The sequence below is a fragment of the Somniosus microcephalus genome, chromosome 20 (assembly GCF_052327205.1).
Source record: "Somniosus microcephalus isolate GS21.2 chromosome 20, FLI_Smic_1.0, whole genome shotgun sequence".
NCBI lineage: Eukaryota > Metazoa > Chordata > Chondrichthyes > Squaliformes > Somniosidae > Somniosus > Somniosus microcephalus.
Window position 1 is genome coordinate 42545734 of NC_141006.1, and position 288358 is coordinate 42834091.

Consider the following 288358-nt stretch of genomic DNA (forward strand, 5'->3'; position numbering starts at 1 on the left):
TCGAAGGGGCGAGTGGCTTTTATTAGGTGGGCCCTGTCTGGTCTATGAAAGTGCGGTTTGCACTCAGCGCAGACTTGGCAGTTCCTGGTCATGGTCCTGACCTCCTCAATAGAGTAAGGCAGGTTGCGGGCCTTGATGAAGTGGAAGAACCTGGTGACCCCCGGGTGGCAGAGGTCATTGTGGAGGGCCCGCAGTCTATCGATCTGCGCGCTGGTGCAGGTGCCACGCGATAGCGCATCCGGGGGTTCATTGAGCTTCCCGGGCCAGTACAAGATCTCGTAATTGTAGGTGGAAAGTTCGATTCTCCACCTCAAGATCTTGTCATTTTTGATTTTGCCCCTCTGCTTGTTATTAAACATGAAAGCAACTGAACGTTGGTCAGTGAGTAGGGTAAATCGTTTTCCGGCCAGGTAGTGCCTCCAATGACGCACAGCCTCCACAATCGCCTGGGCCTCCTTCTCAACAGCGGAGTGTCTGGTCTCCGGGCCTTGGAGTGTTCGTGAAAAGAAGGCCACGGGTCTCCCCGCCTGATTGAGGGTAGCAGCCAGGGCAAAGTCGGACGCGTCGCTTTCCACCTGGAAGGGGATGGATTCGTCCACTGCGTGCATGGTGGCTTTGGCAATGTCTTCCTTGATACGGTGGAAGGCTAAGCGGGCCTCTGCCGTCAAGGGAAAAGAGGTGGACTTGTCAGGCCTTGTCCGCATAGTAGGGGACCCACTGGGCATAATAGGAGAAAAACCCTAGGCACCTCTTTAGGTCCTTGAGGCAGTGGGAGTTCCATAAGGGGACGCATCCGGTCGGGGTCGGGGCCGATGACTCCGTGTTCCACAACACAGCCAAGGATGGCGAGGCGGTTTGTGCGGAATATGCACTTCTCCTTGTTATATGTCAGGTTCAGGAGTTGGGCGGTGCGGAGGAATTTTTCGAGGTTTGCGTCATGGTCCTGCAAGTCACGGCCGCAGATGGTCACATTGTCCAGATATGGGAAAGTGGCCTGCAACGCATTTTGATCTACCATCCGGTCCATCTCCCTTTGGAAGACGGAGACCCCATTGGTGACGCCAAAGGACCCCTAAGGAAGTGATAGAGGCGGCCGTTTGCCTCAAAGGCAGTATACTGGCGGTCCTCAGGGCGGATAGGGAGCTGGTGGTACGCTGATTTCAGGTCAATGGTCGAGAAGACGCGGTACTGCGCGATCTGGTTGACCATATCAGCTATGCGGGGGAGTGGGTAGGCGTCCAGCAGGGTGTAGCGATTTATTGTCTGGCTGTAGTCGATGACCAGGCGCTGCTTCTCGCCGGTCTTAACGACCACAACCTGGGCTCGCCAGGGGCTGGTGCTGCCCTCAATAATCCCTTCCTTCAGGAGCCGCTCCACTTCGGTTTTAATGAAAACCCTGTCCCCGGCACTGTATCGCCTGCTCTTTGTGGCGATGGGCTTACAGTCGGGGGTGAGGTTAGCAAACAGTGGGGGGGGGGGTGACTCTGAGTGTGGAGAGGTTGCACCTGGTGCGCGGCGGGCAATTTGGGAGCTGCTGGCTGCGGACTGTGAGTGGGGGTAGGGGTCCACCGTACGCCATCGTAACACTTTTAAGGTGGCACTGAAAATCTAACCCCAGCAGGACGGCAGCGCAGAGGTCGGGCAGGACCAGAAGTTTAAAATGATCGTACACGGTCCCGTCTACTACGAGTGTCACTACGCAGTAGCCGCCGATGTCCGCCGACTGGGACTCGGAGGCCATAGAAATCCGCTGGTGCGCAGGCAGGACTGGGAGAGAGCAACGCCACACCGTGTCGGGGTGGATGAAGCTCTCCGTGCTCCCAGAGTCAAAAAGGCAGATTGTATCGTGGCCATTTACCTTAATGTCCATTGTGGAGCTGGCCAGCTGGTGCGGTCTCGCCTGGTCCAGTGTAACGGATGCCAGCGTAGGGGTCGGTGTGTCGCTGCGGGTATCAGATGAGGCGGTGTTGGGGGCCTGCTGCGTTCCGGCTGTCATCCAAGATGGCGGCGTCCATGATCCCCATGTGGCTGGAGGCGTCCAAAATGGCTGCTGTACCGGTGGTTCGCACATGGCCGGGGAGGCCCAAGATGGCGGCCCGCATGGCCCACACGCGGCGCTGCTGGGGTTCGGGGTGGCTTTGGCCCTGCAGACGTTAGCGTAGTGTCCCTTCTTCCCGCAGCCCGAGCAGATCGCGTTTTTCGCCGGGCAGCGCGCTCTGGGGTGTTTTGCCTGGCCACAGAAGTAGCATTTCTGGCCTTGGGGCACTGCTGTCTGGCCTTGGGACACTGCTGCGGTAGTTGGGCCGTTGCTGGGGTGTGGCTGGGGTGGCACGGCGCTATGAGGCGGTCCTACCGTGTCCCAGGCTGTCATTCCCTGCGGCGTCCACGGTGCAGAGGAGTAGGCATCCATGCCCCGGTAGGCTGCATCCAGTAATAGTGCGAGTTCAGAGGCCTTGTTGAGGTCGAGGTCACTCTGCTCCAACAGTCACTGTCGGGTGTAATTGGATCTGTGGCCCGCTACAAAAGCGTCCCGGATAAGTCCCTCTGTGTACACGGCGGCCTTTACATCCTTACAACCACAGCTCCGGCCAAGCACAGACAGTGCCTGAAGGTATTCCACGGTCGATTCCCCAGGTTGTTGTTTACGACTCCCCAGAAGGTGCCTGGCGTACACTTCGTTCACTGGGCGCGTGTACTGGTCCTTGAGGAGCTTGATAGCGTCCGCGTACGAGGTCGCGTCTTGGATGACCGAGTACACTCGGTGGTTCACTTTGGAGGTCAGGACATCCAGTTTGTCCTCGTCCGATTTGATTGCTGCGGAGGCGGTCAGGAATTTTTCGAAACACTTAAGCCAGTGAGTAAACTTGGTGGATGAGTCCGCCTCCCGATGATCTAAGTCCAGGCATGCTGGTGTGAGGATCTTCTCCATTATAAAAATTTGTTAATAAAATTGATGCGCTATCAATTACTCATAAAAGACTGAGAGTTAAGAGAGTAACTAAAGGCTTTTATTAACAAAAGAATGAAGGTCTGCCTCGAGTGGTCGACCGGTCCAGAATACAAAGGGGGCTGGGGAGCAGTCACCTTTATACTAGGACTTGTGGGAGGAGTCAGCCGAGGCATCTCCAGGCATGTACACAGTGGAATACAAACAGTGGTTTACCACAGTCCCTTCCTCCAAATCGTTAATATAGATTGTAAAGAGTTGGGGTCCCAGCACTGACCCCTGCGGAACACCACTAGTTACTGATTGCCAGCCCGAGAACGAACCATTTATCCCAACTCTTTGTTTTCTGTTAGATAGCCAATCTTCCACCCATGCCAGTATATTCCCCCCAATCCTGTGATTTTTTATCTTCATCAGTAATCTTTTGTGTGGAACCTTGTCAAATGCCTTTTGGAAGCCCAAATACACTACATCCACTGGTTCCCCTTTATCCACCCTGTATGTTACATCCTCAAAGAATTTGAGGAAATTTGTCAAACATGACTTCCCCTTCGTAAAACCATGCTGACTCTGTCCTATTAAATTATGTTTATCCAAATGCTCTGTTACTGTTTCCTTAATAATGGACTCCAACATTTTGCCAACCACAGATGTTAGGCTAACTGGTCTATAGTTTCCAGCTTTTTGTCTACTTCCCTTCTTAAATAAGGGTGTTACATTAGCAGTTTTCCAATCTGCCGGAACCTTTCCTGAGTCCAGGGAGTTCTGGAAAATGATCACCAATGCATCCAGAATCCCTACCGCCACTTCTCTCAAGACCCTAGGATGTAGGCCATCAGGTCCGGGGGATTTATCCGCCTTAAGTCCCATTATTTTACTGAGTACCATCTCCTTAGTGATTTTAATCGTGTTTAGCTCCTCCCCACCCGCCCCCCCCCCCCACCCATTGCCCCCTGTTTGTCCAGTGTTGGGATATTTTTAGTGTCCTCTACTGTAAAGACTGATACAAAATATTTGTTCAGCGTCTTTGCCATCGCCATGTTCCCCACCACTAGTTTCCCGGTCCCATCCTCTAAGGGACCAACGTTCACTTTAGCCACCCTTTTTCTTTTTATATAGCTGTAGAAACTCTTGCTATCTGTTTTTATATTTTTTGCTAGTTTACTTTCATAATCTATCTTCCCTTTCTTAATTAATCTTTTAGTTATTGTTTGCTGGCTTTTAAATGCTTCCCAATCTTCTATCCTCCCACTAGATTTGGCTACTTTATATGCCCTTGTTTTCAGTCGAATACTATCCTTTATTACTTTACTAAGCCACGGATGGCTGTCTTTTCTTTTACTCCCCTTTTTCCTCAGTGGAATATATTTATCTTGAAAAATGTGAAATATCTCCTTGAATGTAGACCACTGCTCTTGTACTGTCTTACACTTTAATCTGTTTTCCCAGTCCACTTTAGTCAATTCTACTCTCATACCTTCATAGTCTCCTTTATGTTCCCAACATGCTAGTGTGCTTGAGGTTGTTCATATTGACTTGAATAGAAAATAAAATCAGGCAGGTCGCAGAACAGGTGGCCACTTCATTATCGCCCATTTTGTGCTCAGAAGTTGAATTTTGCTCCCATGATATTTCTTTACCAAAGCTTGAATTTAAATTTACCCTTGTTGGCTAGCGCCTTTTATAATTCACAACCCTCAGTGAGTCTCTCCTTGTAAAGACATTATTGGCCTTGCAAGGTGACAGTAAAGGTGTTGTAAGACTTCACTTTTGTGTTCAGACCCCGAGACTTACTGAAATACTACAAGGTCAAACAAGATCCAATCAAACGATACTTTATTGAATTCGATCAATAATATTTGCAATAACTATGCACTTAACTGTAATGTATATACCTTTAAGGGGGGAACTACTTTTTACAGCTCATGTATACTGTAGTACTGGCAGTGACCACACCTGTATATAGCACTGAGTAGTAATCTGTAGAGTCAGTTCCAGAGTGAGCCACGTTGAGTAAACACCTGTTGTATCGTTCTCCTGCAGTCTGTGTCTTGCTACTGACGGACACAACATTGGCGACGAGGCAAATTCGATCCTACCTGCAACTCTGCATCACCTCCCAGGGATTCGTTCCTGGAGACCAGTAGATTGGAGGTCAAGGCCAGAGACACGGGCGTCGACCACGGGCAACCGCCCAGTCATCCAGCAGAGACTCGAGAATTGTGGGGGAGGCTGTTGAGAGCCAGGCTTGGCTTTCCAGTCGCGGTGGTCCAGTGAAACGGGCTGGCAACAGGTAGTGCGCAGACCCTTCCCGGACAGCGACGGGCTAGAGCCCGACCGAGCGGCACAGCAAAGGGCCGAGCAGCGTCGACGGGAGAGAGGGAGAGAGAGAGAGAGAGAGAGAGAGAGGGCAGAGCGCACAGGGCGCAGCCGGTGTTCAGGGGCCGAGCAGCGTCGAGGAGAGGGAGAGAGATGCGCAGAAACCCGCGAGGCGCCGCCATTGCCACGCGGACCGCCGAGAGCGGCGTTGGCAGCAGCGCAGGAGAAGCGCGCGAAACCTACAGGGCGCCGCCATTGCCACGAGGACCGCCGAGAGCGCCGTTGGCAGCAGCGGGGGAGGAAGGAAAGTGCGGGAGACGCCATTTTAAGCCATTGTAAACCACACCCAAAATGCCGAAGAGTGGCAGTATCACCGCATTTGACAATGAAGTCGAAGATTGGACTACATATGTCGAACGAATAGAGGTATACTGCAAGGCAAATGAGGTGTCAGATGACAAGAAAGCGCCAGTATTGTTAAATTTAATGGGTGCAAAGACGTATGGCTTATTACGAAATCTAGTAACCCCAGCGAAGCCAGTGGAAAAGAGTTTTGGAGACATAGTGACGATACTACAGGAACATTTAAACCCCACACCGCTGCTGATAGAAAGATTCAAGTTTCACAAACGGAACCAGCATAAGGATGAAAGCAATGCTGAATATTTAACAGAACTGCGCAAACTATTGAAACACTGCCAGTTTGGAACGGGACTGGCAGATACCTTAAGGGACAAGTTTGTATGTGGGCTTCAAAGTGAAGGAACCCAGAAACGGCTTTTATCTCAAAAGGACCTTACGCTGGACAAGGTTTTCAGCATTGCGGTATCATATGAAGCAGCAGCACGGGGCGCTGCAGAGATACAACAGAGACCGCAAGAATATGGCACAAACGAAATGTCATACAAAACAGAGAAGCGCTATCGCTGCGGCAGAACAACACACGACCACAATGGTTGCTGGTTCAAAGACAAAGTGTGCAGACAGTGTGGAAAAGTAGGACACATAGCACGAGTCTGCAGGTCGGGAAAGAAAACCAGCAATAAGAAACCTCCAAAAGAAAAGTACAAGAAGGTACATAAGGTGACAGAGATATTGTTCAGACAAACAAAAGAGTGATACCGACTCCGAAAACAGGGAGCTGAGTTGTCTGAAACTACATAATGTGATCAAAACGGAGGATCACCGAACCATTTGGGTCACTCTCAAGATAGCAGGAGTCCAGGTAAAAATGGAATTGGACACACGATCAGCCCTAACAGTCATAAACCAACGGGACTACGAGCGGCTATTCTCACACATACCCTTGAGAGACACAAAAATTATTTTGAAGACGTACATGGGGCAAAAAGTCTACCCCAAAGGAAAAATAAGGGTGACCGTTATATATAACGGTAAGGAAACACCAAAACTAGACCTGTATGTATTGCAAGATGGAGGATCACCATTACTGGGACGTGAATGGATCCGGAAAATACAGCTGGATTGGCATTCCATACAAGCACTGACTGTGGCTGCCAAAAAGGATGACGACGTCACACCTGGGCGACTGTCAAAGATCCTAACCGACGCGCAAGAAGTGTTCCAGCAAGGACTCAGAACACTAAAAGGCATGACAGCAACAATTAAAATCGAAGAAAACGCAAGCCCAAAATTTTTTACGGCCAGACCGGTACCTTATGCGATCCGCCCAGCCGTCGAAGCAGAGCTGGAGAGTTTGGAACATTCAGGAGTACTGTCCAAGGTAGACTGGAGCGAGTGGGCTACACCCATCGTCCCTGTGATGAAAAAGTCGTTGAGCAGCACGCCTGGGGAACCAAGGAAAGTTCGCATCTGTGGGGACTTTAAGGTAACAGTGAACCCAGTCCTTCACACTGTGCAATATCCACTTCCGCGGATTGAAGATATTTTCGCCTCGCTATCTGGAGGGAAACGCTTCACTAAGATTGATCTGGCCCAGGCGTATCTGCAAATGGAGGTAGAAGAAGCATCAAAAAAATACCTCAAAATCAACACCCATAAAGGTCTCTACCAATACAACCGGCTGGTATTGGGTCCTGGTCACGGGCGAAAATGACAGTGATCACCTCGCCAACCTGGAGCAGGTGCTCACTTGATTGAAGGAATATGGGCTCCGAGCTAACCGCCCCAAATGCGAGTTTTTTTAAAAAACAGATCTCGTATTGTGGCCACGTTATCGATAAAGAGGGGTTACATAAGTCCCCAGAAAAGATTGAGGCAGTAGTCAAGGCTCCAGCACCGGAAAACGTGTCACAGCTGAGGTCGTTCCTCGGGCTGGTAAACTACTACCATAAGTTCTTGCCAAATTTGTCTACAATACTACACCCACTGAACACCCTACTGCAAACTGGAGTGCCATGGAAGTGGAGTGACGAATGTAAACGAGCTTTCCAGAAGAGCAAAACACTAATCACAACGAAAGAGGTATTGGCCCATTTCAACCCAGCACTACCAATTCGGTTGGCATGTGATGTGTCACCCTACGGCATTGGAGCGGTGCTGTCGCACAAATTCTCGGACGGCTCAGAGAGGCCAATAGCCTTTGCGTCACAATCACTAACCTCAGCCGAGCGTAACTATGCCCAGATTGACAGGGAGGCCCTCAGCCTAGTGTGGGGAGTGAAAAAGTTCAATCACTATCTGCGCGGGCAGAAATTCACCTTGCTGACTGACCACCAGCCTCCTGTCTCCATTTTTAATCCGAAGAAGGGCGTTCCAGTGATGACTGCGCAACGACTACAAAGATGGTCACTCTTTCTAGGGGCGCACCACTATGAGATTTAATATAAGGGCACAAAACAGCATGGAAATGCTGATGGGCTATCACGCCTGCCACTGCCTACTGCGGAGGAAGCACCAGCAGTGGATCCTGTCGAAATATTCCATTCGACTATAGTTGAATACCTACCGGTAACTAATGCTCGTATAGAAAAGGAGACCCGAAATGACCCGACACTGTCTCGGGTATATGATTTGACGGTGAAGGGATGGCCAGCACATGGCGACTCACTGTTGCCAGCATTCTCGACAAGAAGAGAACAGCTGTCAGTGTGCTGGGGGACCTTGATGTGTGGATCCCGAGTGGTAATTCCACCCAAGTTAAGGGATAGAGTGCTCAATGAGGTTCATGAGGGTCATCTGGGAGGGGTAAAAATGAAAAGCCTTGCCAGGGCTTATGTGTGGTGGCCGGCAATCGATAAACAAATCGAGGACCTGATCAAGAGCTGCTCAGGATGCCAGAAAGTCCAAAATGCACCACCACATGCCCCTCTACACCCATGGGAGTGGCCCTCATCTCCATGGCAATGGGTGCATATTGATTTTGCTGGTCCATTCATGGACTCAATGTTTTTAATAGCCGTGGATGCGCACTCGAAATGGCCTGAGGTCATCAAAATGTCCTCCACCACCACGGAGAAAACTATTGCAGTCCTACGAACCATTTTTGCCAGGAACGGCTTGCCAGAACAGATTTGCTCCGATAACGGACCACAGTTTGTGTCCGAAGAGTTCCGGAGGTTTATGCAGAAGAATGGGGTAAAGCATTACACATCCGCCCCGTATCATCCAGCCACAAATGGATTGGCTGAGAGGTTCGTACAAATCTTTAAGAAGGCAATAAAGGCTATGTACAATGACAACATTCCACTGCAGCATAAGGTGGACAATTTCCTGTTCGCCTACCGGAATGCGACACATGCAGTCACCAACCAGGCCCCGGCCATGATGTTCTTTAACCGAAGGTTAAGATCTCGCCTGGATTTGCTCAGACCAAACGTACGAAGAGATGTTGAGAGTAAGCAATTCCAGCACATCCATGAGGAGCTTCAATGTAGGGCAACCAGTCTTGGCCCGCAACTACCGAACAGAAAAATGGCAGCCAGGAACGATATGCACACGGCAGGGCCCACTAATGTACACAGTGGACGTTGGGGAGAACATCGTGAGACACCATGCTGACCAGATCCTAGAGTCACAGGAACAAGTCAACCCTATGCCTCGCCCATACGTACCTGGTGAGGAACCCGACGTACAGGTCGCATCTACCCCAGAAACAGTAGCATCGGAAGCTGATGACCCAACCGACGACAGGGTGCCAGAATCGCCTCCGCACCAAGAGCGAGACACTTGGGAAAGGCGCTATCCAGAAAGGATCAGGAAGCCTCCCCAAAGACTGAATATATAAATGGACTATTTTCAGCTAACGTTGTATGTTAAAAGTGTTAATTGTAATTAGTTTGATATTTAATTGTTAAATGAGTGTTATGGTACTGTTAATCTAAAAGGGGAGGAATTGTAATGTATATACCTTTAAGGGGGGAACTACTTTTTACAGCTCATGTATACTGTAGTACCGGCAGTGACCACACCTGTCTATAGCACTGAGTAGTAATCTGTACAGTCAGTTCCAGAGTGAGCCACGTTGAGTAAACACCTGTTGTACCGTTCTCCTGCAGTCTGTGTCTTACTACTGACGGACACAACATTAACTATGGATTATTTTGCAATATCTATGTACTTACATGCAATATCTATGCTTTCACATGCAATGTCTCTGCATTTACACGCAATATTGATGCCCTTACACACATTTGGCCAATACATACAATCACCCTCAGTTGATCAATCCGAGTTGGTTGTAGGTCAATGGGTCTGATTCACCCAGCAGGATCCTGTCTTCCTCTTGGCTGAGTTTCTCGTCTGTGTCTAGAGTTCAGAATTCATTACTTTTTATTGGGTCTCTGTGTGCATGATCACTCACTGATCTGCTCAGAGATGATTTGGTTAGCAAACCCTTAGGACACCTCACATTGTGTTCTGGTTCCTTGATTTCAGGGATGATTTGGTTAGCAAACCCTTAGGACACCTTACATTGTGTTCTGATTCCTTGATTTCAGAGATGATTTGGTTAGCAAACCCTTCGGTCACCTCGCATTGTGTTCTGGTTCCTTGATTAACTGCCTTGTTTGCTGTGTCCACAAAGTTCAATTAGGCCAGACTGCAGAGCTTCAGGGTTTTCGCCAGCCTCGTAGTCTTATGATTTTTAAAAAATATATATTATCTCATACAATTCTGCCATGACTCCTTATAGTCCTATCTTAAGTATCTCCTTTATTTCATTAAATGAGACACTTAAAGTAATGGCGATTGAATTTGGACTTCTTTCACCAACTTCGCCATCCTCTTACGCGTTTGCTTCCTTTTCCGCCATGCCAGATCGCACAGAAGATAATGCATAATAGTTGAACCACTACGAGGATGTGGGATATGATGCGAATCCAAGGGTGGATTTGTATATGTAGACTGAAGCCCCACCATGATATATCTGTTTTAAGGTTGCTGATCCTTGTCCAAATTAACCGAGTTTGCTGTTGTATCTGAAAATAATGTTTCCTGGACCCCTTGATTTTATTCTTCAATTCCGTCAGATGTTCAGACAAGGGTGGTATGTCATAGCCAAATTTCATGACATAATTCTCTAGCTCATTTTTAAGTGCATAATTAATTTTAACAATAGATATATTGTGACTATAAATGTTTACAAGTTCCCGCGCTCCAATTCTTACAGGTCGAATTGGAGTAAAACAGAAGGTACTATTTACAATCGGGCACTGATGTTTTGTTCCATAGGTATAATTCGATTGGTTTTTAGTTACCTAGTATTTCCCGTTTCCCACATAAGCAGCCTGAGTTGGTTTTAACTCGGCAGTCAAAGCTTCCATGGTCTAAGTTATCTCGGATTCTGATGAATTAAACCCACATGTAGACGGACTGTGCCTCTGTAATCCATAGGGGTGCACTACTGTGTCTCCATGTGTGTTACATCCCTCCAATCCCGTACCAATCATGTACCCATTCATATTAACAGTGTAGGGTCAGATTGCATGATATTGCACATGGGTTCCTTCACGTAGCACTCCAATATTTTCAATTCTATATACAGGAAGTGGTTTTTACCCCATGTGGGATGATTGGAAAATACAAAACCAACCCCAACATGGTTAGATTTTCTATTCTACAACCTGATTTTACATAGAAACATAGAAGATAGGAGCAGGAGTAGGCCATTCGGCCCCTTGAGCCTGCTCTGCCATTTAATGAGATCATGGCTGATCATCCAAATTCAGTACCCTGTCCCTGCCTTCTCCCCATATCCCTTGATCCCTTTAGCCTTAAGAAATATACAGGGTGGACCTGGATCAAACCTCTGAGTTGACACTCTGTAATGTTGCTATCATAATTGGACCGTGCCTGTAAATGTTTATTTGTTAGCCACATGGGGACTTTCCTCTCATGAATCCTCCGCAAATCTTCTCGTGCCTGCTCAATCAACCAGGATCCGTACATTACACATACATCATTTCTAGCCACCTCTTCGTCCGCACCAGCGATCTCTTTAATTAATTCGTTAACCCTTTGAGCATGTTTTTCCAACTCTCCGACCACATCTTGCAGATGTATGGTCATAATTTGGTTCTCCCTTAGCCCTTGTTTCTGATGGGAATGGTCTCTTGTAATAACCTTTTGAGATCCCTTTTTGGTCTCACCCATCCTATGATCTAACTCTGCCAAATCAAGGCTATTTACCAATGAGGTTCCTATGTTGAACATCGCAGCTACATCATTAATCAATCTTCTCTTCCTTCGCTGGGGGGGAATAGTAGGTGCTGTTGAATCAGGATCTCCTAAATCAATATTTGCCACCACCCTTTGTAATAAGTTGGAATAAAGGCATTTAGTTTCAGCTTTGCACCACTCAGGCAAACCTAAATCTGTCAAATTGAATATTACAGGCACCACCTCATGGTATACATCAGGAATGGAATACGCATTGGAATCAATATCAATCCCCATTTGCTGGTCCTGGCTCATGAACAGGACAGCTTATATCTTCTCTCGTGTGGTTTGGTGTAGGTTGCTTTTCTTTCAGCTTTAATTCCATGCCCCTAACCCCACTCCTGCTTAGGCCATAACACTCTCGTTCCTGTTTAGGACTTTCACATACATACACCCCCTCATCACTTTCCCAAAAGTTTTCCCAACAATATCGCTTATCTTTACCCCTAGTTTCATTCTTAATTCCTTCTTGAGCATAATCTACTCGGGTTAATCTTATTGACCCACCTGTGTAATCTCCCTTATTCAGGTGAGGGGACGAATCATCGAAGTAGATTAGATCGGAAGAGAAGACCTCATCAATATTTGGGGTACATGTCAAACAGAATTCAAGACCTTCCTTGACGTCTACCACGTCGACTTCCATGGTACTGTTGTTACCACATGGATTTAATGTAACCCCTTTCCACCTACCCTCCCACGACTGTACCGTTACCTCTCCGGTTCCCATTTCCCTTCCTGCCTTTCGGGATCACCATCACCTTTTCGGACCTGTCCTTTTCTGCTGCTCCCCACATACAATCATTTTTCATGTCCACTATGACATTATGGGCCAAACTCCAGTCCGACCCAAGGACACCTAAACCAGGTTGATCCCACCTCATTAAAATACATGTCCACTTAGCCTGTAAGGGGCCTATTTTAAAACTTAAGGGTCTCGATACCGCCTCAGCCTGTTCATTTCCCGTAAAACCCGTCAAAGTGAATGGGGTGCCATTTGACAGAGGGGAGGTAGTGGGATTGCCTGATTGGATTACAGTGCTCGAGGCTCCGGTATCCACTAAGTACTCCCCCTTTCTACCCTCCACTACAATATCCACACACGGTCTGCCCCACTCATCGTATCTGAGTGGACACAGATACTCGGGCTGGGAACGGCCCCTTTACTGTGACTGGACAAGTTATCCTGACTTTCGCCGCTGACTACGTTTACCAATCCTTTATTGGCAGTTTGTTGCAAAACTTTGACAAGGTCTGCATGACCTTCTGCTCTGTCTTACTTTCCTGATTCTCCTGGTTTGGTTTGAGACCAAAGCCTGAGGAGTTCTTTTTAGATTTCTTGCATTCGCTAGCAAAATGCCCCCTTCCTCCACAGTTATACCAGGCCCTGTCTGATCCTGGCCTAAATGTACCTTCTTCTTGCTGCCATTTCTGCTTAAGAGGGGTAGCCCCTAGTCTCACACACCTTCCCTTTTTGTTTAGGCTTTTCCGACCCATCCTCTTCAGACAGCTGCGCCTCCTCCCAGTCTGCCTCAAAGGCTAGGGTTAACTTTCGCAGGACCGTAGCTTCCGTGTTGGCCTCATTTTCCGGATCGAACCAAGATTCTGCCTTAGCTGGGATTCGGGGGTAAACTATTAGCAATCACTGTACACAGCCAATGATTCAAGGGGCCTCGCTGTAATTCGGCTCGCCGCAATAGTTGTCCACACGCCCTTTCATACGTGGGCCACAACCTACCTGCAAAGGCCTCCGGTGATTCTCCGGGATTCTGTTTAGTTTCCTCCACTTGCATAAATGGGCTCCCACTGTTACAACCCAACGCCTGCAAAACTTGGTCCCCCCACAACTTGTAAGGTGCCGTTTCCTAGTTCAGTGGCGGGAGGGAGGCTACCATAGACTGTTAATGTGAACAGTATCAGCTTTTTGTGTTCTGCATCGTCGCACCCGTTGAGGTGTGCCTGCTGTGATATCGCCGCAAACATACCCTGCGGAAATACTCAGCAGGCCAGGCAGCATCCGTGGAGAGAGAAACAGAGTTAACGTTTCAGGTCTGGGACGGTCCCAGACCTGAAACATTGACTCTGTCTCTCTCTCCATGGATGCTGCCTGGCCTGCTGAGTATTTCCAGCATTTTCTGTTGTTATTTCAGATTTCCAGCATCCGCAGTATTTTGCTATTGTAACATACCCTGCAGGTCTCCCCCAAAGGCCAGTTTTTTAATAACTGATACATTTCCTTTAGCTGACTGCTGGTATAGGGATTTACTCTGTAGGGCCCCCTGGTGCTGACCATCTGCAGGCAGATTAAACCCCTCTTGGTGTCGGGGACACGGGGATGCTGTGGCCAGAGGCCCCAGAGCACCTGGTAACTGTGGACAATCCGTGTGCGGCGGACCGTCTCACGAGTCTTTTCTTAATCCCGTTTCTACTTCGTCGTCCTCACCTTCCTCGTTAAATTTTAATCCCGGACTCACTACACACACCATACCCTTAGCTTTTCCCAATTGTTGTTTTAATTTATTTATGTCTTTCTGGCATTGGGTATGATCTCCTTCCTCATACTTCTGTTGCTGTAGCAATTTAAATGCTGTTTTAATATCCTGAGCGCTCTCCTCGGCTTTCCTCTGCCCTCCTCTCGTTTCTACCACTTTCACACTCCCATGTATCACACTGACGGGAGCACTCCGTCACTTGGCATTGTAAGTGGTACTTGCAGATTTCAACCTATCTGCTTCTCTATTCTCTCTTTCTTCCTGCACTTCTTTCAGCAACCGATTCACTACAGCTTCTCGGTCACTGGCTTTTCTACAAAGTTCCTCTTTTTCCTTTTCAAGTTGTTCAGTTGTCTTGCCTTTGTAGGCTCACTTGCTAGTAACCTTCCTTCCTCATTCTCCGCCGACAGAGCGAGCCCTCCGTCCACCCTCCGTGCCTTTTCCACTGGTTCCTTACTAGCAGCGATATCTTTCACCCACGGGTCCGAAACCCACAAATGTTTTTGTAACATACCCAATTACTAAACTCTCCATAGTTTTCCCCTTCTTGTCCAACATTGTAACATCACCCGCTCAGGGTCCTGCTGCTGGTCGCCAGAAAATCTGTAAGACTTCACTTTTGTGTTCAGACCCCGAGACTTATTGAAATACTGCAAGGTCAAACAAGATCCGATCAAACGGTACTTTATTGAATCAATAATATTTGCAACAACTATGCACTTAACAATGGATTATTTTGCAATATCTGTGCCCTTACACGCAATATTGGTGCCCTTACACACATTTGGCCAATACATACAATCACCCTCAGTTGATCAATCCGAGTTGGTTGTAGGTCAATGGGTCCGATTCACCCGGCAGGATCCTGTCTTCCTCTTGGCTGTGTTTCCCGTCTGTGTCCAGAGTTCAGAATTCATTACTTTTTATTGGGTCTCTGTGTGCATGATCACTCACTGATCTGCTCAGAGATGATTTGGTTAGCAAACCCTTCGGACACCTCACATTGTGTTCTGATTCCTTGATCTCAGAGGTGATTTGGTTAGCAAATCCTTAGGACACCTCACATTGTGTACTGGTTCCTTGATTAACTGCCTTGTTTGCTGTGTCCACAAAGTTCAATTAGGCCAGACTGTTTGCAGAGCTTCAGGGTTTTCGCCAGCCTCGTAGTCTTATGATTTTTAAAAAAAATATTGTTTCATACAATCCTGCCACGTCTCCTTACAATGTTGATATAAAAAATGTTCAGACAGTACAGATGGTGTAAAAAAAAGTAATATTATAAAGCAACACTGGTTCAAGTTGTTTCATTTTTGTTTAGGTCTGTCAATTTTTGTTTGTTTGATGTTTTGTCTTGTGTAGATATTAGTTATACATGTTTATTCTTGCCTGATTTGTCAACTTTGATCTTAATTATAGCATGGTTGCAAATGAGCACTACGATATATCATGTGTCGTTTCACACAATGGGGTGGTTCTGTGAACCAGGATGCAGGAAAAATAATAAAACCCCAGGCACCCACGCATAAACGCAATTACAGCGGTTTTACCTGACTAATCTACCAGGTCCGGTGCTATTCTAGAATTTTTAAAAAATCAAGCTGAATTGCACAAAATATCTCTACATTAAAAACCTTGCAAATATAGTGCTTTTCATGTCCTTAGGATGTCCCACAATACTTTAAAAGCAATAAATTACTTTTGAAGCATAGTCATTCTTTTTTGGTTGGGAAACATGGCAACCAACTTGTAGATAGCGAGGTCCCAAAAACAGCAGTGAAAAGGATGACCAGTTAATCTGTTTTAGTGGTGTTGATTCAGGGAGCAACATTGGCATGGACACAGTCAACTCCCTGTTCCTGTTCAAAAAAAGTGCCATGGGATGTTTTAATGTCCACTTGAACAGGCAACTGGCTGGCCTCCCACATTCCACCCTACGTAAACTTGAGGTCATCCAAAACTCGGCTGCCCGTGTCCTAACTTGCACCAAGTCCAGTTTGCCCATCACCCCTGTGCTCGCTGACCTACAGTGGCTCCTGGTTAAGCAGCGCCTCGATTTCAAAATTCTCATCCTTGTTTTCAAATCCCTCCATGGCCTCGCCCCTCCCTATCTCTGTAATCTCCTTCAGCCCCACAACCCCCCCACCACCACCGCCCCCCCCCCAACCCCCGAGATATCTGCACTCCTCTAATTCTGCCCTCTTGAGCATCCCTGATTATAATCGCTGAACCATTGGTGGCCGTGCCTTCTGTTGCCTGGGCCCTAAGCTCTGGAATTCCCTTCCTAAACCTGTCCACCTCGCTACCTCTCTTTCCTCCTTTAAGACGCTCCTTAAAACCTACCTCTTTGACCAAGCTTTTGGTCACCTGCCCTAATTTATCCTTATGTGGATCGGTGTCAAATTTTTTGTATTAAGATACACCTGTGAAGCGCCATGGGACGTTTTACTACATTAAAGGCGCTATATAAATACAAGTTGTTGTTGTTGATTCAGGGAGCAATATTGGCATGGACACAGTAAACTCCCTGTTCCTGTTTTAAAAAATTGCCATGGGATGTTTTAATGTCCACTTGAACAGGCAGAATGAATTTTGGTTTAATGGATCACATGAAAGACTTTTATATACAATTAAAAGTGTTGTGTTAATAAGAATGTAGATTGATCCATTCTAACCATGTGGTATTATTGGTACACACAGATCCCGAGAAACTCCAGCTCTCAGACATCCCGTTCCCCTACTCCAAACACCCAGTGCTCATTCTCCAGGCCTCCCACTTTCTGTCAGGCCTCATTCCTGGCTTCCTACCTCCCACTTTTGTCAGGCCTCATTCCTTGCTTCCTACTTCCCCTCACCCGGCCTCAAACCGTCCTCTAATTGGGCTGCTACTAATGATTCAGGAGATACACAAGTGTGGAATCCATCAATTGGTCCAGGCAGCGGGCGGTCGAGGGGGTCGTTCGGCCCGATTGCCTGCCTCTATTCTGCGGCCATGTTCGCGCCTGGGTGGCCCTGGAGATGGAGCACGCGGTGTCCGCCGGCACACTTGAGGCCTTCCACGACCGGTGGGCGCCGCGGGGACTGGAGTGCATCATCAACCCGGACAACCAAATTTTAATTTAATTTGTTAAGTTTTATTAATTTACAGTTGATTTGTTTATCCACCCCATATAAAAAAAGAGTACACAAGTGTGGATGCAACCACCTGCAACTGTAGACTGGGTAATTATGAGTTCTTCTGCTTCCACCAGGGAATATGTTTTGAACCGGTGTTGTAATGCCCACAAATCTTATTTTTCCCAGTTAACCTGTTGAGGTATTTTAATCCAAATTCTGTTTACAGGAAAGGCACAAAGTAAATATATTTGAGGGTTGCTGCTTGTGTCTTGCTCTCGTTCTCTCACACATTACTATTTTGTTTTTCTCTGCTTCATTTTCTATTTTTGTGTCTTGTTTGTCAGCCCATTCCTTCCTAAATTCTGGACTTGCCAAACCATATTGGTGGTTGAATTGGCACTGGCTGCTGTCCGTGCAGACAGAGCAACAATGGTTGCTGAGGTTCTCCCCAAGAATCTCGACCCCATTAACGAGTTACTGTGGGTGGCCAATCATTGCAACCTTGCCAGTGTTGCTCGCATCCAAGAAAAAAAAGTTAAAAAAAGAGTTCCTTTTAGCATAAGTTTCTTCTGGCTAAAGTTCTAATAATCATTTTTGTTCAGTGTTTTTTTTTTAAGAGCCCTATTCACCTATTCTGAGTTTTGTGTCATTTGCAAACATTGAAATTATGCCCTGTATACCCATGTCCAGATGATTAATTAATATATATAATAGGACAGTAATTCCTCCCCAAACGCGTGAGTACGGAAGGGGTACTCACGCGTCTGGCCGGAGGAAATGCCGGTTTTCAGCATGCACAGCGCATGCGCTGAAAACCGGCATTTCCTCTCCTCTCACCCAAGAGTTGAAGAGGCTAGCGCGTGCGCTGTAGGGGGCAGCGCGTGCGTCTTGGATTTCCTCTGTTTTGGGGGATTTGCGCAGGTGTAAAGGCCTCCGGTCTTTACGCTTGTAAAAAGCACACATAAGTATTTATTTTTACAGGTAAGTGGTGTTTTAGTGCAATTTAGAATTTATTTTTCCACAGGTTTATTATTTTAAAGAATCTACAATAAGGTAAGTTTAGTTTTAGACCCTTTTTAATAAAAATGTATTTTTTTCAACAAAAAAAAATTGTTTAAATTATTTTTTTAAACTTATTTATACTTAATTTAATGATTGGGATGTTTTTTAAAATTTTATTTAAAGTTTAAGTAGTGTTTTGGGGTGCAGTACTTCTCATGAGTTTGACAGTTCTTACTCTCAAACTTATGAATGAAGTTTCCCCTCCCCTGATTGGCTGAACAGTGCTCACCTGATCCCAGCCGGCACATCGCACTAACTACGCCGCTGGGTCAGGTTAGCACAGCGCGCCGACATCAGAACCTGGCCACTGACAGGAAATCCACTGCGGGCCAGGTTTCAGATGTCGGCGCGCAGGGTGAGTGCACATCGGGGGCTTGCACGCGCGGCAAGCCCCCGACACCAAGTTCTGGGCCAATATCTCTCCAGAACTGGATACAGATTCAGCAGTAGCCTTCAAAAGAGAATTGGATAAATGCTTGAAGGAGAATAAATTGCAGGGATTTGGAGAAAGAGCGGGAGAGTGGGACTAACTGGATTGCTCTTCGAAAGAGCCGGTGCAGACTCGATGGGCCGAATGGCCTCCTTCTGTGCTGTACTATTCTATGATTCTATAACTGGCTTCGAAAGACTAAGAAGCCAGTAATAAAAATGGAAATGTTATGGATATTTTATTTCTCCAATAGTAAAACTCAATATTATTAGGAATAATTGAACTGAAGCTAAGAGATATTAAATAATAATATTTAATATTTTGCTTGAAAATGTGTTCCCTCTTACGGTTGTTCTGAGAACCGGGAAAGTCCACATATTGGCATACGTGCTAATCTAAAACAACTGGCAGGAGTTGTCACAGCCCCAAAAAAGCTGACAACTCAAGAATGGCCCTGATTATAAGCAAATGACATATGGAAACAAGTAGTTAGGTTGTAACTTAAGCTATACTTATATCCAACAGTCCTTCACTCATTAGAGGGGAGAAAAAAAACATGAAAGCAGTTTTATATTTCACAATTGATAGATTTTTAATCTAAAAAAGAAAAAAACAAAGTGATCATTTAGATTTTCGACAGGCTAACCAGCCATCACTTCTCCAAAAGTTACTTTAACGGTCACTCTCCCACATCAAACACCCCTGCTCAGACACAGAGGCATGCTAAGCCCTTCAGATCCAGTTCATAGACCCCATCCAACTGCCCAGCTTTTTACAGAAGCACCCTTGCCTCCTCCAACCTTCTCAGTTTGTACTGGCACTCCCCCTTTCTCCCCACCCCCACCCGCCAAAATCAGCTTCATACTCTTTCCCCAATGCTTCCCCTCCGATCCAGTTCATGCTTGTACTTTCCCTCAACCCCACAGTTAATTCTGGTACTCGTCCTCCCCACGTGACATTATTCCTCAGACTTTTTTCCCAGACACTAGTCCCTCTTGAACAAGCTAATGACCTCCCCTCCTGCACCATCCTTGATACTCTTTGCTGGATCCAATGTGTCGCCCAGAGCAGCAACCTCAACTACCTCATTCACTAGTTCCAGTCAACTGTCTCATCCAGCTTGCTTCTCAGCGGTTAACTTCTCGGACCCTCACCCCATCCTGCTCACCTCTTCCACTGTTCCCCCTTCTAAGTCTGCCAGCAGTTCATCAATCACCACCCGCTCTGTACCGCCATCCAGATTATTTGCTTCCTTACCAACAAGCCTCTCGATATCCTGGCACTCTCAGAAACCAGGCTTGCAGGTGGTGAATCCTTCCTCATCACTGAAGCCTCCTTGCTTGGCTATACATTCCATTACTTGCCTTGTGTGATAAAAATGCTAACTTCCGGGAAGTTATGTCATCACTTCCTGTGAACTATGAACTATGAACTGTGTACATACCTCACTTCCTGTCATATGTCACTTCCTGTTGGACTGGTATAAATACTGGTCTGTTCAGTATTGTAAGAGGCTTCTACCAGAGGCATGGTAAAGACCTCTCTTGTATATAGTGTGTTTATAAGTTACTTAAAGCTTACTTTAAAGTTACTTGATGGTAAGTCTCCTTTTTCTTACATCAATTTAAGTAACTTAGTATTTACACTGACAAATACTAGACCTTCAGACAAACTCGGAAGTTAAGGATCCAGGGAACCACCCATCATGGAGAAAATCCTTAGACCTATTCGTCTGGACTTGGACCCGAATACACCAGCAGCTGGCAGGGTATGGAAGCATTGGTATCGTACTTTTGAGAATTTTCTGGATGAATGTAAAGTGGATGCTCCTGCTAAATTGAAGATACTTGTCAATTATGTGACCCCAAAAGTGTTCGAATATGTTGATGACTGGGATAATTACGAAGAGGTGATTCGGGCACTTAAGAAACTGTATGCGAAGACCCCAAATGAGGTCTATGCTAGACATCTACTGGCCACAGCCCGACAAGGGCCAGGGGAATCAATTGACGAATTCCTGCAAGAACTTCGCAGGCTCAGCGTAGATTGTAACTTTCAGGCAGCCTCAGCTGAGCTGTACCGCCAAGAAATGATTCGTGATGCTTTCATCTGCGGGATTGCCTCTCCATTTATACGCCAGCGTCTACTAGAAAGTAAAACACTTGAGCTACAAAAAGCTTTTGACCTAGCTTGTTCACTGGATTTGGCAAAGAGAAATGCAGACCTCTATCAGCTGCCCAGATCTCGATCTGCTGCTGTAGCTGCAACCAGACAATTCAAGCGGTCTCAGGTGAACCCTATCATGGGGGAATCTAATTCTGATAATTCTGATGAAGAAGAGGAGGACGACCCCACTTTAGCAGCCTCTTGGCAATCTAGGAAGGAATGCTTCTTTTGTGGAGATGCTTTTCACCCTAGGAAAACCTGCCCTGCTCGCAATGCAATCTGCAGTTATTGCGGGAAAAAAGGACACTTTGCTAAAGTTTGCCTATCAAGGGCCTCTACGAGGGCCAATCCAGCTAAGACCTACCGAACTGCCCCAATTAGGGCCTATCAAGATGCTCCAGCTAGGACCTATCAAGCTTCCTCTCGAGCTCTCTCCCGAAGAAGCACACCGAGAGTTTTAGCCACTCTCTGTGCAACGACACCAATTACAGCTGCTTGCCCACAGAACCTGTCTCAGGCAGCCACAAAAATTTCAATTAAAGGGCATACCTTAGATGCCTTAATTGACTCAGGAAGTACTGATAGTTTCATTAAGGAACAGATTGTTGCGAAATTGAAACTACATGTCTTCCCATCGGACCAGGCAATTGCGATGGCCCAGTCATCACTTAATACCAGAATCTCCAGCTTTTGTGTTGTTGATATGACACTTCATGGTCGTATGTATCCCTCCACCCGACTTTCGGTGCTCAAGGACTTATGTAGTGATCTCCTCTTAGGGCTGGACTTCCAAAAACAGCATAAGAAACTCACCATTGAGTTTGGTGGATCCAAACCCGGACTTACTATTTCTAATATACCATCTAAATTACCATTTTGTGCATTATCAGCAGCTTCACTTGATGAACCCTCATTATTTGCCAGTATTCCGCCTCAATGCCAACCGATAATAACGAAATCGCGGCGCTTTAATCAGGAAGACCAATCTTTTATTGCGGCTGAAATCTCTCGACTTCTAGCAGAGGATATCATTGAACCATGTTCGTCGCCCTGGCGGGCTCAAGTCGTCATTGTCAAGAACCCTCTAAAACCTCACAAACAGCGACTATGCATCGATTATTCGCAAACCATCAATCAATATACCGACTTGGACGCCTACCCATTGCCACGCATTGATGATATGGTTAATAAACTGGCCGAATACAAAGTGTTCTCAACTTACGATTTAAAAAGTGCCTATCATCAGTTACCCTTGAAGGTCTCAGATAAGCAGTACACAGCCTTTGAGGCTAATGGACGGCTGTACCAATTTCGTCGCCTCCCATTCGGGGTTACTAATGGAGTGGCTGTCTTTCAACGGGCAATGGATGGCCTGGTTAAGCAGGAAAACCTAAGGGACACTTTTCCCTATCTTGATAACATTACCATTGCAGGTCACGATCAACAGGAACACGACTCCAACCTCCAAAAATTTCGGGATGCCCTCCATCGCCGTAATTTGACCCTGAATGAATCCAAATCTGTTGAGTCGCAACCGACCATCAACATCCTTGGCTACTGCGTAGGCAATGGTATCATTAAGCCAGACCCAGAAAGACTTCGCCCGCTCCAAGAGCTCCCGTCACCTAAGAATCCGGCTTCTTTACGTCGGGCTCTCGGTCTGTTTGCATACTACGCTAAATGGATTCCTCATTTTTCGGACAAAATCCAACCCTTGCTGCATGCTAGATCATTTCCACTGGGAACAGCGGCTGTTGCAGCCTTTAACCTTCTCAAAAAACAGTTGGAGAAAGCGGCTCTTCACTCCATCGATGAGAATCTCCCTTTCGTGGTTGAATGTGATGCCTCGGAGGTGGCGATCTCGGCTACTCTGAATCAGGAAGGTCGTCCTGTAGCATTTATGTCCAGGACCTTACAAGGTGCCGAGCTACATTATCCTCCGGTTGAGAAAGAAGCCACAGCCATCATAGAGGCAGTACGGAAGTGGAACCATTTTCTAGCTCGCCAGCACTTTACATTGATCACGGACCAACGATCAGTCGCCTTCATGCTCGATAATCGAAAACGAACCAAAATTAAGAATAATAAAATACAACTTTGGAGGATGGAACTGGCCTCTTTTGGTTATACCATTCTCTATCGGCCTGGCAAGGAGAATGTGGCCCCGGACACCCTCACACGGGCATTCTGCTCCACTATGTCATCCTCCACTCTCATGGATGTCCACAATGGTTTGTGTCATCCTGGCGTTACGCGCATGCTACATTTCGTACGATCACGGAATCTCCCTTTTTCCACTGGAGATGTAAAGAAAATATGCTCAGAATGCCGGCTTTGTGCGGAATTAAAACCTCAGTTCTTCCGCCCCTCAGATGGTATACTCATACATGCAACCCAACCGATGCAACGACTTAGCATCGATTTTAAGGGCCCAGTGCCCTCTTCAACTCGGAACACATATTTGCTCACCATGATCGACGAATATTCACGTTTTCCGTTTGCCTTCCCCTGCTCCAATATGCTGGCGTCCACAGTAATCTGCTGCCTTGAGCAGGTATTTTCTCTCTGTGGCATGCCGGCTTATATTCACTCAGATCGGGGTCCATCCTTTATGTCAAGGGAACTCAAGGACTACCTCTCAGAACGGGGAATTGCTACAAGCAAAACAACACCATACCATCCCATCGGAAATGGGCAGGTAGAGAGGTATAACGGTATCATCTGGAATTCCGTACGTCTCGCTTTAAGATCTCGGGGCCTACCAGACCAGCAATGGGAAACAGTGCTTCCGGATGCATTGCACTCTATACGGTCCCTGCTTTCTACAGCCACAAATACTACACCTCATGAGCGGTTCTTTGGATTCCAGCGTCGCTCATCTCATGGGACATCACTCCCGTCATGGCTAACTACTCCTGGACCTGTATTACTCCGAAGATATGTTCGGACGTCTAAAAATGACCCTCTTGTAGACGAGGTCGAACTAACCGATGCCAACCCCACCTATGCAAACATACGATATTCCGACGGCCGAGAATCTACCGTATCATTACGGGATCTGGCTCCCTGCCCACCAGGACCTAGTGGGACATCGGGTGATGGCATTTCACCAGGAAACTCTTGGGACCTATCGGGTACCCCTCTCCAGGATCCTGATCGGACACCAACTAGCTTGGTGCCGGTAGAACCCCGTGCTCAAGGTTGCGACCCTCCCAGTACCGCGCATGAAAGTACTGATCCGCCACAGACCAGCTCTGCACCTCCCTCTGAACAGAGGCAGTCCGACTTTGAACCTATTGGGGCTCGTACTCGAAGCCATGATCTCCCCGACCCTTCACAGGGCAATCCAGGCCACACAGACTCTGACCAATGGCCAACCGCATGTAAGCGGACCAGCGACCCTCTACGACGGGAATCCAAACGGGTGCGACTCTTCCTTGTTCGGCGGCTGCGGACCAAAAGGTAGACCACAGCCTCCTAATCCTGCAGGAGGGAAGAATGTGATAAAAATGCTAACTTCCGGGAAGTTATGTCATCACTTCCTGTGAACTATGAACTATGAACTGTGTACATACCTCACTTCCTGTCATATGTCACTTCCTGTTGGACTGGTATAAATACTGGTCTGTTCAGTATTGTAAGAGGCTTCTACCAGAGGCATGGTAAAGACCTCTCTTGTATATAGTGTGTTTATAAGTTACTTAAAGCTTACTTTAAAGTTACTTGATGGTAAGTCTCCTTTTTCTTACATCACCTTGCATACACTGCTGCGGTGATAACATAGCTCTTTTCATCAAGTCATATCTTGACCTCTGCCCCTATTACTCTGGCACCTTCTTCCCCTTTGAGCATCTCGCCCTCTTCCATCTATCCCACCTCTAACTCAAAAGTCTGCCAAGACCCATGCTGACATTCTTCAAGTGTCCCTCTTCTCTCCTCTCTTAGCCTCTGCCACAAGCCATTTCTCATCCTCACTGACTTCAATCTACACCTAAACTGCCCAGCCATTCTCCTTTGACTTGTCCACTCTCTTAACCTCACTCATCCTTCATATAAACTTCTCCACCCATTCCTACAACTAACCCCTTGAGTATACCATCTCTCATGCCCTATCTACTACTAAGGTTTTGGTCACTGGCATGGCTATCTGTGATCACTTCTTCATCTCTCTTACTACCCACATCCCTCTACTTCTGCCCCCTGGACCTCGAATCTCTTTGTCCCACCCCCTCCAATCTCCACCCCCCACCCCAAAACCAAGTAAAGAGCTCCTTGTTTCTAAGACCGTTATAAGAACATAAGAAATAGGAGCTGGAGTAGGCCATTTGGCCCTGTGAGCCTGCTCCACCATTCAACAAGATCATGGCTGATCTTCTACCTCAACTCCACCTTCCCGCACGATCCCCATATACCTTAATTCCCTTAGTTCCCAAAAATTTATCGACCTCTGTCTTGAATATACTCAACAATTAAGCATCCACAGCTCTCTGGGGTAGAGAATTCCAAAGATTCACAACCCTTTGAGTGAAGAAATTTCTCCTCCTCTCGGTCCTAAATGGCCGACCCCTTATTCGGAGACTGTGACCCCGTGCTCTAGATTCCCCACCCAGGGGAAACATTTTCTCAGCATTAACCCCGTCAAGCCCCTTAAGAATTTTATATGTTTCAATTAGATCACCTCTCATTCTTCTAAACTCTAGGGAATATAGGCCTAGTCTACTCAATCTCTCCTCACAGGGCAATCCCCTCATCCCAGGAACCAGTCTAGTGAACCTTCGTTGCACTCCCTCTAAGGCAAGTATGTCTTTCCTTTGGTAAGGAGACCAGAACTGTACACACTACTCCAGGTGTGGCCTCAGCAATGCCCTGTATAATTGTAAGACTTATTGGGGTAAAAATTGGGTAGCGCCCCCTCTTGGGGCGCTGCGAGCCAATATCACGGCGCTACGTGCTGCGGTACTGCAGGCCTTCCTCCCCTTATTAAAGGGGAGGGGCCCGGCGCAGCGCATCCCGGCATCCAGCTGGGCCACCAGGGATCGGGAGTGCCGGCAAACAAGCCACCTCCCCTTTAACTTTTTTAAAATTCGTTTTTATGGGATGTGGGCATCACTGATGAGGCCGGCATTTATTGCCCATCCCTAATTGCCCTTGAGAAGGTGGTGGTGAGCCGCCTTCTTGAACTGCTGCAGTCCATGTGGTGAAGGTACTCCCACAGTGTTGTTAGGTAGGGAGTTCCAGGATTTTGACCCAGCGACGATGAAGGATCGGCGATATACTTCTAAGTCAGGATGATGTGTGACTTGGAGGGGAACATGGAGGTGGTGGTGTTCCCATGCGCCTGCTGCCCTTGTCCTTCTAGGTGGAAGAGGTCACGGGTTTGGGAGGTGCTGCCCCGGCCGCAGGTAGGCCCCCCTGACCCCGGTGGCATAGCGTCCGGCGGTAAGTCGGGGGGTCGCCACCCAATATTACAGCCAGGGCGCAATTGAGGCGCTGCGCACAGTGATGACATCATTGCCGGCAGCGCTAACAGTTAGTGCCGCCGCTAACCTACTGCTGAATTCCGTGGGAGGCATTAGCGGCGCCACACCCAGGCGCTAGTTGATTGGTTCCCCATTAGCGCCAATCAACCGAATTTAGCCCTCATTTACTCTTATACTCTAATCCCTTTATAACAAAAACTAACATACCATTTGCTTTCCTAATTGCTTGCTGTACCTGCATGTTAGCTTTCTGTGATTCATGTACAGGGACACCCAGGTCCCTCTGAATGCAAACATTTCCCAGTCTCTCACCATTCAAAAAATATTCTGTTTTTTTGTTTTTCCTACTGAAGTAGATAACTTCACACTTCCCCACATTGTATTCCATTTGCCATGTTCTTGCCCACTCAGTCAACCTGTTATATCTCTCTGCAGCCTCTTTGCATCCTCCTCACAGATTACTTTCCCACCTAACTTTGTATCATCAGCAAACTTGGATACGTTACACTCAGTCCCTTCATCCAAGTCATTAATATAGATTGTAAATAGCTGAGGCCCAAGCACTGATCCTTGTGGTACCCCGCTAGTTACAGCCTGCCAACCCCAAAAAGTCCAGTTTATTCCTACTCTCTGTTTGTCTGTCCATTAACCAATCCTCAATCCATGTTAATATATTACCCCAATCCCATGAGTCCCAATTTTGTGTAATAACCTCTTGTGTGGCACCTTATCGAATGCTTTTTGAAAATCCAAATACACTACATCCACTGGTTCCCCCTTATCCATCCTACTAGTTACATCTTCAAAAAAGAAGGTTGGGCCACTTTTCCTCCAACTACCATCCTATCTTTAGTTTACCCCTTAACTTTCCAATGTCCTTAAACATGTTGCCTCCCAGCTTCATGCCTACCTCTCCCAAAACTTCCTGTTCAAATCCTTCCAGTCGGCTTCTGCCCTTTTTACCAAACCAAAATGGTGCAGTTTCCTGCACTATTAGCAGGTTGGTCAGAATTGATAATATGAATTGACTGGGGTGCAGGTTCACAGACACAATTCCTCACATCGAGGCAGTCACCTCAACTTGGTCATTATGAGAGGAGCTGGGGTGAGAGAAAGAAAAATCTCTCCTGTTTCGTACTTCTGGAATGAAAGAAAGAGCTATAATCGGGGAAGACCGTTTGCCCCTGTCAGCGAGCTGAGGGAAATGCGAGTCATCTGACCAGTGCATTATAAAGCCGAACACGGTACCCCAGGATGAACTGGATCCCAGGAGCGGTCTGACCAGTTCATTATAAAACACCTAGAAATTCAGTATCGCCACGTTTGGGGCATTATAGTCGAGCGGGCGCGAAATATAGCGCCCGGCGCAAATTATCGCCACCTTCAGCTAAATTGACCTGCTTCGCCCCAAGAGGTGCTTGGAGCGCTAAAGCAGGCGCTGCACGACTGTCCTAAGGCACTAAGCCAGAGAAGCGAGGTGCTACCACCGAGGGCGGGCGCAGCGCAGGTGCGGCCAGTTAGCGATTGCAGGCAGACGCGCTGGCGCCGGTCAGCTCTTAAAGGGGGAGGGTCAATCTTGGATTGCAGCCACACCCTGCACATTGGAGCCCTGATTCTCGGCCTGGACAGACCTGCTGCCACATTCTAACGCCTAGGACCATGGAGAGAGCCAGGGAGTGAGCGCAGCAGTTCAGTGAGGGGCCCCTGAAGGTTCTGGTTGGCGCAGTGGAGCGCAGGCAATCTATCCTGTTTCCGGAAAGTGGCAGGAGGCCGCTGCCCACCGACTACCGCAAAGCTTGGAGGGAGGTGGCTCACAGAGTGACCTCCAGCAGCATGGTGCCTAGGACCCCTGTGCAATGCAGGAGGAAGTTCAACGACCTCACTAGGGTCGTCAGGGTGAGTACCCTTTTCAGTATCCTCTTCATCCCTGCATGTGCACCTCACTTTATGGCCAAAGGGTCCTGAAAGCCCCAATGCCCAGCCCTCATCCAACACCTATGGGCCTTTCATGAAAGTCACACGCACATTCACCACTTTACACACTGTAAGGGCTATTCTACCATGGGAGGCAGTGCAGCCAAGATCAGGACTTCACACTGTAAGGGCTATTCGACCATGGGAGGCAGTGCAGACAAGATCAGGGCTTCACACTGTAAGGGCTATTCGACCATGGGAGGCAGCGCAGCCAAGATCAGGGCTTCACACTGTAAGGGCTATTCCACCATGGGAGGCAGTGCAGCCAAGATCAGGGCTTCACACTGTACTCACAGCCCGTCCTTTCTCTTGCAGGGCAAGCTGGCCCATAATAGGAGGCAGCAGCAATGGACCGGGGGAGGCCGGCCTCACCTTAAAGACCTCAGCAATCTGGAGCAGCGAGTCCAGCGCATTATGGCAGGCCGGATGATTGGCCCCATCGCCACTGGAGATGCTGACCCTGTTCTGGACAGCAATGGTAAGGTCATCACCTTTTGACCTCTCTCCTTCCACTTGTGCCTCACACCAGCATCCTTTGCCACTATCGAGCCAATACAGTGCATTGCAGCACTCATGCCTCCCTCGCTGCCGCCCTGTCCTCACGCTAAAGCAACTCTTGTACCTCCCTGCTTTCAGATGGTGAATCGCCAGGTGAGGAGGCGAGCCCTCAACCTGCCACTGTGAGTGATTCTGAAGGCGATGAGGAAGAGGAAGCCGGACCATCAGTGCCACCCTCAGCCGAGGCAGCCCATGGCCATAATGGGGACACGTCTTCCCTGGAGGGGAGCAGGGGGGAAGGGTCTGAGGAGGGTGAAGCTCCAGGGCCAGCGGGCTGCAGCAACGCGGGGGGGGGGTGGGGGTTAGGGAAGCTTGGCGGCCTTCTCCCCGGAGGGAGAGTCTGGCCTCCAGTCCTGCTGCAGCGAGCGCAGAAGAGGTGCGGCTCCTCGCTGAAATGGGCACCCAGGCGGAGCAGAGGCACACTGAGCTCATGGCTGCAGTGGCAAGGATGCCCGAATCCACTGAGTCACTGGCAAGGAGTGTCCAGGACTTTGGGGCAGCACTGGCAAGGAATCTGCAGGACTTCGGTGCAGCACAGGCGACTTCCACGCAAGTGCTTAGTGGTGCAATACAGTCAGTGGCTGGTCTGATGCAGACACAGATTGAGGCCACACGAGCACTGACTGCTGCCATCCTCGCTGCATCGGGCATGAATCGCCGGGGCCCTCGCCGCGCCGCAGAAGGCCAGCAGTCTGTGCTTCAGCAGATTGCTCCGCATGCTGCAGTGCTGCCCCGTGGGAGTGCCAGTGTGTGTCAGGATGGCAGCATTCCTGCTGCCAACACTGTCACTCCTCCACTGCAGCTACCACCACCCGTAGGACAGACTGCTGCCGCCCATGCAGAGTTGGAGCAGTCAGCAGCCGGGCCCTCCAGGCCCAGAGCTGGTCCAGGCCGTCCCCAAGGGCATCTGCCGACTCAGTTTCTGACACTCAGCAGCCTTCCCCCAGCCTTGCTGCAGCCACTGGGGTCCCATTGCGGAGGAGCTGCAGGGTGGGAAGGGGCCAATTTCACAAGCGAAGCAGATCACCCTCGAAGGGCAAAAAGTAGGAGGTGTGGCAAAATGCTGTTAATTGTTTTAGTGAAGGCCGAGGATCGTGGTCATTTTTTGTTAACTCTTTTGTTCATTGTCTCCAGGTTGTGAGAGCCAATTATGTGTCTGACTGCTTTTTTGGGGGTTTCTCTTTATTACTTTATCATGCGGGAAGGGCACACAGTTTGTTAAATAAAGAATTGTCTTTATTCAGATTGTGCATGTTTGCTCTTTGAACTATTTGTTGCCTTGACCAGCTCAGGGTTTGCGGAACCATTCCATTCATGTTCTTTCAATGGCACCAGCCATTCCCTCAGAGGGGGCCTAGAACCGACTTGCAATAAGCCGCTGACGGACGGCCCTTGCACTTTGTGCCTCCCTCCCATCTTGGTGCTCCTCCTCCTCCTCTGCTGGTGCTCCAATGTCTGCTGGCAGTGGCTGAGTCCTGAGGATTGCCAGGTTATGCAGCATGCAGCACACTACAACGAAATGGGAGACTCGCTCAGGCGAGTACTGAAGGGCTCCCCAGAATGGTCCAGACAGCGGAACCGTTGCTTTAGCACACCGATTGTGTGCTCAATGATGTTCCTGGTCGCTTGATGGCTCTCACTGTATCGTTCTTCAGCAGGGGCGCTGGGCGCACGGAGCGTGGTCATCAGCCAGGTGCACAGAGGATAGACCTTGTCCCCGAGAAGCCAGCCTCCTGGGTGAGCCGGGGCTTCGAAAAGGTCTGCCACAGAAGTCTGGCGCAGGATGAAGGCGTCGTGGCTGCTGCCTGGAAAGCGGACATTGACAGCTAGTATCAGCTGTCTGTGGTCACACACCAACTGCACGTTCAACGAATGGAACCCCTTCCGGTTGCGGTAATCCTCGGCATTCTCTTGAGGCACCCGCAAAGCCACATGCGTGCAGTCAGTGGCGCCCTGGACCATGGGGAAGCCCGCTATTCTTGCAAATCCCATTGCGTGCTCTTGCTGCTTGTCCAGGGTCATGGGGAAGGAAATGTACTGACGTCTCCTTTTGAAGAGGGCATTCATGACTTGGCGGATGCAGCAGTGCACCGCGAACTGGGAGACATTGGCAATGTCCCCAGTAGCGGATTGGAAGGAGCCGGTGGCATAGAAGTTGAGAGCCACTGTCACCTTCACTGCCACCGACAGAGACGTCCTGCTCCTCAGCTGAGGCTGCAGATCTGGCTGAAGCAGGTGGCAGAGCTCAGTGACCACCTCCCTGCTGAATCGAAGCCTCCGAATACACAGCTCCTCAGACATGTTGAGGTAGGAGAACTGCTGGCGGAATACCCTGGGAGGGTAAGGTCTCCTGTGCCGACGCCTGTTGGCCCTCCTCCGTCTGGCCATGATTGGCACTCTCTCTCGGCGTCTCTGAGCCCTCTCAATGCAATGGAGAAACCCAACGTTTCCACCCATTGCAGCCCCCATAATATGTGGCCACTCAAGGCTATGGCACTGAAAAATCAATCCAACTGCAAAGCTCTGGGCCGAAGCCAGAAGTACCTGTGCGAGCACTGACTCAATGCAGAAAGCTCTCTCCCTTTGTCTCTCTGCAAATCTCTCTCTCTCTCACAGAAGGAGTGGTCCAAAAATGGCTACCACTAAGAAGCCAGGAAGAGCCCCCTTTAAATAGTGTCCCCCAGCCCCACAGCGACTGGGAACCGTTCCAGTCAAGCAGTCACTGGGAGCACCAGGCGAACAGAAGGGGGGCGCCACTGAATTTCCGGTTCGGGGCGCCCCAAGGGCGTTGCACCATGGAATGACGTCAGGATCTGCACGCGCAGCTGAGCGGGCGTTGTGGTTTTGCGCCGCCGCTAAATGTCCGCTCAATGTCGCAAGAGGCGCAGGTCTCGCCGCGCCCGGGCGCTAGCCGCTTCGCGCCCCACTTATTGCCCTCTTAAGGCGCTAATGGCTGGTGCTAACAACTGAATTTCTCCCCCATGGAGACCTACAAGAGAGGAGAGAATATAGGTTTAAAAATGTGAATAATATTCTGATGGTTACAATATTTTTTCCACCTTTGGTTTTCTTCATTGGGAGTGTTACGGTTCACTAGTACTGGTTGCAAAACCAATTCAGATAGTGTTCTGAAATATATGTATTAGTCCTATTTCTACTGACTCTGTGAACACTTGTCTCTCTATATCTATAACTCCATTGGCTTTTTAAATATTGCTGAGTTTTTCCAGCTGTGGTTTGTTGCAATCCCACCATAAAAGACCGAGGGTATCAATAGATTATACTTTGCATATTCAGCAGTACAGTGTGACGTTGGTAAATATCATTGATTGAAAATAAACGTAATTCTTAGTTTTTTTGTAGAAAATGACTGAAACCTGAATTCGCCACCAGGAGGCACCAAAGAGCTGATTTGTTTTGAAGCTCTGACGAATTTCCAAGACACTGATAAGACGTTCAAGGGGCAGGCAATCATAAAGTTAATAACACAAAATATATTACATTTCATTACCATTCTTATCGTCTTACCCTTAATTTCTATCAGCACAAACTAATATCTGATGTGCTACTATTTGTACAGTATCTGAAGTTCTTTTTATCTGCATGCAAGATGTGCAGTGCCAAATAGTTCAGAGAAAACCACACCGGGGATTCTGTTTACTAGCACATGGGGGCGCTTTAAACTCTTCAGAATTCAAAAAGAACAGATTTCTATGAAGTCTCAGAAACGGGTGAATGTGAAACCAACAGCAGAATGGTACATTTTGAACTACATTGTATAATGTGATCCTTATAAAACAGCGTATGAACAGTACCATAGGAGATCAGGTAGTTTAACCTTGGTGTGATAGCATGTGTTTCATGTCCATCATGTCACACATCTTGCGTCACACTTTGGTGACATACTTTTTGATTGGCTGAAATAAAAAATCACAACTCTGTAACTATCAGAACTCGAGAATCTACCAATCAAAATAGACAACTTAATTATTGTTTATCTAAAGATTTACGTATTAGCTATTTCACAATACTAACCCTCAAGATATTTCCTCTTGTAATCCATGCCCAACACCTCCCCCTCCCCAGTATTGTTAATCTCCATAACTCTACAACCTTCTCTCACTCTGTCAAACCCCAGGATCTCTCCCTCTACAGTTCCCCCAAATCCCAGCATTCCCTCTACACTGCTGTTGAAACAAAGATATTCTCCCTCTCCAGTGCCAGCAAAACGCAAGATCTCCTTCGTCCCCAGTACTATCCTATCTACAACTCCCCATGAGCAGCACCACAGCAGATCTGCTAGCAACATATTAAAAGCACTTGCTCATTACACAAAGATGACGTACTGCCGATCTCACATTACAGGTGCAAAACAATCTTAAGATGTGCGCTTCTCATCTGGAACTTGACACTGACGAGCTTTTTACAATTTACAAAGTCCCCTGACCTAAACAAGAATTAAACTCAATGTCCTAAGGATCTGATTACTTAAAAAATTAGACTTTGTGGCCTATCCTCTGACTGTGGTACACTATTACTCCTTATCCTTCTCCAACTCTCTGCAGCTTTTGACATGGTTGACCACCTCATCCTCCTCCACGCCTCTCCTCCATTGTTTAGCTGAGTGGGATGGCTCTCGCCTGGTTGCACTCTTACCTATCCAGTTATAGTCAGAGAATCTCCAGCAATTACTTCCATTTCTCGCTATCCCTAGAGTCTCTCAAGGATCCATCCTTGTTCTCCTATTTTTCATCTACATGCTGCCCCTCGGTGACATAATTTGAAGACATGGCATCCGGTTCCACATGTACGCTGATGACACCCAGCTCTACTTCACCAGCACCTCTCTCAACCCCTCCACTGCTTCTGTGTTGTCAGATTGCTTGTTCTACATCCAGTCTTGGATGAGCCACAATTTCCTCCAGTTAAAATACTGGGAAGATCAAAGCTTGGGTCTTCGGCCCATTCCTCCGCTTCTATCCTCCTCCCTGGCCACTATCTCAGGTTGAACCAGACTGCTCACAAACCTCGGCATCTTATTTAGCCCTGAGCTGAGCTTCCAACCACATATCCTCTGGATCCCCAAGACCGCCTACTTCCACCTCTGTAACATGGCCAATTTCCACCCCTGCCTCAGCTTATCTGCTGCTGCAGCTCTCATCCAAGCTTCTGTTACCTCCAGACCCGACTATTCCAAAGCTCTCCTGGCTGCCTTTCCTTCTTCCACCCTCCATAAACTTGAGCTCCTCCAAAACTCTGCTGCCCGTTTTCTAACCCACACCAGCTTCCTCTCACCCATCACCCCTGTGCACGCATTGGCTCCCGTTCCACCAAGCCACAATTTATTGAATTCTCATCCTCGTGTTCAAATCCCTCCATGGCCTCACCCCCTCCTTATCTTTGTAACCTCCTCCAGCCCTACAACTCTCCAAGACCTCTGACTTGGTCCTCCAACTCTGGACTCTTGTGCAGCTCCACTCCCTTTGCCCCAGTATTGACGGCTGTGCCTTCAGCTGCCTAGGCCCCAAGCTCTGGAATTCACTCCCTAAGCCTCTCTCTTTCCCTACCTCTCTCTCCTCCTTTTAAGACCCTTCCCAAAACTTACCTCTTTGACCGAGCCTTTAGTCACCTGTCCTAATGTCTCCAACTTTGGCTTGATGTCAATTTTTGTCTCATTACCCACCTGTGAAGCGCCTTGGAGCGTTTTCCTACATTAAGGGCGCTATATAAATACAAGTTGTTGTAAAAGGGGTGGAACTCGATCTTGCCATTACATGCACACTCTTGTCCTTATTAAATAGCATATCATCTGACTTATCATCAACAACAACAACAACTTGTATTTATATAGCTCCTTTAACGTAGTAAAACATCCCAAGGCGCTGCACAGGAGTATTAGAAGACAAAAAAATCATATCAGGAACAAAGCCGTGAGAAAGCTGCTGGTAATATTATGAAACATGTTATGGCTGGTGTAGTGTATGTACTTTGCAGAAGGAACTATATTCTGCAGCCCCTGTATACTGCAGTACCAGTAGTGACCACCCCGTATATAAGCCTGTGTAGTAACTTTTGCATAGTAGTTCCAGTTTGTCTCCACTCAGTAAAGATCTGTTATAACCAACTCCTGCAGTCCGTGTCTCAATTACACACGGACATAATACTGGCGACGAGCAGATCCGAACTTACCTACAGTCTGCACGACCTCGTGGGGATCCATCCCTGAAGCGAAGTTGTCAGAGGTCGAGGCCAGAAGGAAGAAAGAAAAAAAATAAAAAAAAATAAAACAAACAGAAGAAACGGGCGTCGACCGTGGGCAACCGCCTCTGATTCATCGGAGTTGAAGATTTGCAGGAGAGGCTGTCGAGAGCGGGGCTTGGTTATCCTGTCGATGGTGTTCCAGCTAATCGGGCTGGTGGCAGATAGTACACTGATCCTTCCTGGGCTGCGGCAGGCTAGAGCTCGATCGGGTGGCTTTTCAACGGGGCCGAGCAGCGTTGTCGGGAAGAGGAGAGAGAGAGGGTAGAGCACACAGGGCGCGGCCGGTGCTACGAAGCCGAGCAGCGTACAGACCCGAGAAGAGGGAGGAAAGTGTCCCACAGGGTTGCTCTGACGACGAGGAAATAAAAGAAATGAGAAGCGCAGAAAGCCGCGAGGAGCTGCAGTTTGCCACGGGAACCGCGGAGAGCGGCGTTAGCAGCAGCGCGGGGGGAAGTGCACGAAGACCATAGGGCGTCGCCATCAAGGCATAAAACGCCAGCAACAGCGCTAGCAGCAGCGGGGAAGACGGAAAGCGCGGGAGGCGCCATTTTGTTAAATCGGGGAAGAAGGCAAAGCGCGGGAGGCGCCATCTTAGATTTCCAAGATGCCGAAGACTGGCAATATCACTGCCTTCGATAATGCAATAGAAGACGAGACCACGTATGTGGAAACAGTCGAAGTATATTGCGAGGCAAACGAAGTAGCCGATGAGAAAAAGGCATCGGTACTACTAAACTTAATGGGCGCAAGAACGTACGGCCTATTGCGGAACCTGATTACTCCAGCCAAACCGATGGCGAAGAGTTTTAACAAAATTGTTGAGATCCTACAGAAACACCTAAATCCTACACCGCCGCTGATAGCAGAAAGATTTAAATTCCACAGGAGAAATCAGCATAAAGATGAGAGCAATGCTGATTACCTTACGGAACTACGCAAGCTATCAAAGCACTGCCGGTTCGGAGCAGGACTGGCAGATACCCTATGGGACAAATTTGGCTGTGGACTCCTGAGTGAAGGAACCCAGAAGAGGTTACTCTCAGAGAAAGAGCTGATGCTAGATAAGGCTTTCAGCGTGGCAGTATCGTACGAAGCAGCAGCAAGGGGAGCTGCGGAAATACAGCAAAAGCCACAGGAATACGGCACCCATGAAATGACACGGGGATTTGAAAAATGTTATCGCTGCGGCAGAACAACCCATGACCAGAAGGACTGCTGGTCCAAGGACAAAATATGCAGGCAATGCGGAAAGATGGGACACATTGCACGAGTTTGCAGGTCTGGGAAGAAGACTAACGACAACAAAAAGGCTACTAAGGAACAGTACAGGGAAGTACAAAAGATGACGGACAGTAGTTCCGAAGACCAGATGAGCGATAGTGAATCCGGGAACAAGAGACTAAGCTGTCTCAAACTTCACAACGTAATCGCAAAAAAGGATCACTGAACCATTTGGGTCACCCTCACGATAGCAGGGTCCCAAGTCAAAATGGAATTGGATACAGGATCAGCCCTGACCGTCATGAATCGACGAGACTACGAGCGGCTATTCTCACACATACCCTTGAAAGAGACATCCATTGTCTTGAAGACGTATACGGGGCAAAAAGTATACCCCAGAGGGAAAATAAGGGTGCCTGTCGAATACAACGGCAAGCAAATACAGAAATTGTATCTGTACATACTGCAAGATGGTGGACCACCGTTATTGGGACGTGAATGGATCAGAAAGATAAGTTTAGACTGGCACTCCATTCAGGCACTGACGGTGGCTGGTAAAAAGGATGACGACGTCACACCTTGGACGATTGTCAAAAATCTTAGCTAACGCCAAAGAGGTATTTCAACAAGAACTGGGAACTCTTAAAGGCGTAACCGCCTCGATAAAAATAGAAGAGAATGCAATTCCCAAGTTTTTCAAAGCAAGACTGGTACCATATGCAATTCGCCCAGCCGTCGAGGCAGAGCTGGAGAATCTGGAGAATGCAGGCATGTTATCTAAGGTAGACTGGAGCGAGTGGGCAACACCCATCATTCCTGTCATGAAGAAAACATTAAACAATAAGTCTGAGGAGCCAAGGAAGGTTCGCATCTGTGGGGACTTCAAGGTGACGGTGAACCCAGTCCTTCACACAGTACAATATCCTCTCCCGAGGATAGAAGATATTTTCGCCTCACTATCTGGAGGGAAGCGTTTTACAAAAATTGACCTAGCACAAGCATATTTGCAGATGGAGGTTGAAGAATCCTCTAGGAAGTATCTCACGATAAACACTCACAAAGGTCTTTACCAGTATAATCGACTGGTATTCGGAGTAGCATCAGCTCTGGCGATATGGCAAAGAGCGATGGAACAAGTCCTGCAAGGGATTCCGGGGACTCAGTGTTACTTGGACGACATCCTAGTGACAGGTGAAGATGACAGTGAACACCTTGCCAACCTAGAGCAGGTGCTCACTAGACTAAGAGAACATGGGCTACGAGCCAATCGCCCCAAGTGCGAGTTTTTTAAGAAACAGATATCGTATTGTGGCCACGTGATTGATGAAGAGGGGTTACATAAGTCCCCTGACAAAATTGAAGCGGTAGTTAAGGCTCCAGCGCCTGAAAATGTGTCGCAACTGAGGTCATTCCTCGGATTGGTGAATTACTACCATAAGTTTTTGCCGAATTTGTCCACAATTCTGCACCCACTGAACGCCCTACTACAAACTGGAGTAGCATGGAAATGGAGCGATGAATGTAAGCGGGCCTTTCAGAAGAGTAAAGACCTAATCACTTCAAGAGAAGTATTGGCTCACTACAACCCATCACTACCGATAAGACTGGCATGTGATGCGTCTCCCTACGGCATTGGAGCGGTACTGTCACATAAATTCCTTGATGGTTCAGAGAGGCCGATAGCTTTTGCGTCACGCTCGTTAACTTCAGCCGAGCGTAACTATGCCCAGATTGACAGAGAGGCCCTCAGCCTGGTGTGGGGGGTGAAGAAGTTTAATCACTACCTGCACGGTCAGAAATTTACTCTACTAACTGATCATCAACCTCTTGTCTCCATTTTCAACCCTCAGAAGGGCGTCCCGATAATGACAGCACAACGGCTACAGAGGTGGTCCCTTTTCCTAGGGGCACACCAATATGACATCGAGTACAAAGGAACTAAACAGCATGGGAATGCTGATGGATTGTCGCGCCTACCGTTGCCGATGGTGGAAGAAGCACCTGAAGTGGATCCAGTGGAGATATTCCACTCGACCATAGTCGAATGTCTCCCTGTGACGAATGCAAACGTAGAAAAGGAAACACGAAATGACCCAACACTCTCCTGGGTCTATGATTTAACGGTGAAGGGATGGCCAGCACATGGCGAACCACTGTTGCCAGCATTCTCGCCGAGAAGAGAACCGCTGTCAGTGTGCAGAGGAACCTTGATGTGTGGATCCAGAGTAGTAATTCCACCCAAATTGAAGGATAGAGTGCTCAATGAGCTTCATGAGGGTCATCTGGGAGGGGTAAAAATGAAGAACTTAGCCAGAGCGTTTGTGTGGTGGCCGGGAATCAATAGAGAAATCGAAGAGATGACCAAGAGCTGTACAGGATGCCAGAAGGTCCAAAACGCCCCACCACAAGCCCCTCTACATCCATGGGAGTGGCCCTCATCTCCATGGCAAAGGGTGCACATTGATTTTGCTGGTCCATTTATGGACTCGATGTTTTTAATTGCGGTGGATGCACATTCAAAGTGGCCAGAGGTAATAAAAATGTCCTCAACCACCACAGAAAAAACTATCACAGTCTTACGAACCATATTCGCCAGAAATGGGCTGCCTGAACAAATTTGCTCCGACAATGGACCACAGTTTGTGTCTGAAGAGTTCTGGAGGTTCTTAAAGAACAATGGTGTTAAGCATTACACATCCGCCCCATATCATCCAGCCACCAATGGATTGGCTGAGAGGTTCATTCAAACATTCAAGAAAGCTATCAAGGCAATGTGTAATGAAGACATACCCCTACAACACAAGGTGGATAACTTCTTGTTTGCCTACCGGAATGCGACACATGTGGTTACCAACCAAACTCCAGCCATGATGTTCTTCAATCGAAGACTACGATGCCGCTTGGATTTGGTTAAGCCAAACATCAGAAGAGATGTGGAGAACAGGCAGTTTCAGAATATGAATGAAAGGCCGACCAGGAGTTTTAAGATAGGTCAACCAGTTTTGGCCCGGGACTACCGCACAGAGAAATGGCAGCCAGGAACGATCTGTACACGGCAAGGACCTCTAATGTATACCGTGGACGTTGGAGAGAGCATTGTAAGACGCCATGCTGACCAGATTCTAGAGTCACTGGAAAACGTCAATTCCACACCACAATCCGATACACCTGGTGATGAAACTGAAGTACCAATTGCATCTACCTCAGAATCGGTGATATTGGAAGCAGACGAACCAAACAACGACGTTGATCCCGAATCAACTTTGCCAGAAGAACCTGATACCCCAAAGAGGCGTTATCCAGACAGAATCAGGAAGCCTCCTCAAAGACTGAACTTATAATTGCTTAACTTCAGCTAATGTATCTAGCAACTGTAATTGTAAATATGTTATTTAATTATTAATCGAATGTTATGTACTGTTTAGCTAAAAGGGGAGGAATTGTAGTGTATGTACTTTGCAGAAGGAACTATATTCTGCAGCCCCTGTATACTGCAGTACCAGTAGTGACCACCCCTGTATATAAGCCTGCGTAGTAACTTTTGCATAGTAGTTCCAGTTTGTCTCCACTCAGTAAAGACCTGTTATAACCAACTCCTGCAGTCCGTGTCTCAATTACACACGGACATAATAGCTGGTACATTACTGTGTCCATCACACATCAATGTCTCACACTTCACATCACACTGTCTATGTGTAAAGTTTCGACTCACATCGGACTTGTTTTTCCAAAATGATCTGAAAACAAATTAGAAGATGAAATTTTCAGTTCTGGAGTTTCAGTGAATTTTCACTTTTTATTTACCTATCAAAATAATTGCAAAATGAACGTTTACTGGTGTAAAGAGGACTCGGCGGATCAGCACTGAGTGGAGCCAGTAATAGCACTTATTTACCAAAGAGCTTCAGATGACATCTAAATCCACAAAATAAAGTTGTCACTGGTTTATGAAGGTCATTTACCCTCAAGATCAAATGATAATACCATCATTTACATTCACTGTAGTCTCAATAAGGGGAATAAAGTACGAATGACAGTCAAATGCAACTGATATAAGAATTGAAGACTAGAGGCTACTGCAATTCAATTATTGCTCAATAATATTACATGATTTGCAGGAGAGTATGATATTGAGAATAATGGATACTGAGGAGTGATTTTAAAGCAATAGTTTCATCAAAAGGTTTAGATGACTTACTAAACAATAAGGACAAAGCCAGAGCAGACTATGGTGTTTTTATTGAGAAGCCCAGGTGAAAGTCCAAGGCCTAAGGTGCAGATATTACAAAGGCTGACAAGAATAGAGGATGAGATAAATTGGGTAATAGTGATTATGATTTAAAAGCCTGGAGATGATTGGAGAAGCGGAAGATTGAGAGAGGTAAGGAGTTCCAGGTTTGAATGAGAATGAATTCGAGCAGGAGATGCTACAATGGGGGTAATTTTCACCTTCACTGTTTGGGCAGTAAACTGGCAGGAACGATTGCTCGCTGCTGCAGAACCCATCCACAATTTTCATTTCCATTGAGTTCACTCCGTCATTGTACTGCCCAAACGATGAAGGTGAAAATTCATAGCATCATAGAACAGCACAGAAGAGCCAGCACATCGTGCTTGTGCCGGCTCTTTGAAAGAGCTATCCAATTAGTCACACTCCCCTGCTCTTTCCCCATAGCTCTGCAAATTTTACCCCTTTAAGTATTTTTCCAATTCCCTTTTGAAAATTATTATTGAATCTCCTTCCACCACCCTTTCAGGCAGTGCATTCCAGATCATCATAACGCACTGCGTAAAAAAATCCTCATGTCGTCTCTGGTTCTTTTGCCAATCACCTTAAATCTGTGTCCTCTGGTTACTGATCTTCTGCCACTAGCAACAGTTTCTCCTCATTTACTCTATCAAACGAATCATGATCTTGAACAACTCTATTAAACCTCCCCTCTGCTCCATGGAGAACAACCCCAGCTTCTCTAGTCTGTCCACGTAACTGAAGTCCTGCGTCCCTGGTACCATTCTAGTAAATCTCCTCTGCACCTTCTCTAAGCCTTGACATCCTTCCTAAAATCCTTCCCAGAATTTGCCACAATTCTCCAGCTGGGGTCAAACCCAGTGTTTTATAAATGTTTAGCAGAACTTCCTGGCTTTTGCACTCTATGCCTCTATTTATAAAGCTAAGAATCCCGTATGCCTTTTTAACAGCCTGCTCAACTTATCCTGCCACCTTCCAAGATGTGTGTACATACGCCCCAGGTCTCTCTGTTCCTACACCCCCTTTAAAATTGTACCATTTAGTTTAGATTGCCTCTCATTCTTTCCACTAAAATGAATCACTTCACACTTCTCTGCGTTCAATTTCATCTGCAGGGGACATTTCACCAGTCTGTCTATGTCCTCCTGAAGTCTGCTACTATCCTCCTCACTGTTTACTACATTTCTGAGTTTCGTGTCATCTGCAAATTTTGAAATTATGCCCTGTATACCCAAGTCCAAGACAAAATATATATCAAAAAAGCAGTGGTCCCAATACCAACCCCTGAGGAACACCACTGCACACTTCCCTGTAGTCTGAAAAACAATCGTTCACCACTACTCTCTGCTTTCTGTCCCTTAGCCAATTTTGTATCCAAGTAGCCACTGCCCCTTTAATCCTGTGGGCTTCAATTTTTCTATTATGCTGTACTTCATCAAACTTTTGAAAGTTCTTATACACAACATCAACCTCACTACCCTCATCAACCCTCTCCGTTACATCATCAAAGAACTCAATCAAGATAGTCAAGCACGATTTGCCTTCAGCAAATCCATGCTGGCTTTCATTTATTAACCCATATTTTTCTAAGCGCCAATTAATTTTGTCGCAGATTATCATCTAAAAGTTTCCCTACCACCGCCGTTAAGCTGACTGGCCTGTAGATACCGGGTTTATCCGTTTCCTCTTTGTTGAACAGGGGTTTAAGATTTGCAATCCTCCAGTCCTCTGGCACCACTCCCATATCTAAGGAGGATTGGAAGATTGTGGCCAGAGCCTCCACAATTTTCACTCTTACTTCCCTCAGCAACCTAGGATGTATCCCATCCGGACCGGGTGACTTTTCTACTTGGAGCGATGCCAATTTTTTAAGTACCTCTTTATCTATTTTTATCCTATCCAATTTCTCTACTACCTCCTCCTTTACTGTAACATTGAAGCATCCTCTTCTTTTGTAAGACAGATGCAAAGTACTCATTTAGTACCTCAGACATGTCCTCTGCCTCCACAAGAAGATTTCCTTTTTGGTCTGTAATCAGCCCCATTGTTCCTTTGACTACCCTTTTACTATTTATATGTTTATAAAAGACTTTGGGGTTCCCTTTTATGTTACCCGCTAATCTATTCTTATGCACTCTCTTTGCCCCTCTTATTTCCCTCTTACAGTTCTCCTCTGTACTTTTTGTATTCAGCTTGGTTATCTACTGAATTATGAACCTGACATTTATCATAAGTCTCCTTTTTCTGTTTCATTTTAATCTCTAAGGGGGCTAAATTCGTTTGATTTGCGCCTGGGTGCAGCGCCGCTAATGCCTCCCATGAAATTCAGTGGGAGGTTAGCGGCGGCGCTAACCGTTAGCGCAGCACTGCGCCGCTGCCGATGACATCATCGCTGTGCACAGCACCCCGCTGGCGCCTCGGCTGTAATATTGGGTGGCATCCGCCTGGGTCAGGGGGGCCTACCTGCAGCCAGGGCAGCGCTAGTTAAAGGGGAGGTGGCAGGCGGCCATTTTTGTTGCTGGCTGCCTGCCAGTACCTGCCCCCGTTGCCGTCCCCGGCCCCCGTGAAGCCCCCCCCCCCCCCCCGCGGGGTGCCGGCTGCTTTCTGAGCCCAGCACTCCTCTTGAGTGCCGGGCTCGTTTGCCGGCACTCTCGATTCCTGGTGGCCCAGCTGGGCGCTGGGACGCGCTGCGCCAGGCCCTCCCCTTTAAGAAGGGGAGGAAGGCCTGCAGTACCGCGCTGCGGCATGTAGCACCACGATATTGGCTCATAGCGCCCCAAGAGGGACGCGGGACGCTTCCAATAGTGCTCCTCCTTCCTCTCGGGGCACTACCTGGGAAAATCAGCCGCGGGGGCGCTAACTTTTTCGGGGCGTTAAAATTAGCTACCCAATTTTTACCCCTATATCTTTAGTCATCCAGGGAGCTCTAGCTTGGGATGCCTTTCCTTTCCCCCTAGTGGAAATGTGTCTGGTCTGTACCCAAACTATCTCCTCTTTTGAAGGCCTCCACTTTCCTTCTGTATCTGCCTGTATCTGTTTGCCTTATCCTATCTGTGTATATGTGTAGATATATATACAATCATATAATCTTACAGCACAGAAGGAGGCTATTCGGCCCATCGTGCCGGTGCTGGCTCTTTAAAAGAGCTGTCCAATTTATTCCTGTGCTTTTTCCCCCTAACCCTACACATTAGTCCTCTTCAAGTACCTGTCCAATTGCCTTTTGAACGTTCCGATGGAATCTGATTCCACCACCCTTTCAGGTGGTGTATCCCAGATCTTAACAACCCTCTGTGTGTGAAGAAATGTCTCCTCATTTCCCCTCTGGTTCTTTTGCCAGTTATTTTAAATCTATGACCTGTGGTTGCTATAAATATATATTGTACCTTTTCATGGGTGAGCCTCGAGGACATAACTGTCATCTGGAAATGTTACTTTCTCAGGACCCTATGCTTGGTACTGAGCTAATGACATTTCTTTATATGTCTCCCCCTCTATGTATCTCTCTATGCCTTTCTACTTCAATACGTGTGTCTCCCTTCACCTTCATTTACTGTATGTCTCATTCTGTGTCTGGCTGGCTGTCACTCTCCCTTCGATGTTTGTTGGTGTCACTATAATTGCTGCAGTTAGAAAGTTTGGCGTTGGTATACCACTCACCTTTGATACAGATTGAGTAGTTATACCAACAATTTATTCAGCATATAAGATTGATTGAATAGTAAATCCATAAAATACTGAGGAATATAGAATCCAAAATCCCAATAAGTAATCAAAATCAGTCAAAGAGGAGCAGATGAATCTTTATCCACTTTTTTTTAAACACATACACATTGGAGAATTGGGTTAGAATTTACCATTTGCATCTAAGGTTTAAAAAATGTTTAGATGAGCTCACCTTTAAACCATCTTGCATAAACAGGTCTGAATTATATGATCAGTTGCACAAGTCAAATCAAACACAACAGGGAACATAGTGAGTGGACAACAATTTGAAATTGTATCGTGCCTTTAGCGTAGAAAACATTCCAAAACACTTCATAGATGAGCTTTGGGGATAGACACCAAGCCTGGAAGAGAAAGATTTGGAGATGCGGCAGAAAGCTTGCATGAAGAGATGGATTTTGAGAAGACTTTTCAAGGTGGATAGGGATGAAAAGATCCAGGGAGAGTGTTTCAGGGAGTAGAACCAAAACAGCTGAAGGCTGTACCACAAGTGGTGGGCGAAAGGGATGAGGAAATGCCAGAATCAGAGGTTCAGAATCAGTGTGTTCAGAGAGGTCATGGGCTGGAGAAGCTTGAAGAGGTAGGGTGTATTAAGCCCATGGAGGGATTTATAGACAAGGATGAGCATTTTAAATGTAATATTTTGGGGGGATGGATGCCAGTGAAGGTCAACAGTAATCATCCAATGATACTTTTTACAGGAAAGGACACAAACAGCTGAGTTTTGGACACCTGTGGTGAGTTGTCATCCAGTCATTGTCTTCTTTCTTCAGTCATCACCTTCTCGTCCTAGCTTAACTAACATTGCATGTACATTATCTCTATTATAATGTAATAATGTTACTTTCACTCTTACTGTGGTGAGCAATTAACTAACATTTGTGTTGCACTTTCTCAGTATTGTGATGCATCCTGGCCCGGATTTTGCGGTAGGAATAATGGTGAGGCTATCAGCGCTCACCGTTAATAAGGAGTAAATTGGACAGCAACTTCCGGCACCCACACATGCGCAGTTAAACACGAAAATCAGGAAGTTGCTGTCGGAGTTGCCCTGCTCCTCCACAAGCTTCGCTGCACTGGTACCTCACTGAGAGACTCGCCATTCAAACACACGAAGGCCGTGAAGTTGCGGTACTTACCCACTAGTTACCCACTAAACACGTCAAAAAAAGTTAGGGCTGGTCCATTCAAGTGTAAGTGAATTTTTAACGGCATGATAAGTCTTAATTATTGCCAAACAACCTCTCTGGCACTGAAAATTTGCTTTTACAAGTGCGGAGTCCATAATTTTATTGTGATTTATCTTTCTGTCTCTTTTATCACTCTCTCTTTAATCACATCTTTCTTTCCCTCTCAATATTTCGCTTTCTGTACATAAGAGTCTGTGGGCAGCTGTAAGTGTAATGAACGGCGAGCGCCGTTCGTTCACCGCTGACTGCAATATCTGGGCCCATCACGTGGTCTGGACTCCCCACAATCAATAATTGCATTACGAGGCGAAATAATGTTCCTTTTTTATTACTTACATACCTTAGCTTGGAGATGAGAACACGCTGATATTTTCCTTTACTAAAGCCTTGCTTTTTAAAAGCTACCCACAAATGCTGCAGTGATTCCAATTGTGGAATACTCACTGGGCCTTGTTTTGGGAACACAATAAAAAATCTCACCATAAAGCACAATTCACTCTGTAATTAAGGAAAAGTTTAGGCACAGTACATTCCAGAGAGTTTGTCTTTTTTACTGTCAAATTCATGTTTCTTTAATAATTTCAATAGGACAAATTATAATGTTTTATCAAATTTATAATATATATAAATATAGAACAATTGTTTTGAGAGTTTTGGTACATATATCACTTCAAACCTTTGATAATACTCAACCCTAGAACCATCAAAGCATAAACAAATGGTGCTTCTTTTCATGTGATCTATAAATAGTAATGTTGCTATAGTTCTGTGGCATTACTTTGTGTTCACAATGCATCCACTCCCTTTGGTTTAAGCTGGAATTGTAAACAGATTTACAAAATTTACTCAGCGTGGGAAAGATTTAACAACTTGTACGTTTTTTTATGAGATGCAGGGTTCCTCCATAAGCCAATGTAACCACAATAATGTGACGGAGACGGATTGGTCTGAAATCAAGTTTTGTAACCAGAGGTTTGAAATGTCATCTCTTAATTCATAAAAGGGACCAGGACAATATCTCTCCACATTAAAAAGAAAACAAACAAGGAAACAGAACGAACCCTGAAGCGCCCTGTTGCTCTGGAAACTAACAGTACCTTCTGTGAGCCCCGTACAATCTTCCCAGCTGTTTGACTGCAGGCTCCAAAGTGAAGTTTCGTGAAGTCGGGTGTGAGTCACAGGCTGCGGTGTGGGAATGCTTGAAAGACCTGACTGCAAACAACAAAGCAGCATTCTCCTTCCTGTGTCACCCTATTGTGTGACATTTCTGTTGTACACCAAAGACTTGTGTTTTCTCTTTCACAGTGGCAAAAAACAGGATTGTAGTCTGGGTGACTGAGACACAGATCGTTGTGTTAGCCCGCAAACACAAAGGAGTGCACTATAATATAGGACTGAATAGGAAAAGCCCCAGTGGCCAGTATTTGAACAGGAATGTTACAATAAAGTGATGGCTTTCACAAAGAAATATTTTGTTACTCAGTACAAGAACATCACTTAGAAGAAATGCAGTCACCCAAAGTTTAGGCAGAAATTGTTTAGCATTTTGTTCATCCATTTGTTGGTAAAAATTGGCAGAAATCCAGTTTTAAGCATTTTTTATTTACTTTGAAGGGTTTTTATGTACACATTTCAGACACGCTATTTCTATTCAAATAACATACAGAGGCTTGCTTGAACGTTCTGCCAGCTTTCATCATGGTTGGTGCATGTACAATCCATCTCAGGACTTACAGTTAGATCTAAAAACTGAAGAAAGTCGCCATTAAAAAATCATGTCCTTTCATGATAAGACTGTCCATTGGGATCTGGATCTGGATTCAGGGAGGTCATGGTCATGCACACATTGGCATAAAAACAGAAAATGCTGGAAATACACAGCAGGTCAGGCAGCATCTGTGGAGAGAGAGAACGTTCTGACGAAAGGTCATCGACCTGAAACATTGGACGCCATCATGCCAGCCCTGGGGAGGCGGGACTGCCGGGAAAATGGCAGAGTTTCGGGGCAGGTGCCCAACCCGCCTCCATGCCATCTTGCCAGGAGGCGGGTAGTCGTCCCGCGCCGGGTCCCGTCTCCTTAGAGGCGGGAAGGGATTAAAGCCTATTAACTGCCTGTTAACAAGTAGTTAACAGGCAGAAAATAGGATTATCCCCTTTTTGCCCTCACAAGTGCGGGCTTCCCGAAGACTCCAAAACCCGCCAGATCAGTGAGGCGAGTATTGGGTCTGCGGGGGTTGGAGGGGTGCAAAAGTGTGGTGTGAAGGTAATTGATGGGTGCAAGAGTGTAGAGGTGAGTATCTGAGGTAAGTGGAAAGTGTTAGTAAAAGTGTACTTATCTTTGTTTCTTCCTGCAGGCTTCAGTCGGTGGGTATGCGGAGAGTCTCAGACCTCCGTGTTGGAGATGACAGATGGCATTCTCCATTGCAACAACCATCTCATTTCTGAAAAATAAAGAAGTTTGATGAGGTCTTGAATTCAATACCTCATCAAACTACAGAGAATGTCACTGTTTGATAGCTTCACAGAGCTGTCAAACGATGACAATTCATCTGTCAAAAATTTTTGACAGGTGAAACGTCATACGTTGACGTTCTCTGCAACCAGCTTTCCCTTAATTGGCCTGCTAAGCCCGCTGGGCAGGCTTAACAAGGTCCATCAAGGGAAAATAGTGTGGGTTGGCCAGAAGTTGATGGAGGCGGGACTGAAACCCGACAAGTGGGAGTCCCGCCTCCAAAAGCTCCCCATTGAGAAAATCACCCCCGTTAACTCTGTTTCTCTCTCCACAGATGCTGCCTGACCAGCTGAGTATTTCCAGCATTTTCTGTTTTTATTTCAGATTTCCAGCATCCGCAGTATTTTGCTTTTGTATTAGAGCACACGTTGGCAGCTAGACTCTAAGGGACAAGGGTAGTCGACTAGATCTCTGGCATCTATAATGGCACATTGCAATGAAATAAAGATATTTTCCTTTCACCTGTGTGAGGAATTGTTGTGCTGAGGAACTGAACACATTGTCCGCTTTCAAATGATGGAGCAAATGTGAAATGGGGACCTTCACCACAATGCCAGTGAAGAAATAGGAATGTTGATTTGGCCTATCTAGAAAGCAAGTAAAGATTCTGCACCAGGTTTGTTAAGTTGCACCACAAAGGATAAGGAGGGAAGATAGGTGGTGATGTTGTCACAAAAAAGACTTTTCTACTTTAAAGTGGGAATGTAGTAAAATTATAATATTTTGAGAGAATATAATAGATTTGTGATATGGATTCAGCGAACTTTTCAAAGTAAGGTTAAATGTACAACCTTTTCTTGAAACCCACTAATTCTGAAATTGAACTTTCCCTAATTTTAATTTTCTTGGGACCATGTAAATAAAAAATGTACTTCAAAAGGATTGGGTAATATAGTGGATTATAAGACTGCCTTTTCACCCCGGAGATCGAGGTTCATGTCCAGTCCAGAACAATGGCGAGGAATTCACTGCAACGATAATATTGCCGATGAATGCCATAAGTTAGATAGCTGGGCTCCCCCATCCTCCAGCGGCAGATCTGCACCAAAATTGCTGCAAAATTCATTGGAATACTCCACAACTAACATAGTGGCGACTCAGAAGCAGCACAGCCAATGGATATCTCTGCAGCAAAGGGAAAGGACAAAGCATTAAGTATTCCCTTCCCAACAGTTTACCAGTTTTCAAAAAGTAGTGTAGTAAAAGAAAACACTTTGTATAACAGTTGAACCAGCACATTCAATGGCCCGTATTTTGCGGTCAGCGGCAAAGGAACGGCGCTTGCCATTCACTCCGCTGACACCTGCCCACAGAGGTTTTGCGGGCTTTTGAGCGCAGACTTCTTGTCATCAGGTGTCTGATCCAGTGCAGCCCCCTCTACAGGGGATCTGTGGCATCTGTGAGCAACAATGAGGCTGTTCAACCAATCAGATTGAGGAATCCTCACTGAGACACACCGGCTGGAATTTTCCTGGGGGTCAGCGGGCAGGCTCGGTGGCAGGTCAGGTGGGAAATTTGATTTTTTTTTTTTGACAGCGGGTCAGGACCCTGCTGTCAATCACACCCGCGCCTTTCCCAGCGGCGCATGTGTGATCTCCGATCCGACCTGACCAGCAGAGGCGGGCAACCCAATTAAACCAATTATTGACAGACCCTTAATAATGCTTTTAACCTCACCTTTCAACTTTAACTGCTTGCCCATGGGGTCCACACTGCTCAGGGACCACGTCTGTGAACCTGAGGCGGGAGTTGAATGGCCATTGCTCCAGCTGATTACTTGACAGCTTCAAATGTACAGTAAAAGCTTCCACCTGACAGATCATCACTTTCCTCAGTCACAAGCTGTTTCTTAGTCCATTTCCAGCACAGATTCTGCAGGCTTTCCACTTTCCACCCACTCTCACCTCATTGGAAAACTCTCTCACCATTGACAGAATGCTTCTGTCCTCTCTACATCACCTGCCATCTATTCCATCAACATGGGTGCCCTTTATACTGTCTCACCTTGGTCCTTGCTGTCCGATTTACTCCATAATAACACTGTTAGCCTCACTGTTATTCTCAATGCAAAATCCAGGTCTATATTACAAGTAACTGTATTCCACTCAGGATTTAATAAAACAACAAATTTCATTATTCCATAGCATCCTTTGTACACCCTCACTGTGTTGAAATCAAGACTTATTGGGAATAAACAGTGGGGAGGTAGTAACAGACTTCAGGAGGATATATTTAAATATGCAGTGCATTAATCTTGCATTGTTCAGATATTTAATCAGTATTTACAGGTCTCTGCTGCTTCATTTCAAACAAATGAAATGTAGCAATATACATCAATGCAACTGACAAGTTACTAAATATTGCATAAAGAATCAATAATGCCATTGATACGCTTATCAATTACTTCATAAAAGGTGATGAGTCGAAGAAGAGATGATGAGTCGAAAGAAGAGATGAATAAGGCTTTTATTAGCTAAGAAGAGACCATGCTTCTTCGTGAGTGACTGAACAAGTCTGAACGAAACCCACACAGTGGTGGGTGGAGTCAGCTGAGGCATGCCTCCATACACAGCGCCACCCAGAGGTGGCAATATACAATACAGTGGTTTACCACATTCACCCCTTGTTTAATGTGAAGTCCGGCGGGGTGAAGGGTACTACAAGTTAAGTCTATCAGGAGGCCTTGTCTGACGTCCTGATCGTCGTGGTGGCGGCGGTGGTGTTGCAGCATCCGACGTCGGGTCTGGTGTCTGGGTGGTTGGCGAAGATTCCTGGGGCTTTGGCATGCCGTCTGCAGGGGTTGGGTTGGGAGGGGTGGTGGGGGATAACAGTGGTAAGGGGGATAACGGTGGTAAGGGGGATAACGGTGGTAATTCAGGGGTACCCGAGGGTGCGAGATCTCGTATGGAGACTGTCCTCCCGCCCGTCTGGGTATGTCACCCAGGCATACTGGGGGTTGGCGTGTAGGAGGTGCACCCGCTCGACCAGGGGGTCCGTTTTATGTGTCCTCACGTGCCTCCGCAGTAGGACGGGCCCAGGAGAAGTCAACCATGCCGGTAGCGAGGTTCCCGATGTAGACTTCCGGGGGAAAACGAACATTTTCTCATGAGGGGTCGCATTAGTGGCAGTACAAAGCAGTGACCGAATGGAGTGAAGCGCTGCAGGGAGGACCTCCTGCCAGCGGGAGGTCGGAAGGCCCTTAGATTTTAGTGCTAAGAGGACTGCCTTCCAAACCGTCGCGTTCTCCCTTTCCACCTGGCCGTTCCCCCGGGGGTTGTAACTGGTGGTCCTGCTCGTGGCGATACCTCTTGTTAGCAGGTACTGCCGAAGTTCGTCGCTCATGAACGATGAGCCCCTGTCGCTATGTATATAGCTGGGGAACCCGAACAGAGCGAAGATGTCATTCAGACACTTGATGACCGTGGTACTGGTCATGTCTGGGCAAGGGATGGCAAAGGGGAAACGGGAGTACTCATCAACTATGTTGAGGAAGTACACATTGCGGTCAGCGGAGGGGAGGGGCCCTTTAAAATCGACGCTCAGGCGTTCGAAGGGGCGGGTGGCCTTGATCAGGCTTGCTCTGTCCGGCCTATAGAAGTGCGGTTTGCACTCGGCGCAGATTTGGCAGCTCTTGGTCATGGTCCTGACCTCCTCGATGGAGTAGGGCAGGTTACGGGATTTGATAAAATGGAAAAACCTGGTGACCCCCGGGTGGCAGAGGTCATTGTGGAGGGACTGCAGCCTATCACTCTGCGCGTTGGCGCATGTACCACGTGATAGGGCATCTGGGGGCTCATTGAGTTTCCCTGGCCGATACAAGATATCATAATTGTAGGTGGAGAGTTCGATTCTCCACCTCAAGATCTTGTCGTTCTTGATTTTACCCCTCTGCTTATTATTAAACATAAAAGCTACTGAACGCTGGTCAGTGAGCAGGGTAAATCGTTTCCCGGCCAGGTAATGCCTCCAGTGACGCACCGCTTCTACAATAGCCTGGGCCTCCTTTTCGACGGAGGAGTGTCTCGTCTCGGGGCCCTGGAGGGTCCTTGAGAAAAAGGCCACGGGTCTGCCCGCCTGGTTAAGGGTCGCGGCTAGGGCGAAGTCGGAGGCATCGCTCTCCACTTGGAAGGGGATGGACTCATCCACCGCGTGCATTGCGGCCTTCGCGATATCGTTCTTGATAAGAGTGAAGGCTGCACACGCCTCTGGTGTCAGGGGGAAGGAGGTGGCTTTGATGAGGGGCCTGGCTTTGTCTGCATAGAGGGGCACCCACTGGGCGTAGTAGGAGAAAAACCCCAGGCATCTCTTCAGTGCTTTTTGGCAGTGGGGAAGGGGTAGCTCCATTAGGGGGCGCATTCTGTCGGGGTCGGGCCCGATGACTCCGTTCTCCACCACGCAGCCGAGGATGGCCAGGCGCTTGGTGTGAAACATACATTTTTCCTTATTGTACGTTAGGTTCAGCCGTTGGGCCGTACGGAGGAAATTTGCTAGATTAACGTCGTGGTCCTGCTGGTCGTGGCCGCAGATGGTGACGTTATCCAAATAGGGGAAGGTTGCCCGCAGCGCGTTCTGGTCAACCATTCGGTCCATCTCCCTTTGGAAGACCGAAACCCCGTTAGTGACGCCGAAGGGGACCCTAAGGAAGTGGTAGAGGCGGCCGTTTGCCTCGAAGGCAGTATACTGGCGGTCCTCATGGCGGATGGGCAGCTGGTGGTACGCTGACTTAAGGTCGATGGTGGAGAATACTTTGTATTGCGCAATCTGATTGACCATATCAGATATGCGAGGGAGGGGGTACGCGTCCAGCTGGGTGTACCGGTTTATGGTTTGGCTGTAGTCGATTACCATGCGGCGTTTTGCAGTGGTTTTAACGACTACAACCTGGGCTCGCCAGGGGCTAGTGCTACCTTCGATAATGCCCTCCTTCAAGAGCCGCTCCACCTCAGAGCTGATAAAAGCTCTGTCCCCGGCACTGTACCGCCTGCTTTTGGTAGCGATGGGTTTACAGTCGCGGGTGAGGTTAGCGAACAGGGGAGGGGGGGGGACTTTTAATGTGGAAAGGCTGCAGGTGGTTTGCAGCGGGCGATTTAAAAGTTGTTGGTTGCAGACTGTGAGTGGGGGGAGGGGTCCACCGTATGCTAGTGTGACACTCTTAAGGTGGCACTGAAAATCCAACCCTAGCAGGACGGCAGCGCAAAGACGGGGCAGGACTAGCAGTTTAAATTTTTGATATTCAGTGCCCCCTACTGACAGGGTCACCACACAGTAGCCGCTGATGTCCATTGACTGGGACTTGGACGCCATAGAAATGCGATGGTGCGTTGGCAGAATCGTGAGGGAGTGGCTACGTACCGTGTCGGGGTGGACGAAACTCTCTGTGCTCCCGCTGTCGATCAGGCAACTGGTGGCGCGGCCGTTTACCGCGATATCCATCATGGAGCTGGATAGATGGTGAGGGTGGCCTTGATCCAGCGTCACGGAGGCCAGTATGTGGCTTAGTGAGTCACTATAGTCATCCGCCGAGACGGTGGTCGGTTCCGGTGACGAAATGGCGGTTGAGTGCGTTGGATACGATGGCGGCGGATGCCATGCGGCCGGGGGTACACAAAATGGCGGATAAGATGGCTGCTCCCACGGCCCGCACGCTGCGCTGCTGGCTGGCTTCCCCTTGCAGGCGTTAGCGTAATGGCCTTTCTTCCCGCAGCCCGAGCAGGTAGCTGTCTTAGCTGGGCAGTGCGCTCTGGGATGTTTTAACTGGCCACAGAAATAGCATTTTTGGGCCTGGTTACTGGGCATCGAAGCAGTTCTTACCGGAGGCTGCTGTCTCGGTTGGGTCGCTGCAGCGGTTGGTGCCGGGGGCGGCGGTCCCGTGTCCCACGGTTTCGATTGCCATGTCTCGGCGCCGTTACGGGGGTATGCCTCGAGGTTTCGGTGGGCCTCCTCTAACGAGAGCGCAAGGGCAATGGCCGTCTTCAGGTCGGGTTCCTTGCTTTCTAGCAGTCTCTGCCGGGTGTGGTCTGACTGGAGGCCCCTGACGAAGGCATCACAGGCGAGTCCCTGCGCGTGCTCCACAGCCGTTACCGCTTTACAATCGCAGTCTCTGCAGAGTGCCAGTAGCGCCCGTGCAAATGCCCCTACCGATTCTCCCGGTTGCTGCCTGCGGGATCCCAAGAGGTGTCGGGCGTAAATTGTGTTCACTGGGCGCGTATATTGCCCTTTTAGTAGCTCGAGGGCCGCCACGTACGTATTAGAGTCCCGGATTAGCATATATACTTGATGGCTCACCTGGGCGGTCAAAATTTTCAGTTTGTGATCCTCCTCTGTAACCTGTGAGATTGCGAGGAAGGATTCAAAGCAGCTCAGCCAGTGTTCAAACTTGGCTGATGCACCCACATCTTGAGGGTCGAGGTCCAGGCATGGTGGTCTGAGGGCTCTCAGCAATGTCTGCTGTATCCGTTGCTGTTGTTGCTCCTCAGGTGTCGCCATTTAACTTTTAGCTAATAAAATTGATACGCTTATCAATTACTTCATAAAAGGTGATGAGTCGAAGAAGAGATGATGAGTCGAAAGAAGAGATGAATAAGGCTTTTATTAGCTAAGAAGAGACCATGCTTCTTCGTGAGTGACTGAACAAGTCTGAACGAAACCCACACAGTGGTGGGTGGAGTCAGCTGAGGCATGCCTCCATACACAGCGCCACCCAGAGGTGGCAATATACAATACAGTGGTTTACCACAGCCATAATAGTGTGATAATAGCAAACTTCCCTAGGGGGGGCTGGACGCATCTGTGTGCATGCAATTGACAATCCAAACTGGCCAATGAAAGGTTGCACATAGTCTCTAACAATGTTCCAATTGGAACGTTCATTAAATATTTTGTCCAATCAGAGTGCTGCCCATTCAGAGGGTGGGACATTGACTTGGGCCACGTGATGCATAGATTAGTGGCAGAAACTGAATAAAGCTGAGCTGCTGCAGTCACACACTGGAGAGGGTGGGGGGATGATTTTAACTTTTGCCAATAGTGTGAAATGGGCAATATTGGATCAGCTGTTGATTATACACCCCTCCTGATTTTCCTAAAATTGGGAGCGATGTATAATAAGTGACTGATCTGATATCACCCATTTCACGCTATTGGCAAAGGTTAAAATGACCCCCAAGGACTAGCACAGACTTGCTGCTGTTTGTCATCCGGTTTACATCAAATTCACCTAATCAGCCACTTTCTTACTGCTATCTATAGGTTTCCAAAGAGGAATGTGTTGTTAAATATGGGTCAAATATTACGGTCGGTGGTGTAATTATGGAGTACGCCGCCAACCTCCAAAAAGAATACGAACTAACCATGTGCGAGGCCCAGAATGTAGACTTGCTGTTCGGCGCCGCAGAGTTGTGCGCAGCGTACAGCCTCTGCGTAAGAGAAGACACGCCCACAAAATCTGTCAACACTAAGCCACGCCCACAGAAACTTCTTTCAGTCTCTTCCATTGAAATTATATTTTAAAAATGTAATATAGGTTTATTTACATCATCAATATTCTGCATTTCAAAACCAAAGGTTTGTGATTTTTCCTATTGCTGTGATTATACCAAGCATACAGAGCCCAACAGCGGTCATTCTGTCACGGTCTAACTGGAATCAGCCTTCAAAGTAGTGTTAATCCAGCAAATTTGTGATTGCCATCAATTTTACTAAGGGGCAGAGCTATTATTATCAGTTTTTAAATGTTTTGGCGAGGGTCTCGGTGGAGCGGTGCAAAAATCCCAGCAAACTATGGCATGGCGTAAGTAATGGAGTAAATTAGTTACGCATCACTTAAATAATGGAGTAAATCACTTACGCCATGATTTCCAGGACTTTAGTGCCATAATACTATGTTATAGATGCGTCATTAGAAAGCCGCAAGTCTCCAGGAAATTCTGAGCCCATAAGTTGATCTCTCTCTCTCTCTCTTATTCTTCCACCATATTCTCAGTGAGCACAAGTTAATAGCATAAAACTGCAGTCTAATTGCAGTAATGAGGGTGGATGGTGTAGACACTCACCATCCCATTGTCTTGTGGAATCTGAATTAAAATGGTACCAATATAACAGCAGCTTAAAATACATTGGGCAGAAGTTGCATAGTGACGTTTGTACAATGGTAATTTACCACCGCCAATAAGTAAAGCTATGAAATCATTAGTTGGTTTAACCCATTTAACTGAGCGGAAATTAAGTCCTCAGTTCTTGATAGGCTACCTCATGATAAATACCAGCATTTTAGGCTTGTAGAAAATTGCACGTTTAACTAAAAGATTCAAGAAGCCAAGGTTAGCAAAACAAGGGCCCACTGTCAGTCCTCTCAAACTTCATAGTACAGCATAGTAAGAAGTTGCTGCGTAATTGTAATAAAAGAACCTGCCAGATGTCAAGAAAATATCCAACCACAAGTCATATGGTGCAACTAGAAAAGGAATCTATAACCTGAGTGCTTGCCAAGCTGAGAGTGGGAAAACTCCCTCAAGGTCCATCACTACCTACTCCAGATCCTCTCCAAGTATCAACAGAGGAGAATGTACACTGTCACAAGTACAATCTGCACTATCTTCACTCTCAGTTACCACAACCTGAGACTATACTATTCCCAATAGAGGAAGCGGATGTAGATACAAGCTACAAAACCCACACACACCAGAAGAGGACCGATTGTTATACAGCCTCCTTGCTTCAGCTTTCAGTGAAATAATTCTATTGCATCAACAAGAGATGGTAGGAAGTATTAGAATGCAGGTCTGCATAAGGGTCTCTATCTTATACAGTGGTGCACCCAGATATGCAAAGCACCATAGGCATCTTATGTGGTGTATCGGAATCCTGCTTTGCAGAACTTCAGCTCACTCTCCATATTAGTAACAGTGATGTTGGGCTGCTCTGCACATCACTCTGCATTTTGGGTTAGTGGACATTAGGGATGGCTTGGTATGTGCGAGATTACCAGATACTTGGGATATCATCCAGACTGGACACAGCTACATAGTTGAAGCCACCATGAGACCATAAACCAAAGAGCATTTAGTCTTGGCTCACCATAGGCAGGACAGTGGCTCACTGGTCATCATCCTGTCTATGGTGGCAGCAACTTTAAGCCTTGAAATTACGGTGATGAAAGCAGAGGCCTGCGTTCCTTCAAACCATAAAATCTCCATTATATCATCTTGATTTAATACTGTGGCTAGGCCAATATATTGTGAATTTAAAATAAAACTCTGTTTTTTGTTTTCTGTAAGGAACTCTTTTGCAAACCTGTCAGATTCATTAAACAGTGTCCAGGAAGACCCATCTTTTTACTGCTTCTGGCAGGTTTACATTGGAGTTGTGTCTGGTTGCACGAGACAGGCACTTTGAGAACCAGTGACGTAAATAGCCATCTGGCATCAATATAAAAGCAGCTCAAGAGTTGTACTTGGGACCAGATTTTTTGATAGAAAGTTGGGTGTGAAACCCATCAAAGGCAGAAGGCTGCAATTCATAATGTGAAGTTATTCACTTTGGTAGGAAGAATAGAAAAGCAGAATATTTTTTAAATGGTGAGAAACTATTAAATCTTGGTGTTCAGAGAGATTTAGGTGTCCTCGTACAGGAAACACAGGGTTATCATGCAGGTACAGCAAGTAATTAGTAAGGCACATGGCATGTTGGCCTTTATTGCTAGAGAGTTGGAGTATAAGAGTAAGGAAGTCTTGCTACAATTGTACAGGGCCTTGGTAAGACCACACCTGGAGTACTGTGCACAGCTTTGGTCTCCTGTATGCCTTAGAGGCAGTGCAACGAAGGTTCACTAGATTGATTCCTGGGATGGGAGGGTTGTCCTATGAGGAGAGATTGAGTAGATGGGCCTATACTCTCTGGAGTTTAGAAGAATGAGAACTGATCTCATTGAAACATACAAAATTCTCAGAGGGATTGACAGGATAGATTTTGAGAGATTGTTTCCTCTGGCTGGAGAGTCTAGAACTAGGGGTCATAATCTCAGGATAAGGGGTTGGCCTTTTAAGACTGAGGTGAGGAGGAATTTCTTCACCGAAAGGTTTGTGAATCTTTGGAATTCTCTGCCCCAAAGAGCGTTGGATGCTCAGTCGTTGAGTATATTCAAGGCCGAGATAGATATATTTTTGGACTCTAGAGGAATCAAGGGATATGGGAATAGGGCGGGAAAGTGGAATTGACGCTAAAGATCAGCCATGATTTTATTGAATGGCGAAGCAGGCTTGAGGGGCTGTATGGCCTATTCCTGCTCCTATATTCTTATGTTCTTATGTTGTTCTTATAATCGTAAAAGAAAAATTGATTCATAACAATTTTCCTAGTGACAAAAAACTTCTTTGATAGTGGTTCTTGTAGACTGCCATGGTGATCCAGAGGTATGGTATAATAGGTGGGGTTTTCCCTGCTTTATCAGTTCTTTTGTGTCAATCAGTTGTTTTTCCCTATCGGAAGCTGAGACTCCATGCCCATATTATGATACTTTTTATTTTTGAGACAGTTTAAAGTAGTGTTAACTTAAGCATCTGTATTGCTGATTATTGTTTTGCATCTGTATAATTATAATCTAAATAAATTAAATTATTCGTTTTAGAATCATAGAATCTTACAGCACAGAAGGAGGCCATTCGGTCCATTGTGCCTGTGCCGGCTCTTTGAAAGAGCTGTCCAATTAGTCCCACTCGCTCGCTCTTTCCCCATAGTCCTGCAAATTTTTCCTTTTCAAGTATTTATCCAATTCTCTTTTGAAAGTTACTATTGAATCTGCTTCCAACGCCCTGTCAGGCAGTGCATTCAAGCTAACAACTCGTCCAGGAACATGTTTTCTGAAGTAAAATAACTCGATAAAACAGTAATAGTACCCTGAAGACAGAAGCATCAAACACTGGCTTTATGCCTTGCTTTTGTACAAGTGAATGTTTTTTACATTTTGTGTATTTGATATAATTTCTTCAAACTATAAGAAACACCAACGATGAGAAAAGGCCATTCCACCTATGGAAGCTTATCCCTGTAGTACCCTATATAGCCCATAAACTCCGTACCCTTGCCATCGCTTCTATCCTCTCATTGGCCACTGCCTCAGGTCGAACCAAATTATTCACAACCTCAGCGTCCTATTCAATCCAAGCTGAACTTCTGACCTCATATCCTTGCCCTCACAAAGACCACCAACTTCCACCACCTCCACCCCTGACTTGGCTCATCTGCTTCTGAAATCCTCATCCATTTATTTGTCACCTCCAGACTTGACAATTCCAATGCTCTCCTGGCCAGCCTCCCACCCTCCACCTTCCATAAACTTCAGCTTATCCAAAACTCTGCTGCCCGTATCCTATCCCATACCAAGACCCGCTCACCCCTCACTCCTGTCCTCGCTGATCTAAATTGGCTCCCATTATCATAAAGCTTCACATTTAAAATTCTCATCCTCGTGTTCTATCCCTTTTAGACTTCACTTCTCCCTATATCTGTAACCAGCTCCAGCCCTACAACTATCCCCCCGAACCCTTCGTCCCTCTGACTCCGGCCTACATAAGAACATAAGAAGTAGGAGCAGGAGTAGGCCATACGGCCCCTCGGGCCTGCTCCGCCATTCAATAGGATCATGGCTGATCCGAACCTAGACTCACGTCCACTTTCCTGCCCGCTCCCCGTAACCCTTAATTCCCTTATCAGCTAGGAAACTGTCTATCTCCGTTTTAAATGTATTTAATGTTGCAGCTTCCGCAGCTCTCTGAGGTAGCAAATTCCATAGATTTACTACCCTCTGAGTGAAGAAGTTTCTCCTCATCTCAGTTTTGAAAGGGCAGCCCCTTATTCTAAGATTATGCCCCCTAGTTCTAGTCTCACCCATCAGTGGAAACATCCTCCCCACATCCACCCGATCAAGCCCCCTCACAATCTTATATGTTTCGATAAGATCGCCTCTCATTCTTCTGAATTCCAATGAGTAGAGGCCCAACCTACTCAACCTTTCCTCATAAGTCAACCCCCTCATCTCCGGAATCAACCGAGTGAACCTTCTCTGAACTGCCTCGAGAGCAAGTATATCTTTTCTTAAATATGGAAACCAAAACTGTACGCAGTATTCCAGGTGTGGCCTCACCAGTACCCTGTATAACTGAAGCAAGACTTCCCTGCTTTTATACTCCATCCCCCTTGCAATAAAAGCCAAGATTCCATTGGCCTTCCTGATCACCTGCTGTACCTGCATACTAAACTTCTGTGTTTCATGCACCAGGACCCCCAGATCCCTTTGTACTGTAGCACTTTGCAGTTTCTTTCCATTTAGATAATAACTTGCTCTTTGATTTTTTCTGCCAAAGTGCATAACCTCACACTTTCCAACATTATATTCCATCTGCCAAATTTCTGCCCACTCACTTAGCCTATCTATGTCCTTTTGCAGGTTTTTTATGTCCTCCTCACTCACTGCTTTCCCTCCCATCTTTGTATTGTCGGCAAACTTGGATACGTTGCACTTGGTCCCCTCCTCCAAATCGTTAATATAAATTGTAAAGAGTTGGGGTCCCAGCACTGACTCCTGCGGAACACCACTAGTTACTGATTGCCAACCCGAGAATGAACCATTTATCCCAACTCTCTGTTTTCTGTTAGATAGCCAATCTTCCACCCATGCCAGTATATTACCCCCAACCCCATGATTTTTTATCTTGTGCAGTAATCTTTTGTGTGGCATCTTGTCAAATGCCTTTTGGAAGTCCAAATACACCACATCCACTGGTTCCCCTTTATCCACCCTGTTTGTTACGTCCTCAAAGAATTCGAGCAAATTTGTCAAACATGACTTCCCCTTCATAAAACCATGCTGACTCTGTCCAATTAAATTATGCTTATCCAAATGTCCTGTTACTGATTCCTTAATAATAGACTCCAACATTTTACCAACCACAGATGTTAGGCTAACTGGTCTATAGTTTCCAGCCTTTTGTCTACCTCCCTTTTTAAATAAGGGTGTTACATTAGCAGTTTTCCAATCTGCTGGGACCTTTCCTGAATCCAGGGAGTTTTGGAAAAATACCACCAATGCATCCGCAATCCTTACTGCTACTTCTCTCAAGACCCTAGGATGTAAGCCATCAGGTCCAGGGGATTTATCCGCCTTAAGTCCCATTATCTTACCGAGTACCATCTCCTTAGTGATTTTAATTGTGTTTAGCTCCTCCCCCCCTATAACCCCCTGTTTGTCCAGTGTTGGGATATTTTTAGTGTTCTCTACTGTAAAGACTGATACAAAATATTTGTTCAGTGTATTTGCCATCTCCATGTTCCCCACTACTAATTTCCCGGTCTCATCCTCTAAGGGACCAACATTCACTTTAGCCACCCTTTTTCCTTTTATATAACTGTAGAAACTCTTGCTATCTGTTTTTATATTTTTTGCTAGTTTATTTTCATAATCTATCTTCCCTTTCTTAATTAATCTTTTAAACCTCTTGTAAACTCCCTCCCTTCACCCCACCATTGCTGGCCTTGCCTTTAGCTGCCTAGCCATCACACCCTGAAATTCCCTTTCTAACCTCACCACATCTCCACCTCCCTCTCCTCCTTTACAATCCTCTCAAAAGCCAGCTTTTTGACCAAGCTTTTGGTTACGTCTCCTAATAGCTTCTTTGACTCAGTGTCCATTTTTTGATTACACCTCTGGGAAGCGCGTTGTGACAGTTTCTAAAGGCACTTTATTGATGCAAGTTGTTGTATTATAGCTTCCAACTGCATATTGAACATTATTTCTACCCTGCCTAAAATTTTATTCCAAACATTCACCACTGTTAGGATAAAGAAAATCTTCACTAATTTAAATTTATGACCTGGCTCACTTCGATATAATCTTTGTTTATCTCATCTGTACGATTTCATATTTTGTATGTCTCGATTAAGTTCCCCCTTAACTGCCTTCTTTCTGAACTGTCGAGCTTGAGCTTCTCTTACCTTTCTTTACAACCCACCCTTGATAGTTCGGATCAGTCTTGCATTGTATGCTTTATGTGGCATCGCAACCAGAATTGAACACAGTATTCCAAAGAAATTCTGCTGAGCACATTGGCTAGCACATTCAAGTAAAAATTCTTAAGTGTGCTATTTTAATGCAGTTGTTAAACCGTTAATGTTAGCCCATTGGTTAACACAGTCATGTAAAATTCCTATGTACACTATTTTAACAAAGTTGTCAACCTATTTATTTTAAAGGGAGGGAAAATCCCACCCAGGGCTGCTCTCATGCATCTCTGGCAATGATACACATGAAGGCTTTGGAACAGGCTTCCTACCTGCACTATTGCTTAGAAAGTGATTTAAAAGAGGATTTTAAGAAGAAACAAACAAAACAAAGTGGCTCACAGTCCAGTATCTTCTTGAGTACTGACCAGTAGATGTATTTCTAATTAACAGTCTTGGCTGTTCTAAGCGGTTGTCACAATCTCTCACGTCCTTATTCTTTGCAGCAGGATAGCACAGCCCCTTTAAGACAAAATAAGATCACTTAAATCATTTAAAATCAGATTTAGGACAAAAATACTCAATGATTGCAAACCTCTTGGAAGAAACATATGAGTAGCAAAATGAACGAAGGTATATTATGCACTGATAATGACCAGCTGACAGTTCGATGTCTCCAATGTGGCTCTGAGTCACAGCATGACAAAGAATTCTAGCATTGGCCTGCATCAGGCCTCCTCTCAGGACAATGTGAAGTATTTTGCTATCTCAAAGGGGGAAAAATTGGGTTGCTTTGCGCCTCCCGTTAGAGCCTCCCCCCCCCCCCGGGGTGCTAATGGGGCGCAAAGCACCTAACACCCGGGTGCGGCGCCGCTAATGCCTCCTGCGAGATTCAGCGGGAGTTTAGCAGCAGCAGCGGTAGTGCCCCACGACACTGCGCCTCTGGCAATGACGTCATTGCCGTGCGCAGCGCCCCGCTCACGCCCCGGCCGCAAACTTCGGTCACGCCCCCTGACCTACCGCCGAACGATATGTCCGACAGGGTCAGGGTGGCGTTTTTCCGGCCACAGCGGTGCTAACTAAACGGCAGTTGCCGGGCGGCCATTTTCTTTTGGGCCACCTGCCAGCACCTGTCCCTTTTCCGTTCCCTCATGTGGGGTGCCGGCCATGATCGTTCGAGGCGTGCCGGGCTCTTTTCCTGACACCCCGCTCCCCGGTGGTCCAGCAGGGCCCCGGTGCTAGGCCCCTCCCCTTTAATCAAGGGAGGGAGGCCTGTAATACCGTGGCGCTACATGCCGACTTGCATGGCACTGTTGCACGTAGCACCCCGATATTGGATGGTAGCGCCCCAGGAGGGAGGAGGAGCACTTCCAGTAACGCCCTGCCTCCTGCTTGGGGCGCTACCACTCAATTTACGGCGCAGGGGCGCTAACTATTTTGGGGCGCTAAAAGTAGTGCTCCGCCGACGTTAGTGCCCCAAAGGGGGCGCGACCGAATTTTTCCTCGAAAATGTCTAAGATTTACAACAGTTACTCACATTATTATAAATACAGCCCAATCCTCATCTCACCCAGCGCATTATATGGCAACATCTTTTCATATAAAGAAACAAAATGTGATTTAATTGAAAATAACATATTTGATATTTAATCAAGCATGTAAGATGCAGCATCAGTTTGCTTTGTAGAGAACGAGCTCAGATGTGTGATTTTTTTTTCTGGCTGTTTCCATACCTATGAAATTCAGTAGTAATCAGAGTTCGAAGCCTCACAACAGTTGAATCTATACTACACCACTTGCCAGATGTTCCTGAGAACAGAGCTCAAACAATTGTCAAATTTAAAAAAAATGGAAAATATTGGTATAATGGGCACTGGCGCTTGAATGTCTCTCTGCTGATAAAAGTAGCAGCTTGGGTTTTGGGAGATAGATGGTGCTGAATGGCACGACGGAAGTTGAAGCTCAGTGACTAGCTTCCTGCCATTGAGTCTAACAGGACCACATCCATCATGTGGGCAGTGGCTTTGACAAAACAATGACATATCCTTCAATGCGACACATTGCCCAAATATTTTTAAAACTGCCACCCATCTTATAATGAATGGTATGTCATCTTAACGTTATCTAGAATCAATCAAAGCTGTTGGTTTAAGTAGAGTTAAAGAGGAACTGTTTCATTAAAAGGTAGTTGACAAACGCAATTTTGTTTTGGAACAATAGAAGAGGCAGAATAGTTATACTTCATTTTTGTCATAGTTGCTGCCATGATTTATTTTTACATGATTTATGTCATCGTACAGTACGGTTACGAACAAAGAAAAGCAGGTTTATCAAATACTTTTCATGAAGGCATTGCCTCTTTAAAACAGCAAAACTATTTCACCAACAGTTGGAAATTTTCCAGAAACATAACTTTGCCTACATTTATTTTTAGTATGAAACCATGGTGCACATATTTACGAACATACGAACAATGACTGACAGGTAAAGATCATCTGGTCCATCAAGCCTGTCCCACACAATTGCGATACCTTGTGTATCACAACATATACACTCCACCCCAACCTCCTGGGAGAGGCAAAAATACAGATAAAAAAACCCAGGCCAATTTGGGGAATAAAATCTGGGAAATTCCTCTCTTACCCAACGAGGTGATCGAAACTAGTCCAGCGGATCACTCTGGCTCTGAATTCCCTGCAGTACCTACCTTTAAGTGACACAAAATAAATCAATCTATTTATTCTGTTCATTAGTTTATCTCCTGTGGTATCACACAAGGGCGTTAAGCATAAGACTGAAATGGGGTTAGAGTGCAGGGGGTAATTGGACCAGAATATGCTGACATAATTCAGTCACTATTTTAAATTCTGTTCTCATTGTTATATGATTCTTTGATTTTATATTTTATCTATAGTTAAATAACAAAATGTACAGCAGTTTGGGAAGCAGCAGAGTTGGTTGAAGCATAGAATTTTCATTGCAATACAGGTGGAGTTGCAAAACTGAAGTGCTGCAGCACCACCACTGGTGGGAGGGTGTAATTACAGCATGACAAGTTTACATATGCAGTTTCCATTGTAAATGAGGATGTATGAATTAATGACAGGAAGATGCAGAGGCAAGATTTCTAATATATTATTATAGCTATTCCATAATCTGTATATATTTCATAACTTCTCCCTGAAAAAGTCATTCAACCCACTAGGCTGAAAGCTACAAGGGCAAACTGAACTATATCATCAACCAGTGAGTTTGTTGTATACAGAAAATACTTTCTATAAACTGAAACCATGAGAGTACTGGACTAGTAGGGCATGTGTAAGAGCGTAGTGTGGCTGTACCATTTGGCCAGAACAGTGATTGGTGCAATATACCAATGCTGGACAGGCCAGTTGAGAAAGTAATTCTTCAGTAACAACACTCCTGCCTGTGGTGTGAATCTAACATTTGTCTTTGTGATGCTTCATACATAGTCTGAATGATGTGCAGCTAATCCTTCTGTATTAGGTGAGATACTGATTGCAGGAGGTCTGTTTGACAGGCTAGCTAATTAATTAGGTGGATTTAATGTCAGCCCCTCCATCATGTTACCTGGAAGGACATTGCGCTCTGCTAAGTTACACAAAAAACATTCCCCGCCGCCCTGGTTGACCACTTGCAGGAGGTTGTATTCCACCTGCTCTGCTACATGAAATGCCTTTCCTTTGCAGGTACAGGAATTTTGGATGGGCTTGCCATCTATTATACAACCAAGTCTGTGTATTGACACAATAGAGGAAAATGTCGCCCCATGTGTTCTGATGTTCTCCGTGTCATTATTGTTAAAAAAAAGTGCCTGTTACTGCACATGCTTGATAATATAATTAATTTTCCTCTTCTTCCTCCTCCATCCAGTTATACACTTCTAGGGCTCCAAAAACAACCCTGCAATCCTGGCTGCGTGCTGCAAAAATGTGAGTGACAACATGAAATTTTAACTGTGTTAGTTGACATAATTGCAAAAAAATAAATATTTTTCAAAATTTCACCAAGCACTGTGAGCAAAATCTATTCTATTGTTTCCATTGAAACTTTATACTATAACTGTAGCATTATTCTTAATTCTCCTATATTCATGTGCTTTGTAACAGCAGTACAGTGACTCTGTGATTCGATTGACCCACAAAGATAAATGCTCCTTGACTCACTGATGGACCTTGAGTGTGGACTCCTGGAACATAAGTTCCCCATTTTGAATTCTCTGTTTGTCACATTAGGAATCTGGTGTCTCTCTTGGAATTATTGGGAGTCGGAATTGTAAAGAACAACTTTTGTCTTTAAATGGAAACATACAGGAATTTCCCCACAAGATTCCTCCCAGATATCATGGCACCATTCGAATATCCAGAGACAATTTGATTTAAAAGAACTGCTGTGATGTCTGTGAGGGAAGGAGAGGCGCGTCTATTTCTGTCATTAAAATGATTTATCCCTTTCCCCTTATTTGCTGTATGACAAATGATGGAAAGTTTCCTGGCACCGTGCAAGAGCAGTTCAATGTTCATTCCCGTTATAAGCTCTGCCACTTCAGGGCAGAACTGGATTTTTGAGGAAAAAGTTATTTGTGTTTGATCTTCTGTGGTTTACAGAGCTATTAAAGGGGTGTAGTTATCTTGTGGATTTTTTTCCCAATAGCTCAGTTTCTGAGATGGGCTCGAACCTGCATTGGTTCCTGGGAGAGGCTTGAAAATCTATTTGAGCAGAGTATTACCACAAATCAAGTTTACTGCATTGTGTTTGAGGGTTTTTCTCTAAATCTTACACATTTTGGCTAAAGTTTAATTGATATGGCTGGTTAACAAACCTGCAAAAGTATCTTTTGGGAATGCATTTTTGGAAATGAAATCTACAGGTGTGGCAGCGGGCAGGAATTTGGACACGAGTCTAGGTTCGGATCGGTCATGGCCCTGTGGGTAGCGGAGCGGGCCCAGGGGCCGTGTAGCCTGAGCCTGCTCCTATTTCGTGTGTCTAATTCTGTTAGATTCAGGAGATGGTTCTGTGATAGTGGATTGGCAGTTAGGATCAGATCAGCCATGATCTTATTGAATGGCAGAGCAGGCTCGAGGGGCCGATTGGCCTACTCCTGCTCCTATTTCTTATGTTCTTATGTTCTTATAATATGCTCCATCACGGCACCACAGAACGGGGGGGAATGAAGTTGCCTGTGCCATCTGTAGGGAGGGACAGAGGTGATTCTCTACCCCAGAGAGCTGTGGAGGCGGAGTCATTGAATATACTCAAGGTGGAGATAGACAGACATTTGAACTACAGGGGAGTCAAAGGTTATGGGGAGCGGGCGGGAGAGTGGCATTGAGGCCAAGATCAGATCAGCCATGATCTCATTGAATGGCGGAGCAGGCTCGAGGGGCCAAATGGCCTACTCCTGCTCCTATTTCTTATGTTCTATTATTCTAGAGAGGATTAAAAATATCGACACACCTTGCAATAAAATTAATTGGTCCCTGGTTGTCAAAGCTACCTGGGTGGCAAATATAACACTTTTCGCCTGTAAATTTACCATCGATAGTAATTCAGTGCAGTGCTGCATAGCATGGAATTATTCAAATGAAATACTTTAAGAACTGGAAGTAAACCACTTGACCAATGTATTGACTGTGACATGTTTTGCGCCGTTGGTAACTGAAGGAAAATGCTGAGCCCTAGACAGGTGTTAAATAAAACGTGTGAACGTTGTCATTTTATGAAGTCATTCATGAAAAGCAGAGGAAATGAATGGGTTGTAAAATTCATTTACACATGGCAAGTTGAAGCTGAAATAAAAAGAAATGAGAAAACAAAGAAATGTGCAGAGGACTGTTGAAACAATCTCAAAGGCGAAAGGGTAGCCAGGGTGAAGACTCCACATTACTAACATCTGAAAAACAATGGCAAGAATTAAGCTGTGCCCTCAAGAAATTGGCTTCCACAGAAAAATGTCCAAATGTTTCCATCTCATGAGCACGAAGAGCATCATCCCCCTTAGATTCTGAAAAACAATTTCTTCACATTATCTGTTGTGTCATTCACTACAAAAATCTCAATTGTAAATAATGACAGCTAATATGACATGAATGCTAGTAATACAATATATATGTAAAATATATATATTAGGTATGATGTTCTTTTCTCACCTTTATCACCTTCCGTAAAATTTTGGAAGCAAACCTACAATTCAGTGTCTTTGAAGAAATCTTTAAAAAAGCTCTTCAGTTCAAATAATTCATCCCAATGGTGGCAATAAGGAAAACAAAGTGCAAGGGATAGATGACCAGCATAACACAGTCAACAAAATGGAAAATGTGAAGGAGGTCATCTTGCAAAATGACGAGGTGTCCATGCTTGAACTTGGAAAACATGAGGGGGCAGAACAGTCAGAAAGTGTCAGGAACTCTCCTCTACTCCTACATGACAGCAGGAGACAGAAGTGTCCTGAGGAGTCAGAACACCAAACATGATTTTGTTACTATGCAGAATGACTTTGCAAGTTAGCTTGACATCATCAGCTGTTTCGGTTGGCTATCTTGTCGGCCTGCTGACTACACTGGTCTGCTGCCTGCCACGGTTCTCCACTTAGCCCCACATATTATCAGTTGACTTCCTCTGAGCCCAATGAAAGCCAGCCTGGTGGGATGATTGGGACTTCTCTCCTAGGCTGACACTGTAGAGGTTTTTTTTGACTCGTCACTCCCAAAGTTCAACTCGAGCAGTAATTATTTTTCTGCAAGCATAATCGTCAGTAAAATTAAGCGCTAACTTTTTTATGCCTTTTGTTAAAGACTTCTTAATAAGGCAGTCCAATGTGAGTGGAGACCTGGCATTCGGGTTCTCCACTGGTATTTCCAGTTCGCTGTGCCTCTTTTTCAGGCACTCCTGGCGCGCTAGGAATATTGGCCCCTTGGTGTACAAGTCACATTTTTTTCATGCACTTTTTTCTCTTTAAATATTAAGGAGGTGATTTACACACCAGTTCAATTTTCTCTTTGTTGACCAGAACAGCAAATGTTAAATAACAAAGTGACTTATGGTCTGATATGATTTATAATCCGGTTTCACAGTTATTGTTACAACCATGGAAAACAAAAAAAAAAGGGCCGAGGATTCCACTTAACATTTCAAATGTCCTTTGTGACATAGCCTGCAAACCGTGGGAGTTCTGTAACTGCAAGAGCAGGTTGTGCAGATCTGATTTCCACTATTATTGCAGTAAATAAAGCCAGTGTAGTTAAACAGAAGAGATTACTGTTGCTTCAAAGTGGATGACAGGGGGGATCTGATTTCAATCCACAAAGTAGTGATTGTAGGGAATGTTGTGAAGTTATATTTTCTGACAGTTGTTAAATACAACCCGTGTCAGAGTTTAAAAGAGAAGTTTATTGGTTTCGGTGAAATAATATCCTTCCTTTTTCAAACTTCAGCTTTGTCAAAGCCTACAGTCACTAAGCCCATTATCTTGGGACGTCCAACAATTGCCAGAATTATTTGTCACCTTCTGGCTTCACAGTTCACTAAACGTGTCTTATGTACACTCCATGATTTGGTGGACATTGCGAGTTTCAAATTCATGGTAATTGTAAGGGTGGACATGAAGAATTAGACTATCAGATATTGTCTTAAAACTAAGTTAACATCAAGCCTAAAAAACACAAGACCCCCCAACGTTCCTCTTTTAACAAAAAATAAAAGAATGCCTGTTTTTCCTCTATAATTAACTAATTGCTAACGAAAATCAAAATAGAATATTCTTAGAACAGACTTTCCCATTACGTGTCACATGCTGCAGCACAAAAGCCACACTTTCAATTTACAATAATAAGACAGTGAAGGACTTAGTTTAACATAGTGATGGTTAACCCGCTCCCACACTGCTAACTCTTGCTCCAGTTAATTTTCACTCATTGTAATGTTCCTCAACCTGAATCCCAACCATTATCACCTCACCAACACCTAAAAAAAATTGTAACTCATAGCTATGTAAAAGTCTCGTGTCCAGCACATGTCCTTCACACGCCAGACGTCGGTCCCCTGACCTCACGTTTTGCTGCAGATACAAAAACAATCTTAAAACAAAAAGAGAAAGGAAACCTGGAGACACAAGTTTATGAGTAATTACAATTGCCCTCTGAATGACCTCGGAGGTTTCCAAGCAGCTACAGTTGCCTAGATTTGGCTATTTTAACAACTTCCTCACAGGAAGTACTTGACCTGTGGCTGTCAGGGGGCATGTTGGCAATTAAATATCACAACCATTCTCCAGATCCCAAACTAACTGAGCAATGGAGATCTACTTGTTATTATAGAAAAACGAGTCCCTCCATCTGTCAGTTTTCTGGTATCTGATTGGGCCTTTAGCTGAAACCATCACTAAAAGCCCATTTTCTGTGATCTAATTGGCCTGTTAGGTAAAGCCTGGGCTGAAGCCCAGTTTGTTAAATCCTGCTGTGATCAAAAAGGCAGGTTGCCAAATTTGAGAGTGCTTTTTGTGGCATGGGAGACAGTTTTGCAGAGACTAAAGGGTCGATTTTAACTCTCGACATCAATCCTGTGAGGCAATGTGAGTCAGAGGCCTGGTATTTTAACACCCGGGCCTCATTTGAGTGCTGCCAGCCAGCTTTCCGGCAGAAAGCTGCATCTAGCTGACAAGGAGGGGCCAATATCGGGAAGGCCGAGAGGCGCCTGCTGGCATCAGCAGAAGGCTGCTGGTGGCAAGGATCTCGCGAGGGGGAAGCCTGGGGCAGCAAAGGTTATGACTTTTTTTTGAGGGGGGGCCTCCTCCACCTCCAGGCCCCACTAAGAAAAGTTTCTTGAACTTACTTCAGCGGGCCGCACTGGCTTCCCGACAGGTTCAGCCGGTGGGCGGCCATGGCGGGAACCCTGCTCAGGAGTGGGTCAAAATTCCATCAGGGCCTCATGTACGTCATTGACTACCAAATCATTGGCTACCAAACCAGTGATGTTCAAATCCCAGATCAGCTGAAAAGGAACCGAAATGGAGCCGCTCCATTTTAACTGCTCCCCCGTTATGTTCCCGCTGATTGAAGGGAGTTAAAATTCCCCCTCAAGACGCAGAGACTCGGAGCTGGAGACAGCAGGGGACATGGAGCCAAGAGATATGGGATTGAGGGAGATGTAGGTCAAGAGAGTGGGGCAGAGGGAGGGAGACCAACTAACAGCACGGGGCCTGCTTCTCAGCCTTGGCCTGTTCTCGATAGCTAATATGGACCATTGAATGACGGTGCATAATATTATCCTTCAAGCCTGTAGGCCACATAAAGGTTCAGCTGACTTTGACAAACAATTGTCATAGTTTATGAAATAATACATTATATCCTGAACCAGAACTTCCTGGTAGTCAGGAGGTACATCAGGTGTCACTATCTGCACTGACAGCTGCCACCCACGTAATATGGTCTAAAAAATAATAAAACCCCAACATTTAATTGAAACTGTATGTGCTGTAATAAAAGTAACTAAGGGCTGTTCTCAATGATATAATCTAATATCAAGAGTCCAGGTGATGGCTGTAAACTGTTCAAACTTTTCTCTTGCAGTTTACAATGTTACGTGAACGCCTCAATTAGAATCCTGACCATAATGCCTCCCAGTCCCAGGTAGCTATTATTTTCTATGTAACATGCTCGTGGGTATTTGTTATCCTATATATACTGTAGACATACTATTGATATCATCTTTGCACTATTTATAGATTATGGAAATTCCTGAAACTGTTCTCAAAGAATAACCCTATTCAGCTAAGTGCTGTACTGTATTTCCAGTTCACCGAGTCCTGAAGGCGAGTGTAGTGTGACTAGAGGTTGTGTCTGAAGAGACTCATTTTACTGTTGTATGGAAGTTAATAGCCAGCTCTAGGGGCGTTCAGTTCAGTACACAAACACAGACACTTAACACATCTCTGTGAGCAATGACTGGGCTTGTGAATAGCTCAGCCCCTATACACACAACCGGCAGAGAATGTGGGAATGAAATATTGCAATTGCACAGTAATGAGACACTGTAATTGATCAGCCACAATATGATTGTAATGAATCTCATTATTATGTATTGGTAAATAACCATTCGGAAGATGCTGTCCTTCTAGCTGAGTGATTTACATCGGTGAGTGTGGGAATAGAGCTGTGGGACAGGGCGGTTACTCTCAAATCCTGCCCACACCCACTCTCTTTCTATTCTCTTATCCTGATGCTATTATTTTTTCTTGCTGTTGTTGCTGATTTCACAGAAGATTGTTTTTCCCAGTTGAAAGGGTGTGGGTGTTTTCTCCCCAGTGTCAGGCTTATACAGCAGTGAAAAAAGCAGTGAACCTTACAGATAAGCAAGAGGAATTTAGGCTGTTGTATCAGAACTGGATTAGACCCAGTGGAGTGGAGTCATTCAGCAAGGGCAGGAAGAGGGGGAGGTTTTACTGTCCCTCTTGACAGCTCTGTCCAAAACACCAGAAATATAGGTGACGACATTTTAAAAATGTTTCACTCAATTGTTTTGTTTTTGGATATCCTTTTTCAATGAGCAACTTTCTTAAAGAATTTTCCTCAAAAGACCACATTTAGTGCAGTACACTTCGAATTCATTAATATTCATGTTCATTCAGACAGGAGCAAGACAACAATGGAATGTTGTCCCACTGGATTGCTGTTATTAATTTAATCTAACTTCACACAAGATGATGTCCATTAACATCCCCCCTGAGACTCACTGGTGAAATGCTGAACTTACTAAAGCAGTCAGCTATCTCTGAGACTCATTCCATAGAAATGATAAGGAGTTATTTCATTTAAATCCTACTTCTCAAAAACAAGAGATTTTAGGATTGCAATCAGCATAAAAGATTAGAATGAAATGCTTCAAAGGAATATCATCTTCGCTAATAATGAGATACTGTAGCTTTTTGCACATTAAGAGAAGTGCATTGGCTATCTCTGGTACCGTGGTCACTCCACTCCACTAACCAAGGGAATAGAAATTGTTTGTGAGTTATGGGGGAGAAACATAGAAATATCAGCATAGAAATATGCTGATCATCCAAACTCAGTACCCCGTACCTGCCTTCTCCCCATATCCCTTGATACCTTTAGCTCTAAGAAATATATCTAACTCCTTCTTGAATATATTTAAAGACTTGGCCTCAACCGCCTTCTGTGGTAGAGAATTCCACAGGTTCACCACTCTCTGGGTGAAGAAATTCTTCCTCATCTCTGTCCTAAATGGCTTACCCCTTATCCTTAGACTATGACTCCTGGTTCTGGACTCTCCGACCATCGGGAACATTCTACCTGCATCTAGTTTGTCTAGACCTGTCAGAAATTTATAAGTTTCGATGAGTTCCCCTCTCATTCTTCTAAACTCCAGCGAGTATAAGCCCAATCGACCCAATCTCTCCTCATACGTCATTCCTGCCATCCCAGGGATCAGCCTTGTGAATCTTCGCTGAACTCCTTCCATGGCAAGAACATCCTTCCTCAGATAAGGCGACCAAAACTGCACACAGTACTCAAGGTGTGGTCTCACCAAGGCCCTGTACAACTGCAGCAAGACATCCTTGCTCCTGTACTTGAATCCTCTCGCTATGAAGGCCAACATACCATTTGCCTTCTTCACCGCCTGCTGCACCTGCATGCTTACCTTCAGCGACTGGTGCACAAGGACACCCAGGTCTCGTTGCACTTCTCCTTCTCCCAATCTATTGCCATTCAGATAATAGTCTGCCTTTCTGTTTTTGACACCAAAGTGGATAACCTCGCATTTATCCACGTTATATTGCATCTGCCACGCTTCTGCCCAATCACCCAACCTGTCCAAATCATCCTGAAGTTTCTCGGTATCCTCCTCGCAGCACACACGCCCACCCAGCTTTGTGTCGTCTGCAAACTTGGAGATATTACATCTAGTTCCCTTATCTAGATCATTAATGTATATTGTGAATAGCTGGGGTCCAAGGACCGATCCCTGCGGTACCCCACTAATCACTGCCTGCCACTCGGAAAAAGTGCCGTTAATTCCTAATCTCTGCTTTCTGTCCGCCAACCAGTTCTCTATCCAAGTCAATACCTTGCCCCCAATCCCATGTGCCTTAACTTTACACGCTAATCTCTTATGCGGGACCTTATCGAAAGCCTTTTGAAAGTCCAAATACACCACATCTACTGGTTCTCCCTTATCTATTTTCCCAGTTACATCCTCAAAAAATTCCAGTAGATTAGTCAAGCACGATTTACCTTTTGTAAATCCATGTTGACTTTGTCCGATCCTGTCACTGTTTTCCAAGTGCTCAGCTATTACATCCTTTATAATGGACTCTAGCATTTTTCCCACTACCGATGTCAGGCTGTAATTCCCCGCTTTCTCTCTACCACCCTTTTTGAATAGTGGGGTAACATTAGCTACCTTCCAATCCATGGGTACAGTTCCAGATTCCAGCGAATTTTGGAAGATGATCAGCAATGCATCTACTATTTCTAGGGCCACCTCCTTAAGTACCCTAGGATGTAGATTATCAGGCCCTGGGGATTTATCGGCCTTCAATCCCATCAATTTCCCTAACACCATTTCCCTACAAATACTGATTTCTTTCAGTTCCTCCCTCTCATCAGACCCTATGTTCGCCAACATCTCTGGGAGGTTATTTGTGTCCTCCTTTGTGAAGACAGAACCAAAATATGCATTTAATTGGTCTGCCATTTCTTTGTTCCCCATTATAACTTCCCCTACTTCTGACTGCAAGGGACCTACACTTGATTTCACTAATCTTTTTCTCTTCACATATCTATAAAAGCTCTTACAGTCAGTTTTTATGTTCCCTGCAAGCTTACTTTCATATTCTATTTTCCCCTTCTTAATTAATCCCTTTGTCCTCCTTTGTTGAATCCTAAACTGCTCCCAATCCTCAGGGTTACTTTTTCTGGCCAATTTATATGCCCTCTCCTTGGATCTTATGCTATCCCTAATTTCCCTTGTTAGCCACGGTTGAGTCACCCTTTTTGTTTTATTCTTATCCCAAACTGGGATGAACAACTTCTGTAGTTCATCCATGCGGTCTTTTAATGTTTGCCATTGCCTATCCACGGTCAACCCTTTGAATGACATTCCCCAATCAATCCTACCCAATTCGCGCCTCATACCATCGTAGTTTCCTTTATTTAAATTCAGGACCCTAGTCTCCGAGTCAACTACTTCACTCTCCATCATAATGAAGAATTCTATCATATTATGATCGCTCTGACCCAAGGGGCCTCGTACAACAAGATTGCTAATTAATCCTCTCTCATTACATAATACCCAGTCTAAGATGGCCTGATCTCTGGTTGGTTCCTCAACATATTGTTCCAGAAAACCATCCCGTAAACATTCTAGGAATTCCTCCTCCACAGTATTTTTACTAATTTGGTTAGCCCAATCTAGTTGATATAAGTGGTTTTTTTTGTATATATAATCACTTTGGTATATTCCAAATCAACAAACATCAACCTTGATTTATATATATTTAAAACGAATCAACACGTAACTGCTGTCTTAGTAATGCTATTTCTTCCCAGATGGCATTCAGGCAAGGTGACTGTTTATCAGAGAGATCCACGTACCAAGACAAGCAACAATAACACAAGCTATTTGGAACTGGCCACCCCCCAGACTTTAAAAGAAATAATGCAGCCACAGAGCAACAAAACAATGACATTGCACTCTGCAGTATTAATAACAAACGGGTTAATGGGTTTGTATCCAATTCTTTTGTCCAGTATTTAGATAATGTCTTTGTCAAAATAGCAGATAGAGAAATTTCATATAAACACATTCATTAATAATATCACAAATGATAATATGAACTGCAGTAACTTTTCAAGTAACTCCGGGTTGTAAGTGAATCCAAGACAGTAATGTCTGGAGCTCCAGCAGCAGTAGTTGACTACACCTCTGCTACTCTGCCCATGTCTTCAACTGAGCACAGAGGCAAGTTTACAAACCTGTGTGACCGAATGTCCGACTGAAGGTACTGCCAAATCGAAAGCAACTAAGCAGCTGGTGGATCAGTGAGTTCTTTTCATAAGGTTAGTGTCTGGAACTATTTGACTGTTTAACGTGTACCTTAAGCAGTAATGTCAGTACAGCTTCAGTATGTACATCAATGCAGCACATGGAATAACAAGTATGATAAGCTCTCTGATAAATGGAGTCAATCAATTCTAATTATAGGGTGTACTTCGATGGGGTCTACGAATATAGTTCAAAGGAATTGTGTCTGAAACCTCCCGGAATATGTCCGACCAGAGTTGCCAACCCTATTCCATCAATACACAACTGTTGTGTGATCACCAGCAGTGTACCATGCAGGTCTGTGCTCACTTTCCTGGCAGCAGCCGTGATGCTTTTATCTTGTACCAGTCCTCCAACCCCCACTCTTTGCCCCTGCACAGCAAGCAAGATTCTGGCTGATAGGGAACAGGGCTATCCCCTGCATACTTGGCTTATGACTCCTCTAAGAAACTCACACTTGGCGGCCAAACTGCGCTACAACTAGAGCCATGGGTCAACTAGAGCTTTCATTGAGCAGACCATTGGAGTACACGAGCAATGATTTCCCTGTCTGGACAGGTCTGGTGGCTTCTTCCAATACAGCTCAGCGAGAGTGCCCCATATCATAGTAGTTTACTGGTTTAAAACAGATACAACACATGGAGCCACCATTGGATCAGGGCCTTCAAACAGATTTTGAAGACGACACAGATGACATCGTGACTGGCGAAGAAGTGAGTAGGCACCAACACCAACTTTTCAGCAGCAGCTTTTAAGCTGGACAATCCCTCAAACCGTCCCCTGGCATTAACTGTCTTGTCCAACATCTGTCATAGTCCTTCCACCCTCCAACAAACTACTTCCACCCAAAGACCAACATTGATATGCACCTAACATTGCAGGGTCACCAGCTACTAAAGGAACTCTTTGCACACAAAACAGTTTATCATTTTACTGGTTTAAATAAATGCGTACATACTAATTATCACCCAGTGTCCAATGTGATCCGTTACTTACTCTAGTACTTGTACAAGGAGCACCTCCAGTGGCTTCAGTATGGGATGTGGAAGGCTACTGTGACTCAGATGAGGAGTCTTGAGATGTTCATGAACTCAGGCCCAAGACTGCATCATCTTTACAGCTGCTAGGGCAGGTTGGCTCATCTGACTTTCTGGCACCAGAGCAAGCATTGGTTGAGAGGATGGTGAGGGTGCAGATGTGCTATCATCCTGAGAGGGCAACATGTTCCACTCCCATTGCACAAATGCTCCTGCTAATGGGCTGCAGCTAAGCACTGCCAGTGATCTGCAGAAGAACATTCCTGATGCGACTGAAGCCTTTCCCCACTCAGTCTCCCAGTCTGTTCAAGGAGGAGGAGATACATGGTGGAACCCAAAGCCTGATGACACCAGGATGAGCATCCCTACTGGTGCCACAGGGTCCAGCATGGACTGCCCAGCTGCAGTGTCCAGCAGCAGAGTGTCAATGCCATGTATCACAACCCCACACAAGTTGGTAGCAGACTCCACCATCTCCTCCTTTATATAGCAGTAGCTCCCTGACAGGCTGTCCAATACATTGAGCAATTGCTGGTGTGCAGAAACCATTTTTCTTTTGAAGACTGGCCCTAAAGTCTACGGCCTAGAAATTGGGTTCTGGTCTTGCCAGGGCTGTAGCGCCAGAAAGTTTGCGCCAGCGGTAATGCGGCAGCGCCCGACGAAAATTCGGGTGCGCCGGGCCCAGACGGCGGCGGGTGCTAAAACCCTCCTTTAGCGCCTCAAAACGGGCGTGAACTTGGGTTTCCCGGCGCTAATCCCCCGCTGCGGCACCCGATGCGGTGCGGCAGGCGGGGGAACTGCAGGCCTCCTCCTCCTGTTAAGGAGGAGCTGCCTGCAGCCGACAACTGTCCGGCGGATTGACCCGACATCTGAGCCCGGCACCTCGGGGAAGTGCCGGGCTCGCATGAGACACTGATCAGGGCCGCGGGGGGGGAATGCAGGAGTCCGGGAAGGGAGGTGCGGGCAGGCGGCCGCCGGGAACGCGGCCGGCCGCCGCTCCACCTTTATGCGCCGGCGCACACTGGGGGAAGACTCTGTTGCCAGAGTCTTAGTTGCGCCTGCCACGGGCGAGGCGGGCGCAACTGAATTTCGGCTTGGGGCCGGGTTACCACGGCAACCGGGACGCTGCGCACACCGATGACGTCATCGGTGCCGGCGCAACGCTACCGGTGCAACGCCGATTTAGGGCCCCAGGGAATTTCTCAACTGGCCATAACTCTGGCGCTAGGCCCTCTAGCGCCTCAAATGCGGCGCTAAGCCTACCGAATTTCTAGGCCTGCATCTTTGTCCTCGTCAGCAGAGATAGAACCCAAGCTTGCCATCTGGCAAGCCATTTCCTGGGTTGTCTTTTCCACTAGCACCTGCTGACTTGTGCTGAGTGAACCAATCTTGTAGACCCCTCTACTTCACTATCTATACCACCCAGTGTGTCGATATGTGTGCTGATGCTTGAAAAGGTACGAGCAAGTGACAGTGCAACGTAGGGAGGGTGTTCCTCCCTCCTTCTGTGCAACCACAGGGCCTGAGCCATCAGAATGACCAAGAAAAAGGGCAGAGGGACAAGGGCTAGGACCTAGTGGCAAAGGTCAAGAGTAGCAGATGAGTGGCAGTGTAATGTAGCCCCAGAGTGCCATGCTCTATGTGTGTATGTGTAGTGTGTGTGTGTGAGCTACCGAGTTAAATGGACAAAGGAAGAAAAAGTGGTCAGACAGCCTGCTGTGCATGGTCTCCAAACTTGCCATCTCCAATGCTGCATGTCTTCCCTCTGCCGATTACGTCGATGGTGGCATCCTCCATTGGACTGAGAGTTTGTAACGTGGCTGCATCTCCCCAGTTCATTCAGTCTCTCTTCTGTTGTGTGCAAGCTTTGCCTGCAAGAAGAGTGGGAGTGGGTTAGTCGGTTGTCTGTGAAAGGGTTGTGAAGATGTGTGAGGCAGCTTAACATAATGTGCAGGCTGAGAGGAAGAAGCAGCAAGTGTGTGCAAGAGGGGGACTTCACTAGGTGAAAGAATGTGTATGCAGTGTGAAGTATTAAAGAAGTTAACAAAAATGTGAGGATCAATTCAAGTCCAAACAATATAAAAGCAGAATGTTCTTTGTGCCAGTTGTGAGTTTGAGGGTGGTAGCAGGTGTATGAGTGTAAGCAGAAGGAGGTATCGGGAAATGTCCCTTTGTGAATGGTGGAGAGACTTGTACAGCAGGGGAGGGGAGGATTGGTAGTGCTGGGGGAAAAGTGTGGTGTTGTTGGGCTGTATTCAAAGTAAGAGAGAGTTGAAGAGGACTCTCACCTTGACAATCCTCATAAGGTCATCAAACCTTTTGCAGCATGGCAGCCAGGTCCTGGAAGTAATGGTGCCGGTACTGACTTGTTTTGCCACCTCTCACTATGCATGCTGTTTAAGGGAAACAGGACCTCCATCTTGTCCCGGACTTCTTCAATAAGCACCTCCACTCGTGCACTCAGAAAATCGCGGTGCCCTGGCCATCGACATTGTGTCTGCTGCTCCACAACGGATTTTTCACACATTACCAATAAAAATTACAACTCTCCTTTAAGAGGTGCAGGCTGGCCTTAAGAAGTGGTAGATCCACCAGATTTCCCACCATCCCAAACGGCGAGCTGTCTACAAGTAGTGTGATTAGCAATGGCAGCTCGCCATTCATATTTAAATGGTGCCCAATCACCAAACTCGATCAGGTCTCCCACTGTTGTCATTGGTGGGCAGAGTGGATGTCCCACCCACTGCCCAAAATGGACATTGACCCCAACATTACTATAAGATGTTGAATTAATTTAGCAATTTTTATTTAGCCATACATCTGTCCTATTCAAATCCTAGCTCTTCAGCTTAGATTTTCCAATTGGCGATATTTTAACTCTAGTGTTAGCCCATTTATTTTCAACGGTTAACGTCTTTGCTAAAATAACACCAATCAGAAAATTTAGGTTTTCTTCTCCAGTCAAATGACTGACATAGAAGATGGTGACAGTGCCTGGAAGACCCTCTTAACCTTGTCACTTGTGGGTAATATAAATACTATCTCCTCAGGGTTTGTCATAATCTTTATACCATACGGTAAAAATTAATCTGGAAAAAAAATTAGGTAAAGTGGTAAAAGATGGATCTAATGAGTTTAGTCGTAAGCTGCAGTTCCCTGTGGTTTGGGTGCAGTGCAGCTGGAGACAGTGTGGGTGCCTGTTGGGCTATTGTTGTGTGATGTGGGTTCAGCATGTTTATGCTTTGAACATTCTCTTCAAACAATCTTTCAAATGAAAGAGTTCTAGTAATTAGAATCTGATGTGATGTCATCTCCATGAAATATGGTAAATATTCCATGCAAATAATGCCATCACATATGGTATATGTACTTTTAAAACCAAAAGGCAACTGTGATGTGATGGTTAAAATCTTAAAACCCTGCTTAAAAGGGGAAATAGGTGGCCATGCTTCAAGCTTTTTCTGGCATTTGTACCCTAAGGATAAAGGTACTTTTCTTGACTTAACTGTCTTATGCAGCTTATTTTGTTTATCATGTTCAAATCTTTAAACATGGGAGAACAAGTTATTAAGGGCATACAGTAAATGAAAGAAAGACTGAACTTGCAGTTATTATAGTGCTTTTCACGACCTCAGGATGTTCCAAATGAAGTACTTTTGAAGTGTAGTCGCTGTTGACAGAAGCAAAGAAGTAATGCTAAACCTGTACAAATGATTGGTTAGGCTGTAGCTAGAGTATTACATCCAGTTTTAGACACCTACTTTAGGAAGGATGTCGAGGTCATTGGGAGGTTGCAGAAGAGATTCACGAAGATGATACCAGAGAGGAATGGTTTTAGTTACGGGGAGAGCCTAGAAAAGAGCAAGTTATGAGTACAGCTAATAGAAGTATTCAAAATGATGAAGGGTCTTGATAAAGTAAACAGGAAAAGACGTTGCACTGGTCAGTGAGTCAGCAACTAGAGGTTTTAAAATAATTGCCAAAGAACTAATGGGAGAGGTTAGAAGGCTTTTTATTATGCAGAGGGTTGTAAGGATTGGGAATGACCGAACAGAAACAGCGGTGGTGGAAGCTTTTAACAGAAGTGCGTAAATGTTTGAAAAAGGTGGGGGAATGGGACAATGGGCCTAGAAATGTGTTGTAAAATTCTATGAATAGTTTTCATTTATCATAGAATGTCACTTAATTATTTTTATATTCAATGTCCTTCAAAACCCAGAATCCCATTTGCCTTTTTATGGTCCTTTTCACCTGCACAACCACCTCCAAGATCTCTGCGCTCCTCCAATTTTGGCCCCTTGAGCATTCCTAATTTTCTTTGCTCTACTATTGGTGGCCATGCCTTCAGCTGCCTAGGCCCTAAGCTCTGAAGTTCCCTTCCTAAACCATTCCGCCTCTCTGCCTCTCTCTCTTCCTTTAGGATGCTCCTTAAAAGCTATCTCTTTGACCAAGCCTGTCCTAATACCTCCTTATGTGGCTCGGTGTCAAATTTTGTTTGATAATCACCCCTGTGAAGCGCCTTGGGACGTTTTACTACATTAAAGGCACTATATAAATACAAGTAGTTGTTGTTGAATGACCTATGTTGCTGTAGCCCTGCACTCGGTTGCGTGTTATCAGAGTAAGACATGTCAGTGCTATGACTAGCACTTTTCCACTTTTGATACACAGCATCAGTATCAGTTTTTGTTGGTCAGCTTGGCGGCTAACCCATGAGGAAAGCCATTACCTGTTTCAGAATGCCCAAACCAAGCTGCTATAAAGTGCACACAGCTAGAATCTCTTTTCACTCTATCATGGAGTAGCCGTACTTTCCTCATAGTGACACAGCCCAAATTGCCTGAATCCAAAGAACTTAGGCACAGGTTTAAAAGACCTACTGCGCTTACCCTTAAAATCTATTCGTCTCTTAAAAAGCCTACCCGCCTGCAGGTCTGCATGAATCCTCCTCCCACCCAGTTTCCCTGGATGAGCTGGAGACTCAGTTTTCCCACCCACTTTTGCAAAGGCTAATGGAGCTCCCACCTGCTTCGGGCAGGAGCTTCAGCTGCCTTCCCCAGGCCCAGTCAGAAGATAGAGCGGGGCCTAAAACCAGTGGCAGTCTGATGGAAATGAATACCGCATGATTTCCCAACTCTGCTGCTCTGGCAGCGCTCCAAATCGGAGCGCTAAAGAGATGAAATGAGCCCTTCTGTCTGTGCTCCCACAGTTAACTCTGTAGGATTTAAACACAGCAAATAGCTTCACTGTAGAATACTCAATATATTTGTTTATCTTAAGCTACCTGCCAATGTGGCACCACACCACTTTTAGGGGTTTCATCCTTGGTCTATGTTGAGCTTGCTGATCTCAGCTGCAGTGGTGGGGTTGGTGAGTTGGCCTTAGCATCTCTGGACGAGGGAGTAGAAACATCAGCCACTCTCGATCAGTAACCAGTGACCCCTGTTGGGAAGTTTGTATGTGTGGGCATTAGTTGAGGACAGGTTTGGATGTGCTATGATGCCTACACGTAGTTGAATACTCTGACGAGACTCACACGTGAGTAACAGTCATGTAGGCAATGTGCTAGTGGAATATTCATGGAATTCAAGCTCAACGACTCTGAGAAGATGGGAAAAGGTCTGCAAGAAGTTTCATGAATTGAACAAGAGCAACAAGGAAAGACAAGAGTATTACTTTAAACTAATGTTGTGCTCACAGAAATTAATGACTTTTTTTGTGCAAAATCACCCTCCCTGAACATGAAAATGAAGGAAATATATGAAGATTAATTTAGGTGGTGGTTGTTTCTTAGTGCAGCATTTTCGGGTGTCTGCCTCCTCAGGTAGACATAAAATATTCCACGGTACTATTAAAAGAAAGAAAAAAGGATTTTCATTTATATATTCTAAGTGCCCTCTCCTCAACTAGTCTAAACATATGAACTGGAGTTGCAGAATTTCAAAAGTCTGCTCAGTGAAGATTGTGGTTTGCAAATGTGCCTCACTGACCACAAGGCCTCTCTGCAAGGGTTCTGCAGAGGTGTCGCCAACCACATAACCTATATTTCCCAGGAGCCAACCATTCATCATTTCTTCTCCTTCAAAAGCAGTGACATTTAACTGATTCAAAAATGAACCAATTATATGCAGTTCCTGTTTATTCAGTATGATTTGCTTAAAGTGTTAAAGTCATTTCAAAGAACTTAGAGGGTGGGATTATCTAATTGACATGATCTAAAATGGATCACTTCTAGTCTACCATGTTTTTTTCAATTACATCACTTTATAAAGGGTGATTTTAACCTGACCCGGCCAGCAGAAACCAGACGGGTGGACAGTTAAAAATCGACCGGGTGACTTACCCACCGATCTCCCACCTGGATCCTGCCATCTTGAATTTTATCCTCTTCTTCAGAGCAGGTGGCAAAGGCACCCACCTAAAGCTGGTGGGGTCCGTCTTCAAATATGTTGATCGGGGTCCGGTGACATCATCGGGTCTCAACTGCAATTTTAACTCTGGCCTGATCAGGGAAGCCATTGTGGCTTTCTCACCAGGTGAAGACAACAAGAGGAGGATCCGGTACCAGAAGAGGCTGTTTAACGTAAGTTTTTTTTAAGCTTTCCTTGTGGGGTCCAGAGGAGCATGTTTGGTGCCCGCCCAAATCCCGCTCCCAGTTAAAATTCCCCAGTAGAATTTAAATGGTACCGTTTTTACACCAGTGGTCTTTATTGAGAAACTAAGGTGACAGACATTACTGGTTTTAACATAGTGGAGATATCTGGAGAAGGAAGAATGTATAATTAGAGCTTAGAAGGAATAAGATGCCAGAATTCAGAAGAGTACTATTCATAGTAGTAAGACAACAAAAGGTTGCAACATTCAGCAAGAGATTTGTGGTTAGATGTGAGAGGATTCAGACAACAAGCTTTCCTTTGTGTACTGTAAATAGTGTCAGAGTCTCCCCAGATTTGTAACATTGGACAGACTTGGGCTTTATAAAGAGTTTTTAGTTGTTGAGAAAAGTGTTTGACATTGTTACAAGTTTAGGGTCTGATTTAAATAAACTCTTGAATACAGTGGATTGGACACTCCTATAAGCAGTCTGAATGGCCTGAATTTTAATCGGAAGGCGGGTTGGGAGCGGGGCAGCTTGGAAGCGGTCAGGAAGCCCGGGAAAACGACAGGGCCTGATTTACATTCCCACCCGCAGCCAGTCAGGTAGAGAGCTTGCCTGGCTGTGGGCGAGTTGGCCTGCTGCAGTCGGCTGTAGAAAGGAGGGAGGAAGGGATCTCGTGAGGGATGGGTGGTGTCCGGAGGAGTGGCGGGGGGTCGGGATCGATCGGACGAGTGGTGGGTGGGGTCAGGAACCATCCGAGGACTGGAGGAGCAAGTGGGGGGGGGGGGGCGGGTCGGCTTGGGTGAGCATCGGCGGGCCAGAAGGCCCGGGAGACGGAGGAGTGGGGGTTGGGGGGAGCCAGGGGGTGATCATCAGCGGGCCGGGAGAAGCTGACGATCAGGGGGGCCAGGAGCAACATGGGGGACCAGGAGCAGCACAGGATCGGGGCGGGAGGAGCACATCGCATGGGAGCTAGAGGGACATGGGTGTGGTGGTGGTGTGAGGCCTCGTGGCAGGGGATCGGAGGTGTGGGGAAGGGTAGAAATCAGAAGCCTGAGGCGGGGGGGTGGGTGGAATCGGAGGCCTTATGGGGGTTCTCCGATCGTGGGGGGTGGGTTAGTCAGGGATGGTGTAAAGGCACTTGCCTCCTGGATCCAACAGTCCTCGACTTTCTTTGGCTGGTGGATTTAACATGGTCTGCAAAACCCGACCAGCTGCACTTAAATTTAAAATGAAGGTTAAATCTGAGGTACAGCAGCCCCATTATAATACTTACATAAGAACATAAGAAATAGGAGCAGGAATAGGCCATTCAGCCCTTCGAGCCTGCTCCACCATTCAGTAAGATCATGGCTGATCTTCTACCTCAACTCCACTTTCCTGCACTATCCCCATATCCCTTGATTCCCTTAATATCCAAAAATCTATCGATCTCTGCCTTGAATATATTCAACGACTGAGCCTTCACAGCCCTCTGGGGTAGAGAATTCCAAAGATTCACCACCCTCTTGTAACGATCAATAACATGTCATTCTATAGTGGACACTAGGTGGAGCCGTAGAGCTGTATATAGCTGTATGTATAAGACTACACTACCCAGCTGTAGATATATAAGACTACATTGCCCATGAGGCTAGGCTACCCACAAGGCAACAGTCAAGATGGCAGCCTGCACACAGGAGCACACATGCAGCATCTCTACAGATACTGTACCTAGAGAACGTGTATTGAATAAATGACTAGCTAGAAGCTAGCTGTGTTCATAATAAGAATGTCTAGTTATTAATGAACATAACATGGTACCAGGGTGGTGAAGATCTGCTGAAAATTGTGAAAAGCCACATGGAGAATTTGAAGCCACCAGAGCGTTTGAATCTCGAGGGAAATGTCGACTACAATTGGCGGATTTTTAAACAACAATTCGAACTCTACATTGCAGCCGTCGGATTCGGTACGAAGCCAGATGCAAGGAAGATAGTGTTGCTGCTTACGGTTGCAGGCCCACAGGCAATAGAGGTATTTAATACATTTGTATTTAATCCAGTGGAGAACAGAGAAAAATTAGAAGATGTGCTAAAAAAATTTGATGCACATTGCTCTCCCAAAAAGAATGAGACGTATGAAAGATACATCTTCCGTTCTCGGACACAGCAACAAAATGAGACTTTGGATAGCTTTATAACTGATCTGAAACTGAAAGCACAGACATGTAATTTCTCTGAGCTCAAAGCATCCATGATTCATGATAAAAAAAGTCAGGGAACGTCTGTTGAGAGAAACTGAACTAAATTTGGAAAATGCGGTGAAAATATGCCAAGCCAGCGAGCTAGCTCGAAAGCACGTGAAGACTTTCAGTGAAATCAATAATGATGCAATTGTAATGAGTGATAATGCTGCTGTCGGTGCTGTGTCCTACAAGGGGAAGAAACATGGGCAGAACAGAAATGAAAAGCAATCGGAGGATGAAATTTTTAATTGTAAACGCTGTGGTTACAAACACCAGTTAAGACAATGCCCAGCGTTTGGAAAAATGTGCACAAAGTGTAATGGAAAGAATCACTTTGCCAAACAATGCTTTTCAAAAGTAAAAACTAAGAAAGGGCAACAAGTTAATGTAATTGAGGACACTGATTTAAGTGAGACATTTTTTGTATGAATGGTATCATGTGACAATATCAAAAAGGATACAGAAAATGTGCAGCCCTCAGAAATGGACAATGCTGAACATAAAGTTAATGCAGTAAAAGAGGACAAATGGATGATCCCACTGCAGGTAAATGGAGCATTAGTTACCTTGAAACTAGACACTGGGGCAAAAGCAAACTTAATCAGTATGAGTGACATTAACAATATGAAAGAAAAGCCCAAAATACAGAAAAAGTCAGTACTACTGAAGGACTATAATGGACAGAAAATAGACAGCTTGGTGTATGCAGACTCAAAGTGACAGTCAAAGACAAAGTGCATCATCTCATGTTTTCTGTTGTGGCTGAAAGACTTGATTCAATACTAGGTGACAAAGCTTGTGAAGACTTAGAACTGGTCAAGAGAGTCTACCTTATAAACTGTGCCATAAGCAGACCAGATGACTCAGGTGATGAAGCAGAGAGCCCATCAAGGATGAAAAGGCCAAAGGGTATCCATGTCTTCAAAAAGCCTAGTTTCTCCAAGAAGAAAGAAAAAGACTTTAAGGTCAAAGAAAAGCACAAAGAGGAAAAACACAAGGAGAAAAAGTCCAAAGATATAACCGCAGCAGATGTTGTTAAGCAGTGGAAAGAGAAAAAGAAAAAGAAGAAGCCTGCACCAGAGCAGGAAGCAGTTCCGGTGGATACTCCTTCTTCCCTCAGGCCAATCTTTGGTGTTCCATTAGCCGAGGCTGCTGAGAGGACTATGCTGTATGATGGGATCCAGCTGCCAACAGCTTTTCGAGAGTGCATTGACTGCATTGAGAGTTATGGCATGAAGAGTGAAGGAAACACTGAAACCCTCTCCAAGCAAAGATCGCAAGGAGACCTCGATCTATACAAAAGCAGATTGATGACAATGCCGCAACTGCATCTTGTCATTCACCGCCAGAACAATCTCATGAAGACACATCAGACTTACCTGTGTTGAGAAGATCCACACGTGAAGTAAAAAAGCCTGATAGACTTAATCTTTGAGTACAATGTAAAGCTTTGAAAATGTGTTGGCTGTTTTGAAAATGTTTATGTTTATAGAGCACTAACAAAAGTGTTACTGATACTATCTTTATTGTTTTCTTGAAAGTTGATTGATATTGATTTTGTTAAACCTCAAAGAAAGGGGGATGTAATGATCAATAACATGTCATTCTATAGTGGACACTAGGTGGAGCCGTAGAGCTGTATATAGCTGTATGTATAAGACTACACTACCCAGCTGTAGATATATTAAGACTACATTACCCATGAGGCTAGGCTACCCACAAGGCAACAGTCAAGATGGCAGCCTGCACACAGGAGCACACATGCAGCATCTCTACAGATACTGTACCTAGAGAACGTGTATTGAATAAATGACTAGCTAGAAGCTAGCTTTGTTCATAATAAGAATGTCTAGTTATTAATGAACGTCACACCTCTGAGTGAAAAAGGTTCTCCTCAGCTCAGTCCTAAATGGCCGACACCTCATTCTGAGACTGTGACCCCAGGTTCTAGACTCCCCAACCAGGGGAAACATCCTCCCTGCATCTACCCTGTCAAGCCCTGTAAAAATGTTGTATGTTTCAATGAGATCACCTCTTCTTCTAAACTCTAGAGAATATAGGCCTAGTCTACTCAATCTCTCCTCATAGGACAATCCCCCATCCCAGGAATCTTTCTGGTAAACCTTCATTGCACTCCCTCTATGACAAGCATATCCTTCCTTAGGTAAGGAGACCAAAACTGTACACAATACTCCAGGTGTGGTCTCACCAGGGCCCTGTATAATTGCAGTAAGACATCTTTGCTCTTTTACTCAAATCCTTTTGTAATAAAGGCCAACATACCGTTTGCTTTCCTAATTGCATGCTGTACCTGCATATTAACTTTCAGCGATTCGTGTACAAGGACACCCAGGTCCCTCTGAACACCAACATTTCCCAATCTCTCACCATTTAAAAAATACACTGCTTTTCTATTTTTCCTACCAAAGTGGATAATTTCACATTTCTCCACATTACAGGAAACTCTTTATTATCCGGCACCAACGGGACCGGCGTGGTGCCGGTTTATCAAAAAGTCCGGATTACAGAGAGGTATAGTTTAAAAGGTACGAGAGCTCCGTACACAGCAACAAATCCAGGCTTCCCTGTTGCTTAGCAACATGTGCAGGAACTCCGGCCACAGACCAAGCGTCCCTGTTGCTTAGCAACAAGTGCACGAACCCCAGTTACACAGCCACAGATCCAGGAACTGCCACTAATATGAAGTAAAACTTACCTGAACCTACTCCTGAATTTTGCCGGTTAACAGAGATTTCCGGTTATTTAGGTGCCGGTTAAAAGAGAGTTCTTGCCCACTCACTTAGCTTGTCTATATCCCCTTGAAGCCTCCTTGCATCCTCTTCACAACTTACATTCCCACCCAGCTTTGTATCATCAGCAAACTTGGATATATTACATTTGGTCCCCTCATCCAAATCATTGATATAGATTGTGAATAGCTGAGGCCCAAGCACTGATCCTTGTGGTACCCCACTAGTTACAGCCTGCCAACCCGAAAATGACTAGTTTATTCCTACTCTCTGTTTTCTGTCCATTAACCAATCCTTAATCCATGCTAGTATATAATGCCTAATCCCATGAGCCCTAATTTTGTGTAATAACCTCTTGTGTGGCACCCTATCGAATGCCTTCTGAAAATCCAAATACACCACATCCACTGGTTCCCTCTTATCCATTCTGCTAGTTACAACCTCAAAAAACTCTTAGATTGTCAAATATGATTTCTGTTTCATAAATCCATGTTGACTCTGCCTAATCCTATTATTACTTTCTAAGTGCCATGTTACCACATTCTTAAAAATAGATTCCATAATTTTCCCTACTACTGATGTCAGGCTAACTAGTCTATAGTTCCCTGTTTTCTCTCTCCCTCCTTTCTTAAATAGTGGGGTTACATTTGCTACCTTCCAATCCGCGTGAACCGTTCCAGAATCTATGGAATTTTGGAAGATGACAGCCAATGCATCCACTATCTCTATAGCCACCTCTTTCAAAAATCTAGGATGGGGGCCATCAGGTCCAGGGAATTTCTCAGTTTTCAGTCCCATTAATTTCTCCAGTACTATTTCCTTACTAATACTAATTTCTTTCAGTTCCTCATTCTCACTAGACCCTTGGTTCTCCACTATTTCCGGAATGTTTTTTGCGTCTTCTTCCGTGAAGACAGACACAAAGGGGGAAAAATTTGGTTGCTTTGCGTCTCCCATTAGCGCCCTGAGCACCTAGTGCCCGGGCACGGTGCAGCTAACGCCTCCCATGAAATTCAGCGGGAGATTAGTGGCGGCAGTAGCCAGTAGCGCCCCGCGGTGCTGCGCCTCCGGCGATGGCGTCATTGCCGTGTGCAGCGCCCTGCCCACGCCCCGGCTGCAAACTTGGCTCGCGCCCCCTGACCTACCGCCGGACACTATGTCCGACCGGGTCAGGGTGCCGTGTTTGTGGCCGGGGTAGCGCAAATTAAATGGCAGGTGCTGGACAGCCTTTTTTTGGGGGGCTGCCTGCCCCTTCTCGCCTCCTCCTGCGGGGTGCCGGCCGCGATCAGGCAGCCCGAACTCCCGGCCGCGGCTGCAGAGAACAGTATCTATCCCTCTGACTATACTGTCCCCTACCACAACTATATTCCTTTTCACTCCCCTCACTTGAATGGCCTCCTGCACCATGGTGCCGTGGTCAGTTTGCTCATCCACCCTGCAGTCCTTGTTCTCATCCACACAGGTAGCAAGTACCTCATACCTCATACCTGTTGGACAGGGTCAAGGGCTGAGGCTCCTCCATCACCACATCCTGGGTCCCCATACCTTCCTGACTCATAGTCACACCCTCCTGACCCTGACCATTGACGAACTCTGAAGTACTACTTAAACTAAGGTGTTTGATAAGCTCCTGGAACAAATGTCCCGATAAATCTCCCCCTCCCTGATGTCCCGCAATGTCTGCACCTCGTACTCAAGCTCAACAACTCTGAGCCGAAGTTCCTCGAGCTGCAAACACTTACCGCAGATGTGGTTGCTCGGGATTTCACTGGTCTCCACAAACTCCCACATGCTGCAGTTACGGCACACCACCTGCCCTGCCATGTCTATCTAACCTTATTTTATTTATTTGATTAGTTAATTAATTTTCTTTATCAATTATTTTAGTTTTATTACTTAATTGGTTTATCTAGTGTTAGTTACTAATTTAATAAAGTAAAGTTATAGCAATTTACAGTTTCTTAACTAGCTCAGAGACTAAAAGAAGCTGTAATACTCACCAACCAATCACTTACCTGCTGCCCTGTGCTGTCACTCCTTGATTTTTCTATTTGAAGGCTCTTTATAGCGCCGCCGATCCCACTCCACTTGCTGTTCCTCTCACTGCTGCTCTCGCGCTCTTAATAGCGCCGCCAATCCCACTCGTCTCGCTGTTCCTCTCACTGCTGCTCTCGCGCTCTTTATAGCGCCGCTAATCCCACTCCTCTCGCTCTTCCTCTCACTGCTGCTCTCGCGCTCTTTATAGCAGCACTGATCCCGCTCCTCTCGCTGTTCCTCTCGCCACTGCTCTTGTGCTCTTTATAGCGCCGCTAATCCTGCTCCACTCGCTGTTCCTCTCGCCGCTGCTCTCGCGCTCTTTATAGCGCTGCTGATTTAACTGGGAGACCTGCCTCCTGGGAGCAGGTTGGCTGTCTGCACCCCCCACCCCCCCAATCCCGCCTCCATTAAAACCGGAAGTGGGCGGGTTGGAGGCGGGTTCTGGTTGGGATTCAGACTTTTAAAACTTTAGCTTCCCACCCGACCCCAACCCACACACCCCACCCTTTCTTTGGGTTAAAATTCCCCCTAATATCTTACATTCGGTAGTGTGCCCTTACTGCTCAATATCTAATTGTACGATAAGACCTCCTTGTGATCTGAACTGAATATTGTGTCTCTGACATGGACGTCTACAATCTTTTCAATGGCGGACTGAGAACCGCTTGGTGAATTGAGCACAGGTACAAATCATTAAACTGCAAGTGAACATACAAAGTAACAGTTAAAGAAGATTCCACTTAACTCAAAACTCACTTCCCTCGCTGAAATATGGAAAAAATAATAAAGCACATACCCTATCCCTTCCATAGACACACTGATTGTTTTTGACATGTATTACACTCTCGACTACTGCAAGACCTGATCGCCTGAATTCGAAGCTTTCAAAAATCTGATTAACCCGGCCATTGGTTTTCATTTCCTCTTCTGTTAATTGTGATCCCAGGAAGCAGAGGGCAGTAATACAAAGAGAAAATACTGCAGATGCTGGAAATCTGAAATAAAAACAGAAAATGCTGGAGATACTCAGCAGGTCAGGCAGCATCTGTTAAGAGAGAAACAGAGTTAAGGGGGTAGATTTTCCTGGAGCTGTCAGGCGGGGTTTCAGGCGTGTGGGGGGGGGAAATCCCGAAATCGGGGGTCCCGACACCATCCCGCCCAAAAACCGCCTCCACGTAAGTTTCAGAGGAGGCGGGTACCCGCCCCGCACTGGGACCTGCCGACCCGAGGCGGGAAGGGATTAGTGCCAATTAACTGCCTGTTAACAGGTAGTTAACAGGCAGTTTTTAGCCTAAATCCTATTTTGAGGGGTGCCGTGTGGGATTCCCAACGCTCCAAACCACGCCAGGTTAGAGCAGTCGGGCCGTCGGGTTGAAGGACTTGGAGGGGTCGCAATTTCGGTGTTCAGGTGAGTGATGGGTGCATAAGTGCAAAGGTAAGTGTGTTTGGTGTGTCTAAAGCGTGTAAAGAAGTTTAAATTACCTGTACTTACTGATGTAAGAAAAAGGAGACTTACCATCAAGTAACTTTAAAGTAAGCTTTAAGTAACTTATAAACACACTATATACACAAGAGAGGTCTTTACCATGCCTCTGGTAGAAGCCTCTTACAATACTGAACAGACCAGTATTTATACCAGTCCAACAGGAAGTGACATATGACAGGAAGTGAGGTATGTACACAGTTCATAGTTCATAGTTCACAGGAAGTGATGACATAACTTCCCGGAAGTTATCATTTTTATCACATTCTTCCCTCCTGCAGGATTAGGAGGCTGTGGTCTACCTTTTGGTCCGCAGCCGCCGAACAAGGAAGAGTCGCACCCGTTTGGATTCCCGTCGTAGAGGGTCGCTGGTCCGCTTACATGCGGTTGGCCATTGGTCAGAGTCTGTGGGGCCTGGATTTCCCTGTGAAGGGTCGGGGAGATCATGGCTTCGAGTACGAGCCCCAATAGGTTCAAAGTCGGACTGCCTCTGTTCAGAGGGAGGTGCAGAGCTGGTCTGTGGCGGATCAGTACTTTCATGCGCGGTACTGGGAGGGTCGCAACCTTGAGCACGGGGTTCTACCGGCACCAAGCTAGTTGGTGTCCGATCAGGATCCTGGAGAGGGGTACCCGATAGGTCCCAAGAGTTTCCTGGTGAAATGCCATCACCCGATGTCCCACTAGGTCCTGGTGGGCAGGGAGCCAGATCCCGTAATGATACGGTAGATTCTCGGCCGTCGGAATATCGTATGTTTGCATAGGTGGGGTTGGCATCGGTTAGTTCGACCTCGTCTACAAGAGGGTCATTTTTAGACGTCCGAACGTATCTTCAGAGTAATACAGGTCCAGGAGTAGTTAGCCATGACGGGAGTGATGTCCCATGAGATGAGCGACGCTGGAATCCAAAGAACCGCTCATGAGGTGTAGTATTTGTGGCTGTAGAAAGCAGGGACCGTATAGAGTGCAATGCATCCGGAAGCACTGTTTCCCATTGCTGGTCTGGTAGGCCCCGAGATCTTAAAGCGAGATGTACGGAATTCCAGATGATACCGTTATACCTCTCTACCTGCCCATTTCTGATGGGATGGTATGGTGTTGTTTTGCTTGTAGCAATTCCCCGTTCTGAGAGGTAGTCCTTGAGTTCCCTTGACATAAAGGATGGACCCCGATCTGAGTGAATATAAGCCGGCATGCCACAGAGAGAAAATACCTGCTCAAGGCAGCAGATTACTGTGGACGCCAGCATATTGGAGCAGGGGAAGGCAAATGGAAAACGTGAATATTCGTCGATCATGGTGAGCAAATATGTGTTCCGAGTTGAAGAGGGCACTGGGCCCTTAAAATCGATGCTAAGTCGTTGCATCGGTTGGGTTGCATGTATGAGTATACCATCTGAGGGGCGGAAGAACTGAGGTTTTAATTCCGCACAAAGCCGGCATTCTGAGCATATTTTCTTTACATCTCCAGTGGAAAAAGGGAGATTCCGTGATCGTACGAAATGTAGCATGCGCGTAACGCCAGGATGACACAAACCATTGTGGACATCCATGAGAGTGGAGGATGACATAGTGGAGCAGAATGCCCGTGTGAGGGTGTCCGGGGCCACATTCTCCTTGCCAGGCCGACAGAGAATGGTATAACCAAAAGAGGCCAGTTCCATCCTCCAAAGTTGTATTTTATTATTCTTAATTTTGGTTCGTTTTCGATTATCGAGCATGAAGGCGACTGATCGTTGGTCCGTGATCAATGTAAAGTGCTGACGAGCTAGAAAATGGTTCCACTTCCGTACTGCCTCTATGATGGCTGTGGCTTCTTTCTCAACCGGAGGATAATGTAGCTCGGCACCTTGTAAGGTCCTGGACATAAATGCTACAGGACGACCTTCCTGATTCAGAGTAGCCGAGATCGCCACCTCCGAGGCATCACATTCAACCACGAAAGGGAGATTCTCATCAATGGAGTGAAGAGCCGCTTTCTCCAACTGTTTTTTGAGAAGGTTAAAGGCTGCAACAGCCGCTGTTCCCAGTGGAAATGATCTAGCATGCAGCAAGGGTTGGATTTTGTCCAAAAAATGAGGAATCCATTTAGCGTAGTATGCAAACAGACCGAGAGCCCGACGTAAAGAAGCTGGATTCTTAGGTGACGGGAGCTCTTGGAGCGGGTGAAGTCTTTCTGGGTCTGGCTTAATGATACCATTGCCTACGCAGTAGCCAAGGATGTTGATGGTCGGTTGCGACTCAACAGATTTGAATTCATTCAGGGTCAAATTACGGTGATGGAGGGCATCCCGAAATTTTTGGAGGTTGGAGTCGTGTTCCTGTTGATCGTGACCTGCAATGGTAATGTTATCAAGATAGGGAAAAGTGTCCCTTAGGTTTTCCTGCTTAACCAGGCCATCCATTGCCCGTTGAAAGACAGCCACTCCATTAGTAACCCCGAATGGGAGGCGACGAAATTGGTACAGCCGTCCATTAGCCTCAAAGGCTGTGTACTGCTTATCTGAGACCTTCAAGGGTAACTGATGATAGGCACTTTTTAAATCGTAAGTTGAGAACACTTTGTATTCGGCCAGTTTATTAACCATATCATCAATGCGTGGCAATGGGTAGGCGTCCAAGTCGGTATATTGATTGATGGTTTGCGAATAATCGATGCATAGTCGCTGTTTGTGAGGTTTTAGAGGGTTCTTGACAATGACGACTTGAGCCCGCCAGGGCGACGAACATGGTTCAATGATATCCTCTGCTAGAAGTCGAGAGATTTCAGCCGCAATAAAAGATTGGTCTTCCTGATTAAAGCGCCGCGATTTCGTTATTATCGGTTGGCATTGAGGCGGAATACTGGCAAATAATGAGGGTTCATCAAGTGAAGCTGCTGATAATGCACAAAATGGTAATTTAGACGGTATATTAGAAATAGTAAGTCCGGGTTTGGATCCACCAAACTCAATGGTGAGTTTCTTATGCTGTTTTTGGAAGTCCAGCCCTAAGAGGAGATCACTACATAAGTCTTTGAGCACCGAAAGTCGGGTGGAGGGATACATACGACCATGAAGTGTCATATCAACAACACAAAAGCCGGAGATTCTGGAATTAAGTGATGACTGGGCCATCGCAATTGCCTGGTCCGATGGGAAGACATGTAGTTTCAATTTTGCAACAATCTGTTCCTTAATGAAACTATCAGTACTTCCTGAGTCAATTAAGGCATCTAAGGTATGCCCTTTAATTGAAATTTTTGTGGCTGCATGAGACAGGTTCTGTGGGCAAGCAGCTGTAATTGGTGTCGTTGCACAGAGAGTGGCTAAAACTCTCGGTGTGCTTCTTCGGGAGAGAGCTCGAGAGGAAGCTTGATAGGTCCTAGCTGGAGCATCTTGATCGGCCCTAATTGGGGCAGTTCGGTAGGCCTTAGCTGGATTGGCCCTCGTAGAGGCCCTTGATAGGCAAACTTTAGCAAAGTGTCCTTTTTTCCCGCAATAACTGCAGATTGCATTGCGAGCAGGGCAGGTTTTCCTAGGGTGAAAAGCATCTCCACAAAAGAAGCATTCCTTCCTAGGTTGCCAAGAGGCTGCTAAAGTGGGGTCGTCCTCCTCTTCTTCATCAGAATTATCAGAATTAGATTCCCCCACGATAGGGTTCACCTGAGACCGCTTGAATTGTCTGGTTGCAGCTACAGCAGCAGATCGAGATCTGGGCAGCTGATAGAGGTCTGCATTTCTCTTTGCCAAATCCAGTGAACAAGCTAGGTCAAAAGCTTTTTGTAGCTCAAGTGTTTTACTTTCTAGTAGACGCTGGCGTATAAATGGAGAGGCAATCCCGCAGATGAAAGCATCACGAATCATTTCTTGGCGGTACAGCTCAGCTGAGGCTGCCTGAAAGTTACAATCTACGCTGAGCCTGCGAAGTTCTTGCAGGAATTCGTCAATTGATTCCCCTGGCCCTTGTCGGGCTGTGGCCAGTAGATGTCTAGCATAGACCTCATTTGGGGTCTTCGCATACAGTTTCTTAAGTGCCCGAATCACCTCTTCGTAATTATCCCATTCATCAACATATTCGAACACTTTTGGGGTCACATAATTGACAAGTATCTTCAATTTAGCAGGAGCATCCACTTTACATTCATCCAGAAAATTCTCAAAAGTACGATACCAATGCTTCCATACCCTGCCAGCTGCTGGTGTATTCGGGTCCAAGTCCAGACGAATAGGTCTAAGGATTTTCTCCATGATGGGTGGTTCCCTGGATCCTTAACTTCCGAGTTTGTCTGAAGGTCTAGTATTTGTCAGTGTAAATACTAAGTTACTTAAATTGATGTAAGAAAAAGGAGACTTACCATCAAGTAACTTTAAAGTAAGCTTTAAGTAACTTATAAACACACTATATACACAAGAGAGGTCTTTACCATGCCTCTGGTAGAAGCCTCTTACAATACTGAACAGACCAGTATTTATACCAGTCCAACAGGAAGTGACATATGACAGGAAGTGAGGTATGTGCACAGTTCATAGTTCATAGTTCACAGGAAGTGATGACATAACTTCCCGGAAGTTATCATTTTTATCACACTTACCTTAACAGCCTTTCTTCCTGTAGGCGTCGGGAGTCCATCACTCAGCCGGCAATGAAAGCAAAATGGCTGCGTTCTGTCAAAAGTGACAGCCTTCAGCTTTCATTGCCGGCAAGAGTTCTAACTGAGTCTGTGTAGAAGGACTCAGGTTAGAAGTCAGACTGTCAGTGTTTGACAGCTTCAAACAGCTGTGAAACGCTGATATTTAATCTGTCAAGAACTCTTGACAGATGAAATTTCAGTCTGTGATGTCACCTGTTGCCGGGTGGCCCTTAATTGGCCTGCTGAGCCCGCTGGGCGGGCTCAACAAGGTCAATCAAGGGAAAATCGCGCTGATTGGCCGGACGTCGATGTAGGTGGGACTAAAACCAGAAAGTTGTAGTCCCGCCTCCTTCCCGACAGCTTCAGGAAAATCTACCCCAACGTTTCAGGTCGACCTGAAACGTTAACTCTGTTTCTCTCTTCACAGATGCTGCCTGACCTGCTGAGTATCTCCAGCATTTTCTGTTTATTTATTATAAGCAGAGGGCAGTGTCTCTAACACCTTCCTATGCAGATATTCACCAGCAGGCTTATCAACCAAACTGACCATGCCTCGCTCTCGGAGTATATTCTCTGCAGACACCTCATGCTATGGATAGAATCATCCTCACCACAATGGGTGTGAATATTTCTGCAATGAGATGGCTAATTGCTTAAATGTGCCTACTCATCCTGGATAATGGGCCTGGGATGAAACAATATAGCCTCATTCCTTCAGTTTAAAATAGACTGTGAGTTGTGGCACCCGCAAACTGGCTCGGCTTGCTTTAATGCGCAATCTTCAAAGCCTACATCCCACGGCTATTCTTTTTAAACCTGTGCAAATTCACTTTGTTTTAAAGCGGAAATCTTTAAGCAAAACTCAATCCTAAAACCCTTTCCTTGAAGAAAAAAACATCAAAAATCTCAAAATGTGACAGGCATGAGAAAGAAAACTGAGCTTCTTCGAGGCAGCTTTAGCAATGGAGAAGGTGTGGGAGTAGCACCTGCCTTCGGAGGAGATACTGAGGTCAAGATCGATTACTTTGAATCTTTCACATCCTCAGGACATCTCAAAACACTTCACAACCAATGAAGTAATTTTAAAGTGTACACATTGTTGTTATATTAGCAAGCATGGCAGCTAATTTGTGTAAAACATAGAATCATACGGCACCGAAGGAGGCCATTTGGCTCATCGTGCCTGTGCCGGCTCTTTGAAAGAAATATGCAGTTAGTCGCACTCCCCTGCTCTTTCCCCATAGCCCTGCAAATTTTTCCATTTCAGGTATTTATGTATTTCCCTTTTGAAAGTTACCTTTGAACCTGCTTCCACCACCGTCAGGTAGTGTGTTCCAGTTCATAACAACTTGCTGCGTAAAAAAAAAAAATTCTCCTCTTCTGCCCTCTTGTTCTTTTGCCAATTACTTTAAATCTGTGTTCTCTGGTGCCAGTGGAAACAGTTTCTCCCTATGTACTCTACCGAACCCCTCAAAATTTTGAACGCCTCTATTGAATCTCCCTTTAACCTTCTCGGTTCTGAAGAGAACAATCCCAGCTCTCTAATCACTCAACATAACATAGAAACATAGAAAAATAGGAGCAGGAGTCAGCCATTCGGCCCTTCGAGCCTGCACCGCCATTCAATATGATCATGGCTGATCCTCTATCTCAATACCATATTCCTGCTCTCTCCCCATACCCCTTGATGCCTTTTGTGTGTAGAAATCTATCTATCTCCTTCTTAAATATATTCAGTGACTTGGCCTCCACAGCCTTCTGTGGTAGAGAATTTCACAGGTTCACCACCCTCTGAGTGAAGAAATTTCTCATCTCAGTCCTAAATGTCCTACCCCGTATTCTGAGACTGTGACCCTTCATCCTCGACCCCCCAGCCAGGGGAAACATCCTCTCTGCATCCAGTCTGTCTAGCCCTGTCAGAATTTTACACATTTCAATGAGATCCCCTCTCATTCTTCTAAACTCTAGTGAATACAGGCCTAGTCGACCCAATCTCTCCTCATACGACAGTCCTGCCATCCCAAGAATCAGTCTGGTGAACCTTTGCTGCACTCCCTCTATGGCAAGTATATCCCTTCTTAGGTAAGGAGATCAAAACTGCACACAGTACTCCAGGTGTGGTCTCACCAAGGCCCTGTATAACTGTAGTAAGACATCCTTGCTCCTGTACTCAAATCCTCTTGCAATGAAGGCCAACATACCATTTGCCTTCCTAACTGCTTGCTGCACCTGCATGTTTGCTTTCAGTGACTGGTGTACAAGGACACCCAGGTCCCTTTGTACATCAACATTTCCCAATCTATCACCATTTAAATAATACTCTGCCTTTCTGTTTTTTCTACCGAAGTGGATAACTTCACATTTATCCACAGTTATACTGCACCTGCCATGTATTTGCCCACTCACTCAACTTGTCTAAATCACCTTGAAGCCTCTTTGCATCCTCCTCACAACTCACAATCCCACCTCCACCTAGTTTTGTGTCATCAGCAAACTTGGAAATATTACATTTGGTTCCCTCATCCAAATCATTGATATATATTGTGAATAGCTGGGGCCCAAGCACTGATCCCTGCGGTACCCCAGTAGTCACCACCTGCCACCCCGAAAAAGACCCATTTATTCCTACTCTCTGTTCCCTGTCTGTTAACCAATTTTTAATCCATGCCAGTATATTACCCCCAATCCCATGTGCTTTAATTTTGCACACTAACCTCTTATATGGGACTTTATCAAAGGCCTTCTGAAAATCCAAATACACCACATCCACTGGTTCTCCCTTATCTATTCTACCAGTTACATCCTCAAAAAACTCCAGTAGGTTTGTCAAACACGATTTCCCTTTCATAAATCCATGTTGACTTTGTCTAATCCCGTTGATATTTTCTAAGTGTCCTGTTATCACATCCTTTATAATAGACTCTAGCATTTTCCCTGTACTGATGTTGGGCTAACCGGTCTGTAGTTCCCCGTTTTCTCTCTCCCTCCTTTTTTAAATAGCGGGGTTACATTTACCACCCTCCAATCTGCAGGAACTGTTCCATAATCGATAGAATTTTGGAAGATGACAACCAATGCATCCACTATTTCCATGGTTACCTCTTTTAGTACTCTGGGATGCAGATTATCAGGCCCTGGGGATTTATCGGCTTTCAACTGATCTCCCTTATCCCTGGTACCATTCTAGTAAATCTCCTCTGCACCCTCTCCAAGGCCTTGTCATCCTTCCTAAAGTGTGGTGCCCAGAATTGGACACAATACCCCAGCTGAGGACTAACCAGTGATTTATAAAGGTTTAGCATAACTTCCTTGCTTTTGTAATCTATGGCAAGATCCCACAAACAGCAAATGAGATGAATGACCCTTTAATCCTTGCTTGGTGGTGTTAGTTGAGGTGTAATGTTGGCCAGGGAATGAGGAGAACTCCCAGCTCTTCTTCAAATAGTGCCATGGAATCTTTTACATTCACATGACTAGGCAGAAGGAGCCACCATTTAGCGCCACATCTAAAAGATGGCACCACTGACAAGGCAGCACTCCCTCAGTACTATACGGAGATGTTAGTCTAGATTATGTGCTCAAATCCTGTCTTGGAGCTTGGACCATATCCATCTGACTTAGAGTCGAGCATACTACCAAATGAGACAAACTAACAATAGATGCAGAAGGACTAATTATCGAGCCGTCAAGGGTAAGAAGTGGTAGCTGTTAATTAGCTTTGCAAGAGGCATGAAGTTCCTGTGGAGGTCATTTTTAACTTCGTCGCCTAGGTGATAATGTGGCGGTGTGGATTGCTCATCTGTTAAAGAGCACGTCTAAATTTCATCCTGATCAGCCAACCCACTCTACCACATTACCGCCCAGGTGGCAAGCTAGACATCTCCATGTCTTTGAAGAATTGTCACATTGAAGGACAAGGAGCAGATAAAATGTAGTAATTCAGCTATTGCACTGTGAGATGCCTAGAGGTTTATGACTGAATTTGATGTAGATAGAGAGGAATCATCAGCAAAAAGCATTTGATGAAGTACCACATTATAGGCTTGTTAGCAAAATTGAAGCCCATGGGATTAAGGGACATTGGCTGCGTGGATGCGAAATTGGCTAAGGGACAGAAAGCAAAGAGTAGCGATGAACGGTTGTTTCTAAGACTGTATACAGTGGTGTTCCCCAGGGGTCAGTGTTGGGACCGCTGGTCTTATTGATATATATTAATGACCTGGGTTTGGGTATACAGGGCATAATTTCAAAGTTTGCAGATCACACGAAACTCAGAAATGTAGTAAACAGTGAGGAGGATAGTAACAGACTTCAGGAGGACATAGACAGACTGGTGAAATGGGTGGACACATGGCAGATGAAATTTAATGCAGAGGAGTGTGAAGTAATTCATTTTGGCAGGAAGAATGAGGAGAGGCAATATAAACTAAATGGTACAATTCTAAAGGAGGTGTAGGAACAGAGAAACCCGGGTGTGTGCGTACTCAAGGGGGCAGGACAAGCTGAGCAGGCTGTTAAAAAGGCATACGGGATCCTTGGCTTTATAAATAGAGGCAGAGAGTACAAAAGCATGGACGTTATGCTAAATCTTTATAAAACACTGGTTAGGCCTCAGCTGGAGTATTGTGGCTAATTCTGGCATCACACTTTAGGAAGGATGTCAAGGCCTTAGGGAGGGTGCAGTGGGGCTTTACTGGAATGGTACCAGGGATGAAGGACTTCAGTTACGTGGAGAGACTGGGGAAGCTGGGGTTGTTCTCCTTAGAGCAGAAAAAGTTAAGGGGAGATTTAATAGAAGTGTTCAAGATCATGAAGGGTTTGATGGAATAAATAATGAGAAACTGTTTCCAGTGGCAGAAGGTCGGTAACGAGAGAACAAAGATTTACGGTAATTGGCTAAAGAACCAGAGGCGACACGAGGAAAAAAAATTTACGCAGCGAGTTGTTATGATTTGGAATGCACTGCCTGAAACGGTGGTGGAAACAGATCCAATAATAACTTTCAAAAAGCAATTGGATAAATTCTTGAAGTGGATAAATTTGCAGGGCTATGGGGAAAGAGCGGGAGAGTGGGACTAATTGGAGAGCTCTTTCAAAGAGCCGGCACAGGCACGATGGGCCAAATGGCCTCCGGTGCTGTATCATTCTATGATTCTAAGAAAAGAGTGGAAAGCGTCATTGATATGAACAAGAAACAGAGTGGAAGAGTGGGCAGGTCCCCGGGGAACTGGGGAATTAATGTAAAAGAATCAGAGGATGGGCCATCGGCGACAGTGCGTTGAGATCATATTGTGGATAGTGCTGAGTTAAATTGGACACTGCTGCTATTGATAGCAATTTAGGCTTTTTGTAAATTGTTACCACAATCATTCATCCTCCATACCACTCAGCAGAATAACAAAGGGCCCTTTGAAATCTTAGAACAATAGTTTGGAGTGCTCAGGGTGTGCTGGAGGGGAGCCCCAATGAGGATCACTTTATCTCCAGTGAAGAGCTTTTTTTGCCACATTCAAATCCACCGGAGTAGGTTAAACAAAAAGAAAATCAACTGAAAAATAATCCAAATCCCTTGGAGAGATTATTTCTTGTTTTTTTTCCCCCTCCAGGTCAGACCCCTCCCCCATCGTGAATTAGGCTGTGAAGGATTCCTACATCCTGATGACAGTAATCATCTTGGCGCCTAACGTTCTAATCAGCAAACTCATCCTCCCTTCAGAATTTCCCACACAGTGAGTCGGAGCTGGCGCTGAGAACGTGTCAACAGTGGGAAAAGGACCAGTGTCTCCTTATCTGCAAAGAAATGCTTCTCTGTTTGGAGCCGACGACAGTGAACAGAAAGACCTTTCTCCTGTCACATTTTTGTAATTAGAGGCTATTTGAAACTGCTGCTGGCGTTATTAAATTGTGAGACTGATAGTCCTGCGGACACCAGATTGGGCTTCACGATCAGGAAATTGAGTTCTTGGCCAAAGCTCAAATTTGGAACATTTTCTGCACTTTGCAACAAGCAAAAGTAGCGTTGCATAATAATCATAATTTGAAACATTCCAGGACTCTGCGGATTTTGTAGATTTTACCAATGTATAATTTGGTTGAGTTTCCAAGTTCTTGAAAACAAAGTAATTACACTCGTAGTCCTGCCATAAACCGCTCATCAAGGCACTGCTAGAGATGATCAAATACAATCAATTTTAAGTCCTGTTTATACCACATGGCTGGCGAATTTATTACAGCAGAGCAAATTCTGTACAATAGCATAAAGCTTTCATAATTCCTGGTGTCATTTCGATAAAACAGAACCTCACTCCCACCTTTGGGTATCACAGCAAATCCACTGCAGTGTGAACACAGCCTCGGTGTGGTAATGGTGTCTGTCACTTTGGCCTTTGGAACAGCAAGAAATGGCAATGTAGTGACATGACATCCATCATTGCTTTCCTTCCCAGGTGGATTTTATGATCACAGATTTACATTAGTAGACCTTGTCCCGTAATCATAGAATCATAGAATAGTACAGCACAGAAGGAGGCCATTCGGCCCATCGAGTCTGCGCCGGCTCTTTCGAAGAGCAATCCAGTTAGTCCCACTCTCCCGCTCTTTCCCCATATCCCTGCATTTTTTTCTCCTTCAAGTATTTACTGTATCCAGTTCCCTTTTGAAGACTACGATTGAATCTGTATCCACCACCCTATCAGGCAGTGCATTCCAAATCCTAACCACTCGTTGCATAAAAAAGTTTTTCCTCCTGTCGCCTCTGATTCTTTTGTCAATCACCTTAAACCTGTGCCCTCTAGTTAGCGACCCTTCAGTCACTGGAAACAGTTTCTCTTTATTTACTCTAAACACTTCATGATTTTAAACACCTCTATCGAATCTCCTCTTGGCCTTCTCTGCTCCAAGGAGAACAACCCCAGCTTCTCCAGTCTATCCACGTAACTGTAATCCCTCATCCCGGGAACCATTCTAGTAAATCTCTTCTGTACCCTCTCCAAAGCCTTCACATCCTTCCTAAAGTGTGGTGCCCAGAATTGGACACGATACTCTCTAGCTGGGGCTGAAATAGTGTTTTATGTAGGTTTAGCATAACTTCCTGGCTTTTGTACTCTATGCCTCTATTTATAAAGCCCAATCCAGGTAGAAATGTAAATAAAGATTTAGTTAAAAGCATCACAGATTAAGATGATGCAAATTTGTTCCCCCATTCCACCAACTTCCTGAACTCAGCTGACTCATTGTGGGTAAGTCAAGCACCAACCAATAGGGGGAGAAAGAATCTAATAGAGAGTGTCCCTTGCCTATTGTTCTGTACCTCCCATAGAGTCATAGAGTCATAACGGCACAGAAGGAGGCCATTCGGCCCATTGAGTCCGTGCCGGCTCTCTGTAGAGCAATCCAGTCAGTCCTATTCCCCCGCTCTATCCCCGTAGCCCTGCAAGTTTATTTCCTTCAAGTGTCTATCCAGTCTCCCCTTGAAAACATTGAATGTGTCCGCTTCCACCACTTCTGTCAGCAGCAAATTCCAGGTCATCACCAGACGCTGCGTAAAAAGTTTTTCCTCACATCCCCCCTGTATCTCTTGCCCAAAACCTTAAATCTGTGTCCCCTAGTCCTTGTACCATCAGCTAGAGGGAGCAGCCTTTCCCTGCCTAGCCTATCCAAATCCATCATAATCTTGTACACCTCTATCAAATCACCCCTGAACCTCCTTTGCTCTAATGAAAACAAATCCAGCTTCTCCAACCTGTCCTTGTAGCTAAGATCCCCCATCCCCGGAACCATTCTGGTAAATCTCCTCTGCACCCTCTCAAGGGCCTTTACATCCTTCCTAAAGTGTGGTGATCAGAACTGGATGCAATACTCCAATTGTGGCCTAACTAGCGCTTTATAAAGGTTCAGCATAACTTCTCTACTTTTGTACTCAATACCTCTATTTATGAAGCCCAAGATCCCATATGCTTTGTTAACCACTCTCTCAATATGTCCTGCCACCTTCAGGGACCTATGCACGTTAACTCCCAGGTCCCTCTGTACCTGCACACTCTTTAAAACTGTGCCATTAAGTGTATATTGCCTCTCCCTGTTCCTTCTGCCAAAATGCATCACCTCACACTTCTCTGTATTAAATTCCATCTGCCACTTGTCTGCCCATTCTGCTAGCCTTTCTATGTCCTGTTGCAGTCGATTGGTATCATCATCGCTGTTTGCCACACCCCCAAGTTTGGTGTCATCGGCAAATTTAGAAATTCTACTCTGTATTCCAATATCCAGGTCATTTATATATATCAAAAAAAGCAGTGGCCCCAGCACTTGGGGAACACCACTGTCTCCCATCCTCCAGTCTGAAAAACAGCCATTTACCACAACTTGCTGTTTTCTGTCCTTAAGCCAATTCCTTATCCAAGCTGCCACTGACCCACCTATTCCATGAGCCTCAATTTTGTTAACCAGCCTTCTATGTGGTACTTTGTCAAACGCCTTCCAAAAATCCATGTAGACAACATCCATTGCATTCCCTTCATCGATCCTCTCTGTTTCTTCACCAAAAAATTCAATTAGATGAGTCAAACATGATCTGCCTTTTACAAATCCGTGTTGGCTCTCCTTAATTAGCTTAAACCTCTCCAAGTGCCCATTAACTTTTTCCTTGATTATTGTTTCTAAAACTTTACCCACCACTGATGTTAAACTGACCGGCCTGTAGTTACTAGGATTGTCCTTACACCCTATCTTGAACAATGGTGTCACATTTGCCACTTTCCAATCCTTAGGCACCTCTCCCGCATCTAGGGAAGATTGGAAAATTATGGCAAGCCCTTCTGCTATCTCCTCCCCCAATTCCCTTAGCAACCTGGGGTGCAAGCCATCTGGATCAGGCGACTTGTCCACTCTAAGCATACCCAGCCTTTCTATTGCATTCTGTCTATCAATTTTCATCCCTTCCATTGCTTCTACCTTTTCCACTTCCACTGATACTTTGTCAGCATCCACCTGCTTAGTAAACATAGCTTGAGATTCAGAGAAGCACTGGCAGAGACCTTAGTGGCCGGTCTCCCTTTCATCTACAGTCAGTGTATCCACCAGGAAGATGAGGGGCTTGGAGAGAAACAGAGTGATTCGTGCACTCAAAAAAACACTGAAAGAGAAACTGTGTTTGAAAGAGAACAATATAATTATATAAATAAGTATAAAGAGCTGCAGGAAACTTTCGATTTACCGGCACCTAAATAACCGAAAATCTCGGTTAACCGGCAAAATTCAGGAGTAGGTTCAGGTAACTTTTATTACTTGCCTTCCTCCATCTGTTGCTGTGCAAGGGTGTGGCTGCAGCTGTTGCTAAGCTACAGAGATGCTTGCAACTTATGGCCATTGATCTGAACCTGTTGCTAAGCAACAGGGTTTGTTGCTTTATACAGCGCTCTCAGCTCCGTATCTTTTACTATAGCTTTCAGTTATCCGGAATTTTTGATGAACCGGCACCACGTCGGTTCCGTCCGTGCCGGATAAAAAAAAGTTTCCTGTAAAATCAGATTTTTGACAAATGTATTCTGTAACGTAAACAATGAACAAACTATTTTTTAAAGTGTACCATTTTGTTTCTTCACCAATCTTGTCCCCTCTACTCCAAAGGTGTTGAATGCTTGTTGGCTATGGTTCTATGGGAGGCAGCTGCTTTCAACTATTCACCCAAGTAATGGTTGTTCATGTGTCAGCCTTGATAACGAATGTTGGCAGGGTATTTCATCATGGGGTGTTAGCACAGCTGCGCTCGACTCTGTCCACACACGCACAACTTCAGTAGGAGGTCACCAGGTCGTGATCAGGCAAGATGACCATGTCTAATTTTCCCTCATTAACTCATGGATGCTGTGGCCAATTGTCATGCCTCTGCCACAACCTGGTTAAAATCAGTGTAGATAGTGAATTGAACCTAGGACCTTCCTGCCTGGATTAGCTATTCACTGGATACAAGTACTGAGCCATCAAGGGAGCTAGTGAAGACCTTTCTCTACACCATACATACAATGGCCCAGAAATTCGAGTCCCCACGGGTGAGTACGCACGGGCTACTCACCCGTAGGCCCAATGGAAGTGCCGGTTTCCTGCATGCACTGCACATGCGCGGGAAACCGGCACTTCCGTTCCCCTGAAAGCAGGGGTTCAGAGGTCGAATGCGTGCGCGGGGGAGGCTGCGTTTTTTTTCGTTTTTTTTTACAGGTTTTCCCCTGCAGAAGTTAGAAATATAAAAAGCAGGCATAAGGCCTGCTTTTTACAAGGTAAGTGGTGAATTAATTAAAATTAAAACATTTTTTCCACAGGTTTATTATTTTTAAATACTTTAAAGCAAGGTAAGTTTATTTTTAGCCCCGTTAGAATATAAAATTATTTTTTTCAATAATTTAAATTATTGTTTAAAATAGTTATTTCATTTAATTTATAGTTTATTTTTAAAATGTGATGTTTTTTTAAAATTTATTTGAAGATTTAGTGATGTTTTGTAAGAAGAAGAGGCTGTAGTATTTATAAGTCTTGACAGCACTTCCTGTCAGACTTATGAATGGAGCATTCCCTGCTCCGATTGGCTCCCCATGGCCCACGTGATCCCAGGGGACACATCGAACTAACTGCGCCCCTGGGATACGCAAGCACTGCGCGCCAGCAGCTGGACCAGGCCCTGGATCGGAATTCCACGCGGGCCCACAGCTCAACGGCCGGCACGCTAGGTAAGTGTTTATTTAACACAATCACAAGGGAAACAAAGAGCATTAACTAAGCATTACCTCTGAACATTACCGAAGATGCAGGAGATACCTGGAGCTGACAATGTTCTAACCAGCACAGAAGGGCTTCCTTTGGTCCATGTGTGAGAACCAGGACCAAGCTATCAGGTAGCTTTGGGGAAATAAGGGGAAACAGTTGCAAAGAGGGAGGACTTTGGCCTACACCAACCTGCCACTGAGCACCCTGGTGGGGGAGTCAGCCTCTCTGCAAAAATGCTCAAATGAGGATGTGGATGAAGCAGTTAGTGATGGTAAGCTTGTACTGTGTAGGTCCTTCCATCACACTGAAGGCTGATGTCTTTCGCATAGCTGGGGAAGAAACTCTGAGAATTGGGATGACAGCTGCTGGAGGGCATTACCTGTAGATTGGATATGAGAACATGTGTTCATTTACCCAGGGTTCAGTGCCTACTATGATTAGGTTGCAGTGGGGTAAGTAACTGTTGCTGACGTTTCACACCTACAAGTGGTAGGGCCACTGTTTGATGGGGTATGGTGCGTATCCATGCTATGGTCAGGATTTGGCAATGCGTTCACACATTTTATGCTCACTATACCATTTGAGGAGTTCCTGATACCTGCTGTCCAGTTAATGAAGGTTCAAATCAGCGCTTGCCAGATCTCTACTGTCCCGAACTCCTCCATCACCATCCCTGGGTACGTCCTGTCCCACCGACAGGACAGATCCACCAGGGGTGGTGGCACAGTGGTATACAGTTGGGAAGGAGTGGCCGTGGGAGTCCTCAACATTGACTCCAGACTCCATGAAGTCTCATGGCTTCAGGTCAAGCATGGACAAGGAAACCTCCTGCTGGTTACAACCTACCGCCCTCCCTCAGCTGATGAATCAGTACTCCTCCATGTTGAACACCACTTGGAAGAAGCACTGAGAGTAGCAAGGGCACAGAATGTATTCTGGGTGGGGGACTTCAATGTCCATCACCAAGAGTGGCACGGTAGCACCACTACTGACCAAGCTGGCCGAATCCTGAAGGACATAACTGCCAGTCTGGGCCTGCGACAAGTGGTGAGTGAACCAACATGAGGGAAAAGCCTACTTGACCTCACCCTCACCAATCTACCTGTCGCAGATGCATCTGTCCATGACAGCATTGGCAGAAGTGACCACCGCACAGTCATTGCGGAGACGAAGTCCCGTCTTTACACTGAGAACACCCTCCATCGTGTTGTTTGGCACTATCACCGTGCTAAATGGGATAAATTCAGAACAGATCTAGCAGCTCAAAACTGGGCATCCATGAGGCGCTGTGGGCCATTAGCAGCAGCAGAATTGTATTCCACCACAATCTGTAACCTCATGGTCCGGCATATCCCTCACTCTACCATTACCACCAAGCCAGGGGACCAACCCTGGTTCAACAACGAGTGTAGAAGAGCACGCCAGGAGCAGCACCAGGCGCACCTAAAAATGAGGTGCCAACTTGGGGAAGCTGCAACACAAGACTACACGCATGCTAAAAAGCAGAAGCAGCATGCTATAGACAGGGCTAAGCGATCCCACAATCAACGGATCAGATCAAAGCTCTGCAGTCCTGCCACATCCAGTCATGAATGGTGGTGGACCATTAAACAACTTAACGGGAGGAGGAGGCTCCAAGAATATCACCATCCTCAATGATGGTGGAGCCCAGCACGTGAGTGCAAAAGACAAGGCTGAAGGAGTTTGCAACCAACTTCAGCCAGAAGTGCCGAGTGGCTGATTCATATCGGCCTACTCCCGAGGTCCCCACCATCACAGAAGCCAGTCTTCAGCCAATTCGATTCACTCCACGTGATATCAAGAAATGGCTGAGTGCACTGGATACAGCAAAGGCTATGGGCCCTGACAACATCCCGGCTATCGTGCTGAAGACTTGTGCTCCAGAACTAGCCGCGCCTCTAGCCAAGCTGTTCCAGTACAGCTACAACACTGGCATCTATCCGACAATGTGGAAAACTGCCCAGGTATGTCCTGGCCACAAAAAGCAGGACAAATCCAACCCGGACAATTACGACCCCATCAGTCTACTCTCAATCATCAGCAAAGTGATGGAAGGTATCATCGACAGTGCTATCAAGCGGCACTTACTCACCAAAAACCTGCTCACTGATGCCCAGTTTGGGTTCCGCCAAGACCACTCAGTTCCCGACCTCATTACAGCCTTGGTCCAAACATGGACAAAGTAGCTGAATTCCAGAGGTGAGGTGAGAGTGACTGCCCTTGACATCAAGGCAGCATTTGACCGAGTCTGGCATCAAGGAGCCCTAGTAAAACTGAAGTCAATGGGAATCGGGGGGAAACGCTCCACTGGCTGGAGTCATACCTAGCACAAAGGAAGATGGTTGTGGTGGTTGAAGGTCAATCATCACAGCCCCAGGACATCGCTGCAGGTGTTCCTCAGGGCAGTGTCCTAGGCCCAACCATCTTCAGCTGCTTCATCAATGATCTTCCCTCCAACATAAGGTTAGAAATGGGGATGTTCGCTGATAACTGCACAGTATTCAGCGCCATTCACAACTCCGCAGATAATGAAGCAGTCCATGCCCGCATGCAACAAGACCTGGACGACGTTCAGGCTTGGGCTGATAAGTGACAGGTAACATTCGCACCACAGAAGTGCCAGGCAATGACTGTCTCCAACAAGCGAGAGTCTAATCACCTCTTCTTGACATTCAATGGCATTACCATCACCGAATCTCCCTCTATCAACATCCTGGGGGCCACCATTAACCAGAAACTTAACTGGACCAGCCACATAAATACTGTGGCAACAAGAGCAGAACAGAGGCTAGGGCCTCGATTTTCATTGGGCCGTGAGGCGGGCTTTGAGGTGGGAGGGGGGTTAAAATCGCAAAACCTGGGGGTCGGGACCCCCCCCCCCCGCCTGGTTCCCGCCTCCACGCCATTTCAACCTAGGTGTGTCTGATTGACCCGAATCAGTCCTGCCTGCAACAGGCGGGACTGGTCTTTAGGGCCCTTAAACAGCACTCACTGGCCTTTAAAATCCCATTTTAACAGGCCCTTACCTGTTTAAACTTTTTCCCATGTAAAACGCGTCTGGTGGGGATCACGCCTGTGAAACCTGGCGTGAACACTATTGGCTTGCTGACTATCAGCTGCAGGTCCAACATTAAAGAGGATATTTGATCAGTCATCATTTGCAGGTGGCAGGACTTTGTTGTCTCAGGTCTGGGGGAACTTTTAGAAGGCATAACCACAGCTGTGGAAGTTTGGAGCCTGACACCCATCTCCAGTGTGACCTCCTGCGAGACCCCTCTCGCCACCCTCACTCAGCGCTTCCTCAACTGAGGCACCTACCAGAAACATGGGAGGCCTTTTTTTCCTTCCTCTCTTGGCATTAGAGGACCTCCAGCCCCATTCGCGAAATGACATACGCCACAACTGCAGAAGTTGCCATCAAAATTTTTATGAAAAACACACAACTGATGGCATTTTCACAAAATACACAGCATTTCACCCAAGTGACTACCCTTGTGACTATTTGTGCTTTATTTTCCTCTTATGCGTGCTCCTACGTAGTGGTTCCCCTGTGGCTTCAGCAGATGTGGAGGCCCCTTGCTTACTTTCCTGCTGCTCCTGTCTCGACACCTTTGGCGGGCGTCCTCTGGGATGGCGAGCCTGTGAGGGCTCACCAGCAGTCTGCTGCTCCTGCGGCTGTGCGGGGGTTGAGACCTCTATTTCCGTTGGGTGTGTACTCCGGCGGGGCTCTGACCGAGGGCTCTGCAGTGGCATGGAAGTGTGAGCGCTTGGAGAGGAGCCCCCACTTCCTTGAGGTCTGCCATCAACCTCCCTCTCATGGGTCAGGTCCCCCTCAGTGCCTGCAAGTGGCTTGAGAGCAGCTTGCTGCACATCAGGGGGGCCATGGGGACCCGTATCTGCAATGGCAGTCTTGCTCAGAAGGACTTCCATGAAGGTCTGGTTTCTCTGTTCAATAGATGCCCATCGCTCCTCAAGAGATGTCATTCTATTCTGAACACTCACCATGTTTTCCATACCCTGACGACTAACCTCCTCCATGGCCGTAGCTCTCCTCTCCTCTACCGTAGCCAGCCTTACCACGGAGGCAGCAATCATTTCCACATAGGTAGCCATCCTTTCCGTGTTGATGCATTCATGTGCCAATGACTCCACAAAGGCTCTGCTCATGTTCGCTACGGACTGCTCCATTCGCTCCACACTCACAGCGACCCTAGAGACAAATCTTGCCAGAGACTCCTGCATCTGTGCCTGGAGTTCCATCACCTCTGTTCTTACGGATGGACCCAGAGGCAGAGGGTCGACATGCAGCTGAGCCGAGCTGGCAGAGTCCTGCGCCCTCCGACGAGGACTCTCCACTGCTGTCCCTGTCTCCACAATCTGCTGATGCTCACTTGTGAGTTGTGATACACCAGGTGACAACTCTACTCTATGTCCCAAAGGTCCCACCGAGGTGTGAGTGTCTGCGCCGGTGCTGGGTACGCTTATTTCTGATGACGCTGCGCCCTCAGAGGTTGCAGATTCCTCTGAGGAGTCCGGCTGCTCAGGCTCTTCCTCCTGCACAGTGGGGACGGGGGCTCTCGATGGTCCTGTTGGGGAGTCAAGGAAAAAGTTAGAGATGTGATGCCAAGGTTACATGCACATTGCATTTTGCAGATGATCATAAGTCCATATGATGTAGCTTCAGAATCATTATCAGCGACTCATGCAATGCCAATGAGAGAGATGGAAAACTATTCTGTCACCAGCTTGCGGGGATGCTCCTGCCTGTCCTTCCCCAACGTCCACATCTCGGTCAGCCCCGGCAATCTCCAGGACGCCTTCCTCCCAGGGGGTGAGCTGGGCTAATGAGGGCGGCCCTCCTCCTGTCCTGGCTCGCTCTCTCCTGTTGTGAGCTCTCTTTTCCTGCAATGAGGGAGACAAGTGGAGGTTGAGTGAGAATGAAGGAGTGAGTGCAGAGGTTGCATAGCATAGATACTTAGAAGGAGACAAAGATGGAGTGAGGTTGCAATACCAAGGGCCCTCCCTGAGTGTTGTCAGTTGTGTTCAAAGCATCAGAGTGAGAGGGAGTGTGAGGGCTGCATGGTGGAATAGTTCTGTGAATGTGAGCATAGAGAGAGAGGGAATGCGTAAGGGTGCATGGATGTGAGTGTCTAGTGGGATGTGCAGGAAGAGATTGCTAAAGCTGAGTGCTGGTGAGGAAAGGCAATGGGGATCAGATTGAGGGTGATGGAAACATCATACAGTACTTATTTTTTCAGTGCGAAGAAGGTCATGGAATCTTTTCCTGCACTGCAACCACCTTCTTCGTGTGAGCCCCAAGCAGTTGACTTGACCTGCCACCTCTAGCCACACAGCCTTGGTCTGGCTGGGAGGCCTCTTCCTCCCTGAAGAAGGAAAGAGGATCTCCCTGTGGGCCCTAGCACCATCCAGTAATGCCTGTAGTGAAGCCTCATCAAATTTGGGGGCAGATCTGGCCCTCCCGCTGGCCGATCCTCCTGCAGGCTCCTGTGCCATCTTAATGTTGAAGGTTGAAAGCCTGCAGAGGAAGCAAACCTTGCTGTGTACCTTAAAAGCAGCAGCAATGATGACGTCATATTCTGTGACTTTCTGACTGGAAATACTCAATTGCCAAGGCTTCCCACACGCTGGAAATCAATTGGCCAATTGTGTTAAATTTGCATCAATCTCACAGACCCATTTACAATCGTGTCGGAATCACTAAATTCGGGGAAACCGCCAATTCCCCGCACCTGAGATAAAATCGAGCCCTAGGTATTCTGCGGCGAGTGTCTCACCTCCTGACTCCCCAAAGCCTTTCTACCATCTACAAGGCACAAGTAAGGAGTGTGATGGAATACTCTCCACGTGCCTGGATGAGTGCAGCTCCAACAACACTCAAGAAGCTCGACACCATCCAGGACAAAGCAGCCCGTTTGATTGGCACCCCATCCACCACCTTAAACATTCACTCCCTCCACTGGCCTTAGCTGGTCATTCAACTAAAAGCTTATCAGTGTTCTGTTCGTAGGCTGCACAGTAAAACTCCAGAAGTTCCCATAGACACTTGGGGACCCGTGAGCTTTGGCTTTTGCCAATCTGCATCTATGTTCTCTGGCCTTAGATATGTGGGGTGTGTCGTCATAGAGAAATAATGTGCACCCATTTCTGGCAAACAGAAACTCTACCATTGTGAATTTCTCAGGAGATTGGCCTGGAGACTCTTAGCATGGTGAAGGCTACAAAACATCACAAAGGTCACAGTGTGAAACATTTTCAAAGAGCACAACTGGTCAGCAGTATCTTGAAAGCTCACATTTGGATTGCAGTTATACAAAATGGAACTGAATAATTGCACTGAAAAGTGGCCAGAATGCAAACTGGGTACAACACACTCTACACACTTCTAGCAGTGTGCAAACCCATCCAAAAGATGGAGGCTTGTTTGACAGAAGAGGACTGAAAGCAAATTGCTTAAACTTAATTATGTTAGGCCTTTGGACTACTTCAGCAAAAATAGGGCAGCACTTAAACTCAAGATAGGGTTGAGGCTAAACTCAATTTGGCATTTGTTTGGTGAAATGGATTAACATTAGCCAGGGACATTAAAACACCTCATGATAGCCCCAATTTATATTCTTTTTCATGCCTTTTCCTGAGTGATTATATTCTCTGCCAATGACTACATGTAGAAATAGCCTGTTAAGCATTCATCAGATTCCTGATAATGCTTCATTTCAATTCCTGTAAGCTGCCAACCTTATCTAACGTGGTGATGTGGGGTGGACATGATATTTACAGCCTGAAGGGGTTAAATGTTTCCTGTCACTCTTCAGAAAAGGTGACATGAATGCACCCCTGATTCTCACCGCGCTGTTGCTGAGGCAGTTCAAGGATTGAAATTCCTGACATCAATATTTTCTGACAGCTGGAACTCTAGGTTGGAAATTTCCCAGACCTTGGGCGAGACTTGGGGGAAAAAAAGACTCCTGTAAAGGTCACTATAAATATCTATAGTTATTTAGTGATTATGTCTGAAATAATTCAAACAGCTCAAATCTAAAACATTGAAAGAAAGAAAGACTTGCATTTATATAGCGCCTTTCACAACCACCGGACGTCTCAGAGCACTTTGCAGTCAATGAAGTACTTTTGAAGTGGAGTCACTGTTGTAATGTGGGAAATACGGCAGCCAATTTGCACACAGCAAGGTCCCACAATCAGCAATGTGATAATGACCAGATAATGGCCCAGAAATTCGGGTCTCCATGGGTGAGTACGCACGGGGTACTCACCCGTAGGCCCGATGGAAGTGCCGGTTTCCTGCATGCACTGCGCATGCGCGGGAAACCGGCACTTCCGTTCCTCTGAATGAAGAGGTTCAGAGGTCGAACACGTGCGCGGGGGAGGCTGCGCGTGCGCATCAAACGTACGTTTTTTTTACAGGTTTCTCCAAGAACGTAAGCCTGCAGAAGTTAGAAATGTAAAAAGCAGGCGTAAGGCCTGCTTTTTACAAGGTAAGTGGTGAATTAATGAAAATTAAAACATTTTTTCCACAGGTTTATTATTTTTAAATACTTTAAAGCAAGGTAAGTTTATTTTTAGCCCCGTTAGAATATAAAATTATTTTTTTCAAAAATTTAAATTATTGTTTAAAATAGTTATTTCATGTAAGTTATAGTTTATTTAAAAAATGTGATTTTTTAAAACATTTATTTGAAGGTTTAGTGCTATTTTGGGGCCGTAGTATTTATAAGTCTTGCCAGCACTTCCTGTCAGACTTATGAATGGAGCATTCCCTGCTCCGATTGGCTGCCCATGGCCCACGTGATCCCAGGGGACACATCGAACTAACTGCACCCCTGGGATATGCAAGCACTGCACACCAGCAGTTGGAGCAGGCCCCGGATTGGAATTCCACAGGGCCCTACAGTTCAATGGCCAGCGCGCAAGGTAAGTGCAGATCAGGGGCTTGCACCCGCGGGAAGCCCCCGACCCGAATTTCTGGGCCAATCTGTTTTTGTTATGTTGGTTGAGGTATACATATTGGCCAGGACACCAGGGATAACTCCCCTGCTCTTCTTCAAAGAAGTGCCATGGGATCTTTTATGTCCACCTGAGAGAGCAGACGGGGCCTCGGTTTAACGTCTCATCCGAAAGACTGCACCTCCGACAGTGCAGCACTTCTTCAGCACTGGAGTGTCAGCCTAGCTTTATGTGCTCAAGTCCCTGAAGTGGGACGTGAACCCACAACCTTCTGACCTCAGAGGCGAGTGTGCTACCAACAGAGCCACAGCTGCCACTTATAACAAAAGCCGACAGCAGTTTTGATTGACAGAGCACCATTCATTATTAATGATAAAGCAGGTACAGCGGAAAGGTTTTACTTTAAGAATAACAAACTGTGCCCAGAATAAACCTGCGCAGTGAAACTGTTCCTTATGAAGTGGAACGCAGTTACAATGAAATCATAAACCTATCACAGGAAACTCAGCATGAAGGAGATATTGGCCTTACGCCTGCTTTTACCCAGCGTAAGAATTGTAAGGGTTTTCTGCGGGTGGAGGCCTGCGATCTGGAAAAATCTACGTCTTTACCTGAGGGCTCCTGGGACGCACACGCTTCCGCTCCTGGGCCTCTCCTAAGTCCAAGAGCGCAGGGCCCAGGTATCCCAGGGGCGCAGGCAGTTCGCAGCGTCCCTGGGATCACGTGAGCCATGGGGAGCCAATCAAAGAAGGGAATCTCCCTTCATACACTTGACAGGATATCCCGACCTGTCAAAAAAATAGTAAAACTTTAAATACATTTTTTTTTAAATCACATTTTTAAAATGACTTGAAATTAGAATAAATTAAATATTTTAAACAAAAATTTAAATTTTTGAAAAAATTAATTAAAGTTTTTTACGGGGCTAAAAATAAACTTACCTTTTTTTAAAAGTATTTTTAAATGATAAATCAGTGAAAAAACTTTTTTTTTAAACTTTTTTTCAACTCTTATCCTGGTAAAAGCAGGCCTTATGCCTGCTTTTACCCAGCGTAAGAATTGTAAGGGTTTTCTGCGGGTGGAGGGTCTCCAAAAAGCAGAACTATCCGCCCACAGAGGCCCTTCTCCAGGGCAGCCGGAGGATCTGTCAAGACCATTCTTGACAGATCGGAAATGCTGGTTTCCAGTGCATGCGCTGTGCATTCCTGAAACCGGCATTTCCAATGTCCCTACGGGCGGGTACACAGCGCGTACACACCCGTAAGGATAGGAATATCTGGGCCATTGTGATCTTGTTTCACACTGGAATTTAAGATAGACACTTGTGAGCCAGTATGATCAGTACAACATGTTGGAGCTCCAATGCACCATTGCTGGGTATGAATTTGTGCCTGTGATTCACCACATATGATTTTAGCGTACCCATTAACAGATTAGCATAAATCCCTGCCTGTGTTGTTTTAACATGGGTATTAATCCATGTATTTTGAAAAGGTAAGCTTCCAAGATAGCAATTGATGGAAAAGCATTAAAGATGCACTAAAAATAGCACACAGAGGACATTAAACATGCAAGTGAGTTCTCAGCCTTGGACGTGCTTTCATGAGAAGGCACTGAACAAAGACCAGAGACTCTCCCAGAGAGAGAATGCAACATAAATCATCCAGGCCTGTTCCTACAGATGGAACAAAAGCAGCATAGCAGAAGCTTGGAAGGAAGTTGTCTCCCCATCAGATTGAACAGAGGACGTTGTGTAGTGGACAAAGGAAACTTTAGCAGGAAAGAAAAAGATATATGGAAACAATAAATATCACGCGCAATGCTAGCAGCACATATTCATGTGGCACCTTCAGTACAACATGTTGGAGCTCCAATGCCATCAATTTTTGTACGGTGCCATTGGTCACTGACAATGTGGGGCAAACTGCAACCTGTATCTTCTGCTCTCGATTATTGAAAATCAAATGTGCCAAACCCCTCCCAATTATAGAATAGGATCCACATACAAGCCACAAGAAATACTGTGCCAGGTCTTCAGGCAGTGGGGTAGAGAGAATATCCACCAGCCTTTTAAACACAAACTATCAAGTGTTTCTTTAGTCTATTTTTAAAGTTATACTTTAATTTCCCCCACCGGGACATTCATTCGAGGCTGCACTTTGTGAGATTGGTGGATACCTCCTAACTCAGCCCAGACAGGGGGTCAAATCCTCTTCTCTGTGGCTCAGAGACAATGGCCCAGTAATTCCTGTCACAACGCGTGAGTACGGACGGGGTACTCATGCGTGTGCCCGGAGGAATTGCCGGTTTTCAGCATGCACAGCGCATGCGCTGAAAACCGGCATTTCCTGTCCTCTGACCCAAGGGGTTAAGAGGCAGAACGCGTGCGACTTGTGATGCAGCGCGTGCGCTCTGAAATTCCTTTTTTTTTTCAGAGTTGCCCGAGTGTAAAGGCCTCCGGTTTTTACGCGTGGAAAAACCAGACGTAAGTATTTAGTTTTACAGGTAAGTGGTCTTTTAGTACAATTTAGACATTTTTTTCCCACAGGTTTATTATTTTTAAAGAATTTACAGTAAGGTAAGTTTAGTTTTAGACCCTATTTTTTTTTAATTTATTTTTTTCAGAAATTTGATTAATTGTTTAAAATATTTTTTAAAACTTATTTATAGTTAATATAATCAGTGGGATGGTTTTTAAAATTTTATTTAAAGTTTAAGTAGTGTTTTGGCAGCCCATACTTTTCATGTGTTTGACAGTTCTTACTCTCAAACTCATGAATGAAGTTTCCCCTCCCCTGATTGGCTGCACAGTGCTCACCTGATCCCAGCCGGCACATCGCACTAACTACGCCGCTGGATCAGGTAAGCACATCGCGCCGACATCTGAACCGGGCTAGTGACAGGAAATGCAAGCAGGCCCGGGCTTCAGATGTCAGCGCGCAGGGTGAGTGCACATCGGGGGCTTGCACGCGCGGCAAGCTCCCGATCCTAATTTCAGGGCCAATGATAAGTAGCAGATAAATAAGAACATAAGAACATAAGAAATAGGAGCAGGAGTAGGCCAATCGGCCCCTTGAGCCTGCTCTGCCATTCAATAAGATCATGGCTGATCTGATCCTAACCGCCAATCATCTTGGATCCCCTTGCCATTGGACCAAGACCTTGCTCTGTCAAGCCCGTGTGATAGCTGGTGTGCAACGGCCACCCCACGTTAAAAGAATTCACGCACAGGCATCTTCCACCCTTTAAAATAAAGTTTGTGACCTGGAACATCATGGACAACCCCAACAGTGACAGACCGGAACACCGTACTGCTATCGTTGCCCGGGAGCTCAGACGTTTCAACCACTATCTGCCCCACCTGTGACAGAGACTGTAGGTCCCACATTGGATTCATCAGTCACCTGAGAACTCATTTTTAATGTGGAAGCAAGTCATCCTCGGTTCCGAGGGACTGCCTAAGAAGAAGGAGAAGAAGGACATAAGCAGATGTCTTCATAAGAACATAAGAACATAAGAAATAGGAGCAGGAGTAGGCCAATCGGCCCCTCGAGCCTGCTCCACCATTCAATAAGATCATGGCTGATCTGATCCTAACCTCAAATCTTCTATCACTGTGCATCCACCCGAACCCATGTGATCTCCCGGGAGAGGCGAAAAACCAGATAAAGACCCAATGGCCAATTTGGGAGAAAAAAGTCTGGGAAATTCCTCTCCGACCCATCTAGGCGATCGAAATTCTTCCAGGAGATCACTCTGTCCCTATATTTTCTACAGTACTTACCTTCTGTAAAGGCGATCTCCACCCCAGCCAGGAACAGGAATAAAACCATCTCCTGAAATTTAACACAGAATTAGAACACAGTAGGAGCAGAACCAGGCTACACGGCCCCTGGGCCCACTCCACTACCCACAGGGCCATGACCATTCCGAACCTAGACTCATGTCCAATTTCCTGCCCGCTCCCCGTAACCCTTAATTCCCTTTACTTCTAGGAAACTATCTATTTCTGTTTTAAATTTATTTAATGATGTAGCTTCCACAGCTTTCTGGGGCAGCAAATTCCACAAACCTACCACCCTCTGAGTGAAGAAGTTTCTCCTCATCTCAGTTTTGAAAGAGCAGCCCCTTATTTTAAGATTATGCCCCCTAGTTCTAGTTTCACCCATCATTGGGAACATCCTCACCGCATCCACCCGATCAAGCCCCTTCACAATCTTATATGTTTCAATAAGATCGCCTCTCATTCTTCTGAACTCCAATGAGTAGAGTCCCAATCTACTCAACCTCTCCTCATACGACCACCCCCTCATCCCCGGGATTAACCGAGTGAACCTTCTTTGTACTGACTCGAGAGCAAGTATGTCTTTTCTTAAGTATGGACACCAAAACTGTATGCAGTATTCCAGGTGCGGTCTCACCAATCATAGCAAGCTGAACTGACTGTTCTGAATTTCCAAACTGGTCATTGTTTGTTGCAGGTTATAAATTCTGATAGTGTTACCCCTTTATAGAGTCCAAAATGGTCGTCTCATGTTTCAGGGTTGGGGTACAAACCACAATACCTTGCACTGTTTCTGGTTATTGTTACATTGATACGCTGATGTAGAGTTACAGTTTTTGATGATGTTCCACAGTGTATTTCTGGGCAGTTTGTGAATAGTGGAGGCGTGGCCTTTGTTCTGCATGAGTGGAGGAGCTAACTGAGCACTGCATTTAGATCCATTCCCACTCCAGCATTCCCATGCAGTGAATAGATTGGGAAATGATGATTATGCGATAAAGCCTTTCACTGTCCAGCTTGTTCAACAGTGTACAAACTCCACCTAACAGGTACATAATGCCACGTATTTATTTAAACAAATCTGGGTGCCTATAATCCTCAGGCAAACTAATAACCTGGAATTCAAGCTAGCATTTATTTTACCCTTCAGATTCAATATTTACAAACAATTTCACCTGGAGTGCTGCATTTATAATGGCCAAAAATATTGGTCATTTTAGTCCATTCACATCAGAAACTAATATACATTCACTTTATATATGCACTATTTTGAAATAATATGAATTAAAATGTACAATAATCTATTATATACTGTGAGAATTCCCACGTGGATTATAAAACATTAGGTACCAGGCCTGAATGTTGGCCTTCCCTAGGGACTGCACCTTGATGTTGTAGAAAGGCTTTATTGCTCCTATGACCCTGAGAGCTATGCTGACGAGAGTGTAACTCCTGGTAGGGCCGCCTACAGCAGATAGGTCGAAAGATAGGAGCCAAACTAAAGACAGTCCACTGATCCTCCCAGGAGCGGGTTGTGAGTCAGGCTAATGGCCTGTCCACGTAAAAATGCTTTTTTGTTACAGAAACAACCCAGAGATAAGACAAGTCTGTTATAGCCTTGTAAATGTAACCATCAAGTGTGGAGAACCACAATCTGCTGGATGTAAGGCAAGATGATCATTCAAATGGAGTCAAATATCTTGCTCTGGACAGGCAGCAGTGGAAGAAATGGGTTACCTCATGCGCCACTAGGCACAGCTGACTCTAACTAGCTAACTATCATAAAGTTGGGGAGAGTTAAAAGTGAATTACTTTATTCCCAAAAATGTAAATCTCATGAAAACATTTTCTCCCCTTCCATTTGCTTTTCTCTGTATTTCTTTTTACTGGCCTTCATTTCTTTATTATTTGCAGCCACTAAGAACTAATATCATCTTAAATGGTTAAGTAATGAACAGTAAAATTGAAGCAGATTACGAACTACATTGAATGAGCAGTGACCATGAGCGTTATTTACAGTGTTGATTCTTAGCAAATGTAAGGAAAGGCAGCTGATTTTTTACACTTCAAGCATACGGCACCCACCAGCAGTTGTCCCAGAAGTTATCTGACCCAAGCACAACTACTTGGACAAGTCTGAAGAGCCCTGCTTTTGCCGTCTATGTTTCAGCAAAGAGGCTGTCACCAAATTGTGCCTTCCACGGGACCCTGACCTGCGGACTGCATTCAGCCCTGCCTGTTGCTGTGAAAGTTTCTATCTCGGGGTACTTTTATGCTACTGGCTTATTTGAAGCCACCACTGGGGACGTTTGCTAGATCAGTCAGATGTCAGTACAGCACTGTATCAAGAAAGTCACTACAGCCTTACTTGACAGGGGCAATACCTTGTCACTTTCCACATGGAAAGGAGGGAACAACTCAAGAGGGTACAGCATTTCTACGAGGTGGCTGGGCTTCCAAAAGTGCACAGCTTCATTGATGGGGGCCCACATAGGCATCAAGGCACCAATAATAATCCTGTGCAAAGGATTCCTTTCCACTAACATCCATGTGGTCTCAGCATAATGCCAGTGACTGTAAGATAACCCAGCAGCAGGCACAATGCCTTTAGCTTGCACAAGTCCATGGTGCTACCGTTATTTGAAGGAGCAGACAGACTAGATGGATGGCTTCCCTGGCTATTAACACCAGTCCAGAACCCCCACAGCGAGATGGAGAGAAAACACAACGAGGCTCGTGCTTCTGCCAAATTCTGCAGGAACCTACAATCCGTGTGCTGAAGCAGCAGTTTCACTGTCTGGACAGATCAGGTGGAATCCTACTCTACAGACCCAGGAAGGTATCTCAGGTCACTTGCACCAGCTGAGTACTGCACACTTTTACCATTTGTGAACATTCCGCCAGAACGGCTGGAAGACACAGCTGCAGAGGAGGAAGAAAAAGAGGAGGAAGGAGAGCTGGTCGAGGCCAGGCAGAGCAGTACGTCAAAAAGAAAGAAAGACTTGCATTTATATAGTGCCTTTCACGACCACCGGACGTCCCAAAGCACTTTACAGCCAATGAAGTACTTTTTTTTTTAAGTGGAGTCACTGTTGTAATGTGGGAAACGCAGCAGCCAATTTGCGCACAGCAAGCTCCCACAAACAGCAATGTGATAATGACCAGATAATCTGTTTTAGTGATGTTGATTGAGGTATAAATATTGGCCAGGACACTGGGGATAAGTCCCCTGCTCTTCTTCGAAATAGTGCCGTGGGATCTTTTACGTCCACCTGAGAGTGCAGACGGGGCCTCAGTTTAACGTCTCATCCGAAAGACGGCACCTCCGACAGTGCAGCACCCCATCAGCACTGCACTGGAGTGTTAGCCTAGATTTGTGTGCTCAAGTGTCTGGAGTGGGACTTTGAACCCACAACCTTCTGACTAAGAGGTAAGAGTGCTATCAAATGAGCCACAGCTGACACACAAAGAAATCCAGGAGTGATTGACAGTAACTTCTGGTTGAAAGCTATCTTTGAGCCTCTACATGAACAATCCCATCGTCCTCTCCGTAGTACACTTACCCATACCAACATGCTGAGCCAAAATGTTGTCTTCACTCCATCCCTACAAGTTTGCTCCCAATGTGAACATTCATCTGTTCCTTCTGGCCAAAACTATATCCTCAGCATTCCAAAGAAGGTGCAATCAGTTTATTTCCCGCCTGTATCCTACATCAGTGTTTGTTTCCTCAGTGTTTGCCCTTGGTGATAAGTGTAGGGTGTGTGCCATATACTTCCTAATCTCATGCTCCTTTTAAATGCCACCTCGGTGGGAAGAGCAAGTCTGGCATTGCACTGCTGCTCCTCTGTGGGGACCTCATGACTTACCTGTGGAGAATTCCCTGTTTCTGCTGGGGTATGAGATGGCCCTACCACGACAGTCATTATCCCAGCATCTATACTTTCCACATGTGCTGCTTGGAAGAAAAGGAGGAGGAAAACGATCACATTTGGATGACATGGAAGTGAGGGCTCCTATCCACCATTACCCTGCCACTCCAATATATCGACCCATAAGATTCAGATACTCAGTTTGAAGGCAGCACCTTGGATGAGCCATAGAGCACAAATATACAGGAGCAGGCAATAGAGGTGCAGGAGGATCAGGGAGCCCATTGCCAGATGATGAGGTTACCTCCATGCACAGTTGTTATTACATAGACAAGTCTCTTGTCCTTGACTCCTTTAAAGTGAAATGCGTTTGGGGAATCGCAACCCAGTTCCTAGTGGGCATGGATCTGTGACACAACAACTGGCCATTATTGGCACTAAGGTGGCATTCCTAGTCAGGGGAATGGAAAAATCCACAGGTGAGTAGCAGGTGTAAAGGTTAAGCATATTATTCGAGCAGAGTGAGGGAGCTTTATTCTACACTTGGCCCATAATAGAAATGAATTGTGAGCACTTAGTACTGACATTGGGTAGCAGGAATGGAATGGTGTATCATTCCCAGTGCTGATTTACTTCATCTTGAGGAACACAATTTTCAAAGAGGGAAAATCTCTTTTTGAAGCAGCACTCTATTTAGCAGTCTGAGAACTGAAAACCCAGACAGCTAACAGGAGAGGTTGATTGATTGAATGACAGATAGTTTCAGTACCATAACTTACCGAAGTGAAAGGTATGTGACACAGAAATCTGTTACTGATTTTGGAGCTTAGTGACAGCCAGGAAGATATTTTTTAAAATAGTCTTGTTATGTAAAAATAGGAGTGAAATTACATCAGTTTGAATCTCATTATAGCAGTAGTGTCAAGAACAGATTTATTGTTGAGAGGGCTGGAATGGATTGTGTGTACATTCGCAAACAGCAGAGAAAGTGCAACTGCGCTATGAAAGAAAGTGGGAGAAGCTGATGAGTCTGCTCAAGTCTCATTATGGTTTGATTTTCACCCAGCTTGTTAAATTATTTAGTGCTTGTCAGAGTGTCTACGCATTTATCTATAGCATTGAGAACAATGGAAAACACAGAATCAAGGCATTCATAACTCACCCACACATGAAATGAACTGTTTATCATACTTTTCTCTATTGTGTATCTACTATTAATTATTACTTTTAACATACTGTACTTCAAAGGGTAATAAAATATAATGGTCATAGCTGGAAATTCCTTTTTGTATCAGGACTGCCCACCCGCCGATCATTCTTTCTGCCTTGTGTTTGATTTTATACTGAAGCTGAGTTATTTGATCAAGTTTAAAACAATAACAGGAGTATTTCATTCATGGATATACATTTATATGTAGTCACCGTAAAAATTGAAAGGAAAAGAGTAGTTTTAAATTGACTATTTTGCATGAACAATTATAAGTTGTTAACAGTGTGGAGGGGAATCAGGCCTGGCTGATTGCATGGATGTACAGGAGTGTTTTTTGATTCTTCTCTTTCTTATCCCTGGGAACAGAATTGTGTCCAGTTATTTAGTGGCAGATTTGAGTTCTCCGTGTCTCTCAGCTCTCACATCTTTGCTATTGTTCAAACCAGAGTCAAATAAACCAGGAGGAGACAGAAACAAACAAACTGAGCGTGGGAAAGGAGCAGTAACTGCCAAAACAAAAAAGCAAATCTAATAAAATAGCGTTTAACAAACACTGTACCACTGCCCATAACAGTGCACTCACACTCCAATACAACAGCTTTTAACAAATACTGTATGTCATGAATCTTATCATTCATGAAGAAATGACTCATGAAGTAACACTGGGCGGCCAGCTGGTGGCACCGTCCAAGGAGTATAAATACTCGGGCGTGGGCCCAGCTTGCTCAGGACGTTTCTGTAACCAGGAGCTAGTGATGTAACTAGACTCTCATGGTTGTGAAACAGTTGATTAAAGCCTTGTTTTATACTCAAACCAAGTGCTCAGTAGTCTTTTTACATCAATTTAATCAACTGACCCTGCTCCACGCTCTGAGTGGTCTTGGGAACAGACGGCTGCGACTCAAACCGTAGAAGGGAACTCGGACAAAGTAATCAATCCATCATAGAGAAACTACTCAGACCCGCCCGTCTTGACCTGGACCCGAATTCACTTACAGCCGCTAAGGTATGGAAACATTGGTATCGTACCTTCAGCAACTTCCTTGAGGAGTGTGGTGAGAATGTTCCTAATAAGTTACAAATGCTTGCCAATTATGTATACCCTCATGTGTTTAACTATATCGAAGACTGTGTAGACTATGACGCCGCTATCCAAATACTACAGCAACTATATGTTCAGTCCCCAAACAAAACTTTTGCTCGGCATCTACTGGCCACAACTCAACAACAACCCGGGGAATCGCTTGACGAATTCCTTCAGAAACTTCGCAGGCTCAGCAAGGATTGTAATCTTAAAGCTGTCACAGCTGAACAGTACCAGGAGGAGTTAATTCGTGATTCATTTATTAATGGAATTGCGTCTCCCTTCATACGTCAGCGTCTGCTGGAGAATAAAACCCTCAAGTTACAGGCTGCCTATGACTAGGCATGTTCTCTGGATTAGCAAAGAGGAATGCAGATACCTATCTTTCACCATGTGCACGGGCTGCTGCTATCACTTTTAGTGACTCCTTCGATAGGCCTCGGGCAGAAGCCCTCACTGATGACGACTCCAACCTGGCTGATGACAACCCTACCCTAGAAGCCTTCACTGATGAGGACCCTGCCCTAGCAGCATCTTGGCAATCTGGAAGGAAGTGTTTCTTCTGTGGAGGTACATTCCACTATAGGAAATTTTGTCCTGCTCGTAACGCAGTCTGCAATCATTGCAGTAAGAAAGGACACTTTTCTAAGGTATACCGGTCAAGAGCCCCTGTTAGTTTTGCAGCTGCTATCTATAAAACTGCTCCTCCCCCAAGAACCACTACTAAGGTTACAGCAGTCAAGTTTAAAACTGCCCCTCCTCCCATCACAGCTGTTTTTCCCCAAAGTCTGTCCCATGCAGTCACGATGGTTTCGGTAAATGGACACATTTTGAGTGCACTAATCGACTCATGCAGCTCTGACAGCTTCATTAGTGAGCGGGTTGTCAGTAAGTTAAAACTGCGTATTTACCCCTCAGACAGGGAAATTGCAATGGCTCTGACGACACTGACCACCAACTCTTCCGGCATTTGTCTTGTCAACCTTATTCTCAATAGCCGCACTTATTTCTCCACCCGGCTCGGGGTGCTCAAGAACCTATGCAGTGATGTGCTCCTGGGACAGGATTTCCAGGAACAACACAAAAGACTCACTTTCGAGTTTGGAGGGTCAAAGCCGGAGCTTACTATTGCCAAAGTACCGTTTTGTGCGCTTTCGGCGGCTTCACTCGATGAGCCCTCCTTGTTTGCCAATCTTTCCCCCCGATGTAAGCCCATAATCACTAAATGTTTCAGCCAAGATGATCGATCCTTTATCGAGGCAGAAATCTCTCGCCTTCTAGCTGATGGTATCATTGAGCCATGTTCATCTTCCTGGCGGGCTCAAGTCATCGTTATTAAAAATCCTCAGAAGCAACACAAGAAACGTCTTTGCATCGATTACTCGCAAACTATTAACCAGTATACCGACCTGGATGCCTACCCACTACCACGCATCGATGACATGGTCAATAACCTTGCCAACTACAATGTATTTTCAACTTTCGATTTAAAGAGCGCATACCATCAAGTACCGTTAAAGGACTCTGACAAAAAGTATACGGCCTTTGAGGTCAATGGTCGGCTTTATCAGTTTTGTCACCTTCCATTTGGGGTCACCAATGGGGTGGCTGTCTTTCAACAGGCAATGGATAGCCTAGTCAAACAGGAGAACTTAACGGACACTTTTCCATATCTGGATAATATCACCATTGCTGGTTGTAGTGTCCGCGTATCAATAATACACGGACTGCAGGAGAACAATAATAACAGGTATTTACTGAACAGAGGGTAAGCTTAAACTGAAAGTACAGAAGCCTGCTATGGCTTTATATACAGGTGTGGTCACTGCCGGTACTACAGTATAAAATCAGTTCTCTCTTAAAGGTACATACACAACACTGGTCATGACCAGAAGGAGCATGATGCCAACCTCCAGAAATTTTTTGATGTTCTCCGTCTTCGCAACTTAACCTTAAATGAGTCCAAATCTGTGAAATCAGAACCATCAGTCAACATCCTTGGCTATTGGGTGGGCAACGGTGTCATCAAACCAGATCCGGAGCAACTTCGTCCGCTTCAGGAGCTCCCTCCCCCTACAAATCTTGGCTCTCTTCGTCGGGCACTCGGCATGTTCGCCTATTATGCGAAGTGGATACCCCACTTCTCCGACAAGATCCAGCCCCTGCTTCACGCGAAGTCATTTCCGTTGGAGGCAACAGCTATTTCAGCTTTCAACCTCCTCAAGCGACAACTGGAAAAAGCCACGCTTCGTTCCATCGATGAAAATCTTCCTTTCGTGGTCGAGTGCGATGCATCGGATGTGGCGATCTCTGCTACCTTGAATCAAGGTGGTCGACCCGTTGCATTTCTGTCCAGAACTTTGCAGGGTAGCGAGCTCCATTATCATCCTGTCGAGAAGGAGGCTACGGCCATCATCGAAGCAGTACGTAAATGGAGTCATTTTCTCGCTCATCGCCATTTCACGCTTATAATCGATCAGTGCTCCATGGCCTTTATGCTGGATAACCGGAAACGCACTAAGGTCAAGAATAACAAAATACAACTCTGGAGGATGGAATTGGCCGCCTTTGGCTACACCATACATTATGGACCCAGCAAAGAGAATGTAGTCCCGGATACCCTCATGTGGGCATTCTGCTCCTCTATGTCAACTTCAGCTCTTGCGGATCTTCATACTGACTTATGCCATCCTGGCATTACCTATATGTTGCACTTTGTGCGATCTAAAAATCTCCCATTTTCTACGGAAGATGTGAAAAGAACATGCTCCACCTGTAGAATTTGTGCGGAATTAAAACCGCAATTCTTCCGTTCATCGAATGGCTCGCTCATACACGCTATGCAGCCTATGCAGCGACTCAGCATTGACTTTAAAGGGCCATTGCCTTCCTCAACGCGAAACACCTACTTACTTATTATTGTGGACGAATATTCACGCTTTCCCTTTGCTTTCCCCTGTCCCAATATACTTACTTCCACAGTGATCAAATGCCTCAATCAAGTCTTTTCCCTTTGCGGTACAGCCAATTTCATCCACTCTGATCGGGGTTCCTCCTTCATGTCAAGCGATCTCAAAAGTTATCTTTCCCAACGGGGAATCGCCACAAGTAAAACGACACCGTATCATCCCATCGGTAACGGACAGGTTGAGAGATACAACGCTATCATTTGAAACGCTGTTCATCTTGCACTGACGTCACGCAACCTACCAGACCAGCAGTGGGAAACTATGCTCCCTGACGTGTTGCATTCCATCAGGTCTCTTCTTTCTACATCCACCAATGTCACTCCTCATGAGCGATTCTTCAGGTTCCAGCGTCGCTCCACTCATGGGACGTCCCTACTGTCATGGTTGGCAGCTCCCGGCCCCGTGCTGCTCTGAAGATTTGTCCGATCTTCAAAAAATGATCCCCACATCGATGAGGTGGAACTAACAGACGTTAATCCCACATACGCGCACGTGCGGTACCCCGATGGCCGAGATCTGGCTCCCTGTCCAACCAGTCCCACGGACCCAACTGATAGAGGAACCCATAGTAATGATGCCGACACTCTGCGCTCCTTTGAGGATGACACCCTACCTGGGATATCAAGGGATCTGCTGGTTACTCCACCGGATCAACTCGGGGAGCCGAGCGCTCCCCACGGGTTGGCCACCCGAAACCAGGACGCCGGTCAATCCCCGGCTACCAAACATGATGAAGCCAGCTCTGCGTCTGTGGGGACCCGCAGTCTCCCTCAGGTCGATCAAGGCGACACAGGCCCTGTCGACCTACCAGTACGGACCAAGCGACCCAGGGACCAAGACACGGTCCGAGGAGACGTGCCTTCCAGCCACAAACAAAGATCTAAAAGACTGCGGCTATTCGTGGTCCGCCTAATCCGCTAGAAGGAAGTCATCGAAGAATGTCATGAATCTTATCATTCATGGAGAAATGACTCATGAAGTAACACTGGGAGGCCAGCTGGTGGCGCCGTCCAAGGAGTATAAATACTCGGGCGTGGGCCCAGCTTGCTCAGGATGTTTCTGTAACCAGGAACTAGTGATGTAACTAGAATCTCATGGTTGTGAAACAGTTGATTAAAGCCTTGTTTTATACTCAAACCAAGTGCTCAGTAGTCTTTTTACATCAGTGTACAGCCAATAATTGTGCACACATACTGCGCCGTACATTAAGCAGACATACTCAAATATGCAGTAAACATATATCTGTATGTATTAAACAGGCACAGTCTCATTCAAATATACATTAACTAGTCACGCCCGCACTCATTAAGCCAACAAACTCGCACTCAAACATACACTAAACGGACAGCTTGAACACTTGCACTCACCTATACATTAAACACAAATACACATTAAGTAGACATGTTCAATTCATATTTGCAATAAACTAAGTTACATTCCTCTATGCATTAAACAGATGCACTTACATTCAACTACCCATTAAGCAGGCACACTTGCACTCCACGCGCTCATATGCACAAGCCATCACACACACAAATATTAAACTTAGTACAGCGTCACATATTTGATGACCAGCACACATATCAAGATATTCATAACAGAGCAAATGCATGTGCACACACTCACTTCTTCAAATATTCATAAACCAGTACATATACTGAAATATTCATTACCAAGTATACACATTCAATATTTATAATCCAACACAAACTCAACTATTAATAAATCAGCCTTCATACATATATTTATAACCAATTGCAAACAGGGAATCTGAAACAAATTAAAGCAAAAAAACCTAATTGCCACAGCAACTGCTTTTGCTTAGTCTGCTCCATAAATTTATGTTCAGTGAAGGAAAAGAATCTTTAAATCTTTAGTCTCACTTGAGGCCTATTTTCTGCTGTTCCATTATTTAAGCAAGAAAGTACATGTGTATAAATAGTGGTGTACTGCCAATAAAAAGCACTAGCTGGCTTTTTCCACGTTCACCGCTGCTCTGAGGATTGCTTCGATTTTCAATGGCTTTACAGAAATTAAAAGATTAAGAGAAAAGTTATTTTAAACTTGTTAAGGCTTTGTTAATGGCAGTCATGAAAAATTAGTTTTTTTTGCTTTAATTTGTTTCAGATTCCCTGTTTGCAATTGGTTATAAATATATGTATGAAGGCTGATTTATTAATAGTTGAGTTTGTGTTGGATTATAACTACACAGATTTTTTAAGAGTGCGTAGTTAACTCCAGATCAGACGTGGAGCTTAACAAAGGGTAAGATTTTGAAGTATCGCACTAGCAGCAACAGTCGTTAATTGTACAGCGGAGCTGTCTGACACAGAGCCTGAGTATATCAACCATTAGCAGGTATCTCACTCTGAAGCAGGAGGAGAAGAGGATGGCTAGGAGTTCAGAGGGCATAAGAAGTGCACAAGTCACAACAGGCATTACCCAAGGAAGTGGATCTACAAAAGAGTCATATACCTTGGCATGATGGACAAACAGTGCATGAGAATGCTCAGGTTCAACAAGGAGGCTGTGACTGAGGTCTGCTGTCTTAGGAAGGAATTTACTAAAGAAGGCCTATAACTGTCCCCCTAATGAGTTGCAGTTGGCCTTGACTGCTTCATACAGTTTCAACTCCAAATCCTCCACAGTAACAGTTGGAATATTCATGATATCTCCTTCTATGTATGTGGTCTGCTTTAATGATGTTGTCAGTGTAAATGCCGCTGGTATTGCCACATGCTCATTTAAGTGGAGGCAACCATTCATCCAAACTAACTATATCATATATATGGCGACAACCGATTGCTCAACAAGGACCATGTATTCTAACGTCTGCTACTGGAAAGCAGGCCCACAAGGGCATCTATCTGTCGACAACACATGAGGGGCAATCACTATATTGGAACAGCACCTTGTAGCTCCTATCTCTTTCTCAACCCTACTACCGCTCACCTTTCTCCATCAGTGCTCTCACTCTGTGCTTCCTCCTCAACCTTACTAGGAAATATCTAGTCTACCCACATGTCTCTATCTATGGTAGTGTCTGATTCAAGGGTAGGTAATGACAGCTTGTGGTGTTTCGTGCAAGTGACTTAAAAGCCACTAAGTTGTGCTTGTTCTGTGAAGGCAGCAGATGGGACGCTATGAATAGATAAGCAAACTTACCCATTTGGGCTTTGTGTTGTCATTACACGTACCATTATGCATCAGTTTATGTGGACATGTTGATATTGTACAGTACATACGTTTAATATGCTACATACAAGTTAGTCTGTGCAGTCTTCAAGCATCTGAACGGTCTCCTATGTAAATTCACTTTCTCTTCACATATTCATGAGAGGTATCTGCTGGTGCAGTCTACCATTCATTTCATTCCATGCCTGTGTGAGATTTCCCTTTAATATAAGAGCAGTATGGATCAAGGTCCATGGAAATTCCTTTCTGCAATACGTTCTTTTTGCCATCATGGCTTGCATGATGTAATTTGCATAACCCTGCTAATTTCCCTTGTGTTACTTTGCTTGCTACATCCTTGCAATTATTTGTGGGACCATGTGTGAGTACTGCATTTTTGGCATATATATTTAACAACTGAGACTTTCTTTCATCTCCATGTGCCCTGTCTGATTAACTATGTGCTCCTTTCTAAGCAACTTCTTCTGCATCTCCTACCAGTTCCACACAGCAGTGGATATGGAATTCACTTTTTCTGTGACATATTGCCATGCTTATTGGCTCCAAATTTTGTTGTGGGGTCCTCCTTTGTGGGGTCCTCCTTTGTGGGGTCCTCCTTCTGCACAAAGAAGAATTTGCCCTCTCTGTCACAAATATAAAGGACATGCTGGGAAGACAAGCTTTTCAATTTCATTAACAAAATAAAAGTAATTTCTTCTCATTGCCATTTTGTTTCAACTCTCAGCATTGCATTGCTTTCCGTGGTCCAGTCAAACTTTTTATTTTTCAACAATAAAAGGACCCATTTTTTCCTGTTACAGTATTAGTTCCCTCTGCTATGTTTTGTTTGACTTGTCTGTATCTTTTTCCTCCATTGAAAATCCTGAATTTAATTTAAACAAGATTCAAATTAGAATGAAAGAAAGAACTTCCATTTATAAAGTGCCTCTTGCGACCACAGGCTGGTCCAAATCGCTTCACAGCCAATAAAATATTTTTGAAGTGTAGTCACTGTTTTAGTGATAATTGAGGGATAAGTGTTAGCCAAGACACCAGGAGATTCCTTTGCTCTTCTTTGAATAGTATCAACTGATCTTTTACGTCCACCTGAGAGAGCGGATGGAGCCTCAATTTAACATCTCATCCATAAGTGCAGCGCTCTGTCAGCACTGCATGGAAATATCAGCCTACATTATGTGCTCAAGTCCCTGGAGTGGGGTTTGAACCCACAACTTTTGACTCAGATCCAAGACTGGCACCCTAAGTAACTCCTAACACAAGGCTCCATTGTATTCGACGCAACTTGCTAATTGCAAACATATTCTCACATCTCTATCACATCAAAATTCCTAACAAAATGTAACTTTCCAAACTTTTTCACCATTTTTGACCTTTTCAAACAATATTTTTTTATTCCAGTGTTGACCTGGTGCAATTCATGAAGAAATGTTTTAATTTCCAAAGGTGGTGTGGTATACAATTATCAAAACTCAACACAATACAACATTTCTATACAATGAAGTGCGCTCATGATATGAATTTGCTTATGTCAAGGTTGTCTGTGTTTAAATTTGAGGGTGTAGGAACGGAAGTTCCTATCTGAATAATGAAGTTTGACTCAGAATAACAAAATTTATTAGACAAACAACTTAACTGGTAACATTACAGGAGAAGATGTACATAGCTCTGTGCAGCCTCCCAGCACCTCAAAGACTGCTGCAAAGTACTGGAAGCTGACGTCATGACGTCATCACGTTCTCCGCACCAACTGGTGGTCACGTGATTGGCGTCATGACGTCATCACGCGGAAATGCAAGAAAGTACATACAGTTTAAAGGTGCAGTCCACAGCTGCACTACACGGTAGTTAAAGGGATGATTACTAATTGCCCTGGGTCTCTTGGTGGCTCCGCCACAGGCGCCCCCCCAGAATTCTCTTTAACAGACAGTGTCAACCGAACAGGAGGTTTGATGATCCTGCCCGAACGACTACGAACTTCAGGTAGTGGAACGTTGGGAGACGAGCCGGTGCTTGGCTGTGTCTGAAGCGGCGCATCCGGGGTGGAGGAAACAGTAGCAGAAGGTGTGGGCCAGGATGAGGCAGAAGTAGGCAGTTCAATGGTGGGCTGTTGCATAACTGGTCTGGCAGTCAACGGTGGTCGTCCACGGCGAGGTGGCTGGGCGGCAACAACTGGTTCACTCCGATCTAAATGGGCTGGTTTAAGTCGGTTGCTAGAGATGGTATCGGACTTGCCTCCCACTTGGACTGTGAAAATTTTTTCTCCCGATGAGATGACACGAAACGGTCCAGCATAAGGTGGTCTGAGTGTATCTCTATGAGCGTCCTGCCGAATAAAAACGTAATCGGAACTCATAAGTTCTGCCGGAACATGAGGCCTCTGTAGGCTGTAATGCGAGGTTGGAATAGGCAGGAAATTCTTTGCCACCTCGTGACGCTGAAGGAGCTGCTGAGCAGGCGACCACGGCTCTGTATGTGGAGGGAGGAAGTCCCCTGGTACTCGAAGTGCTTGACCGTAGACTAACTCAGCCGATGAAGCCTGGAGGTCATCCTTGGGGGCTGTGCGGAGGCCTAGCATCACCCAGGGGAGTCTGTCCACCCAGTTGGGACCACGCAAGCTGGCACGGAGGGATGCCTTGAGAGACCGATGAAACCTCTCGCATAGACCGTTCGCTTGCGGATGGTAAGCGGTGGTACGGTGCAGCTTGGTACCCAAGCCCTGTGCAACTGCGTTCCACAACTCTGATGTGAATTGTGGACCTCGGTCAGAGGAGATGTCAGATGGCACCCCAAACCGGGTCACCCACGACGAAATAAACGCCCTGGATACGTCCGCTGCAGTGGTAGCAACCAAGGGAATCGCCTCTGGCCACCTGGTAGTGCGGTCCACTATTGTCAGGAGATGCATGAAACCCCGCGAAGCGGGGAGGGGACCCACTAAGTCCACATGTACGTGATCGAAATGGCATTCTGGCACCGGGAAGATGGCCACTGGAGCCTTAACATGACGATGGACCTTTGATTTTTGACAGTCCACGCAATTGTTTGTCCAGTCCCGAACGTCTGAATGGATTCCCTTCCAAACAAATTTGCGGGACATGAGCCGTTGTGAAGCTCGCATCCCCGGGTGTGATAAGTCGTGTATAGCCTGAAAAATCTTCTTACGCCATTCGACTGGCACAATGGGCCGGGGCACTACCATGGATGTGTCACACAAGAGCGTGGTTCCTGCTGATTGGAACATAACATCGGCCACCTGCAAACTAGAAGGCGCAGTCCGATACGCCTGAACTTCGGGATCTGCCAGTTGTTCTTCCGCCAACCCGACGAAATCAATTCCCAGGTGAACTGCCTGGACTGGGGCACGTGAAAGGCAATCAGCCACGAGATTATCTTTGCCGGACACATGTCGTAAATCCGTCGTAAATTCGGATATAAATGTAAGGTGGCGCTGTTGCCGAGCCGACCACGGCTCCGCCGTTTTGGCCATTGCGAAAGTGAGCGGCTTATGGTCCACGAATGCAGTGAACGGGCACCCTTCTAGGAGAAAACGGAAATGCCGGATGGCCAAAAACAGGGCCAGCAACTCCCTGTCAAAAGTGCTATATTTTCGCTCGTTCTTGCGCAGTTGGCGGCTAAAAAAAGCCAACGGCTGCCAAGTCCCGTCGACCCATTGTTCTTGAACCGCTGCAATGGTGTAATCGGAGGCATCGGTAGTAAGGGCGATGGTCGCGCCCGGGAGTGGGTGTGCAAGCATAGTTGTGTCTGCCAACGCCGCCTTGGTGTCAAGGAACGCCTGGTCCATCTGCGTTGTCCAAATGATAACATCTTTGCCCGACTTCCCTTTGAGTGCTTCGTACAACGGCTGCATCAACTGGGCTGCCTTGGGGACAAAACGATGATAAAAATTTACCATCCCCAGGAACTCCTGAAGAGATTTGAGTGTGAGGCCACGGGAATGCCGTAACTGCCTCTACCTTGGTGGCCACTGGGACGGCGCCTTCTGAGGTAATCCTATGCCCTAGAAAGTCAATGCTGGTTAACCCAAACTGGCATTTGGCTAGGTTTATGATGAGGCCATGTTGGCTGAGACGGGCAAAGAGTGTACGCAAATGGGCCATATGCTCCTTCGTATCCTTACTAGCGATGAGAATGTCATCCAAGTAAACGAAAATGAAGGGAAGGTCCCATAACACAGAGTCCATGAGTTGCTGAAAGGCCTGAGCCGCATTTTTCAATCCGAACGGCATTCGGAGGAACTCAAAAAGGCCAAATGGTGTGATGACCGCCGTTTTGGGGACGTCTTGAGGGTGCACAGGAACTTGGTGATATCCACAGACGAGATCTACTTTGGAAAATACTGAGTTGCCAGCCAGATGGGCCGAAAAATCTTGTATATGTGGTATTGGATACCTATCCGGCATAGTGGCTTCGTTAAGGCATCTGTAATCCCCGCAAGGCCTCCATCCGCCACCTGGTTTAGGTACAATGTGCAGTGGGGAGGACCAAGGACTATCGGAGCGTCAGACAATCCCAAGGCGCTCCATGGTCTGAAACTCCGCCTTTGCAGCTGCAAGCTTTCCGGGTTCCAATCTTCGTGCCCGAGCGTAAACAGGCGATCCCGTCATGGTGATGTGATGCGCCACACCGTGCCTCGCGACTGCTGCCGAAAATGTAGGCCTGGTGAGCTCTGGGAACTCGCCGAGTAGGCGCATAAACCCTTCCTGCGATGGAACCGCACAGGCGACCGACCAGGAGACGGCGGTGCTGCGGTGGCAAGGCACCGTGTGGAAAGTGAACGCATTAATGAGTCGACAATGACGAACATCGACCAGAAAACCATTGGCACAGAAAAAATCAGCCCCCAGGATGGCCTGTGATACTTTAGCCGTTATAAACTCCCACATAAAACGCTGACCTCCGAGAGTTAAATTAACTGTCTGTTTACCGAACGTGCGAATGGCCGCACCATTGGCTGCCTCGAGGGAAGGACCGTGACCGCCGGATTGCAGATCCAGCTTTAAAACTGGCAAAACACTGCACTGAGAACCAGTGTCACACAGGAATCGTCGTCCTGTCATGGAATCCGTAATGTAGAGGAGTTTTCCCGCTGAACCGACTGCCATGGTGAACTGGGTATGTTTTTCAGACCCTTTCGTACTCATCGCAGCTCGCGGGCCTGCTGGAGATTTTTTTTCAGCAAAGCTGCAGGGAGGACGGCAGCATCGAGCCTTGGCGCCAAAACGGGCGTGGTACATACACCAGCCTGCTGAAGGAGGGCTGGACTTTGCTCGCATAGGGGAAAGGCGCCTCGTGGCTGCACAACTCTGCTGTGTGACCATAAAAATCTTGTCTGCCTCTGCAGCGAGCTCGGCACAGTCCGTAATCGCAGAACTGGCCAAGGCTGCCTGAACTGGTTCAGGTAGCTGGCAGAGGAAAAGTTCTCAAAACAAAAAACATTGAGGCTCCGAACCCAAAAGCGTGAGCATCTGGCTCATCAATTCCGATGGTTTTGAGTCCCCAAGGCCGGGCATAGCAATAAGCCTGCTTGCACGCTCCGACTTATTTAAACCAAACGAGTTTTTAGAGCTTCATACTTGCCCTCTGCCGGTGGATTGCCAAGGAGGCTGATGACCCGCGAGGCCGTGACGCTGTCGAGAGCGGAGACCACGTAGTAATAACGGGTCGAATCCACTGTAATCTCCCGGAGTGCGAACTGGGCTTCTGCCTGGAAAAACCATGCTGCTGGTTGCTGTTCCCAGAACTGCGGCAATTTAAGGGCGACGGCGTTCGTATTCATTATAAATATCTCAACGAAAGTTGTCCGACGAGATCGGGGTCACCAATGTAGGAACGGAAGTTCCTATCCGAATAATGAAGTTCGACTCAGTAGAACAAAATAACAAAATTTATTAGATAAACAACTTAACTGGTAACACTACAGGAGAAGATGTACATAGCTCTGTGCAGCCTCCCAGCACCTCAAAGACTGCTGCAAAGTACTGGAAGCTGACGTCATGACGTAATCACGTTCTCCGCGCCAACTGGTGGTCACGTGATCGGCGTCATGACGTCATCACGCGGAAATGCAAGAAAGTACATACAGTTTAAAGGTGCAGTCCACAGCTGAAATACACGGTAGTTAAAGGGATGATTACTAATTGCCCTGGGTCTCTTGGTGGCTCCGCCACAAGGGTATTCATATATTGTACATTGCAAATTAGAAAGAAATGTTTCGGAGTGCTTGTTAAATGGGTCATACGCTGAAACCAACAATTTGAGAGCAGCCCAGTCCTTTCCAGAATGTGACCATAAGTGTTCGTCTCTTTCACTTTTACATATTATGTTCTCGTTAACCACACCTGCATGGTAGTAATTACTGGCGGGGAGTAAAACTATGCTGTTTTTCACTCTTCTTCTGTCCATGAATGTAAAACAAAGAAAAATGTGCCTGAAGGTCAATAAACTTGAGCAACATCTGGAATCAGTCAATTGTCATGACCAAGCTATCCACAGATGCTCATTATGAATTCCTCGATTTAAGTCTTCCTGTGTGCAATTGCACTATCTAAGATGTACAGTACAACAACAACAATGTGCATTTATATAGTGTCTTTAATGTAGTAAAACATCCCGAGGTGCTTACAGGAAATGCAACGTACACCTCTGAATACTGTTTGGTTTCTTCGAACAAAACAAATCAAAAATAATTCTTACTTTCTCTCCAGCTTCAGACTATGTTCTGTGCTTGTTTTGTCCAGACCCAGTATAGCTGTTTCTGCAAGTGACAGGAAGCAAAACAAGTTAAACAATTTCTTTCTCCCCTCTTGCCGATCATTTCTAGATAAAATTGATTCAGAGGTGTTAGTAATACTGATTAATGGCGAACCACTTTTTGCCACAATATTTTCTTAGCTGTCACTAATCAAACATATCATGTGGTTTCATTTCACTCTACAATCAATAAAGAAATAAAAAGATCAAGCTTCAGATACTCAGTTCTAAAGAGTTTTCATATGTAAAGGGGGAAAAAATTTGGTTGCTTTGCGCCTCCCGTTAGCGCCCGGGCGCGGCGCCGCCACGCCTCCCGCGAAATTCAGCGGGAGGTTAGCGGCGGCGGTAACCGTTGGGCCCGGCGGCACTGCGCCACCGGCGGTGACGTCATTCCCGTGCGCAGCGCACCGCTCGCGCCCCGGCGGCGATCTTCAGGAGTGCCCCCTGACTTACCGCCGGACGCTATGTCCGACGGGGTCAGGGGGGCCTACCTGCGGCCGGAGCGGCGCTAATTAAAGGTGAGGTGCCGGGTGGCCATTTTTGTTGCTGGCCGCCTGCCAGCACCTGCCCTCGTTGCCATCCCCGGCCTCCGTGAGCCCGGCTCTTCTCTTGAGTGTCGGTTTCTTTTGCCGGCACTCCGATCCCTGGTGGCCCAGCTGGGCCCCTGGTGGCCCAGCTGGGCCCCGGGTCACGCTGCGCTAGGCCCCTCCCCTTTAAGAAGGGGAGGAAGGCCTGCAGTACTGCAGCGCGATGTGCCGCAGCGCCATAGCGCTGCGATATTCCCTTGCAGCGCCCCAGGAGGGAGGCGGGGCACTTCTAGTAGCGCCACGCCACCCTCTTGGGGCACTACTGATGAATTTCGGCCACGGGGGTGCTAATTTTTTCAGGGCGCTTAAAGTAGCGCCCCAGCAAAGTTACACCCCAAAGGGGGCACGACTCAATTTTCCCCCCAAAGGCTTCAAATTAAATTATGCTATGTTACTTTGGGGAGTTTTCTTGCCAATTTTTCCCTACCCAATATCTCGTGAAGCATTGACTCCTTGGCTCTATAGCCACAGGTCACCCTCCTGTATTTCGCACAAATGACCATGATGTGAGAGTTTTGACAATGATTGTCTGCAAGTTTTTTAACCTCAGATTTTAGCTGAGCTCAATTTTGCCTTCACCTGATGAGCACCGAAGCAGATTCCAGCAGTAGCAATCAGGAAGTGGGAACAGTGGCTGATTTTCTTCTCCTTAACCCCAGGCCAATTGATGCACCCGTACCATTCCACTGATGAGATCTAAAGGGCAATTTTTCAAAGGGAGGCTTCTGGTTCGGAGCTAATCAACAGGAGAATGGGTTGCAGAATTGGTCCAGTCGTGTTATAGAAGAATCATAGAATCATAGAATCGTTACAGCACAGAAGGAGGCCATTCGGCCCATCGAGCTCATGCCGGCTCTCTGCAAGAGCAATTCAGCTAGTCCCACTCGCTGCCCTTTCCCCGTAGCCCTGCAATTTTTTTTCCTTCAGGTACTTATCCAATTCCCTTTTGAAAACCACGATTGACTCTGCCTCCACCGCCCTTTCAGGCAATGCATTCCTGATCATAACCACTCGCTGCGCAAAAAGGTTTTTCCTCATGTCACCTTTGGATCTTCTGCCAATCACCTTAAATCTGGGTCCTCTGGTTCTCGACCCTTCCGCCAATGGGAACAGTTTCTCTCTACCTACTCTGTCTAGACCCCTCATGATTCTGAACACCTCTATCAAATCTCCTCTCAATCTTCTCTACTGTAAGGAGAACAACCCCAGCTTCTCCAGTCTATCCACGTAACTGTAATTCCTCATCCCTGGAACCAGTCTTGTAAATCTTTTCTGCACCTTCTCTAAAGCCTTCACATCCTTCCTCAAGTGTGGTGCCCAGAATTGGACACAATACTCCAGTTGTGGCCAAACCAGTGTTTTATAAAGGTTCATCATAGCTTCCTTGCTTTTGTACTCTATGAGGGTGAAATTGAGTGCCTTTGCGCTTCCCAACGGGGCGCAAATGGCTTTGCGACCGGGCATGGCACTGACATCGATTCCCGCCATATTCGGCGGGAGTTTTGTGGCGCTGCTACGGCGATGCGCCCCAATCTCCTTTGCCCGGAGATCATGATGTCATCGTCGTGCTTATTGCCCGGTAGCGCCCCGGACCCGAAACTGACTTCCGCCCCCTGCAGCAGCGCCGGGCGAAAAAGCTGACAGCTGCAGGAGGCGTGCATCGGACGGCCGGCCGCTTTGGGGGCGATGATTAAAGGCAAGGTGGCTGAGGTAAGTAAAAAAAACCTTATCTTTCTTGTTCCGCTTTTTTCCGCTGGTTCCTACCCGTGATTGATCAGCCTGGCACTCTGCTTGAGTAGCAGACTGATCGCGCGAGATCACGGCTGCCTTGGTGGTCCAAGTAGGTAATTTTCTACTGCAGAGCCTGCAGCGATGGCCCTTCCCTTTAAGGGAGGGAAGGAGTCTTTGACCGCGGCAGCGCTGCACGGCCCAGTGTGCAGCGCTGCTGAAGTCTCCGCCATGCCTGCTGCCGATTACGCTCCAAGAAGGTAGTGGACGCTTGATTTTGTGCTCCACTTCCTTCTTGGAGCGCAAAACCGAATTTTTTTAAAGTTTGGAAACATTAGCGCCTGACGCTAATTTTCCAAACTTTTAAAATTTACTGCCCCAAACTGGGCTATAATGAATTTCTCCCCCTATGTCTCTATTTATGTAGCCCAGGATCCCGTATGCTTTTTTAACCGCTTTCTCAACCTGCCCTGCCACCTTCAATGATTTGTGCACATATACCCCCAGGTCTCTCTGTTCATGCACCCACTTTAGGATTGTACCTTCAGTTTATATTGCATCTCCTCGTTCTTTCTACCAAAATGTATCACTTCGCACTTTTCTGCGTTAAATTTCATCTGCCATGTGTCCGCCCATTCCTCCAGCCTGTCTATGCCCTCTTGAAGTCTATCCCTATCCTCCTCACTGTTCGCTATACTTCCAAGTTTTGTGTCATCTGCAAATTTTGAAATAACGCATGTACGCCCAAGTCCAAGTCATTAATATATATCAAGAAAAGCAGTGGTCCTAGTACCGACCCCTGGGGAACACCACTGTATACCTTCCTCCAGTCCGAAAAACATCCGTTCATCACTACTCTCTGTTTCCTGTCACTTAGCCAATATTCGTATCCATGCTGCCACTGTCCCTTTTATTCCATGGGCTTCAACTTTGCTGGCAAGCCTATTATGTGGCATTTTATCAAACGCCTTTTGGAAGTCCATGTACACCACATCAACCGCATTGCCCTCATCAACCCTCTCTGTTACCTCATCAAAAAATTCAATCAAGTTAGTTAAACACGATTTGCCTTCAACAAATCCGTGCTGGCTTCCCTTAATTAATCCACACTTGTCCAAGTGACTGTTAATTTTGTCCCGGATTATCATTTCTTAAAGCTTCCCCACCACCGAGGTTAAGCTGACTGGCCTGTAGTTACTGGGTTTATCATTACACCCTTTTTTGAACAAAGGTGTACCATTTGCAATTCTCCAGTCCTCTGGCACCACCCCCGTATCCAAGGAAGATTGGAAGATTATGGCCCGTGCCTCCGCAATTTCCACCTTTACTTCCTTCAGCATCCTGGGATGCATCCCATCAGGTCCTGGTGACTTATCTACTTTGTACAGCCAGCCCTTCTAGTACCTCCTCTTTGTCAATTTTTACCCCATCCAGTATCTCAACTACCTCCTCTTTCACAATGATTGTGGCAGCATCTTCTTCCTTGGTAAAGACATATGCAATGTACTCATTTAGCACCTCAGCCATGCCCTCTGCCTCTGTGCATAGGTCTCCTTTTTGGTCCCTAATCGGCCCCACCCCTCCTCTTGCTACCCGTTTACTATTTATATGCCTATAGAAGACTTTTGGATTTCCTTTTATGTCAGCTGCCAGTCTATTCTCAAACTCTCTCTTTGCCCCTCTTATTTCCTTTTTCACTTCCCCTCTGAACTTTCTACATTCAGCCTGGTTCTCGCTGATTATCTCTGACTTACATGGCCATCTAACGAGGCTCCACGCCAGAAGTGGAGCTGACAAAATTCCTTCGCTACTGTGCTTTTATGCTTATGTAAAGAGAGAATTGTAAAAGGTATAAGAGGAGATTTTCCACTTCAGTGCTCCCATTGTGAAACTGTATTGACTAGGAAATTCACGATGGAGAAACTGCTCACCCCCAGCTCATGATTTTCTGTTCATGCCACCTGGAGTGCTGAAGTGGAAAATCTCTCCACTACAGTTCATTTAATAGCATATGAGTTGTAGAGGATTGGAAATTTTGTTCTTTATAGATGACAGTATTCCCTGAAATTAAAACAGTGTCCTTAATGATACTCCCCAAGATTTGTAAGGCTTGGGTTTCAAGTTTTTGATTTCTGAATAAAACATGTAAAAGGCAATTCCAGTTTCATTGGTGATAGGGACAGTACTGCTTGTTCGCTAGCTCCATTTAAACCTTTCCCTGTACAAAATGAAGCAATCGGACTTGTATCTATTGAATTAGTTTGTAAGTAACCATAACGTTCTAAGGCAAATGAAGTTGAATGCTGTTATGTTATTCCTAAAACAATAATGATTACACACTTCGTTTTTTAATGACAGAACCTTTTTTTCACTTATAGTTTAAAGGTTATTTTTTAATTACTCAACCCGCTCACCTCCAGGTTTAACGGTGGTGGGTCAGCGGGCGGACAGACAACCCGCTCCAGGAGGTGAGTTGGTCATTTAAATATTATAATGCGGTTGGGAGCCTCACTTTTAACCTGTTTTCCAGGTTTAACTCTGGCCGGCCGAGTTTCCCGGGCCTCGGGGAAACCTGCCAGCTCAAGGGAGCTGAGGACAGCTTTGGGGAAAAGGTAACTGCCCTTACAGCACTGCATGATCTTCACTACACGTCAATTACAAGAGAAATGCAGGGAACAGCACTAACCACTCTACATGGCCTTCTTTGATCTCACAAAGGCCTTCAACACTGTCAACCGTGAGGGATTATGGAGTGTCCTCCTCAAATTCGGCTGCCCTCAAAAGTTTGTCACTATCCACCGCCTGCTTCACGACGACATGCAAGCCGTGATCCTGACCAACTGTTCCACCACAGGCCCAATTCACGTATGAACCGGGGTCAAGCAAGGCTGTGTCATCGCACCAACACTCTTCTCGATCTTCCTTGCTGCAATGCTCCATCTCACCCTCAGTAAGCTCCCCACTGGAGTGGAGCTAATTTACAGAACAAACGGGAAACTGTTCAACCTCCGTCGCCTCCAGTCCAGATCCAAGGTCGGCCCATCCTCTGTCGTCGAATTACAGTATGCAGATGATGCTTGCGTCTGCACTCACTCGGAGGTCGAACTCCAAACCATCGTAAACACCTTCACCGAAGCATACGAGAGCATGGGCCTTACACTAAACATCCGTAAGACAAAGGTCCTCTACCAACCTGCCCCCGCCACACAGCGCTGCCCCCCGATTATCAAAATCTACAACAAGACCTTGGACAACGTGGACCACTTTCCATACCTCGGGAGCCTACTGTCAACAAGGGCAGACGTCGACGACGAAGTCCAATACCGCCTTCAGTGTGCCAGTGCAGCCTTCGGTCGCCTGAGGAAGAGAGTGTTTGAAGACCAAGACCTCAAACCCAGCACTAAGCTCATGGTCTACAGGGCAGCAGTGATACCTGCCCTGCTGTATGCCTCAGAGACATGGACCATGTACAGCAGGCACCTCAAGGCACTGGAGAGGCACCACCAACGCTGCCTCCGCAAGATCCTGCAAATCCATTGGCAGGATAGGCGCACCAACGTCAGTGTTCTTGCTCAGGCCAACATCCCCAGCATCGAAGCTCTGACCACGCTCAATCAGCTCCGATGGACAGGTCACATTGTCCGCATGCCCGATACGAGACTCCCAAAACAAACGCTCTACTCGGAGCTCCGGCACGGCAAGAGAGCACCAGGTGGGCAGAGGAAACGCTTCAAGGACACCCTCAAAGCCTCCTTGAAAAAGTGTAACATCCCCACCGACACCTGGGAATCCCTGGCCCAAGACCGCAAAAAGTGGAGGAGAAGCATCCGGGAAGGCGCCGAACACCTCGAGTCTCTTCGCCGGGAGCAAGCGGAAGCCAAGCGCAGGCAGCGCAAGGAGCACACGTCAACCCAAGCACCCCACCCACCCGCCCCTTCAACCACCGTCTGCCCCACCTGTGATAGAGGCTGTAGGTCCCGCATTGGACTCATCAGTCACCTGAGAACTCATTGTTAGTGTGGAAGCAAGTCATCCTCGGTTCCGAGGGACTGCCTAAGAAGAAGAAGAGCATGTGGGCTGGGAGGAGCAGGAGTGCTTCCCCCCGCCCCCGGCCCCCCCAAGCTTACCTGCTTCCCTGGGACCAGACCCCCACCTCCCATCAGATCCCCCCCCCCATCTAAAGAACCCCCCCGATCAGAGATCGGACCACCCCCTCCGGCCATATTCCCACATCCCTTGATTCCCTTAGTGTCCAATAAAAATAGTGAACAATGGAAATATTTCTCTTTCTACTGCCAATCAAAAGTCAGTAATTTATAATGGGTTTTTTTACCTTATGGAAATAATTAGATAATTTAAATGCTTTCCTCACCAATACTGAACATCATTTTGCGCAAAGCCGGCTCACACAAACAGATCATCTGATTTTGGTGACATTGCTTGAGTTGGCCACAATGCCAGGAGAGCTGGAAATAAGAAATAGCTTCTCATTGCAGTAACCGCCACAAACCTTATAAACGTCATCAGAATGTGGCTCGTACATCACCTTGATCTTCTGTCAGTTGCTCACTTGTGTTTTTGGGGCAGGCATCAGATATACTTTCGATCCCGCAAAGGAACAAATTCATTCAGATTCACAACTTCAGACTTGCTGGCCTGGATTTTGCCCGAAGGCGAGTTCCGTGACTGGGGTGGGGGAGCGGGGAGTGGTGGGGGGGGGTGGGCGGGGGCCCGGAGCGGGGGGGCGCGGGTGTTGCTGTTTCTCATCCTCGATGATTTCAACCTTCATCTCAACTCATCATGCTCTCTCTCCTCTGAGTTCCCTGCCCTCTTATCCTCCCTTAATATCTCCCTCCATATAAACTCTCCTACCCACTTCTATTTCCTCTTCCCACCCTCTTTCTTTTCTTCTTCTCTCTACCCTTCCTAGGTCCCTGTCTCCTGTTGTCATGCCTCCTTTCACTTCTCCCCTCTCGGGTACACTGCCCTCCCAAATCCCTAACCCAACCCTTCAACACTCCTCGACCATACTACACCCCTGCCACCGTCCCAGGCTTGACTCCCTCTTAGATAAGCCTCCAGCTTCCCTCTGCGTCTCTCTTGGCATCCTCCAAAGGGTCCATCGAGGCACTCATTGTGCTGCTCCCTTACATGTTGCCCCTTGGCGACATCATCCAAAAACACAGCTTCGTTTTCCACGTGTACGCTGACGACACCCAGCTCTACCTCAGCATCACTTCTCTCGACCCCTCCACGGTCTCTAAATTGTCAGACTGCTTATCCGACATCCAGTTCTGGATGAGCAATTAAATATTGGGAAGACTGAAGCCATTGTTTTCAGTCCCCGCCACAAACTCCGTTCCCTAGCCACTGACTCCACCCCTCTCCCTAACATCTGTCTGATGCTTAACCACACTGTTTGCAAACTTGGTGTCATATTTGACCCTGAAATGAGCTACCGACCACATGTCCGCAGCATAACTAAGTCCGCCTATTTCCACTTCTGTAACATTGCCCTCTTGAGCATCCCTGATTATAATCGCTCAACCATTGGTGGCCGTGCCTTCTGTTGCCTAGGCCCTAAGCTCTGGAATTCACTGTCTAAGCCTCACTGCCGCTTTACCTCTCTTTCCTCCTTTAAAATGCTCCTTAAAATCTATCTGGCTGGCCTCAGCTCATCCGCTGCTGAAACCCTCATCCATGCCTCTAGACTTGACTATTCCAACGCACTCCTGGCTGGCCTACCATATTCTACCCTACGTAAACTTGAGGTGATCCAAAACTCGGCTGCCCATGTCCTAACTCGCACCAAGTCCCGTACACCCATCACCCCTGTGCTCGTTGACCTACATTGGCTCCCGGTTAAGCAACACCTCAATTTCAAAATTCTCATCCTTGTTTTCAAATCCCACCATGACCTCGCCCCTCCCTATCTCTGTAATCTCCTTCAGCCCCACAGCCCCCTGAAATATCTGCGCTCCTCTAATTCTGCCCTCTTGAGCATCCCTGATTATAATCGCTCAACCATTGGTGGCCGTGTCTTCAGCTGCCTAGGCTCTAAGCTCTGGAATTCCCTGCCTAAACCTCTCCGCCTCGCTACCTCTCTTTCCTTCTTTAAGACGCTCCTTAAAATCTACCTCTTTGACCAAGCTTTTGGTCACCTGCCCTAATTTCTCCTTATGTGGCTCGGTGTCAATTTTTTGTCTTATAATACTCCTGTGAACCGCCTTGGAATGTTTTACTACATTAAAGGTGCTATATAAATACAGGTTGTTGTTGTTGTTGAAGTGATGGGCTCGAATCCAGGCTGGCAGCCAAAACACGCACATGAATGGACACAGAAACTCAAGTTAAATAGGCGTGGTTACATAGCAAGTTTCGGATATATATGACCTGGTAATAAATGGGGAATAGAGAGGAGACAATAGGAGGGAGCCCAAAGTTAAAGTCAGAGGTCTCGTGGTGGGATAAAGTTGACATGGATAAGGTGGAGTCAGCTTGACGCGTCGACAAACTGATGTGCAGGTTCAGAGACAGGTGTGACGGGCGAATGAGTCCAGAAGCTATTTGAATGATAGAGTATCAGAGGACACACTGCTGGAGGTAATTCCGTGGGAATGAAGAGCCAGGAGGTGTGCAGAAATGATCACGGGGCAGAAAAACAGTGGCAAAATTGGAGGATACCATAAGATCGAGATGCAACAGGAGAGTAAATTTCTGGCCAGGAACCAGACTGTAGCAAAATAAAGCTGAAAAACCAGTAGAACCAGAAGTCCAGTCATAAGCTGAGCAGGTAGTAGCACTGGTGGCAGCGGGGGTGGCGGCGGGGGGCGGGGGGGTGGTGGCAGTAGGCTGTATGCTAGACAAAGTTACCTTAAAACATTAAGCAATGGAACAGAATATCAGACACACATCGGCTGGGTCTTACACTGTAGTGCAATGTAGTCCAGTGGAGAAGCGTAGTCTTGATGTCCAGAGAAGACCAGGAATTTGGAAACCAAATTTGAGCAAAGATCCAGTGCTCACTGATGAGTGGTCAGGGGATGGGCAGTGCGCCAAGGTAACTTTAAATTTGCAGCTTGAACTTGTAGTTAGAGCATAAAAAATAGGAGCAGGAGTAGGCCATACGGCCCCTCGAGCCTGCGCCACCATTCAATAAGATCATGGCTGATCTTCTACCTCAACCCCACTTTCCTGCCCTATCCCCATATCCCTTGATTCCCTAAATGTCCAAAAATCTATTAATTTCAGTCTTGAATATACTCAATGACTGAGCATCCACAGCCCTCTGGGGTAGAGAATTCCAAAGATTCACAACAACTCTGGGTAAAGAAATTTCTCCTCATCTCAGTCCTAAAATGGCCGATCCCTTATCCTGGAACTTTGAGCCCAAGCTCTAGACTCTCCAGCCAGGGGAAACAGCCTCTCAGCATCTACCCTGTCAAGCCCTCTAAAAATTTTGTATGTTTCAATGAGATCACCTCTCATTCTTCTAAACTCCAGTGAATATAGGCCCATTTTACTCAATCTCTCCTCATAGGACAACCCTCTCATCCCAGAATCAATCTAGTGAACCTTTGTTGCACCCCCTCTAAGACAAGTATACCCTTCCTTAAGTAAGCAGGCCAAAACTGTACACAGTTCTCCAGGTGTGGTCTCACCAAAGCCCTATAGAATTGCAGCACGACTTCTTTACTCTTATACTCCAACCCTCTTGCAATAAAGGAGAACATACCATTTACTTTCCTAATTGTTTGCTGTACCTGCATGTTAACTTTCAGCGATTCGTGCAAAAGGACCCCCAAATCCCTCTGAATACCAACATTTACTAGTAGTCTCTCACCTTTTAAAAAAATATTCAGCTTTTTCTATTCCTCATACCAAAGTGGATAATTTCACATTTCCCAACATTATACTCCATCTGCCACCTTCTTGCCCACTCACTTAACCAATCTATATCCCTTTGCAATCTCTTTGCATCCTCCTCACAGCTTACTTTCCCACCTAGCTTTGTATCATCAGCAAACTTGGATACATTACACTCGGTCCCTTCATCTAAGGCATTGATATAGATTGTAAATAGCTGAGGCCCCAGCACTGATCCTTGCGGTACCCCACTAGTTACAGCCTGCCAACCTGAAAATGACCCATTTATTTCTACTCTCTGTTTTCTGTCCGTTAACCAATCCTCAATCCATGCTAATATATTACCGCCAACCCCATGAGCCCTAGGCTAAAATGCACCCACTCTTAGAGTCAGGAATGGGAGGAAACAAAACAAATTTGACATGGATTACGTTCTGATCTTAGCATCGCTTTTTCTAATAGCTAACAAAAAAATCTCATTATGATTAGTCCACAGAGTCCAGTTTAATTCTAATAAATATATAAGCAGTCTGCCAGGAAGCATTACTTTTAGATTAAGATGTCTGCAGACTGCTTATTAAAGAAGTATCTGGAATATTGTTTATCCTCTTTCCATTTAATCATCCATGTTAAAACCAAATTATTTAAGCCCTTTCATCATACTTAATATACTCTCTTATAAGAGTTTATGTAGAAAAGATGACTAACATATGCTGGGCTGACAATATCCAGTGCACAGAGCAAGGAAAATGGAAATACTTGGGGAATAGTTTCTGCTTGGATCAGGACTATATATTTAATTGTTAGGTCTGAATAAGGAATTCATTATAATAGAAGTGAACAGAAAGTGATTTGGTACTTTGGAATTCAATGCTTTGTATTTGTATTACCCTTGAGTTGGGATAGATTTAGAAATAGGTTTGTGGTCATTCTTATCTCTGTAATATCTGAATTCGATGACAGAGGATGGGACAACCTTGGATCTGGACTGGAGGCGACGGAGGTTGAGCAGTTTCCCGTTTGTTCTGTAGATTAGCTCCATTCCAGTGAGGAGCTTACTGAGGGTGAGATGGAGCATTGCAGCCAGGAAGATTGAGAAGAGCGTTGGTGTGATGACACAGCCTTGCTTGACCCCGGTCCATACGTGAATTGGGTCTGTGGTGGATCCGTTGGTCAGGATCACAGCTTGTATGTCGTCATGAAGCAGGCGGAGGATGGTGACAAACTTTTGAGGGCAGCCAAATTTAAGGAGGACACTCTATAATCCCTCATGGTTGATGGTGTCAAAGGCCTTTGTGAGGTCAAAGAAGGCCATGTACAGCGGTTGGTGCTGTTCCCTGCATTTCTCTTGTAGTTGACGCGTGGTGAAGATCATGTCCATTGTGCCCCTTAGTGGGCGGAATCCGCATTGTAACTCTGGGAGGAGCTCTTCAGCCACTGGGAGAAGGCGATTGAGGAGGATTCTTGCGATGACTTTCCCTGTGGCAGACAGCAGGGAGACTCCTCTGTAATTACCGCAATCGGACTTGTCACCTTTCTTGAAGCTGGCCACGATTACAGCATCTCTGAGATCCCCTGGCATGCTCTCCTCCTTCCAAATAAGAGAAATGAGTTCATGTATTCGCACCAATAGTGCTTCTCCGCCATGTTTTAGCGCTTCGGCGGGGATTCCATCTGCTCCCGACAACGCTTGCGTCTGCGCACACTTTGAGGCCGAACTCCAAACCATCGTCAACACCTTCACTGAAGCGTACAAGAGCATAGGCCTTACACTAAACATCCGTAAGACAAAGGTCCTCTACCAACCTGCCCCCGCCACACAGTACTGCTCCCCGATTATCAAAATCCATGACGAGGCCTTGGACAACATGGACCACTTTCCATACCTCGGGAGCCTACTGTCAACAAGGGCAGATGCCGATGACGAAGTCCAACGTCAGTGTGCCAGTGCAGCCTTCGGTCACCTGAGGAAGAGAGTGTTTGAAGACCAGGACCTCAAACCCAGCACCAAGCTCATGGTCTACAGAGCAGTAGTGATACCCGCCCTCTTGTATGCTTCAGAGACATGAACCATGTACAGCAGGCACCTCAAAGCGCTGGAGAAGTACCACCAATGCTGCCTCCGCAAGATCCTGCAAATCCATTGGCAGCATAGGCGCACCAATGTCAGTGTTCTCGCTCAGGCCAACATCCCCAGCATTGAAGCTTTGACCACACTCGATCAGCTCCGATGGACGGGTCACATCGTCCGCATGACTGATATGAGACTCCCAAAACAAGCGCTCTACTCGTAGCTCAGACACAGCAAGAGAGCCCCAGGTGGGCAGAGGAATCGCTTCAAGGACACCCTCAAAGCTTCCTTGAAAAAGTGCAACATCCCCACCGACACCTGGGAATCACTGGCCCAAGACCGCACAAAGTGGAGGAGAAGAATCCGGGAATGCGCCGAACACCTCGAGTCTCTTCGCCGGGAGCAAGCAGAAGCCAAGCACAAACAGCGGAAGGAGTGCACATCAACCCAAGCACCCCACCCACCCGCCCCTTCAACCACCGTCAGCCCCACCCGTGACAGAGACTGTAGGTCCCGCATTGGACTCATCAGTCACCTGCGAGCTCACTTTTAATGTGGAAGCAAGTCATCCTCGGTTCCGAGGGACTGCCTAAGAAGAAAAGAATTTCTGAATGCAGTCAATAAAAGAGTGGTATGACCACAATGGGGTGTGATAGGGCATTCTCTGTGATAAGCTAAAGTTGTGAAATTAGGCACATAGGCCCAGTGCTCCCAATGTGTTGTATTTCACAGCTAAGAAAATTCCCAACTTTTTAGGGCCTATGCTAGTGACCATTATAGGCTAGCCATATTATATTTGTAAAATTGATCTAGAAAGAATCTCATTCCAGATTTCACTTCATTTTCATTGGCTCCTTCCCCATAGTACTGCTCATTCAAGTCTGGCCTCACCTGTAGAAGCAGGCTTCTTAAAGCTGTGTATCAGTTTTGAGTGTATATTTATTTTTCTATTAAAACTTACTTTACTGCGCATTTCCCATTGTACATTGATTCCTGTTGATGTAGAGGGCACAATTTTGCAGTGCAAGACTTTTCAGTTACCACTCCCTTTCATATAGTAGTCTTTCTTGCATCCACGATTTGACTTGCAGCAGAGTGCTTATGGTAGGAATCCTATTGGGTGTCCCGAATCACTGAACAATTTAGATGAGGAAGATAAATTCAAGATAGCACAGGAAAGGCAAGTGCACCTATAGCATCATATACACTCCTGCTCTTACCCTTGTCCCACACTTGATAACCCAGGCATCTGGACAACTCAAAGGACACAAAGGAGTTGTCACAGAGCTATGCTATCCCCTCCAGACTGACTTGCAAACAACTTTACCCACAGTGACACCTCTTTCTCTAGCTTTGGAATTTACCACTGCATTTAGCTTCTATGCCACTGAATACTTCCAAGCCACCACACGGGACATATGCTAAATCAGCCAGTTTGTTGTCCACAGATGCATCAAGCAAATAGCAGATTTCAGCTGGCATCACTGCCAAGAATGCAGGGCATTGCACATGGCACCTATATGGCCATCTGGACTCCTCACATCAACCCTATAGCCTACAAGTACAGAAAGGGTTCTCATTCCATTAATGTATAGGTGTGTCAGACTGCAGAAATATCAACCTGCAAGTCAATTCCCAATATCTTGGAAGCATCCATGATACTGCCCAGAATGACTGGATTATTTGAAGGCCCAAGGAGACTAGATGGTTGGCTGCTTGGGGACAAAGTTAACTTTCCTCAAATCTGAAAAAGCTCGGAACAGCAGTGGAATGAAAATACAATAAAGCTCATTCCCCAACCAGAATAACTGGTGAGCACACCGTTGGTATGCTCAAGCAAAGATTTCACTGCCTGGACCCGTCAGGTTGCATGCCCCCAACAAAAGTCTCCAAAGTGATCGTTGCCTGCTGTATGTTGCAGAACTTTGTGAGACAAAGATGAGGAAGCATATAGCAGGTGAAGAGAAGGACCAGAATAAAGTGGCAGGAAATGGAAGATGAAGAAGAGGAGGCAGAAGAACAGATCTAGCAGCTCAAAACTGGGCATCCATGAGGTGCTGTGGGCCATCAGCAGCAGCAGAATTGTATTCCACCACAATCTGTAACCTCATGGCCAGGCATATTCCACACTCTACCATTACCATCAAGCCAGGGGACCAATCCTGGTTCAATGAGGAGTGTAGAAGAGCATGCCAGGAGCAGCACCAGGCGTACCTAAAAATGAGGTGCCAACCTGGGAAAGCTGCAACACAGGACTACACGCATGCTAAAAAGCGGAAGCAGCATGCTATAGACCGAGCTAAGCAATCCCACAATCAACGGATCAGATCAAAGCTCTGCAGTCCTCCCTCATCCAGTCATGAATGGTGGTGGACAATTAAACAATTAACGGGAGGAGGAGGCTCATGGAAATCCCCATCCTCAATGATGGAGGAGCCTAGCACATGACTGCAAAAGACAAGGCTGAAGAATTCTCAACCATCTTCAGCCAGAAGTGCCAGGTGGATGATCCATCTCAGCCTCTTCCTGAGGTCCCCATCATCACAGAAGCCAGTCTTCAGCCAATTTGATTCACTCCACATGTTATCAAGAAATGGCTGAGCGCACTGGATACAGCAAAGGCTATGGGCCCTGACAACATCCCGGCTGCCGTGCTGAAGACTTGTGCTCCAGAACTAGCCGCGCCTCTAGCCAAGCTGTTCCAGTTCAGCTACAACACTGGCATCTACACGACAAAGTAGAAAATTTCCCAGGTATGTCCTGTCCACAAAAAGCAGGACAAATCCAATCCAGCCAATTACTGCCCCATCGGTCTAATCTCAATCATCGACCAAGTGATGGAAGGTGTCGTCGACAGTGCTATCAAGTGGCACTTACTCACCAATAACCTGCTCACCGCAATGCTCAGTTTGGGTTCCGCCAGGACCACTCAGCTCCAAACCTCATTACAGCCTTGGTCCAAACATGGACAAAAGAGCTGAATTTCAGAGGTGAGGTGAGGCAGCATTTGATGAAGTGTGGCCTCAAGGAGCCCTAGTAAAATTGAAGTCAATGGTAATCGGGGGGGGGGGGGATTTCCATTGGCTGCAGTCATACCTAGCACAAAGGTGGTTGTGATTGTTGGAGGCCAATCATCTCAGCCCCAGGACATCGCTGCAGGAGTTCCTCAGGGCAGTGTCCTAGGCCCAACCATCTTCAAATGTTCCATCAATGACCTTCCCTCCATCATAAGGTCTGAAGTGGGGATGTTCATTGATGATTGCACAATGTTCAGTTCCATTCGCAATTCCTCAGATAATGAAGTAGTCCATGCCTGCATGCAACAAGACCAAACAACATTCAGGCTTGGGCTGATAAGCGGCAAGTAACATTCGCACCACACAAGTGCCAGGCAATGGCCATCTCCAGCAAGAGAAAGTCTGACCACCTCTCCTTGACATTCAATGGCATTACCATCATCAAATTCCCCAACATCAACATCCTGGGGGTCACCATTGACCAGAAACTTAACTGGACCAGCAGTCACATTAATACTGTGGCTACAAGGGCAGGTTAAAGGCTGGGTATTCTGCAGCAAGTGACTCACCTCCTGACTCCCCAAAACCATTCCACCATCTACAAGGCACAAGTCAGGAGTGTAATGGAACACTCTCCACTCACCTGGAAGAATGCAGCTCCAACAACACTCAAGAAGCTGGACAACATCCAGGACAAAACAGCCCGCTTGATTGGCACCCCATCCAGCACCTTAAACATTCACTCCCTCCACCACTGGCGTACCGTGGCTGCAGTGTGTATCATCTACAAGATGCACTGCAGCAACTCGCCAAGGCTTCTTTGACAACACCTCCCAAACCCGTGACCTCTACCACCTAGAAGGACACGGGCAGCAGGCGCATGGGAACACCACCACCTCCAAGATCCCCTCCAAGTCACACACCATCCTGACTTGGAAATATATCACCGTTCCTTCATCGTCGCTGGGTCAAAGTCCTGGAACTCCCTACAAAACAGCACTGTGGGAGTACCTTCACCACACGGAGTGCAGCGATTTAAGAAGGTGGCTCATCACCACCTTCTCTCAAAGCAATTAGGGATGGGCAATAAATGCTGGCCTTGCCAGCGACGTCCACATCCCGTGAACAAATATGTTTTTAAAAAAGTGGTGAAATCACATTTAGAGCCAGGAATCAGCAGGCACTAATAGAAAACTGCTTCTCTTAATTTTCACCTCTGGACCATGCAGAACTAGTCCTTTCCAATGTGACAACACACAGTTGCTCAATACAAACCATTTAATCTATTTCCATCTACTGTGGCTTAAGCATCACATTCCATCTATCAAACATGAGCACCATTGTGCTTCCTCATTGGTGACCCCATAAGGTTTTTTTCCCCATAGTTCCTAATGTTGTTCTATGTATTTGTAATACTAATACCTTGCTGTTTTATTTTGCTTGTGTACAATCCTAAGTCTCGCAGACTAAGTTGAAGTGTTAGTTTTAGTCTGAATTATATGGTCTGACAATATGATGTTCTCCACCTTTCAGAAAGGAGCGAAATACATGGTGGGCACTCTGTGCAACCTCTAACGTGAAACAACTCAATAAAAAGTTAATTGTTAACCCCATGGCAAGCTGTTTCCATTCACAGCCTCCATAAGGATGACAGTTTCTGATCACAGGAGATAGGGGACAACCTATGGAAACTGTGTTTTTCTGCTAACATGAAAGAAGAGAGTTGGGAGAGAGCCCAAATTGTAACAAGATGACGTTGAGTTGATAGGAATGCAGGCTTGTGCTCATACTTCTCCACATAGCAAGTTCTAAATCTGTCAAGTGTTGTCAAGCAGGAAGACAGAAAATTGGAGGACAAGTCACCATGGATTCCTTTTGTACTTCTACTAGTAACTGCTCTAAGTGTCATAGAGTCATAGAGTCATAGAGTTTTACAGCACAGAAAGAGGCCCTTCGGCCCATCGTGTCTGCGCCGCCCATCCATCCCTGTCCAGTCTAATCCCATTTTCCAGCATTTGGTCCATAGCCTTGTATGCAATGGCATTTCAAGTGCTCATCCAAATGCTTCTTGAATGTTGTGAGGGTTCCTGCCTCTACCACCCTTTCAGGCAGTGAGTTCCAGATTCCAACCACCCTCTGGGTGAAAAAGTTCCTCCTCAAATCCCCTCTAAATCTCCTGCCCCTTACCCTGAATCTATGCCCCCTTGTTATTGACCCCCCTACTAAGGGGAAAAGTTCCTCTTTATCTACCCTATCTATGCCCCTCAGCATTTTGTACACCTCAATCAGGTCCCCCCTCAGCCTTCTTTGCTCCAAGGAAAACAACCCCAGCCTGTTTAGTCTTTCTTCATAGCTGAGGCGCTCCATCCCAGGTAACATCCTGGTGAATCTTCTCTGCACCCTCTCCAAAGCAATCACATCCTTCCTATAGTGAGGCGACCAGAACTGCACACAGTACTCCAGCTGTGGCCTCACCAGCATTTTGTACAGCTCCATCATAACCTCCCTGCTCTTATATTCTATGCCTCGGCTAATGAAGGCAAGTATCCCATATGCCTTTTTAACCACCTTATCTACCTGTTCCGCTGCCTTCAGGGATCTATGTACATGTACACCAAGGTCCCTCTGACCCTCTGTACTTCCTAGGGTCCTACCACTCATTGTGTATTCCCTTGCCTTATTTGTCCGTCCAAAATGCATCACCTCGCACTTTTCAGGGTTAAATTCCATTTGCCACTTTTCCGCCCATCTGACCAACCCGTTTATATCAGTTTTGCTCAGTTGATAATGCTCTCACCTCAGAAATGGTCTGTAGTCAGAATGTCTTAAAGTGGCAGGGATAATAAAAAGAGCACCCTATGCGGCTGTAAAGTATTTTTGATTTGGAGGTTCAAGATATATTATTTTTAAAAATTGCAAAATACCTGCAGAAAACTTTTTCTAGGAGGTGGTTCAGAATCTCAGCCTAATTGTGTTTATATGGAGTCAACTGTACTCGGCTTTATTTACAGTTTATTGGGCATGTTTCCTTCATTATTATCTCCTCAGGGAAGAGACAGTTTGGAAACTGTACCCTAATCTCTATGACGAGGCCAAGAAGATGAAAAAGCTCTGCTATGGTTTTTAAATATAACAGTACATTTATTTATACGTTGAATCAAGGACTGTTTTATTCCCGCTTGCATTGATTTAAATTTTTTTAACAGTTGGGCATGTTTCCTTCACTACAAATTTCATTTATAGACAGCCTGATAAGGCAACTCATAAATAATGAGGTTCTAAGTTCACAAAACTTTTTCCTTCTGTTTACCAAGCAACATGATTGTGTTATTCTCATCACAAAAATGTTATTGTACCACTTCCTTGTGGTGTTATCTTGGTGACAATAGCACTCACTACCTTTTAGACTCCTTCCTTCTCCAAAATGATAATTATAGGTCCGATTTTAACCCTGCTCGCCTGACTGCAGTACTGACCGCTACGTTCCCAATAGGCTCCCTGCCTGCCGGCATCTTAACCATGCAATTTTCAGAGTCTGCTGAAGCACCCACCAGAAGCAGGCAGGGCCTCATGAATACGTGTAAATTATGGTGCAATTAAGACACCAACGCCATTTTTATGCAAAACTGAGGCTGTGAAGACAAGTATTTTTTCTTTAGTACAAATGCCATAACTTGCTGTCCTGGCCCCTACCCTCTCTGCCAACATTGTGCTTGAATAGGCCGCCGATGTTTCTCACTGTCTTAGTGTGGAGACTCTCACCACAGTATCTTCTGTCTAATTCATATGACCATTACTGACCATTTAGCTTGATCTGGACTCAGGTGTTTATTACCAACTGGAGTTTGTTATTGTTGCAGTAATATATACTTGAAAAGAGGGGGGGTTGCAGAGCTATGGGGAAAGAGCAGGGGAGTGGGACTAATTGGTCGCTCTTTCAGAGAGCCAGTACAGGCACGATGGACCGAATGGCCTCCTTCTGTGCTGCTAAGAGTCTACGATGATTCTGCTGTATACAGTGTGACCGTGACCTTTTAAATCTTTATTTATATTGGTTGTTTCCCCTTCACTTGTTTGTATCGCTGTGTGATTCAAAAATAAACCCCGGAGCCAAAAAGCACTTTGGCATTCTCTGACAGACCTGAAGCTGTGGAACTGCTCTGTGAGATTGGCAGCCTGGCTGAAACAAAAACACGTTATCCTAAATAAAACGTTGTGAGGGTGCCTTTTGTTTCCAAAACAGACGCTGTGCATGTTGCGCCACTTCTGCAGCTGCGGGTGTGTTTTCCTCCTGCAGCTCTCTGAGCCCAGGCCAGCCCATGTTTCAGCCGTGTGGAGGGTGAGTGATGTGCCCGGGGTGCGGGTTCGCTCAGACAGGTGAGAGGAGCTTTGTGTTGATGGATGTCACGGATCTCCGGTTTCCTCTTTAAATCGCAGCTGCCGGCTCTTTTCTCACGTCTCAGCCCTCATGGAAACTGTGCAACCCGCCAACCAGGTAACTGGGGCAGGTGGAAGGGTGGGTGGGGTGTCTGTCAGCCTGGAGGCTCGCACTTGTTCCCAGTCAGGGTTCATTTGGTCGAGAATCAACCCCCCTTCTCCACACCACACACCCACACACACACAGTGGAGATGGAGTAAAATAGAGAGATACACTCAGAGAGAGATGGCGAAAAGAGAAATCTTATCACCAACAAGGCGTAGAAAGTGAATGTGCCCCGCAAGAAGAAAACTTCAGAGAGGGTCAGAAAGGGAATCGGAGCGAGAGAAGAGAGAGAGAGAGAGACAAGCGCTGAGAATCTGGGACCGAGCCAGGGCGTTTTGGTCAGAAAGAAAAAAACATCAAAGAGACCACATGAGAGGGACCCAGCAACAGGAAGAGCCTCGCGGGGAAAGAAACACAGCAATCTCCAAGCAAACCCAAGTCGGCGCTTCTCAAACTGACAACAGCAGAAACACACAGGCGGACAGACAGAGTGGACAGAAAGCTTGAACCAGGGACATCCCGCCGGCAGCCCGAGTCTGAGCCAGGGACACATTGTCAAGGTTAAAAACACACACACACACAGAACTCTTACCAATCCGCAGAGGAACGCCGTCGACATCTGGAGATACTCTGCCCGCACCAACATCCAGAGAAAGCAGCACCTTCAGCACAAACACCGTCAACATTCACAGAAACTCCACCAACGACAGAAGTGCCTCCAGCATCCAACAGAAGCACCGAAAAGAACATTCACAGAATCGCCAATAATTTGCCCCCATCAAGATTGAGGAACCCAAGACAGGCGGAAACCTTCGGCTCCAGTCACGCCTGTGGGTGGGGGTTTCACATCGCTCCCCGAGTGTTTATAATATATATTTGTTTTTTTTAAATAAATCACAGAATGAAGCGGCTCTATGATGAAACCTCCTCCGACAGTGATCTGGAGGAGATGATAGACGTTGGGAAAGAGGAAGATTACTGGTGAGTAACTTCATTTCTTATTTTTGCATTCCTATTCTGTGGCACATCTTCACCTCTTTCTTCACCTGTTTTAGGGTTTGCTGATAGTTTACAATTCCGGGATTTTAAACCAGTTTCCTTTTTCCAAGTGGACCTTTTGGAGGGTTAAGATCAGCAGAAACCCCAACCTTTTTTTTTAGGGTCAAGACTATGAGGGACAGTAATCTCTACTGACTGGCTGTGGTCAACAGGGAGAGAGCGACTGGAACAGTTGCAGACCACTTTTTTGTCTTGGTTACATCACACGCATGTGACAACAAGATGTTTATACAATTCTGCCTTGTTTCAACACAAATTGTTCATTCCACTGAGCAACAGGTTAAAAAAAAGTATATTTTAATGCCCCATTAAAATGTTACAACTTAACAGCAGTGTAAGGGTTAATGCATTCTGCCGTACTGTAGGAAAGACTGTCTTACCCTTACATCCAGATTTATGTAATTTAAAGATAAACCTAAGTTGTCACTGTTGGTAATGTGACACATAAATACACAAATATTTAGATTTTTTTTTCTTGTTTTCAGCCCTGTGACTAGATCAACTTCACCAACTACAACTTCTCACATTCTAGCACGGAAGAAGAGGCGTGGAGTAAGTGGGGACGTTATCATTTCTGAATGGCAAAATACTGGCTAGGTTCTATTTAAAACTATATGTATTTAAATATTTTTCTTACAGATTATTGAAAAAAGAAGACGGGACAGGATTAATAACAGTTTGTCTGAACTGCGTCGTTTGGTCCCAACAGCTTTTGAAAAACAGGTAATTAATGAACTCAAATAAATGCTAGTTTCAGAATCTAAATCCTCGTTTGAATTGTTTATCCTGACACAAAGTACTTAGATTCATATGAGTGCATTAAAACTCTGTGAAAATCCATATGACTGTAAACTTTTATTATTTCTTCAAAGAACTCTGATAACCATAACCGCTTCATAACGTGTACAAGGTGGTAAATCACATTGCATTATGGTGCAGTACAATTTTCATTTAAAAATCCCTCGCCCCACATCATATGGACCAGACAGCAAAGGTCAGTAATGGACATCGTAAACTCATTGAGTGAAGTTCAACAATATTTCTGCCAATCAACCCCCCTCCCCAAAGACAGTATATAGTTAAAAATAAAAACTGTCTTCATTTCACACTCTTTAGAGGGAAATGCAAATTGCACGGTATTACTACAATGAAATGGCATCAGTTCAGCTTTCAGCTTCTTGTGTGAGACCATTTTGAGGAGATAGTCTCGCCCTACATTGGTTTCGCATGCAGGTAACTGGACCAGTACAAAATGAACTTTACAAACCTTTAAATTAAAAAAGTTCCGCACCACTCTATGTTAGTAAAGAGCAGCCAGGACAGTCTGCTTTTTACTGACAATAATGTTTCATTATTTAGCAGAATTCTGGACATGCTTTTAAGTATACCTGTGCAGTGCTGTGATTTCTCCTGACAACAGAGTGGTGCAGAGTTGGCAGTATAGCTTGGCGCTGCCATCTCACAGCATTCTGAAAGTAGTCAGATGGAACCATTGACACTTTACTGTCAGATGGAACTTGTAGTATAACTTCATCATAATGATTCTGACAATTACAACTCGAGTTTTGCTCTTATGGTTTTTAGTTCATCAGAACTGCTCAAGTGTACCATATCCTCATAATAACAGAATGTAAGAACAAGCAAATGCCACGGAACCCATCTTACTTATTCTGTCACTCAGGTCCTGTTTCTGAAACCAATCGAACCATTTTTCATCTTTTTCCTGTCCAAGCAGATATCCTACTGCCTACAGAAATCAATCCAGTTAGCTTTTGAATGCTTTAACTCGGTCTTTCATCCTCTCGTGTAATCCATAAGTCGCTGACTTCAAGCATGAAGGAGTAAATTCCTTATGTCAAGCTCAGTCTGTGGCTTTTTTAGTTCATATGGTCTCTGATTCTTATATCCTACTTTTCTACAAAACACTTCTCCACATCCCTCTTCAATTTCCACTATCATTTTGAAAACTTGCAGGGAACATTCATTTATTCTCCCTGTAGCACCTGCTAAAACATTGGTTTCCAATCTGTTGCTGTATTGAGAACCATTTGGAAAGATATATCTGTCTTTAATAAGGATAAAGTTGTGTCAATGATACCCATGAATACAGAAAGTCAAAATTCACTTCTTTGTTTAATGATTCATTCAATCAATGGTTCATTCATTCACTCACTCATTAAAGCATTGACTCATTCATTCAGTAATTCAGTGTAGTTGAATCTGTTTCTCATTAATTACTTTGTGCATGTTACAATTATTATTCATTTTAACAGAAGTTTCCTTATTCCATTACTCAGGGATCATCCAAGCTGGAGAAAGCTGAGATCCTGCAGATGACTGTGGACCATCTGAAGTTGCTCCATGCAACAGGGGGTAAAGGTAAGAATGAAATGGTTAGTGCACTGTATTTTGTTCACCTTAAACCATTACTCCTTTAAAATATAAGTATCGGGGATATTGAGTCTGCTTATGCTATTATGTAGGAAGTTTGTTAATGTGTTAAAGTTAATGTTAAAGTTTTGAGGAACTGTATTGAAACTCCCATGAGACCTCATAAATCTGTTTTCTGGCGATGTTAAAGCAGGGTGAATTTCCTGGCCTCGCCAATGTTAATGGAAAAAGTGGAAATGAGTAAAACGGTTATTTCATCACTTTATTCTCACGCTACTTTTTCATTGATGCTTGCCCTCTGTGCTACCAATTAAAGAAAGGAGGCTCCAGGTTACAGCTCGGGTCAGAGTTGGAATTAGGCACTCAAACAAAGGTTAAGGTTACAATATTGGCTTTTATGTATTCATATAAAATTTAAGATTTATCTATTGGAGACCGAGTCTGCTTTCATTAGCAAGCCCTCACTTCCTATGAACCAAAATGCGACTTTATGCATAAAGTATTCTGTGATGGAAAGCCGCAGGGTGAACAATGAATTCTCTTTACTTTTTGTTCCGTCTGACGGTAAATACCATACTAACAGACCATAAAACTTGGGCTGAAAGCTACAAATCAAGTCAACTAACAAATAAGATTAACTGAAGCAAGATAAAAAGCAGGCAGCAGATTTCAGTTCATTGCTTTGTGTAACTCGCAGGCCGGGATTTTCCCGTTTCCCACCTGCATGGAGCGGTGGGAACCTGGTAGAAAGCGGGAAACCACAAGTTCAGGTTTCCCCGCACGTTGTGGAGTTTTAACTCCACAGTTTGTGGCTGACGTGATGGGCGGGTTCCCCAACCCGGAAGCCAGCCTGATTGACAGGGCGGGGATCGCTGGCTGATCAGGGCGCCGCAGCAACAGGTCCAAGCTGGGGGGAGGATTCCGATCCCCGACCCCGGGGAGGGCTGAGCTTGGGGGGGGGAGGGCTGAGCTTGGGGAGGGAGGGAGGGCACCCTCCTGCTCCTCCCGGCCCACAATGATTCCTCCCCCGAGGCTGTGCTCACCTCGCTGCAGCTACCGGGAATCCCGATCCACCGCCGCCTGCAGTTAAACCTGCCCAGCAGGTTTAAGCAGATGCTTCTGGCAAAATAACGCCAGCGAAGCATAAGCAGATCTGAGGAATTTCCTGGCCACGATGACAGTTTAAGCGACTTCACTGGAATGAGAAAAGCTGGCCTCTCCTCTGTTCGGCTTGAGGATGTGAGTGAGGTACAGGATGAACGATCCTGTGCAGTCAGAACTAGAATGGGTCTGTGCTCAGGTTGTTTACGAGTGAAACAGGGAGCAATGAAACATCGGGTTGCTTTGCAGGAGGTAAAATATAAGTATTTTTTGTGCAAACATCGAGGACCCATGAGTTTATTAATTTATTTCTCAATTTAAGATGGTGCCAAGAAAACAGCAACGTGAAATCCAAGCAGGGCAAAATAAACTTTCCAGAAAGGTGCAGAGCATTGGACAATAAAGTAATTTTTGCAAACAAAGCGAGTTTTTAAAGGAGGCCTATTTATCTATTCGTTCTAAACATCACGGGGATCTAAGGGCTCACGAGGACTTTGATGCAGGGACAAGAAAGGATGTTTCACAGAGCTGCAAAACTCAGGGCAAAGAACCTTTTAACACACTTTTGAAGCAGGGTCTGGGGGGAGGTGGTGTGTGTGGGAGGGGATGTGGTGTGGGGCGGGGGCACCGACTTGTTGCTATTTATTTGCTTCTCAATAGCAGCGGGGCCCAGGACTCGTGAGCACTTCCAAAAAGAAATATGTACAGACCAGAAGGCTAACAACTTTTTTTTTACCTGAACGAAACACATTTAAACGGAGGAGTATTGAAAATGCCTGTAAGCTGGAACTGTTTGCAGGGGGTGCCTGAGGTTTGGAGAGAGCAAGAGCGGGGAACCAGCCTGAGAGAGCTGATGGTAGGGCTACAGCACCACAAATGGAGAAAATACATATTGCAGGCATTACCTGTCAGTGAGTTGGAGCTAACATCCTCCTCACGACCCCCTAACCCTCATAGCCTCCTCACCCTCTCCCCCCCCCCCCATAACCTTGTCACTCCCCCCCCCCCGCCCAGTTTGGGAGCCTCTGCTATCAATAATTCAGATGCATTTTATGAAAATGTCAAAACATAATCAAAATAATTTAATGGTTATGTATCCATTGCAGTTTTATGTTACCAATCTATTAATTTGAAACGAATATATAAATGAATCAATTGCACACTAGGGAATAAAATGCAGTGATATGATTTAGCAAAGTGCACTGAATGTGACTGAATTTCTAAAGCTTTCAAAATCTTTTCCATGCAATATGAAGGCAAAACAGCATCTTGAAGAAATCCAGTTGTTGCCAAACATCTGTGTTTATCTTTGAGAGAAATAAAAGCTCAAAATAGCAATTATTGTCAGAAAAATACATGTGGACTTTATGAGGTTGACAGTGTTACAAAAAGTCGTTTTTTAAAAATTATTTAAAGAAGTTTAAGGGTAACTCTTTTTCAAAACTGCCCTATTCTGGGTTCTCGCTATAAAGTTAGCATTGACCTTTAATTCTTTCTGTTTATACTAGTATTTCATGCCTTTTTTTGCACATTTATTAGGTCCCAATGTATCTCACCATTTAAATCTCTTGTAATATTGAGAAATGTATTTGATAGCATGTACTAAATATTTGTAAATATGTATAAATGCCTTGTAAATCTTGCTACTTCAAATTCAATATCCGCATTAAAAATATTATAACTTTATTTGAATCTCAGATCATAAATTACTAAAAATAGACAATAGTCCCTAATTATAAAATAATGTGATGACTGTCAACTGTTTTGAGGGAAAAAATGCCATAGCTTTAACTGTAGAAATAGTCATGGTGTTTTGCCTAACACTTATTTATACTTACGGATTATGAACTTTTTCGCTTGTAGTACAACGTGTAGATCAAAAGAGGACATACAGTGCCCGTAACTATTTGAGTTTAGAATCTTTTTACATGGGATTTATTTGCTGGTCTTAATCCCCATACAAAAGCTACATTCTTGAAATTATTCACCCACCTACACAACAGTGGTTTAGCTCACCTACTTGGATATTTGTTACCATTGCACACTTCTAAGTCATAAAAACATATTTGTTGCTTATTTCCATCTGTTACCGAAGGGTTGCAATGCCAGATGTTTAGAAATTACACATATACATTTGTCAGAGTAAACTTCCATGCAGATGATTGGAGAAAACTTTAGACTTTTGAAAAAGCTACACCTTGAACGGTTAGGCAGACTCTGAAGTGGATAAGCTATATTCCATTACATAGCTCTGTAAACAACTGAAAATGAGCTCTACTTGTTGCCAAATTGATGAGTTTCAATGGCCCAGAAATTCTGGTTGGAGGCTTCCCACGGGTGCAAGCCCCCGACCTGCACTTACCTAGCGCGCCAGCCGTTGAGCTGTGAGCCCGCGTGGGATTCCGATCCTGGGCCTCCTCCAACTGCCGGCGCGCAGTGCTTGCGTATCCCAGGGGCACAGTTAGTTCGATGCGTCCCCTGGGATCACGTGGGCCATGGAGAGCCAATGGTAGCAGGGAATGTTTCATTCATAAGTTTGACAGGAAGAGCTGTCAAATCTATAAATATTATAAGCCCCAAAACATCACTAAAACTTCAAATAATTTTTTTTTGAAATCACATTTTTAAAATAACTATAAATTACATGAAATAACTATTTTAAACAATAATTTAAATTTTTGAAAAAATTATTTACATTTTCTAACAGGGCTAAAAATAAACTTACCTTTCTTTAAAGTATTTAAAAATAATAAACCTGTGGAAAAATGTTTTAATTTTAATTAATTCACCACTTACCTTGTTAAAAGCAGGCCTTGCACCTGCTTTTTAAAAGTGTAAGTCCTGGAGACTTACCCTCCTGGAGAAACCTGCAAAAAAAAACGTAAGTTCGATGCGCACGCGCTGCCTCTCCAGCGCACGCATTCGACCACTGAACCCCTTCTTTCAGGGGAACGGAAGTGCCAGTTTCCCGCGCATGTGCAGTGCATGCACGAAACCGGCACTTTCGTTGGGCCTACGCGTGAGTACCCCGTGCGTACTCACGCGTTGGGACCCGAATTTCTGGGCCAATATCTTGGTCTATCCATAATTAATGTGGAACATTGGGTAATAATGGGATAAAAAACTTCAATGTCCACTTAATGAGAACTTAAAACTGAACTCCTAATAAATGTGACTTTAAAATTCAGTTCCACTCTACTGCACGTAGTTGTATAGTGATTAAATCAGAGAAGAGCACTAAAATTAGATTGGTTAATAAAGTCTACAATTAGATTGCAAAATTTAGGCTCATTATGTATTCAGCTTTGTAATTTTTTTCCAAGTTTTGAAAGACAGTGCAGCAAATAATGTCTTACAAATGATGCATGTAGTCAACAACTTGTGACCTGCTGAACTTATGTGGTATTTCTCCAAAAGAAAATTTGGAGAGGGTAGGGGAATGGAACTAAATGAATAACCCTTTCAGAGAGCTGGCACAGTTGAGATGGACCAATGGCCTCTGTCCTTTTGAACTATCGGTGAACTAAAGGCTTCCAGCACAATCAGTGACACATATCATGTACTGAATCTGAACATTCTCAATTAATAAATGGTTGGGAGGTAGGAGAGAGAGCATAGGGATAAAGGGCTTATTCTCTTATTGGTAGGATATGACAAATGGTCTTCTTCAGGGATCTGTGCTGGGGCTTCAGCTTTTATGACTTGGATGAAGGAATAGAGAGTTGTATATCCAAGTTTGCAGATGACACTTGTTAGGAGGTACAGTAAGTTGTGTGGATGGGAACAGAAAGATACAAAGGGACATATACTGACTCAGTGAGTGGGCAAAACTGTGGCAGATGGAGTTTAATGTGAAGAAGTGTGAGGATCTGAGAAAGATTAATTGGAATATTTTCTTAATAGAGACTAGGAGCCGTGGACGAGCAAAGGGATTTAGGTCTCTATGTACACAAATCACTAAAAGTTAGTGAACAGGTACAAAAAGTAATCAAAAAGGCTAATGGAATGTTGGTCCTTATGTAAAGCGGGCTGGAATTCAGAAGTGAAGAAGTATTGCTTCAGTTGTACAGAGCCCTGGTCAGACCCCATCTCAGGTACTGCATTCAGTTTTGGGCGCCGAACCTCAGGTTAAATATATTGGCCTTGGAGGAGATGCAACACAGATTCACCAGAATGACACCAGGGCTTAAAGGGTTAAATTATGAAGGCAGATTGCATAAATCAACAGCAAAAAAAATTGTGTTATGAACCCTTTCTCTGCAAAAGGGGAAAATATGCCCCCAGTTCCTGGTGAATGTGGGTATTTAGTATAAACCAGCCTATGATTCAGCGTTAAGTTGGTATTAAGGCTCCATTTGTACTATAACTGTAGCATCCATGCAAAGCGGTTTTGCTTTGCAGCAACACTAAAGTTGTAGTGTAAATCCAGATTTGGAACATGACCTGACAGTGGAGCAACCTGGAGTGAGGCTCGAGCTTAACTCCATCTTGCTCCAGCGTCATGTCAGGCCCTGACGCTGGATTTATACTGAAACTCCTTAGCTTTGCACCAATGCTACAGGAGGAGTATAAATTCAGCTTCAACGGCAAGCCTGATTTGGAGAGACCGTAAGGATGGCAACTACTATTGGTAATAGCACATCACACTTGTGCAGTAAGGGATGCTCTGCTGCAATTAGGGTCAAAGTTAATGGTTGAGGCAGAGGAATATTTACGTTGCATTTAACCATTGCTGTACCTGGCCTAGGAACTTGGTGCTGATGCTGAGTATAAAGTGTTGAAAAATATTCCTTTTCCCATCATTGATATTCCTGACCTATGGAGAATAGGAAGGGCATTGGGATTAAAAAGGTGGAGTTACATGGCTAACAAAATGGCAGAGCAGCTTTAATAGACAGAATGGCCTATTCCTGTCCCTATGTTCCTACTTGCATATCACCATTTGTAGAATTGTACAGGAGACCATTCTGAATAAATTTGTCATAGGTCGTTTGAAACTGATATGAAAAGTTTAGTGGAAGTTCTCAAAATGATTATTTTGTGGGATGTAGTAATATCATCTAACTAATATTCAATGATCAGCCTTAATATGACATTAATTTAGACCAGTGTTGCTTCTAAATATATTGTTCAAACATTCCCCATTCAATGCCAAACTCTTATGGTTAGGATTATGTATAGGGTGTGGATTAGGATTACCGTTAGTTATGGAAAATGTAGGCAATAAATACTTTTATAATGGCAGCTGGTCGAGCTACTTAGCTATAAAATTTGGTAGAACAGCAAAAATGTTTGATATATTGATGCAAGAAAGACTGCAAAAACATACATGTCCTTGACTTTTAACACTCGCCCCACTGGGAAATATAATATAAAAGCAATTATTTCATTGTTTAGTCGGTGGAGGGATTGAATCTTGTGTGAAGGAGACTAGATGGACCTTAAGTTAGAACGCTGTCCTTTCACCTCTGGGATACGGTTTAGGATACCAGCCCAGACCAATGAGGGAAATGTCTTCTTTCTCTGCTGGTTGTCAGGGTCTCACATGGAATGAGCTTGGGCAGATTGTAACCCAGTTTCTAGTAGGTGTAGATCCATGGTAAAAAAAAATGGATACAATTTGGTACTAAGTAGCATTAAACTAGCAACCTCACTGAGAGACACCATAAAGATGGCTAATGTGGGAAATGGAAAAAATCTCCATAGTGGATGCTTTTCAAAGGCTAAAGTTAAGGCACTTTGCCGATGCAAATTAAAGGTAAGAATAATACCCAGCTTCAGCTGGTGGTCTGGCTCAGAACTGGTTAAATTCACTCCAGTGAAAAATAAGTTTAGTGACAAGCAAACCAGGGATCCAAGCTTATGATGTTCTGAGAAGGAGTCAACACTTTAAGCTCTCTGTCTGTTGGATCATGCCTGGCATATTGTGTCCAGTTATTATACCTAAGTCAACACAGCATGATTCGATTGCAAGACCACCTCTTTGGGATGTTCTTGGTATAGGCAGTTCAATTGAATTACACTGAGGTTTAGCTGCTCTGAACTGTAATTTTTATAAAACGAAAGATAGTGGGCTGGATTTTAATTCAGGGGCGGTCTGGGGTCGTGTAATCCGCATTTCGTGTTATCCACCCAAATCTAAATCGATGTGGGAGATTGATGCGATTTTAACTTAACTGGCCAATTGAGTTCCAACGTGTGGGAACCCATGGCAAATGAGTTTTTCCAGTCTGAAAGTCGCCTCCGATGACGTCATCATTGCTGCTGCATTTAAGGTCTGCAACAAGCCTTGCTTCTTCTGCAGACAGCCAGCCTTTTGGCCTTTCATGCTGCAGGGACCTGGAGGAAGAAAGACCAGCGAGAGAGCTAGGGCTGCTCCGAGGTTTGATGACGTTGCCTTGCAGGCTTTAGTTGAGGGAGCAAGAGCTCATAAAGAGGTGCTCTTCCCTTCCTCAGGGAGGAAGAAGCCTCCCCAGCAGACAAAGGCTGTATGGGTCCAGGTGGCAGAGGAGGTCAACTCATTATCAGTAACCCGCAGAACCTGGATTCAATGCAGGAAGAGATTTCATGACCTTCTGCGCACTGGAAAAGTGAGTATGAATTTCCCATCACCCTCAATCTGATCCCCATTGCCTTTCCTCACCAGCACTCAGCTTTAGCAATCTCTTCCTCCACATCCCACTTGACACTGACAGCCATGCACACTTAACCATTCCCTCTCTCTCTGTGGTCACATTCACCTAACTATTCGACTATGCAGCCCTCACACTCCCTATCACTGTGATGCTATGAAAACAACTGACAACACACAGGGAGGGCCCTTGGTCTTGCCACCTCACTCCATCTTTGTCTCCTTCTAGGTATCTATGCTATAGAATCTCTACACTCACTCCTTCATTCTCACTCAACCTCCACTTGTCTCCCTCATTGCAGGAAAAGAGAGCTCACAATAAGCGAGAAAGAGCGAGGACAGGAGGAGAGCCACCCTCAGTAGTTCACCTCACCCCCTGGGAGGAGGCGGTCCTGGAGATTGTAGGAGTGGAGGAAGATGCGCAAGTGGGGGACGGACAGAGGGGTGCATCACAGCAAGCTGGTGACAGAATAGTTTTCCATCTCTCATTGACATTGCATGAGTCACTGATAATGATTCTGAAGCTCTAACAGATGGACTAATGATCATCTGCAATATGCAATGTGCATGTAACCTTGGCATCACATCTCTGACTCTTTCCTTTACTCCCCCACAGGACCATCGTAAGCACCCGTCCCCACTAGCCAGGAGGAAGAGCCTGAGCCTCAAGACTCCTCAGAGGAAGCTGCAACCTCTGAGGGCACAGCATCAGCAGAATTCAGCACACCCAGCACCAGCGCAGACACACCTCCGTGGGACCTTCGGGACATAGAGTAGTGCTGTCACCTGGTGTATCACAGCTCACAAGTGAGCATCAGCAGATTGTGGAGACAGGGACAGCAGTGGAGAGTTCTAGTCGGAGGGTGCAGGACTCTGCCAGCTCGGCTCAGCTGCATGTCGACCCTCTGCCTCTGGGTCCATCCATAAGATCAGCGGTGCTGGAACTCCAGGAACAGATGCAGGAGTCTCTGGCAGGTTTTGTCTGCACGGTCGCTGCGAGTGTGGAGCGAATGGAGGAGTCCATAGCGAACATGAGCAGAGCCTTTGTGGAGTCATTGGCGCATGAACACATCACCATGGAAAGGATGGCAACCTCCATGGAGGTGATAAGTCGCCAGAGTGCAGAAAACATGGTGAGTGTTCAGAATAGAATGACATCTCTGGAGGAGCGATGGTCATCTATTGAACAGAGAAACCAGACCTTCATGGAAGTCCTCATGAGTAGGACTGCCAGTGCAGATACGGGTCCCCATGGGGCCCCCCTGATGTGCAGCAAGGTGCTCTCAAGCCACTTGCAAGTGCTGAGGGGGACCTGGCCCATGAGAGGGAAGTTGGTGGCAGACATCAAGGAAGTGGAGGCTCCTCTCCAAGCGCTCACACTTCTATACCACTGCAGAGCCCTCGGTCAGAGCCCCACCAGAGTCCACACCCATCTGAGATCGGCGTCTCAACCCCTGCACAGCCGCAGGATCAGCAGACTGTTGCCGAGCCCTCACAGGTTCGCAACCCCAGAGGACGCCCGCCAAAGGTGTCGAGGCAGGAGCAGCATGAAAGTGAGCAAGGGGCCTCCACATCTGCTGAAGCCACAGGGGAAGCACCACATTGGAACACGGGTAAGAGAAAGATACTGCACAAATAGTCACAAGGGTAGTCACTTGGGAGAAATTTGATGTTTTCTGTGAAAAAGCCATCAGATGAATAATGTAAATAAAAAATCTGATGGCTACTGCTGTAGTTGTGGCGTGTGTCATTTCGTGAATGGGACTTTCACATTGAGGGCTTAGGATTACTTGCAACTGTCAGTATGGTGGTCAAATTGCTAGGAATCCGTGGCTCCTTGGCCATTACCGATGCTCAGGTAAGAAGCTGCCAGGCAAAAGTGCTTGATTGGCTAGGCTAAGCAAATCTGGCCAAGATGAGTGCGTTCCTTGCATCCCGGGCAGCAATGTTCTCGTGTACTGCTGCCGCTGGTTGATGGGCCTCTGCAAGATGTTCATTTTCGCTCTCCTCCTTCTCCTCCTCCTCATCTGAGGAAGATATGTGATGAGCCACTTGGTCCTCAGGAATCTGCAAGCCACGACGCTGTGCCATGTTGTGAAATGCACAGCAAACTACGATGATTCTGGAGACCCTGGCTGCTGAGTACTGCAGTGCTCCACCTGATCTATCCAGGCATCTGAAGCGCATCTTCAGCAAACCGATGGTTTGCTTGATTATGGCTCTGGTGGACATGTGGCTGGAGTTGTAGCTCTCCTCAGCTTCGTTGGATGGGCTCCTCAACGGCATCATTAGCCACGTCTTCAGGGTATAGCCCTTGTCTCCAAGTAGCCATCCGTTAAGTTGGTCTGGCGGACTGAATAGTGGAGGCACACTAGACTGGCGCAGTATGAAGGAGTCATGGCAACTGCCAGGGTACTTGGCACAAACATGCAAAATTTCCTTCTTGTGGTCACACACCAGCTGAACGTTAAGGGAGTGGAAGCCCTTGCGGTTGACAAAAATACCTGGATTGCGATGGGGTGCCTTAAGGGCCACATGCCTTAAGGGGCACATTCTCCCCGTGTTTGCGTGGGTTTACTCCGGGTGCTCCGGTTTCCTCCCACAGTCCAAAGATGTGCAGGTTAGGTTGATTGGCTATGATAAAATTGACCCTTAGTGTTAGGGGGATTAAATACGTGGGGTTACGGGGATAGGGTGGGATATGTGTTGGTGTAGGGGTTACGGGGATCGGGTGGGATATGTGTCAGTGTAGGCTCGATGGGCCGAAATGGGGTTTCTGTGATTCTGTGATGTGTGCAGTCAACGACGCCCTGCACCCTTGGAAAGCCTGCCAGATTAGCTAATCCAAACGCACGCACCGTGACACTTGCTTGATCCTTGGTGAAATGGATGTAATTGTGCGTGATGGCAAAAGAGGGCATCGGTTACCTGCGTGATGCAAGTGTGTGCGGCCGCCTGGGAGATGCCGCTGATGTCTGCTGCTGATCCCTGGAATGAGCCTGAGGCAAAAAAGTTGAGTGAGGTGGTGACTTTGACGGCCACTGGTAAGGGTTGTCCACCTGGTCCTCTGGCCTGCAGGTCTTGTTGCAACATTGCGCAGATGTCACCCATTACCTCTCACGAAAGTCGGAGCCGCCTTTGGCACTGCTGCTCAGACATGTTGAGGTAGCTGACCCTGTGTCTGTAGACCCTGTTTGGGGGGTATCTCCTGCGCCGACGGGCTTCCATGCGCTGGCCCCTTCTGGCCTGTGCAGCTTCAAGTGGGTGAGCAGCAGCTTGGCGCACCTGTTGTTGCTGCTGCTGTTGGTGCTGCTGCTGTTCATGGTTCTGCTGGTGCCGCAGCTGGTCTTCATCATCTAATGTCCAGAAGGGAAGGAAATAAATGGCTCCCATGCTTCTGGTAGATGCCTCAGTTGAGGAAGCGCTCAGTGAATGTGGTGAGAGGGGTTCCCCAGGAGGTCACACTGGAGATGGATGTCAGGCTCCAAACTTCCACAGTTGTGGTTATGCCTTCTAAAAGTTCCCCCAGACCTGAGACTACAAAGTCCTGCCACCTGCAAATGATGGCTGATCAAATCTCCTCTTTAATGGTTGAGCTACAGCTGATAGTCAGCAATCCAATTGTGCTCCCGCCAGGTTTCACCGTCGTGTTTCAGAACAGGCGTGTTTCACGTGGGAAAAGGGTTAAAATCGCAAAGGCCTTTCAAAATGGCATTATAGAGGCAATTTAGTGCTTGTTAAGGGCCTTAACGGCCTATCCCGCCTCTTGGAGGCGGGACGGAGACGGGACCATTAGACACGAATTAATGAAAATTGCTTGGAGGCAGGGTTGGGCCCGCACGCCAGTTTTTGCAATTTTAACCCCCCACACGCCTCCAATCCCGCCTCCACGGCCTAATGAAAATCCTGCCCAGTGTCTTTCATGACCACTGGACGTCCCAAAACACTTTACTGCCAATGAAGTACTTTTTTTGAAGTGTAGTCACTGTTGTAATGTGAGAAATGCAGCAGCCAAATTGCGCACAGCAAGCTCCAACAAACAGCAATGCGATAATGACCAGATAATCTGTTTGAATGATGTTGATTGAAGAATTGAGAGCTCGGACACTGGGGATAACTCCCCTGCTCTTCTTCGAAATAGTGCCATAGGATGTTTTACATCCACCTGAGAGAGCAAACAGGGCCTCGGCTTAACGTCTCATCCGAAAAACGCCACCTCCGACTGTGCAGCACTCCCTCAGCACTGCACTGGAGTGTCAGCCTAGATTTTTGTGCTCAAGTCTCTGGAGTGGGACTTGAACCCACAACCTTCTGACTCAGAGGCGAGAGTGCTACCAACTGAGCTGACATTGGGGCAGTAATTCCTCCCCAAACGCGTGAGTACGGAAGGGGTACTCACGCATCTGGCCGGAGGAAATGCCGGTTTTCAGCATGCACAGCGCATGCGCTGAAAACCGGCATTTCCTCTCCTCTAACCCAAGAGTTGAAGAGGCTAGCGCGTGCGCTGTAGGGGGCAGCGCGTGCGTCTTGGATTTCCTCTGTTTTGGGGGATTTGCGCATGTGTAAAGGCCTCCGGTCTTTACGCTTGCAAAAAGCACACGTAAGTATTTATTTTTACAGGTAAGTGGTGTTTTAGTGCAATTTAGAATTTTTTTTCCCACAGGTTTATTATTTGAAAGAATCTACAATAAGGTAAGTTTAGTTTTAGACCCTTTTTATTATAAATTAATTTTTTTCAAAAAAAAAATTATTGTTTAAATTATTTTTTTTTAACTTATTTATACTTAATTTAATGATTGGGATGTTTTTTAAAATTTTATTTAAAGTTTAAGACGTGTTTTGGGGTGCAGTACTTCTCATGAGTTTGACAGTTCTTACTCTCAAACTTATGAATGAAGTTTCCCCTCCCCTGATTGGCTGAACAGTGCTCACCTGATCCCAGCCGGCACATCGCACTAACTACGCCGCTGGGTCAGGTTAGCACAGCGCGCCGACATCAGAACCTGGCCACTGACAGGAAATCCACTGCGGGCCAGGTTTCAGATGTCGGCGCGCCGGGTAAGTGCACATCGGGGGCTTGCACGCGCAGCAAGCCCCCGACACCAAGTTCTGGGCCACTATGCTAAACCTATGTCATTGTGCATAACATACATTGTGAAAATTGTAATATATATATATTATATCTAAACCCAGCTTTAATTGATTGATTTAAAACTAAAAAAACAAAACTTACACAGTTCAACCTACACTCAGTTCCCACCTGTCACTGTCCAAGCATAGGAATGAGAAAAGACCATTTAGCTTATTAGCTCACTACATCAGTCAAGTTCATGTATAGGACTCACCCAACCTGCCTTAGTGCTGAGCCTGTATTTATACCCATTGCCTGTTGAATCAGGAATCTATCTATTTCTTTTAATGTTTTGACAAATACACCCGCTGCTTTAAATGGTAAGTTAATCCATGAGTTATCTATTTAATCTCTTTAATCATGGCTAGATCAAGATTTTCTCCGTTTATAAATGTCTCCTAGTTCACTCCTGGTTCAACACATAGAGCTTCCTTAAACTCACTCCTCAGTTCGATTTATGATTTTAAAAAGTTACATCCTAGCTTCTTTAGTCTTTTTCCTGTTACAGTAAATTCTCCTTCGTATCTGTTTTTATCTTATTGATAAGACCCAGTACAGTTTTTCTCCCCTTTTAGATGTCTTCTGCTGTTTTTGGATGTTGGTCAAAACAAATCACAGTGGTTCAAATATGTACTTGGTCATCTTTTATATAAAACTAAATTTTATGAGGCTCCATAGCCCGGGCCTCTCAAAATTGATCCTTATATCAATATTACCTCTTTGGATTTGTGCTTCATCTATTGATAAACACGAACATTCAGAAGAAATATAAGAAAAATATATTTTTTTAAATGATTGCATTATTTTTATGAGTTGTGTAAAAACAGATGCAAGCCCAAAGCCATTGAAGGACTATAGCAATCAACTTTGTAGATGGTCACTCTACTGTACATACCAAAATGTAACAGAATTGAATAATGAACAAGGCTTTGCTGAGTCGATGCTAACTATAACTATTTTACTGACAGGTTATTTTGATCCTAACTTGCTGGCCGTGGATTACAGGAGTATGGGATTCAAAGAATGTCTCGCTGAAGTCATAAGGTATCTCAGCTCACTTGAACGATTTCAAGGCCATGACAATACTGATCCACTTAAGGATCGTCTGGTATCTCATCTCAACAACTATGTATCTGAGATAGAACCTACACCATTGGTACCGTCTTCCTTGATCCACCGGGCCTGGACTTGGCCACACCACCATATAGCTGCTTTGTTCCCACAGACAGCGGAAGGAGCACAATTACCATGCAGGGACTCTCTCCATAACCCAGCCTTCCTTACCGGCTCTGCACTGGCATACTCCACCTCAGCTCTGAGAGGAATTCCTCTCGACAGAATAGCATCCACTGTGATGTCGCCCGCGCACAACCTTCTCCCAAACATGACATCATCCAGTCTCAATCTCCTGTCAAACCTGACATCACCTATTCATAGAGTCCTGTCCAACATGACATGCACCTTTCCTGGCGTCCTGTCCACTGTGAGCTCAACCAACAAGATGTTGACTGGTGTTGCAGTATCTCCACAAATTACCTCACCCTTGCTGTCACCAACTTCCAATTCCAGCGCTATTCATACAACTGCCGCATCCATTCCTGGGTCTTTAGGACTTTTTCCATCCGTATCACACGTCCGACTTAATCCCTCTGGCCAGACAAGCAACCTGAGCACTCACAAGCCCCAGAGATCATGGACTACTGAGATTGGGGCTTTCTGAACCTAGCCTAATCGGGAAAAGATTTTAACTACATTTCTATTGTGATATAAGAATATATTGTGCTAGAAAATATCCTGTTAGATATAAGCAAGTTGTATTCCTTACTGAAGTGAGAGGAAAAAAAACTGAAGTTCAGTATCTGTACATATTACACAGTGCAGCGGTTTCCTCCAGCCTTCTAATCTGTGAAGCAATTGGGTTTTTTTTGTCTGATAAATGAAGTGCTGTATTTTTCCATAACTTACTCCACCCTTCCCCACAGCAGTGCGTTAGTTTCTCAGAAAGAGCTTGTTCCTAGCATTTACCTTGGCTAGTGTAAGTTGAGCAGTTCTTTGTGTTCAGTATTTAGTCATCTGCCAGTCTTCCTTCATTCTTGGTCTCCTCCCGCCATATATAAGTTTCAGTTCATTGCTGGTACAAGTCTGGTGCTGGTTTGTTTTCGAAGCCCCTAATAAGGGAGAGTAATGTGCTTGTTAAGTATAATTCTGCCTTATATTCTCTCACTTTCATTCCTTAATTGTCATCTCCAGCAATAGCTGTTTTCTTTGAGTTGTGAATATAGACTATCTACATTGTATACTACTCTACTCTATAATGAGTCAAGACACTGCTGAGGATTAGTCCTTTAATTATGTGGAGAGCAGTGTTCCTTCTTGTTGTCTGGAAAAGAAATTGTAAAGCTTGCCGCAAAATAGCAAATGACAGTTCAATCTGGGACTTCATAACTCAGGTTTTAGAATTCTAAGGATCAATTGCAAAAACTACCAGGCCATAGAAATTATGGGCTGAATCTTAACTCCCGACAATGGGTGGGTTGGGGTCGTGCCAGGGGCTAAAATGCAAAAAATCTGTAACAGGAACTGAACCCGCCTCAAACTCGCCCACTTCCAGTTTTAACAGAGGCGGGACGAGGGGTGGGCGACCAATCTGCTCGCAGGAAGTGGGTTGGTCATTTAAATATTTTAATGAGGCTGCCTGCCAGGCCCGACGAGCTACCCAGGAACTGCCCCCCCCCCCCCCCCCGCCGCTCCCCGTGATCTGTCTGCTCCCCCCCGTCCACCATCAGATCCCCCCGGACCACCATCGGAGCCCCAGACCACCATCAGACTGCCCCACCCCCCCCCGCATAATCTGGAACCCCCCCCCCCAACGATGCGGACCCCCACCCGCGATCTGCAATCCAGCCCCCCTGTGATCTGGACCCCCCCCCCCCCGCAATCCAGCACCCCCTGCGATAATGACCACCCCCCACAAACTCTCTCACTCCCTCAATACCCACCTGCTCTCATAGGCTTGTGAAGCAGGCTCCCCGCCCGAAAGGCCTCTACCTGTAAATCAGGCTGTCTGTGGGTGGGAACCCCACTCAAAGGAGCCCTGCTGCAGGACATTTGGGAAACCCATTATTCCGGGTTTCCTGACCTCACAACAGCCCCCCGCAGAGAACTCACCTCCAGGCTAAAATCCAGGCCTATGTGTTTCTTTTCTTAATCAGAAATCTATGTGGAGTCAAAGTAATGCACTTTCCAGCTCTCAGCATTCCAGAAAGTGTGCAGGAAATGTTGGACCTAATAAAATGTTCATTTTATACAACTCCAATCAGGGTATGAAGTGCTTCTAACACTAGTACGGGTACAGATTGGGTAAAGCACTGCTGTAGACCTGCTACTGGTACCTAAAGTATGAGCATTGGAGTTGGTACATGGATTGCACCATTCATACAGATCAGTTGCTGATATTTGCAATACCAGTAGCAGTAATAATAGTTATGTGCAGTAATCACACTGGTACAATACAACAATACTTGGAATGTAAAAACTGGCAGAGGTGTGACCCAATACATGCAGTGCTTCCACTGGTACAAATCTAGTGCTAATACTTGTTAGCCTGCACCTTTGACTTTGGATATAACCATCTTATAAACAGAGCATAAATTTAAGGCAAAATCCAAAGTTTAGGCTCCTCACCAAAACAAAATAGCAATATTCAAGTAATTTAGACCTAATAAAATCTTAATGATATTTGTTAGAAGATAACTAAATTAGTTAAAAAGAAATAGTTAGAAAACCGTTTGAGAGGGTATAAATGTGTCTTGGGCGATAGTGAATCTGCGGCCCGTTTTGCAGTCCGCCCAATTTTATTTTTCATTAATTGGACGGAGTGCAAAATGGGCTGCTGATTCGCTATCGCCCACTTTGCACTATCGCCTGACGAATTCGTGCTCTCACCCGGACACGCCCCTCCCACTCTCCTCCAGATCCGCCCATCCCACTCACACGGACCCCCTCCCTGCCCCCCAAGACCCATCCCCCCCTTCCATCACACAGACCCACCTCTCCCCCTCCCTCCAACACGCCCTCCCTCCAGACCCACCTCGCCCCCCAAGCCCGTCCCACACACCCAGACCAGTCCCAAGGCCCACCTCTCCCCCAGATCCACCACCCCTAATTTTAATTCGAGCTTTATTATAATTTTACTATTTTTACCAGGAAAGAAATATTTGGTAAATCAGTTCCCTGATTTTTTTTTTAATGAGCACATAACATCCCAATTTCAAGTACTGGGTAACACATTTTACATAAGTCAGAGTAAAAGTGCAGCTCTTGTTAAGTATTGTATTAAGACCCGAGTGTCTCAGTTCCTTCTGGTGATTGAGATATCACTGCACAATGGTATCGCCTAAAATTCACCCACATTTTTGCATCATCATGAAATCAAACCACTTATGGTAAAGTACAAACTTGGTTTTTGTAATCTTGCAAATTTAACACACGGAAAACCAGAACAAATACATTGGAATCTCATGGCCTCAACCTCATAGCTTTTATCAGGAGTTTATCTCATTCAGTTTGACCTGCTGTACTGATTATAGCAGAGCTGTTCCTGTAACCAGGGAAATATTCCTTATCACAAAGTTGGTAATAACTAAATTCTAATTAAATTGTTCCCATATTTTTAGAAAGTAGGTTTTTCAGTGTGAAATCAGTAGACTTTTTTATGTTGAGCATTGGCGCTGAGTTTTAGGGGCACTGATGCTGGGAGCCGCAGAGTGCCGATGGACATGGGTTAAATCTCCATTCAGTTCCCTTTTTCGTTGTCGAGTTGGGAATTGTCAAGTGAAGGGTGTAGTTTCTCCCTGCGTCGGAAAGCAGAGGCCGACATGCCTGAGCAGTTCCCTGGCACCTCTGATGGCTGCTACAGGGGCATTGGCTGTAACCTGGGAGCAGGAGAAGACCAAAGATGGGGAACAATATAAAGAAGGAAAATTGCATAAAAATGGAGGATTTTATTTTGGAGAAAGCGTGTTGTGTGTCACATTGTTATTGGCCTTCAATTTCTAGACAGCAAGAGACTCTTACCCACGAATGCCACTAGTTTCTGTGGCAGTAATACAAACCAGATTTACAGAAGTATATTTCTATGTTTCAGTGTTTCCTGTCTCCTATTGGAGCAAACTGGCAACGTTTTTCTTTTCTCTTGAATTAATTACATCAAAGTGAAACTGAAACACTCCTTAAAATCAGTTCTGTTCCTTTTACGTTTGTTTTTCTTTCTATTTTCCCACTTTAATCTTCTGCTAATAGGTCATGTACTTCTTGCAGGCACCAGGTGAGACTGGTCTGTTCCGCAGACATCCCAACTATCAGCAGAAACAACTTACATTTATATAGTGGTTCCGTGTAATAGTGCACTGTTTGGACACCTAAGCAAGAAGGGGAGGAATTTTGAATGAATTTTGACAGCGGAGCAGACAGACTGAAGGCACAGTCAAAGAGAAGGGGTTTCAGGAAGCTTTTGAAGGAAGGGGGGCAGCAAGGTACAATGCTTTTTGGAGAGATTTCTAGAGGGCAGAGAATTGTCGCTCCTAAGTAGTTGGCAAGAGAGTGATTAAATCAGGGCAAGTCACAAGAGTGCCAGTATTTCCTTCAGCGAGTTTGAATACCTGTTTCCTGTCCAACACTCCACCCAGCAGCATAGCTGGGAATGAACTAATCCCATCCGGCCGACTCTTGCTTGTTCAGTATCAGCAGAGGGAGCACTCTGAGATCAAGAAACAATAAAAGCACAACAGTACTTCACACTATTATTTAGAGCAAAGGTATAAATAAAGTAAATTGATTGGAAAAAGTTTATATAATGGAATTTTTAATATAATAGAGGTAATGTTATTAAGTAAAGTTTTGAAAACATATTGGAAAATATAGAAATATTATTAGAACACTATGCAACTGATCAGTGGGTAATTTCTGAATCAAATGCACTTAATCTTTCCACTATGTGGGAAAGCCATAAGAAACTATTGTAAATCTGAATTATAAGTAGTGGATTCTGCACCGGATGTATTTTCAAAATGTATTGAATTCTGTATGGTTAAAAGTTTAAATATCCGCTGAGCTAATAAATATGCATTGCGTTTAAAACATGGAAAGTGTGAAATAACTTAATTTACTTTTGTCTCATGTAATTTTGTCCCAACAAAGAATTGAACCTAAAACCCTGTCCACTGAGCATCTTAGAACTTACTCTCCAGTAGGATAGCACTGAGCTATCCAGGGTGCACTGCTACGGGAAAACGCTGGAGATCAAGTTTTGACTAAACTACCAAGATCCGAGTAGAAGAGAGGGTTGGGTCTGTGGGACCCCCTCCTATATAACCTGCAAATTTAATTTAAACAAATTGTAACGTGAAACCACAGACACAGAGGGGGTGATTTCTCAATGGGGAGCTTTTGAAGGCGGGATTCCCACTTGTCGGGTTTTAGTCCCGCCTCCATCAACTTCTGACCAACCCACGCTATTTTCCCTTGATTGACCTTGTTAAGCCTGCCCAGCGGGCTTAGCAGGCCAATTAAGGGAAAGCCGGTTGCAGAGAACGTCAACGTATGACGTTTATCTGTCAAAAATTTTTGACAGATGAATTGTCATCATTTGACAGCTCTGTGAAGCTGTCAAACAGTAACATTCTCTGTAGTTAAACATCTTTCTTTTGCAGAAATGAGATGGTTGTTGCATTGGAGAATGCAACGGCCATCTGTCATCTCTACCGCGGAGGTGCGAGACTCTCCGCATACCCACCGATTGAAGCCTGCAGGAAGAAACAAAGGTAAGTAAACTTTTTCTAACGCTTTGCACTTATCTCTGAAACTCACCTCTCCACACTTGCACCCATCACTCATCTCCACAGCACACTTTTGGACCCCGCAGACCCCCTACTCGCCTCGGTGACCTGGCGGGGTTCGGAGCCTTTAGGAAGCCCGCACTTGTGAGGGCAAAAAGGGGATAATCCTATTTTCTGCCTGTTAACTACCTGTTAACCGGCAGTTAAGTGGATGTAATCCCTTCCCACCTCCAAGGAGACGGGACCCGGCGCAGGATGGCTACCCGCCTCCTGGCAAGATGGCATGGGGGTGGGTTGGGCACCCGCCCCCAAATTCTGCCATTTTCCCAACAGTCCCGCCTCCCCAGGGCTGGCAAGATCGCACCCAGAGACACAGGTGCATATACAGATGTACATAGATACAGGCACACATTTATAAGCGTACAGAGGCACAGATATACACACACACAATCATCCAAAGAATCATTGAATGCATCAGCAGAGAAACAAGCCATTCAGCCCATTAAATCTGAACCACTGTTTTTCTCTACATGAGCTACCTAGTCTAATCTCACTCTCCTGCTCAATCCCCATACCCTTCCTAAGAGCTTATGGACGGTGCTTCAGAAAATTTGACAGTGTAAACAAATTTTCTCTACCCTCCTGTTTATTGTTTTTTATGATCATCTTAAATTCATGCCAACTCATTACCATCTTTCTGGCAGGTGGGCAATCCTAATAAATCTGAGATGCACCTTTTCCATTACTTTTATAACCTTCCTATAACAAGATGCCCAAAACTGTACAAAGTACTTCAACTTTGGCCCGACTAAAGCCTTTGTACAAGTTTCAAATGCTTGTTGAAAATCTATATAAACCACATCCACTAATATCATGTTATTTCTTCAAAGAATTCTATAAGGTTCATCAAAATTCTAGAAATATATGCTGACTGGCCCTGATTAACTCCTGTCTCTCCAAGTATTTAGTAATTCCATCCCAGATTATAGACTCCTACTAGTTTACCAAAAACTAAAGTAAAACTAACTAGCCTTTAATTTCCTGATTTATCCCCATCACTATTTTGAAGAGGGTTGTTATATCTTTCACCATCCAGTCCCTTGGCACAGTTTTCCTTTCCACAGAATCTTGGAAAATGATAGTCTGAGCCTCTGCGATTTCTTTCCAAGCTTCCCTAAGGCCCCGGTGATTCGTCTTCCTTCAGTTTGAGGAACTTCTTGAGTACCATTTCTCTTTGAATAATGAATCCCATTAACCTACCTCTGGTGGTTCTACTCCTTTGTGAAAATTCAGGCAAAGTACTTATTTAGTGTCTCTGCCATTCCATCACTTTCTGCTACAAACATACCTCCCTCATCTCTCTGTAACCCTACCTGGGCCTTGACTATCCTCCTCCTCCTACTAAAACATATATATATATACACACACATGCACATTTACACACATGCACATTTACACACATGCACACATATACACACAGAGCCACGCACATACACACAGAGCCACGCACATACACAGAGACACTGGGCTCGATTTTAACAGACCTGAAGAGGCGGGTCGGCAGCGAAAATCAGAAAAAATGGCTTCAGACACCCAACCCGCCCCCATCTGATTTTCGTGAGTGTCGGGTCAGCCGCTCCCAAACTGACCCGACGGGAACCGGTGGGACAGGTAGTTAAGGCAGTTAAGAGCCTGTTAATTGCCTTGCTAATCCTATTTTAATGATGGTTTCCCATTTTCGTGCTTCTGGCTCCTGTTTCCCGTCTGGTCACAAACAGGCCAGCTGCAAGGAGATGAGTTTCTCGAGGACATGATTTGTAGTCATTGGTGCAGCACTTTAAAAGCGCTCCTGTAAGATGGCTGACATTCAAATGCAACAGCTTTGTTGTTGGAGGTTTGGGATAAAATTTTGCAACTCTACTGACCTTGTGACTGTTCAAGCTGACACCCATCTGCAGTGTGACCTGATTGGAATAATTTCAGGCCACTTTGAGTGTGCGTTTGCAAGCTTCTTGCCTCAACTGAAATCTGTAACAATGGGATGGGAACCATTTACATCCTCTCATCCTGGTCGTCAGATTTGGAGGAAGAGCAGCCGCGGCAGCACCACAACCAGCCACAACATCAGCACCAGCACCAGCAGCGCCAACCTCCTCCTCACTCACCTGATGCTGCACTGGATCCGGCATCAGCCCCTGATAAAATTGCTGGCCAGGAGGCCAGCGATGGCATCACCATGGCCAGATTTTCTTCACTTGATGCTGTAAACCCTGGCTGCCACATGATGTGCCAGGTTGACAGCATCCCACACCAGCAACGTGAAGCATCCCTTTAATGTCCAAGCCAGTCCATGCACACACATCACTATAGTTGGGGGGGGGGGGCGGGGGAGTTATGACTGAACAATCACTGGAACTCAGTAAGACACTTCTCAATGTGCGCTCAGATCTGTCCAATAAGGGGCACTTTTGGAAAACGATATTACACTGTATGACAACACATTACCAGAAACTTCACACGGACATTGTCTAAGCCTCTCAGGTGCCTACCCTTGTGTGTTGTTAGTTGGTATGCTTGCAGTAGGATGAGTGTGAGTTGTGGCTAGTGAGATGGGGAAGTGATAAAGTAGATAGAGAGGGTTGGGTGGAGGTTCAAGATAAGTTGGTATCCTGGGGAGGTCTCTTCCACCCTTGGAAGGGAAGAGAATCTCCCTGTGTGCTGTGACTCCCTCCATAAGCATATGGAGGGAGTCATTGGAGAGCCTGGGTACAAGCGTTCACCTTTGTGCAGTGATTGTCAGTGTTTGCAGCACCTCAATGCTGTCAAACACTGACAGAACAACTGTCAAAATAAAATTGTGCATGGTCCCTTTAAGGAAACCGGCAGATGACGCATCATCAAATGACGTCATCAGACCCACTTCCTGTTAATTGGTCGGATGCCCACCTAACAAGGCCAATCAAGGGAAATCCACGTCTTCAGAGTGGAGGTAGCTGGGGGCGGGACTGGAACCCGGAAACCAGCTGACCTGCCCCATCCTGTCTCCAGAATTAAATTCGCAGCCACAGTTACAAGTTTAAGGCCTGCCTTAGATATTCTCTTGGGTGCAGTGGTGCTTTTCACTCCCCTAAGCAGTCTGAGCCTCTTACATATTGGCGTGGGGCAGTCCTGCCCAATGTCTAACTACACAATAACGTAACCCAGGAATGTAACAATTGGATCTCTTTGTGGTCTGAAATGGATATCATGGGCTACATTTTCATTGAGGAGTCAGATAGGAGGCGGGACTACAACTTTTGGGGTTGTAGTCCCGCCTCCATCGAGTTCTAGCCAACCCACGCAATTTTGACTTGATTGACCTTGTTGAGCCCGCCCAGCGGGCTCAGCAGGCCAATTAAGGGCCACAGGTGACGTCACAGATTGAAATTTCATCTGTCAAGAGCTTTTGACAGATGAAATATCAGTGTTTCACAGCTGTTTGAAGCTGTCAAACACTGACAATCTGTACTCTAAGTTAATTCCTTCCTCTCAGGATGATTTAGAGGTCTCTCTGGAACAGAAAGCTGAATGCTGCAGATTTTGACAGCTGGCGGCCATTCTGCTTTCTGTGCCGGTGAGATGAGGGACTCCCGAGACCTGAAGGAAGGAAGGCTGTAAAGGTAAGTAAAGGTTAGTAGAACTTCTTTAAACACTTTACACAGACCAAACACACTTACCTCTGCACTCATGCACCCATCACTCAACTGAACACCGGACATCTCGACCCCTCCAAGCCCTTCAGCCCGACGGCCCGCCTCGCTAACTTGGCGTGGTTTTGAGCTATCGGGAATCCCACATTTCAACAATAAAAATAGGGATTAGGCTAAAAACTGCCTGTTAACTACCTGTTAACAGGCTGTTAATTGGCACTAATCCCCTTCCCGCCTCGGGGAGGCGGGTCCCAGCGTGGGTGCCCGCCTCCTTTGAAACTGGCATGGAGGCGGGATGGGGTCGGGACCCCCGATTTCGGGATTTTAAACCCCCACACGCCTCCAAACCCGACTCCACGGCCCAATGAAAATCCAGCCCCATGTCTTTCACACGTGCCCTCATGTGCACTTCTCCAAGCATTTCAATGGCAGACTGAAGCACTTGGTGAAACCAGGCCAGGTATGAATTGATAAGCTACTTTACTTCACAAATAGTAAGTGAACATAGAGAAACAGTCAAAACAAATTCCACATATTTAGCTCAGTCCCATTTCTCTCCTCCAAAACATGAGGGGGAAATAAACCAGGCACCCTGTCATCCTGCATGAGCTGACTTGTTTTTGGCATTACCTTTCTTTCAGGTTACTTCTAAATGCAAAAGCTCACCTCCTGCAATTTTAACCTCCAATGCGAGGCCGAGGGTGTGTTTCATAGTCCTCTCCTCTGTTTGAAACCAGACTACCCATGTGTCCCTTTTCTCCCTGTTAATTCTGGCCCCAAGAAGCAGAGGGATGGTGTCCCTGATATCTATCCAGGCCAGATTCACTGGCAGGCCTGTCAATCATACCGACTGCTTCCCCCCCCCCCCTCTCCTAGAGGTATATCCTCCATAGAAACCTTATGCCATGCCCATATGAATAGAATCACCCTCACCATAATGGGTGTGAAAAAGGCCCAATTTTAACTCCAGGTGGATTCCCCGCTTAGGCCTGAGTTAAAATTACAGTCGGGTCTCAATGATGTCATTGGGCCGCAACATGCCAATGTAAAGAAGGACCCTGTTGGCTTCGGGCACGTGGCCTTGCTGCCTGCTCAGGAGAGCAGATTAAAATTGCAGATGTTGCAATCATGGCGGCTTTCGGACAGGTAAGAGCCAGGACGATTTTAACTGCCCACCCGCCAGGTTTCTGCTGAGCGTGTAGAGTTAAAAAAAAAAATTGTTTAATGTCCCTGATCATCCTAGCAAATGGGCCTGGGATGAGACACTAGATCCTTCTTGTATCAGTTTGAAATAGACTGAGAGTTGTGACATCCCCCAAACTGGCTCATCTGGCGTTACAACACATTGTCCAGTGCTGCAGCCTGTGGACTTTATATTTAAACCTGAGCTTTAAAACACAACCCTTAAATATAATTTAATCCGAAAATCCTTTCCATGAAGAAAGAAAATGATTAAAAATCCTAAGACATGATAGATACATATGAACATACACATACATACAAAAACATGCACATTTACACACAATCACAGAGGCGCACATGCATATGCACATATATGTATGTGGGAGATATATAGAAATAACATGCATTTCTATAATATCACATCCTCAGGACATCCCAAAGCACTTCATAGCCAATGAAGTACTGTTGTAAGTAGGGAAATGGGGCAGCCAATTTGCTCACAGCAAAGATCCAAAAACAACAATGAGATAAATAACCAGATAATCTGTTTTAGTCGTGTTGATTGAGGGATAAATATTGGCCAGAACCCCAGGAGAACTCCCTTGCTCTTCTTGAAATAGTGTGCAAGATCTTTTACATTTACCTGAGAGATTAGACAGGGACTTGTCTGATCCGACAGTGTAGCCCTCCCTCAAACTGCACTCGAGTGTCAACCTCTATTATGTGCTGAAGTCTCTGGAGTGGGGCTCGAACACTTAGGCCGTGATTTTCCCATTGGTGGCGGGTTGGGTGCAGGTCCGGTGGTCGGCGGGTTCCGGTCCCACCGCCGCTTTCAGCCGGTAAAAATTTGCAATTTTGCCCTAATTGGGCAATTGAGTCCCTGCGTGTGTGTGCTCCCCTGGCCAATTACTGCTTTGGGTCTGGAACTCGCCTCTGCTGACGTCTGTGAGCCAGCTGCATTTAAGGGGCCCGAGCAGCCTTGGTTCATTCTCTCATTATATGCTGCTGGATTTCCTTCTGACAACTCCTGCCATTGACTACCTCACGGGCCAAGGCCTCTCCCCGATTTGATGAGGACTCCCTCCATGCTCTTGTGGAGGGAGTCAGAGGGCGCAAGGAGGTACTCTTCCCATCCTCTGGGCGGAAGAAGCCACCACAGCAAACCAAAGCAGTCTGGCTGCAAATTGCTCAGGAGGTGAGTTCCAGATCCATGTGCACTCGAACCTGGGTGCAGTGCAGAAAAAGGTTCAATGACCTGGTCCGCTCAGGGAAAGTGAGGATAACATCACACTTGACCTCAATCTGCTCCCCATCTCCTCTCATCACCAGCACTCTGCATTGTCAACCTACTCCTGCACATCCCACTTGCACCCTTTACCATCCCTCTCTATGTACACAATCACTTCACTATTCGACTACACTGCCCTCACACTCGCTATCACTGTGATGCTATGACAACAACTAACAACACACAGGGAGGACCTTTGGTCTTGGTCCCTCATGCCATCTTTGTCTCCCTCTAAGCATCTATGCTATGGATTCTCTACACTCACTCCATCATTCTCACTCAAACTCCACTTGTGTCCCTCATTGCAGGAAAGGAGAGCCACAATAAGAGGGAGAGGGCTAAGACAGGAAGAGGGCCACCTTCCATAGCCCATCTCACCCACGCTGAGGAGGCCGCCCTGGAAATAATCGGAGGCGATGAGGATCTGGAAGTGGAGGACGGTCAGACGGGCGCAGCAGAGCAAGCTGGTGACGGAATAGATTTGCATCTCATTTACATTGCAAGAGCGATTGATATGGCATCTGATGCTCATACAGATTGACTGATGATCATCTGCACAATTCCATGTGCATGCTACGTTAATATCACATGTCTAACTCATACCTTTACTCCCCCACAGGACCATCGACAACCCCCCTCCCCACTGTCCAGGAGGAAGAGCCTGAGCCTGAAGACACCTCAGAGGAACCTGCAGCCTCAAAGGGCACAGCATCAGCAGAATTAAGCGCACCCAGCACCAGCACAGATACGCACACCTCAGTGGGACCTTTGTGACATAGAGTAGTGTTGTCACCTGGTGTATCACAACTCACAAGTGAGCATCAGCAGATGGTGGAGACAGGGACAGCAGTGGAGAGTCCTCATCGGAGGCCGCAGGGCGCTCCCAGCTCGGCTCAGCTGCCTGTGGACCCTGTGCCTCCGAGTCCATCCAGAAAGAGAGCGGTGCTGGAACTCCAGGAACAAGTGCAGGAGTCTCTAGCAGGTTTTGTCTCCAGGGTTACTGCGAGTGTGGAGAGGATGGAGGAGTCCATGTCTAACATGAGCAGTGCCTTTGTGGAGGCAATGGAGCATGAACGCACCACCACGGAAAGGATGGCAACCTCCGTGGAAAGGATGGCTACCTCCGTGGAAAGGATGGCTACGGTAGAGGAGAGGATAGCTACGGCCATGGACAAAATAAGTCGCCAGAGTCTGGTAAACATAGTGAATGTTCAGAATAGACTGACATCTCTGGAGGAGCGATGGGCAGCTATTGAGCAGAGAAACCAGAGCTTCATGGAAGTCCTTTTGAGTAGGACTGCCAGTGCAGATACAGGTCCTCATGGCCCCCCTGATGTGCAGCAAGGTGTTGTCAAGCCACTTGCTAGCACTGAAGTGGGGCTGACCCATGAGAGGGATGTTGGTGGCAGGCAACAAGGAAGTGGGGGCTCCTCTCCAAGCGCTCACACTCCCATGCACTGAGTAGCCCTCGGTCAGAGTCCCACCAGAGTCCTCGTCCAACTGAGATGGACGTCTCAGCCCCCTGCACAGACACAGAAGGAGCAGACTGTTGCCGAGCCCTCATAGGCTCGCAAATCCAGAGGACGCCCGCCAAAGGTGTCGAAGCAGGAGCAGCATGAAAGTGAGCAAGGAGCCTCCACATTTGCTGAAGCCACAGGGGAAGCACCACGTAGAAGCACGTGTAAAAGGAAGATAAAGCACAATTCGTCGCAAGGGTAGTCACTTGGGTGTTCTGTTCTGTTGTCTTTAATGTTTGCCATTGTCATCCTTTTGTGCATTGATTAAACAGAAGTGATGGCAAACAGTTAAAGTTCTGGTCTATGTGATCTGAGAAATGGAAGTTGCACATTGAGGGCTCAAGGCGACTTGCATTTGTAATGATGATGGTCAGAGTGATAGGAACCCACAGGTTCTTGTCCATTGTCTATGATGTGATAAGAAGGTGCCAGCTACATGTGTTTGATTCGTCTACCTAAGCGAATCTGGCAAAGATTAGTGCATCCCTTGTATCCCGGGCCGCAATGTGCTCGCGTGCTGCTGCAGCTGGCTCGTCCGCCTCCGCAAGGTCTTCCTCCTCCTTCTCATCTGAGGAGGCTATGCGCTGAGCCACTTGTTCCTCAGGCAGCTGGAAGCCACGATGCTGTGCAATGTTGTGCAGTGCACAGCAGACCACGATGATTCTGGAGACCCTGGCTGCTGAGTACTGTAGGGCTCCACCTGATCTGTCAAGGCATCTGAATCGCATCTTCAGCAAGCCGATGGTTTGCTCGATGATAGATCTGGTCAAAATGTGGCTGGCATTGTAGCGCTCCTCAGCTTCGTTCGATGGTCTCCTCAACAGCATCATCAGCCATTTCTTCAGGGGATAGCCCTTGTCTCCAAGTAGCCATCCAGTGTTGGCGGTTTGAAGAGTGGAGGCACACTAGACTGCCACAGGATGAACGAGTCATGACAACTGCCAGGGTACTTCGCGCAAACATGCAAAATGTCCTTCCTGTTGTTACACACCAGCTGCACGTTAAGGGAGTGGAAGCCCTTGCGGTTGACAGAAACAGCTGGGTTGTGATGGGGTGCCCTAAGGGCCACGTGTGCAGTCTATGATGCCCTGCACCCTTGGCAAGCCTGCCATATTTGCAAAGCCAACCGCATGCGTGGTTACACTTATTTCATCCATGGAGAAGTGGATGTAATTGTGCGCCTTTGCAAAGAGGGCCTCGGTAACCTGCGTGATGCAAGTGTGTGTGGCCGACTGGGAGATGCCGCTGATGTCTGCTGATGAGCCCTGGAAGGACCCTGAAGCAAAAAAATTGAGGGTGGTGGTGACCTTGACAGCCACTGGTGTCCAGCCGCTCCTATGGGCTCCAGGTGTTGGTGCAGCATTGTGCAGATGTCACCCACTACCTCTCGCAAATGTCTCAGCCTCCTTTGGCACAGCTGCTCAGTTATGTTGAGGAAGGTCATCCTCGGCCTGTAAACCCTGTGTTGGGGGTATCTCCTGCGGCGACGTGCAGCCCTGCATTGACGCCCTCTGCCCTGTGCAGCATCAGGTGGCTGAGCAGGAGGTTGGAGCTCCTGCTGTTGGTGATAGGTTTTGTGCCTGGTTCTGCTGCCGCCAAGGCTGCTCTTTCTCCGAATCTGAGGACCAGGATGAAAGGAAATAAATGTTTCCATGCTGCTGGTAGATATCTCAGTTGAGGAAGCGCTCAGTCAATGTAGGAGAGGGTATTTCCAGGAGGATCTCAGCTTCACCACTTCCAAGATCAGTAGACCTGCAAAAAGTTTTCCAAAACCTGAAAAAACAAAGTTCTGCCACTTGCAACTGAGCCTTGTTGAGAGCTCCCTTTTTATGCTGGAGCTGCAGCTGTGAAGAAGGCAGTCACTTGTGAACCCATCACAATCAGCTGGCGTGGTTTGGGAACAGCGTGGAACACACAGAGAAAGTGGCAATATCTAAAACCGCTGTCAAAATAGCATTATCCAGGCAGTTAACAAGCAGTTAAGTGCCTTAAGGGTCAGGAGTCTAGGAGGCCGCTTTTGGGAAAGTTGCACAGAGGCGGGTTGACAGCAGGATCAGAACCCGCCGTCAATGTTTCCGATTTTACCTCCTGGCCCGCTTCCAAACCCGCCCTCTGAGCGCCGGCATAATCACAGCCTTAACCTGCTGACTCAGAAATGATAGTGCTACCACTGAGCCAAGGCGGTGATATATAAAAATAAAACAGCTATAGGCACACAATGATTACCTACCTCTGATCTGCACCTTCAGCAGACAGCCAGAGCCATGCACAATCCCTTGTACTTGCTACAGTATCACATAGGTCCTATGTTGTACTTTAAGTTGGTTGAGCATCCAAATGAAGAAGATTACTCAATCGTGGCCTTCAAGGTGATAAAATGAGAAAGGGATTCCACCCCTCTGCTCTCTCTCTCCACACTCGCAATAATAAACCAACAAGATTAGTAGGAATAATGCCAATTTGGGTGAGTAATTCAACTTCATCTGTATTTTGACTTTTTTCAGACTAGCTCAAGCAAACAAAGACTTAAAAAAAATAATGATTATAGATTATAAAAATAGCAATAACAGAACTTAATTCGACAGCTAATATTAATCAAGTTACGTGTTGGCAGTAATAGTTTGTTCATTATTTATTTGTATCTGTGCACTGACCACAACACCATATTCATGCTACACCGCATTGATTCGGGAAGGCAGTTCCACTGCAGTACAGATTTTTGACGGACATGAACGCTGGTGCTATTTAATGGGTGACCACTTCTCTTGCACGCTCTAGTTTTGAGTTGGTGGACAGTGTTATTGAGGGAGTGGTACTACATGTTGCGGAAGAAGTCAGAGTAATATAGCTTTCCGTCTCCGTGCTGCTTCTGCTTCTTAAAGCTCCATGTGTCTCTAAATTACACTCCCTCCTTGCAAGAAGGCATGAGACCTAAGCTCTGTGCTTGGCTGAGACCAGCAACGTAATGCATGGGGAACCATGAATGAACACCCACTTCCTATCATTCCGTGGCTTTCCCTGCCCTGTGTTATTTCTAAAATAAAAAATCAATGTGTGCTCAAAATGCAAGAGAGTTCTTTAAGCTATTCATATTGCAAAATGTTTACACTCTTATTCCGTGTTTGGTTTGGCACCATCCAGTTCTATCATTACTCTGATTATTGTTTATAAACTATCCCAAAAGTTTTGGGTCTGACCCATTAAAGACAGCTGATCATTTAATCTGTTTTATAAACCTAACACCCAAGGAACGCAGTTCACCCAATGCTCATCAGTTCAAACTTAAATACACTTCTCAGAACCTAATTACCCTCCATGGCATAGTGGCTGACAATGGAGCATTCAGCTCACATCCGCTACCCTCCTCCCAGTGGGGAGAATCAGGCATGTGCAGGAAATAGTTCAACCGCCATGTGTTTCTGATTCCAATCTAGTGTTTCAGCAAAATCTGGGAAACTGTTTTATCTTCCTTTAGGTTTTTCAAAAGGACAAATTAAAGGGCTACTGAACATCAGATGTCAATGACAGGATATTAATTGCAGTTTAAAAGTACAAACTCAAGCTGAACTCCGATGATCAGACATAAGGATTTTATAAATTAAAATAAAAACTGGAAGCTAATGAAAAATGCCATTACAATAAGATCACTCCTGCGGAGACCACTTTAAATCAAAATTTCAGTAGATCAGAAGTCTGGCTCCATTTCCAATAGTGCTCCCTGAGAGCTCTTGATGTTTGTGGGGGAAAAAATATGAAGCGAATGTTTGTAGGATCACATCAGCAGAAAAAAAGAGAAAATGCTGAATGAAAACAATGTGTGGGCAGTGACCTGATGGCCCAGAACGTGCCTGTGGCACAGCACTTCGCCGCAGAGGAATAGGATGCAGCTTCTCTGCTGGGAGGGAGGACTTGTCAGTTCGCGAGTCAACCCAGGCTGTTCTTACAGACCTTCGAGTGTCCAGATACAGAGAGAAATAACAAAAAGCAGCCAGTGTGCCTGAGAAATAGTGTGTGCTGCAGGGGGACCCAGAGAGAGATTGCTTTAAAGAAGAAGCATGGGGTGGAATTGAAAGAAACTCTGGGGTTTCAGTGAGGCCTCAGCAGCCTTCTGCTATCTCTCCCAGTGGAACTGACCCTTTCTCATTCTCACTGCATTATCCAAAGTGCAATTCTCAATTTTGATATTTTTCCACAATGCACTTTTCAAGCATTTTTCCGATTGCTCAAGACATTTCTTTTTACAGTCTCCCCCCCACTCTGGCTATTTTTTTATTTATTATTTTTCTCACTCTTTCTAGGCCTTACATATTGCGCCATTAGCTGCAGAGGTACATGGCTTTCACCTGCTTCCAAGGTTCTACCAATGAGGTTCTTACTATGCAAGTATGACCTAGCCTTTGATTTCCATTTTCTCCCTTTGTATTAGGGTCTCTCGTGTCTCTTGTGAATGGCATAGCCATGACCTATCAATTTACCACAAAATACTCCCTCCCATTTATCAACATTTGGATATCCGTTATTGATAATCAATCTCTCTAATTGGACCCAAAACATAAATAATGGCTTTGAGAATAAGATTGTAACAGCACTAATGTTAGTAATTAGACTGGATGATTAAGATGAAAAGAATGAACTCAGAAGTGTTGCCAACTCAAAATACATAAGTTCTCCTTTCTGTATAAAAGTCTCCCCTTTTTTCCCTGGGGAAAACCTCTGTTTTTAGCAATTTCTGTTTTTATTTCAGATTTTCAATATTTGCAGGGTTTTTTCCCCCATTTTTGGCTGGTATTGATTGTTACATTTTCCATCAACTTTGACAAGTAATACGATGGCAATTGACAAAATGTCGGATCGTTAGCGGTTTTGGAAGCAGCTGGCAGAAGTTAGACAATAATGAACAAGAGGATGAGTCAGGATTTAAAACATCATCATTTGCTGAAGCACAAAACAAAGCTGAATATAAAATGGACACTGGGTGCGTTAAATCCCAGATACACACGCACATCAGTTCGTTGTTAAGAGTGGTTCATGGCTGTGTGTTTATTGTGTTTCATTTATTAGTTTCCAACTGTTCCCCGTTACTATCTCAGGCCATTTTGCTCTGATCTGGAATAATGGAACACTCTGATCTGAAGCCAACCTTCTCGTGCATTTTACTACATTTCTTCTCTAATTAGAGCTCTTCTTTACAAACACTCTGCCTTTAATGCACTTTTTCCTTTTGATCATTAGAAATTTATCAAGTGTGCTCTTAGTAGGCAGCTCAACAAGACGAATCTTTGACTGACCTCCCAGCCTGAAGGTCAAGTTTGAGCCTTGGCCTCTCAGAACTTCTGCTTTAGTTGGGTGAGTTCTCAGGTTCGATCTTACCTTCTTACACCAGGATATAGTGACGTCTTCTCTCTCAGCCCTTCTTGTATCATGTTTCCTGCCGGTCGATGACTCAGCAACTTTGATATTGATTAAATTCACAGGCCCAAGAACACCACCTTCCAAGTGAATGAAGAACTGTGGCAGTGAGTGGCCAATAAAGAAAAAATACAGACTGGAGGGAGGGAACCAATTCTCTTAGCACCTGTGAGCTGACTAATAGCAGTCACTCGGCTTGCCAGCGACACCCAGATCCCGTGACTTAATAAATAAAACTTAAAATCTGACCAAAAGAATCAGATTCTGCATTTTAAAAGAAAAAACATAAGATCCAAAGTGGCCTGAACTACAATCTCTCCCAATGTATTCACTCTAATCTAATTAGTTCATATTGCATAGCTTTACCCTGAAGCCACCTCTTCCTGCGTTTACTATCCCATCCAAATGAACAGCAATACCCTGTACTTGCAAGTTGCCAACCGCTTCTGTGGTTCCATAGTTTATTTTTAAAATCATCTACACATTGAACAACTGGGATACAACTGGGTAGTGTAATGGTCATGTTACTGGACTAGTAATCCAGTGATTTCAAATCCCACCTTGGCATCTTGAGAATTTGAATTCAGTTTTAAAAATCTGGGAATAAAAAACTGGTATAGGTAAAAGTGACCATGAAGCTGTCAGATTATCGTAATCTAATGGTTCACTAATGTCCTTTAGGGAAGGAAACCTGCCATCCTTACCCAGTCTGGGCTATATATGACTCCAGCCCCACACATAGTAACATGGAGATATTAAGTCCCATTATTTTTTCTATTACCATTTTTAATTTAATCCCATAAGATCCTCCCCTTGACTTATTTTTACATTCTTTATTATCACTGATATTTTGTCCTCTTCCTTCACTATGGAAACAAAGTAGTCATTTAACAAGCCCCTGGACTCTCAATCAATACCCTCCATCTATAACTACAACCATTTTATTCTGCTCCCACCACACCTTCCCCCCCACCCCCCCCCCCCCGCCACCCACCTCCTTTGGACAGCCTCCTGCTCCATGCTGCCTTGCTTAGCATTCTGGCCTAACTCATTACCCACACAGGTAGCAAGAACATTGTACCTGTTGGATAGGAGTCCCCGCCAATGTGGTGGACACTTATATGCCCTCTGGAGTGACCTAGCAAGCCGCTCAGCTGTAGGAGAAGGCCCACCACCACCTTCTCATGGCAGCTAAGAATGCGCAATAAATGCCAGCCTTGCCAGTGACGCCCACATCCCAAGAATTAATATTTTTAAAATGCACATCTTCGAGTTACTCCCCAAATATTTTTATCCAGAAAATCTGTGACGAGAAATTAATTTTCTTGCTTGAATTCTAATCGTCTTTCGTGGTGCAGACACCAGATAGTACTTTGCTATGTGTCTGGACATAATCAGAGATTTCTACTCCCTGGAACAGCTGAGATGTGCTTGAACTGACAGAAGATAAATGAAGGTCTGTTTCCCATTTATTTTTCTCAGCAATGAAATTCCTTGAGAATTCGTTCTCTGTGTCGTTGCAGCAACGGGCTTGTGTTGCAATCTCCAGAGTTTAATTAGTGAAGTTTCTGCTGTCAGAATGAAGGGACAAAATTCATCCATCTTGCGCCTGAATAAAAATTCACCAGAATTAATCTTGTTTTTTTTTTCCTTCTCAAGCTGGCACTGCTGGCATAGCTCAACCTTTCTCACCAGTAGGTTTTAAATTTGTCTTGGTTCATACTGCAGGTGAACATTGTGAAGCTGATATGCAGCCAGATATATACAGCTCAGCACGTTTTATCCTGGCTACTGGTCAGAGTGATTATTCCCATCTCTTGACATTGGATTTGACCTTGACTGTGAAGAAGGATCTTCCCATCAGACTGTTGCGAATGCAAAGCTACTGCTATTTTTCACAAGCCCGAAAATATTCAGCACAAAAGATATATGGGGCTGGTAATTCAATGCCTCCTGTGTCGGGAAAGCCTTAATAAGTACGTTCTATCAGTAGCCCCTTAAAATTAAACCATCGCAAAGAATTATAATGAACGCCTTTTTGTTTCCTCCAGCCTGTACCCCCTTTTTATTTTGTTTAAACACTGAGTGCTGATGAGCTTGACAGGAAAATTAGCTGCAATGAGTGACTGAAGCTGGTACTGTGATGAAGTGTAGTTAACAACAGTGGAGCCAGTAACGGCACTGGGGTGCTCCAGCTTCAGCGGATGTTAATTGTGGGCTGTCACTCCCATCACCCAGAACCCTGCCGGCAATAGCACCAGCGCCCACCTCAACAAAAATATATCCAGAACCATTTATATTCTTGAGTCGGTAATGTTGTCACATTCCCAGTACATTGAGATGAATGGGGTCTGGACAGAGCAGATAGAGAGAAACTGTTCCCATTGGCGGAAGGGTCGCGAACCAGAGGACAGAGATTTAAGGTGATTGGCAAAAGAACCAAAGGCGACATGAAGAAAATCTTTTTTACGCAGCGAATGGTTAAGATCTGGAATGCACTGCCTGAAAGGGTGGTGGAGGCAGACTCAATCGTGGCTTTCAAAAGGGAATTGGATAAGTACCTGAAGGATAAAGAATTGCAGGGCTACAGGGAAAGGGCGGGGAAGTGGGACTAGCTGAGGTGCTCTTGTAGAGAGCCGGCACGGGCTCGACGGGCTAAATGGCCTCCTTCTGTGCTGTAAACATTCTATGAAATTGGGTACCTTAGCACCTCTCGTTAGCGCCTCCAGGGAGCGCTAACAACTTACCGCCTGGGCGCGACAATGTTAGCACCGCCGGCTAACTTCACCTGGCGGTTTGCGGCGGCACTAATCATTATCACCACGCCTGCTTGCGGACGGAGATCGTGACGTCATCTGGCGGCGCATCGTCCTGGTAGCACCCCGGATCAGAAATTCATTCTCGGCCCCTGCCTCAGCGCCTGCCGTTAGGAACGACAAGTAGAGGAGGCGTTTTGCAGTTGGCTGAGAGTTGGAGAAGTGATATTTAAAGGCGTGAACTTTCGGATTTTTTTTTTAGTCGGCAAACCATGCTGCCTTGTCAGTTTGACGGTAGCAGACGGGCGTTTTGACCCATTTGAACTTTTCCTACTTGAAGGAGTTTTGCTCCTGAGAAAAATGTATCAGTTTCATTTGTGTTACATTTGATACTGCAACATTTCCAACACTTAATGGGGGCTGTACTGGTATGGGACCTCGCCCTCCAGCATCACCATCGGAGGCAGCGTAGGCAGAGAGAAAGATTGGAAAACGTGGCCAGAGGGAGGAGGGCCAACAGGGCTCTCAACAGGAGACCTTACCCTCCCAGGGTATTCCGGGAGCAGTTCTCCTACATTCATCTGTCAGAGGAGCAGTGCCTTAGAAGGCTCCGCTTCAGCAAGGAGGTGGTCACAGAGCTTTGCCACCTCCTGCAGCCAGACCTCCAGCCTCAGCTCAGGACCAGGATGTCTCTCTCTCAGTGGCAGTGAAGGTCACAGTCGCTCTCAATTTCTATGCCAGCGGCTTCTTCAAGGCTTCAACAGGGGATATTACAAATATTTCACAGTTCGCCATCCATTGCTGCATTCAGGAGGTGACAGATGCTCTGTACAAAAGGAGAAGGGAGTACATCTCATTCACCATGACCAGGGAGAAACAGGATGAATGCTCATGTGGCTATGCAAGGATAGCGGGCTTCCCCATGGTTCAGGGCACCATTGACTGCACCCACATGGCATTGTGGGCACCTCATCACAATGCAGAGGTGTTCCGAAACCGCAAAGGCTACCACTCTCTGAACATTCAGTTGGTGTGTGGCCACAGACAGCTCATCCTCGCCGTCAATGCCCGCTATCCTGGCGGCAACCACGATGCATTCATCCTGCGGGAGTCCCAGCACTGTTCCATCCACCACATGAAACTCGTGGCTGTCTGCTCATAGACAAGTGTTATCCAATCGCCACCTGGCTGATGACACCCCTCCACAACCCCAACACTCCTGCTCAGCACGCATACAATGACAGCCATAGTGCCACCAGGAACCTGATCGAACAGACTATCAGGGTGCTAAAGCAATGGTTCCGCTGCCTTGACCGCTCTGGAGGAGCCCTGCAGTACTCACCTGATCAAGTCTCCCTTTTCATTGTTGGCCATTCTGAGGGCCCAGCCATTGCCACCAGGGATTGCAGGTCCACCTCAGGAGGAGGAAGAGGGACAAGAGGAGGAGGAGGAGGATGAAGAGGAGGAGCAGCAGCAACGTAGGAGGGAGGCACTCAATCTTGCTACTGCAAGGGCTGTTCGTGAACACCTCATTACACAGCGCTTCCAATAAATGAGAGAGCACATGGCATTAGGGATCAACGACCACATCATTACAGCCAGCTCGCAGCCCTTATGACCGGGCAAAGCTCAAATGAGAAACATCACAAAATGTGCAACGTCACATTAACAATTTAATATCGAACACAGCTCTCTCTTATGAAACACAACAATTTATCAACAAACACAACTGGGGGAAAAATTCAGTTGATTTGCGCCTCCCATTAGCGCTATATCCGACAGGGTCAGGGGGGCCTACCTGCGGCCGGCGCAAATTAAAGGGGAGGTGCCGGGCGGCCATTTTTGTTGCTGGCCGCCTGCCAGCACCTGCCCCCGTTGCCGTCCCTGGCCTCCTGTGCAGCCCCTGTGCCGGCTGCGCTCCGTGAGCCCAGCACTCCTCTTGATCAGCTGGGCCCCGGGTCGCGCAGCGCTCAGCCCCTCCCTTTTAATAAGGGGAGGAAGGCCTGCAGTACCACGTGCATGGCGCTGCGGCACGTAGGGCCGTGATATTCACTCGCAGTGCCCCAAGAGGGCGGTACCGCCCTGGTGAAGTTAGCGCCCCAAAGGGGGTGCGACTCCATTTTTCCCCCAACTGGTTCTTAGTAAACTGAACTCTTTGTTACCAAACTCAACAATATATTTACAAACACATCAAATTATTTACACATGCTCCCCCATTTGCTAATAACATATTATTTACTCGCCCTTCCTCAATGATCTCCCTTCCCTTTGCAATTCTCCCCTCCCAATCCTACTGCTTCTCCATAATGTGGCCCCAGTGGCTGCAGCAAGGCTGGTGGAAGGCTGCTGAGTCTGGGAGACAGAGACTGCAGATGGTCTTGCAGGACGTCCTCGACCAGCTCTGGGCCTGGAAGGCCCGGCTGTAGACTGCACCACCTCAGCATGGACAGCGATAGTCTGGGCTGGCTGAGTTACAGGCTGCGGCAGGTGCAATGGCGAAGTGGCAGTGGTGGGAGCAGGAATGCTGTTATCCTGAGAGAGGACAGCACCATCCTGCTCGACCGACACACTGCCACTCCCCCGGGGCAGAACCTCAGCGTCCGGAGCAATCTGCTCGAGCACAGATTGCTGGCCTGCCGCGGCACTGTGAGATCCCCAGTGGACTGTGGGCGACCCAGCAATGATGGCAGCAATCAGCGCTTGCGTGGCATCAATCTGAGACTGCATGAGAGCAGTCTGAGATTGGACTGACTCCATTCCAGCACTAAGCTGTTGTGTTGACTCGGCTTGTGCTGCAATAGATGCTGCCACCTCACCCATTACACACGGCATGGGGTCTGGGTCCCCACGGTCTCTGCAATTCAACCATCCTCTGCAATGTGCCAAGGATGGGCTCGATGGTTTGCGCAGAGATGAGTGCAATGTTGGAGTCGGACTCCTCCACACTCCTAGCCTGTGCATCCATGCTCTCGGGCACGCTTACCATGGCACCCATGAGCTCGCTTTGCAGGCTCATCGCCTGTGTGGTCATCGCCTCCACATCGAGGTCTTTATCTGAGTCCTGTGCAGCAGAACTCGTGCGTGCACTCACCCTCCAGGGAGATGGCCCCCGAGCTTCCCGTTCCCCATGGCATTGCTGCAGCCCGCTGGGTCCCGGAGCTTCACCCACATCAGACCCATACACTAGGCTCCCCTCCAGCGACCGCGTGGCCCCATTATCGGACCTCTCACCCTCGGGAAACACAGGCAGTGAGGCTCCGGCTTGTTGTTCCTCCTCCCCTTCCGCGTTGCTGCCACTGGGAGGCTGAAGGACAGGCTGCTCAGATGGTGGCTGATTATCTGAAATGATAAAGGCTCAAGAGTGGGTTTAACATCAGGGGAGGGGGGGCAGGAAGGGAGCAAGGAATGGAGACAGTATATTTCGATGGAAAGTGAGAAGGGCTTGTGTTGTGAGGGGGAAGTGGTATGAGAGAAGAGGGCGAGTTGATGAACATACTGTTGTAGTCCCCAAGGGGGTCAACCTCGCCGACTGCCACAGCGCCCACGATCTGGGCCACAATGATGCTGCACACTCGCTCCTCCAGCTGTGTGAGGGGGTGCAGCTCCGCCTGACCTCCTCCCGTGCATTGCTGCTCCCTCCTGTTGCGAGCAAGCTTGGCCTGCAAGAAAAAGGACAGCGTGTGAGTGAGTGTGCAGCCAGGTGTTTGGCAGATGTGCCTACCATAGTTGAATAGCTGTTAATGTATGTAAGGCGTGAGATGGGGATGTCACTTTTAGTAGGTGGGCATAGTTGGTGGGCGAGTGTTGGGGATTTGGTGGTTTATACCGTCTATGCCCAGAGTGAGGTTGAGATGGTGGCATGTCGAGGTTTTTGAAGCATGTACTCACCCTGACCACCCGAGTGAGGTCCTTGAACTTCTTGCGGCACTGGGTGGAAGTCCTGTGGACCACACTTCTGGCCGAGACGTACTGGGCCACTTCCCTCCACCGGCAATGGCCTCCTGCCAGTGCCTGGGAACGGCACTGCCTGTCGGCGTTCCACGGCCACAACCAGAGCCTCCAATGCCTGGTCGCTGAACCGACGAGCTCTCTCCCTGGGCCTCTGATCAGCCAGGAGATTTGTGGTTGATGGATTGCAGCTCCTTGCAGGCCCAGGTCACAAGCAGCAATGATCAGAGTGAGGCTGTGCAGCATGCTGGACCCTCCCCTTTAAGAACTGGAAGGCGCCAGTCTGTCTGAGGACTTGTAATTGACGGCGCCGGAACTTGAGTAGCGCTCTGAGGTGGCGCCCTGCTCTCCGATGTTAGCGCCCTAAAAGGAATGTGTAGCGCTTGATTTAGCGCTCCACTTCCCTCTTGGGTGTTAAAACTGAATATCGCAGTCGCTGGCACTAATTAGCGCCGGGCGCTAAAGTTAGCGCCCAGGCGATGTTAGCACCACAAAATGGCCGATACCGAATTTTTCCCCCCATGATTCTATGAATGGGTAACAGTGAATGGTCCCAGTAATGCCTGTTATTCATACTTGCTCCAGAGATGGCGCTGCATCCCCCATAAAAACCATGGGCCAAAATGGTGCAACCACTCCATGGGACCCCTGCGGTAATTCCAGTGGGAGTCCAGCAGTACGAGTTACCCAAGATGCATGCCCCAGGCACCAAAGACCCACTTTTTGTGACCCCATTCTCTGACTCTGTGAACTTTGGCACTTTGGGGTACCGCAAGGATCGGTGCTTGGGCCCCAGCTATTCACAATCTATATCAATGATTTGGATGAGGGGACTAAATATAACATTTCCAAATTTGCTGATGATACAAAGCTAGGTGGCAGTGTCAGTTGTGAAGAGGATGTGAAGAGGCTTCAAGGGGATCTCGACAGGCTCAGTGAGTGGGCGAGGACATGGCAGATGGAATATTATATGCATAAATGTGAAGTTATCCACTTTGGTAGAAAAAACAGAAAGGCAGAGTATTTCCCAAATGGTGAAAGATTGGGGAATGCAGATGCTCAAAGGGACCTGGGTGTCCTTGTACATGAGTCACTGAAAGTGAATGTGCAGGTGCAGCAAGCCATTAGGAAGGCAAATGGTATGCTGGCCTTCATTACAAGAGGATTTGAGTACAGGAGTAAAGAAGTCTTACTCCAATTATATAGGGCCTTGGTGAGACCACACCTGGAGTACTGTGTACAATTTTGGTCTCCTTACCTAAGGAAGGATATACTTGCCATAGAGGGAGTGCAACGAAGGTTCACGAGATTGAGTAAACTAGGCCTGTATTCTCTTGAATTCAAAAGAATGAGAGGGGATCTCATTGAAGCATACAAAATTATTACAGGGCTTGATAGGGTGGATGCTGAGAGAATGTTTCCCTTGGCTGGGGAGTCTAGAACCAGGGGCCACAGCCTCAGGATAAAGTGTAGGCCATTCAGGACTGAGACGAGAAGAAATTTCTTCACACAGAGGGTGGTGAATCTTTGGGATTCTTTACCCCAGAGGGCTGTGGAGGCTCAGTCATTGGGTATATTCAAAACAGAAGTCGACAGATTTCTGACTAGTAAGGGCATCAAGGGATATGGCGATAGGGCCGGTGAATAGAATTGAGGCAGAAGATCAGCCATGGTCTCATTGAATGGCGGAGCAGGCTCGACGGGCCGAATGGCCTACTCCTGCTCCTATTTCTTATGTTCTTATGGTGCATCCTGCACCAATCCCACCTGCGCATTTTGGGACTGATGTTAAAGAAACAAAGTCAGAAAGATAATGCAATACAAGCACAGCTGGAAAACATACCATTTCCTCTGAGCAACGCCACAGGAGGTTCACTGGTATTTTAAAAGAAAATCATTGGATATGGAGAACTGGACACATATGTTGAAATTAATCATCGACCTTTGCCACTGCTTGATTTTTTAAAACTACTTTCAGTCCAGCTCTTGATGCTCTGAATTGAATGCGATGTCTATGAAGTTACAGTGAGCGTATTGCTTTTATGACAGCAGCATGCAAAACATTACATGAAACTCATAGAAAAATGTTTAAACCCAGAGTAAATAAAATGATCAACATTTTTAAAGATGTGTGTCCAGATTTGTTTGAAGTTTGCTTAGATCTTTGAAGTACAGGTTAAGGAAAGTTACCAAATGTCCAACATTAACCATGGGGGGGTAATCAAGAAAATCTCAGGAAATCTTCCCCAGGTGGAAGCAGCTGTTCAGTTTTATACTGAAATCAGTCCAGGCCGTCCCGCTGTAGTGCAACGACAGTGAGGGACACTCACGGTCATGCTGCTCAGAGGATTGATTCAACAGTGGTCATTTTCAGGAACCTGGATTTTGAAGAACTTTTAGGTGAAGTCCACAGAACTGTCACAACGCAGTGAAAAACTGGACAAATATGGCAGAAACTAACCTTATAGATAGCGTTGTCAAAATACAGATACATTGTTTAAAAATCTATTCGCCTCAACCACCTCAGGCAGATAATCAGGCAGGGAGATGGTAAAAGGCATGAGCTGACAAATTAAATACAGGATCCAGACATAGGTCCATTCCAGCACGGGCACGATTGGCTGAGTGACCTCCTTCTCTGCTGCATCATTCTGTGATTCTGTGATATGATAGAGCGCGGGTGGTAGCAGCAAGATTGGAGGATTTTTCTCCCATCACACATGGCGACCTCATTTAATTCCTCGGGGGCTAATTTCCCCTGTCGACTAGAGCTAGTGTAATAATATTTATGCCTTGAGGTATCGTCGTTTTTTGTGTTAACATCGATGGAGCAGGCGCTCCATGGGTGCAGTTATGAGCAGGAGCTGACACAGGGGCTTCTGGGTGCAGCTCCTTGCTTCAAAACACCAACTCGCGGAATAGGAGGGAATATTTTCAAAACTGAAAGCGCCGTGCCAGAACTCAACCCATACCTCATCTTCACTTTTTCCCTTATTCCCTATCTTCTCCACTCTCTCTCAACCTACTGCAGAACAGCCTCAGTAAACACCCAAGTCTGCAGCTCTGCACCGTTCGCCCATCTGAAGCCTCTTAGATCCCCAGCTCCTCTCCTTATTTTGACACAACTGGACACACCATTCCTTAACACACGCTGGGACCTCTGCCTTCGTGAGGCGCTAACAGGATGAGAGTGGCCTGCCTGATACATGGTAACGCAGATCCATGACCTAGAAATGCCATCTGTGCAGGAGAGAGGCCCCTGCCTGCTCCTTACTCACCCTCCACCTGACCAGCAGACACAGCCGACAGCCTCACATACGCATGGCATGAGTTTAAATAAGGAATATTTCATCATTTAATTCTGACCACCGGTGTGTGGAAGACTAACAGAGTGGGTAATATACAGACAAGGAAAGAGAAATACATATATTGAAAATGCCCGTGAAAAACATATGAGAGTAGCACACTTAAAGAAGAGCGAGGAGATAGAGGGAAGGAGAGACTCTCAAAAAGAGCGAAGGAGTGAAAAAGTCACAGATAGAGACTTGCTCACTCCGCTTTTTTTGTGAGTCTCTCCTTCCCTCTATCTCCTCTCTCTTCTTTAATTGGGGAGACCAAACGCAGATTGGGTGACCGCTTTGCGGAACACCTCCGTTCAGTCCGTAAGGGTGACCCCGAGCTTCCGGTCGCCTGTCATTTCAATTCACCGCTCCATTCCCACTCAGACCTCACCGTCCTTGGCCTCTTGTACTGTTCCACGGAAGCTCAACGTAAACTCGAGGAACAGCACCTCATCTTCCGATTAGGCACTCTGCAGCCTTCCGGTCTCAATATCGAGTTCAACAATTTCAGATCATAACCTCGGCCCCTATTTCATTTTTACTTATATTTTTCCACTCCTTTCCTCCCCCCCTCCTTTCCTTTTGTTTCTCTCTCACACCTGGCAGCTATCTTTTGCCCTGCCAGTACACTTTACACCTAATCCCAGCCTATTACCATCTCGTCTAGCTTCTAATCTCTTTTACTTCTTTTGGTTCTTTTATTCTTTTGTCCGATCGCAGCCCTGCCTTCGATCTAGTTCCTTTTCTCTCCAGTTTTGAAGAAGGGTCAAACCCGAAACGTCAACTCAAATTTCTCTCCACGGATGTTGCCTGACCTGCTGAGTTTTTCCAGCATTTTCTGTTGTTATTTCAACTTTAGGTATGTTGCTGAATGTACAGTGTTATTAGCTATAACTGATCTCAGGATATCAGCCTTGTCTTTAGCCACTGATACAGAATAACTTCATTACCGTCTCTCCCCGCTCCTTCTTGGCTTTATTTTGAGTAGGGAGTCAGGTTCTGGATCTAATTAGTGTGATGATGCAGCAACTCAAACAATGCCACTGACAGTGCAAGTAACTGGAGCTGACTGGCCAACAGCTGAGCACATCGCAGCTGATCTGTAGCAGTCCAGTCCTGCAGCTCGCCTACTCCGATTGGGGGGGTTGTCTGAAAGGAGCTGATGAAAGTGCTTGTGCAACACACATTGCCAAGCAGAAGAAAAGAAAGCGAAGGGAGAATTGAAAAAGAAAGAAGGGAGAAATGAAGAAAGAAAGAGGAGATTCAATAGGATCCAATGAAACGAGGTGTCATTCATCTGGCCTGCGATAGGGCAAGCACTCAGCTTGATCTGAGACTATTAGCGGTGGTGATATTCCAGGTACAAAGCTTCTTTACCCTAAAATATCCCTCAAATAAAAAATAAAAACTGAAAATGAATTATGAGCAAATTGTAGCAAAGCAGCCATTTTTAAATCACACTCGCTCCAACAGCCAAAAAGACAACTTATTAAGTCACCCAAGTCAGCAAGATCTGATCCCTGGAGCCAAAACCCTCTTCAATTTGATGTCAAAACCTCCTTTTCTATGCAAGTTAAACAGACAGTGACCAAACCATTTCTGATTAATAGTGTGAATAACTAATTGTGTGAAATGTCAAACCATCAATCAAACTCTCAGCTCTAACCCCCAGGGAACCTATTTATAGGAAAATAGTTTGGACCCAGACAGTAAGCATAATTGGCTTCAACATACACACCAACGTAGAAAACTATCAGGAGCTGACCAACAGCTTCAAGAAACTTGGCCCATTCCCCCAGACAGCTCAAACAACAGCCTCCGGTTTAGGGTTTATGAAACATGAAGACAAGGAAATCGTTTGAAAGGGCGATGGAAAATAGCCTGGGCATCATTTACACTGCAGGCATCCACAATCGGGCTCTGCACAAACACACAGCCAACAGGAGAGAAAGGCGAAATTGCACAAAAGCACATTTTGCAATAGTGGTGTGTTTAGAGCTCACTGAAAGGGGATGTAAGTGTTGAAGGAATGAGATTGACTTTCTAGCGGACTCTGGGGGCAAACCCAACGACCTCCCCCCTCCTCCCCCTCCCCCGCCCCACCCACACACAGAAAAAGGTTGGAATTTTGACACTTTATTTCATACATTTTCCAGCATTTTGTGGCCGACTACAACTCCACACTTGAAAGCACAAACACATTGTTCTGGAAGGGTTGGAGATATTTCAAATTTATAAATGAATTTCCTCAGGCCTTCTCTTTATTATTAATTCATGGGATGTGGGTGTCGCTGGCAAGGCCAGCATTTATTGCCCTGGAGAAGGTGGTGGTGAGCCACCTTCTAGAACCGCTGCAGTCCGTGTGGTGAAGGTACTCCCACAGTGCTGTTAGGGAGGGAGTTCCAGGATTTTGACCCAGCGACGATGAAGGATCGACGATATACTTCTAAGTCAGGATGGTGTGTGACTTGGAGGGGACCTTGGAGGTGGTGGTGTTCCCGTGCGCCTGCTGCCCTTGTCCTTCTCGGTGGTAGAGGTCGTGGGTTTGGGAAGTGCTGCCGAAGAAGCCTTGGCGATTTGCTGCAGTGCATCTTGTAGATGGTGCACACTGCAGCCACGGTATGCTGGTGGTGGAGGGAGTGAATGTTTAACATAAGAACATAAGAAATAGGAGCAGGAGTAGGCCAATCGGCCCCTCGAGCCTGCTCCGCCATTCAATAAGATCATGGCTGATCTGATCCTAACCGCCAATCTAATATCACAGAACCATCTCCTGAATCTAACAGAATTAGACACATGAAATAGGAGCAGGATCAGGCTACATGGCCCCTGGACCCGCTCCGCTACCCACAGGGCCATGACCGATCCGAACCTAGACTCATATCCAAATTCCTGCCCGCTCCCCGTAACCCTTAATTCCCTTTACTTCTAGGAAACTGTCGATTTCTGTTTTAAATTTATGTAATGATGTAGCTTCTACAGCTTTTTGGGGCAGCATATTCCATGGACCTACCACCCTCTGAGTGAAGTAGTTCCTCCTCATCTCAGTTTTGAAAGAGCAGCCCCTTATTCTAAGACTATGCCCCCTAGTTCTAGTTTCACCCATCATCGGGAACATCCTCCCCGCATCCACCCGATCCAACCCCTTCACAATCTTATATGTTTCAGTAAGATCGCCTCTCATTCTTCTGAACTCCAATGAGTAGAGTCCCAATCTACTCAACCTCTCCTCATATGTCCAGCCCCTCATCCCCGGGATTAACCGAGTGAACCTTCTTTGTACTGACTCGAGAGCAAGTATGTCCTTTCTTAAGTATGGACACCAAAACTGTACGCAGTATTCCAGGTGCGGTCTCACCAATACCTTGTACAACTGAAGCAATACCTCCCTATTTTTATATTCTATCCCCCTAGCAATGAAAGCCAACATTCCATTGGCCTTCTTAATCACTTGCTGCACCTGCATACTAACCTTTTGAGTTTCGTGCACCAGGACCCCCAGATCCCTTTGTACTTCAGTACTTTCCAGTTTCTTGCCATTAAGATAATAACTTGCTCTACGATTTTTCCTGCCAAAGTGCATAACCTCACACTTTCCAGTATTGTATTCCATCTGCCAAATCTCAGCCCACTTACTTAGCCTATCTATGTCCCCTTGCAGGTTTTTTATGTCCTCCTCACTCACTACTTTCCCTCCCATCTTAGTATCATCTGCAAACTTTGATATGTTACACTCGGTCCCCTCCTCCAAATTGTTAATATAGATTGTAAAGAGTTGGGGACCCAGCACTGACCCCTGCGGACCACCACTAGTTACTGATTGCCAGTCTGAGAATGAACCATTTATCCCAACTCTCTGCCTTCTGTTAGATAGCCAATCCTCTATCCATGCCAGAATATTACCCCCAATCCCGTGATTTTTTATCTTAAGCAATAATCTTTTGTGTGGCACCTTGTCAAATGCCTTTTGGAAGTCTAAATACACTACGTCCACTGGTTCCCCTTTATCCACCCTATAAGTTACTTCCTCAAAGAACTCCAGCAAATTTGTCAAACATGACTTCCCCTTCATAAAACCATGCTGACTTTGTCCTATTAAATTATGATTATCCAAATGTCCTGTTACTGTCTCCTTAATAATGGACTCCAAAATTTTACCTACCACAGATGTTAGGCTAACCGGTCTATAGTTTCCAGCCTTCTGTCTACTGCCCTTTTTAAATAAGGGTGTTACATTAGCAGTTTTCCACTCTGCCGGGACCTTTGCCGAGTCCAGGGAGTTTTGGAAAATTATTACCAATGCATCCACAATCCCTACCGCCACTTCCCTCAAGACCCTAGGATGTAAGCCATCAGGTCCAGGTGATTTATCCGCCTTGAGTCCCATTATTTTACCGAGTACCACTTCCTTAGTGATTTTGATCGTGTTTAGCTCCTCCCCCCCTTTAACCGCCTGTTTGTCCAGTGTTGGGATATTCTTAGTGTCTTCTACTGTAAAGACTGATGTAAAATATTCATTCAGTGTTTTTGCCATCTCCATATTTCCCACCATTAATTTCCCGGTCTCATCCTCTAAGGGACCAACATTTACTTTAGCCGCCCTTTTTCTTTTTATATAACTATAAAAACTCTTACTATCTGATTTTATATTTTTTGCTAATTTACTTTCATAATCTATCTTCCCTTTCTTAATCAATCTTTTTGTTATTTTTTGCTGTCTTTTAAAGTTTTCCCAATCCTCTATCCTCCCACTAGATTTGGCTACCTTATATGCCCTTGTTTTTAGTCGAATACTATCCTTAATTTCTTTACTTAGCCACGGATGGCTGTCTTTTCTTTTACACCCTTTTCTTCTCAGTGGAATATATATTTTTTGGAAGTTGTAAAATAACTCCTTAAATGTACACCACTGATCATGTATCGTCTTACCCTTTAATCTATTTTCCCAATCCACTCTACTCAATTCCGCTCTCATACCTTCATAGTCTCCTTTATTCAAGCTTAGCACGCTTGTTTGAGATCCAACCTTCTCACCCTCTAATTGAATATGGAATTCAACCATGTTATGGTCACTCATTCCAAGGGGATCCTTTACTAGGACATTTTTAATTAATCCTGCCTCGTTACGCAGGACCAGATCTAAGGTTGCTTGCCCCCTGGTCGGTTCAGTTACATACTGCTCAAGAAACCCATCCCTAATACACTCAATGAACTCATCCTCAAGGCAGCCCTGCCCAATTTGATTTGTCCAATTAATATGATAGTTAAAATCCCCCATAATTATAGATGTTCCCTTATTACAAGCCTCAACTATTTCCTGATTGATACTCCGTCCAACAGAGTGCAAGTGTTTTTTTCCCCTTATTATTCCTTATCCCCACCCAAACTGTTTCATTATCCTGATCTTTTGACCCAATATCATTTCTCTGTATTACAGTGATTCCTTCCTTTATTAACATAGCCACCCCACCTCCCCTTCCTTCCTGCCTGTCCTTCCTGATCGTTAAATAACCTGGTATGTTTAATTCCCAGGCATTGTCACCCTGCAGCCATGTTTCTGTAATGGCCACAAGATCATACCCATATGTAGTTATTTGTGCCATTAACTCATCTATTTTGTTACGAATGCTACGTGCATTCAGATAGAGAACTTTCAAATATGTTTTGTGACACTTAGTTCCGGCTTTTGCCCTTTTTATTACTTTACCTTTTACTCCATACCTTCTGCCCCTTCCTGACACGCTCTGGTTTTTAATTTCCCCACTGCTACCTAAGTCTATGACCTTCTCTGTTGTCATTTTTATTATTTGCTCTCTAGGAACCTCCCCCCCACTAGTTAGTTTAAAGCCCTCTCTACAGCCCTAGTTATATGATCCGCCAGGACTCTAGTCCCAGCACTGGCCAAGTGAAGCCCGTCCCAACGGAACAGCTCCCTCCTGCCCCAGTACTGGTGCCAGTGTCCCAGGAAGTGGATGGGGTGCCAATCAAGCGGGCTGCTTTGTCCTGGATGGTATCAAGCTTCTTGAGTGTTGTTGGAGCTGCACTCATCCAGGCAAGTGGAGAGTATTCCATCACACTCCTTACTTGTGCCTTATAGATGGTGGAAAGGCTTTAGGGAGTCAGGAGGTGAGTCACTCGCTGCAAAATACCCAGCCTCTGACCTGCACTTGTAGCCACTATATTTATATGGCTGGTCCAGTTAAGTTTCTGGTTAATGGTGACCCCCAGAATATTGATGGTGAGGGATTCGGCGATGGTAATGCTGTTGAATGTCAAGGGGCGGTGGTTAGACGCCTGCTTGTTGGAGATAGTCATTGCCTGGCACTTGTGTGGCACGAATGTTACCTGCCACTTATCAGCACAAGCCTGAATGTTGTCCAGGTCTTGCTGCATGTGGGCACGGACTGCTTCATTATCTGAGGAGTTGTGAATGGCACTGAACACTGTGCAGTCATCAGTGAACATCCCCATTTCTGACCTTATTTTGGAGAGAAGGTCATTGATGAAGCAGTTGAAGATGGTTGGGCCTAGGACACTGCCCTGATGAGCTCCTGCAACGATGTCCTGGGGCACCACAACCATCTTCCTTTGTGCTCGGTATGATTGCAGTGTGTAATGATTTTTATTTCCAATACAAAAAACTAAATCTTTTTGGCAAGGTCAGAAGATCAATATCCATTTGTGCTCCACGTGTTTCTGTTGAACTTTCCACAAAGTCATGGTGGCAGAGTCGGAAATTCCCTGAGGAAATTCATCCCAAGTGGCTCTTCAGACTTAAATACAATTTTATAGGGTACAATTAAAATAAACGGGAAAATGTCATCCATTAAAATAATGGAGAAATGAATGTCAGATGAACACATTAAGCATTATCGTCAGCAGCAACTTTTAGTCTATATTGATCTTTTGACCTTGCCAAAAAGGTTCAGTTTCTTGTACTCAAAATAAAAATCATTACACACTGCAATCATTTCAAAATAAACAAAAGTGAAGTGACTGCTGTTTTCAATTAAAGCCAATTAATGCATTCATATCAGACAACTTCCTCCTTATTTATAAAAAGTGTCTGCAACTCATCTTGAAGAAAGTAAACCTTCAGAAGAGACATGTCCCATTAAGTTTCTTCAAGGAAATTGAAATGCATTTTAGCAGCTTATTTGTTATATATAAGTTCTTTAGAGATAAACATTAAATGAGCACACCTGTAAGTGTGACTCTCCGAAACCATCAACTCATCTTGAAACTTTTCTACCTCAACTTGCTGTGCAACCAAGAGTGGGATAAAGCTATGTTTGATTGTTTGGTTCGAACAGCCTTCATTGTTGCTCTGCAACTGATCTCATTGGTTCATATTGATGACCTCCAATCCTAATGGGAAAAAAAAGCTGATTTTGATTGCTATTGGCAACCTTCAATTCCAGTAAAAAAAAAGTTGATTTTACTTGTGGAATGCTGACAATCTGGCACATGGGTTGAAACGCTAATGGTCAGCATCAAAACTGACAGTACGGGCAGGATTTTCATTGAGCCGTGGAGGCGGGATTGGAGGCGTGTGGGGGGTTAAAATCTTGAAATCGGGGGGGGCACAAACCCATCCCGCCATGCCAGTTTCAAAGGAGGCGGGTACCCGACCTGTGCTGGGACCCGCCTCCCCGAGGCAGGAAGGGGATTAGTGCCAATTAACTGCCTGTTAACGGGTAGTTAACAAGCAGTTTTTAGCCTAATCCCTATTTTTATTGCTGAAGTGTGGGATTCCCGATGGCTCCAAACCACGCCAAGTTAGCGAGGTGGGCCGTCGGGATGAAGGGCTTGGAGGGTTCGAGATGTCCGGTGTCCAGGTGAGTGATGGGTGCATGAGTTCAGAGGTAAGTGTGTTTGGTGTGTGTAAAGCGTTTAAAGAAGTTTTACTTACATGTACTTACCTTTACAGCCTTCCTTCCTTTGGGTCTCGGGAGTCCCTCATCTCACCGGCACAGAAAGCAGAATGGCCGCAAGCTGTCAAAATCTGCAGCATTCAGCTTTCTGTTCTGGAGAGATCTCTAAATCATTCTGAGAGGAAGGAATTAACTTAGTGTACAGACTGTCAGTGTTTGACAGCTTCAAACAGCTGTGAAATGCTGATATTTCATCTGTCAAAAGCTCTTGACAGATGAAATGTCTGTCTGTGACATCACCTGTTGCCGGGTGGCCCTCAATTGGCCTGCTGAGCCCGCTGGGCGGGCTCAACAAGGTCAATCAAGTGAAAATCGCGTGGGTTGGCCACAACTCGATGGAGGCGGGACAACAACCCCGAAAGTTGTAGTCCCGCCTCCTACACGCCTCCTCAATGAAAATCCAGCCCGTACGACTCTAAAGTGACACCGTAATGCATGTTGGGGTTAATGCTGGTATCTGCCTGATACCAGTCATGGCCATTGGTGCCCACTGGAGTAACCGCTATAAGGTCAACATTCCAGAGAGACCACTGCAAGACTTGCCCTATGGAGTTCTGTGGTCAGCAGTTCCCAGCACCACAACCACATTTCCATTGTCATCTTAAAATGAACTCAGTAAATTACTGTTTGTGCAATAGGTTTTATTAAGCCTGGTTTTAGAAGGGTTGATTTTTGTTTTTCACGGTACAATTGCCACTTTGTTCCCCATCCCATGGGATATGTTGACGCAACATTCTGGGTAAAACAGTTTTCATAATTTCACTAGAAAATGAGATTACCGTTGCCATGGTGCGCACTACTCCCCACCACCCCACCCCACCCCCGCCCCCGCACCCCGCCCCCCCGCCCCCGGCCAGGAAAACATAACAACTCTTAAATAGCACTTCTTGAGGAGAAATGTATGGCAATAAGATCCACTGTACTGCTTAAGGGAGGAGAGGATTAAAAAAAAAATTTCGTTTTGTATGGAATGAAAGCAGCATTAGGGAAGGAAAGGGGAGAGCAAGGCCCGGAAGCTACAATAGAACTAAAGTGGATGTGCAACTAACTAGAAACTTTGACTCCCCTTCATTCTGAATATTTGAAAAAGTACAAATACCAACTTGATGATGGTGTTACATGTGCTGTGTGGTTTATTACAAGCACTCATCTAGAAATTGCCGTCAGTAATATCAGCAGACAAATGCCGAACACATTCACATTATATTCAGGTCGATGACCTTTCGTCAGAACTGTTCTGACGAAAGGTCATCAGCCTGAAATGTGAACTCTGTTTCTCTCTCCACGGATGCTGCCTGACCTGCTGAGTATTTCCAGCATTTTCTGTTTTTATTTCAGATTTCCAGCATCCGCAGCATTTTGCTTTCACATTATATTCCTCTCTTTTCTATTTTAGTGGAGGTGTTAGTCCATTTAAGATAGACAGGACAGTTCTTCAGTTAAAATAATGCACAGAAGGATGTCATGCAATTGTATTGAGTATTCATCCACTTATGTCACCAACAGTATTTTCTGGACGATTGCCTTTTTATCTTTGCAGAATTAAAACTTTGAACAGTGTTCTGCCATTAACAGAGGAGATTCATCTTCATCCTTTGCATCTTAACATCAAGCCCAACCAACCTGGTCGTTACTGCATGGCCACTGCAAATGTTTTACTCACATCTCATCCTTCTCCCATTAGCAGTAATACATGCTCCGGATTCCAGGCAACCGATACTCACAGCGCATTCCTCCAATACCGAGCTCCAGACACAAAGTCCTTTTAACCACTTAATTTATGCAGTAAAAACAAGTTTCACAATCAGCACTTCCCACATGCTAGCCACAGACATTCACTGCCTTGGGGGATTGTTGTCAGACTTTTGGGGCTGGAAGCTAATTGCTTGTGGCGTCTCACACAGCGCCAGTGCAGGATGGTCTTTCTAATCAGGAGCTTTTTCATAAAACCAGGTTTCTGCTTTTAGTTGTTTACTGGCTGCTACAATGTAATGGGGAGGCTTAAACCTATTTTCATTGGTACGTGTAGCAAAGGAAACCAGGAAAGCACTGAGTCGGAGTATAGACAGGACCGCGGTCGGTATTGGCCCAGTTAGTAAGGGAAGCGGGGGGGAAATAGCACGATGGAACTCCAGTGTGCTCTGCCACAGGAAAAGGTGACTGTTTCAGAGGGTAACCCATAGGTAAAGAGGACAAATGGCTGCGGACTACTTTCAGACACCTCCTGTTATTCAGTTACAGAGCAGAATTGGCTGAATGCATTCTGTGGGAGAAGATCTCCTCCCAGCTGGGTTATGGTGTAAGGCACCTGGGAGGGGGCGAGGAGTGGGGGCGGGAAAGGGAGGGCATAAGAACATAAGAAGTAGGAGCAGGAGTAGGCCAGATGGCCCCTCGAGCCTGCTCCGCCATTCAATAAGATCATGGCTGATCATCGGCCTCAACTCCACTTTCCCGCCCGATCTCCATATCCCCTGATTCCCTGAAACACTGTCGATCTCAGCCTTGAATATACTCAATGACTGAGCATCCACAGCACTTTGGGGTAGAGAATTCCAAAGATCCACAACCCTCTGAATGAAGAAATTTCTCCTCGCCTCAGTCTTAAATGGCCGACCCCTTATCCTGAGACTATGGTCTAGATTTTCAGTGTGCCGTGAGGCGGGCTTTTAGGCGGGCGGGGGGCTAAAATCCCGAATTCGGGGGTCCCGACACCATCCCGCCCAAAACCCGCCTCCATGTAAGTTTCAAAGGAGGCGGGTACCCGCCCCGCACTGGGACCCGCCGACCCGAGGCGGGAAGGGATTAGTGCGAGGCGGGTCCGAGCTTCAAATACTGAGACACATCAGGGAGGGGGAGAGTTACCTGGACTCTGTGTATCACGAGGTAGTCACACCAATTAGATTAATTAATGCAGATGTAGTCCGTGGCCAGGGTCAGGATAGTGTGACTAGAAGTGAGGCAGGTACGGGGATACAGGAGGTAGTGTTGGAGGAGCCGCAGCCCTTGCACTTGTCCAACAGGTTCGAGGCTCTTACTCCCTGTGGGGACAGGAGCAGGGACTGCAGGGAGGATGAGCAACCTGGCCACAGCACCGTGGAGCAGGGGGCCATTCAAGTGGGGGGAGTTAAAAGAAATGTTGTAGTGGTAGGGGATAGTATCATTAGGGGGATAGATAGAGTTCTTTGCAGCCGAGAGCGAGAGTCCCGAAGGCTGTGTTGCCTGCCCGGTGCCAGGGTTAAGGACATCTCCTCTGGGCTGGAGAGAAACTTGGAGTGGGAGGGGGAGGATCCAGTTGTCGTGGTCCATGTTGGTACCAACGACATAGATAGGACAAGGAAGGAGGTTCTGCTGAGGGAGTTTGAGCAGCTAGGGGCCAAATTAAAAAGCAGAACCACAAGGGTAATAATCTCTGGATTATTACCTGAGCCACGAGCGAATTTGGCTAGGACAAATAAAATTAGAGAGTTAAATGCGTGGCTCAAAGACTGGTGTGGGAGAAATGGGTTTTGCTTCCTGGGACACTGGCACCAGTACTGGGGCAGGAGGGAGCTGTTCCGTCGGGACGGGCTTCACTTGGCCAGTGCTGGGACTAGAGTCCTGGCGGATCATATAACTAGGGCTGTAGAGAGGGCTTTAAACTAACTAGTGGGGGGGAGGTTCCTAGAGAGCAAATAATAAAAATGACAACAGAGAAGGTCATAGACTTAGGTAGCAGTGGGGAAATTAAAAACCAAAGCGTGTCAGGAAGGGGCAGAAGGTATGGAGTAAAAGGTAAAGTAATAAAAAGGGCAAAAGCAGGAACTAAGTGTCACAAAACATCTATGAAAGTTCTCTATCTGAATGCACGTAGCATTCGTAACAAAATAGACGAGTTAATGGCACAAATAACTACATATGGGTATGATCTTGTGGCCATTACAGAAACATGGCTGCAGGGTGACAATGCCTGGGAATTAAACATACCAGGTTATTTAACGATCAGGAAGGACAGGCAGGAAGGAAGGGGAGGTGGGGTGGCTATGTTAATAAAGGAAGGAATCACTGTAATACAGAGAAATGATATTGGGTCAAAAGATCTGGATAATGAAACAGTTTGGGTGGAGGTAAGGAATAATAAGGGGAAAAAAACACTAGTGGGCGTAGTCTATAGGCCTCCGAACAGTGGCAACTCTGTTGGACTGAGTATCAATCAGGAAATAGTTGAGGCTTGTAATAAGGGAACATCTATAATTATGGGGGATTTTAACTATCATATTAATTGGACAAATCAAATTGGGCAGGGCTGCCTTGAGGATGAGTTCATTGAGTGTATTAGGGATGGGTTTCTTGAGCAGTATGTAACTGAACCGACCAGGGGGCAAGCAACCTTAGATCTGGTCCTGTGTAACGAGATGGGATTAATTAAAAATGTCCTAGTAAAGGATCCCCTTGGAATGAGTGACCATAACATGGTTGAATTCCATATTCAATTAGAGGGTGAGAAGGTTGGATCTCAAACAAGCGTGCTAAGCTTGAATAAAGGAGACTATGAAGGTATGAGAGCGGAATTGAGTAGAGTGGATTGGGAAAATAGATTAAAGGGTAAGACGATACATGATCAGTGGTGTACATTTAAGGAGTTATTTTACAACTTCCAAAAAAAATATATTCCACTGAGAAGAAAAGGGTGTAAAAGAAAAGACAGCCATCCGTGGCTAAGTAAAGAAATTAAGGATAGTATTCGACTAAAAACAAGGGCATATAAGGTAGCCAAATCTAGTGGGAGGATAGAGGATTGGGAAAACTTTAAAAGACAGCAAAAAATAACAAAAAGATTGATTAAGAAAGGGAAGATAGATTATGAAAGTAAATTAGCAAAAAATATAAAAACAGATAGTAAGAGTTTTTATAGTTATATAAAAAGAAAAAGGGTGGCTAAAGTAAATGTTGGTCCCTTAGAGGATGAGACCGGGAAATTAATGGTGGGAAATATGGAGATGGCAAAAGCACTGAATGAATATTTTACATCAGTCTTTACAGTAGAAGACACTAAGAATATCCCAACACTGGACAAACAGGGGGTTAAAGGGGGGGAGGAGCTAAACACGATCAAAATCACTAAGGAAGTGGTACTCGGTAAAATAATGGGACTCAAGGCGGATAAATCACCTGGACCTGATGGCTTACATCCTAGGGTCTTGAGGGAAGTGGCGGTAGGGATTGTGGATGCATTGGTAATAATTTTCCAAAACTCCCTGGACTCGGCAAAGGTCCCGGCAGACTGGAAAACTGCAAATGTAACACCCTTATTTAAAAAGGGCAGTAGACAGAAGGCTGGAAACTATAGACCGGTTAGCCTAACATCTGTGGTAGGTAAAATTTTGGAGTCCATTATTAAGCAGACAGTAACAGGACATTTGGATAATCATTATTTAATAGGACAAAGTCAGCATGGTTTTATGCAGGGGAAGTCATGTTTGACAAATTTGCTGGAGTTCTTTCAGGAAGTAACGTATAGGGTGGATAAAGGGGAACCAGTGGACGTAGTGTATTTAGACTTCCAAAAGGCATTTGACAAGGTGCCACACAAAAGATTATTGCTTAAGATAAAAATCACGGGATTGGGGGTAATATTCTGACATGGATAGAGGATTGGCTATCTAACAGAAGGCAGAGAGTTGGGATAAATGGTTCATTCTCAGACTGGCAATCAGTAACTAGTGGTGTTCCGCAGGGGTCAGTGCTGGGTCCCCAACTCTTTACAATCTATATTAACGATTTGGAGGAGGGGACCGAGTGTAACATATCAAAGTTTGCAGATGATACTAAGATGGGAGGGACAGTAGTGAGTGAGGAGGACATAAAAAACCTGCAAGGGGACATAGATAGGCTAAGTAAGTGGGCTGAGATTTGGCAGATGGAATACAATACTGGAAAGTGTGAGGTTATGCACTTTGGCAGGAAAAATCGTAGAGCAAGTTATTATCTTAATGGCAAGAAACTGGAAAGTACTGAAGTACAAAGGGACCTGGGGGTCCTGGTGCACGAAACTCAAAAGGTTAGTATGCAGGTGCAGCAAGTGATTAAGAAGGCCAATGGAATGTTGGCTTTCATTGCTAGGGGGATAGAATATAAAAATAGGGAGGTATTGCTTCAGTTGTACAAGGTATTGGTGAGACCGCACCTGGAATACTGCGTACAGTTTTGGTGTCCATACTTAAGAAAGGACATACTTGCTCTCGAGTCAGTACAAAGAAGGTTCACTCGGTTAATCCCGGGGATGAGGGGATGGACATATGAGGAGAGGTTGAGTAGATTGGGACTCTACTCATTGGAGTTCAGAAGAATGAGAGGCGATCTTATTGAAACATATAAGATTGTGAAGGGGTTGGATCGGGTGGATGCGGGGAAGATGTTCCCGATGATGGGTGAAACTAGAACTAGGGGGCATAGTCTTAGAATAAGGGGCTGCTCTTTCAAAACTGAGATGAGGAGGAACTACTTCACTCAGAGGGTGGTAGGTCCATGGAATATGCTGCCCCAAAAAGCTGTAGAAGCTACATCATTACATAAATTTAAAACAGAAATAGACAGTTTCCTAGAAGTAAAGGGAATTAAAGGTTACGGGGAGCGGGCAGGAATTTGGACATGAGTCTAGGTTCGGATCGGTCATGGCCCTGTGGGTAGCGGAGCGGGCCCAGGGGCCGTGTAGCCTGATCCTGCTCCTATTTCATGTGTCTAATTCTGTTAGATTCAGGAGATGGTTCTGTGATAGTGGATTGGTGGTTAGGATCAGATCAGCCATGATCTTATTGAATGGCGGAGCAGGCTCGAGGGGCCGATTGGCCTACTCCTGCTCCTATTTCTTATGTTCTTATGTTCTTATGTAACTTCCGTTAACAGATAGTTAACAGGCAGTTTTTAGCCTAATCCTTATTTTGAGGGGTGTCGTGTGGGATTCCTGACGGCGCCAAACCACGCCAGGTTAGAGCAGGTGGGCCATCGGGTTGAAGGACTTGGAGGGGTCGCGATGTCGGTGTTCAGGTGAGTGATGGGTGCATGAGTGCAAAGGTAAGTGTGCTTGGTGTGTCTAAAGTGTGTAAAGAAGTTTAAATTACCTGTACTTACCTTTACAGCCTTCCTTCCTCTAGGCTTCGGGAGTCCATCATCTAATCGGCACAGAAAGTAGAATGGCTGCGACCTGTCAAAAGTGACAGCCTTCAGCTTTCAGTGCCGGTGTGAGTTCTAACTGAGTCTGCGTAGAAGGACTCAGGTTAGAAGTAAGACTGTCAGCGTTTTGACAGCTTCAAACAGCTGTGAAACACTGATATTTCCTTGACAGATGAAATTTCAGTCTGTGACGTCACCTGTTGCCAGGTGGCCCTTAATTGGCCTGCTGAGCCCGATGGGCGGGCTCAACAAGGTCAATCAAGTTAAAGTCGCACGGATTGGCCGGACGTCGATGGAGGCGGGACTAAAACCCGAAAGTTGTAGTCTCGCCTCCTTCCCAACTGCTGAATGAAAATCCAGCCCCATGTCTCCTAGTTCTAGACACTCCAGCCAGGGGAAACAACCTCTCAGCATCTACCCTGTCAATCCCCCTCAGAATCTTATATGTTTCAATGAGATCACCTCTCATTCTTCTAAACTCCAGAGAGTAAAGGCCCAATCTACTCAACCTATCCTCATAGGACAACCCTCACATAACAACAACAAAAACAACAACTTGTATTTATAAAACGCCTTTAACATAGTGAACCATCCCAAGGCGCTTCACAGGATTATTATAAGACAAAAAATTGACACTGAGCCACCTAAGGAGAAATTAGGGCAGGTGACCAAAAGCTTGGTCAAAGAGGTAGGTTTTAAGGAGCGCCTTAAAGGAGGAAAGAGAGGTAGAGAGGCGGAGAGGTTTAGGGAGGGAATTCCAGAGCTTGGGGCCTAGGCAACAGAAGGCACGGCCACCAAAGGTTGAACGATTATAATCAGGGATCCTCAAGAGGGCAGAATTAGAGGAGCGCAGATATCTAGAGGGATTGTGGGGCTGGAGGTGATTACAGAGAAGGAGCGAGGCCATGGAGGGATTTGAAAACAAGGATGAGAATTTTGAAATCGAGGTGTTGCTTAACCGGGAGCCAATGTAGGTCAGCGAGCACAGGGGTGATGGGCGAACGGGACTTGGTGCGAGTTAGGACATGGGCAGCCGAGTTTTGGATGACCTCAAGTTTACGTAGGGTAGAATGTGGGAGGCCAGCCAGGAGTGCGTTGGAACAGTCAAGTCTAGAGGTAACAAAGACATGGATAAGGGTTTCGGCAGTGGATGAGCTGAGGCAGGGGTGGAGACGGGCGATGTTATGGAGGTGGAAATAGACGGTCTTGGTTATGCTGCGGATATGTGGTCGGAAGCTCATTTCAAAGTCAAATATGGTCAATATCCCAGGGAGCAATCTAGTGAACCTTCGTTGCACTACCTCTAAGGCAACTATGTCCTTTCTCAGATAAGGAGGCCAAAACTGAGCACTCGGTCCCTTCATCTAAGTTATTAATATAGATTAGTATAGATTGGAAATAGCTGAGGCCCCAACACTGATCCTCGCAGGACCCCACTAGTTACATCCTGCCAACTGGAAAATGACCCATTTATCCCTACTCTCTGTTTTCTGTCCACTAACCAATCCTCTATCCATGCTAATTTATCACCCCCAATCCCAGGAGCCCTTATCTTTTCTGTGGCACCTTATCGAACGCCATAAATGGCATAAAGGGAGAACAAAATTAATTATAGAATACCTTATAAAATATGAACGCAGACAGTCCTATTGTCTCTCTTAATCTTGGGCATAAGACAAGATTCCATCCTCATTTAATTTTATTATTTAAAACAGCGAAAACACCCAGCAGTCAAATCCTTGTGAACTGTTTTGACAATTTCTGCAGGCCGACAATAAAGTGTTTGTCTGCTGCCCCCTTGTGGCCATTATCAGGTACTGTTCACCCCCTTTCATTCACTGGCTGATATTTATCCAATGCTGTTATTTCTTGGAAGGATTTTGTCCCCTGGACCAGTATGAGCTATGACTTCATCAAATGGGATCGAATCAAACATATAAGTTTTCAAAAACTTGACTATAATGAAGAGAACCTATTACAATAATAAAGGAATTACTTAAATGTAAAACCAAAGAAAGAGCACAGTTCTACAGGCACTTCAAAGCCTATCTATTCCACTCTACTTTTACTGCATAAATCTGTTGGGGTAGACTTTCTGCATTGGGCGCAATCAGGAAATTGCGCCCAAAATGCGCTTGAAATTGCGCTGGTTAGATTCAAGATTCTGCTAAAATTAATTTGTATAATCACAAACATAAAATCTTCAATGAACCAGCGTGATTGGACAGCGTAATAGAACGTAATCATTTCTTTTTATTCTTTATTAAAAAGTATCCTTGATTTATTTAAGAGTGGTAACTGGTGTAGTTTTATTAATACAGCTGAAAATGGGTTGATCTCCAAAAAATATGCATTTTTTAATAAGGGTGTCCAGTCCTCCACCTGCAACATGAATTTAAAAAGCGATTCTGAACCATTTAATAGTTTCACTGGTGCACACTAATCAGTTTCTTAGTAAATTAAATGTTTTTTGACATGAAAAACTTTTAAACCGTGCCTACTAGTGCCTGTGTGCCGAAGAAAATGAACGCAATTTTAAGGGCCTTCCCGAACCAGTGCAATCGGCGAAATCTCACAATTTCGACCTGGGGGGCGTGGCCAGATTGGGGCTAATTGAATTTTGAATCTGCGGAAAAGGTTGCGTAAGTGGTTTGGGGCATAACTTTCGTTTAAGGTTCTCCGATCTTTTGCTGGTTCGGCCGATTCTGGATGGATTTCATTGATGTTACCAGCGTAAATGAGCGGAAACTCTACCCCCATATCCTGATCCCAGCAATTAGCATTCACAAGAAGTTCTTTCAGCTATTAAAATATATCTGCACAGAGACAAGTCTTTATATTTAAAACAATAGAGATGTGTGAAATGTGAATACAGCTGCTTTGATAACTCCATCTGAAACTGCATCTCATTGTTTTATGTAACTAATATCGTGCTGAGTATATTTAGAAAGGAAATAAATCAAACCCAGGTAATTACAGTCCCATTAGCCTTACATCAATACCAGGAACAATAATGAAAACTATACTATGGAATAGGTTGGAGGGGTACCTGTATATTAATAACTTAATAACTAAGTCATCATAGGTAGAGTCATGCTTTGTCAAATCTCCTTGACTTCTTTGAGATCATCTATGATTCTAGAAGACCTTTGGCAAAGTCCTAATAATTCTAAAAGATCTAAGAGCGTTAAAAAAAAAAGCCGAAAGGCTTTGTGTCTTAATGCGAGGAGCACTCGTAATAAGGTGGATGAATTAGCTGCGCAAATAGAGGTAAACGAATATGATGTGATTGGGATTACGGAAACATGGCTCCAGGGTGGCCAAGGCTGGGAACTCAACATCCAGGGGTATTCAATATTCAGGAAAGATAGGCAAAAAGGAAAGGGAGGTGGTGTAGCATTGCTGGTTAAAGAGGGGATTAACACAATTGTAAGGAAGGATATTAGCTCTGATGATGTGGAATCTGTATGGGTAGAACTGAGAAATACCAAGGGGCAGAAAACGTTAGTGGGAGTGGTATATAGACCTCCAAACAGTAATGCAGAGGTCGGGGATGGCATTAAAAGGGAAATTAGAGAGGCGTGCAATAAGGGCACAGCAGTTATCATGGGTGACTTTAATCTACATATAGATTGGGCTAACCAAATTAGTAACAATACTGTGGAGGAGGAATTCCTGGAGTGTATACGGGATGGTTTCCTGGACCAATATGTCGAGGAACCAACTAGAGATCAGGCGATCTTAGACTGGGTATTATGTAATGAGAAAGGATTAATTAGCAATCTTGCTGTGCGAGGCCCTTTGGGTCGGAGCAATCATAATATGATAGAATTCTTCATTAAGATGGAGAGTGAAGTAGTTGACTCAGAGACTAGGGTCCTGAATTTAAATAAAGGAAACTACGATGGTATGAGGCGCGAGTTGGGTAGGATTGATTGGGGAATGTCACTCAAAGGGTTAACGGTGGATAGGCAATGGCAAACATTCAAAGATTGCATGGATTTGTTCATCCCAGTTTGGCATAAAAATAAAACAAAAAAGGTGACTCAGCCGTGGTTAACAAGGGAAATTAGGGATAGCATAAGATCCAAGGAGAGGACATATAAATTGGCCAGAAAAAGCAGTAAACCTGAGGATTGGGAGCAGTTTAGGATTCAACAAAGGAGGACAAAGGGATTAATTAAGAGGGGGGAAATAGAGTATGAGAGTAAGCTTTCAGGGAACATAAAAACTGACTGTAAAAGCTTTTATAGATATGTGAAGAGAAAAAGATTGGTGAAGTCAAGCATAGGTCCCTTGCAGTCAGAATCAGGGGAATTTATAATGGGGAACAAAGAAATGGCAGACCAATTAAATACATACTTTGGTTCTGTTTTCACAAAGGACAACACAAATAATCTCCCAGAGATGTTGGGGAACATAGGGTCTAATGAAAGAGAGGAACTGATAGAAATCAGTATTTGTAGGGAAATGGTGTTAGGGAAATTGACGGGATTGAAGGCCGATAAATCCCCATGGCCTGATAATCTACACCTTAGGGTACTTAAGGAAGTGGCCCTAGAAATAGTAGATGCATTGCTGGTCATCTTCCAAAATTCGATAGACTCCGGAACAGTACCCATGGATTGGCGGATAGCTAATGTTACCCCACTATTCAAAAAAGGTGGTAGAGAGAAAACGGGGAATTATAGACCGGTATGCCTGACATCGGTAGTGGGGAAAATGCTAGAGTCCATTATAAAAGATGTAATAGCAGAGCACTTGGAAAACAGTGACTGGATCGGACAAAGTCAACATGGATTTACAAAAGGTAAATCGTGCTTGACTAATCTACTGGAATTTTTTGAGGATGTAACTGGTAAAATAGATAAGGGAGAACCAGTGGATGTGGTGTATTTGGACTTTCAGAAGGCTTTCGATAAGGTCTCGCATACGAGATTAGCGTGTAAAGTTAAGGCACATGGGATTGGGGGCAAGGTATTGACTTGAATAGAGAACTGGTTGGCAGACAGAAAGCAAAGAGTTGGAATAAACGGCTCTTTTTCTGAGTGGCAGGCAGTGACTAGTGGGGTACCAAGGGATCGGTCCTTGGACCCCAGCTATTCACAATATATATTAATGATCTAGACGAGGGAACTAGATGTAATATCTCCAAGTTTGCAGATGACACAAAACTGGGTGGGCATGTGTGCTGTGAGGAGGATGCAGAGAAACTCCAGTATGATTTGGACAGGTTGGGTGATTGGGCAGAAGCATGGCAAATGCAATATAACGTGAATAAATGTGAGGTTATCCACTTTGGTGTCAAAAACAGGAAGGCAGATTATTATCTGAATGGCAATAGATTGGGAGAAGGGGAAGTGCAACGAGATCAGTCGCTGAGGGTAAGCATGCAGGTGCAGCAGGCGGTTAAGAAGGCAAATGGTATGTTGGCCTTCGTAGCGAGAGGGTTTGAGTACAGGAATAAGGATGCCTTGCTACAATTGTACAGGGCCTTGGTGAGACCACATCTTGAGTATTGTGTGCAGTTTTGGTCGCCTTATCTGAGGAAGGATGTTCTTGCCATGGAAGGAGTGCAGCGAAGATTCACCAGGCCGATACCTGGGATGGCAGGAATGACGTATGAGGAGAGATTGGGTCGATTGGGCTTATACTTGCTGGAGTTTAGAAGAATGAGAGGTGATCTCATTTAAACTTATAAAATTCTAACAGGACTAGACAGATTAGATGCAGGAAGGATGTTCCCGATGGTCGGGGAGTCCAGAACCAGGGGCCACAGTCTAAAGATAAGGGGTAAGCCATTTAGGACAGAGATGAGGAGGAATTTCTTCACCCAGAGAGTGGTGAACCTGTGGAATTCTCTACCAAAGAAGGCACCAGGGACCCGGGTTCGAATCCGGCCTCGGGCGACTGTCTGTGTGGAGTTTGCACATTCTCCCCGTGTTTGCGTGGGTTTTCTCCGGGTGCTCCGGTTTCCTCCCACAGTCCAAAGATGTGCGGGTTAGGTTGATTGGCTATGATAAATTGACCCTTAGTGTTAGGGGGATTAAATATGTGGGGTTACGGGGATCGGGTGGGATATGTGTCGGTGCAGGCTCGATGGGCCGAAATGGCCTCTATCTGCACTGTGAGGTTTCTGTGATTTCTGTGAAGAAGGAGTTAGATATATTTCTTAAGGCTAAAGGGATCAAGGGATATGGAGAGAAGGCAGGGACAGGGTACTGAATTTGGATGATCAGCCATGATCTCATTTAATGGCGGAGCGGGCTCGAGGGGCCGAATGGCCTACTCCCGCTCCTATCTTCTATGTTTCTATGTTTCTACATGAAAGAAACTAACTAAACTGAAATTCACAGGGCGGTCAGGGTCACACTTCCAAATAAAATGAAGATATTTGGCAAATGCAGATAAGGTGACTGCTTTGGTGAACATCTCCACTCTGATCCTATTTTCTTTCTAGGTGTGGCTGCTGGGGATGGACCTGTCAGCATCTGGGAAGAGGGGAGGTGGGTTGATATTTTAGAGGAACACATTTCTGATGGGGGTTGGCGGAGGGGGAGGGGGGTCTGCACCCAGGGTGTTGGCCTGCTTTTTCCTATTTTCAGGATTGTAAAACCTAGTGCATGATTCCAAAATTGCTTTGTTTTCATTTAGGAACGCCTGTAACATTCCCCCCCATTCCTCTCAAATGGGAAGGTAGGTCTAGAATATTTTTCAAGGTCCAGGACATAAATTGAAATTAATCAGCTGTTAAATTTTAAACTTATAAACTTCAAAGGTGGAATGATGTACTGCAATGAAATCAAAAGACAATCAGGGGAATTCCAGATGTCGTTGGCTACGAATTGAACTATTTAGAGGGACTGAGTGGGCGGAATGACCTTTTCTCGCCCTGGACTTTGAGATGTCCCAGCGTGTGTTGGCCAGGCTGCGGTGCGCGGCCGCGCTCCTACACTAGGGGGCGGCAGAGCGCGGCCACTGACGGCGGAAGGTGAAAAAGCCGTAAACTCGGCGGCTGTTCCACGACAGGCCGGAAAGTGACACGGCGGGCGGCGAAGGGCAGAAGACGGTTTGGGAGGTGAGAGGCGGCGCGGGGCGCCGGGGGTGGGTTACCGGGGTGGCCGGCCGGTTACACAGGGCCGGCAACAGAAGGTCACGGGCGGAGGGGAAGCAGTTGATGAGCTGCTTGTGCTTTATGACAGCACCTTTCCCCATTGGGAGAGGGGTCCGAGGCTCGCATTGAGTTTAGGGGCTGGAGGTTTCTGAAGGTGGGCATGTGGTTATATTGAGGGGTTTGGGAAGTGAGCCCCAGATTGGGGGCCGCTGGTAGAGGAGGGAGTGTTCAGTAGACCCAACAACAACTTGCATTCATCTAGCGCCTTTAATGTAGTAAAACGTCCCAAGGCGCTTCACAGAAGTACTATCATAGAATGGTTACGGCACAGTAGGAGGCCATTCAGCCCGTTGAGCCCGTGCCGGCTCTCTTGCAAGAGCAATTCAGCTCGTCCCCTTTCCCTGTAGCCCTGCAATTTATAAGATGAAAAAATTTGACACCAAGCCTCGTAAGGAGAAATTATGGCGGATGACCAAAAGCTTGGTCAAAGAATTAGGTTTTAAGGAGCGAGTTAAAGGAGGAAAGAGGTGGAGAGGTTTAGGGAAGGAATTCCAGAGCTTTAGGGCTTTGGCAGCCGAAGGCATAGCTGCCAATAGTTGAGCGATTATAATCAGGGATGCTCAAGAGGCCAGAATTGAGCACAAATATCTCGGGGTGGGATGTTGGTGGGCTGAAGGGGTTTACAGGGATCGGTGCCGGGACAGCTGTTAACTATTTACATGAACGATTTTGGATTCTGGAATTGGAAGTACAATTTCAAAATTTGCAGATGACACCAAATTGGGGGTACACTTAATACAGAGGAAGACTGTGACAAAATGCAACAAGACGTTACTAAACTTGCAGAATGGGTGTGTAAATGGCAAATGAATTTCAATATAGATAAGTGTGAGGCAGTGTGTTTTGGCAGGAGGAATAAGGAGCCAACATACTCCTGGGAAAAGAGAGTCTAAATGGGGTAGAAGAGTAAAGGGATTTATGGGTACAGAGACACAAATCATTAAAAGTAGCACTGCAGGTTAACAAGGCCAGTGACTGACACATTCCCCCAGTGACCCACCTACTGTCTATATGTAGATATGGTGGCCATTCTCAGGAACTCATCCAGCTCCCTTTGGAATGTTTTCAGTGATCTGCACGTGCTGGCAACTGGTTCTATAGGTTGATGACTCTGCAAAAACAAGCATCTCCGAACATCTAACCTAGTTTTCTGCTTGCGCAATTATTTATTTATTGTATTTATTTCCTCTGGTCCTCCCTACTTTGTGTAGCCTGTCCGCTTGGACCATTTTAAAAGTCCTCAATCAAATGCCCTCAAAATCTACACTTTTCTAGAGTCAGAAGGCCCAGCTTTCTAAGCCTGTTGTGGTAACTGAGGACCTTTGAACTAGGTATCCAATCCTAGTGGCCCTCCACAGAACCTTTTCTAGGGCCTCGATCACCCAGCAAAATGAGGGATCCAAAACAGGATGCCTATTCTAGTTGAGGCCTGACCAAGGCCTTGTACAGTGACAGAATAGTATTTCTGTTTTATATTGTCTTCCCAACACTATTTGCTTCTGCACTGGCCTCCTGGCACTGGTCATGGATCTTCAGTGACTCATGCACACCCAGGTCTTTCTCCCACTCAACATCCTTGAACACACCACTCTGCACGGTGTAAACGTACAGCTTGGAGTTGCCCCTACCAGTTAATTCCAAAGTGTCCTGTGTTTCCAATCCCACAGCCATGCCGCTGATTGATCTCCAGGCAAAGCTAGGTATCGATATTGACAAATGGCTGCTGATCCAAAGTGGTGTGCAACCCAACAAACGTGCAGCTCGTTGCCATGTATTTGAGAAGGAGTGGATTGAATGTGCGCATGGAATCGGGAAAATCCGAGCCAAGAAGGAGTGTAAGCTAGAGATGGACGATTTCTATGAATGTATGCACCGGCAGAAACTGGTGAGTAGCCAGGCCTCGGGTAGAGAGGATGTGCTGTGTTGTCACAGACTTCAGTAAAGTGTAATTGTGGGTGTGAAATTTTCTTGCAATGTTGAGTTGAACAGTGCAGCTGTAGATTTGTCCTCTCAAACTTAGGTTATGCGCCAAAAATAGTTTAAAATCCCACATTAGGGCTAAGCACCGGTGCCTATCATTGGTAATGGCGGAAGTAATCTGAGGTATGAGTATATCACTAAGTTGGTTCAAGTGCAGATTTTTCCCATTGCACATTGATTTTGTACCCATATGCTAAATATACGTGACAATACTGCCATATTATAAGGATGTATCCCCACAGCCTGTAGCAATGTAGATCTCTATAGAAATACATAGGATTACTTGGGATATACGGCACAGAAATGGACCATTCGGCCCAACCAGTCCATGCCGGCGTTTATGCTCCACTCGAGCCTCCTCCTGTCTTTCCTCATCAATCTCTATCAGTATAACCCTCTATTCCCTTCTCCCTCATATGCTTGTCTAGCCTCTCCTTAAATGCATCTATACTATTCGCTTCAACCACTCCCTGTGGTAGCGAGTTCCACATTCTCACCACTCTCTGGGTAAAGAAGTTTCTTCTGAATTCCCTATTTGATTTCTTGGTGACTATCTTATATTGATGGCCTCTAGTTATGCTCTTCCCCACAAGTGGAAACATTCTCTCTGTATCTACTCTATCAAAACCTTTTATAATTTTAAAGACCTCAATTAGGTCACCCCTCGGCCTTCTCTTTTTTCAAGAGAAAAGAGACCCAGCCTGTTCATCCTTTCCTGATGGGTATAACCTCGCATTTCTGGTATCATCCTTGTAAATCTTCTCTGCACCCTCCAATGCCTCTATATGCTTTTTATGAAATGGTGACCAGGATTGTACGCAGTACTCTAAGTGTGGTCTAACCAAGGTTCGATGCAAGTTTAGCATAACGTCTCTACTTTTCAATTCTATCCCTCTAGAAATAAACCCTAGTGCTTGGTTTGCTTTTTATGGCTTGTTTATGTTGTAAGAAATGTGATATAGATCACAGATATTTTGTTAAAATACATCAAGACTATAAACCTTCACTGTTGTTGTATGAATGCCCCAAAGGTCTGCAGCAGATAATCTCCCCGCACTTTTGTATTAATTAGCGACTGCAAATCCTTCCATTAAATAGGACTATCTTCCCCCCACTGTTACCTTTTGTGTTAGACAGATAGTCTGGTGGCAAAGTGTGGTTGAACAAAATGTGCAGTTTGGATTTCATGTCTGGCCACTTCTGTAATAAAGTCACCTAAAAAGGAAAATGGACTCGAGTGTTCTGCTTACATTGCTTCTGCATGTTTTCTTGTTCACAGCAAAGGAGGCTGTATGAAATCAAAGCACAAAAGGAAAAGCTGATAAAGGAAGGCCTTTACACTCCTCCAGACCACCACACTGGCAATGATGAGCCACGTCCATAGGTGCTGCCCTCCACTTCATCAAACTGACGAGAGCAAGCATCAGAGGATCCTCCCAACAGTTCCAACTAAAGACTGGAACATTGCAGTTGGTCTGTGCTAAAGATTATCGTGGAACAGTATACGCCATGTACATCCAGTTTAGTTGTGTTGTTTTGGGGATGGCCATTCTCGGGCAATAAATCTGTGTAATTTACCATCAAAGAGAATTAAATCTAATTAATTATGACCCTGCTTGCTATCTGTGTTTTTAATCTGGTGTTTAGAGGTACTGTAACTTCAATCTTGTTTTGTTAGTACTGTCTCTTTGTTGTATTATTGGTGCAGTCTGGAAAATTCACGTTTCAAACCCGACATGCTGGGGCAGTATGTATTGGAATTGTTGTCTGTCCTCCAACTCCATCCCTGTGCCTGACCACTGTCTTAGACTGAACCAGACTGTTTGCATCCTTGGCATCCTATTTGACCCTGAGCTGAGCTTCCAACTCCACATCCTCTCCATCACCAAGACCACCGACTTTCCACCTCTGTAATCTTGCCCATCTCTGCACCTGCCTCAGCTGATCTGCTGCTGAAACCCTCATCCATGCCTTTGTTACCTCTAGACTTGACTATTCCAACGCACTCCTGGCTGGCCCACCTTGCACCCTCCGTAAACTTGAGGTCATCCAAAACCCTGCTGCCTGTATCCTAATTCGCACCAAGTCCCGTTCACCCATCACCCCTGTACTCGCTGACCTACATTGGCTCCCAGTCCAGCAACACTTCAATTTAAAAAAAAAAAAAAGTAATCTTTGTTTTCAGATCCCTCCGTGGCCTCGCCCCTCCCAATCTGTGTAACCTCCTCCAGCCCTACAAACCCCCGAGATCTCTACCCTGCTCCAATTCTGGCCACTTGCATATCCCCAATTTTAATCGCTCCACCATTGGCGGCCGTGCCTTCAGATGCCTAGGCCGAGCTCTGGAATTCCCTCCCAAACCTCTCTGCCTCGCTACCTCTCTTCCTTTAAGAGGCTCCTTTAAAAGCTACCGCTTTGACCAAACTTTTGATCACCTGTCCTAATATATCCTTATGTGGCTCGGTGTCAAATTTTGTTTTATGACGCTCCTGTGAAGCGCCTTGGGACGTTTTTACTACGTTAAATGTGCAATATAAATACAAGCACGTTGAGGGAGGGAAACCAGGGAATTCTAGACCAGTTAGCCTAACATCTGTTGTCGGGAAATTACTAGAGTCTGTAATTAAGCATATGGTGATTGAGCACCGTGAACATTTTCAGCTGATCAGAGAGCGCCAGCATGGATTTTGTTTTATTCGTTCCTGGGATGTGGGCATCGCTGACAAGGCCAGCATTTATTGCCCATCCCTAGTTGCCCTTGAGAAGGTGGTGGTGAGCCGCCGCCTTGAACTGCTGCAGTCCTTGTGGTGAAGGTGCTCCCACAGTGCTATTAGGGAGGGAGTTCCAGGATTTTGACCCAGCGACGATGAAGGAACGGCAATATATTTCCAAGTTAGGATGGGATGAAACTGGGAGGTGATGGTGTTCCCATGCGCCTGTGCCCTTCTCCTTCTAGGTGGTAGAGGTCGCGGCCTTGAATGTTGTTGGAGCTGCACTCATTCGGGCAAGTGGAGAGTATTCCATCACACTTCTGACTTGTGCCTTGTAGATGGTGGAAAGGCTTTGGGGAGTCAGGAGGTGAGACACTCGCCACAGAATACCCATCCTCTGACCTGCTCTTGTAGCTAAAGTATTTATATGGCTGGTCCAGTTAAGTTTCCTGTCAATGGCGACCCCCTGGGATGTTGGTGGTGAGGAATTCGGTGATGGTAATGCCGTTGAATGTCATGGGGAGGTGGTTAGCCTGTCTTGTTGGAGATAGGCATTGCCTGGCACTTGTGTGGTGCGAATGTCACTTGCGACTTAGCAGCCCAAGCCTGAATGTTGTCCTGGTCTTGCTGCATGAGGACATGGACTGTTTCATTATCTGAGGATTTGTAAAAGGTCGGTCGTGCCTGACGAACCTGATTTAATCTTTTGAAGAGGTGACTAAAGTAGTGGACAGGGGAATGTCTATGGATGTTATTTATATGGCCTTCCAGAAGGCATTTGATTAAAGTCCCTCATTAGAGACTGTTAACTAAGGTTGATGCCCATGCAATTGAAGGCAAATTATTGACCTGGTTAGGAAATTGGCTGAGCGGCAGGAGACAGAGAGTAGGGATAATGGGCAGGTACTCTAATTGGCAGGATATGACGAGTGGTGTCCCGCAGGGATCTGTTAGGGCCCCGACTATTCACTCTATTTATAAATGACTTAGATGATGGGATAGAAAGCCACATAGCCAAATTTGCAGATGGCACATAACCATGCAGCATTGTAGGCAGGGTAGATGAAAGCATAAAATTACAAAGACATTGATTAAGTGAATGGGCAAAACTGGCAAATGGATTTCAATGTAGGCAAATGTGAGGTTATCCACTTTGGACCGAAAAAGGATAGAACAGGGTACTTTCTAAAAACCGTGGAGGTCCAAAGAGACTTGGGTGTCCAGGTAAAATGCCATGAACAGGTACAGAAAATAATCAAAAAGGCTAATGGAATGCTGGCCTTTATATCTAGAGGACTAGAATACAAGGGGGTAGAAGTTATGCTACAGCTATACAAAACCCTGGTTAGACCACACCTGGAGTACTGAGAGCAGTTCTGGGCACCACGCCTTAGGAAAGGTATATTGGCCTTGGAGGGAGTGCAGCGTAGGTTGACCAGAATGATACCTGGACTCCAGGAGTTAAATTACGAGGAGAGATTACACAAATTAAGGTTGTATTCCCTGGAATTTAGAAAATATTAAGAGATATGGGGCAAAGGCGGGTATATGGAGTTCGGTCACAGATCAGCCATGATCTCCTTGAACGGCGGAACAAACTTGAGGTTAAATGGCCTACTCCTGTTCCTATGTTCCTAAGTTGTTAGTGCACATTGCACATGATAATGATGGAGTGATGAAAAGGTATTGCTCTGGGTACAGTACAGTTCTCAGGATCATCTGGTTGCTCCTCATTCACTTCGTATACTGGTTTGAGGTTCTTATTCTCTTCACATTTGAAGAATTGGGCTGTTGGCTGGAATCACCCCAGCCCTATCAGTTTAGATTTGAGGGAAAAGTGTCCTCCATCCCAGTAGTCACTACTGTAGGAACGTACTGAGTGGTGATAATGGTAGCATTGGTTTGTGTTTCAACCTATTCCTCAAAGCATTTGGTGTCCCCACATTAAATGTCAGCATGCACCCATGGATTTGCCACAACACCAGGATCCTGAAACTGCTGACTGGTTGAAGTGGAGCTGGTGCAAGAGGTAGTTTTTATGGTTGATTATGTTGAACTATAACCGTGTATGAATTAACTTTTCAGTTTCTAGCGAGGATTCTCCCTGGATCCGTTTCCCACGGACTGTATCCTCCAGGAAGAAATTGCCTTTTACTTTACCATAAAGTCTCCAAACAAATTGGGATTGTCACTGATTCAATACATGGCAGTGAGGGTCACCCCTTCTGCTGGTGATGGGGGGAATAAGGAGCACAACACAGACCCTCGCATCTGAAGCATGTTTCAACTTTTAATTTTAAAAACAAAATGGATACAGTTCAAATTCACTTTAGCCACTCCTTGACTTTAATTATCCTTTATATCAAATCAGTACTAAATAATGTGTAATATAGGTATCATTAACCAGTCAATTTCTTAAAAATATCACCATTGTTTTGTGTTGGATCAGAACTTAGTTGCTTGATGCTCAGCTTATCCTTAACTTTAGTGAGTACTGTTGGGTGAACAGGTGAGCTAAAATCATTGCCAATCACTTATTGCTTGAGTCATTTTTATGCTTTTTTTTTTGGATACAGCTTATATTCCCCGTCATCAGTTAGTAATCATCTTTATGTAAAATTTTTATTAAAATGTACCACCTCACTTACTGATGCATTTTTGCCCATTCAATCATCTTATCAATATTTGCTTGCAGCTTCCTTTGTTCCTCAAAATTATTTACTATGCCTTCTATTTTAGTATTATCTGCAAATTTGAACGCCATTCCCTCTAGCCCATATCCAAGTCATTGATGTATACAGTGAACAGAAGCTGTCCCAGACCGAGTCCAGTGAGATACTACCACCTACTTCCAGCCACTCTGAGAAACCACCCTCAACTCCTCTGTTTCATCTCCTCTAACAGGTTTTCAATCCAATTTTCTACTTCCTCCTAATTCCATACCCCTTAATCTTCTCCAATAGTCTTGTGTGATCCTATGTCATAGGATTTCTGAAAGTCCATGTACACCACATCCATTGCATTTCCCCCGATCCACCATATTTGTCACCTCCTCATAGAGTTGTATCAGCTTTGTCACACAAGATCTATTCTGAAATCCATGTTGGCTGCTCCTAATTATTTTCTCTTCATCTAGATATTCAGTAATTTCATCTTTAATTACAGATCCCAACATTTTCCCTGTTAAAGATGTTAGGCTAACTAGGCTGTAATTACCTGGGTTAGCTTCAGTGTTCCCTGTAAGCCACGCGGCACTCCAGGGGTACCGCGCAACTGGCTTGCCGGCTTTTAAGTAGAAAAAACGCGCACGTGCAGTATTTTGAATGGGCCGCGCAGCCCGAAAAAAATTTACAGGGAACATTGGTTAGCTTTTCCCTTCCTTTTTAACAAATATTTGTTACTCTAGTCCTCTGGCACACACCCACACTCAATAGAACCATGAAATATAATTTCTAAGGCTTTTTTTTGCCCCATTTCCCTCAGGATCCTTGGGTGCGTCATAGTGTTATACAGCACAGAAAGAGGCCTATCGTGTCCACGCCGGCCATCAAGCCCTATCTATTCTAATCCCATTTTCTAGCACTTGGTCCATAGCCTTGCATGCTATGGCGTTTCAAGTGCTCATCTAAATGTTTCTTGAATGTTGTGAGGGTTCCTGCCTCTACCACCCTTTCAGGCAGTGAGTTCCAGATTCCAACCACCCTCTGGGTGAAAAAGCTTTTCCTCAAATCCCCTCTAAACCTCCTGCCCCTTACCTTGAAACTATGGCCCCTGGTTATTGACCCCTCTACTAAGGGGAAAAGTTCCTTTATATCTACCCTATCTATGCCTCTCAATTTTGTACACCTCAATCAGGCCCCCCCTCAGCCTTCTCTGCTCTAAGGAAAACAACCCCAGCCTGTCCAGTCTCTTCTCATAACTGAAACGCTCCATCCCAGTGAATCTCCTCTGCACCCTCTCCAATGCAATCACATCCTTCCTATAGTGTGGCAACCAGAACTGCACACAGTATTCCAGCTGTAGCCTAACTAGCGTTTTATACAGCTCCATCATAACCTCCCTGCTGTTATATTCTATGCCTCAGCTAATGAAGGCAAGTATCCCATATGCCTTTTTAACCACCTTATCCACCTGTCCTGCTGCCTTCAGGGATCTATGTACATGCACACCAAGGTCCCTCTGATCCTCTGTCCTTCCTAGGGTCCTACCATTCATTGTGTATTCCCTTGCCTTGTTAGTCCTCCCAAAATGCATCCTATCAGGTCCTGGCATTTTGCCCTCCTTCAGCTGAACTAATTTCTATAGTACTTTTATTTATTATATCTTCTCATCTCACTATTAATCATTTCAAGATTTACCTCCTCTCAAATAGCCTCTTTTGTAAAGATTGACGCAAAATATTTGTAAAGTGTCCCTACCAATTTCCATTTATCCTCAAAAACTGACTAGCTCCTCTTTCCATCTCGCATTTAACAATTCTTTTTATATTGATATCCTTGAGACAAACAAAGTTAATAATTGCTTTAGTTAACAGAAACAAGTGTAAATCTGCGATGCTAAATGTGATTAAGGTAGATTAATGTTCCGCTTGAAGGTTGAAGGATAGAATGTTTATGGTTTCCTTTGGTCTTTAATCATTGTTTGTTAGTGTATATTTAAAAAAAGCAAATGGCTGAACTCCAGTAATGGTCCTTGGATGCTCCATCAATCTGAATTTACAAAGTACCATTTCAGTAATTAGCCCACTACAAGTAGGGAAGCTAATTTGTTGTCTGCTTGCAATTTTGAGACCCCTGTCATTGTTGCAGCTGTCAGTATTACTGTAATGTGTGAGGTCGTATTGCACAGACAAAATTGAGATAGCTGTTGGTTCCTGAAAACTGTTTCAAAGCTGCAAATGAATAGATTTTTAAAGGCACCTTCATTTTTTTTCTTAAATAAAACATGAACAACATTCAATTCATAACTTTAATTTATGATCAATGTTTTTTCTTCCTAAAAAGCAGCAGTTATTAAATAATGATGGATAGTCTATAAAGCATTTATTTTATTTGCTGATCTCATATAGTATTACCCAATGGGATTCTGTGGAAATGTAATTGTGGCAATTATTAACCAGATTTCATTTATTCTAGGTGTCAACCGTTACTGTGCCAAGGATCTTTCCGCTGATCATCCTCACTTCCCCTGGGACATTAACTGAAATTGGCAGCTCGCTATTAGAATGGACTCACATTGTATTACTCACTGATTCAGCACCAACACACCAACATTGGGCTACCGTGAGAGGGCAAAAACTTTTTTTTTAATGTTCCTGGGATGTTACCTTCACCCATCCCTAGTTGCCCTGAGATGGTGGTGGTGGTGAACCTTCCCCTTGTGATGATAGTGATCTCACAATGGTGTTAGATAGACAATTTTAGCAGCTATGAAGGAGCGGTGATATATGTGCAAGTCAAGGTGGTACGTGACTTGGGAGGGGAACATAAAGATGATGGAGTTCCCACGACACTGCTCTTGTCCTTCTTAGCAGTACAGGTCTCGGGAGGGAGATGCTTTTGTAGTAACACATCTTGTAATGGTACATACTGTGGCCGCAGTGCGCTAGTGATGGAGTGGGTGGATATTGAACCCAGTGACTGTTGATTAATACAATAGAGAAACCAGCTTGGAGCTGTTATCTCTGCCAGGAATTAAGATTCTAAATGCAGAGTCTTAGTTTTCCAGATTTTATTATACGAATGATACAGACAACACGCACAGCGATGCAAAGGCTGCAGGAGACCATTGCAGCATTGCAGTTGTTGAGCTCAAACCCAACCCTCGCATAATCTCGCTTTTTAAGCTCGGTTAAAAGGCCATTACCTCAAGTCCCTTCCAGGGAACCTGCTTACTCCTGGTTGACATTAGGTATTATTAGCTCAAAATACCAAAGACTGTCTCGTATCAGGAGGTAAAAGGCTTCACAGCACAACCTGCGGATATAACATAGACTACCTTATCTATTTACATGTACAGAAAAGAAACATTTAGTTACCAACCAGATAGATGCATCCATGAAAAGGTCACAGCTTCCAAATCTATCTTAGGTGCAGACTGTGATACTAGTCTTGCAGATTAGACTGTCTTTATTGACTTTCTCCAGATACCAGCTGTTTAAGCAAATCTCTGAAGAAGTTACCTTTTACCCACAAATTGGAGTCTTTAGTTCAAAATGGAATCCGAATTCAACTTTACCAAGCTTTGTTCTCTAACAATAACAGGTGCCAATCGCTTGAACTGCTCTCTGTTGAATGGTGTTGAGCTTCTTGAGTGTTGCACCCATCTAGGCGATTGGATTTTCATCACACTCCTGACTTGAGCCTTGTAGATGGTGGAGAGGCTTTGAGGGGCCAGGAGTGAGCCACTCATCACAAAGTAGCCAGCCTTTGCTTTGCTCTTGTAGCCATGGTGTTGTAATGTCTAATTCAGTTAAGGCTGGTCAATAGTGATTCCCATGATGTTGATGGTGGGGCACTTAGCAATGGTGGTACCATTGTAGGTCAACAACAACAACTTGTATAGCACCTTTAACATAGTAAAATGTCCCAAGGCGCTTCACGGGTGTATAATAAGTCAAAAAATTTGACACCGAGCCACATAAGCAGAAATTAGGGCAGGTGACCAAAAGCTTGGTCAAAGAGGTAGGTTTTAAGGAGCGTCTTAAAGGAGGAAAGGGATAGTGAGGCGGAGAGGTTTAGGCAAGGAATACCAAAGTTTAGGGCCTAGGCAACAGAAGGCACGGCCACCAAAGGTTGAGCAATTATAATCAGGGATGCTCAAGAGGGCAGAATTAGAGAAGCGCAGATATCTCAGGGGGTGGGGGGTTGTGGGGCTGAAGGAGATTACAGAGATAGGAAGGGGCGAGGCCATGGAGGGATTTGAAAACAAGGATGAGAATTTTGAAATTGAGGCGCTGCTTAACCGGGAGCCAATGTAGGTCAGCGAGCACAGGGGTGATAGGTGAGCGGGACTTGATGCGAGTTAGGACACAGGCAGCCGAGTTTTGGATGACCTCAAGTTTACGTAGGGTAGAATGTGGGAGGCCAGCCAGGAGTGCATTGGAATAGTCAAGTCTAAAGGTAACAAAGGCATGGATGAGGGTTTCAGCAGCAAAAGAGCTGAGGCAAGAGCAGAGATGGGTGATGTTACAGAGGTGGATATAGGCGTTCTTAATTATGCTGCAGATATGTGGTCGGAAGCTCATTTCAGGGTCAAATATGACACCAAGGTTGTGAACAGTCTGGTTCAGCCTCAGACAGATGTTAGGTAGAGGGATGGAGTCAGTGGCTAGGGAACGGAGTTTGTAGTGGGGACCAAAAACAATGGCTTCGGCCTTCCCAATATTTAATAGGAGAAAATTTCTGCTCAACCAGAACTGGATGTTGGATAAGCAGTCTGACAATTTAGAGACCGTGGAGGGGTCGAGAGAAGTGGTAGTGAGGTAGAGCTGGGTGTCGTCAGCGTACATGTGGAAACTGATGCTGTGTTTTTGGATGATGTCGCCAAGGGGCAACATGTAGATGAGAAATAGGAGGGGGCCAAAGATAGATCCTTGGGGGGACACCAGAGGTAACGATGCAGGAGTGGGAAGAGAAGCCGTTGCAGGTGATTCTCTGGCTACGATTAGATAAGAATGGAACCAGGCGAGTGCAGTCCCACCCAGCTGGATGACGGTGGAGAGGCGCTGGAGAAGTATGGTGTTGTCAATCATGTCAAAGGCTGCAGACAAGTCAAGAAGGACGAGGAGGGATAGTTTACCTTTGTCACAGTTACAAAGGATGTCATTTGTGACTTTGATGAGAGCCCTTTCGGTACCTGATTGGAGGGATTCAAACATGGAATTGCAGGAAAAATGGACACAGATTTTGGAGGCGACAACACGTTCAAGGACTTTGGAGAGGAAAGGGAGGTTGGAGATGGGACAGTAGTTTGCAAGGACGGAGGGGGTCAAGGGTTGTTTTTTTGAGGCGAGGGGTGATGACGGCAGATTTGATGGAGAGGGGGACAGTACCTGAGGAGAGAGAACCATTTACAATGTAAGCTAACATGGAAGCCAGAAAAGGAAGTTGGGTGGTCAGCAGTTTGGTGGGAATAGGGTCAAGGGAGCAGGAAGTGGGTCTCATGGACAAAATGAGCGCGGGGAGATTGGAGAGAAACTGTAGAAAGATTTGTAAAAAGAAATGTTGTAGTGATAGGGGACAGTATAGTTAGGGGGATAGATACTGTTCTCTGCAGCCGAGAGCATGAGTCCCGAAGGCTGTGTTGCCTGCCCGGTGCCAGGGTTAAGGATATCTCCTCTGGGCTAGAGAGAAACTTGGAGTGGGAGGGGGAAGATCCAGTTGTCATGGTCCACGAAGGTACCAATGACATAGATAGGACAAAGAAAGAGGTTCTGCTGAGAGAGTATGAGCAGCTAGAGGCTAAATTAAAAAGCAGAGCCACAAAGGTAATAATCTCTGGATTACTACCTGAGCCACGAGCGAATTTGCATAGGGTAAATAAGATCAGAGAGATGAACGAGTGGCTCAAAGACTGGTGTGGGAGAAATGGGTTTCGATTTGTGGGGCACTGGCACCAGTACTGGGATAAGAGGGAGCTGTTCCGTTTGGACGGGCTTCACTTGAACCATGCTGGGGCTAGAGTCCTGGCAAATCGAATAACTAGGGCTGTAGAGAGGGCTTTAAACTAAATAGTGGGGGAGGGGGGTCCAGATGAGCGGGAATTTAAAGTCAATGAGAAAGCAATAGAGCAGGATAGAGATGGGAGAAATAATAACCAGAGTGTGACTAACAGAAAGCAGAGAGTCGGGATAAATGGGTCATTTTCCGGTTGGCAAATGGTAACTAGTGGGGTACCACAGGGATCGGTGCTGGGGCCTCAACTATTTACAATTTACATTAATGACTTGGATGAAGGGACCAAGTGTAATGTAGCCAAGTTTGCGGATGATACAAAGATGGGTGGGAAAGCAAGTTGTGCAGAGGACTCAAAGAATCTGCAAAGGGATATAGACAGGCTAAGTGAGTGGGCAAACATTTGGCAGATGGAATATAATGTGGGAAAGTGCAAGGTTATCCGCTTTGGCAGGAAAAATAAAAAAGCAAATTGTTATTTAAATGGAGAGAGATTACAAAATGCTACAGTTCAGAGGGACCTGGGGGTCCTTGTGCATGAAACACAAAAAGTTAGCATGCAGGTACAGCAAGTAATCAAAAAGGCAAATGGAATGTTGGCCTTTATTTCAAGGGGGTTGGAGCATAAAAGCAGGGAGGTCCTGCTACAACTGTACAGGGTGTTGGTGAGACCACACCTTGAGTACTGTGTACAGTTTTGGTCTCTATATTTAAGGAAATATATACTTGCATTGGAGGCAGTTCAGAGATGATTCACTAGGTTAATTCCTGAGATGAGGGGTTGAATTATGAGGAAAGGTTGAGCAGGTTGGGGCTGTACTCATTAGAATTTAGAAGAATGAGATTGATCTGATTGAAACATATAAGATACTGAGGAGACTCGACAAGGTAGATGCAGAGAGGATGTTTCCCCTCGTGGGGAAATCTAGAACTCGGGGGCATAGTTTCAGAATAACGGGTCGCCCTTTTAGAACTGAGATGAGGGGGAATTTCTTCTCTCACAGGGTCGTACATCTGTGGAATTCTCTGCCGCAGGGAGCTGTGGAGGCTGGGTCATTAAATACATTTAAAGTGGAGATAGATTTTTGTAAGATAAGGGAGTGAAGGGTTATGGGGAGTGGGCTGGGAATTGGCTTTGAGCCCAAGATCAGCCATGATCTTATTGAATGGCGGAGCAGGCTCGAGGGGCCAAGTGGCCTATTCCTGCTCCTATTTCTTACGTTCTTATGTTCTTAAGATGTGAGTTCAGGGCTAGGCCAGGGGGAAATCTTAGCGGAAGTTTCACCTGGTGGGCTAGGGGAAGGAAGGGAAGTGGCAGAGGCAGCTGAACGGATGGTCTCAATCTTAGCGACAAAGACCAGGGAGATGGCTGGACTTTCTCTTATTAGACATGGTCATTACCTGGTGCTTGTGTTGCACAAATGTTACCTGCCACTTTCAGCCCAAGACTGGGTGTTATCCAGCCCTGCTGTAAGATGGCTTGGGCTGCTTTGTTATCAGGATTTGTGAATGGAGTTGAACATTGGAATTGTCAGCAAACAGCCCCAGGCCTGACCTTGTAATGGAGGGGAGGTCATTGATGAAGCAGCTGAAGATGCTTGGGCCAGCAGTCTGTTTCTCTGTATGTAAGTGCACTGCTCATTTTAAATCTTAAGTGAAATGCACCTTACACATCAGATCATTGTTGCAACATAATAAAGAAAACTTGGAGTCGAGTTTCTGCTTTGGGCACAATCGGGAAATTCCGTCCAAAATGCGGTGTTCTTCCGGTTTGAAGCGGCGTGTTAAGTTTCCGCACAAACTCATTTGCATAATCCCAAACGTAAAATTTCCCATGATTAAGTGCAACGCAGCAACATAAACAAGTGTAATAGATTAGTGACTGGGACTAGCCAATTGGGCCTCAAGTATCGGGGAGGGGTCCTATAAAAAACACTGATTTTTTTTCCCCTTTAGACACTTTTCTCTGCAAACTTTTTACTGCCAAGTGCCTTGCCTTAAGAGCATGAATCTGATTGATTTAAATTAACTTTAATTTATTAATGCATAGGATTTAAGAGTAATGAGTGATTTCAATCTGAGTGGTGTGCAAATTGATTTACGAACATTTTTCTCTCCGCAAACTTTTTACTGCCCTGTGCGCCGAAAAAACGAGCACAATTTGACGATCCCTCCCGAATGGGCGCAATCGACAGAAACTCACCATCTCCAATATTTCAACCGGGGGTGTGGCCAGTTTTGTGGGCGGGGCCAGCTTCGGGCAAAGTGAACCAGCATAAACGATCGCGGAACACACGTGTGTAAGTGGTTTGGGGCGTAACTCACTTATGTTTTAAATTCCACAATCTTTTGCGCTGATTCGTCCGATTCTGCACAGATTGCATTGATATAACAAGTGGAAACTCAACTCCATTATGTTTCATTTTAGTCGCACATCACTTGTTTGGAGGAGTTCCCTTATTTTCTACCTCGGGTGATTTGCCCATCCATTTTAACCTCCCTCTCTGCTACAGGAACACTGATTTTAATCACAGGAAGCAGATTGGATAGGGTTTTAATATGGTGTGCGTATATAAAGTAGTTTTTACAATATTGTGCTAGAATAATGGAATTGTGGTTACAGACCCATTCACACCAAAATTTCCGCATTTCTGCTTTTGTAGGAGTCTCTGCACTCCTAACAAAGAATCTATAACTTACTGGAAGTTAACAAACTTAATTTATTGTCTAAGAACTTTACAAAACAAGAAACTACAGGAGAAGCTCAAAACAGGTCTTTTCTCTTTCAATCCACACGAGGACTGGCTGGTCCCGCCCTCTACCTCTGACGTCATCACGTTTCCCGCCGAAGGGGACGTCACGTGATGACGTCATCGCGTCAGATCGCGATGTTGTCGATCTAGCTCTGTTTAACCAGAGCCAACTTGAAAGGTAATAACATTGGTTACAGACAATTAATGCTAGAGGTAATAACATTGGTTACAGACAATTATGTAAGTCACTTAGTGGTTTTGCCACACTTTTATGTATTTCTCAACCTCACACTTTAACACCTTGATCATTTCAGATGTTCCATTCACAAATAGATTTACTATTATTATAATATATATCTGAAGTTAAAACTGACTTCTGATTGGTTTAGAGCTGTATCAGACTCTTGTTACAGGAAGGGTTTTTCTCTCTGTTCTATCTATTCCTTAGAATTAATAAGGTTCTTGAAACATTGAGGTCAAGTGTTCATAGATTTATTACATATATAGTGCATACAATAGTACTTAAGCATACACTTAAAATAGTAATTGTAACCACACCGGATGGTTGGAAACTGTAGCACATTACAGTTCTGAGCTCCGTATTCAGGTGGATTGAACCCTTCTGTAGTGTATGTAACCTGTACCACCTTAAGAGGCTACCTTAAGGTGATGGACTACTTTTTGATGGCTCCTGTACATTGTAGTACCGGTGGTGACCACACCGGTATAGAAACCCTGTGGAGCAAAGTGTATCCCAGTTCAGCCCTGACCCTCAACCACTAAAGACCTGTTTAATTATTTCTGTAGTCTGTGTCCAGTTATTCAGCATAACTACATTTAAAAACACAGACTCAACAGTGGCGACGAGTCTGATCTTACCTAGCGGCAGTTGCATCAAAGGAAGCTTCGCCTCTGAGACGGGCGTCGAACAAGGACATCCACCCTCAACACGGGCAGCACGGCGGCATAGTGGTTAGCACTGTTGCCTCACAGCGCCAGGGACCCGGGTTCGAATCCGGCCTCGGGTGACTGTCTGTGTGGAGTTTGCACATTCTCCCCGTGTTTGCGTGGGTTTCCTCCAGGTGCTCCGGTTTCCTCCCACAGTCCAAAGATGTGCGGGTTAGGTTGATTGGCTATGATAAAAATTGACCCTTAGTGTTAGGGGGATTAAATATGTGGGGTTACGGGGATAGGGTGGGATATGTGTTGGTGTAGGGGTTACGGGGATCGGGTGGGATATGTGTCGGTGCAGGCTCGATGGGCCGAGGTGGCCTCTATCTGCACTGTGAGGTTTCTGTGATTCTGTGAACATCCTGCTGGGCACTGCATAGCACGGGAGGCCATCGGGAACCCGGGTTGGTTTCTGGCCACGAAGTCTAACATCAGTGAACATCCCTTCGATGACAGCGGCGGGTAAGCCCGATCGAGCGGCACAGGGGGGGAAGTCGGCCGAGTTGTCAGTAAGAGAAGGGGAGGGAAATGACGAAAAGGGCGGAGAACATGACCGCAGCCGGTGTCAGGGGCTGGACTGTAATCGGGGCAGAGACGCGCAGCAGCCAGAAAGGCGTTTATGTCCCCAAGGACCGCGGGAGCGGCGGGGAACAAGAGCAGCAGCGTCGGGGAAAATAAAGGACCGCTGGGAGGCGAGAACGGCAACAGCGCGGTAATCGCCATTTTGAGTCGGTGGGGGAAGACGACAAGCGCGGGAAGCTGCCATTTTGAAAAAATAAATAAAATAAAATAAAATAATAATCATATCCGAAGGAAAGGAAACTCAACAAGGATGCCAAAAACGGGTAACATCACGGCTTTTGATAGCGATGTGGAAGATTGGGCCACTTATGTGGAACGCATCGAAGTTTACTGTACAACGAATGAGGTACCGGAGGATAAGAAAGCACTAACCCTATTAAACTCAATGGGTGCGAAGACATACAGGTTATTAAGGAACCTTGTAACACCAGATAAACCGGTAGGAAAGAGTTTCGCGGATATTGTTACTATCCTGCAAGAGCATTTAAACCCCACGCCGCTGCTGATAGCGGAACGATTTAAATTCTACAAAAGAATTCAACTTAAAGAAGAAAGCAACGCTGAATTCTTAACCGAACTGTGCAAGTTATCAAAGTACTGTCAGTTCGGTACAGGACTAGCAGACGCACTGAGAGATAAGTTTGTGTGTGGGCTCCCAAGGGAAGGTACCCAGAAGCGACTGCTAGAGAAAAAGGGTCTTACGCTGGACAAAGCTTTCAGCATTGCAGCATCGCACGAGGCAGCAGCACGAGGCACTGCAGAGATACAGCAAAGACCATTGGAATTCAGCACCAATGAAATGGCATTGGGCGCAGTAAAGTGCTATTGTTGCGGAAGGACAACGCATGACCAGAACCAGTGCTGGTTCAAAGATAAAGAATGCAGGCAATGTGGCAAACTTGGTCACATAGCGAGAGTATGCCGGTCAGGAAAGAAGACCAGCAGCAAAAAGTCGCCGCAGGAGAAGTACAAAAAAGTACACAAGGTGACAGAGAACAGTTCGGATGAACAGAAGATGGATTCAGACTCCAGCAGTAAGGAACTGGGTTGTCTAAAAATACATAATGTGGGTAACGCAGCAGACCACCAAACTATCTGGGTCATGCTTCGGATAGCAGGAGTCCAAGTGAAGATGGAATTGGACACTGGATCGGCATTGACGGTCATGAATAAGCAAGATTACAAAAGGTTATTCTTGCACATTCCCCTGAGGGATACGGAGATGGTATTGAAAACATACACGGGGCAAATAGTATACCCCATCAGAAAGATAAAAGTAAATGTGGTCTACAATGGTAAAGAAAGTCAGGAAATGGACTTGTATGTGTTACCTGATGGAGGTCCGCCACTACTGGGATGGGAATGGATCCGGAGAATAAATGTGGACTGGCATTCCATACAAGCACTGACTGTAGATTCCTGTAAAGAGGACGACGTCAAACCTAAACGACTGTCCAAAATATTGGACGATGCTAAGGTGGTGTTCCAACAGGGACTGGGAACACTGAAAGGAATTACGGCAAACATCAAGGTTGAAGAACATGCAAAATCAAAATTTTTCAAAGCCAGACCGGTACCTTATGCGATACGACCTGCTGTGGAAGCAGAGCTGGAAGGGCTAGAACATTCAGGAGTACTGTCAAAGGTGGACTGGAGCGAATGGGCCACACCCATTGTTCCTGTCATGAAGCGTTCGTTGAGCAACAAGCCGGGGGAACCTGGGAAGGTTCGCATCTGTGGCGATTTCAAGATCACTGTTAATCCGGTTCTTCACACGGTGCAATATCCGCTTCCACGGATTGAAGATATCTTCGCTTCGCTGTCTGGCGGGAAACACTTCACCAAGATAGACCTGGCGCAGGCGTACCTACAGATGGAAGTTGATGAAGCATCATGCCAGTATCTCACGATCAACACACATAAGGGCTTATATCGGTATAATAGATTGGTTTTTGGAGTGGCATCGGCTCCAGCGATTTGGCAAAGGGCCATGGAGCAGGTATTGCAGGGAATTCCAGGCACACAATGCTACCTGGACGACATCCTGATTACAGGAGATGATGATAAGGATCACCTCGCGAATTTGGAGCAGGTGCTCACCAGATTGAAAGAATATGGGCTCAGAGTTAATCGCTAGAAATGTGAGTTCTTTCAAAAGCGAATCTCATACTGCGGCCACGTCATTGACCAGGAGGGGCTCCATAAGTCACCTGACAAGATCGAAGCTGTTGTGAAAGCTCCTGCTCCGGAAAATGTATCCCAGTTGAGGTCGTTCCTTGGGTTGGTTAACTATTACCACAAGTTTCTTCCAAATTTATCCACGGTGTTACACCCGCTGAACACTCTTTTGCAAATGGGAATACCATGGAAGTGGAGTGATGATTGTAAGCGGGCTTTTCAAAAAAGCAAGGCACTGATCACCTCTAAGGAAGTGTTGGCTCACTTTAACCCAACGCTGCCTATTCGCTTAGCTTGTGATGCTTCTCCATATGGTATCAGGGCAGTGCTCTCACATAAGTTTCCAAATGGCTTGGAAAGGCCAGTCGCGTTCGCATCCAGATCATTGACCACCGCAGAGCGCAGCTATGCTCAGATAGATAGGGAGGCTCTCAGCCTCGTGTGGGGAGTTAAGAAATTTAATCATTACCTGCAAGGCCAATAGTTTACGCTGCTGACAGATCACCAGCCGTTGGTTTCCATTTTTAACCCTAAGAAGGGTGTTCCGGTAATGACGGCGCAGAGGCTTCAGAGATGGTCCCTTTTCCTAGGGGCACATCAATATGATATCGAATTCAAAGGTACAAAGCAACATGGTAATGCTGATGGGCTGTCGCGCCTGCCACTACCTACAGCGGAAGAGGCACCGGCAGTTGACCCTGTCGAGATATTTCACTCGCCCTTCATCGAATGCTTACCAGTCACCAATGCGGGTATTGAGAGAGAGACCCGAAACGACCCAACACTGTCTCGGGTCTACGACTTGACAGTGAAGGGATGGCCAGCACATGGCGACCCACTGTTACCAGCATTCTCAGCCAGACGAGAACAGCTGTCCGTATGTCAAGGAACATTGATGTATGGAACAAGGGTGATTATTCCTCCTAAATTAAGGGAGAGAGTTCTGAAGGAATTGCATGAAGGTCATCTGGGGGGAGTCAAGATGAAAAACCTTGCTAGGGCTTATGTGTGGTGGCCAGGTATCGACAAACAAATAGAGGATCTGACTAAAAGCTGCTCAGGGTGCCAAAAAGTTCAAAACGCACCTCCAATTGCACCGCTGCATCCGTGGGAATGGCCTTCAACCCCATGGCAACGTGTGCATATCGACTTTGCAGGTCCATTCATGGATTCCATGTCTTTGATAGCAGTAGACGCACATTCTAAATGGCCAGAAGTGATTAAGATGTCGACCACTACCTCGGAGAAGACGATCGCAGTTCTAAGAACCATATTTGCAAGAAATGGGTTGCCGGAACAAATATGTTCAGACAACGGACCACAGTTCGTGTCAGAAGAATTCCAGAAATTCATGAAAAAGAATGGGGTGAAACACTATACATCTGCCCCATATCATCCGGCTACAAATGGGTTGGCCGAGAGATTTGTACAAACGTTCAAAAAGGCGATAAAGGCCATGAGCGAAGACCATATTCCACTACAACACAAGGTGGACAATTTCCTGATGGCATATCGAAATGCCACGCATGCAGTGACAAATCAAAGCCCTGCCATAATGTTCTATAACAGGAGGTTGCAGTCCCGGTTGGATTTGTTAAAACCCAATGTGCGTAGGGAAGTCGAAAACAAGCAATTCCAGCACGTAAATAACAAGGCCACTCAGAGTTTCGAAATAGGACAACCAGTGTTGGCCAGGGACTATAGGAATGATAAATGGCAATCCGGAACAATTCGTGCCCGACAAGGACCCTTGATGTACACGGTAGACGTTGGAGAGAACGTAATACGACGTCATGCTGACCAACTTGTGGAATCGAGAACAAGGGTCGACCCCATGTCTACGGCAGAGACACCAGTTGAAGAAGTTATTGAGCCTGTAGCATCTACCTCAGACTCGAACGTACATGATGATGTTCAATCCATAGGAGATCAAATGGATGAGTCACCCCAGCAACGAGAACCAGAGACCCCTGAAAGGCATTATCCGGCCCGGATCAGGAGGCCTCCTCAGAGACTGAATCTTTGAACAGTTTTGTGTGAAAGTTGTATATATGTTATCCATGTAATGTTTAAATTGGGGTGTACACTGTTAAGCTAAAAGGGGAGAAATTGTAGTGTATGTAACCTGTACCACCTTAAGAGGATACCTTAAGGTGATGGACTACTTTTTGATGGCTCCTGTACATTGTAGTACCAGTGGTGACCACACCGGTATATAAACCCTGTGGAGCAAAGTGTATCCCAGTTCAGCCCTGTCCCTCAATCACTAAAGACCTGTTTAATTATTTCTGTAGTCTGTGTCCAGTTATTCAGCATAACTACATTTAAAAACACAGACTCAACACCTTCAAATCAAAATTCTCATAATTTGCCACCTTTTTGCCTGCTACGTGTCCCTCAGCTGTCTCCACATTACATAGTTACATCAAAAGGTAAAATAGCTGCATATAAGGAGAAACTAATTAGAACCTATACTTCATCAATAAGCTGCTTTACTCACTAACTAGCTCTTTTTCCATTGAACTAAGAAGATCACTATTTCTGTTATCTTACGCACATTCTTTTCCTGTTATATTTAATTGAAGCTTCAGTAAAAGTGAAATTCAGCACTGGTCTGATTCTAAACTCTAATTAAAAACTAATGGGCCGTATTTTGCAACCCCTACGGGTGCGTACGAGACCCGTAGGGGCCGCGCAAATTCCAGGTTTAAGCATGCGAAGCATATGACAGATCTTCCGCATCCCCAGGAGATGGGCCTCCGCGGGAGGAGATTTGCCCAACTTCCGCCCACTGAATGCCTGTGAAATTCTTACTTCTGGTTAAAGCAGGCGTAAGGCCTACTTTTACCAGCATAAGAGTTTTAAAAAACAGAAAAATAAAATGTTATCACTCATTATACATTAAAAACCCTGTCCAATAAGATAAGTTTATTTTTAGCCCTGTTAAAAAATTCAGTGGGCTGTGCCACCAGTTAGCGCCTAAAGAGGGCACTCAGTGGCTTTAGCGCCACTGGCCACGCCTCCCGCGATATTTAGTGGGGCGCTAATGGCGGCGTTAGTCTGTAGCGCTGCGCCACCACCGATGATGTCATCGGTGTGCGCAGTGCCCCGCTACCGCCCCGATCGTGACATTTGGTCGCGCCCGCCTCTAACGCCAGTCGCAAATCGCGCCCGGTTCACGGGGCCTACCTGTGGCGGTAGTGGCGCAAATTAAGGTGGAGGTGCGGGGCGGCCATTTTTTTCGGTGGCCGCCTGCCAGCACCTCCGTCCCCGGCCTCCTGATCCCCCCCCCAGGCAGTGCCGGCTGTGTCCCGAGAGCCCGGCACTTCTCCTCGGTGCCGGGCTCTTTTGCCGGCACTCGCGATCGGTCATCGCGCTGGTGCAGGCCCCTCCCCCTTAAGAAGGGGAGGAAGGCCTGCAGTACCGCAGTGCGCCGTGCCGCAGCGTGTGGCGCTGCAGCACGTTGCGCTGCGATATTCAGTTTCAGCGCCCCAAGAGGGACACGGGGCGCCTTGAGCAGTGCCCCGCGTCCCTCTTGGGGTGCTCAAGCTAAATTTCCGGCGGGCGCAACGGCTCCGATTGCAGCGGTAATTCCGGCGCCCAGGCGAGCTTGGCGCCCCAAACCGAATTTCTAGGCCATAATTTTTTTTCCAAAAAATTAAATTTTCGTTTAAAATATTTAATTAAATGGCATTTTAATTCATTTTAAATATGTAATAAAAAAAAATTCTTTCATGTGTTCGTGTATTTTTTAAGTGCTCCCCATTCATACTTACGGGGGTCCCATATGTACAGAACTCCCATAAGTATGAATGGGGATTCCCTTCTTTTATTGGTTGAGCCGACTCCCATGATCCCAGGGGCGCTTGCGATCCGCATGCGCCCCCTGGGATAGTGGGCCTCTGTCCGCGCATACCCGGAGAGGCCCAGGATCGCAAGCCTCTGTACCTCCCGGGCCACCAGGTAAATGCATAGATTTTTTACAGATCGGAAGCATCCAATCGCAAATTTTGGGCCAATGTTTTAACAAAGAAAGGAAAGAAGTCCTCCCGACCTTAGGACATCCCAAAGTCACTGTTGTAATGTAGGAAACACGGCAGCCAAAATGTGCACAGCAAGCCCCCATAGATAACAATGATCAGATCAGCCATGATCTTATTGAATGGCAGAGCAGGCTCGAGGGGCCGATTGGCCTACTCCTGCTCCTATTTCTTATGTTCTTATGTTCTAATGAGATAATGGCCAAATGTTATTTTTAGTGGTGTTGGTTGAGGGATAAATGACTCAACCTTCAATCATCTTTGTTTTTATTTCCCTTAACGTGACTAAAGTAGGCACATTCTCCCTCCTTATCCATCTCAAGGTCACCAGTTTAGTTATCACATGAGCCCAGAGCCAAACAGTCTCTCTCCCTCTCGTGGTCCATGCCATGTTAAAAATGCAGATGTTTATTTCAGTTGAGCTCTCTTTGTCTTTAGTGCTTTGGTAGAAAGAGAGAACCTTTCTGCCTGTGAAAGTGCTTCACTATGCTGATGTTAGTACTCGACATTTTAAGTCTTTCTACCCGTGTCTCCTAATAACTTCTTATTAAACAGGTGGCTATTTCACATTAGAACCTGCTGGTGTTGTAAGGAAAATTCTCAGATCCAAGGTTCATTGGTCACCGTCCTTAGAATTGTTGTGTCGCTGTACAATTGTAACTATTTTAAGACATTACAGTTTAAGAATCATACTTCCCTATTTAACAAACAATGGCTAAAAGCCAACATTACTACAATACAAAGACAAAGGAATAGCAGCATTACATTAGCACACCAAGTCAGTCTGATTAACCCTTTCCTTACGCTCAATAAATGTTTTGCCCAGTCTCTCAAATCTTTTATTAACAAAAATAAAAGCAAACCTAATTGTAATGTAACAGTAATAAACCAGTGTGCAGTCTACTCCTGATAATTTGAAGACATTTACATTAAGATTGAATTATACAATAATTTGAATTAAGTAACATAACCTGGTAAATTGGGAATCTAGTGCTTAAAAAATGAATTATCAGGTCATTTGAAATGAGAAGTAAACTGTATAGGTTTTCTCACCAGTGTTTCAGCACAGCATCAGCTCATAATAAAGGCACTACTGTGCTAAAATCATAGTAAACGAACCATAAAATAGTCCAAACAGAATTCCTTCTGAATTGCTATATTCCCAATTTCTGAAAATCATTATGGAATTCATTGTTAGGATAAAGGTGGTCATGAGAGCTTGGTACTGGTATGTGATCATCCTGTTATAAGCAGTGCTAATTGCAGTTGCTGAATTGCCCTATGCAGAGCCCTGGAGCATGTAGTTTGCCATGTCTCACTCTTTTCCTGTTTTGACTCTACGCCACCTTAGTCATCTTTGTATTATATGTGAGAAACATTGTGTTACATCTGTCCATACGGTTCATTGTATATTGTCCTACAATTTGTTCTTGATTTGTCACATCCTTTCTGATCTTCATCTTTGTCTTACTCAAATTGCAATGGCAGCTCATTATATATGAATAATGGACAGCAAAGAGGAAACGGCAAGGCAGGAATACAATTGTGGTTTATGATGTCATCTGAATCCCACCAGAAGTGAAGATCTGACAATGACCTGAACCCAGATTGTATTACTGCCTTCAGCATCCTATTGCCTGTCTACTTTTATGTAGTGAAATCTATCATCCATGGTTTCCACAGAAAGTTGGACTTACTGACAGGTAGGACTTGTTACAGAGTTATAAATTAGAAATCACATGGATTTATGGGACTATGTGTTATCATTTTTATTGTTACCGAAAAAATTTTTTTTTAAGCAGTTCAAGATTAAACTGATGTAGGTTACAGCAGAGTATTGCGTTCACTGGTACTATATTCCATTACAAAATCAGTTTTCAAGATCATATAGTGGTGCAGTGTCAGAGTGGTGGGATACAGACTCTGTCCCAACCCTGCTAATCTGTCAATCTCAGCTACTTCATTGTAGAATGACCAGAGCAGAACGGAAGGGTTTCCCCACACCAAGGGAGGAAAATTGGAGAGACAGCAGTCACTTCTTAGTTGGCTTCAGAGCAGCATTGATGGAGGCCTGTTCTACCTATCCACCTCAACTGGAGCAGGTGGGTGATTCAACCAGACCAGAAGAGCAACATGCTTTCCACTCATCATCAAGCCCAATACATTCTTTTGCAGGCTATTTCACTCTACATTCATCAGCAGAGGTCAAGATGGCGACCGGGACGGTCCGGTGCTAGCGCACTCTCCCTGCTTCGGGCGGCCCGCTCTCGCCGCTCGCTCCCGCAACCGGAGCGAGGTGTTCGGCGAGTCGGGCGGAGGCAGCGCAGCACATTGAGCAGCAGCCACGATGACTCGCAGTCCGACTGGGAGGAGGGGAGCCGGGAATGGTGGCCAGAGGGTGAGCGGGAGAAGCAGGCCACACAGCCGGCAACAGTGAGGAGGAGACCGCGGTGACGAGGAGGACGGAGCGGCTGAGGGACACCGTGCTCCCACTGCCACTGGATGCCAAAGAATTGACTTTCTGAACACGGCGCTGTAAGAATAGCTGACGTGTCCCTACGGGGAGTAAGCATTCCATTGTACTAGTTAAATATGGCAAATAAAATTGAATTGAATTGAATTTCCTTCAGATTACACATTCACATAATTTTAAATCACTATATCTAGATCTCCATACTCATCAATAAACGTTGAAGACCTTGTTTCTTTCAGTTCTTCAAAGACACAATCTCTTCATGTCTCTTGCATAATGAACCACCTACCACCTGACTGATGGCTTCAACCTTCGCCATTCTCACCACGCTTAACCTCACTATTTGATCTCAAATGGAACGCGCACATCTCTCCATTACTAAAGCTGTCTTCAAGATATTTGGTTTCCTCTTTCATGCCAAATATTTATTTTCCCCTCATCAACTCTTAATTCTATATTAAGCCCAAGTCTGTCCAAGACTTGAATATTGGCCCCATATCTACATATCTAAGGAGCTTCCTCTAACATCTCCCACACCTGCACTGTATACAGAAGAAGCTTGTTGTCTGATAGGTGATTTGTTTCTTATCTCTAATTCTCTCTCATTCTGTTGTTTTCTTGTCTCTATTTTATCAATGCTATTGTGATCATTGCCGCTCTGAACTTTTCTCCCATGTTCCTCCCAAGCTCCAAATCCTCCATGTGTTCAGACCGAGAGTCATTGCACTATGTACTACTCTCAAATCAAGAGTTAACATGCAGTCTCCTACTCTTTTTGCTCAGGAACTGAAAAATCTGGAACTCGTTACCTCCCTCAGTCTTCTCTTCCCCATACAATTACACTATGAAATACTACTTACTGCTTTTCAACTCTGATTGTGTCTTGCACTAGGCATCTTCACCATTTACTTAGATTTCTCAGTAAAAAGTGGCTGTTTATTTTTTTATTATTGTAATATAAATGAATAAGATCTCGGGTAGTGAATTATAAGGCACAAATTCAATCAAACCTTTCTGGTAATATTGTAAACAGCAAGAGCAACGTTTGGGCTGTCCTGAAAGTAAATAATATTATAGAGCAGTTACTACCTAATCTCATTGCCAGACGTTTATTATATTTATATATATTCCACATTCAATCTTTAAAAAACATTTTTTTAACCATAATATGGCAGTAGTGAGCTAGGAGAGTATACAGTGTCACAAGGTTTTATACACCTTTATCACTACATAGTGCTATTGGGAAGAGCAACATCCCCCAGGGATGGGGATCTTAGCTACAAGGACAGGTTGGAGAAGCTGGATTTGTTTTCATTAGAACAAAGGAGGTTGCGGGGTGATTTGATAGAGGTGTACAAGATTATGACGGGTTTGGATAGGCTAGACAGGGAAAGGCTGTTCCCACTAGTTGATGGTACAAGGAGTAGGGGACACAGAATTTAAGGTTTTGGGCAAGAGATACAGGGGGGATGTGAGGAAAAACTTTTTTATGCAGCGAGTGGTGATGACCTGGAATTCGCTGCCGACAGAAGTGGTGGAAGTGGAGACACTCAGGGCTCGAATTCCCAAGCCCCGTGGAGGGGGGAGTGGTGGGAAAATTGCAGAATCGAGGGGTACGAACCCATCCTGCCCCCAGCCCGCCTCCATGCCAATGTCCCAGGAGGGGGGTATCTGACCTGTGCTTGGAGCCGCCTCCCCGAGGCGGGAAGGGGATTAGTGCCAATTAACTGCCTGTTAACAGGTAGTTAACAGGCAGTTTTTTGCCTAATCCCTATTTTTAGCCCTGAAGTGTGGGCTTCCCGACAGCTCCGAACCACGCCAAGTTAGCGAAGCGGACCGTCGGTCTGAAGGGGTTGGAGGGGTTGAGATGTCCGTTGTGCAGGTGAGTGATGGGTGCATGTGTGCAGAGGTAAGTGTGTGAGCTAAGTGTAAAGTGTTTTAATAAGTTTTACTTACCTTTACTTTCTCCTGCAGGCTTCCTTCCTTCAGTTCTCGGGAGTCCCTCAGCTCACCGGCACAGAAAGCAGAATGGCCACTGAACTGTCAAAAGCTGCAGCCTCTGCTTTCTGGTCTGGAGAGCTCACTAACTGAGTCTGAGTAGAAGGACCCAAGTTAGAAGACAGATTGTCAGTGTTTGACTGCTTCACAGAGCTGCCAAATGCTGATTTTTCATCTGTCAAAAGCTCTTGACAGATGAAATGTCAATTACTGACATCACCAGTAACCAGGTGTCCCTAAATTGGCCTGCTGAGCCCGCTTATAAAAGATGTAATAGCAGAGCACTTGAAAAACAGTGACAGGATCGGACAAAGTCAACATGGATTCACAAAGGTAAATCGTGCTTGACTAATCTACTGGAATTTTTTGAGGATGTAACTGGTAAAATAGATAAGGGAGAACCAGTGGATGTGGTATATCTGGACTTTCAGAAGGCCTTCGATAAGGTCCCGCATAAGAGATTAGCTTGTAAAGTTAAGGCACATGGGATTGGGGGCAAGGTATTGACTTGGATAGAGAACTGGCTGGCAGACAGAAAGCAAAGAGTTGGAATAAACGGGTCCTTTTCCGAGTGGCAGGCAGTGACTAGTGGGGTACCGCAGGGATCGGTCCTTGGACTCCAGCTATTCACAATATATATTAATGATCTAGACAAGGGAACTAGATGTAATATCTCCATATTTGCAGACGACACAAAGCTGGGTGGGCGTGTGTGCAGTGAGGAGGATGTCGAGAAACTCCAGGATGATTTGGACATGTTGGGTGATTGGGCAGAAACATGGCAGATGCAATATAACGTGGATAAATGTGAGGTTGTCCACTTTGGTGGCAAAAACAGGAAGGCAGATTATTATCTAAATGGCAATAGATTGGGAGAAGGGGAAGTGCAACAAGACCTGGGTGTCCTTGTTCACCAGTCGCTGAAGGTAAGCATGCAGGTGCAGCAGGCGGTTAAGAAGGCAAATGGTATGTTGGCCTTTGTAGCGAGAGGGTTTGAGTACAGGAACAAGGATGTCTTGCTGCAGTTGTACAGGGCCTTGGTGAGACCACATCTTGAGTATTGTGTGCAGTTTTGGTCGCCTTATCTGAGGAAGGATGTTCTTGCCATGGAAGGAGTTCAGCAAAGATTCACCAGGCTGATACCTGGGATGGCAGGAATGACGTATGAGGAGAGATTGGGTCGATTGGGCTTGTACTCGCTGGGGTTTAGAAGAATGAGAGGTGATCTCATTGAAACTTATAAAATTCTGACAGGACTGGACAGACTAGATGCAGGAAGGATGTTCCCGATGGTCGGGGAGTCCAGAACCAGGGGACACAGTCTAAGGATAAAGGGTAGGCCATTGAGGACAGAAATGAGGAGGAATTTCTTCACCCAGAGAGTGGTGAACCTGTGGAACTCTCTACCACAGAAGGCGGTGGAGGCCAGTTCATTAACTATATTCAAGAAGGAGTTAGATATATTTCTTAAGGCTAAAGGGATCAAGGGGTATGGGGAGAAAGCAGGGACCGGGTACTGAATTTGGATGATCAGCCATGGTCACATTGAATGGCGGAGCAGGCTCAAGGGGCCGAATGGCCTACTCCTGCTCCTATCTTCTATGTTTCTATGTTTCAATCAAGGGAAAATAGCGTGGGTTGGCCACAAGTCGATGGAGGCGGGACTACAACTCAAAAAGTGGGAGTCCCGCCTCCATCACGTCCCCATTGACAAAATTTTCAGGGGGAGACTGGATAGGCACTTGCGGGAAATAAACTTGCAGGGCTACGAGGATAGAGCGGGGGAATGGGACTGACTGGATTGCTCTACAGAGAGCCGGCACGGACTCGATGGGCCGAATGGCCTCCTTCTGTGCCGTTATGTCTCTATGACTCTATGACATGGGCTATACATCAGTGCATTATATCTCAGATACAGAACCAACTAGGATGCACAAGATTAATTTACACTTGGGAGTCCCCACATGGTGAGGGACTGATCTCAAGCACAGTGTCAGGTGTAGACAGATGCTTGATGTTTATTCACATGGAGTAAAGCGGAAACAAAAGTACAGACAGCAAATCACCCAGGACAAGCCGTGCATACCTCCAAGTAGCTGGCTGAAAAGCCGTAAAAATATATTTTCATAAATTTCAGCCAGGTATTGGGGACAAAGAAGAATCCTGCTGCCCTGCACCAATTATGGGGCTTTACAAAGATGTCCACATTTCCTATTATTACTTTAGAAGTGAGAGGAAATGGACAAAATACTGTAAAAGAATAAACCAGTCACGTCCCCTCAGACCTGGATGGAGAAGCTTTTTGGTGACAAGAACCCACGACGTGTTCAGACAATATTATTCTTGCACCCATTATGTCTCCCTGGTCTCTTTAAAAAAAACTCTTTTGTTTAATGGTGAGAAACCAGAGATAATATATATTATGTACGTGCTCACAGTGCATTCTGCAGTCAACACCCTCTTTTACAAAATCACATTCTTTGATTTCTGACTTGGCCCTGTGTGTGTGTGCTGTGTTGTGTTGTGTATTTATTGTGTGTGTGTTGTGTATTTATTGTGTGTGTGTTGTGTAATCCAGGACAGAGCAGCTCCGTTTACTCACGCTGACCCCTGTATTTGCCTGTAAGGCTAAACAGTCACAACTCATCCCAATTCCACACATCCATTTCATTACTGCTGTTATTTGAAAAAATGCGCTCTCTTTATTCAAAAAAGTGTTTTTTTTTAAACATTATGCCAGCATCCAAAGCAGAAATTAATCTCAAAATACTTGCCCCTTGTGTAAGAGGTAACACATCTATAATTCACAGACAATGGGGCAATCCCCATATGTTTTCAATTAGTTGAAGTACAGTCGGTAATAAGGTTTTTCAAATGAAAATATGCCCAGACATTTCCAAAAGGTAAAAAGTTATCCTGTGGTTGGCATCTAATATGTGAATGGTCACAACATGCATTTTGTCATCACATTTGAACAATGGGATTTGATTGTGTGTGAAAGTATTTTGATTAATGCACATATGTCACTTGTCAGTCTAAAGATTGTATGTTCTTTCAACTACCCTGAATCCATCAGTGTGAGGCATGACTCCAGGGTTCCTTCTCTGGTGTGGTTGCAGTAACAGTAGTTCACATCTGATCTACCTATTAACCAAGATATCAAACAAATCACTGTCATCTATTCAGCCTCTATGAATGACACAAAACTTTAGTTACTTTTAGGGGTAGAACAAAAACACCTTATGTGAGAACAACTTCAAGATGGGATTGTTTTCCAGGAAGACGCTCCTTGGTGCACTGAATTACTTCCAGGACCCTAAGGTAACCAGCAATGGCAGGAAAAATAAATCTCAGCAGCGATTTGCTATTGTACAAGCATTGAGAAAACCAATATGGCAATTTACCATCCTAGACAAAAAAAACCTGTCATCTGGTTTTCACAATTAAGATGGAGTGGACCAGCTGGCAATATCAATTACAAAGACCTGAAAGATGAAAAAGCAAAATGATTAAATCTTTTGTCACATTCACTGCCACCATCTTAATGTAGTGAGCACCGAGAATCTGCTTCTAAATCAGCCATCCACTTCTTAATAATAATGTGTTTCCTCTTCCATGGTCTCATCCTTTCCTTCTCCAACACTTCAAAGGACTAAAGTCTGCCCTGTTTTCGGTCAATTTGTCTGTTGATATACTACCCACAATTAAGAACGAGATATATCCAGTGCCTACAATTTACATATGAAATGTAGCTCGAGCATTAAAGTGAGATCCAAATGAATGTATTCATTCGGCACAGAGGCAGTTGTGCTCAATAATTTTGCTCATAGAGAAAGTTTGGCATAGAATAAAAATAATAACATGTCTTAATTAGTGCTTGTAAGCATGGCAAAATATAATGTTTGTACATAAACAGCAACTACAGGAAACTTTGGTTTATCCGGAGGTTGTATGTCCGGAAACCTCGATCTACCGGCAGAAATCAGGAGCCGTTTTGTTAGGTTTTTTTTCTTCTCGTGGCTTTTTTTTCAACAGTCAGGCTCTGCAAAGTCTCTGTAGCTTAGCAACAGCTTCAGAGAGACGCTTTTAAGGTACGGCCGACTGTTTAGAAGCTGTTGCTAAGCAACAGTGTTTGTTGTCAGATACGGAGATGAAAACCTCCGTATGCTTCAACATTAACGCTGGTATGTCCGGCAGTTTTGATAGATCGGCAACAGCTCGGTCCCGTCGGTGCCGGATATAACAAAGTTTCCTGTACACCAAAGGAATAAGGAGCCTTAAGTATTTTTGTGGATGAAGATCAAAGCAAAATGCTGTCAGATGTATAAATCCTTTTGACTCTTTGAGGGAAAAATTGGGTGGTGCCCCTTTTGGGGAGCTAACGTCGCCAAGGCTCTAATTTTAGCGCCCCAAAAAAGTTAGCGCCCCCTCCGCCAGAAATTCAGTAGTAGCGCCCCAAACAGGAGGTGAGGCGCTACTGGAAAGCGCTCCACTTCCTTCTTGGGGCGCTCCTACTGAAGTTCGTGGCACTACATGCAACAGTGCCATGTGTGGCGGCACGTAGCGCCGCACCATTGTAGGCCTCCTCCCCTGATTAAAGGGGAGGGGCTTAGCGCTGCACACACCGGGGCCCTGCTGGACCACCGGCGAGCGGGGTGCCGTGAAAACAGCCCGGCACTCAAGAGGAGTGCTGGGCTGAGCAATCGCGGCCGGCATCCCGAACAAAAAAGGGAAAGGGAGCAGGTGCTGGCAGTCGGCCAAAATAAAAATGGCCGCCCGACACCTGCCCTTTAAGTAGCGCCGCCACCGTTGCATATCGTCCGGCAATAGGTCAGAGGGCACAAGGGAAGTTTGCGGCTGGGGCGCTGCGCACAGCTATGACGTCATCGCCAGCAGAGCAGCACCACGGGGCACTATCAGTTACCGCCGCCGCTAACCTCCCGCTGAATTCCGTGGGAGGCGTTAGCGGCACCGCGCCCAAGAGGCACAAATAAACCCAATTTTTCCCCCTTTGTTTCTTTCTTAGATGATACCAGTCTAAACTGTTCCTTTCCTCTTAGAATGAATATCATCAACCTTGGAGCTTATGAGTGTTCTCAAATATTTAAACAATTAACAGAATAAGTCCAATACACCAAGTGGCAACTCTTCAAATGTTTTTCGAGCACTCTCCTACTAGTTTTGCTGCAATGTTTTACACTATTTACGTACTTTTTCAAACAAAAATAATGGTATGGCTGAGAAGGATGTCAGTAATGAAGAACATTGTGTGCATGAAATGCAACAGCAGAGGTGTAAAATTACTGAAAAATAATCTACGTGGTCTCTCGTGCGAATATGGAGTTTATGACTTTCAAATTTAAAAATGTACAACAACTCAATAGTTCTTTACATTGTTACAATGTAGGTATTTTCCTTCAGGTCGCCACAAACTCCGTTCCCTAGCCACTGACTCCATCCCGCTCCCTAACATCTGTCTGAGGCTGAACCACATTGTTCGCAACCTTGGTGTCATATTTGACCCAGAAATGAGCTTCTGAACACATACCTGCAGCATAACAAAGACCGCCTACTTCCACCTCCGTAACATCGCCCATCTCCGCCCTTGCATCAGCTCGTCCGCTGCTGAAACTCCCATCCATGCCTTTGTTACCTCTAGACTTGACTATTCCAACGCACTCATGGCTGGCCTCCCACATTCCACCCTACATAAACTTGAGGTCATCCAAAACTCGGCTGCCCGTGTCCTAACTCGCACCAAGTCTCGTTCGCCCATCACCCCTGTGCTCACTGACCTACATTGGTCCCCAGTTAAGCAGCGCCTTGATTTCAAAATTCTCATCCTTGTTTTCAAATCCCTCCATGGCCTCGCTCCTCCCTATCTCTGTAATCTCCTTCAGTCCCACAACCCCCCAAGATATCTGCGCTCCTCTAATTCTGCCCTCTTGAGCATCCCTGGTTATAATCGCTCAAGCTTTGATGGCCGTGCCTTCTGTTGCCTAGGCCCTAAGCTCAGAAATTCCCTGCCTAAACCTCTCTACCTCTCTTTCCTCCTTTAAGACACTCCTTAAAACCTACCTCTTTGACCAAGCTTTTGGTCATCTGCCCTAATTTATCCTTATGTGGATTGGTGTCAAATTTTTTGTCTTAAAATACTCCAGGCAGCGCCTTGGGATGTTTTACTATGTTAAAGGCGCTATATAAATACAAGTAGTTGTTGTTGTTTATGCAATATTTTTTTTAAATAATCACTTCGAATTCAATCAATTTTATGCCTTTAACTCAACATGGAATAGTACGCTCAATCATACATTTGACATTTGGAAAACTATTTTCCCCAGTCTATGCCGAGTTAGCTGGGGCAGCAGTGGGGGCACTACAACTTGCTTCTAGGCTTGGGGGGCGAGAAGGGAAGAGAACATCAACCAGGTTCCCACTCCTGATCGTTATTCAGTGACCCTTGCTGGAAAATGGTTTTGTGTGGAGCTCAGGTGAGTACATCATCAGGCTTGGCTCTGCTGCCATCCACAGTGGATTAGTCTGCTGACTCACTATCCAGGCCCACGTGTAAAGAATGGCTGTTGGGTAAAGTACCAGACGACAGTTGGCTACTCCAGCATGAATAAGCGCTTTCATGAAAGGAGGTGAGAAATTTCCCTCAAAAAAATTTCAAAATAAGATGTTACAGTAAAAGATTATCCAAAAATGCTAAATAGCATTGCCTCTCCACAATTCACAGTGATGATTTTATGTTAACGTTAAATGGAGCTACTCAAAAAATTGATTATATATTTCTGCTTTACAGATATGGATATCAAAGAGTAAATGAGAAGTTATGATTCTCCAGATCAGTTCTATCAGGATATAGTCTCCTTACTCCTGTGCTAAATATCCTCCAGGATATCCGTAGAGAGCTTCCCCAACAGTCGGAGCGGATTTTACTGATGTGTCAGATGGCACAGCAGATTCAGACATTATCCATTCATTGCTGGGAACTGGTCCAAACACAGCTTAGACTGATGGGATAAAAATCTGCTCTTTCTGATCACAGTAAGGATCAAATAAAATGAGTTTCAAGCAAATGTCACACTTGTGCAGTAAGCAGCATTTCTCTTGAGGCTGGGGTTAAAGCATGTTGCTGAGACAGCATGTCAGCTTCTAAGCTACCTGGAACTTTATAAAGATAGAAAAATATTCCATTTCCAGTGCTCTCATCACTTACATTAAAATGAAAATAACCTCGAAAGCATGTTTATTTTAGCTTAATGTAAAAATCTTAGCTGTACCTTATCAGCATCTGTGTCTTTGACCCCAGAGGAATGTCTCTCTTCATTCTGAGTGTTAGTGCGATCATTAATCATTTACATTTCTATAAGTAATTGCTGACTTCTGTCAAATCCACTGCATCACCGCATTCAACATCACACCACGGTTCAGAAAGGTCAGCTCCATCTACCTCCTCAATCTTGACAGACTTTAGCATTTCATACATTTCTATGATCTGAATACTTTGAGCAGTTTCTGTGTCTGGAAGGTCATTTGTGTTTCCAGTGAGAGGAATTTGCCGTTTATAAAACATCTTCTGGTTGTACTCATCTGTTTTCAAATCAACTGTATATTCCTTCAGCCAATTTCTCTGTGTGTAGTAAGGTGTAACATATTGATTCATCAGTAATTGCTGTATGTTGCAGACAGGGTGAAGATTGCATTTGCTGAGTGATGGCTGTACTGAGTACCATTGTCCTAAAACACTGAAATGTGCAGTTCTGGACTGTATTTTTAATTAAAATTTATTCTGACAGTTTTCAAATAGCTGATACATAATCCAGGAACTCTTTCAGGGAGTGAACCACCATGAGGTAATTTCCTCTCTCTGACTGAAGTGTCCATTGTCACATCTCCCTTTTTTCACTCTTTTTCCAACCTTACTAAGGATGCTTATTTTTCAGTTTCCATTTCTGATGAAGGGACATTAATTTGTCTTTTCTCATTAGAGATGCTGACTGTCTCTCTCTATTTCCAGTACTTCCTGTTTTTGTTTAAGATTTCCAGCATTTGCAGATGTTTCTCTTTTGTTTTTTCCTTTTTCTTAATTCATGAAAATAATGCATTGATGAACAACTAAGCAGAAATAATTCTTTCCCACATCCAATAGCTCCGAGGATGACAGTTAGTATTCCACTTTTTATCCAGTTCCCTTTTCCAGACAGTATTTTGCAGGAATTTCCCTCAAGAATAATCCAGTCATATCAGCGTCATAACTTCTAATGGATAGTGGTCTCACCAGACCTGGTCTGTGCCTTTTCAAGCCATTTCAAATTCAAGGTCACCTGTGACAATCTTACCAAAAGACTACAATGCACTTTCAAAAAAAACAATTAATTCATTTTCCTAACTGAATATTTGTGATTAATTATTGCCATTGTAAATGGTACATATTTCTCAACTGTGAAACACTCTCTGGCAACTGCACACGTCCATAAAGCATGCAAGTATACTCTATAACTAGCCTGAACCATCCCACACAAACCTGCAAGGGAATAGAAGTATAAGTACAATGAAACTCACAGTATTGATATTCATTATTTTTAACGCAGAATTGCATTTCTTCTTTTCTGGAAAATAAATCAATTATGCCAAAGAGTTTCACAATATTCTGTAATCCGGCCCAACAATTTCTTCAGGAATAAACAATGAGGGATTTTGAAGCAATGACAATGAGTTTAGAGAGAGAGAGAGGTGGGCAGACCAGCAAACATCTGCAAGACAAAGAGGCTGACGTTTATCAGCCCGATGTTACCAGTCTTCCAGCTTGTTAAAGCAGCAGCACTTGGAGTTGCATTATTTAAGCAGAATTGCTCAGCCTACAGACTCATAGTTCTATCCCATAATGAAACCTGTCAATGCCATCACTGCAATTGGTTGAGATTGGTAAAAATACATCTATAAACACATAGGAAGAAAATGTTCCCTGTGCACTATGTATAATAAAATCATAAACATATTTATGAAGAATAAGTTACGATGTTGTTGCATATAGGACTCACTGGAAATTGTCTCCCATTGGGTAGACCCTTTTTTCCTGCTGATTTCTGCTTAAAGTTTGCAAGTACCTCCTTCTCCCATGACTCATGTACTTCTTGGAAAGAATGGAAATCAAAAAGGGTAAGTGTATATTTACACACACCCTTTGTGGTGTATTACATAGAAATGCATAGACATTACAACATGGAAATGGGCTGTTTGGCCCAATCAGTCTGTGTTGGTGTTTAGCCTTCAAATGAGTAGTAGTCCTAATCCCATGTGCCCATGTTGTTCCCCTTTTCCTTTATTTCCCCTTCTTTCAGCCACCTATCTAACCTATTCTTAAATGTTGACACGTTCTCTACTTCAATCATCAACTCTGGTAATGCTTTACAACTTTGTAAAAAAATGTTTCTCCTGCTAGCCATCCTAAATCTCGTATATTTAATGTTATACCTATGTCCCCCTCATTCTAGGCCCTCAAATCATTGGAAACAGTCTTATTACTGTTTACTCTGTCTCGTCCCTTCATAACTTTAAACATCTCTATCAAATTACCCCATAATCTCCTCTGTTCTGACAAAAAATAGCCCCAATATTTCAAGTGTATATGTACCCAAAATAGTTAAAATGAATTCTGCCAATGCACAGAGCTAATAGTTTGTTGGCTGTCTTCAGTAAGTATTTCACTTGATCCCTTCTCTGCTGACAAATGCTCCTTGTTTAAGCTAATGTACTTTTGTTACGCTTCACTACTGTTACCCTAACGAGACGGGTCTGTGTTATTGTTAGAAATATGTTTGGTTTCAGACATAAGTTTAAAATGTCAAAGTGATCAGGATGGAATTATAAAGTGATGCTAATTTAAACTCGCTCACAGATTTTGCAAAAGGTTGTTTAAAATACATTTTCTCATCCAGCGCTTAATTTTAAAGCAGAAGATAGACAATGATCTTGCTTACTGACCCGACTATGACTGCCTGGTTATGTTTTGTGAGTTGGCTTGTTTGAACATGAAAGTCGTGAGAACTCTTCACATGGCAATTTGAGGCAGGAGACAGTACTTCATCATCAATTTAGTGTTTTTAAGGGAAATTCTTGGAAGCTTTTTCATTTCAAACGTTAGCTCTTTAAACACACCCAGACCTGCTACAACTGAGTTGTTATCTGCCAGAAGTAAAGAAAGAAACTATACACAGCCGTGCAATTTGTATTTAGCTTGTGGCAACAGGTACCTTTTAAAAACCAATAGGAATAGGGTACGGTAGCATAGTGTTTATGTTACTGGACTAGTAATCTAGAGGCCTGGACTAATGATCTGGAGCCATGAGTTCAAATCCCACCATGGCTGCTGGGGAAATTTAAATTCAGTTAATTAAAAAAAAAAAAATCTGGAATTAAAAAGCTAGCATCAGTAATGGTGACCATGAATCTACCAGATTGTTGCAAAAACCCATCTGGTTCACTAATGGGAAGGAAATCTGCTGTCCTTACCTGGTCTGGCCTATATGTGACTCCAGACCCACAGCAATGTGGTTGACTCTGAAATGGCCTAGTGAGCCAAACAGCTGCGACAAAGTCACCACACGGACTGCAGCGGTTCAAGAAGGTGGCTCACCACCACCTTCTCGAGGGCAATTAGGGATGGGCAACAAATGCTGGCCTTGCCAGCGATGCCCACATCCTGTAAAAATGAAAAAAACAAATAGGAATATTCTTAGAAGATTTCAGTCCTTTCTTAGTTATGTCACTGAGGCAAAATACCTTTTGTCCTAAATACATCTCTTCTACACGAGAATTAGCAAGTGTCAGTAATGCGATTCCAGGTTGTCTGAATGTGGCAGGAGCTATATGTTGCATATGTATATGGCTACATTATTAAACCATCATAAAAGAACACATTTGAATATGCATACTTCATCAGAATTCATATCATGTGTGGCTATCAGTTAGAGAGAGTATTCAAATGACCAGGAGAAGTAGCCAACTTATGTTCAGAAACTGCTATGTGGTCAGTGGGAAAATACTATTACTCGCTGCTTGCTAAGTTCAACATTCCTTTATTTTGGCTCTTTAAATGATACTCATCAAGTGGCTGATTGGCTCAGTGTTAGCACACTTGCTTCTGAGTTAGACGGTGAAGTCCCACTCCAGCACATAATCTAAGATGGTACTTCAGTGCAGCTTTGAAGGAGTGCTGCATTGTTGGGTGTGCTGTCTTTGGAGAGATGTTAAACTGTCTGTTCAGGTGGATGTAAAGATCCCATGGCCATGTTCAAAGAAGAGCAGGTAATTGTCCTGGTCCACATTCCACAATCACCAAAAAAAAGATTAACTGGCCATTCATCTCATTGGCTGTATGTAAATAGGCTGCTGTGCTTTCTGTCCAATCTGACTTTTGCCTTCTCCTTCCTGCTCACACAAAATAAAACATATGTCTTGTGTCCGTTTGTGCACATCCCAGGACTTTGACTATTTAATTGATACAACCAGCCAAATTATCTACATTTACTGGTACTCCTTTTTATTTGAAAAGGCCACCTGCTTTTTCCATTAGTAATGCCTTCCTTCCAGGGCAGCACTTATAGATGTTTTGATGGCATTGGGTTTTGGTGGTTGGTAGGGCTTTGCCAAAGTTGCCATCCTACCAGCCTGGAACAAAATAGGGCACCGCAACCAATAAGGAGTCTAGAAATCAGAACGATGAGCATTGACCTGAATTCCAAATTCTAATTGGCTGAAATAATTTATATCAATTTTAGACCTTTGGTGGTCATGCCTTCTGTTGCCTAGGCCCTAAGCTCTGGAATTCCCTGCCTAAACCTCTCCGCCTCGCTACCCCTCTTTCCTCCTTTAAGACGCTCCTTAAAACATACCTCTTTGACCAAGCTTTTGGTCACCTGCCCTAATTTATCCTTATGTGGCTCGGTGTCAAATTTTTTGTCTTAAAATACTCCTGTGCAGCACCTTGGGACGTTTTACTATGTTAAAGGCGCTATATAAATACAGGTTGTTGTTGTTGTTAGACACTTTAAGTTCATTTAAAATAATACCTCTCATGTCCAAAAGAATAAATTGTTTTTGTATGTTGTTTTTACCTATCCTACAGAAATTTCAGTTCAATATGACAGAGAAGTAGCTACTGTCTATTACTAGAGTCACAGTGAAAAAGGCTAGTGTATTTTATATTTACAATTCATTTTTAAATTACAAAACAAATACTTTCTATCACCTGCTTCCTGGCATCCAATTCTTGCCAGTTTGGTTTAGGTAGGCTGACAATCTTGCTTGTCAAGTAATTTCTATTGATTTGATGTATGAGGCTTGATTCCTGATGACACTTGACAAGTATGCAATTAAACCTTTTCCCATCTTTACTTCTCCACAACCAACCGTCTCCTTAAACCCTTCTCCCCTGCCCCCCCTTCCACCCTCACCTCCTACAACTAGTGCAAGGAGCTCATTGGTTATTTTGCCATTGATTGAGATCATCCATCTGTTGCCTCTGCTGCATCCTCCCATCCCCTTTCCCACCAAGCCAAACCTCCACCAAGGTTTCCCCTGCCTTAGGCCTGAACCCACCTTTCTTTCGTTTCTCTCCTATCTCCATGCCTTCTCCAAGCTCATCATGTTCACAAGACCCACCTCCTGCTCCCTTGATCGCATTCCCATTAAACTGCTGACTACCCAACCTCGCTTCCTGGCCCTCACGCTAGCTGAAATTGTAAGTGGTTCCTTCTCCTCAGCTACTGTCCCTCTCCCTTTCAAAATCACCATCATCACCCACTCCTCAAAAACCCACCCTTGACCCCTCTGTGCTTGCCAATTATAGCCGCATCTACAATCTCCCTTTCCTCTCCAAAGTCCTGGAACATGTTGTCACTCTCGTCCCCGCCCCTCAAATCTCTGCCCATCTTTACCACAACTCCATGTCTGAAGCTCTCCAATCAGATCGCCATCCCTGCCACAGCCACCCTGAAATACCCTAATCAAAATCACAAATGACATTCCTGTCTCCTCCTCTTCCTTATTTATATGATATCATCCAAGACATGGGGTTGGGTTCCATATGTATGCTGACGACACCCAGCTCTATCTCTCCACCACCTCCTTCAACCTCTCCACTGCCTCTGGGTTGTCAGACTGCTTGTCCAACATTCAATCTTGGATGAGCCACGATTTCCTCCAATTAAACATAAGGAAGACCAAAGCCATCTTCTGTCCCCACCACAAATTCTGGACTCTCGCCACCAATTCTATTCCCCCCTCCCTGGAAACTCTCAGGTTGAACCAGACTGTTCACAACCGCAGCATCTTAATTGACCCTGAGCTGAACTTCTGACCTCATATCCTCTCTCACAAAGACCGGCTACTTCCACCTCCATAACATCACCTGCCACAGCACATCTGCTGCTGAAATCCTCATCCATGCCTTTGTCATCTCCAGCCTGGACTATTCCAATGCTCTCCTGGCTGGCCTCCCAGCCGCCTCCCTCCAGAAACTGATGCTCCTCCAAAATGATGTTGCCCATATCCTATCCCACACCATGTCCCACCTACCCATCACCTCTGTGCTCAGTGACTTACATTGGCTCCTGATCCTCCAATACCTCAAGTTTAAGATTCTCATCTCGTGTTTAAATTCCTTCAGGGCCTCACCCCTCCCTATCTTTGTAACCTTCTCCAGCCTTACAACCCTCCAAGAACTCTGTGTTCTTCCAACTCTGGCATCTTGTGCACCCCCACTATTGGTAGCTGTACCTTAAGCCATCTAGTCCCTACGCTCTGGAATTCCTTCCCTAACCCTCTCTGCCTTCTTCCTTTAAGGTCTAGCTTAAAACCCACCTCTTTAACCAAGCTTGTAGTCACCCCTCCTAATATCTCCTTCTTTGGCTCGGTGCTGATTAAGATTCTGTGAAGCAGCTTGGGACATTTTTCTATGTTAAAGGCACTATGGAAATACAAGTTGTTGCTTTTGCTGTTACTTGAGGTTGTCTAGTGGAGTTTGGGTAGCAGCATCATGGCTGGGATTCATCTACCTTGTAGCTGGTGGAGAGGAGTTTATGTGGCCTTATTTACTAATATATGATTCCTAGTCATCTAGTGTGGAAAAGCATGCAGCTTTGCACTGATACAGCCATGCAGTAGGCAAGTCAAAATGATAACACGTATTACTCCTTAGAATATCTGAATGCACTCTCAAGGCCTACACTAGGGAGCATGAGTAAAACTACAGGCATTTTATCTTGGAAACCATGCTTTTCAAACTTAGAGTTCAGCTTTTAGTCCATCCACAGCTGCATCAATCCCTAAATCCAAATTAACCTCAATGCTCATCCCTGGTATGAAATAACAACCAGCACACATAACTGAGCCAATTACTTCATCCAGAAACATCTCAGTTGGAGAATAACACAAACCTTGTACAATGCAAGATTTTTGTGGCAGAAACAAAAGTATGACTAAAATCGAACCATTATTCCAAAGCACATTAACATAAGCACAATACCAGACTTTGAAAAGCACCACAAGTTATCCAGTGGAGCAGCAGGAAGGAAAAAGGAAAATGATCTTTTATATGCCCGCCAACCCTTAAACAAAACACACACAAAAAAACCTTGAACAGAATGACACAAAATGTTTCCACTGGGCTCTACAGGGAAATGTCCAGCAATCCCTGCCAGCAACAAGCTTACAAAGAATGTATGCATTTTATTGGGAGGGGGGATAAACATGAATTGAGTGCTCCCTTTCTGCTCACACCTTCGAAATTCTTTCCTTATGTTAAATCCATCTTATTTTTTAGTGTCTACCTTCCACTCAAACCATTAAAAAAAAAAATTTGTTAATATCCTTTGAGAAAATTATATTCACAACAGCACCAAGCTGAATCCAAGCCACTTTATTTTTGGCAGCTGTTACTTCCCCACTTCAGATGCCGAAAAGAACTACGTTTTGTGTTTTCTTTTCTACTTTTGCTACAATAAGCTTATTTTCTGCCACTGACAAACACTTCCTTTTACATTTAAATTTAACTTTCCCTGAGTCAGCAATGTTTCACCCCAATCCAGCAATGCTTTACTTTATACAGGCACTGTCACAAAATGAGATCAATTAAAGGGAAGTGGTAATTGTTAGATCACCACATGGGAATTTAAATTCACACAATTTTTCGCAACTCAGTGCTGGGATTTGTGTATGCATTCTTTATATAAGATTTTTAATCAATGGGAATTGCTGCATCTGAAATATTTTAAACATTGTCATTGAACACTTTCCAGTAAAAATCACATGCATTTTTAATGCAGATAGAACAAGAAATATTTAGATGGGTACATTTTGCATTCAAAGGGTAATTTTCCAACTTTTTTTCTTTACATTGCGACACCATAGTACTTACTGAAATGATAGCTGGTACAATTACCATTCTACTTACCCTGTTCCTCACTATCATTTTATTTTAGGTGTATTTTTAGTTTACCATGCCATGGTCTACCACTGCCTCAGGTATAGGAAGAAGTAAACAATGGGTGAGCAAGTGTTGCATTATCTTCATTGCTTTGGAGACCAATTCAATAATTAAATCAATAATGCAGAGTTGTCTAATTTCCTCTGACATTTATGATGCCTACATTTCTCATCTCAGTAAGGGCACCAAGCTCCCTTCAATTACAGACATTCAGCATCAGCAACAACAACTTATAGTGCCTTTAATGTAGTAAAACATCCCAAGGTGCTTCACAGGAGCGTTATCAAACAAAATTTGACTGAGCCACATAAGGAGATATTAGGATAGATGACCAAAAGCTTGGACAAAGAGGTAAGTTTTAAGGAGCGTCTTAAAGGAGGAGAGAGAGGTGGAGAGACGGAGAGGTTTGGGGGGGAATTCCAGAGCTTTGGGCCTTGGCAGCTGAAGGCACAGCCACCAATGGTGGAGTGATTAAAATCAAGGATGCACAAGAGGCTAGAATTGGAGGAGCGCAGAGATCTTGGAGGGTTGTAGGGCTGGAGGAGATTACAGAGATAGGGAGGGGCGAGGTCATGGAGGGATTTGAAAACAAGGATGAGAATTTTAAAATGGTTTGATAATCATATACATGCTAAACTGGTCAAAGGTAGCTCAAAGCAGTGGAAGAGTGTGAAGTTCCAAGAAAGCTTGGTCTTACTTAACAGTGAACTTCACTGTTGCATAAAGTTTCTAACTTCCCAGTGATGGAGTATTGCAGCTCCGTTCAGACGGTTCCAAAGAAAACCTTTCTTTTGTCTCTCAGCTCAGTAAAATCCAAAGCTACTTGCAACCAGTGGACTAGATGAGGATGGCCTGCTCCATAGCATAGCCCATGCGCTACAACATTCTAGAGTTATGGTTGGGTTATGTGTCCTTGACAGCACTGTAATGATCAGTAACATGTCATTCTAGAATGGTACACTAGGTGGAGCTGTATGTATATAAGAGTGGGGCTACCCACGATGCACGAGGCTATCCAGAAGGCAGTAGTCAAGATGGATGCTGTACAGAAGTCCACATGGCTGAATAAAGTGACTAGCTCAAGCTAGCTGTTCATAATGAAAATGTCTATTTATTTATGAACATAACAAGCACCATATCCAAACCAGCAGCACAGGACTTCATGGCAATGAAAATTTATTTCCATATTTATGCCATGAACACCAGAAATGCTGTATTAAGCCAAAACATTGCCAGCAAATACCAGCGGTGAGGCTTTTACACACTGTTTCACATGCCTGTGGAATTTTGTCCCAGATAGTGCTTTTGCCTAGAACTCTGTCCTTTGTATATGATTATCACTTGCTGATACATGCACTAGGCCACAGAATAACCCGTGTTTAACCATTAGCACTCTAGTACAAAATTGCCATGACTTTGTTTGCACCCAATAGTTACCAAATTTGTTTGGTATCTATGTTATTTATTGCTGTAGTTGTGTCTGGGTGTTGTTGCATCACTATTGTGCAAAAAGTCCCTTTTTTTCCCTCTAGAATATTTTTCACCTCATCGCCAAGCTAATTTTTTCACTTATTGCTGTCTTCCGCCTTCTACACTGTATTTTAAGTAGAGTAAAATGCAGATAAAATCAACTCAGGTTTATTAAAAAAATTTAGATTAAGAGGAAAGCAACGCAGGAATAATGTTCAATTATTACTATTAGTGTGCGACACCTAAAGCTGATCTGAAGAGAGAAGCTTTTTTATTAAGGGTAATTTTAAAGGAGCAAATTGCTTTTATGAACTTCTGCAATAAGGACTATTACATTGGCACACCTTTATTTCACTTTTCACAAAAGATTAGACTTCCCCATATATATCAGGATTGATGACCATTTGCATCATTTCAATTTAATTTCCATTAAGACAGGCTTATGTTCAATAACTATTTGCTTCCTGTTCTTAAGAGGCGCTGTTTTCACAATGTTCATTGAAGCTTTCTCCATAATGTTTCAATCTATTTTGTGTATGTCCTACTAATATTTAAGGACATTAATAACTCTGCTGTAGTTGGTACAAAACCTGTGTTATAGTGAACAAATAATCAGCGTCCCCTTAGCTTCTGTAGAAATGAGATGCATATCACTGATTTGTTGCCAATATGAATTTCCTCTTTATGAGTGAAAGTAACTGGAAGAACATAAGAAATATAGAAGGAAAGACCACACAGGCTTTTTAGTTAATTCTTGTCTGACATAAATCATAGAATCACTTCTAGTTCTTCACTCTTGTTCTGACATTGTCCATTCCGTACTTTATGTTTTTACTCCATGTTCTCAACTTAGCTTCTCCGATCAAACTCTGGGTTTATAATTATTTAATGCCACCTCTTATAAACAGTGTGTGAATTTTTATGTCTATCAGGTGAAAAAATTGAATACTTTCCCATTTTTTACTCTGTCAGCAATTAGCACTCTGTAGTTTAGGTACAGCAAAGTTTACATGCAAATGCACTTCCCCAACAATGCACTTTAACCCCAATCTCAGAGAGCATTCTACTGCACCAATCTGATACCTTCCATTTCCCACACCAGCCTCCCCAGCATCCTCGCTGAGCGAGATTGCCAATTGGTGCCAAATCTGGCACAGTTTATACCGTGCCCACAGTTACTATGAACTGGGCTGAGAGTGTGATTTTTCATAGGCCTCTAACAGTCAGTGGAGGGATGGGAATCGTTCATCCTACCTGGATTCAAACCCCGAAATGAAAAGTTAATTTTGCGAGGCCAGTATACCACTCAGCTCCTGCTCAACATTTTTAACTGAACAAACATTAATACACTAACTGCACTAGATGGTGATTTGCTTCTACTTTCCTGCAAACCTGTGTGAAAGCAATAGCCACCTAATACCTTGAGATCTTACATCATGTCCTTTCGATCAACCTGGATCATCTATGAATATCTTGCTTAATATCAATTCAATAATTTGCACTAATGATTTTAACTATTCAATATGTCCCTCAACTTTCTTGGTTGTAGGAATGAGTTAAAGCTTTGTTTCTTCTTTTATTATTAGTCCTTGGAGTTTAGCCCTAGAATTATTCTAATTGTTTTTTCGGTACCCTATGGAAAATATCTTCATTCCTCAGGTATGTAGGAAGTTTGGGTACAATATTCCAATATGGTCTAATCAATGAATTATACACAGGAAAATATGAAGCTGAGAGCAAGCTATAAGGTTGTAATCTAATCTATACAACATCAACAACAAGAACAACTAAAATTTGTATTTATATAGCACATTTAATGTAGTAAAACGTCCCAAGGCGCTTCACAGGAGCGTTATCAAACAAAATTTGACACCGAGCCACATAAGGAGATATTAGGGCAGATGGTCAAAGAAGTAGGTTTTAAGGAGCGTCTTAAAGGAGGAAAGAGAGGTAGAGAGGGGGAGTGGTTTAGGGAGGGAATTCCAGAGCTTAAGGCCTTGGCAGCTGAAGACACGTTCATACCATCAATTTGATCTGAATTCAAATCCAGATCCCAGATGTGAAAAGACAGTGTGCTAACCTAGTGCCCCATCGATCCTCAAAACTATTTTGGGTTATCATTACGCCCTTCGCAATCTCCTTGTCTACTTTGAACCTGTTTCCCTGTACCCATCTCCCTCAATTCAATTTAAAGTCTTATTCTAGGATCACCTTTTCTATGCCCATAACAATCTTATAGACCTTGATAAGATCACTGCTGAGATGCCTCCTTTCCAAACTAAGAAATCCAAGTTTCTTCAGTCTTTCTTCATAACTTAGACACCTGACATTAGGGATCAGCCATGTGGCTCTTCTTTGTACCCTCTCCAACAATTGAATATCTCCCTTGTGTCTTGGCAACCAGAATGGGACACAGTACTCAAGATGTGGTTTGACTAGCGCACTGTACAGTTTGATCATGATGTGCTTTTTGCATCTGCAATCCTTTAATCCTTTGTTTTGCTGCCTAAGTCTAGAAATGTGGATGTTACTTTTTGAAGTCCTAAAGGATTTCCTTCAAATGCCTAATTTCTACATTGCTGTCAATTTAATATAATTTCCCAATTCAGGTCCCTTCAGATCCTTTTTTCACAATACTGTAGTAAGATATCTTAATTTGGAATCTTAATTCCATTATTCTCTGCTATGATCCTCTCTGTATCTTAAACCATAATAACATTCTGACTCATTTTAACTAAAATTGTCCCACTTTGACATGAGTAATTACTGGTCCATTGCTAAATTCTGAATCTGGCACTGCTCTTGCTCTGTTTACCTGTTGATGAATTGTTCTGAGAAATAGTTCAGTAACTATATACAGCATTTAGATCCCCTTTAGGCATTGAAACAAGTTATTTCCTATGTATTTATGGATAGCAAAAATATCCCATTACCTTTACAGGCTATTTCATTGATTATTGTTCTTACTGCTTGAACAAGGTGTTCACTTGTACTGATGGTATATCAGCTTCATTTACCCATCTCTATCACATACATACCCATGTCGAGTGCTGTGATTTATTCCTTCTGACTTAAACTATTATCCCAATATCCTCATTAATATCTTTGGTGTGGAGATGCCGGAGTTGGACTGGGGTGGACAAATGTAAGAAATCACACAACACCAGGTTATAGTCCAACAGCTTTATTTGAAATCACAAGCTTTCGGAGCGCTGCTCCTTCTTCAGGTGAAGTGGAGAAATGCATAAAGACACAGCTTATATAGTCAGAGAATCATGTCAGATGTTTACAGGTAACCTTTCCGACGACGAACACCTCGCTAAGGCCATCCCCACGCCTCCACTACTCGCTTTCAAACAGCCGCCTAACCTCAAACAGACCATCGTTCGCAGCAAATTACCCAGCTTCCAGGAGAACAGCGACCACGACACCACACAACCCTGCCACAGCAACCTCTGCAAGACATGCCAGATCATCAACACAGATACCATCATCACACGTGAGGACACCACCCACCAGGTACATGGTACATACTCATGTGACTCGGCCAACGTTGTCTACCTCATACGTTGCAGGAAAGGATGCCCCGGAGCATGGTACATCGGCGAGACCATGCAGACACTGCGACAACGGATGAACGGACACCGCGCAACAATCACCAGGCAGGAGTGTTCCCTCCCAGTCGGGGAACACTTCAGCAGTCAAGGACATTCAGCCTCCGATCTTCGGGTAAGCATTCTCCAAGGTGGCCTTCGAGACACACGACAACGCAAAATCGTCGAGCAGAAACTGATAGCCAAGTTCCGCACCCATGAGGACGGCCTTAACCGAGATCTTGGGTTCATGTCACGCTACATGTAACCCCACCTGATGCAGGGTCATCCAGACTCGAGTCGACATTGGCTTGTTCTCTCTACACAGATGCGGCCGGACCTGCTGCGATTTCCAGCCAAAAAAAATGTTTTTTGTCTGTTTTTTTGTTTTTCATACAGACCCCAGCATCTGCAATATTTGACCCCTTGTGACCCCACCTCATTGTTCTTTGATGTAATGTTTCCCTGACTGACCTGTTTGGACACCATTCACACCTTTGACTGCTGTGATTATCTCTCTGCCGAGGAAAGGTTACCTGTAAACATCTGACATGATTCTCTGACTATATAAGCTGTGTCTTTATGCATTTCTCCACTTCACCTGGAGAAGGAGCAGCGCTCCGAAAGCTTGTGATTTCAAATAAAGTTGTTGGACTATAACCTGGTGTTGTGTGATTTCTTACATTAATATCTTTGTAATTACACTGTAATCGCTCTCACTGGTGCCTCTTTGGATTCCAATCATACCTTAATTATTCTAGTTATGTCCATATTAATTGCATTGGTCTCAAGTTCTAGTATTTTATGAAAACACTTTCCTTCCCTGATTTGAGACTCGGGCCTGATTTCCAGTACTGTATAGTAAACAAGTTATTCCATTTAAGAGGAATTTGTTTTCTTCCTCCAATTTTCTTCCTATGCTCCACTCATAGTTGAATCGCATCTTGCCCTCACTCACCTGGCATCTGCACCTTCACAATTATTTAAGAGAAATTCTGATCAGGACAATCACTCCATCTGGAGCTTTCCACATTACTTACCCAACGACAGCACTAAACTCCAACCGAGAGCAACCTGTTCCTCTTATAACGAGTGAATTTCTTCCTCCAGAATATTAATGTGTATCTGTTCACTGTCTAATAAGATTTGCTTAGAATTTTCAAATATATTACACTATTATTTTCTACAAGTTGTTCTTACAAGTGAGAGGTTTAAAGGCAATTTATCGACTCCTGCAACATTCTGCATCCATTCTGATGACAGTTGTTAGGAAAGTAAATTTCTGATGACATTAGTTTGTTAAAAGCAGGATATTGTTTGGAATCTGCTATATATTTCACTTGTTGAAAATCATCTACACCTTTCCTCTCTTCTTTCACCCACTAGAGATTATTAAGTTGCAAAACAAAAATATTTTTCTACCAAATTCTGTTCCCAAGGGGTGGGGTTGGATTGTCATTTTGCCATTTGCATTCTTATCTTTCATTGTACTGTTTCCTCGCCGTTTATTCACACTTCCTTTGGTGCATTTAACCTTGTTCTGAATCTCAGCTGTCCTTTTTCAGTCCGGTCACCATGATTTTGCAGGCAAATGTCAATCCTGCCTCAATGTCCCAATTTCAGAGTGGCATTCCCAAATTTTGAAAATCTGATGGAGAAGCGTGCCAAATAACAGATACAAGACCAAATTAATTTAATTGGGGGTTGGATTTGAATAAGCCAGGGCAATATAATAAGGCTATTAAAATCATGCAAAGATGGCAAAATGAAACTATTAGGTTATTTGAATATTCAAGCCTATATAGTGTATTCATATTGTCAAGTTTTCACATTGGGAGGCGTTCCTTCTGTTCAAGCGAGACGTTTAAAGGCAAAACATTCTGGATCCATTACGATTATGGTTGTAGTGAAGTAAATGAATATATCGTTTTATTCATGTTTCAATAGGCTTCCAGCTTCGACCACCACAACGTGGCGCTCACTTTACCCGTGACCAGGGAGACACGTTTCAGCTTTTAATTTACCCGGTGGGAAATCGGAATTCCCCGCTGTTTCTAACAAATATTTTGTTTTTTTTAATGGAAGTTACTGTCGTGATGCATCATCATTTCGGATTTAACATTTTGAAGAAAAACGCTGCGAATATCGCACATATTCCGTGTTTGCTGCTGTTCTTAAAACCGAATCCTGTGTGTCTTTTTCTTTACGGTGAATTCCATCCGAGATAACTGGGTATGTGTAAGAAGAAAGCGGCCATCTCACACCAGCGCTCGTGTTTGACTCGCGGCCCTCTCCGGTTCTTTTTCCATTCTCTTGTCACTTGGGTTTTATTAGAATAGATAGATGAACAGCCCAAACCCTACAACCCGGTAACAAGGCGGCAGGGAGAAAGGAGTCCCGCCTTCAACGCACACACAGACAGATAGACACAGACACACACACATGCAGGAATATGGATACCGATACCCATACAAATGGAGATATAAATACAGGCACATTGATACTGACACACATTGATGCAAATACAGACATGTACATCGATACAAAGGCAGGCATGCACATACTAACACACATATAGACACACCTAGATACAGACACAGATACAGACAAGACACACACGGATACAGACAGACACACGCGGATACAGACACACATGGATACAGACATACATAGATATAGATACAGACACAAATATATACAGACACACAGATGCAGACAGACACATACGGACACAGACATAGATATAGATACAGACAGACATAGATACAGACATACATAGATATAGATACAGGCACACACACATGCACACACAGAAGGAATGGAAAGAAGTCACTGTCTCTTTCAGGGATCAGGAGTTTCTACAGGGAACTGGAAGTCTAGTTTCAAAGGCTGGTTCAGTCTTTCTGATCATTTTGAATTGTCTTTCATTCATACTTTTATTAATCAACAACAGCAATAATATGCATTTGTATAGTGCCTTTACATCCCAAGGCGCTTCACACAAGATAATGGGACAACACTCAACAACTAACCAACTAAAGCCTCTAGCTATTAGAAGAGGACTAAAAGTTTGGTCAAAGGTGGGTTATAAGGAGGATCACAAAGGAGGAAAGGGAGGTGGAGAGGAAATTCCAGTGTTTTAGGGCCCAGACAGCTGAAGGCACAGCTGCTAATCGTGGGTCACAGAGATCTCAGGATGCACAAAAGGCCAGAGCCGGGGGCATGCAGAGTTCTTGATGGGTTGTAGCCAGGGCTGGAGAATGTTAGAGAGATAGGGAGGGACGATGCCATGGAAAGATTTGAACATAAGAATTTTAAATTTGAGGCGTTGAGGGCCTGGTCTGTATAAGAGGCTATAGGATATGATGCAACTACCGATCCTGAATCAGCACAATCTGCTGTAAATCTGTTAGGCTAATTATTATTAGGAAATATCCTTATTATTGTTACCGTGTAATCCGAATAACTAGGAATATGATCCACCTGTCTTGACAAATTAGTTATGAATTTATCATAGATTGGTTTTCTTTGGTCGTGTATTAGAGACACGAGCACTGGAGAGTGAGTTATGGGATCTGTCTGTTTAGTGACGCTCCAATGATCCCGCGATTTATCTCAGTCCCTGGCCCGTTGGCTGGCCGGAGTGTATAATTGCCTCGCATTGTAACAATTATTCCAAATGGTTGGAGATGAACACTCGAATTCCCAGGGAGACGATCCCTCTGCGGATTTCAGCGCTCTTCATTGGTCGGCGGGTTGCTTCGTGGAACCGCAGATCGCTTTCACAGGACAGGCGCGCCCAGGAGTCCAGGATCAGAATTTAAATTAAATCAAATCATTGAATTCAATAAGAAGTTATCAGCACTTCAAAAAGACAAACTGTTAAATCTATAAAGTCCCCGTGCTCTGTTTTAGTTTGGAATGAGCCACAGTGCCTGATTTTAGAGAGGGGTGTGTTATGGAGAAGGTTTTTTTTAAATGTGATTTCAGTGTTACTTTCAATCTAATAAGCGAGACCGGAATTCACATTTTTATAATGTTCATAAGTGAATCATTTACAATGGGATCGACAGGGGGTTACTAAAAAAAAGCAACCATTTGGCAATATATAAATAATATACAAATATAATAGATTAAAAACGATGAAAGTATATTTTAGGTCAGAACTAATCTGATTGGAGATCACTTTAAACCGATGGTACACACTGGGGAAGAACATAATTAAAACACATACATGATTTTTTCATCCAGCATCCGATGTTTATTGTATTGATTGGGGTTATTTTATTGCAGTAGCATTCTGTAAAATAAAATTAAAAAACAGGTGATGTAAAATGAATGAGTAAAAACCCGTTAGCTTGGACCAATCCGGGCTGTGTGAAGGCAGAGTGGACCAGTCTAAGGTTATGAAGTGCGGAGATAATCCATGTTTTTATTGCAGTTGGCAGTAATCTCCCCTTTGCTCTCTCACACTGCGAGTTGGAAGAGCTGAGCTCGTTTGGAAGGAGGGGGGATAAAAAAAAGACCAGGGGATTCCAAAAAGAGAAAGAATCAGAAATTCTGCCAATTCTCTCTTCATCTTGGCGCCGTGCTGGGTAACCAGGCAGTGTATTAAACTGCTGAGACTGAAGGAAGTACTGCAGCGTGGGGTATACACGGCTGGACTGACTGTTCTTAGAGAATATATTGCAATCGGCGGATATTTAGTGACAGCCATTGCAGAGTCACAGCCCGGCCCATCGTGTTCACAGAATACAACTGGAGTCGCCGACAGCAGCCGGCAGCTCACGGTAAGGACCTGGATTTTCCCCAGCAGGTTTCGGTGTTTTTTTCCCCAATGTAAAAGCAATCGAGACCCTCCCTTTCTTTATATCCTACACAGTGAAGTGTTGCTGTTTTCTCAGATCGTTGCGTGTGTAAGAGAGAAAGAAAGAAGGACGGCATCCTTCCTTCCTCCTGATGTCTTCTTCAGACGAAGAGAGTGTGAGCGAGAGATCGGGAAGCCTGTCCCCGTGTCCGGGAGATACATTACCCTGGAACCTCTCCAAACATCAGAGGTCCAAAAGGCAAAGCCAGGACTCGGTGCTGGATCCCGCAGAAAGAGCCGTGGTCAGAGTCGCCGGTAAGAAATCGCTGTGAACTGGGTTAGGATGTGGGTCGAGGGTGAGCCGCACACAGCCCAGACTCTCAATCCACCTCAGACGCTTAATATCATTACTGTCATCAAATCATAACCTTTAATGTACTGAAGGCTGTGTAATCAATTGGGGGTAATCAAATCTATCCAGAACATGAAAGACACCCAAGCAACAAGCTGGGGCAATGATGTCTGAAGCACACGTGCGTTGTTAGAATTGATTCATGGGCACCAGAAATGTCCCAATACCAACCAGTCGAGTTGCGGATTATTTCCTTAATAATGGTCTAATTCACATCCTGAATTTCTTAACGTTCGAGTAAAATGCCTTTTGGTCAGAAATGTGAACATACGATTGGGTTCAGTTGAATTTTATTGATTAACCATCCCCTGGCTTGATGATCTGGACGGATTCTATCTGTTCGGTTATACCCCCCGCCGCCATGCTGACCTATTGCAGAATCGCCAGTGACACACCAGAAACCTGAGGATCACTCTTTCTATAGCAACCCTGGTGCTAGTCAGTTACAGTGCAGGTCGAGCGCAGCCTTCAGCAGAGGGCGAGATAACAAGGTCGGATCTGGAATTTTATATATAAAATCCTTTCTTTTTTTTTTCATCGACTGACAAATAGTGCAACAATATTATACCACAGCGCCGCCTTGGATGTCAGTAATCCAATTTCCACGACTTAAAATGACCCAGAATATGGGAGTAGCTGGTGCCTCGGTTGCCATGGTTCCGCCCGTGGAGGAGTAGTTTGCATTCCTAATGGTGTGTCTGAAGTGTTACAAATGAAACACCCGCCATCAATCCCGATACTACCATTTTCTCCAGTACGTAGGCGTGACACATAAAAAACTGGGGCTAATTCAGAGATATTAAACATTAGCATTTCGAATTTATATTTTAAAAAGCAAACAATCTGATATCTAAGACATTGGGCACTATTTAGCAATGTGTGTACTTAGGTACAGCAATCCTGATGTATGTATGTTTCTGGTTGATAAAACACAGCTATTTCAATATATGAAGCAGCCAGCAGTCCCTCTGGTGAGATTTTCTTTTACACAGAGGCGTGCCACATGAAAACCTACTAGTAATAGTAAAAAAAAATCCTGATAAACTAGACACCAACCAACAATGCTAACGCAGACCCCAGCTACTATTTATAATGTTAAAAAAATCCATTAATCTTGAGCATTAAAAATAATCCAGTAATCCTGAAATGTGAAACACCAGCCAGAAGCTTCCATTCTAACATTTTTTCTACACTTGGGTGTGTCAGATGTAAAGCTGCAAATAATCCTGAAAAATTAATCATCCATCATCAATTCTTAAAATGCAGTGCAGTCCTAACAATACCACTAGCAATCCTAAAATATAGACACCGTCCAATAATCCTGAAAAAAATTAACAGTAATCTTGCTATTTGAAGGACCTATTCCAAATATAAACTCAATTAGTAATATTGATATTTAAAGCACCAATCGTGATTCTGATTCATGATTAATAGTCCAGAAAAACTAAATATCAGCCTATTGGTTTGCAACATAAAATACCAATCAATATTTCATTATTATAATAATACATGACATTATATCTTGTCATGTAAAAATCCAGCCTGTAATGTCGTAATATAAAACAAGAGCCAATAAACCTGTAATATACAAGACCAACCAATAATCCTGTAATATAACAATTAGCCAATATTCCTGTAATGTTAAAGACCAGCCAGTAATCTTGTACTTTAAATGATCAATCAATAATTCCGCAATATAAATTGCCAATAATCCTGTAATATAAAACACCAACCAGTAATCATGTAATATAAAAATGAGCCTATAATCTTGTAAAATAAAACAGAGTAGTAATATAAAACATTAGCCAATAATCCAACCAAAGACCAATGAATAATAATGCAATATAACTAATAATCCTGCAATATAGAACACCAGTCAGTAATCATGTAATATAAATAATTAACCAATATTCCTGTAATATAAAATTCAGAGTAGTAATCATCTAATATAAATCATTAGCCAATAATCTTGTAATATAAAAGACAAATCAATAATCCTGCAATATCACACTCTAGCCAATAATCCTGTAATTGAAAACACAAACCATCAATCCTGCTATATAAAACACCAGCCATTAATTATGTAATATAAAAAGGTATGGTAACCTAGGGGTTATGGAACCGGACCTGCAATAAATATGATCATTTGTGGGCCGCACCAAAGAAAATGACCATCAAAGCTGCTGCATTGTCATAAAAACCCAAGTGATTCAATAATTTTCAAAAAAAAGTGTTGAATTTTGAATTAGAAAGGGGCAATGCTCATGATTTACACATGTGATCCAAAAATTCAGATTTTTAAAAATAAATAAAATAAAATTAGAATGAGGAAAGAATCCACCTGCCTTCCTTTCTCTCTATTTGTGTCTCTCCCTCTGTCTCTCTCTGTCCCCCTCTGCCTCTGTTTCATAGGTGCTAGAAATCAGAATTTCTGGTTGAATTTTGGTAGCAAATAAAGCCTCTGGGGGTAACGGATAGGGATTAGGGTGGGGGAGGGAGAGGGAGAGAAACTGGTTGAGGGTGAGAGCCTCTGGCCTCTCATCACTTGCTGTAGAAGGAGTGGATAGAAAGCTAAAGGTGAAGTGAGGTACAGTAGAAAAAGGGGAAAGATAAAGGGGTTGAGCAGGTAGATCAGATGGAAAGAGATAGGGTTAGTGATGCGAGCAAGGGGGTAGTAGGAAGGAGAATGAGTACTGGGAAGATGAAGGGTTAGCGGACACGATGGTAGCGAGGAAGCATGAGCAACTGGAGTATAGAATAGGAAGAGAGCCACTGAGGGACACATTTTTCCTGTAACCCTCACCCCAAATGCAGCCTGTAGCCATTGGTGGGTCCTTTCCTTGCTACAACACACCAAGCCACCTCCCACCTCCAGCCTGAAAGAAAAGAAGAAAAAAATACAGAGACAAGCAAAAAGAGTTCAAGGGAGAGAAGAGAAACAGAAAGAGAAACAACAATATGAAGAAAGCTAAGACAGGTAAGAGAGAGACCATGTTCTTCAGCTTACCATGTGCAATGCCACGTGAGATGGGCGAGTAATATATTAAATATATTACATATGTGTACACTTCCCGTCAACTTTTTCCTTTATAAATTCCACAGTCCACATTTATAATGGAAACTTCCTGCCAGTGGAGGTGCTTTAGCAAGACTAGTGGTGGGAGGGTGTAATTACAGCATGACAAGCTTACACAGTTGATTTCTATTATGAATGTGGATAGGGAATTTATAATGGAACAATAAAAAGAACAACAGAATTTATGACTTTAAGATGGGGAATGAATGAACACCCTGGTCTTCTTAACCCCCACCTTCTAACCCTGCTTCACCTGAAGACTACACTTGGTCTTGTCTCCTGTATGCAATGCCATGGGAGGAGACCAACTAGTATATATTATAAATGTACGTACTGTATGTATACACATCCTGTCCAGTTTCCTGTTGTCTGATTTTTGGTCATAATTTTATGTCAATGTTTAACATGAAACTTCCTATAGAATGCTAATTCTGTATGTAAATGGCTGCTTCTAACAGTATAGTTGCAGGGCCTGGCCTGCAGGAGGTGTTGTGGTGTGAGTTTCTGAAGTCTCTCTCCCAACTCCATTGCCATTTTTTATATTAAAAAAAGTTGTGGCCAATGCCACAAGCAATTTACTAGTATATATTCATAAAAGCAAACCTTAATATTTAAAGTATAAGCCTAAAGTGTTAATATGTAAACACAATCCATTGTATCACTACTAAAAAGTAATCCTACTATTTAAAACACAAGGCAGTGGCTTTTCATTATAGAATCATAGAATGGTTACAGCACAGAAGGAGGCCATTCGACCCATCGAGCCCGTGCCGGCTCTCTGCAAGAGCACTTCAGCTAGTCCCACTCCCCCGTCTGCCCTTTCCCCGTAGCCCTGCAAAAATTTTTCCTTCAGGTACTTATCCAATTCCCTTTTGAAAGCCACGATTGAACCTGCCTCCACCACCCTTTCAGGCAGTGTATTCCAGATCATAATTACTCACTGCGTAAAGAAGTTTTTCCTCATTTCACCTTTGGTCCTTTTGCCAATCACCTTAAATCTGTGTCCTCTGGTTCTCGACCCTTCCGCCAATGGGAACAGTTTCTCTCTATCTACTCTGTCTAGACCCCTCATGATTTTGAACACCTCTATCAAATCTCCTCTCAACCTTCTCTGCTCTAATGAGAACAACCCCAGCTTCTCCAGTCTATCCATGTAACTGAAGTCCGTCATCCCTGGAACCATTCTTATAAATCTTTTCTGCACCCTCTCTAAGGCCTTCACATCCTTCCTAAAGTGTGGTGCCCAGTATTGGACACAATACTCAAGTTGAGGTCGGACCAGTGTTTTATAAAGGTTCATCATAACTTCCTTGCTTTTGTACTCTATGCCGCTATTTATGAAGTCCAGGATCCTATATGCTTTTTAACCGCTTTCTCAACCTACCCTGCCACATTCAACGATTTGTGCACATATACCCCTAGGTCTCTCTGTTCATGCACCCCCTTTAGAATTGTTGGTAATATGGCCGCCCAAGTTTATCCTTAAGTAGCTGATCCACAGTTTGTATTCTTTCAGCTAATCTCAGTAGCAGAGCCAGTAGGAGTCTCACCGTTAACCCCAGCACCTAATCTATGAGGGCTCCTGCTGATGGTGACCATTCAGGAACTCCTGCTGGAAGTGTATGTGCGGCTTGTGCTCTCTTCACTGCTTATGCAATGCAGTAAGAATAGTTTGCAAATAGTTAATGCAGAGTAGGTAGTGCACCTGCTTGGAATAGGTAATTAGGGCTGATATAAAGTATTGCTCTTCAACATGGCCCATAGATCATGAGAAAGGTGCTCCTGCGAGGAACTATTATTGCATATTGTTCTACATCTAAATGATATTGCTAGTGACAAAAATAAAGTTAATTATACTGATTACTTCCTCAAAAAGATGGGACATTCATTGCTGGCAATATGACAAAGACCTGATTAGAACTCCAGTGGTGTGCTTTCCTTTCACAGAAATGTCACACAATAGCTCAATTAACCCATTTTCCTATAGTGTTAATAAATGTAACACTGCTATATCCGCATGGGCTACAACATAACATTATGTTAAATCTTTATCTACACAGTTGCATTCAAAGAAATCATGGATAAGTTTTTTAAAACAACCTGTTACTACTGAGGCAGAAGCATCCTTGCAGTACCCTATAAAAGCAAAGATATTGGAAAGGTACAATTCAGAATGTGTTGCCTTTTCCTTTACATCATAAATCAGTAGCAACAGAAGCCACAGTCTGTTACTTGTTTCAGTGTTCTGATATATGAAAGTACTAAATTGTCAAAGCTGGAATGACATCACAACACCAAACACCCAGAGTTCACTGGTAAGGTCATTGCTTAGTTTCAATGCAACTTGAAAGCATATCAAATCAATGAATGTTGATGAAGCACTCAGCACTTAAAGTTAATAAATTTAATCTCCTTTGTGCCTGCAACAATTTTTTTCAGTTATACTATAGAGTGACAATCTTTGATTTGTTGGGTCAGTGGCTGAAACAGGGGCTATGAAGGGCCGTTGAGACTAGGACATTGGACTAGAAACATAGAAAAATATAGACATAGAAACATAGAAAAATAGGAGCAGGAGTCGGCCATTCGGCCCTTCAAGCCTGCTCTGCCATTCAATATGATCATGGCTGGTCCTCTATCTCAATACCATATTCCCGCTCTCTCCCCATACCCCTTGATGCCTTTTGTGTCTAGAAATCTATCTATCTCCTTCTTAAATATATTCAGTGACTTGGCCTCCACAGCCTTCTGTGGTAGAGAATTCCACAGGTTCACCACCCTCTGAGTGAAGAAATTTCTCCTCATCTCAGTCCTAAATGTCCTACCCCTTATCCTGAGACTGTGACCCCTCGTTCTAGACCCCCCCAGCCAGGGGAAACATCCTCCCTGCATCCAGTCTGTCTAGCCCTGTCAGAATTTTATACGTTTCAATGATATCCCCTCTCATTCTTCTAAACTCGAGTGAATACAAGCCTAGTCGACCCAATCTCTCCTCATACGACAGTCCTGCCGTCCCAGGAATCAGTCTGGTGAACCTTTGCTGTACTCCCTCTATGGCAAGTCTATCCGTTCTTAGGTAAGGAGACCAAAACTGCACACAGTACTCCAGGTGTGGTCTCACCAAGGCCCTGTATAACTGTAGTAAGACATCCTTGCTCCTGTACTCAAATCCTCTTGCAATGAAGGCCAACATACCATTTGCCTTCCTAACTGCTTGCTGCGCCTGCATGTTTGCTTTCAGGGACTGGTGTACAAGGACACCCAGGTCCCTCTGTACATCAACATTTCCCAATCTATCACTATTTAAATAATACTCTACCTTTCTGTTTTTCCTACCGACTCAACTTGTCTAAATCACCTTGAAGCTTCTTTGCATCCTCCTCACAACTCACAATCCCACCTAGTTTCGTGTCGTCAGCAAACTTGGAAATATTACATTTGGTTCCCTCATCAAAATCATTGATATATATTGTGAATAGCTGGGGCCCAAGCACTGATCCCTGCGGTACCCCACTAGTCACCGCCTGCCACCCTGAAAAAGATCCATTTATTCCTACTCTCTGTTTCCTGTCTGTTAACCAATTTTCAATCCATGCCAGTATATTGCCCCCAATCCCTAATTTTTATGAATACTAATTTCCTTTCATTCCTCCTTCTCACTAGACCCTTGGGCCTAGAAATTGGGTATAGCCCCGCTTGAGGCGTTAGAATTGGCGCTGCGCAAAGTTTATAGCCAGACGCAACTTATCGCCGCCTGGCGCGATATTGGGTTGCATCGCCCCGAAAGGGGATTGAGGTGCGAATTCAGGCGTTGCACGGGACTCCTAAGGCGCTAAACTTCCGGCGCAACCCAATATTGGCGCGGACGGGCGCAGGGCAGGTGCTCTCAATTACCGATAACCACGAGACTTCCAGGCGTCGGCCGGCTCTTAAAGGGGTGGGTCAGTCAGCCTCAGCTTCCACACTCAGCGCCTTGCAGGCCTCAGAATCGGCGCAGGCCCTTCTCTGGCGCTAAAAACTTGGACCAAATGGAGAAGGTGAGGCAGAGAGCAGAGCGCTTCACCAATGAGGCTCTGG

The 288358-nt window shown here is 45.3% G+C and overlaps 3 protein-coding genes and 1 long non-coding RNA gene across 8 annotated transcripts in view; 3 read left to right on the forward strand and 1 right to left on the reverse strand.

Annotated features, from left to right (window-relative positions):
• Window positions 1–62757: 62757 nt before the first annotated feature.
• LOC147103158 (uncharacterized) lies at window positions 62758–159234 on the reverse strand. The gene is made up of 3 exons (XR_015072905.1): window positions 159146–159234; window positions 138745–138805; window positions 62758–62854 (listed from the first exon to the last, which is right to left on the reverse strand). It is a non-coding gene; the product is annotated as an uncharacterized LOC147103158 (long non-coding RNA).
• A 202-nt stretch (window positions 159235–159436) lies between these two features.
• On the forward strand, window positions 159437–177717 carry LOC147103159 (hairy/enhancer-of-split related with YRPW motif protein 1-like). The gene is made up of 5 exons (XM_085962503.1): window positions 159437–159534; window positions 160098–160164; window positions 160252–160335; window positions 161910–161991; window positions 175835–177717. Exons 1-5 carry the CDS (start codon window positions 159455–159457, stop codon window positions 176584–176586), a joined length of 1065 nt encoding a protein of 354 aa, XP_085818629.1. The 5' UTR covers window positions 159437–159454; the 3' UTR covers window positions 176587–177717.
• Window positions 177718–226884: 49167 nt separating this feature from the next.
• On the forward strand, window positions 226885–230679 carry ndufs5 (NADH:ubiquinone oxidoreductase subunit S5). The gene is made up of 3 exons (XM_085962504.1): window positions 226885–226993; window positions 228757–228974; window positions 230349–230679. The coding sequence occupies exons 2-3, from the start codon at window positions 228759–228761 to the stop codon at window positions 230451–230453; spliced, it is 321 nt and encodes a 106-aa protein (XP_085818630.1). The 5' UTR covers window positions 226885–226993; window positions 228757–228758; the 3' UTR covers window positions 230454–230679.
• Window positions 230680–280414: 49735 nt separating this feature from the next.
• macf1a (microtubule actin crosslinking factor 1a) overlaps window positions 280415–288358 on the forward strand; it is a 628388-nt gene continuing 620444 nt past the window's right edge. For 2 of the 5 annotated variants that reach the window (XM_085962506.1, XM_085962516.1), the window contains exons 1-2: window positions 280415–280776; window positions 280891–281108. In XM_085962506.1, coding sequence (XP_085818632.1) covers window positions 280946–281108 — 163 coding nt within the window. In that variant the 5' untranslated portion in view covers window positions 280415–280776; window positions 280891–280945. The remainder of the gene's footprint in view (window positions 280777–280890; window positions 281109–288358) is intronic. The other 3 variants (XM_085962528.1, XM_085962527.1, XM_085962526.1) reach the window with 2 other exon arrangements.

Coding starts and splice junctions, on each gene's coding strand:
- LOC147103159 (XM_085962503.1), top strand. CDS start 159,455: ATGAAGCGGCTCTATGATGAAACCTCCTCCGACAGTGATCTGGAGGAG. Junction 159,535..160,097: donor GGGAAAGAGGAAGATTACTG/GTGAGTAACTTC, acceptor TCTTGTTTTCAG/CCCTGTGACTAGATCAACTT. Junction 160,336..161,909: donor CAACAGCTTTTGAAAAACAG/GTAATTAATGAA, acceptor TCCATTACTCAG/GGATCATCCAAGCTGGAGAA.
- ndufs5 (XM_085962504.1), top strand. CDS start 228,759: ATGCCGCTGATTGATCTCCAGGCAAAGCTAGGTATCGATATTGACAAA. Junction 228,975..230,348: donor GTATGCACCGGCAGAAACTG/GTGAGTAGCCAG, acceptor TCTTGTTCACAG/CAAAGGAGGCTGTATGAAAT.